This window comes from Neoarius graeffei, chromosome 1 (genome assembly GCF_027579695.1).
Source record: "Neoarius graeffei isolate fNeoGra1 chromosome 1, fNeoGra1.pri, whole genome shotgun sequence".
NCBI classification, from domain to species: domain Eukaryota; kingdom Metazoa; phylum Chordata; class Actinopteri; order Siluriformes; family Ariidae; genus Neoarius; species Neoarius graeffei.
The window spans coordinates 63,639,514-63,872,047 of record NC_083569.1 but is presented as its reverse complement, the minus strand read 5'-3'; the positions used below and the strand labels follow the sequence as shown (position 1 = coordinate 63,872,047).

The 232,534-nt window shown below is 41.6% G+C and overlaps 6 protein-coding genes across 8 annotated transcripts; 3 read left to right on the top strand and 3 right to left on the bottom strand.

Moving 5' to 3' along the window:
• Nucleotides 1-8,684: 8,684 nt before the first annotated feature.
• Nucleotides 8,685-20,823, top strand: LOC132881801 (probable E3 ubiquitin-protein ligase RNF144A-A). Its single transcript, XM_060914755.1, has 4 exons — nt 8,685-8,775; nt 18,081-18,181; nt 19,403-19,579; nt 20,042-20,823. The coding sequence occupies exons 1-4, from the start codon at nt 8,715-8,717 to the stop codon at nt 20,489-20,491; spliced, it is 789 nt and encodes a 262-aa protein (XP_060770738.1). The 5' UTR covers nt 8,685-8,714; the 3' UTR covers nt 20,492-20,823.
• Nucleotides 20,824-39,776: 18,953 nt separating this feature from the next.
• Nucleotides 39,777-103,811, bottom strand: LOC132881484 (plectin-like). 2 transcript variants are annotated; one of them, XM_060914018.1, is made up of 16 exons: nt 103,462-103,811; nt 93,652-93,762; nt 93,318-93,451; nt 93,130-93,200; nt 92,879-93,001; nt 92,684-92,779; nt 89,711-89,839; nt 89,419-89,547; nt 89,305-89,327; nt 87,534-87,574; nt 83,483-83,532; nt 76,089-76,208; nt 75,828-75,911; nt 68,121-68,239; nt 61,098-61,182; nt 39,777-43,158 (listed from the first exon to the last, which is right to left on the bottom strand). In XM_060914018.1, the coding sequence occupies exons 1-16, from the start codon at nt 103,593-103,595 to the stop codon at nt 42,226-42,228; spliced, it is 2,382 nt and encodes a 793-aa protein (XP_060770001.1). In that variant the 5' UTR covers nt 103,596-103,811; the 3' UTR covers nt 39,777-42,225. The 2 variants fall into 2 exon arrangements, with proteins under 2 accessions (XP_060770001.1, XP_060770088.1); XM_060914105.1 differs by lacking the exon at nt 103,462-103,811 and adding an exon at nt 99,572-99,728.
• LOC132881862 (probable E3 ubiquitin-protein ligase RNF144A-A) lies at nt 99,786-128,930 on the top strand. Its single transcript, XM_060914890.1, has 4 exons — nt 99,786-99,962; nt 126,257-126,357; nt 127,520-127,696; nt 128,156-128,930. Exons 2-4 carry the CDS (start codon nt 126,292-126,294, stop codon nt 128,603-128,605), a joined length of 693 nt encoding a protein of 230 aa, XP_060770873.1. The 5' UTR covers nt 99,786-99,962; nt 126,257-126,291; the 3' UTR covers nt 128,606-128,930.
• A 13,273-nt stretch (nt 128,931-142,203) lies between these two features.
• Nucleotides 142,204-202,333, bottom strand: si:ch211-212k18.13 (ubiquitin carboxyl-terminal hydrolase 47). Of its 2 annotated transcripts, none has more exons than XM_060914237.1 (16): nt 202,244-202,333; nt 197,562-197,672; nt 197,229-197,362; nt 197,040-197,110; nt 196,789-196,911; nt 196,597-196,692; nt 193,624-193,752; nt 193,331-193,459; nt 193,221-193,243; nt 191,457-191,497; nt 187,575-187,624; nt 180,875-180,994; nt 180,614-180,697; nt 173,257-173,375; nt 169,642-169,720; nt 142,204-145,521 (listed from the first exon to the last, which is right to left on the bottom strand). In XM_060914237.1, exons 1-16 carry the CDS (start codon nt 202,255-202,257, stop codon nt 144,589-144,591), a joined length of 2,256 nt encoding a protein of 751 aa, XP_060770220.1. In that variant the 5' UTR covers nt 202,258-202,333; the 3' UTR covers nt 142,204-144,588. The 2 variants fall into 2 exon arrangements, with proteins under 2 accessions (XP_060770220.1, XP_060770305.1); XM_060914322.1 differs by lacking the exon at nt 142,204-145,521 and adding an exon at nt 150,522-150,620.
• Nucleotides 202,334-202,380: 47 nt separating this feature from the next.
• zgc:194655 (uncharacterized protein LOC794380 homolog) lies at nt 202,381-203,276 on the bottom strand. The gene is made up of 2 exons (XM_060915147.1): nt 203,050-203,276; nt 202,381-202,961 (listed from the first exon to the last, which is right to left on the bottom strand). The coding sequence occupies exons 1-2, from the start codon at nt 203,192-203,194 to the stop codon at nt 202,822-202,824; spliced, it is 285 nt and encodes a 94-aa protein (XP_060771130.1). The 5' UTR covers nt 203,195-203,276; the 3' UTR covers nt 202,381-202,821.
• A 16,929-nt stretch (nt 203,277-220,205) lies between these two features.
• Nucleotides 220,206-223,600, top strand: LOC132888321 (probable E3 ubiquitin-protein ligase RNF144A-A). The gene is made up of 4 exons (XM_060924384.1): nt 220,206-220,477; nt 220,884-220,984; nt 222,152-222,328; nt 222,788-223,600. Exons 1-4 carry the CDS (start codon nt 220,423-220,425, stop codon nt 223,235-223,237), a joined length of 783 nt encoding a protein of 260 aa, XP_060780367.1. The 5' UTR covers nt 220,206-220,422; the 3' UTR covers nt 223,238-223,600.
• Nucleotides 223,601-232,534: the final 8,934 nt, after the last annotated feature.

The following is a 232,534-nucleotide window of genomic DNA, read 5'->3' as shown; positions in this document are numbered from 1 at the left end:
TTTTTCTTTGAAAGCCAAAACAGTTGTTTTATTGAATTCTTCCTCGGAGTTTGCAACGTCGATAATTATCTTTTCCCCTTTAATACCAACTAGACTGCATTTCCGCAGAGAAAATGCAGTGTGCTTGCTGAGCTGCAGCAGAACAGCCGTAGCATGCAAAAAGCTAGCATGCCAACATGCTAACAACTAGCATGCTAACAGTTAGCATACTAAATGCTAACAGCATACTAACATGCTAAAAGCTAGCATGTTAACATGTTAATGCTAACATGCTAATAGATAACATGCTAATAGATAGCATGCTAACAGCTAGCATTCTAACATGCTAATGATTAACATGCTATTTGTTAAAATTCTAACACTTTAAGGCTAATATGCTGACAGCTATCATGCTAACAGCTAACAGGCTAATGGCTAGTATGTTAACTTTTAGCATGCTAACACGCTGAGGGTGACATGCTAACAGCTAACATGCTAACATGCTCAGATGAACTCGCTAACAGCAAACATGCGAACTCTGCATGCTACCATGCTAATCCTAACATGTTAACAGCTCTCATGATAACATGCTAATGGTGAACATGCTAACAACTCGCGAGCTAACAGCAGGCATGATATCATAATGGGTAACATGCTAACAGCTAGTATGGTAACATGTGAATGCTTATATGCTAATTGCTATCGCGTGTGCGTGTAAGTATTCCTAATAAAGTGGCCATTGAGTTGAAGTTGATTTGCTGTCAAAGTCTCAAATGAGCAGATCCTTGCCAAATGCATCATCACCTATGGGGGAAGGGAGGAATGGAGAAAAAATGGACGGATGAAAGGCAAGACAAAGACGAGTGCGGGTCAGAACCAATATCATGTGTGTGATGGGTGATTTGGCCTGAGGTGCCGTATAGTCCGGGAGCCATGGGGTCGGACCCGGAATTTTTGGTTAAAGTTTTTTTTTTTGCTTTATCTTATAGATTTGAGGTAGCTCTTCAAGATTTAAGAGGGTGCCCGGTTATATCCCTTGGGCAATTTAATATATTAACCCTTTAATGCCCTATATGCCCAAATAATGGAAGAAAATACAAAAAAAAATAATATCAGTGTAAATACTGATATTAAATGCACCAAGTTGGCTGTATCTGATAGGTATTCACATTTTTCTCTATATTTGTCATTCAAATACATCAAATGTGGATTAATTAACCCTTTCATAACTTTTCCAAATTAGCGATTTTTATACAAGTATTACATAAACTCTACAGTTAATACAAAATAATGATCAATATCTATGTAAGAACTATACAGCATGCAAAAGAACTATATACAGCATGCACACACACACACACACTAATGACCAATAACTATGTAAAAGAACTATATACAGCATGCATACACTCATACCAATGATCCACTATGTAAACGAACTATATACAGCATGTATACACTCACACCAGTGATCCACTATGTAAAAGAACTACTGTATATACAGCATGAAATAGAAATATATACAGCATGCATATACATTCACACCAGTGATCCACTATGTAAAAGAACTATATACAGCATGCAATAGAACTATATACAGCATGCATATACACTCACACCAGTGATCCACTATGTAAAACTACAGTATGCAATATATCAAGCATGCAAAATGGCATATACAGCATGCGCACACACACACAAGAATAGCAAAAGATACTGATTTTCAATTAACCAAATTGGCTGTACAGTATTCACGCTTTACTGTCATTCAAATTAGTCAAACGTGTAATTGACCCTTTCATAAATTTGCAAAATTAACAATTTTGATACAAGAACTACAGTACATAAAGCATGTACGTGCATGCATGCATGCATGCACACGCACACACATACACATGCACACACACTAATGAGCAATAATTATGTAAAATAATTACATACAGTATGCAAACACACACAAAACACAAAAACTATTTAAGGAAAGAACTAAGAGTTCAGATGAAAAAAAAAACCCTCTAAACCCTTTGCCATTGCTTAGTGTCTGTAAAAATATGCTTATGTACTGGATGCCAGCTAGTACAGAGGAGAATGTTAAGTAAACCTTACTCCCCAATGTTTTAAAAGTCGTGCTAGTCAGTGGAAGAGCAGTGTGGTTTGGAGTGGGGGTGAATCGGGGACAATGCCCTGAATTTTACTAGGGAACCAGGAACATTACTATTTCAACAGTCAATATCGTAAAAATAAGCAATCTATTAGCTTAATGTATTAGCTTAAGGAAACCTTACTGCCCAACGTTTTAAAAGTCGTGCTAGTCAGTGCACTGGCTAGTGCACATGACTCTCAGTCCACAAGCAGTGTGGTTTGGAGTGGGGGTGAGGGTAAGGTTAACAGACTTTTGAGATGATAATCGGGGACAATGCCCTGAATTTTACTAGGGAACCAGGGACATTACTATTTCAACAGTCAATATCGTTAAAATAAGCAATCTATTAGCTTAATGTATTAGCTTAAAAAAATCAGTGACTAGCATTTACTAGGTGAGAGTTGGGTGTGCTAGCCAGTGTTGTGAAACTATGGGTCTAGTTCACTGGTGAGCAGTGAGTACATGTCACTGCTCTTTCATGATTACAGTCAAATAGTTTCTCTGCTTAGCTTATGCGTGCTGTGATCTTTTGGGGGCAGTGTGATTGACAGAGTTAGCAAGATAGCTACACAAGTTGGCTTGAATTAGCTAATTGTGTCCCTCATATGCCCCTGCAGAAGTAAACACAAGAATGACAATGGAGTGTATGCCTAATAATTTAAGGCTCGCATTAACAACCAAAGTAATAGAGTAATAAAGGGCTTTTTGGTACAAGCCCTGCCCCCAATTGCATGGCCACACCCCCAACCATGGCTGGAACCCCACCCCCAGGCCTTAAACTCATCCTATTATGTTAACAAACACAAAAATAAGTATGATATATAGACTTTGGTGAAAATAAAGTGAAGAATGTCAAAATGTCAGAATTTAGGCTATGACTGCAGCACATCCAACAATAAAGGGCCAATATCCGGAATTGCCCAAGGGATATCACCGGGCACCCTCTCTTATCTTAATGAGTAGACCTTGGACAACAACAAACAGCAAAAAAAAAACTTTAACCAACGAAGCCAGGTTCAGCCAAATTTGGGCCTTTGGCTCCCGGACTAGTATGAAGTTTGGTGGATGTGTGGTGAGTGTTACTGAGCAAAACTCCATTCATTTGAATGGGGCCAAAAATCAATGGAAGCCTATGGAGGTAAAAAGAGATGCATGAAAACTAAGGAAAAGACGAGTGCAGGTCTCAGATGAGGGGATGGATCTGTGCGGGGACTTGGCCTGAGGCATCAAGTGAAGTTACTTGAAGTTTGGTCACTTGGTTAAAAAAATTGATGGAGAGTGAAAGTTTTTCTCCTGAAACACCATTCATTTTCAATGGGGCCAAAAATCAATGCAAGCCTATGGAGGAAAAGGGATGAGCAAAAAGAAAGGAAAAATGAGTGCGGGTCAGAACCGATTGCATGTACACTACCATTCAAAAGTTTGGGGTCCCTTTGAAATTTCCTTATTTTTGAAAGAAAAGCACTGTTCTTTTCAATGAAGATCACTTTAATCAGAAATACACTCTATACATTGCTAATGTGGTAAATGACTATTCTAGCTGCAAATGTGTGGTTTTTGGTGCAATATCTCCATAGGTGTATAGAGGCCCATTTCCAGCAACTCTCACTCCAGTGTTCTAATGGTACAATGTGTTTGCTCATTGCCTCAGAAGGCTAATGGAGGATTAGAAAACCCTTGTACAATCATGTTAACACAGCTGAAAACAGTTTAGCTCTTTAGAGAAGCTATAAAACTGACCTTCCTTTGAGCAGATTGAGTTTCTGGAGCATCACATTTGTGGGGTCAATTAAATGCTCAAAATGGCCAGAAAAATGTCTTGACTATATTTTCTATTCATTTTACAACTTATGGTGGTAAATAAAAGTGTGACTTTTCATGGAAAACACAAAATTGTCTGGGTGACCCCAAACTTTTGAACGGTAGTGTATGTGTCGGGGGAGTTGGCCTGAAGTATCACATGAGGTTTGGTGCATCTGCGATGGAGCGTGTCCGAGTAGGACGATTCGATTCATCACTCCAAAGTTCTACCCATTCATTTCAATGGCATGGAATTTTGCCAAAAAATGGGAATACCGAACGAATGACAAGGGGTAGTGCAACCATTTTAACAAGCACGCCATTCCAGATCGGGCCCTACGTTTCAGCGTTGGAACGGTGTCTCTATCTTGAAAGCCCTAGGAGGAGTAGTGGATCCAAAAAACGGGTGAAACGGAATAAAAATAAAACTTAAGAAGAACAATAGTGTGCTTTTGCAAGCACACTAATTACTATAATTTGGCAAATTTTCCCCATGTTGAGCGATGTTCTTGGGCTAATGCAGCATACTTCCAGCTTCTCCTGATAGACACTCAGCTCTTACCCAGCTCTCACACCCACCGCGTCAAACATTAAAGCACGAGCCTTGAGCATCACTGCGCGCGTGCAGAACGGCACCTTAAAAAATGTGTGTGTGTGTGTGTGTGTGTGTGTGTGTGTGTTTCTTTTAAATAATAACAGCTTAAGTAATTTCTTAGTAAACTACATCAATGATTCTCAAACTTTATGTAGCCAGGGACCCCATAAACTGTAAAATGAATTCCATGGGCCCCCACAGTATAGACTTATTTCATGAAATTTATTTAATTTTTTAAACATTATTTTTTAAAGTCATAGAACTTTCTGGAAATTCCACTGATATAACACTTAGGTCTGAGTTGACCTTTGTACATAGACCCCTAAACTTTGATAATATGACATTGTGATTTCCACCACTGTAAAAAAAAAAAAACGTCATGAACCCCCAGGCTATGATTCACAAACCCCACTTTGAGAACCACTGAACTACAGTATAAAACAAAAGTGAGTACAAATCTGCTCAATATCACTCAGTGTTTTCCACATGCCTTTGTGGGTTTCGTCTAGGCGCTCCACTTTCCTCCCACAGTCCAAAGACGTGGATTAGGTCAACTTGCTACTTTAAATTGCCCATATGTGTGAGTGTGAATGGTTGTTCGTGTCTGTGTTAGCCCTGTGATAGATTGGTGACCTTCCCAGGGTGAACCCCACCTCATGTCTGCCTCATGGGATTGGCTCCAGCTTCCCCATGACCCTGACAGATAAGTGGTATAGATAACAGATGAATGGACTGAATGTTGTTCTTTAAATACAAACAAATAAGGCTGCATCACACAACAACAACAACAACAATAATAATAATAATAATAATAATAATAATAATAATTAGTTGTTGCTAAACACTTTTATTCCATTTTGTGCTAAATAGAACGAAACAATCATGGGTAAACACTTAACTATAAGATAGTGCTTTATTGAATCCCAAGGGGAAATTAGATAAATGATAATACTAAATAATAAATAAATACAAATTAATAAATAAAACATATCCAAACATGCCCACATCGGCCCTTTATGGGAAAGTTGTGAGCAGTGAGGGCCAGGGCTAACCCATACAAAGCCCACATTGACCAAAGGTTTTCTGTGGGAAGCTCAAATCTGGCCAAGGTCAAGGGGAACTTCTAATTTGCCCTTGAGATCAATAAAGTGTTATTTCATTAGTTAAGCATTTACCCAGTAAACATGATTCTTTCATTCTATTACCTTCCTGTTTTAATTAAATTTTCAATTTGATAGTTTATTTGGATTTGTACTCCACAGTTTTACAGTTGTGTGCAAACAATTCACATGTGGTTAAAGTGCATATTTTCAGATTTGCAGATTTTCTTAAACCCACATCCCCCTTACCCAATTTCAGGGCACCTCTAGTGCCAACAGTAAATTAGTCATGTGTAGTACTTTGTTGCATAATCTTTCATGCAATGACAGAGAGCTACTAAAGTCATTAAATTATACAACTGTATAATATACTGGCCAAGGTCAAGGGGAACTTCTAATTTACCCTTTACATTAAATTATACAGTATATTTTACAATATTATTTCAAATGAATTAAACACCATGGCAATTAACAAAGCTTGAGAAGCTTGTGGAAATATTGCTTGTGAGCATGTCAGGAAATAAACAACAGAATAAATGTCTTCAACAACAGAAAAATCTCTCTTTTCTGTTGTTGATTGATTATTGTTTTATTGTATTTGTTCAAATATTGTATTTTATACCTGTGCCTTTGTGTGACTACCTTTCTTCTTTATGACAGTAATCCATTTTTTGCTGCCAATAGATAAGCTTATTTCTAAGCAGCATTCTATGAGTTTTTAACTTGATTTCTGTGTGTGATATAATAAACTATTATTGCATTGTATTGGAATGTACAAGAACATATTATTAAAAGCAGTTCAAAAATAATATAAAAGACAATTAGGTTCTATTGTCAAAACTAATATGATTATTATATATGCCTATCTCCAAGTACAAATAATGTATTATAAGTAACATAACTGAGGATTTATTTATTTTTTATTTTTTGTAATTGGACTAACTGAGGGCGGCACGGTGGTGTAGTGGTTAGCGCTGTCGCCTCACAGCAAGAAGGTCCTGGGTTCGAGCCCCGGCGCCGGCGAGGGCCTTTCTGTGCGGAGTTTGCATGTTCTCCCCGTGTCCGCGTGGGTTTCCTCCGGGTGCTCCGGTTTCCCCCACAGTCCAAAGACATGCAGGTTAGGTTAGCTGGTGACTCTAAATTGACCGTAGGTGTGAATGTGAGTGTGAATGGTTGTCTGTGTCTATTGCCGCTTTTCCACTACAAACGCGGCTGAGCCGTGCCGTGCTGAGTCGAGCTGAGTCGGGCTGAGCGGGGCTGTTGGAGTTGCATTTCGACTACAACCGCGCTGAACCGTGCTGGCTGGAAGTGGGTGGACACATTGGGTGGAGTTAGCGAAAGTGGGTGGACGTCATGTGATGTCGTTAAGCAGCGCAAACAGTGACATCAGTGACAGTGGCGGAACAAGTCAGAGCCGGGCCGGGGGCGGGGCAAATGACCGGGCCCTTTATTAAAGCTTATCATAACATCATTTTAGGCTACAAAATGTCCGCAACTGCGGTGTTTACCAATTTCAACACTACCGGGTGCAACTATGTTATTTAGTACATCAAGTCCTTCAAACGAACATGTAACTCAGAAACAAAAAACATTAGGATACTGTACATGGCTCATAATAAAACATCAATAGCCTATACTGCGCACATTATTTGAAGGGCATACGAATGAGCGCTCAGAGGTTGCAGCAGTGACAGGAAGAGTCAGAAATAAAAGGAGGGCGGTGCAAACCTCACTGAATGCACTGTGTTTACCAATTTCAACACTACGGGGTGCAACTATGTTATTTTGTACATTAAGTCCTTCAAACGAGCATGTAACTCAGAAACAAAAAAACATTCGGCGACATACTGTACATGGCTCATAATAAAACATCAATAGCCTACTGCGCGCATTATTTGAAGGGCATACGGCGAGCCTTGCGCTCCACGAACTCGTCCACGATGCTCTGTATGTCACTGATTCAGTGAGCTTTTAAGCAGTAGTCTCACGACCCGAATAGTAAACAATAAACATGGAGGACATGGAGTCGTTAGTGTTGCTGGTCTTGGTGCTGTGGCTTGACAACGCCAACAGATACTGGCAAGAGCGTATAGATGAGGCGAGGCGCATAAGGCTTCAGAAATTCTCGTAATTCGTAATTCTTCTTCTTCCGGGTTTGCGGTGTTTACAGATCCCAGCGCGCTCGCGGGGCGTGTGTGGGCATGTGAGGACACTCCTCCTCACCAATCAGTGCACAGGGGAGTGTCTGCTCACGCCCCCAGCCTCAGTCAGCACGGTTTGGCTCGCTTCAGCCCTACCCCAAAACGGTGAGAGTTTTAGGGGCTAAGCAGGGCTGAAACGAGCTGAGTCGTGCTGGTTTTTGGTAGTCGAAACGCGAGCCGTGTCGGGCTGAAGTGAGCTGAAGCGAGCTGAAGTGAGCTGAAAAAGGGTAGTGGAAAAGGGCCATAAGTGTCAGCCCTGTGATGACCTGGCGACTTGTCCAGGGTGTACCCCGCCTTTCGCCCGTAGTCAGCTGGGATAGGCTCCAGCTTGCCTGCGACCCTGTAGAAGGATAAAGCGGCTAGAGATAATGTGATGTGACGTGATGTGAATGTGATGTGGACTAACTGAAGTCCAACATGCTACACTTGCCTTCTGAAGAGTGTTTCTGAGCTGTCCATTACAGTGAGAATTCTTCTGCCATCCTTTACGGACACTGTGCTCACCAGTTCTCTCTTTCTTTTTAATAATGTTCCAAACAATGAATTTAAGAACTAATTTACATATTATGTTGTTTGAAAAAGGTTTGTGAATTAAAGAACGTTCTTATACAAACAGATAACGAAGTAACCTATCACTGCAAATGTTCTGGAAACTTACTCGAATGATAGGTTATAACAGCCTATAGACTGCAAAACATTTTTATCGGCGATAGAAAAGGCGTGTATTTTCGGGGTGATTTATTTTCAGGCTGTATTAAATAGGCATAAATACCATTCAACATTTCTTTCACTTTTGAGTCGGCCCCTCCCTAATATTTGTCATGTTGTAAGGCTTTCCAAGAAAACGAAAGTCAGACTGTCGAGCAGGCAGCAGAACTTCAGGAACTGATCTGACAATGACCGAGCAAAAAAAGTGCGAATTCCCCCTGAAATTTGTTAATCGACCGGATGACATTAGTAAGTAGACGATACTATCATTATTTCTTATTTATTCATGATCATCATTATGTTATTTGGGTATTTGAGTTAAAAGTTATAGACAAATATATGCGCAAGTTTTCGTTTCCGCTTCAGGCATATAACTTGTTAGAGTTAGTCATCTCCTATTAGATTAATTCAATTAGAAAATATAAGCACACACCTAATGTTTGTCAGTCCTGGGATGCTATATACATGTAGTTTGAAGCTTTTCTTAAGGTATAACGGAGACAAGGGAACCATTTTCCTGTTTCCTACACACACACACACACACACACACACACACACACACACACACACAGAGTACAATATATATATATATATATATATATATATATATATATATATATATATATATATATATATATATATATATATATATATATATATATCCAGGCACTGCCTAAAAGCAGAACACCTGATGAGTGTATAAACAAAATATTTGCAAGTGTACAAAATCAACCTGAATATAATATTATAGCATATGATAACCATTGAATTGTGTAGTGTATTTTGCGACACAACATGGACACTATGTCATGAGAGATGGAAACAGGACAAAGTAGGGGCCTGCCATGACAGGAGAAGTATGGTGTGAGTCTGGTCATGTCTCACGGGCTTCGGTAGCCATGAAGGATGTCACGGGTCACCCTGAAACGCTGCTGACCAACGGGGCTCTGGTGAAGACAGTACCAGTATGGCTGGTACTGCGCAGCACCTGCAGACAGCTGTGGTCACTTCGACCTGCAAGAGCGGACCCCAATATACCGAGGTTCTGGTCAGTCTGCTTTGCCCTGACCTGCCAGGATGCATGCTATGGTCCCCGTTCCTGCTTCCACAGGAAGGCCACGGGAAGAGAGTGTGGGTCAGGACAAGCATAAGCTTGCCTTACATTAATCCAATCTTTCATGCTGGTACATGAACGAAGACTGAGGACTGATTAACTAAGACTGATTAATTGGTGTGATATAAGTCCTGTGGCGATTGGGGGAGAGGCAACAGGGGCAGGTGGGGACACTGGAAGCCTCTAGCCCCAAACCCATACACATGGCGGTCTGTGTGTGATGGTCATTCTTTGCTCCATAGGCAACAGCAAAGTTCATATCCTACTCAGATGTGACAGCAGCCCTATTTAGGGATGGCACTGCTCTCTCCACTTGGAGAAAGAGGTAGAAAAGGTTCTCTAAACAGAGCTTACCTATTATGACCTGCCTGCTGGCTGCTGCAGGATGGTCATCCATTCTACGGTAGAAACAGAAAGATTAAGTTCAGATGGAAAAATCTGGTTTTTGGATCCTGGAACATTAGGACATTGCAAGATAATGGTCAGACCTTGGAGCACAGGACAGCCATTATCACACAAGTTAGCAAGAAATAAGACTGATATTGCTGCCCTAAGCAAAACTCACTTTACTAGAGAAGCCCACTTGGTAGAGGCTGGTTCCAGCTACACACTCGACTGGAGTGGTAGGCCTGATGGTGAAAAGCACAAAGCTCGAGTCAGATTTGCTATTAAGACATCTCTCACAGATCATCTTGAGGAACTACCCACTGGCTTGGGTGACAGACTGATGAAGCTCTGCCTAACATTATCAAACAGCCAGTGTGCCACCATCATCAGTGCTTATGCCCCAACCATGACTAATTCATACAAGGCCAAAGAGAAGTTCTATAAAGACCTAGTCAGAGTCCTCCAATCAACCCCAAGGAAGGACATACTTATTGTACTTGGTGATTTTAATGCAAGAATTGGGCACAACTATGCAGTTTGTTATCTGGTTATTACCCAGTCTGGCTCTGATCTGATATCGAATCTTCATGCTTGCATGGAACTACCATTTGATCATGCCACACTGACTTGTAATCTTGATTTTCCAAGACCTGCATCATTTAAAGTCCAGAGTGTGCATAGGAGAATTAAACAGATCGACCTGGACTGCTTTGGTAAAGAGTTGTCTACATTGCCATTATTTAACATCAATCCATCTGATGTCGCTTCGCTTGTTACTGAGTACAACACCAGTTTGAGCAATCTTCTTGATAGACATGCTCCAATATGTGAACGTATTATTACAGTAAGACCACATTCACCTTGGTTCTCTGAAGAACTATGTAATCTTAAAGTTAAGAAGCGTCGCTGCGAAAGGAAATGGCAGAATTCAGGCCTAGAAATTCACAGGCAGATCTATAATGATGTTGCTGGCCAGTATTATTCAGCTGTTGAGAAGCACAAGAGTAATTATTACCGTGATAAAATATCAGGTTTTAATCAGAAGCAATTGTTCAAATTCATCGACGAGTTGTTCAAAGTAAAGTCTTCTGTGCCACTTCCTACTCATACATCATCACTTGAGCTTGCCCAGAGGTTCAGTGAATATTTTTCTGGAAAAATTGTTGCTTTTCACAATGACATTAATGATATGCCATCAAAATCTGTCAATCGTGCTATCGTGGAAGAGCAATCACTGTGCAGTTTCTCTGAGTTTACTTCAGTATCCATTGATGATGTCAACAGAATAATTATGGGATCGCCATCTAAGTCTTGCTGTTTGGATCCACTTCCATTCACACTGCTAAAGGAATTTATCAGTAAGCTGTTATCACCCATTACTAAAATCATCAATATGTCATTACAGCAAGGAGAATTTCCATCAAGCCTTAAACATGCTCTAATTACTCCACTACTTAAGAAAGCCTCTCTCAATCCTGAGGATCTCAAGAATTATCGACCAGTCTCCAACTTGTCGTTTCTCTCTAAGACTATTGAGCGTGTTGTGGCGACACAACTTAATGATCATTTGCTTGTGAACAGTCTCCTCTCAAAGATGCAGTCTGCCTACCGTCCTCACCATAGTACTGAAACTGCTTTACTTCGTGTATATAATGACATTAACTTAGCACTTGATCAGCATAAGGAGGTCATTCTGGTCTTACTCGATCTCTCATCCGCTTTTGACACCATAAATCACATTATTTTGATTGAAAGATTGAAATTTCACTTTGGTTTGAATGGTACTGTACTTAAATGGTTCTGTTCTTACTTGTCTAACCGAAGTCAATCTGTTGTCATCAATGGAACTCCATCGGCACCATCTTTTTTGATGTATGGTGTCCCGCAGGGGTCTGTGCTTGGCCCTTTATTGTTTTCTTTATATGTCTCTCCATTGGAGGATATTGTAAATGCACATAATTTACAGACCATGATTTATGCTGATGACACACAGCTGTACTTGGTCACACAGAGCTCTGAAAGATCTACCAGCATCGAAGCTCTTGAATATTGTGCTAGCAACATTGTTCAATGGATGAAGTGCAATAAGCTGCTGTGCAATACAACAAAAACAGAGGTTTTGCATTTTCAGTCACAGTATCTTGCAGTTGATGCCATCCAGTATGTCACCGTTGGTGAATCTGTGAAGGAGCCAATATCTGAAGCGTGTGATCTTGGGGTCATCTTTGATCACCATCTTAAGACGTCTTCCCAGATCAGTAATATATGTAAATCCGCTTCACATTCTCTCAGACGTATTGGTCAGATTAGAAAATATCTTGATACTGCCGCCACGGAAAAGCTTGTACATGCATTCATAACATCCAAGCTGGACTATTGCAACAGTTTGTTTATGGTCTCCCCGACAAGGACTTGTCTAAATTGCAGCGCATCCAAAATGCAGCTGCAAAGATGGTCACTTTGAAGAAGAAATATGACCACATCACACCTGTCTTATGCTCACTTCATTGGCTGACAGTGAAGAAGAGAATAATATTCAAGATCTTGTTGATGACCTTCAAAGTACTCAATGGATTGGCGCCATCATACCTCAGTGATCTACTGGTGGTGAAGAACCCACTACGGTCACTACGCTCTAACAGTAATAACATCATCGTTCTTTCTACACCATGTTACAGAACCGATACTTATGGAAAGCGTGCGTTCGCTTCATGTGCACCGAGATTGTGGAATCAACTTCCAAAGGCCTTAAAAGAATCAACTGACATTAATGACTTTAAAAAAGGACTTAAGACTTATCTTTTCGATTTACATATCTCATCCTTTTAGTTTTGATTTTTGAACTTTTAAGTCTTGATTTTTTTTCTCTTTGATAATGTTTTTATGTAAGTGAGTTTTTATGGACATTAGATATTTAATTATTTGTTATTGTTATTTTACATATATTATTGTAAGGGCATTGAGATTCTTATGGAATGCACATAGAAATAAATTATTATTATTATTAAAGTGATTGGCCACCACAGTGTCAGAAACGAGAATTCAAACGTCACTCTTCTACTCACGATATGTTCAGCAAATGAACTGGTGATCATGAAGACCATTTTCCAGCAGGTCAATTACCACAAGCCTACTTGGATGCATCCGAGATCAAAGCACTGGCATTTGTTGGACTATGTCATCATACAGCAGTGCAACTGGCATGATGTGACCCACACCAAGGCCATCAGAAGTTCTATACAGTGCTTGGACCACAACCTAGTCAGAAGCAAGATGAAGCTCCAGCAGAAAAATCCTATATATAGGATACAAGCAGTCATTCACAAGAAAGTGGATGTTGGCAAACTGAAAGGCCCTATTATCCCCTTCAGACACAAGGAAGTAGCAAACAACCCTAGCAGATCATATGAACTATGGTCCACAGTCTCACAGATTTCCCCAGGAATGATGGCATTGCCCCTGAGGTCTTCTGTGATGGAGGAGAAAAGCTTAAGCAACTTCTAACATGCATGTTCCAAATCATATGAGATGAGGGACAAGTCCCACAGGACTTCAAAGATGCCATAATAGTGCTGCTGTACAAATGGAAAGGCAACCAAGCTCAGTGTGACAATTATAGAGAAATATACCTGTTGTCAATTGCCAGGAAGATACTTTCACACATTATCCTGAACAGGCTAATGTCCAGTATCGCCAAGGACATAATCCCTGAAAGCCAGTGTGGTTTTTGACCAGGGAGAGGTACTGTGGACATGATATTTACCATACGACAAATAGAGGAGAAATGCTGAAAATAGAACATGGATCTGTACATGGTTTTTGTTGGCCTAACAAAGGCATTCGACTCAGTCAGCAGAGATAGCCTATGGAAATTTCTATGCAAGACCAGTTGTCTAGCAAAGATTATCAGCATCATACACTCTTTCCATGAGGGAATGAAGGCTTGAGTACAAGAAAACTCTGGTATGTCAGAACCATTCTCAGTCACTAATGGCACAAAACGGTTGTGTTATGACCCCACTCTTATTTATCATCGTCCTTTCATTGATGCTGTATGACACATTCCACAACTGTACTAAGGGTGTCTTCATCCACTTCCAGACAGGTAACCTGTTCAGTCTTCAGGGTCTAAAGGCTGTCACATGGGTGTCCGAATTCCTTGTGCAAGAACTACTGTTTGCTGATGATTGTGCGTTCATTGCCCACACAGAAGCTAACATCCAGAGTATCATAGACAGATCTGCAACTGCCATCAGGCGCTTCGGCTTAACTATTAGTCTAAAAAAGACAGAACTCATGCTGCAGCCAAGAGCTGCCTCGGCCTACACCCCACCTACTGTGACCACTGAGGGAACAGCTCTGGAAGTGGTTGATAAATTTTGCTACTTAGGTGGCATATTGTCACAGAATGCAACGATTGATGATGAGATCTCAGCTAGATTGGGTAAGGCAAGCACTGCCTTTGGCAAACTGCCACAGCGGCTGTGGAGCGATCATGGCATCAGATTCTCAACTAAGATCCATGTTTATTGAGCTGTCATGCTCTCCACCTTGCTCTGCAGCAGTGATTCCTGGACCCCTTATAGATGCCTGAAACTCAGAAACTGGATCAATTCCATCTTAGATGTCTCAGGAAGATAGCAAAGGTCAACTAGAAGGATAAAATTCCTGACACAGAAGTACTTGAGCACTGTAAAATACAGGGCATAGAATACCATATTATCCAATTTCAGCTCAGGTGGGCAGGACACTCTGTCTGCATAGAAGACATGCGAATCCCAAAACTTCTTCTTTTTGGTGAATTGAAGGAGGGCCGGGCAGCACGGTGGTGTAGTGGTTAGCACTGTTGCCTCACAGCAAGAAGGTTCTGGGTTCAAGCCCAGTGGCCAACGGGGGCCTTTCTGTGTGGAGTTTGCATGTTCTCCCCGTGTCTGCATGGGTTTCCTCTGGGTGCTCTGGTTTCCCCCACAGTCCAAGCACTGGCCCCGAACCAGCCCTGGAACTGCTTTGGTGGAAAAGGGGCATGGGTGCTCTGGTTTCCCCCACAGTCCAAAGGCATGTAGGTTAGGCTAATTGGTGGCTCTAAATTGACCATAGGTGTGAATGAAAGTGTGAATGGTTATTTGTCTCTATCTGTCAGCCCTGTGATGACCTGGTGACTTGTCCAGGGTATATCCCGCCTCTCGCCCATAGTCAGCTGGGATAGGCTCTAGCTTGCCTGCAACCGTTCACAGGATAAGCGGTTACAGATGATGGATGGATGGATGATGAAGGAGGGCCAGAGAAACAGGGGCGGACAAAGGAAAAGATATAAAGACATTTTAAAAGCAAGTTTGAAATCTTGCACCATAAATCCAGATATATGGGAGGCTTCAGCTGAAAACAGAACTATATGGCATAAACTCTGTGCTAAGGGACTGTCTGCCTTTGAGGAAAACCACATCCAACAGAAGGATAAACATCGGCATTGAAAGAGTCGCATCCAGTCACAATCTACTGGAGCCACGGTGGCACAATGAAAATGTGGCAACTGCTGGCGTATTTGTCTGTCTCACATTGGTATGGTTAGCCACAGAAAAACACATAAGTAGCTAGTCACTCTTCCAGCGGCAAGATCTGCCTTCAGAGACAGTTCAATCCACACATTTCACGTCAATAAATCGTTGCCTTGACTTACGGCAGTCATACCAGGCTTGTAGTACTTGAGTCCAGGACTCGGACTCGTGTCCTAATTTTAAGGACTCATGACTCAACTTGGACTTGAGCACTGTTGACTCGGACTTGGACTAGGACTTATGCATGAATTGCATTAGGACTCGGAAATTGAAGATGAGGACTCTGAGTTTTTCTTTATTTTTTGTAACATGCCATAATAATTTGGCATAAGATATTTATATCTACATTAATTTTTATACTAATTTCGTGCAAGAGTGTCACACCTGCATGCCTTGGTGTGTGCATCAGATAGACTCTCTCGCGCGTGCCACAGATGACTTGCACCTGCACAGGATTAAGGCGCAATCAGCACGTGGATATAAAAACTGTGAAAACATACTTACTTTGTGAATTATTGAGTATATATATAAAATTCAACCTCCTTAGGTACACACAGATCAAAACCTCTCTTGCACATGCTCTCTCTCTCTCACACACACACACACACACACACACACACACACACACACACACACACACACACACACACACACACACACAACATTAGAGGTCGAGAAATTTGTCTCATTTATGACACTAAATTAGATAATCACTCACCTAATGTAGTTAAATTTGATGAAAATGTAGTGAAATCAATGTGACATTCTGATATCCATACATGAGTCCAGACCATATTGAAATATATTCATAATGATTTTCGTATATTTATTTAATAATTAACTCAATGCACTTGCAATGTACAAGAAAAATAATTGAACACTGGCAGCACGTTCAACACCAGTTTCCCCCAGTGACTGTGAGTCCCTCGGAGGCGCATGCGCAGTCTGTGTTTTCGGCTGTGAGTCGCTCTTTGTTTTGAACGAGTAGTCCGGGTCTTTCATAAATTCCAAGCAACCTAAACGACTACTTTGGCTATGATATTGTTCAGTAAAACCATGTTAGCTTGATGATGGATCTTCGGAGGTAATTAAAGACACTTTTGGCTTTAAGAGGCTTTTGGGAAACCCACCCCTGGATTGTTTACCTGTCTTCACTTGTATTAATAAACACACCTTCTGCACTTACATCCATCTCCCAATCATCTCTGACACAGTCCTTCGCATTCCCTGATAAAGATAACGCACATTCACCTGTTCAAATGTCATGTTCAGGAACAAACTAATGTTAATGGCACTAAAATAGCCACTGTCTAGATGTGGTTGGAGTGTTGGATTCGATTCGGACTCAACTCGGATCAATAGTGGACTTGACTCAGACTCGACTCAAAATTCTTTTTAATGACTTGGACTTGACTCAGACTTGAACACTGGGGACTCGAGACTGGACTCAGACTCGAGGTTTAGTGACTCAACTACAACACTGAGTCATACCAATAATAAGATACTCACTGCAGTTATGAATACATGTTTATTCCTTTCTTTGACACTGCATGCCATGCGCCAGAACCAACACATTTATTATGGTGTGACTCTGCTGGGTGCCTGGGGGACAGCAGTGAACCAGCGCTTTCACTTTACATCATTACTACATAGTTATGATCGAATATCGGACGTGATATATCAAACAGTTGTCCGGTTATATCTTTCACATCCACGTGCTTTGGAGCTTGAAGCATGCAGTGCGTGCCACAGACTGCAACGTGCACGCGCGCCATTAGGAGTAATTAGCATACACCTGTTTCTGATTAGAGCGCAATCACAGCACATACATATAATGACTCCCAGTAACACACAGACTTTGCGAAAGCCTTGTATTTTGGATCACTTTTCTGGTTTTGACCCTGATTATGTTTTTGGACTGTGAGTATTGTATTACCTCTGATATCCTGTCTGTGCCTCACGCGACCATTGCCTGTCTTTCAACTTTGCCTTTGTCGACATTTTGGATCTGTTTGCTCACATGTTTTTAATAAAACACTCCCTGCACTTACATCCGTTTATCACCCTTACATGACAGAAACTGTCAATTGTCCAACAAGTTGGTGGACTAATAAAACTGTTTTAACTAGTTTTATATAAAACATCAATATTTTCCATAAAAAGTGTTAGTAAATAATCCCATGTTATATTTAAAAAAAAAATTAAATTAAAAATCAGTGCTGGATAAAAGCCCATTTATCTTATATAAATAAAGATACAATTATTTTTTGTCCGGTGGTCAAGTTTTTATGAGACATATTGCCTTGCGCTTATGATCAAGTTAACTGTGGTGGTACATGGTCGTCGTATGGTCAAGCCATCAAAAATCAAGTCGATGCATTAGCATATTCTCTTAAGTAAAAAATAAAAATAAGTAAAAATAAGTGTGTGTGTGATGGATTTGTTAATTATCTATCTATTAGCACCATCTTCAATAAGCTTTTATGTGTCCTCCTCAGCCCTTGATGATGATCCCACCATACAGAGACTAGAGATGTCCTGTGGACACGTTGTCTCACCAGAATCTCTCACAGCCTATTGCCGCAGTCTACTGGATGAGGTGGGCTATTAAATTAGTCATTCCTATATATAGGAACATCAGGCCATTGCAATGCACACATTCATTCACACTTAATGGCAATTTAGAGGAGCCAATCGAGTAAACAGCATGTTTTTCGAAGATGGTTGGAAATTGGAGAAACTGAAGGAAATCCATGCAAGAAGAACATGTGAAAGACTGCATGTATAATTATTTACCTCGGAACTACAGAATTTCACTTTTGGTAAGAACTGCACCTGTACACCTGCTCATTTATGCAGTTATCCAACCATTCAATCATGTGGCAGCAGCATAGTGCATAAAATCATGCAGATGCAGGTCAAGAGCTTCAGGCAATTTTCACATCATACATCAGAATAAGGGAAAAAGTGAACTCTGTATCTTTGATTATGGTGTGGATGTTGGTGTTGGTACCCAGTGGGCTGGTTTGAGAAACTGCTGATCTCCTTGGATTATCACACACAGCAGAGTTTACACAGAATGGTGCAAAAAACCAAAACAACAACAAAAAAAAACCATCCAATGTGGGGAAGGTCTGCAGGCTGAAACATGTTGATGAGCGACATCAGAGGAGAATGAGCAGACAAGTCTGAGCTGACAGGAAGGCTAAAGTAACTCAAATAATCACTCTTTACAACCAAGGTGAGCAGAAAAGCATCTCAGCATGCACAAAACATTTAATCTTGAGGTAGATGGACTACAACAGCAAAAGAGCACATCAGGTTCCACTCCTATTAGCTAAGGACAAGTGTCTCAGGCTATCATGAGCACAGACTCATCAAAACTGTGCAGTTCAAGATAAGGAAAAAAATCTCTTTTTTCCAGTCTTTAATTCTGTACATAAATGACAATTATACATGCAGAGTTTTACATATTATTCCTCTGTCTGCATGAATTTCCTCCAGTTTCCAGCCATCTCCTGAAAACAAACAGTTTACTTGTCTGGCTATTCTAAATTGTCACTAGGTGTGAATGAGTGTGGGAATTGCATATGGATGCATTCCAATGGACTAGTGTCCTGTCCAGGGTGTATTCCCATATCATGAACAGCAATTCCAGGATAGAATCCCAATCCACTGTGACCCTGACTGGCATAAACTAGTGACTAAAATGAATAAATTAATAATTTATTTAATTTATTTGTAATGGACAAATAAAATATACTATCATTATCAATAGATATTTTACGTGCCTGGTTATAGCTTAGTTTTATGAATTCAGGGCCAGTACAAGTTCTTCTGTCCAGCAATAAAAGATGGAACAAATACAAAGAGGTGTGAGGCTGAGTGGACGTACATGGAAGTGCGGAGAATTGCTTTACTGACTCAAGAGGAGCAGAGCAACTTTGAGGAGACTATGGCTGTACTGGCCGCAGCTAAGTATTGTGAATTCAACCAAGTAAGTATTTGCAAAAGGAAGTACAGTGCGATACAGTAATAAAATTGAGTGGAAACTAAGGCTTCAATTGATAGTGGCATGAATTATGAAACTGTAAGGCTGGAAGGTGAAGAAAAGTAGGAATAGAGTTCAAGGGTTACTGTGAAGGGGATGGTGAAATTGAGATACCATAGGAAGTAAGTTAGGTGGGAGAAGATGAAATTTGGCAATGTTTTTCTCCTAACTTTTAATTTATTTTTAGGGTATGAAGTCAGTTATTTGTTTGTCTTTGCATAATGTTTGGTAGGTGATCAGAGATTGGCAGGTGCTCAGATTAAACTGAAGTTTAATGTTAATAAATCACATTTGCTAGTTTTTGCTAGTTGACCTGCTCAAATGTCTATCCTGATCTCCCTCCAGCAATCTAAATAATTAAAGAGATATGTTATGCTAATTATATATATCTGTCTTTTTCTTTTTAAGTGTCCAGGTTGCAAATCATATGTAGAGAGGCAGAATTTGACCAATCTGTGTGTACACTGCATCATCTGTACAGCAGCTACTGGTAAGAGGTTTGAGTTCTGCTGGCAGTGTCTGAAGACCTGGAAAGGGCCAGCACCTCGCTCGGAGAAGTGTGACAACAGTGGCTGTGTTAACCACACACTTGAGAAGCTGTTAAAATGTGCTGATACGATCCTTCCTGAGGTTCAAAACCTAAAATGCCCTTCATTGCGAGCTTGTCCTACATGTGGAAACCTGGTGGAGCATGACACAACAGGGTGCAAGAATATTATATGTAATCGATGCCAGATTGAATTCTGCTTTTCTTGCTTAAAGATCACTGCTGAATGCCTACAAACAAGCTCATACTATACACCTTGCATAAATGGTGTAGCACCTCGCCAAACATCCATTCCAACCTGGAGAAAATAGGCTACTAAAACCTGGGTATATTATAAGTCCAAGTGGCCCAACATTATCTTTAGCCTTTTTTCAAGTTCTTTAACATTTATATTGGCCCAGCTTATAACTGAATAATATTGTGTAATAGATTGAACATTCAGTATGATTAAAAATAAATCACATATGTCTTGACAATTTTCCACAAGCTATATTAATAAGTACTGTATGTGTTTGTCTTTATAGTTTTATAATATCTTAGCACAAAGATGTTAGTCTGATTCCCCCCCCCCCCCCCCATGTTGGTAATTATTTCTAATCATACAGTATATTGGATAAAACATAGAAAACAACATAAAATTGTACTGTTGATTCTTAAAATATAATAAAGATTGCTTGTTACTAGCTTACTTGTTGATTGTTGGTGTAAAAAGGATTGTTAACAACACATGCTATATTTTCTGAACTTTAACTTTGGTGCTGTTGCTTATTATGCAAAGTACAAATTATTTTTTTTATTCTATTTTATTTTTTATACAACATACCCACACTGGGAGGGGCATCTATACATTATTAATTAACTCTTAATATTTACAAATTATTAAGGCAAGCAGAAATGACCAAATGATGGACAAATCAAACCCTGCATTCTCAAAAAAGCTGGGAGGCACGCAGCTACAATAGATGTGAAAGATTATATGCCAGCAGTTGCTAGGTCTTTTGTTATTATACAAACATATGATGAAATAAGGGCGGCACGGTGGTGTAGTGGTTAGCGCTGTCGCCTCACAGCAAGAAGGTCCTGGGTTCGAGCCCCGTGGCCGGCGAGGGCCTTTCTGTGTGGAGTTTGCATGTTCTCCCCGTGTCCACGTGGGTTTCCTCCGGGTGCTCCGGTTTCCCCCACAGTCCAAAGACATGCAGGTTAGGTTAACTGGTGACTCTAAATTGACCGTAGGTGTGAATGTGAGTGTGAATGGTTGTCTGTGTCTATGTGTCAGCCCTGTGATGACCTGGCGACTTGTCCAGGGTGTACCCCGCCTCTCGCCCGTAGTCAGCTGGGATAGGCTCCAGCTTGCCTGCGACCCTGTAGAAGGATAAAGCGGCTAGAGATAATGAGATGAGATGAGATGATGAAATAAAATACTTGGTATAGTATATGTTTTCTCAAAGGGCTAATAAAATTTGAAGACGTGGCATATTGACAAGATGTTAACACTCTGTAACTTTCAGTTTTGCTTTGGCACACCTTTTACAGTAATCATCTGTAACCATGCCATTCAGATAACATCAGCTGACAAGTGGAATTTCCCTCAGTCAAATGTCATGATGTGAAGTTTCTGTCCTTTAACAGGTAGTATTGTAAAGCCATGATTAAAGAAATGACCTGCATCATGATGTATACACATTCCTGGTTAAAATTTGCCTTTACTGATAATAAAACCAAATTAATTCTACAGGTCGACAGCACATGTAAATAAAAAATGTATTGTGGTACATTTAATTATTTCAGTTGGTTGTAAATGGCTAAAATTATGTAATCATGTAATCATCACACTTAACTAAGTGTGAATTAAGTGAAATAATGAATAACATGAATACTTTTACTTAATTGTCATTTCCTAAAAAGTTTATTTGTGGGCAGTATGGTGGTGCAGTGGTCAGTACTTTCATGTCACAGCAAGCAAGTTCTGGGTTGGAACCTGTCGGTCGACTGGAGGCCTTTCTGTGTGGAGTTTGCATGTTCACAAATTGACAGCTCAGCCTAGAAGTTGTTGGTGCAAAGCAAAAATAACTGCAAATTACTGTCTTTCCTCTTTCAGTGTATTGGCTTTTCCACAAGGCTAATTTTGTTCAACCCCAATTCCAAAAAAGTTGGGACACTGTGTAAAATATCAATAAAAGCAGAATGAAATGATTTGCAAATCCTTTTTGACCTATACTCAATTGAATACAATACAAAGACAAGATATTTAATGTTCAAACTGATAAACTTTATTACTTTTTATAAATATACACTCATTCTGAATTTGATGCCTGCAATACATTCCAAAAAAGGTAGGACAGGGGCAAGTTTATTACTGTGTTACATCACGTTTTCTTTTTACAACACCCAGTAATCATTTGGGAATTGAAGGCATTAATTGTTGAAGTTTTGAAAGTGATTTTTTTCCCATTCCTGCCTGATTTACGACTTCAGTTGCTGAACTGTCCGAGGTCTCCATTGTCATGTTTTGCACTTAATAATGTGCCATGTATTTCAATGGGAGGCAGGCAGGCCAGTTTAGCAGCCCCAGTCGCATTCTTACTTCAAAGCCATACTGCTGTAACACGTGCAGAATGTGGCTTGGCATTGTCTTAAGCCTCTCTCACAACCCGCCGTAAGTGTTCTGGACACGCAAGGGGCGCAGAGTTTGGTAGCTCGCAGCCATGCCGCAGGGTTGCGGTGAACCCGGGGGAAAGTTTGGGGGAGGAGTACAGGCAAAGTACTTGTCAAGCACAGGTTGCATGGCTGACTTCCTCGAGGTGTGGGAAAAAATTGCACCATTAGCCCATGGAAAGCGTATATCTGATGCACGTGATCAGTGCGTGTCCAGTGAGTGTGGAGCGTGTGAGACTTGCATTTTACCAGTTTCCTGTGCTACGAGTTCGGGCTGCACTTGTGAAGCATGTGTGATGCATGTGATTAGCACATTACAATCACTCATAACTTGTGTGTGACGCAAGCCAGGAGTGGGTATAAAACCAGCGTGTCTGCAGCATTCTGCATCTGTCTTTCAGCTGAAGAACATTGGATATTTTGTGGGAAAATTAAAAAAAAAATTTCAGTTTAAAGTTGAGAAAATGGGACCCAAGAAGAAGCGAGCAAAAGTGAAGTAACCCAGCCTGAAACAGCAGAGGGGGAGGAGGAGAAAGAATTTGATGATGATGGTAGCAGCACCGGCGAGCCCTGCAAGGACAGGGAGAAGTATGCCTTCAAGCTGGCAGAAGGCACAGCACCCCGCCAGAGGGATTTCCATAGGTAAATACACATGCTTTAAACATTAATTTCAGTATCTATATGCTTATGTAATTAATATTATACCGTATATGCTGATTTTTATGTATGTTTCAGTTAACGATGCCCAGAAGTGCAATCCCATCATCGCTGTCAGGCCATTGTGCCATGCTCAGTGATAAGGACAAGGACATCCTGACACCCCGTCCCACCACTCAGCAGGAGCAGGACAGTAGCTCAGAGTCAAAGTGTGTTTCAGTGCTCAAACTGTTGGGCTATTTAGTTGGGATTTTTTTTACAATGTAATAAAATGCATTATTCCCTTATACTCATGTTTTATTATTTGATATTTGCATGGTAAATTAAACATATACTCGAATAAAAACAGCAAATGAGGTGGTCTTCTTCCTTTCTACAATGCTACATGATCAGTTCCTTGGTTCCTCCTCAATATATATACCCAGAGTCTTTCCCCTCGTGTCACGTGCAGGTCACGTGTGCTGCGTGCAGGTTGCGTGCGCTGCGGGCACGCCACACATAGGGGTAGAAAGTGAGATGTACCTCTGTCTTGCGCGCTGCACAAATTGCAAGTGTGGAATACTTGTGTAGTACTTCTGAGGCACGTCACTCATACACTGACCGTGTGTCACTCATGAGTCTTACTGTCATTGCAAAAAGCCCCTACTAGCTGCACTGCTGACTTGGTTCAGGCGCACAAAAGGAGTACGGGTCCCGTACGTAGTGTATGCGTTCTTGATTTGTCGCAAGACCCGTAGAATTTGCATGTGCAGGACCAAAAGTCTCCATGGGCAGTCTGCAACCTTCTACGGCGCTGAACACATGCAAGTGTTGCGCAAGTCTCAAGCACGGTTTTGTCAATTTTTTTTTTTACCGTAGACCGCCCGTAGCAGCACGTACAGCGGGTTGTGAGTGAGGCTTAAGACAATTTACAGAGAAATGCAGCAAAACAATTACATAATTACTCAAAGTCCCTAATTACTTTTTATGCATTCATATTTAGTTTAATCCCTTTTCCAAAATTCTTTATGTAACTATTGTCTTATTCTTAACCCTGCATATACTCAGAATACATATTTTGTAAAGCACAAGTCCATTATTATTGACAATGGCGTACTCATTGCTATGTAAGAAAGAGGTTTATCAATGTTGAATAAACTTTTGGAAGAAAGTAAATAACATAAGTTCTCCTAACAGTGGTTTTGGTGATTGTGATAGAATTGTCCCTGATATTTGATGTGCAGGAGCCATTTATGATTTAGTGACACCTGTTGGTAACAAGATGACCTTGTGCTCCTTCAGTGGCACACAAAACATTAAATGATTCTTCTTCTTCCTTGTCCAGCACTATTGCCAGGCCAGGGTCCATGTGGACACAACTGATCCACATATCATATTATTTGGAGCACAGTTTTACACCAGATGCCCTTCCTGCCACCACCCTCCCAGTTCTGGGCTTGGGATGCACACCTATGGGCAATTTAGAGTAGCCAGTTAGCCTACAGTGTCTTGCAAAATTATTCATCCCCCTTTGTGTTTGTCCTGTTTTGTTGCATTACAAGCTGGAATTAAAATGGATTTTTGGAGGGTTAGTACCATTTGATTTACACAATATGCCTACAACTTTAAAGGTGAAAATTGTTGTTTTATTGTGACACAAAAATAATTAAGATGAAAAAACAGAAATCTGGAGTGTGCATAGGTATCCCCCTCCCCCCCAAAAAAGTCAATACTTTGTAGAGCCTTTTGCTGCAATTACAGCTGCAAGTCTCTTGCAGTATGTCTCTATTAGCTTAGCACATCTAGCCAGTCTCCAACTCCTTCAAGTTAGATGGGCTGTGTTGGTGTACAGCAATCTTTAAGTTATGCCACAGATTCTTAATTGGATTGAAGTCTGGGCTTTGATTAGGCCATTCCAAGATATTTAAATGTTTTCCTTTAAACCAGTCCACTACAGCTTTAGCAGTATGTTTAGGGTCGTTGTCCTGCTGGAACTTGAACCTTCGTCCCAGTCTCAAACCTCTGGCTGACTCAAACAGTTCCTCCAGAATTGCCCTGTATTTAGTGCCATCCATCTTTCTTTCAGTCCTGACCACCTTTCTCGTCCCTGCAGATGAAAAATATCCCCATAGCAGCACCACCATGCTTCACTGTAGGAATGGTGTTCTCAGGGTGTTGGGTTTGTGCCACACATGCCATTTCCCACGATGGCCAAAAAGATCAATTTTAGTCTCATTTGACCAGAGAATCTTCTTCCATGTGTTTGGGGAGTCTGTCACATGCTGTTGGGCAAACTCCAAACATGTTTTTTCAGCAATGGCTTTTTTCTGGCCACTCTTCCATAAAGCCCTGCTCTGTGGAGTGTATGGCTTAACCCTTTGATGCAAAACATGGGTCAAAAGTGACCCGGCTGAGTTTTTATCTTCTATATCTTTGCAATAAATTAATTCCATCATTCAGTATTCAAGGTATTCCTCAATTAACTTGTTTTTGATCATCATACATCCTTATTTTATTTTTTCCTTTCTTACTTTTTGAATAAAAACCCTTTTTGTATCACTACCCTTCTAATGCACAGCATGGGTCAAAAACGGCCTGCATTCATTTTCCAGGTTATTTCATGTATGGCTGTTTCTATGATATACTTTTGAAATCAATTCATTTTGTCATTTACTTTTCCAAATATGCAGTAAATATCTTGTTTTTGTTTAGCACAAATCATCATTTTTATTTTTCCTTTCTTAAGTTATGAACAAGCACAGCTTTTGTAATTCTACATCAAGTTTACACACATGGGTCAGAAACGACCCGCATGCATTTACTACAGCGTTTGGTGGGAACTGTGAATTGTGCTTGTGTGGTGGTGTTTACAACCCCGATTCCAAAAAAGTTGGGACAAAGTACAAATTGTAAATAAAAACGGAATGCAATGATGTGGAAGTTTCAAAATTCCATATTTTATTCAGAATAGAACATAGATGACATATCAAATGTTTAAACTGAGAAAATGTATCATTTAAAGAGAAAAATTAGGTGATTTTAAATTTCATGACGACAACACATCTCAAAAAAGTTGGGACAAGGCCATGTTTACCACAGTGAGACATCCCCTTTTCTCTTTACAACAAACGTCTGGGGACTGAGGAGACAAGTTGCTCAAGTTTAGGGATAGGAATGTTAACCCATTCTTGTCTAATGTAGGATTCTAGTTGCTCAACTGTCTTAGGTCTTTTTTGTCGTATCTTCCATTTTATGATGCACCAAATGTTTTCTATGGGTGAAAGATCTGGACTGCAGGCTGGCCAGTTCAGTACCCGGACCCTTCTTCTACGTAGCCATGATGCTGTAATTGATGCAGTATGTGGTTTGGCATCGTCATGTTGGAAAATGCAAGGTCTTCCCTGAAAGAGACATCGTCTGGATGGGAGCATATGTTGCTCTAGAACCTGGATATACCTTTCAGCATTGATGGTGTCTTTCCAGATGTGTAAGCTGCCCATGCCACACGCACTAATGCAACCCCATACCATCAGAGATGCAGGCTTCTGAACTGAGCGCTGATAACAACTTGGGTCGTCCTTCTCCTCTTTAGTCCAAATGACACGGCGTCCCTGATTTCCATAAAGAACTTCAAATTTTGATTCATCTGACCACAGAACAGTTTTCCACTTTGCCACAGTCCATTTTAAATGAGCCTTGGCCCAGAGAAGACGTCTGCGCTTCTGGATCATGTTTAGATACAGCTTCTTCTTTGAACTATAGAGTTTTAGCTGGCAACGGCGGATGGCACGGTGAATTGTGTTCACAGATAATGTTCTCTGGAAATATTCCTGAGCCCATTTTGTGATTTCCAATGCAGAAGCATGCCTGTATGTGATGCAGTGCCGTCTAAGGGCCCGAAGATCACAGGCACCCAGTATGGTTTTCCGGCCTTGACCCTTACGCACATACTTCCAGATTCTCTGAATCTTTTGATGATATTATGCACTGTAGATGATGATATGTTCAAACTCTTTGCAATTTTACACTGTCGAACTCCTTTCTGATATTGCTCCACTATTTGTTGGCGCAGAATTAGGGGGATTGGTGATCCTCTTCCCACCTTTACTTCTGAGAGCCGCTGCCACTCCAAGATGCTCTTTTTATATCCAGTCATGTGAATGACCTATTGCCAATTGACCTAAGGAGTTGCAACTTGGTCCTCCAGCTGTTCCTTTTTCGTACCTTTAACTTTTCCAGCCTCTTATTGCCCCTGTCCCAACTTTTTTGAGATGTGTTGCTGTCATGAAATTTCAAATGAGCCAATATTTGGCATGAAATTTCAAAATGTCTCACTTTCGACATTTGATATGTTGTCTATGTTCTATTGTGAATACAATATCAGTTTTTGAGATTTGTAAATTATTGCATTCCGTTTTTATTTACAATTTGTACTTTGTCCCAACTTTTTTGGAATCGGAGTTGTACATTAGACCATATCCATATTGTTGTCGTTGCGGATGCACTGTCCGTGCACATTAAAACGCCGGGAAACGACTCCACAGGCGGAACAGTTTGAATCTGCCAGGGCCCACGTACAGTGGTGCTTGAAAGTTTGTGAACCCTTTAGAATTTTCTATATTTCTGCATAAATATGACCTAAAACATCATCAGAGTTTCACACAAGTCCTAAAAGTAGATAAAGAGAACCCAGTTAAACAAATGAGAAAAAAATATTATACTTGGTCATTTATTTATTGAGGAAAATGATCCAATATTACATATCTGTGAGTGGCAAAAGTATGTGAACCTCTCGGATTAGCAGTTAATTTGAAGGTGAAATTAGAGTCAGGCGTTTTCAGTCAATGGGATGACAATCAGGTGTGAGTGGGCACCCTGCTTTATTTAAAGAACAGGGATCTATCAAAGTCTGATCTTCACAACACATGTTTGTGGAAGTGTATCATGGCACGAACAAAGGAGATTTCTGAGGACCTCAGAAAAAGCATTGTTGATGCTCATCAGGCTAGAAAAGGTTACAAAACCATCTCTAAAGAGTTTGGACTCGAGCAATCCACAGTCAGACAGATTGTGTACAAATGGAGGAAATTCAAGACCATTGTTACCCTCCCCAGGAGTGGTCGACCAACAAAGATCACTCCAAGAGCAAGGCGTGTAATAGTCAGCGAGGTCACAAAGGACCCCAGGGTAACTTCTAAACAAGTGAAGTCCTCTCTCACATTGGCTAATGTTAATGTTCATGAGTTGACCATCAGGAGAACACTGAACAACAATTGTGTGCATGGCAGGGTTGCAAGGAGAAAACCACTGCTCTCCAAAAAGAACACTGCTGCTCATCTGCAGTTTGCTAAAGACATGTGGACAAGCCAGATGTTAGGACTAGGACTGTTTTGGCCTCTAGAGGCCGCTGTTATTTCCTTTTCATGTCATGTTTATTTTGGCCTCTAGAGGCCGCCACTGTTCCTGTGTTTTGTGTTTGTGTTAATTGCCTAATTATCTTCACCTGTGTCCTTAATTAGTTTGTCTATTTATACCCCTGAGTTCAGTCCTCTTGTCACGGAGTCTTTGTGCTGTTATGTTTATCTCCAGTTTCCTTTGTACTGTGTTTTTTGATCTTCTTAGCTTTTGAATTTTTGCACTTTGCTTTTCTTTTGGATTATACTCTTTGGTTTTTTTTTGTCTTTTGTTTTGCCCTGTATATAGTGTATATAGTTTAAATAAACCTTTTGATTCTTTTTCTACTTCCGCCTCACGCCTCTGCATTTGAGTCATTCCCCTGGTGGCCTAGTGGGGGTTTGCTGGATTATCACACCAACGAACCAGGTTCGAATCCCAGCAATACCCTAACAGAAAGACTCCGTCATGACCGACTCAGCAGAGGCTGCTTCAACTGTCTACCCGGCCAACCTTCAGGGAATTATGGCAGCTTTGACACGCTTCGGAGCGACCATGGACGCTCATGGATGTACGCTCACCAGCCAACGTGAGGCCCTCGCTCGCCACGAGGAACTGCTTCAGCAAATTGGGAAAACCCTGGCACAGCTGACATCTCTGCCTGCATCTCCTGCTCCTGATCCAGTTCCTGCTCCTGATCCAGCTCCCACTCCTGCTCCAGTGCCTCCTGCAATGCTGCCTTCTTCACCTCGCGAACCCAGCCTTCCTGCACCACAGAGGTATGACGGCAAGCACAGTGAGTGCCGAGAGTTCCTTACCCAGTGTCAACTCACCTTTGAGCTTCAGCCTACCACCTACACCACGGATCGCCGCAAGATTGCCTTTGTGATCACCTTATTAGCTGGTAAGGCGCGAGCCTGGGCTACTGCTATCTGGCAAAGACAGGGACCTGAGTGCTTTGATTTCCAGCTGTTTTCTGAAGAGATGCTTCGGGTCTTCGATCAGGCAGACATCAGTACCGACGCAGCCCGAAAGCTCATGTCCATCCGGCAAGGAGGAAGCGTCGCAGATTACGCCATCTCGTTCCGAACACTCGCAGCAGTAAGTGGATGGAACGAGACTGCCCTGGTGTCAGCCTTCCACCATGGTCTGTCTGACCCCATCAAGGACGGTCTGGCCTCTATTGGATGCCCAAGTGACCTCGAAACCCTCATCTCACATGCTATTCGTCTGGACAACAGGATGAGAGAACGCCACCAAGCCTTGAGCCCCCCCAGCCTCCCTACCTCTACCTGGAGACCGTCTACCTCCTTCAGTGACTGTCCAGAACCCATGCAAGTGGGTCGTACTCGCCTCTCCGCATCTGAGAGGGAGCGCAGAAGGAGGGACAAGTGCTGCATCTACTGTGGCAAGCCTGGTCACTTCCGAGCATCATGTCCCGAACTCTTGGGAAAAGGACCGCCCCGTCCAGCCGAGGGAGGGTTGTGACGGGGCCTACCCTCTCTCCCGGACTCCCTGGCCAAGGAATCTACATCCCGGTCTCCATCTCCTGGGGTGAGTCTGTCCACTCTTGTCAAGCTTTGATAGACTCAGGGGCGGCTGGGAACTTTATGGATATTCACTTCGCCCAAAGCATCAATATTCCGACTGCACCTCTTGAAGTCCCACTGTCTGTGTCTGCCCTCGATGGCCAAGCGTTAGGTGATGGAAGAGTCACCCAAGTTACTTCTCCAGTTTTCCTCCAGTCTCAAGGTCACAAGGAAGAAATATCCCTGCACCTGATTCCTTCACCTGAGTTCCCAGTTATTCTAGGCCTTCCTTGGCTTACTCGCCACAACCCTCGCATAGACTGGGTAACAAGCCAGGTTGTGGAATGGGGCCCTGCATGCCATGCCTCTTGTCTGCTCTCTAGCTCTCCTGTGTCTCCTGCCGAGCCCCCTGATCTCACCGAGTTATCTCAAGTTCCCACAGAGTACTGGGATCTCAAGGAGGTATTCAGCAAGAGCAGGGCCGCCGTTCTTCCTCCGCACCGGGCCTACGACTGTGCCATCGACTTGCTCCCTGGGACTACCCCTCCTCGTGGCAGACTGTTTTCACTCTCTCAGCCAGAACGCAAGGCCATGGAGGAATACCTCAAAGATGCCCTGGTCTCTGGGTTTATTCGACCCTCCACTTCACCTGCTGGAGCCGGCTTCTTCTTTGTCGGCAAGAAGGATGGGGGGCTCCGACCATGTATTGATTACAGGGGCCTGAATAAGATCACTGTGCGCAACCGATATCCCCTTCCGCTGATGTCCACAGCTTTCGACCTGCTCCAAGGCGCCACCGTCTTCACCAAGTTGGACCTACGGAACGCATACCACCTCATCCGTATCCGACAGGGAGACGAGTGGAAGACTGCCTTTAACACCCCGTCTGGGCACTACGAATACCAGGTGATGCCCTTCGGACTCACCAACGCACCAGCTGTTTTTCAGGCCCTAATCAACGACGTCTTAAGGGACATGATTAACCTATACGTTTTTGTCTACCTCGACGACATCCTTATCTTTTCCAAGACCGTGCAGGAGCACCGCCACCATGTCCGCCAGGTTCTCCAGAGGCTGCTACAGAACAATCTGTTCGCCAAGGCCCAGAAATGCGAATTTCATGTTCCCGAGGTCTCCTTTCTGGGATTTATTGTACGGACAGGCCAACTCCAAATGGACCCTGCCAAGACCCTGGCCGTCCGGGATTGGCCTACTCCCAAGTCCGTTAAGGAGGTTCAGCGGTTCTTAGGATTCGCTAACTTCTACCGCAAGTTCATCAGGAACTTCAGTTCTGTGGCAGCACCCATGTCAGACCTCACCAAAGGGACAGGTGGATCTTATGGCTGGTCTCCTCAGGCAGAAAAGGCGTTCAAAGACCTCAAGGACCGCTTCTGCACGGCACCCATTCTGGTTCTCCCGGACACCTCCCAACCATTCATCGTGGAGGTGGACGCCTCGGACAGTGGTGTCGGCGCGGTGCTCTCTCAACGTTCGGAAGGAAAGCTGCACCCCTGCGCTTACTTCTCCCACCGCCTGAGTCCTGCTGAGTCCCGGTACGATGTGGGGGATCGAGAACTGCTAGCGGTCAAACTGGCCCTTGAGGAGTGGAGGCACTGGCTGGAGGGAGCACAACATCCATTCCTGGTTTGGACTGACCACAAGAACCTGGAGTACCTCCAGCAAGCCAAGAGACTGAACCCTCGACAGGCTAGGTGGGCCCTGTTTTTCAGTCGGTTTGACTTCACCCTCTCATACCGCCCCGGCTCCAAGAACACCAAACCTGATGCACTGTCCAGACTGTTCTCTGCCACTAACAGGGAGAATGAAGTCGGGCCTATTATCCCTGTGTCCCGGATTGTGGCCCCTGTCCGCTGGGGTATTGAGGAGGCTGTCCGACGAGCCCAACGCCAGGACCCCGGTCCTGGGACGGGGCCACCAGGCCTCTTGTACGTCCCACATCAAGCCCGGGCCAAGGTTCTCCAGTGGGGTCACTCTTCCCCTCTCACCGCCCACCCGGGAGCTCGGAGGACCCTGGACTTCCTGAAAAGACGCTTCTGGTGGCCTAACATGGAGAAGGAAGTAAGGTCATTTGTCCTGTCCTGTGAGGTTTGCACCAGAACCAAGAACCCACGACAGCGTCCCCAGGGTCTCCTGCATCCTCTGACCATTCCCCGGCGTCCCTGGTCCCACGTGGCAGTCGACTTTATCACGGGTCTCCCTGAGTCACAAGGTAACACGGTCATTTTGGTCTTAGTTGACAGATTCTCCAAGGCCTGCCGCTTCATACCACTGTGCAAACTCCCCTCTGCTCTTGAAACTGCGAAACTTTTGTTTAATCATGTCTTCCGAGTCTTTGGTCTTCCACAGGACATCGTCTCAGACCGAGGGCCCCAGTTCTCCTCCCGAGTGTGGCACGGGTTCTGCAAGGTCATCGGAGCCACTGCCAGCCTCTCCTCTGGGTTTCACCCACAGTCCAATGGTCAGACGGAGAGGCTCAACCAGGACCTGGAAACCACCCTGCGAGGCCTGGCTATGGATAACCCGACATCGTGGAGCACCTGGCTGCCATGGGCGGAGTACGCCCACAACACCCTGCAGTCATCGGCCACCAAGCTGTCGCCATTCCAGTGCCAATTCGGGTTCCAGCCACCTCTGTTCCCGGACCAGGAGGAGGACGCGGGGGTGCCCTCGGTCAACCAATATGTGAGACGGTGTCGCAAGACCTGGATCAAGGTCAGGAAGACCCTCATACAGACCTCCAGAACCAACCAGACTCAGGCCAACCGCCATAGAAGACCTGCACACGCTTTCCGCCCTGGGCAGCGTGTTTGGCTGTCCACTAAGGACCTTCCACTGCGGGTGGAGAACCGCAAGCTTGCTCCTCGCTACATTGGCCCCTTCAAGGTGGTGCGCAGGGTGAACCCTGTCTCCTACCGGCTCCAGTTGCCCCGGACTCTGAGGATCAACCCCACTTTCCATGTTTCCCTGTTACGGCCCGTACTGACGTCTACGTATGCCCCTGCCCCTAGGAACCCCCCACCCCCCCGCATATTCCAGGGGCAGACTGTGTTCACTGTGAATCGCCTGCTTGACTCCCGCCGGGTCCGCGGCGGGTTGCAATATCTGGTGGACTGGGAGGGCTATGGTCCTGAGGAGCGCTGCTGGGTTCCTGCTCGGGATGTCCTTGATAAAGAACTATGTCGGGACTTCCATTCGGCCCATCCGGATCGCCCTGGGAACGTCAGGAGACGCTCCTAGAGGGGGGGGTCCTGTTAGGACTAGGACTGTTTTGGCCTCTAGAGGCCGCTGTTATTTCCTTTTCATGTCATGTTTATTTTGGCCTCTAGAGGCCGCCACTGTTCCTGTGTTTTGTGTTTGTGTTAATTGCCTAATTATCTTCACCTGTGTCCTTAATTAGTTTGTCTATTTATACCCCTGAGTTCAGTCCTCTTGTCACGGAGTCTTTGTGCTGTTATGTTTATCTCCAGTTTCCTTTGTACTGTGTTTTTTGATCTTCTTAGCTTTTGAATTTTTGCACTTTGCTTTTCTTTTGGATTATACTCTTTGGTTTTTTTTTGTCTTTTGTTTTGCCCTGTATATAGTGTATATAGTTTAAATAAACCTTTTGATTCTTTTTCTACTTCCGCCTCACGCCTCTGCATTTGAGTCATTCCCCTGGTGGCCTAGTGGGGGTTTGCTGGATTATCACACCAACGAACCAGGTTCGAATCCCAGCAATACCCTAACACCAGAAGGCTATTGGAAAAATGTTTTGTGGCTGGATGAGACCAAAATAGAACTTTTTGGTTTAAATGAGAAGCATTATGTTTGGAGAAAGGAAAACACTGCATTCCAGCATAAGAACCTTATCCCATCTGTGAAACATGGTGGTGGTAGTATCATGGTTTGGGCCTGTTTTGCTGCATCTGGGCCAGGATGGCTTGCCATCACTGATGGAACAATGAATTCTGAATTATACCAGCGAATTCTAAAGGAAAATGTCAGGACATCTGTCCATGAACTGAATCTCAAGAGAAGGTGGGTCATGCAGCAAGACAATGACCCGAAGCACACAAGTCGTTCTACTAAAGAATGGTTAAAGAAGAATAAAGTTAATGTTTTGGAATGGCCAAGTCAAAGTCCTGACCTTAACCCAATCAAAATGTTGTGGAAGAACCTGAAGCAAGCAGTTCATGTGAGGAAACCCACCAACATCCCAGAGTTGAAACTGTTCTGTACGGAGGAATGGGCTAAAATTCCTCGAAGCCGGTGTGCAGGACTGATCAAGAGTTACCGGAAACATTTAGTTGCAGTTATTGCTGCACAAGGGGGTCACACCAGATACTGAAAGCAAAGGTTCACATACTTTTGCCACTCACAGATATGTAATATTGGATCATTTTCCTCAATAAATAAATGACCAAGTATCTTATTTTTGTCTCATTTGTTTAACTGGGTTCTCTTTATTTACTTGTTGGACTTGTGTGAAAATCTGATGATGTTTTAAGTCCTATTTATGCAGAAATATAGAAAATTCTAAAGGGTTCACAAACTTTCAAGCACCACTGTATTCAACCCAGTACGTATCTGATCCGGTGCTGTGTAAACATTGAGGAACAAGGATACGCAGTGCTGAGCTCTAGCTGACGTCGTCATTGGACAACGTCACTGTGACATCCACCTTCCTGATTCGCTGGCGTTGGTCATGCCACGTTGGTCATGTGACGCGACTGCTGAAAAACCTTCTCCTCTTTAGTCCCAATGACACAGCGTCCCTGATTTCCATAAAGAACTTCAAATTTTGATTCTTATGCTCTCTCACTCGCTTGCTCTCTCTTTCTCTCTCTCTCCTCTCTCTCACACTCTCTTGCTCACTCTCTCTCTCTCACTCGCTCACTCACTCTCTCACACACTTTATGTGCTTGCAAGTGGTGAGTGACTTGCGCATGCCCGATATGCACTGGGATCATGTGACGTGCCGTCTAATTAGTCATGTGATTAGCGTATCCGTGTATTGGCGTTGCTGTGTGCACGGGGAACGGTTTTGTTGCGGGCACAGAAATTTTTTGTGTGTACGCGAATCGTTTTAAAAACGTTAATCTGATGATCCGCTGATTCGAAATAATGTAAACAGGGCCTTTGATTGCACACAGGTGGATCTTAATCACCTATTTATGTGACTTATGAAGTAAATTGGTTGGACCAGCTCTTTTTTTAGGGATTTCATACAAAAGGGGGTGAATACCTATGCACACTCCAGATTTCTGGGTTGTTGTTTTTTTTTCATTATATTTATTGCTTGTGTCACAGTAAAACAACAATTTTCAACATTAAAGTGGTAGGCATGTTGTGTAAATCAAATGGTGCTAACCCTCCCAAAATCCATTTTAATTCCATCATGCAATGCAACAAAACAGGACAAACACCAAGGGGGATGAATACTTTTGCAAGATACTGTATGTAGTCACATATTTACTCTAATGGATTCAAAGAAAAGAGAGATTGATGGGGATAACAGGAAGATGATGCAGGAGTAGGTGACTTGGAGGTGGGTGAGAATAGGGCCGTTATTGAAAATTAAAGGGATAATAATCCAGAATTACACTTTATATTTTACCATTAAAGTAATCAACATACGCCAAATTGATATGTATGTCAAAGCAATGGCAATTCTAGGAATTTATTTATTTATTTATTTATTTATTTTTCCAGTGAGGCAACAAAGGGGCCACAACTCATTTCAGGTCCAAATAAATACCATCAAATTCAAAGAGCTCTAAAAATGAAAAGGATAACTTTTTACACACTGGGTTTAGTTCATTAATTAGGTAGCCTACTTTTAACATCTGTCTGGCAAATTCAAGGCAATCTATTAGAACAACACAATTTCACCTGTTTGAAGCCTCTTTGCCCCACCAGATGGAATGTTCAGACCCCTGCTATACATGCAGTTCTTAGTCAGTATGAGTCTGTGCTGACTGCTTTGGATCCTGCATCCTGCAGAAAAGTATACACATCAACCTAGCTAATAGGCAATGGTTTTGACAAAAAAAAAATCCACATTGGGAGCACTGTGCTTCATCTTACAATGGCAGAAAACAAAATGGTTGGAGTTGGAGTGCTGAGACACCAGCCTGCAACGTCAACCACAGACAGTGTCACGGAGGTAGACTGTGGTCATGTGGCGAAAAAAGAGAATGCAACAGAAGATAACAAATGAACACTCCCAACATTTGTTTACAAAAGCCTCTGATATAACAACAAAAATGAACTTGCATGCACTTCAAATGCTTTAAATCCAGAAACCAGCTAAATGCTATGGAGTGTTTTAACAATGTCATGTCAAGTCAAGTTTGTTTGTACAGTGCTTTTAACAGTAGACATTGTCCCAAAGCAGCTTTACAGAATCTGAATTACCCAAGACATGAGCCAATTTTATCCCTAATCTATCCCCAATGAGCAAGCCTGTGGCAACGGTGGCAAGGAAAAACTCCCCCAGACGACACGAGGAAGAAACCTCGAGAGGAACCAGACTCAAAAGGGAACCCATCCTCACCTGGACAACAACAGACAACATGACTATAACATTAACAGTTTTAACATGAAGACAGTTTCGTTGATGTTATAAACTCTTCATTAATGGAAACTTGAGTGCAAAACTGTTCATGACAACTGCAGTCCTAAAGTTAGCAAGCCAACTGTAGTCCTCAGCCACAAAAGCATTACTGTAAGTGTCCAGAGTGTCTTCCAAGTGTGAGTTTCAACTGTCCATATGGGGCCGTCCTCCGCAGGAGCGATGTGATGAGACTCCAACCAGACTTAGGGCATAAGGATGGATCAGGCAGGTCCGAGGAGCAGAAGAGGTCAGCACCTTAATCCCAGGATTGACATGTAACTCAGAGGGACAGGTTTTTTTTTTTTTTTTTGGGGGGGGAGCGAGAAAACACAGATTGTTAGGTATGCCCAATGTCACCTGAATAAGTAGGTACAGTATACATTTTGTGCTGAGTACAAGCAGGGACTCTGGCAAAACTAACTATGACAGCATAGCTAAAAAGAGAGAACCAGAAGGTAACACAGGGATGAGGGAGCCCCGGGACATAAAGCAACAGCCACTACACCATCAACAAACTTGGGTGAGCAAGCGAGTGGGGGACTGACAGCATCCATACATCCCAGTTTACCAAAACACTATGTCTGAGGACCCTCCAGATCTACACCTTTACCTCATAAGCACCATTAACAAAAGGCTTGACTAAACAGATATGTTTTCAGCCTCGACTTAAATGTTGAGACTGTGTCTGATTCCTGAACATTACTTGGAAGGCTGTTTCATAACTGTGGGGCTTTGTAAGAAAAGGCTCTGCCCCCTGATGTTACCTTCACTATATGAGGTACCAGCAGATAGCCTGCACCTTTTGATCTAAGTTGGCGTGGCAGGTCATAAAGGACCAGAAGTTCACTCAGGTACTGTGGTGCAAGACCAGTCAGTGTTTTAAAGGCCAATAGTAGTATTTTATAATCAATACGAAATTTGATTGGGAGCCAATGCAGTGTGGATAAGACAGGGGTGATGTGGTCATATTTTCTAGTTCTAGTAAGGACTCTTGCTGCTGCATTTTGAACTAACTGGATCTTGTTTATGCACTTATTGGAACATCCAGACAGTAAGGCATTACAATAATCCAACCTGGAGGTAATGAAAGTATGTACTAGTTTTTCTGCGTCATGTAGTGACATTAAATTTCTCATCTCATCTCATTATCTCTAGCTGCTTTATCCTGTTCTACAGGGTCGCAGGCAAGAGGGAGCCTATCCCAGCTGACTACGGGCAAAAGGCGGGGTACACCCTGGACAAGTCGCCAGGTCATCAAAGGGTTGACACATAGACACAGACAACCATTCACACTCACATCTATGGTCAATTTAGAGTCACCAGTTAACCTGACCTGCATGTCTTTGGACTGTGGGGGAAACCGGAGCACCCGGAGGAAACCCACGCGGATACGGGGAGAGTATGCAAACTCCGCACAGAAAGGCCCTTGCCGGCCACGGGGCTCGAACCTGGACCTTCTTGCTGTGAAGCGACAGCACTAACCACTACAGCACTAACCACTATCCAGGTAATGTTATCAATGTGAGTCTCGAATGAAAGACTGGGGCCAATAATCACCCCAAGGTATTTTACTGCTGCATGTGAAGAAACAGAAAGGCCATCCAGAGTTACTGTGTAATCAGAAAACTTACTTCTAGCTGCATGTGGTCCTAGTACAAGTACTTCAGTCTTGTCAGAGTTAAGCCGAAGGAAGTTAATAAGCATCTAGTGTCTAATGTCCTTTACACATTCCTCAATTCTATTAAGCTGGTGTCTCATCTGGTTTTGCAGAAACATACAACTGTGTGTCATCAGCATAACAGTGGAAACTAATATTTACAAATAATATCACCCAGAGGTAACATATAACAATGCTGGGCATCAACAGTATAACACCACTGTTTAAAAAATAAATTGTCCCATATTAATAGAAATATTGTGTTTTTTGAAAGTTTAAAGTACCAGTCAAAGTTTTGGACACACCTCCTCATTCACCTACTCATTTCTGTATGTTGACTATTTTCTACATTGTAGAACAATACTGAAGACATCAAAACAATAAATAAATATGGAACATATATGGAATTGTATGTTTAAAAAAAGTGTTAAAAAACCAAAATTTTGTTCATATTTTAGATTCTTCAAAGTACCCACTGTTTACCTTGATGACGTTTTGTACACTATTGGCATTATCTTAACCAGCTTCATGAGGTAGTCACATGGAATGCTTTTCAGTTAACAGCTGTGCCTCGTCAAAAGTTAATTAGTGCAATTTCTTGCCTTCTTAACGTATTTGAGCTCAAACAGTAAATAGTAAATAATAAAAATACAGTAAACAGCCCTATTCCACAACTGTAGTAATCCATATTATGTCAAGAACTGCTCAGCTCAGTAAAGAGAAACGACATCCATCATTACTTTAAGACATGAAGTGACTTTTAATGAATACAATTTTTAAAATGAATTTTAGTTGATTGTTAATTTATCATAATGGACATGGACTACTATTATCCTATGTTGTTTCCATTTTCAGACATGTGAAGGTGAGGTACAGAGATGTTATAGACAGATGCCAAATCCAGACAAAAATAACCATTTTTAAAATAGTTTATTTACACATTCACTTTATCTATAGCCTTGGAATTTTGTATCGAAAATTCCACACACAAGACCTTGTGATTCATTTTAGAAACAATATTCTATAGGAAAAAATTTAACATACAATTTAACTGTTAAATTTAAAATTTAACTTTAACATTATGACATTAAGTATGCTTCATGGAAAAGGAAATATCCAAGAGCAGATATACTAATGATGCTGATAACAGTAATAATAAAAAACAAGATTCCACTGTATTATCTTTTTATTACACAAAAAGCATGATTTTACCAGTTATATGTAATGTAACAAAAGAAAAACACCAAACAAACCCTACAACAATCTGCTATGAAAAGAAACATGTAAGTCAGTAGGATACATCAGAAGTTACAAGCCCCATAATAACTACATGCAGATCAGAATGATTTTTTTGAAAAAAAAAAAAAAAAACAATTAAAAAAAGCACTGTGCTTCTGACAGTGGTAATATTTTCTTGTCCTTAAAGCAACATTTTCTTCTGAGTGCTAATGCTGTTAGAGCCTGCTTTATTTTGTGTATTCAGTCCACTGTTCACTCTTGAACTGCACTGTCAGCCAAAGTTTGGAGAGACGTAGGAAGATGTGGAGAAACTTTTGGAAAAGTAGACCCAGTAGCATTAAAGCTTCCTCATCTCAAGACAGACCTTGAACCAGTTCCCGAGCCAGGGCTGGAACATGAGGCTGATCCAGAACCACTGATATGGTAAAGGCTATACAGTACACTGTGGTCATGCCTTCAGTAAACATAAACCAGATCCTTCTGCCATGAGACACCTTTATAAGACAGCTTCAAATTTACAGGCAAAGTTTTTGCTGTATTTCACTCCAGTATTTAGGTCTGTGATGCCCTCAAACTGTCTTTGATCATTACATTACATTGCAGGCATTGAGCAGACACTCTTATCCAGAGGGATGTACACTATAACCAGAGCAGCCTGGGAAGCATTTGGAGTTAGGTGCCTTGCTCAAGGGCACTTCAGCCATTTCGGCTGATCCAGGGAATCAAACCAGCAACCTTGTGGTCCCAAACATTTTGGTCCCAAACCCTGCTTCTCTAACCTATAGGTCATGGCTTCCCCAGTAACACTGAATTTCATTACTGGACTAGATTTTGGTGTGTGGCCTCCGTAACTGATAACCTTCTTGTGAGTAGCTGGATCTAGGATCCCAAGTGGACCCATTTACTCTGTTGGATCAGTCCAGGTTATTGCTGAGGTCCTGATAGAGAGAAATGGGCTCATGGGATATGATGAAGTGGACCCAAAAGAAGATGAATGTGATTCAAATTGCCTGTCTGCAAATTAAGTGATGGGCAGGGTGCCTGCACGAAACTGGTCCGCTGCAGACTGGTTTATGTACAGACTGGTCTATGAAGATGATGATGACGACATCAGTGTCATACTAATGTCCAGACTTTTGGACAGTTATCATTGTGTTCAGTGATATTAAGGTCAGGGCTCTATGCAGGCCACTTGAGGTCTTCTACTCTAACTTTGGCAAATCATGTTTATTGACCTCCCTTGTGTTAGAACAGGGCTTCTTAGTTGAATTTGGAAACTGTAATGCTACAGCAATAGAAAGACTTTTAGACATTAATGTACTTCCAGGTTTGTGCCAACAGTTTGAGGAAGGCCCACATATGGGTGTAATGGTCAGGTGTCCAAAAACCTTTGGTGATATAGTGTACTGTGCAAAAGTCTTAGGCACCCTATTTTTCCTACAAATTATGTCTTGGATGTTTATTTCTGCATTATTGGGTCAGTAAAACCATTTTAGATTTCCAAATATTACTTTTCGAACAAAAAAAAATTACAGAACAATATTTGTAGTTCAGTAAAGAAAGTAACATACAGTCCCTTCCAAACAGATTGGAAAAACAAGATGGATTCTTTTATTTTTGTCTTTGTGGGCAAATCCCAGGGCTCAAACCAAGAGTAAACGTTCAGAACTATTAACTGTTTAAACAATCAATTTAACAGGGCACACTTCGGCAACAAGAAACACTCGGCAGTCGTGTTCCAATATTTCTGATCACTTGAAAAATGTGTGCATAAAGACAAAAATGTCTCTTAACACATCTAGTTGTAAATATCAGGCAATGAAAGCTGAAATTCTGATCGATCATCTCATATTCATATTTTGATCTCAAGTCCAAATGTCTTCAGTTTATAGCAAAAACAAAAGAATTGGCCTTGCAGTTCCAATACTTTCAGAGGTGACTGTATTATATAGTATGCCAATTTTCAAACAAAAACATAAAGAAGGCTGTTAGGGATTATCTGCAAAACAGAAGCAAGTGCAGCAGTCAAAGTCTCCAGAACTGTGGCAGATTCTCTGAGATGCTCAGTAAAATATGCCAGCAAATTATCTTACAAAACTGTACAATTTGTACCCAAAACTACTGATGAATTTTTAAGGGCAAAGAGTTGTCAAATATTCACCAAATATTGACTTTGTTTTCTTTATGGTAGTTTTTAAATGTAGAAATTTTTAATTTCATTACTTTATGAAAGTATTTTTGTTTCCAGCTTTTCTTTCCATGTGGTTAAGACCTTGGCACAGTAATGATATAGTATGTCTGATGATCAATGAGACTTTCCTAAACAGATAAATATGTCTTTCTTTCCTGCTCCTTCTCCTTCAGCAGTAAGAAAGAAAGCTTGGTTGCAGAGTCAGTTATGCATTGCTCCATCATCTGAGGGTAAGTCAGACACCTCTTTGTGTTTGGGTCAAAGAAACCTTTTGTATCACAAGAAGGGTCAGTAAGCATTCTCTTCATCTCTTCATCAAAAAGGCCACGGTTGTACGCCACTTCCACTGGAAGACGGTGTTTGTCTTTAGGGTCAATGATTCCACCTGTGGCAATTTGAAACTTCAAAAGACGAATACCATGAGATTTAACGATCAGACCCTTGTTCATGGCCTGAAATACAGAAATTACCGTACCAGAGAATGGATCATTGTATCCAGTCACAGCACGTTCAGCAGAGAGAAGCTTCTTTTTAACCTCTAGGCTAACCACTCCCATTTCTACAGCCTCAGTAACTGATAGTTTTCGATTGCTGATTGGATCGATCACATATCCATTGGATGCTTGAGCCTCCAGCAGTTGGAATGCAGTACTTTTTGTAATCATGTTTTTTTTCTCGGCTTGGTAGATTGACAGTCGTTCTTTAGTAGCCTCTACATACACACCTGAGATACATCTTGCACACTCAGAGTATATCTTCAAGTCTTTGCTATCTTCCATTGTGACTGCTCTCTCTGGAGACAAAACTTTGTCATGGAGTTCTAGGCCAACAAGACCCTCTTCTGTAACAGCCTTTTTTGTGTTGTTTTCTGACCAGCAATGTTCAATATGTCTTTGTTTTCCCTCTTTGGGAAGCATGCCTGTTGCCCTGACATTCAACAAGCTCCTCTGCTTTCCTGTGAAACCTTTGTGAGATTTATCTATTTGATTGTCAGTCAAGTCTGAGTGTGCTCGTTCCTCAGTGCAAACTTGCGACTTCTTAATTTTTTCTGGAACCTCAGCCTGAGAAAGGGTTAAGCAGAAAGAATACAAAATCCAAAAATTAATAAAACAGTGCTTAAGTTATGATGTCAATTATCAACAGAAAGTCAGAAATCATTAATCAATGATGGGGAGTGCTGTTATAGGAAAAATAATGAATGATAAGGAAGTACTGGTTAAGCTGACGATTTTCCTATAACACTATAGCCTAAGTGTTTAGACAGAAAGAAAGAAAGAAAGAAAGAAAGAAAGAAAGAAAGAAAGAAAGAAAGAAAGAAAGAAAGAAAGAAAGAAAGAAAGAAAGAAAGAAAGAACAACTTTATTCATCACACATTTGTGAAATTCCTCTCTGCATTTAACCCATCTGAAGCAGTGAACACACACATGCACACACACACGTGAGCAATGAGCACACACGCATACCCAGAGCAGTGGGCAGCCATGCTAACAGCGCTCAGGGAGGAGTTGGGAGTTAGGTTCCTCGCTCAAGGGCACCTCAGCCCAAGGCCGTCCCATATTAGCCTAACCGCATGTCTTATTTATTTATTTATTCCTCTTACACAACAGCAATTTTCCAATTATTACAATTGTAAATTGTACAATTGTAATTTTCATAATTTCTTTTTAAATTTGTCTTAATTATTTATTAATGAACAATGTATTGTGCTTTTATTGATTTGTAGTTAGATTTACTGTTGTGGGACATCTGTGGAGCAAGGTGCTTCTTGTTATCACTTATGTGATAAACAAATTTATAACTATAAACAAATATTCCCTAACCAGCCTCTCTTTTTAAGTATTAGAACAAGTCTCTCATCTCATTATCTCTAGCCACTTTATCCTGTTCTACAGGGTCGCAGGCAAGCTGGAGCTTAAGTGAAGTAATATAAACCTGTGATTTGCAACTGTATTACTGGAGTAAATTAGCACCCTCTAAGCAATTAGATTTAACAATTCAACAGTGCTGTGGTAGGGCTGGGCAATATTGCAAAAAAAATTTCTTTTTCAACTTTATGAACAAATCTCAATTACAATTTCACTTTTGTTGTTCTTACATAATGTAATTATAATCAAATTGTGTAATTTGTCAATTTTTCATTTATTAGAATGGACTTTGGAAAATCTTGATGTGTAAAAATAAACGGTTTTTGTAAATAAAGAATATGTATAGAAAGGATTATATTTATAGTGGTGCTTGAAAGTTTGTGAACCCTTTAGAATTTTCCATATTTCTGCATAAATATGACCTAAAACCTCATCAGATTTTCACACAAGTCCTAAAAGTAGATAAAGAGAACCCAGTTAAACAAATGAGACAAAAATATTATACTTGGTCATTTATTTATTGAGGAAAATGATCCAATATTACATATCTGTGAGTGGCAACAGTATGTGAACCTTTGCTTTCAGTATCTGGTGTGACCCCCTTGTGCAGCAATAACTGCAACTAAACGTTTCCAGTAACTGTTGATCAGTCCTGCACACCAGCTTGGAGGAATTTTAGCCCATTCCTCCATACAGAACAGCTTCAACTCTGGGATGTTGGTGGGTTTCCTCACATGAACTACTCGCTTCAGGTCCTTCCACAACATTTCGATTGGATTAAGGTCAGGACTTTGACTTGGCCATTCCAAAACATTAACTTTATTCTTCTTTAACCATTCTTTGGTAGAACGACTTGTGTGCTTTGGGTCGTTGTCTTGCTGCATGACCCACCTTCTCTTGAGATTCAGTTCATGGACAGATGTCCTGACATTTTCCTTTAGAATTCGCTGGTATAATTCAGAATTCATTGTTCCATCAATGATGGCAAGCCATCCTGGCGCAGATGCAGCAAAACAGGCCCAAACCATGATACTACCACCACCATGTTTCACAGATGGGATAAGGTTCTTATGTTAGAATGCAGTGTTTTCCTTTCTCCAAACATAACGCTTCTCATTTAAACCAAAAAGTTCTATTTTGGTCTCATCCATCCACAAAACATTTTTCCAATAGCCTTCTGGCTTGTCCACGTGATCTTTAGCAAACTGCAGACGAGCAGCAATGTTCTTTTTGGAGATCAGTGGCTTTCTCCTTGCAACCCTGACATGCACAACACTGTTGTTCAGTGTTCTTCTGATGACTCATGAACATTAATATTAGCCAATGTGAGAGAGGCCTTCAGCTGCTTAGACGTTACCCTGGGGTCCTTTGTGACCTCACCGACTATTACATGCTTTGCTCTTGGAGTGATCTTTGTTGGTCAGCCACTCCTGGGGAGGGTAACAATGGTCTTGAATTTCCTCCATTTATACACAATCTGTCTGACTGTGGATTGGTGGAGTCCAAAGTCTTTAGAGATGGTTTTGTAACCTTTTCCAGCCTGATGAGCATCAACAACGCTTTTTCTGAGGTCCTCAGAAATCTCCTTTGTTTGTGCCATGATACACCTCCTCAAACATGTATTGTGAAAATCAGACTTTGATAGATTCCTGTACTTTAAATACAACCCCAATTCCAAAAACGTTGGCACACTGTGTAAAACATAAATCAAAACAGAATGTGAAGATTTGCAAAATCATGGAAACCCTATATCTCATTGAAAATAATACAAAGACAACATGCCAAATGTTGAAACTGAGAAATTTTATTGTTTTTTGAAAAAGATATGCTCATTTTTAATTTGATTTCAGCAACACGTTTCAGAAAAGTTGGGACAGGGCAACAAAAGACTGAAAAAGTTATGTAATGCTTAAAAAAAAACTAATTTGGTTAATTGGCAACAGGTCAGAAATATGATTGGGTATAAAAAGAGCATCCCAGAGAGGCGGAGTCTCTCAAAAGTAAAGATGGGGAGGGGTTCACCGCTCTGTGAAAGACTGCGTGGGCAAACAGTGCAATAATTTAAGAATAACGTTCCTCAATGTAAAACTGTAAAGAATTTGGGGATCACATCATCTATGGCACATAATATAATTAAAAAATTCTGAGAATCTGGGGAAATCTCTGTATGCAAGAGACATGGCTGAAAACTGACACTGGATGCCTGTGATCTTCAGGCCCTCAGGAGACACTGCATTAAAAGCAGACACGTGTCTGTAGTGGAAATCACTGTATGGGCTCAGGAACACTTCAGAAAACCATCATCTGTGAAAACAGCTCATTACTGCATCCACAAATGCAAGTTAAAACCAGATATAAACAACATCCAGAAACAGCACCACCTTCTCTGGGCCCGAGCTCTTTTACAATGGACTGAGGCGAAGTGGAAAACTGTCCCAAGGTCTGACGAATCAAAAGTAGAAATTCTTTTTCGAAATCATGGGCACCACGTCCTCCAGGCTAAAGAGGAGAGGGACCATCCGGCTTGTTATCAGTGCACAGTTCAAAAGCCAGCATCTGTGATGGTATGAGGGTGCATTAGTGCACATGACATGGGTAGCTTGTACATCTGGGAAGGCATCATGAATGCTGAATGATATATACACGTTTCAGAGCAATATGCTGCCATCCAGACAAAATCTTTTTCAGGGAAGGCCCTCCTTCTTTCAGCAAGACAATGCCAAACTGCTTTCTGCACATATTAAAATTGCATGGCTCTGTAGTAAAAGAGTCCGGGTGCTAAACTGGCCTGCCTGCAGTCCAGACTTCTCTCGCATTTAAAACATTTGGCGCATTATGAAGTGCAAAATACAACAATAGAGACCCCAAACTGTTGAGCAACTGAAATTGTATAACGTGCAAGAATGGAACAACATTTCTCTTTCAAAACTACAGCAACTGGTTTCCTCAGTTCCCAAACGTTTACAGAGTGTTGTTAAAAGTAGAGGTGATGCAACACAGTGGTAAACATGCCCATGTCCTAACTTTTTTGAAATGTGTTGCTGACACCAAATTCAAAATGAGGATATATTTTTCAAAAAACAATAACATTTCTCAGTTTCAAGATTTGATCTGTTGTCTTTGCACTATTTTCAATGAAACATAGGGTTTCCATGATTTGCAAATCATCATATTCAGTTTTTATTTACAGTTTACATAGCATACGAACTGTTTTGGAATTGGGGTTGTAAAACAGGGTGCCCACTCACACCTGATTGTCATCCCATTGATTGAAAACACCTGACTCGAATTTCACCTTCAAATTAACTGCTAATCCTAGAGGTTCACATACTTTTGCCACTCACAGATAGGTAATATTGTATAATTTTTCTCAATAAATAAATGACCAAGTATAATCTTTTTGTCTCATTTGTTTAACTGGGTTCTCTTTATCTACTTTTAGGACTTGTGTGAAAATCTGATGAGGTTTTAGGTCATATTTATGCAGAAATACGGAAAATTCTAAAGGGTTCACAAACTTTCAAACACCACTGTGTGTGTGTGTGTGTTATATATACAGTGGTGCTTGAAAGTTTGTGAACCCTTTAGAATTTTCTATATTTCTGCATAAATATGACCTAAAACATCATCGGATTTTCACACAAGTCCTAAAAGTAGAGAAAGAGAACCCAGTTAAACAAATGAGACAGAAATATTATACTTGCTCGTTTATTTATTGAAGAAAATGATCCAATATTACATATCTGTGAGTGGCAAAAGTATGTGAACCTTTGCTTTCAGTATCTTGTGTGACCCCCTTGTGCAGCGATAACTGCAACTAAACGTTTCCGGTAACTGTTGATCAGTCCTGCACACCGGCTTGGAGGAATTTTAGCCCATTCCTCCATACAGAACAGCTTCAACTCTGGGATGTTGGTGGGTTTCCTCACATGAACTGCTCGCTTCAGGTCCTTCCACAACATTTTGATTGGATTAAAGTCAGGACTTTGACTTGGCCATTCCAAAACATTAACTTTATTCTTCTTTAACCATTCTTTGGTAGAACAACTTGTGTGCTTAGGGCTGTTGTCTTGCTGCATGGCCCACCTTCTCTTGAGATTCAGTTCATGGACAGATGTCCTGACATTTTCCTTTAGAATTCACTGGTATAATTCAGAATTCATTGTTCCATCAATGATGGCAAGCCATCCTGGCGCAGATGCAGCAAAACAGGCCCAAACCATGATACTACCACCACCATGTTTCACAGATAGGATAAGATGCTTATGCTGGAATGCAGTGTTTTCCTTTCTCCAAACATAACGCTTCTCATTTAAATCAAAAATTCTATTTTGGTCTCATCCGTCCACAAAACATTTGTCCAACAGCCTTCTGGCTTGTCCACATGATCTTTAACAGACTGTAGACAAGCAGAAATGTTCTTTTTGGAGAGCAGTGGCTTTCTCCTTGCAGCCCTGCCATGCACACCATTGTTGTTCAGTGTTTTCCTGATGGTGGACTCATGAACATTAACATTAGCCAATGTGAGAGAGGCCTTCAGTTGCTTAGAAGTTACCCTGGGGTCCTTTGTGACCTCGCCGACTATTACACGCCTTGCTCTTGGAGTGATCTTTGTTGGTCGCCCACTCCTGGGGAGGGTAACAATGGTCTTGAGTTTCCTCCATTTGTACACAGTCTGTCTGTCTGTGGATTGGTGGAGTCCAAACTCTTTAGAGATGGTTTTGTAATGTTTTCCAGCCTGATGAGCATCAGCAACACTTTTTCTGAGGTCCTCAGAAATCTCCTTTGTTCGTGCCATGATACACTTCCACAAACATGTGTTGTGAAGATCAGACTTTGATAGATCCCTGTTCTTTAAATAAAACAGGGTGCCCACTCACACCTGATTGTCATCCCATTGATTGAAAACACCTGACTCTAATTTCACCTTCAAATTAACTGCTAATCCTAGAGGTTCACATACTTTTGCCACTCACAGATATGTAATATTGGATCATTTTCCTCAATAAATAAATGACCAAGTATAATATTTTTGTCTCATTTGTTTAACTGGGTTCTCTTTATCTACCTTTAGGACTTGTGTGAAAATCCGATGATGTTTTAGGTCATATTTATGCAGAAATATAGAAAATTCTAAAGGGTTCACAAACTTTCAAGCACCACTGTATACACACACACACACACACACACACACAATATATATACAGGGTGTCAAAAATTTTATCTTATTTACATTCTGCCACAGAAAAAGAACAGTTCAGATAAATTACTGAAAACCCAAATATTGCCATGACATTCATATCCAAGATGACTGTATGTAAACTTGTATGTTAAAAATAAATAAATAAATAAATAAATATTTTTCCCCCTTTCGGTTTTCTGAAATCAACACAGGGTCAAAATTATACATACAGGATCAAAAATATACATACAGCACACCTAATATTTGGATAAAATGTCTCTTTGCAAGATTCACCTTGACCAAACATTTTTTTTTTTTACCATGAACAAGCTTCTGGCAGAATCCTGGTTGGATATTTCATGACTCTGTCATGATCCGCCCCAGATTTCCACTCCGGAGATTTACTATCTCCCAGTTCAGCGCAATCCGGATCCGGGACGGGACTTCCATCTTGCCGGCATTCACTTCCTGGTCTGCTCTGCTGTGTATAAATAGGCTGTTCTCAGAAGGGGACTTTGCTAGAGGTGAGAGCTAGAGGTGGTGGCTCGCTGGGTGGGGTGAATGGTCAGGCGTTGCTTATGGGAAGTGACAGAGTAGGAAGTGTGGGATGGATGAATTTGAGCGTGGGTTTGGTGAGGATGGGGGTCCCAAGCGTAAAAAATTGAAGGGGATTAATAACAGTATTAATGAGAATATGGATACATTGGTGAGGAAGGAATCGTATAAGGTATTTATTACGCTGGTTAAAGAGGGTGATTCGTTTACGGGTTGGAGTCCTATCCAGTTGACGAGGAAGGTGCATGAGGAGTTAGGAGAAGTTGTGCGTGTCATTAATACAAGGAGTGGGTCACTTCTGGTAGAATGTATGGATGAGGCACAATTAATGAGAACAGTAAAGATGAATAAATTTGCTGGGCAGAATGTCAAGTGTGTGGTAGGCCGGGATAAAAAAATGATTAGGGGAGTAATAACTGGGATCCCTGTTGAGGATTCAATGGAAGACCTAATGGCTAGTATTAGAAAGGTCAAAGTAAAAGAGGCTAAGCGCCTAAAAATTAAAAGGGATGGGGTGTTGAGCGACAGTCTGTCGGTTTTGCTTATGTTTGATGAAATCATGCTTCCCCAAAAAGTGTTTATAGGGTTTGAGTTTTGATGTAAGGGCGTATATCCCTCCTCCATTGAGATGTTTCAAGTGCCAAAGGTATGGGCATATAGCGGCAGTATGTAAAGGGAAATTAAGATGCAGTAAGTGCAGAGGAGAACATAATTATGGTGAATGTGCGGAAGGGTCAATTCAAAAATGTTGCCATTGTGGTGGTAATCACAGTGCAGCGTATGGAGGCTGTGAGGTGTATAAACGAATGAGAGAAGTTCAGAGAATTAAAGTTGAGCAAGGAAAGTCTTATGCCGAGGCAGTTAAGCAAGTTCCTAAACCAGTTAATGTGGCAAAGAATGATAATGGCAGATCGAAAGGAGAGTGCACGACATGCAAAAGGATTCAAGAAGATTCACTGATTGTTAAGAAACAGGACTTTGTGTTTTTTATGGCCGATGTCATTAATAAAGCGGCTCAAACAAGTAGCAGAACAGATAGGATTAAAATCATAGTTAAGTCTGCCAGGAAGCTTTTGAACGTACAAGGGTTGGAATGGACAAGAGTTGTGGATGCTCTTAATGAACAAGATGCTACTGTTGAGGAGTCCTCTCTTTATCAATCATGTTCAGGACCTTTAGCATCGTATTAATGGTGTTGCATATCCTTCAATGGAATGCAAGGAGTTTGATTTCCAATGGCCAGGAATTTAATAAGTACATTGAGAATCTTGATGAAATGCCTGATATTATTTGCATTCAGGAATCCTGGCTGATACCTAGGCTGGACTTTGTTATTAAAGGGTTTATTTCAGTGAGAAGGGACAGGGACTCTGGTATGGGTGGAGGTGTTGTTACCTTCATTCAGAGGGGGGTACAGTTTAGGGAGGTAAGGAAAGGAGATGACATGGAATATATTATTGTTGAAGTTTGGTGTGATGTTGGTAAAGTTTTAATTGTTAACTTTTATAATCCTTGTAGGCAGTTGGAAATGAGATCACTTGAAGAAATTTTTAAGGATATGTCTGGGAAAATAATTTGGTGTGGTGACTTTAATGCACATAGCACTTTATGGGGGGATAGGGATGATGGTAATGGTAAAGTCTTGGAGGAGTTCATGGGTGAAGAAGGATTAGTTTGTATAAATGATGGGTCTGCTACTAGGATAGACATTTCCAGAAGGAAAGAATCAGCAATAGATTTGACCATAGTTTCCAGGGACATGGCTGATAAGTGTGGGTGGGAGGTACTTGATAGTAATACAATTGGGAGTGATCACTTCCCTATTAGGGTGCAGGTGGGGGTGGAGGTGCTAAAAGATGGGGTGACAAGAGGGGGCAGATGGATACTAGAAAAAGCTAACTGGGAGAAGTATATAGAGTTGAGTGATGAGTGGCTATCATTGGTGGATGATGTGGGTGTGGAAGAGATGTGTAAGGGAATTAGTGCAAGTATAGTGGCTGCGGCAGGGGAGGCTATCCCAAAGACAGAAGCCAGGCCTTTGAGCAGGATTGTACCTTGGTGGTCAAAAGACTGTCAAGATGCAGTGAAGAATAGGAACAGGTTATTCAGGATATTAAAGAAATCTCATAACTTTCAGTCTTTGAGTATAAGAGAGCACAGGCTCTAGTGAGGAGGGCTGTGAAGAAGGCAAAAAAGGAGTATTGGAGGAGATTTTGTGATTCCTTGGGGCGTACTACCCCCATAGAGAGTGTGGGGTACGATTAAGAAAATGAATGGCATTAACAGAAGCTATGACTACCCCTTGATTATTGATGGAGAGAATGTTGCAGCTACTAGCAAAGATAAGGCAGAGGTTATAGCTAAAACATTAGCTAGAGTGCATAGCTCTGATAACCTAAGTCTGGTGGAAAGGAAGGGAAGAAACGATCTTAAAATACACTGAGAATGTGAGTGTTGGTCAGGAAGAAAGCAGTTTGAGTGCCCTGTTTACAAGATTAGAGTTAAATAATGTCCTGAGGAAAATAAGGAAGTCTGCTCCAGGGAAGGACTCTATCTGCTATGAAATGTTGAGTAGGCTCAGTGATAGGGGAAAAGACAAAATATTGCTGCTATTCAATAAAATATGGGTAGAGGGGGTGATTCCTAGGGAATGGAAAGAGTCTTTGATTGTACCAATCAGGAAACCTGGTAAAGATCCTCATAGCCCAAGTAGTTACCGGCCAATAGCTTTGACTTCCCAGGTGGGAAAAACCATGGCAAAGATGGTAAATGATAGGCTGACCTATTGGCTAGAGACGAAGGGACTTCTCCAAAGCTACCCGAGTGGCTTTAGGAGAGGTAGAGGTACCATGGATCCAGTAGTATGTCTAGAAGACTTCATAAGGAGAGCCCAAGTAAATAAAGAATCAGTAGTAGCAATATTTTTTGATATTGAAAAGGCTTATGACATGCTTTGGACAAAAGGTTTGTTAATCAAGCTGCAGCAATTAGGAGTTGGGGGTAGAATGCTCCAGTGGGTGGAGGCTTTCCTGACTGACAGACGGCTAAGGGTTAAAATAAATGGGGATGGAAGCTCCAACTATGTAGCAGAAAATGGCACTCCTCAGGGAAGTATTGTTAGTCCATTACTGTTTAATATAATGATAGATCAAATATTTAAGGATGTACAGGAGCCTGATGGTGTAGCCTTGTTTGCTGATGATGGAGCCATGTGGAAGAAGGGGAGGAATTTGGGTTTCATTATAAATAAAATGCAGTGTGTAGTTAATGAAGTTCAGCAATGGGCGGTTCAGTGGGGATTTAGGATCTCAGTGGAGAAAACAGAAGTTATGATTTTCTCTAGGGGAAGTATTAGTCCTGAGCTTAAAATTTACCTGGCAGGCAGAGAGCTGGAAAGAGTCGGGTTTTTTAAGTATTTGGGGATATGGTTTGACAGGAAGTTGATGTGGGCGTTCCACATCCAGAAAATGGTGGATAGGTGTAAAAAAAAATTCTAAATGTAATGAGGTGCCTGTGTGGGGTTGAATGGGGTGCATCCGGTGCAGCACTGAGATCAATCTATACTGGCCTCATGAGGTCAGTATTAGACTATGGGTGTATAGCCTATGGGTCGGCTTCCAAGTCATTGTTGCACAAACTAGATGTGATACACAACCAAGCTTTGAGAATCTGCTGCGGAGCAGTTAAAACATCACCAGTGGCAGCCATTCAAATTAAGGTTGGGGAAATGCCCTTATATTTAAGAAGACAGCAGCTTGCCCTGGTGTACTGGGCTAACCTCAGGGGTCACAATGATGGCCACATTACTCAGCCAGTCCTGAGATATTGCCAAGAGCGACTGTATGAGGGAGGGAAAAGCTTTGGGTGGACAGTCAGAGATTGGGTTATGAATATGGGATTAAGTGGCTTTAATATCTGCCCTACAGTATCATATTCTACAGTTCCCCCTTGGACCTTGGAGGAAGCTAAAGTAGACCTGGGGCTGCTTGAAGAAAAGCAGGAGTGTAAGGTGGACAAGTGGAGAGTTGATGGGTACAGTCATGAACATTACAGCAAGAGTATGTTTATATATACAGATGCCTCAAAGGGTCCTGATAAAAGGGTGGGAGTGGCGTATGTGGTACCCGAGCTGGGGTTGGCCATTAAAAAGAGAATAACTGATGACCTGGCTGTGTATACAGCAGAGCTGGTAGCCATATGGTCTGCCCTGCTCTGAATAGAGGGTAATGGGGATAGGCACAGGCAAGTGGTCATAGCATCTGACTCTAGCTCTGCTCTTGTGAGTATTCAGAACTCACATTCCACATCCAGGACTGACATTCTTCTTGACATTTTACAGTTGACAAGTGTGTTAATGAAGGCAGGTTTTAAACTTTCCTTTTTATGGGTTCCAGCTCATGTAGGGGTGGAGGGGAACGAGTTGGCTGACAAATATGCCAAAAGAGTGGCAAGTAGGGACAATATAGATATTAATATACAGTATAGTAAGGCTGAAGTCAAAAGCATCATTAAGGCCAGAGTACATGGGAGATGGCAGCACCTTTGGGAGAATGGGTCTTCTGGGAGACATCTTTTTAACATTCAGCCTGAAATACATAGAGCTATTGGTTCACTTAATGCAAGACAGGAGGGAGTGATATTGGCCAGGCTGAGAATTGGGCACTCCCATCTTAATAGTACGCTCTTTATTATGAGTAGGCATGCTGATGGTAACTGCGAGTATTGTGCATCACAAAGCCCAGAGACTGTAGAGCATGTTCTTATTCATTGTCAAAAATACTATCAAGAGAGACAGAATTTTATTGCCCAAGTCAAGGCCAATAATACACCCTTTAATGTCAGAAATATCTTACAAAGAAGTAATGGGAAAATTTAATCTTATTTGTTTACTTTTTTGAAAAACACCGGATTATTAAAACATATTTAAATTCTAGATAAGAAGCAACTCCTGTTACACACTCCAGTCCAGTGGTGGCGGGAATACACAGAAACAGTTGTCAACCGCCATATAAATCAGAAAGAGAGAGAGAGAGGGGACTTTGCTAGCCAGGAATTGAAAAGTTGCTATTTGTAGATGATGGTAGCATAGGGAAAAGGGGGAAGAATGTGAAGTACACCCTGAAGAAGGTGCAGGAAGCTCTAACTCTGGTGGAGGACTGGGGAAGGAAATGGGGTTTTAGACTATCTATTGAAAAGACTAAGGTGATGTCCTTTACTAGGAAGAAAATAGATGAAAGTTTAAAACTGGAACTGTATGGTAGGACTTTGGAAAGGGTTAAAAGTTTTAAATTTCTTGGTGTATTTTTTGACACGAGACTTACATGGAGAGATCATGTATCAAAAGTAATAGACGAATGTAAAAGGGTTATGAATTTAATGAGATGCCTTGCTGGCACAGAATGGGGAGCAGATGTAGCTTCTTTGAAGCAAATTTATATATATCTAATTAGAGCAAGAATTGAATATGGATGTTTGGTTTATGGATCTGCAGCCAAATCAGTTTTAGCTGGGTTAGATATAGTTCAAGCTAAGGCACCGAGAATATGTACAGGAGCTGTGCGATCTTCCCCAGTATGTTCCTTACAGGTAGAAACAGGAGAAATGCCACTCTGTTTGCGGAGAAAGCAGCTTCAGCCTAACTATCGGGTTAATCTGATGGGTCAAAGGTGTGATCACCCAGTTAAAAGTATAATTCAGGCAAGCTGGGAGAGAGAGGTGGCGAGATGTCCAAGTTTTTGATGGGTAGGAGAGACAGTGGCACAGGAAATGGCTATTCTTGACAAGAACTTTTGTCCAGGAGCAATGTGGCCATCAGTTCCTCTATGGCAATTGGAGTTCCCAAAGACTGATTTAGAATTGCTTGAGATTAAGGCCCTGTCCACACGGCAACGGATTCAGGTGAATCCGATACAATTGTTTATCGTTTCGGCCTGGCGTCCACACGGCACCGGCGTTTTGGGTGCCCCAAAACGCAATCTTTTGAGAACGGATCCCAGAGTGGAAAGATCTGGCAACGTTGCCGTTGCGAAGTCGTCTGGATGAGTAGAACGGATTTGTTTACGGTGACGTCACAACCACATGACTGTCAGTGCTTCACGCCGGGTAGAAGTGTAACGAACTCGATGCGAATTGTCAACAAATCCTATAACTTGGTTCATGAAACGCGCTTACAAAATATTTTCACTGTGAATATTTATTGTGTAATGGTGCAAAGTGAGAGAGAGAGAGAGAGAGAGAGAGAGAGAGCGCGAGTTAGGGCAGAGTCAATCCCGCCAGCAAAAATAGGGAAAAAAAGGAGCGATCTCACCTCCTCAGATGTTGGTTTAAGTCCTACAATACATTCCTCAAAAAGGGTGTAGAAGAACAAATTAATCCATCAACGTGTAGCATTCAATTTATTCCGGACCATTAAAGACGCCGCCTTCCACGTAGAATCATACGTCATCCTCGCCGCCATATTGGATGGGTCAAAGCGGAGAATAAAGATGCCTCATTCATGTGCTGCGTTTAACTGTACCAACAGGTTTACCATCCAAACGAGATCACATGGGATTACCTTTCACAGGTGAGACTGGAAAAATACTTTTCATTGTATTTGGTCATTATAATGTAATTTTACGAACAGGTTTTTCTGACTTTGTGGCTAATATGAAGTCTCGCGCATAATAGTTTATGCGCATGCGTCCTTACTTCTTCTATTGTTCTGGTGTCTCCGAAGGGACCGTCTTACAGCGCCCCTAGAGGTGTGGCATGTGTATTGCATCGTTTTCAGCAAGCGTTGCGTTGCCATATGGACCTGATATTTTACTGATCGTTGCCCATTTGGACGCGATATTTTTTTAAATAACATCTCGTTGCCGTTGTCGTGTGGATGTAGCCTAAGTCAGATAATCCTGAGGCAGATTTGGTGCATGAATTTCAATGTCATGTAAGAGAAAGGTATCAGGAATACATATTAATTTTTACTGACTGTTCAAAGGATCAAGAAACGGGTGCTACAGGAGCAGCTTTTGTTGTTCAGAGGTGGAATATCCAAGCTGTTAAGAGGACCTCAAACTTTCTAAGTGTATTCACAGTGGAATTATATGCAATCCTGATGGCAGTACAATGGGCTGAACAGATTCAGAACCATAAAGTATTGATAAGTAGTGACTCTGTGTCAGCAATCAATAGTATTGGGAAAGGGTCATCAAAGAGCTGACAAGATCTTATATATGATATTCTTCTGGCAATTAGAGATATGAAAAGGAGAGGGGTAGAAATATCATTTGTATGGGTCCCAGCACATGTAGGTATAGCATCAAATGGAAAGGTTGATAAGTTGGCTAAGGAAGCTGCTCAAAAGGTAACCATAGATGTCAACATAAATCTGTCCAAGGCGGAGGTTAAAAGTATTGTGTGGCAGGAAGCAATTTTAAAATGGCAACAGCTTTGGGAGCAAGAAAACAAAGGGAGGCATCTATTCTCAATTGTCGGTAGAGTGACTGATTCAGTTAATGTCTGTCAAAGAGGGGGGGCTAGATGTAATGAAGAGGTAATTATTTCTAGATTGAGGATTGGTCACACATTTCTGAACAGCACTTTATTTATTTTGGGAAAGCATCAAAATGGCCTGTGTTCTTGCTGAGAGCGCGAGACAGTTCATCATGTTTTGATTTCTTGTAGAAATCATGACCGCCAAAGGCAAGATTTAATTAGACAGCTGCGGGAGATTGGCTTGGAAGAAGTATCTCTGAAAGGTATTTTAGAAATAAGGTCAAACGGGAGTGGAAGATGATGTTTTTTTTCAAGTTCTTAATGGACACTGGTGTGTATGTATGTGCACTAAGGTGGTAGTCCTGTAGATGGCAGCAATGCAACTTTTTGGATGCCAGCTGCCGTAAAACCTAGAAGAAGAAGACTTTGCCAGAACGTCTTGTCTGTTTCTGTGCCATTTTTTGCTTCCTGGAATTTTGCTCTGTTTTGTCTAGTCTTAGCCACGGTTTTTTTTTTGCACTCACGTTTTGTGAGTTTTTCATGTTTTTTGCATTACATTTTGTCTTCAGTTTTTGTCAGAACTATTCATGTTTTTTCATATTAGCTCTGTCTACCTTGTCTGGGGTTTTTTTTGGTCGTTGACCCTTTTTGGACTTTAATTAAATCATTTTTTATTTATTGGATTTCCTAGTTTGTGTTCTGCTATTGGATCCTAACTCTCCACCCCTAACAGACTCCCAGTAGAATTGGTAGAGTTCAATTAAATTTTTTTTCTTGGCATGGACTCTACTTATAAGCACGGTCCATATATTTTCAATAGGGTTGAAGTCAGGACTTGTTTTAAGCTTAATGTTAGCCTGCTTGATCCTCCACAACCAGGTCTGATGCGTGTTTGGGTTCATTGTCCTGTTGTAAGTCCCAAGTCGTGTTCAAGTTTCTGATGGTTTATACTGAAGAATTCTGAGGTAGTTCTCCTCCATTATTCCATCCACTTTGTGCAATGAACCAGTTCCACTGGCAGTAAAACAGCCCCAGAGCATGATGATCCTACCACCACCACCAGCTGGTACAGTGTCCCTCTGTACATGGTGGTCATTGTGGCCAAACAACTCAATCTTTGTCTCATCTGACCATACAGCTATCCTCCAGAAGGCTTTTTCTTTGTCCGTGTGGTCAGCTTCAAACTTTAGTTTAGCTTGAAGGTGTCAATTTTGGAGCAGGGGGTTATTTCTAGTTCAGTCCATGGTGATCTGAACTGGAGACAGTGATCCATCAGCTTCCAGTTCATGGCAGGGCTGTGCCATGGTAGTTCCTAGGTTGTTTCTGACCATCCAAACCAATTTCTTTTCAGCTGAGGGTGATAGTTTTGGTTTTCTTGAAGCAAAGTGGCTTGGCAAAGTGACTACACCTCACAATAACGTGGATACCATTGTTTAAACTGATCTTGGAATTTGCAGTTGTTTAGAAGTGGCTCCAAGAGACATTCTGGAGTTGTGTACATTTGCAATCCTCTTTCTCAGATCTGCACTGAGCTCCTTGGACTTTCCCATTTTACTGTGTGTTGGTCAATCCAGTGAGTGCTGTTCACAAACCCTTTTTATGAAGGCACAGAGAAGCTACCAGCTGTAGTCAATCATGATCAAGAACAGGAAGTTAAGAGACCTCGGCCTTGGCAAGATAAGAGACGTTTTGGAAGTTTCAGCACCTCTGAATTAATAATCTAAGTGAGCGTATGTAAGTTTTTGACCATGTATGTATAATTTTGACCCTGTGTTGATTTCAGAAAACCCAAAGAAAAGTAAAACTTGTGCACCAAATTCTAGTATTTTTTTAATTAATGTCTGTTGTACAATCATTCTGCCATAGAAAAAGAACAGTTCAAAGAAATTACTGAAAGCCCAAATATTGCCATGACCTTCAGATCCAAGATGGCATTGAGGTATGTATGTAAGTGTAGGTATCATGCCACCATCTTGTGTCAGAACTACAATTCCCAGGCAACTTCCGCGTGACCTACGTCACGCGTGGGCGGGATCACCTACGTCAGTCCGCCATGCACGCATAAATCCAAGCAGAAGCTCCGCCATCTTTGTCTCTCGCGTCCGGACTTCAACGAGTCTAGACGCACCGAAGGGATGCTCTCCACCCAAAAGACGTCTTCTTTCTTGCAAGATCCATCACTCAGCGCGATTTTCTTACTTACCCTTGGCAAAGGTAAACTCTAGAGTCGCGCGATCTTTAAACTCAACCTGAGTTACAACCGGTTTACTTGTATAAGTGACGTCACGACTGCAGCCCAGGCAGTTAAAAGTTAAGAAGCGATTGAATCCTTTTTAACTCAAAAGCGCTGTGCATCTTATTCTGATCAGAGACTTTTCCTCACGAACGCTGAGGTTCGGACCAAGAATCCTCTGCTTTCCACGGGAACCACCCAAGTGCTCCGCTGGACCCGAAAGTTTTCTACGCCTCCATCACGAGCAGCTCACGTGCTCCCACGGCGAGGCCCGAAACTACACCGGCGAATAGTCCTTCATATCCTGCTAAAGGCAGGATTAAGTAAGATTTTGGCATTTGGGCATAATTAAGATAGTCTTAGGAATTTGCTTTTATTTGAAATAGTGTGAATTTAAACCCAGGTTTATTCATTACACTGTTAGACACGCAGCGTGTTGATTTATTTTGGTTCTATGTTCTCTCAATTGTTTAATAGATAGGCTGCGCATGCTTCTCTCTTTTATTCTTACTAACATTATAATTTCATTATTATACATCTTGATCTCAAGACTTCAGTGAATTCAGTATGGTTATGAGCTAGTGGGTTAGCTACAGCTTCCCTTTGTCTTTAGCAACACGTGCTCAGTAGGCCTCATAAGGCCTAACAAACACACTTTAGCTAGGCCATAGGGCCTTTCACAAACACATACTAGCAACACAAGGCTAATCTAGGCCTCCACCACGTGTAGTTAGCTACACGAGGCTAAACACAGAGCTAATCCTTTGTTCTATTTAGATAACATTCTTTTATTTTAGCTAGCAACAAGCTAGGCCTCCACCACGTGTAGTTAGCTACACGAGGCTAAACACATGCTCAAGTCCTTCACACACACCCACACACACCTCACTGCTTGTATATATTGATTTATTATTTTTATATTTGTATAATAAATTCATTTATTAAACAAACTGTTTATTTGTGTGAACGATAAATATGAAGTCCCCAATCTCCCTCGAATTCAAAAGGGTGCATACAAGTTATGTGATGTGGTGATTGTAATAATTTGGAAATATACCATAATTTAGCTGTTTTATTATTAAGCACCAGGATTAATGGTATGATTCACTAAATGATTAATTGTATGATTCACTAAACGATTCACTAAATGATTCATTGAACGATTCACTGAATGATTCACTTCAAATGACTGATTCTATGGTATGATTCAATTCAAACGAGTCAAAGTAAACGATTCAATGGGATTGATTCATTTTAATTATTGACCTTCAAAATTTAATGAGACTGATTTAATGAGCTTGATCACTTAATATCAATAATTAACTGATTGCACCCACAGTAAGCTTCTGACCACAACTGTGTGTTTGTGTAAAAAATGAACTGTGAAAATTGCCCAATGCTACCGTGTTATAAATGAGGTAAAAAGTCTATATCAAACTGTGTTCCTTTACAAACATGACAATACACTATTATCCACTGTCAAGAACATTATGCCACTATACAGAATTCAACAGTCAATCAGTTCACCTCATGCACCCAAAACAGTTACTCTAAGTGCACAATTGTATAAATAATCAATCACAAATGTACATTGTATTGCATTAGTTGGTGTTAACATTTTCAGTACTTCTTACTACATGCTTATGAGTCCATATTCTTTCAGAGTGAGTGTATGTTCATGTGTCTCACCATATGCAGCAGTGTCTCCATCTGGTTCAGCCACTCCTCATGCACATCTGAATCTGAATCCATCTGCCCTTGGCGCTGGACCAAACTGCACACATCATACACATGCTGAAGTGTTTACATATCTTCAGTCACTAAAACATGGACATCTGACACAATGCCTGCATGAAGCTACAGTAGACTATATAGCCTGTTAGGACTGCAACTCATGATTATTTTGATAATTGATTAATCTTTAATCAATTATTTGGATTTAAACATGTTAAATACATAAATGCTTAAAGCTGTTTATTTGCAGCTTTTTAAATCAATACTACTACAGAGCCCAACTAGGCTTTAATAAATAAGTCAGTAACTATGACTGAAATTTATAAACTGTTACTGAAACATTATTGAAATTTATCAGGCAATTTATTACAACATGAGATTATCAAATGCTTATTTCAACCAAATGAGATACCCAGACTAACAGATAACAGAGCCTAAGTGTATATTTCAACTGGTACACACTTTTAACAAATAAAGGCCTCTCTGTTTTTCAAGGCCTGATTTGTTAAATTCCAAAGAGACAAATTCAAAATAAAGACTAAATAAATGTCCGCTCCCTGTTTTGCTACTGAAACTTTTTTTTTTTTTAACTGCTGTGGCTGCATGTGTGGTGAATTATTTTCAGTGTGTGGAATTGACTACACAGTTTTGGGTTTGACTTTGAGGTTTTCTTGCCTGGAATGAGTGAATCAACTCTTTTTTGGATTAACAGTGACGTGACCTGAAAGCAGGATAGAAATTTCATGACTTGACACACAAGATAAATATAGTATGTTGTGTATGCTAAAATAAAATTAATGTAGTGTTTATTAGCACTGCTGGATCAAAAAACTCTTAACTTTTTACAAGCTTTGAATTGATTCAAATCATCGACTGTACAAAACATGGATGGCATGGCTTCATTGCCTCCCGTTCTACAGAAATTAAGCCAAAATACAGGGATGTGATTTTTCCGCGAATTCGCGGAATTCTGCTTTTTTCACCTCAAAATTTAAAAAAAAAAATTTTTCCGATTTTTCGCTCAAAAATCCGCATTCGTATCCTATTCGTTCTGACTTTCAGTAATTCCGTCATTGAGATGAAACGAGGTACGTGATTGGCCCATCTCTCTGTAACAACCAATGAACGCGCTTGTTAGATAGCTGTACGTAAGCTCGCTTCAAACAAAGAGTTGAAAGATGGCAGCCTCCGTGATCAAGCGTAAAAATGCAAATCGAGTTAAAGAAATCGACAGAATAGTGAAAAACAAGTTCCGCTGGGAATGGTTGGAGAAAGAGGTTGCTACAGACGTTGGACATAATACTGTGAGACATTTGTTCAGGTCAGGGCGGATCGTCTCTCGCTCAGGGGGAGAGAGAGATGGCGTGCTTGCTGGAGGCCCCTCTACACATCAGCGTGTTAACTGTGAGTGTGTGGCGTTTGGTCACGAACAAACTCAGCTTTTTATGTGTGCGTTTTGTCCGACGTGGCAGAGCCGAGTGTGTTTGACAGGACATGGTCGTCTGGGTCGAGCTAGTGGGCTTTGTGTGTGTGTGTTTAGGGAGGCGAGAGGTTGGCTGACGGTCACCCGGAATGAGTTCACGTACCGGCGCGCTGGGCGGAGAGGGGAGGAAAGGAAAGAGAGGAGGAGATGCCGTTCATCATTTAGTCCGCGGAAATATTTCCACTTTGGGTGTAAAATGACTGGAACATTTGCTCAGGGAACAGACCCGACACCAGAGTTAGCTCCTGAGTTAGCACGGCTTGCTAGTAGCAGTGAAGTTCTGTTACTTTACACTCAGGCTTGTTGCTACTTAGCCATGTAGCTAGCAAGAGCTTTAACGCACCGCTTAAACACAAGTCTGTCAAGGGCATTTATTTATAATGTAATCCTATTTTGGAGCATGTATAGCTTCTTCTGGCTACATAGGAAGTCAAAATATGTGTTGCAGCTGCCTGCTCTGGCTAACAGGCCAAGTGAAAGTGAGCGCTGCGCAGCTGGAAACGCCCCCTGTCCTGTTGCTCCACCGTGCTGATGAAGAGGAAATCTGTTGCGCTGAAGACCAAACCGCTCCATAAGGCATATAGAGTGCACTAGAGAGACTACAGGGGCTCGCTGTGTGTGCGGTGTAGGGCACTTGTATAGGAAGGAGGAAGTGATTTGGGATTGAGCCTTCAGTGTGTGTATATGGAGGCTACTATATAAAGTTATGGCCCTTTTCCACTACCCTTTTTCAGCTCACTTCAGCTCGCTTCAGCCCGACACGGCTCGCGTTTCGACTACCAAAAAACAGCACGACTCAGCTCGCTTCAGCCCTGCTTAGCCCCTAAAACTCGCACCGTTTTGGAGTACGGCTGAAGCGAGCCGAGTGAGGCTGGGGGCGTGAGCAGACACTCCCCTGTGCACTGATTGGTGAGGAGGAGTGTCCTCACATGCCCCCACACGCCCCGCGAGCACGCTGGGATCTGTAAACACTGCAAACCCGGAAGAAGAAGAATTACGAATTACGAGAATTTCTGAAGCCTTATGCGCCTCGCCTCATCTATACGCTCTTGCCAGTATCTGTTCGCGTTGTCGGTGACAACAAGCCACAGCACCAAGACCAGCAACACTAACGACTCCATGTCCTCCATGTTTATTGTTTACTATTCGGGTCGTGAGACTACCGCTTAAAAGATCACTGATGTCACTGTTTGCGCTGCTTAACGACATCACGTGACGTCCACCCACTTTCGCTAACTCCACCCAATGTGTCCACCCACTTCCAGCCAGCACGGTTCAGCGCGGTTGTAGTCGAAATGCAACTCCAACAGCCCCGCTCAGCTCGACTCAGCACGGCACGGCTCAGCCGCGTTTGTAGTGGAAAAGCGGCAATAGTTTCGGTTTAGAGAAGTGTCAACATCACCTTTACCAGTGTTATCAGCCAAGTTGTTAAATTTATTTATTTATTTTATTTTTTTTAAAGTATGATAATTATGAATGAATGAAATGAACTTAATTAAATTTACAACCAGTGTAGATACAGTGGTGCTTGAAAGTTTGTGAACCCTTTAGAATTTTCTATATTTCTGCATAAATATGACCTAAAACATCATCAGATTTTCACACAAGTCCTAAAAGTAGATAAAGAGAACCCAGTTAAACAAATGAGACAAAAATATTATACTTGGTCATTTATTTATTGAGGAAAATGATCCAATATTACATATCTGTGAGTAGCAAAAGTATGTGAACCTCTAGGATTAGCAGTTCATTTGAAGGTGAAATTAGAGTCAGGTGTTTTCAATCAATGGGATAACAATCAGGTGTGAGTGGGCAGCCTGTTTTATTTAAAGAACAGGGATCTATCAAAGTCTGATCTTCACAACATGTTTGTGGAAGTGTATCATGGCACGAACAAAGGAGATTTCTGAGGACCTCAGAAAAAGCGTTGTTGATGCTCATCAGGCTAGAAAAGGTTACAAAACCATCTCTAAAGAGTTTGGACTCCACCAATCCACAGTCAGACAGATTGTGTACAAATGGAGGAAATTCAAGACCATTGTTACTCTCCCCAGGAGTGGTCGACCAACAAAGATCACTCCAAGAGCAAGGCGTGTAATAGTCGGCGAGGTCACAAAGGACCCCAGGGTAACTTCTAAGCAACTGAAGGCCTCTCTCACATTGGCTAATGTTAATGTTCATGAGTTCACCATCAGGAGAACACTGAACAACAATGGTGTGCATGTCAGGGTTGCAAGGAGAAAGCCACTGCTCTCCAAAAAGAACATTGCTGCTCATCTGCAGTTTGCTAAAGATCATGTGGACAAGCCAGAAGGCTATTGGAAAAATGCTTTGGGGACAGATGAGACCAAAATAGAACTTTTTGGTTTAAATGAGAAGTGTTATGTTTGGAGAAAGGAAAACACTGCATTCCAGCATAAGAACCTTATCCCATCTGTGAAACATGGTGGTGGTAGTATCATGGTTTGGGCCTGTTTTGCTGCATCTGGGCCAGGACGGCTTGCCATCATTGACGGAACAATGAATTCTGAATTATACCAGCGAATTCTAAAGGAAACTGTCAGGACATCTGTCCATGAACTGAATCTCAAGAGAAGGTGGGTCATGCAGCAAGACAACGACCCTAAGCACACAAGTTGTTCTACCAAAGAATGGTTAAAGAAGAATAAAGTTAATGTTTTGGAATGGCCAAGCCAAAGTCCTGACCTTAATCCAATCGAAATGTTGTGGAAGGACCTGAAGTGAGCAGTTCATGTGAGGAAACCCACCAACATCCCAGAGTTGAAGCTGTTCTGTACGGAGGAATGGGCTAAAATTCCTCCAAGCCGGTGTGCAGGACTGATCAACAGTTACCGTAAACGTTTAGTTGCAGTTATTGCTGCACAAGGGAGTCACACCAGATACTGAAAGCAAAGGTTCATATACTTTTGCCACTCACAGATATGTAATATTGGATCATTTTCCTCAGAAAATAAATGACCAAGTATAATATTTTTGTCTCATTTGTTTAACTGGGTTCTCTTTATCTACTTTTAGGACTCGTGTGAAAATCTGATCATTTTTTAGGTCATATTTATGCAGAAATATAGAAAATTCTAAAGGGTTCACAAACTTTCAAGCACCACTGTACATTACATTATTTACACATTACCGTGATATCTAAGGCATAATTAACAAAATTTACAGCAATAAAAAAAAAATTAAGGGTGGCACGGTGGTGTAGCAGTCAGCACTGTCGCCTCATAGCAAGAAGGTCCGGGTTCGAGCCCCGTGGCCGGCGAGGGCCTTTCTGTGCAGAGTTTGCATGTTCTCCCCGTGTCCGTGTGGGTTTCCTCCGGGTGCTCCGGTTTCCCCCACAGTCCAAAGACATGCAGGTTAGGTTAACTGGTGACTCTAAATTGACCGTAGGTGTGAATGTGAGTGTGAATGGTTGTCTGTGTCTATGTGTCAGCCCTGTGATGACCTGGCGACTTGTCTGGACAGTTCTACCTTGCATTTCAAAATTTGACTACTTTGGTTCATTGACTACTTTGTCCCCCCACCAGGGTGCTGCCCTGGACCAGCTGGGGGCCTGCGGCCTCCAGACCCCCGGTTAAAATTTTCAGATAATTTCACCAGCCCCAAATCACATCCCTGAAAATACTTCTGCTATGTTGTCAAATTTGGAGCCAGAGTCTGCGCAGTAAGTAGTTTTAACTGCTAGAGTCTGTGCAATAGAGATGAGAGTCAAATATAACTATCAAGGTTGCTACATGGTTATGTAGCTAGCATGATCCAACTAGCCTTTTCCTATGAAAACTCTTGAAGTTTCAAACAATTTGAAAAGAAATGGTTGATCAGACTGTAGCTGTGCTTTTAATATAGTCCACACTATCCCAAATTATTAATTACAAACACAGATACTGTGCTGGAAACTAATGACAATCATTTTTAAATATTTACCAGTGTTAGCAAGCATAAAATAATTTTCCATAATTAGTGTTTTTCTTCCGCGCTCTATATGCCATTTTTCCAATTAATTAAATTTTTTTCTAAGTTAAATGCTGAACATCTACATTGGTGCTTGAAAGTTTGTGAACCCTTTATAATTTTCTATATTTCTGCATAAATATGACCTAAAACCTCATCAGATTTTCACACAAGTCCTAAAAGTAGATAAAGAGAACCCAGTTAAACAAATGAGACAAAAATATCATACCTGGTCATTTATTTATTGAGGAAAATGATCCAATATTACATATCTGTGAGTGGCAATGGTATGTGAACCTTTGCTTTCAGTATCTGGTGTGACCCCCTTGCGCAGCAATAACTGCAACTAACTGCACACCGACTTGGAGGAATTTTAGCCCATTCCTCCATACAGAACAGCTTCAACTCTGGGATGTTAGTGGGTTTCCTCACATGAACTACGCGCTTCAGGTCCTTTCACAACATTTCAATTGGATTAAGGTCAGGACTTTGACTTGGCCATTCTAAAACATTAACTTTATTCTTCTTTAACCATTCTTTGGTAGAATGACCTGTGTTCTTAGGGTTGTTGTCTCTTGAGATTCAGTTCATGGACAAAAAGTTCTATTTTGGTCTCATCCGTCCACAAAACATTTTTCCAATAGCCTTCTGGCTTGTCCACGTGATCTTTAGCAAACTGCAGATGAGCAGCAATGTTCTTTTTGGAGAGCAGTGGCTTTCTCCTTGCAACCCTGCCATGCACACCATTGTTGTTCAGTGTTCTCCTGATGGTGGACTCATGAACATTAACATTAGCCAATGTGAGAGAAGCCTTCAGTTGCTTAGAAGTTACCCTGGGGTCCTTTGTGACCTCGCTGACTATTACATGCCTTGCTCTTGGAGTGATCTTTGTTGGTCGACCACTCCTGGGGAGGGTAACAATAGTCTTAAATTTCCTCCATTTGTACACAATCTGTCTGACTGTGGATTGGTGGAGTCCAAACTCTTTAGAGATGGTTTTATAACCTTTTCCAGCCTGATGAGCATCAACAATGCTTTTTCTGAGGTCCTCAAAAATCTCCTTTGTTCGTGCCATGATACACTTCCACAAATGTGTTGTGAAGATCAGACTTTGATAGATCCCTGTTCTTTAAATAAAACAGGGTGCCCACTCACACCTGATTGTCATCCCATTGATTGAAAACACCTGACTCTAATTTCACCTTCAAATTAACTGTTAATCCTAGAGGTTCACATACTTTTGCCACTCACAGATATGTAATATTGGATAATTTTCCTCAGTAAATAAATGACCAAGTATAATATTTTTGTCTCCTTTGTTTAACTGGGTTCTCTTTATCTACTTTTAGGACTCCTGTGAGAATCTGATGATGTTTTAGGGTCATATTTATGCAGAAATATAGAAAATTCGAAAGGGTTCACCAACTTTCAAGCACCACTGTATGAAGTCTAAAAGTCTAAGTAATGAACCAGTCATTTTAGTTTTTAATTTTCAAAAGGTAATATGAAGACACTGGCGCACTCACCCTTCAAACTTCTTTCGCTTCCATTTTAGTATGGCTGCCCAGAGTCGATCCCACTCCTTCTCCACATCACTGGGGTGGTAACCAGGATGTACTTTAAGCTTCCCGGCTTGCACTGCATTCTGTCAAGGAAAGACACAGCATACAAAGGCAAACTGTTAAGTATAATATCTTTGCGAATATAGTACATTGATCACGCTATATTTTGAATGGGTACTTTATAAAGTGCTATGGCGTTTAATAGGCCAATACAGACATTCAATATTTTCCAGATATGGCACAGTAACAACCTGCAATTAACTTATTTAGGATTCTGTCCTAAATCATAAAATAGCCCATCATACTGAAATTTAGGGGGAAATCAGTAATCATGCAAAATAAAATGTAAAAGTTTGATTGCATAATTATCCACCCAATTGTTGTGAAACCCCTAAATTAGTTTTGGTGCAACAGGTTGCCATTAGAAGTCATACAATTACTTGAATGGAGTTCACCTATGTAATTAGTGCCACATGATCTCAATATAAATACATCTGTGAACACCTGTTAGAGAACATACCTAAACAGTGAGCATCATGAAGACCAAGGAGCTATCAAAACAAATCTGGAAAATTCTCAATCAGGATTTACCTAAAAAACATCCAGGCTGGTCAGTGATGGAACAGAAAAGCTATAATCTCTTCTTTGGGAGATTGTGAGATCAAAGCCAGACAATGCCACAACCTTCCATGGGCAGAAGCCAATTGACCATGCTCTCTGGGTGGGAGGGATGGCATTACTCTCTCTCTCTCTCCATTGTCAATCACAGCAACACGACCCAATCATGAGTGTCTGTGAAGTATGTGGAGATAAAGGTAGACAGCACTTTCCTGCATGTGTGTTACACTGCCCTGTGATATAGCATGAACAGCAGTTCAGAATGATGTTGTTTGGGTGGCTTCATGTGCCTTGGAAGAAGCATGTGTTGGCCCTCCCCCTCCCCACTGATAGCTAGGAGAGATCTGACTGCTGGATGGCAAATGACAGGTAACTAAATTGAGGACAAATAGTGGGGTTAAACTTTGAAAATCATGTGGCGCAACACCAAATCCATTATTTAAAAATGAATATGTCACGACAACTCTTACTTGAGGAATCTGTCTGCCATTAGTTGGACAAGCAACCAAGTGGTAAACAATGCCCTAGAGTCCCAATTAAGTCCATTTCAATGCCAGGTTATAACACTGTAAAATGTAGTTCAAAGGGGCAAATATAACCTCAAATCAGATAAAGTTGGGAAGGTATGTTGAAATTAAAACTGAAAACAATGATTTGTAATTTTTTTTCTTCTTTCATACATTATTCTTTTTTATATTTGTATATGTAAATAGTTAATTTAATTTATCTAGAAGTTTTTCTCTATTTTCTATTCTCTGTTTATCCTGTAATGATGCTGCTGGAATTTTAATTTCCCTGAGGGAACCCTCCCAAAGGGATCAATAAAGTTCTATCTAATCTAATCTAATCTAATCTAATCTAATCTTGTAAAGAATTTCTGATCTGTATTGCACTCAGAACAATACAACACATTACTTGATGTTTTACCTCATGAATTTTATTATTTTTTCAAAATAAACACATTTTGATTCATGCAACACATTTCAAAAAACTTGGGACGGTAAACTTTAACATATAGATTTAGGCACTGCCTAAAAGCGGAGCTCCCATCTGTTTCTGGATTGGAGGATTTTCTTATATCATAGCCAGTCTCTTTTGTTTTATTTCTTTACTGGCTAGCACTGGCCGCTAGGTGGTGTGTATGACTGGTAATTACTAACACTGACCACTAGGTGGTGTGTATGACTGGTAATTACTAACACTGACCACTAGGCGGTGTGTATGACTGGTAATTACTAACACTGACCACTAGGTGGTGTGTATGACTGGTAATTACTAACACTGACCACTAGGCGGTGTGTATGACTGGTAATTACTAACACTGACCACTAGGTGGTGTGTATGACTGGTAATTACTTACACTGACCACTAGGTGGTGTGTATGACTGGTAATTACTAACACTGACCACTAGGTGGTGTGTATGACTGGTAATTACTAACACTGACCACTAGGCGGTGTGTATGACTGGTAATTACTAACACTGACCACTAGGTGATGTGTATGACTGGTAATTACTAACACTGACCACTAGGCGGTGTGTATGACTGGTAATTACTAACAATGACCACTAGGCGGTGAGTATGACTGGTAATTACTAACACTGGCCACTAGGCGGTGTGTATGACTGGTAATTACTGACACTGGCCACTAGGCGGTGTGTATGAGTGGTAGTAAACGGACACGGACAAACCACAAAAAATCGACTCGATGGGTTTACCATTTTTTCTTAGGTATGGTGCTCCGCTGGGAGCTCCGCTATCAAGTTGCCATTCCTTCTCAACACTTAAAAGATGTTTAGGGATGGAAGACACAAAGCGATGAAGCATTTCAAGAGTTATATTTGTCCCGTTCTTCCTGCAAACAGGTTTTAAAAGGATAGTTCGGGATTTTTGACATGAATCTGTATGGCATCCCCATCAATAATGTCGTGCAAACACACTGACTTACCCCGACAGCATCCTGTGAGTCCAGTTCTTGTCCAGTTTTGGTCCAGACGAAAGTAGTCCGGCAAGTTTGTTGGGGTCATGAAAGTAAAACGTTTTTCGTCTCAAAACAGTATGTGTTCAAAAGAGTGATATATTTGCATCACAAAACCGTTGCCAAATAAAAAGTCAGACCTCGAAATCGCTTGGCACTATTTTCTCTCCCTTCTTATCAGTGCGCGCTGCCGCCAGGTGACAGCCACGGCTGTTTCATTCATTGTTTACTAGTGATGGGAATTTCGGCTCTTTTTCGGGAGCCGGCTCTTTTGGCTCTTCTTACTATAAGGAGCCGGCTCTTTCGGCTCCCAAACGGCTCCTGAGATTTTATTTTTGATTTAAAGGAATACGCCACCCCCAGATGAAATTGAGTCAGTCCCTGCAGTCCCTAGAGTTGGATGAGTGAGCCAAAGCGTTTTGTAGCCGACCCAGCCATTGCCCTGATCTATTAACGCCCAGGTTAGCTTAGCTTAGCGTAGTCGCTGTAATCCGGCGTGTCCAGCTAGCATTGTCGTTGCAAAAGTGAATTAAATAACTCAAGATTTTTTATAATTATTTCTCATGACTTGTACATTCACATCGAGTACACATATCAATGCAAATTAACACGAAGGGATTTACTAGACCAATTTATATCTGGAACTATTTTCAGCCACAGCACAGGCAAAGCACCGCTGCAGGCGCAAAGACACCGCACAGCGCCTGAAAACGGGTGCGCAGCGCCTGAAAACCCGTTTTCAGGCGCTGCGCGGTGTCTTTGCGCCTTCCTTTTCCTACCTATTCCTTTAATTGCTGCAATTAACTAGTTAATTCTGATTCTATTTCTCCTCTCAGTTATAATCTGTCCTGCTTTTGAAAAGATCCTCTCTGGGGGGACAGATGCTGCCACTATACACATCCTCCGTGCCATCACGTGTGTAAGCCGTGGATAGAGTGCAGCCTTGGTCTCCCACCAGCTTAGTGGGTCTGCGTTTCGCTGTCACCTGGCGGCAGCGCGCAGTGATAAGAAGGGAGAGAAAATAGTGCCAAGCGATTTCGAGGTCTGACTTTTTATTTGGCAACGGTTTTGTGATCCAAATATATCACTCTTTTGAACACATACTGTTTTGAGATGAAAAACGTTTTACTTTCGTGACCCCAACAAACTTGCCAGACTACTTTCGTCTGGACCAAAACTGGACAAGAACTGGACTCACAGGATGCTGTCAGGGGTAAGTCAGTGTGTTTGCACGACACTATTGATGGGGATGCCATACAGATTCATGTCAAAAATCCCGAACTATCCCTTTAAGGTGTTCAACAGTACAGGGTCATCATCATGTTTTTTATTTCAATATTTGCCACACGTTGTTTCAAAATTTGCCACACTCTATTGGGGACAGGGGGACAGGCACCCTCTCCTGCCACAGCCATTGTCAGAGTGCAGGCACTTGCGGATGCAGGCACAGGAGAGACCAGGGTAGAACAAACAAACAAGAACAAACAAACAAGAACTGGACTCACAGGATGCTGTCAGGGGTAAGTCAGTGTGTTTGCACGACACTATTGATGGGGATGCCATACAGATTCATGTCAAAAATCCCGAACTATCCCTTTAAGGTGTTCAGCAGTACAGGGTCATCATCATGTTTTTTATTTCAATATTTGCCACACGTTGTTTCAAAATTTGCCACACTCTATTGGGGACAGGGGGACAGGCACCCTCTCCTGCCACAGCCATTGTCAGAGTGCAGGCACTTGCGGATGCAGGCACAGGAGAGACCAGGGTAGAACAAACTGCAGACGTAATCCAAATCGGCATGCAGGAAGCAAAGTCAGGAAACTAGCAAGGATCAAGCAATCAGCAAACAGAGCAATGTAGACTTGACTATAAAGCGAGGTCGAGACGAAATGTGAATACTGGTCATACACTGATAACCAGGTGGTAATCAAATGGCTCAGTACATTAGAGAGAGAGCACACTAAATGATACTTTGCAAAGTCCAAGTGTGAGAGCTGTGCTTATATAGGCGAGGGGCTGATTACTGAACGAGATGCAGGTGATGTGATTAATAATCAGGAGACAGAGGGCGCTGTGGTTCTTGGGGTTTGTAGGTCTGAGCAGCCATGTTTGGAGGCTGTTCTGAACTCGTGTTCTCTGAGCTGTTACTGACAGCCATGCCTTTGTAATATGTGCAGAATGTGGTTTTGCATTGTCTTGTTGAAATATCTCTGGAAAAAATGTCATCTTGAAGGCAGCATATTTTGCTCCAAAACATCAATGTACTTTTCTGCATTAATGCTGCCATTACAGAAGTGTAAGTTACCTTTGCCAAGGACACTGACACAACTCTGTATCATGACAGATCCTGGCTTTTGGATTTGTTATTGGTAACAGTGTGGATGGTCCTTTTCGTCTTTGGTGCAGAGCACATGGTGCCCATTTCTTCCAAAAAAAACCTGGAATACTGATTTGTCTAATCACAATACACATTTCCACTGTGTGATGATCCGTACCAGATGCTTCCAAGCCCAGAGAAGTCAATGGCACTTCTGGGCACAGTTATCATAAAGCTTCCTTTTTGCACAGTAAAGTTTTAACTGGCATTAAACTGGCCCGTGTGGGGCCCGGGACTTAAATAGAATAGGCCCAACGTATCCCCTGCGTGTTGTAAGAGGCTAACTAAAAGGGGGGTCAGGGAAGGCAACGGCATCCCACCCTGTACTCGTCTAGATGATGCCAAGTACACCAATGCAGAGTTCAAACAAAGGAATAACAGTTAACGGCGTTAAGGGAGCCTACTTGGTCACTTCAAGAGGTAGGGAACGGGTTTCAGCGGGAGGACCCACCCGATTGTCATCCAATGACTGCCGCAAAAGCAAAACCAAGAACTTTGATAGAACATCGACAATTCGAGTGGCTACATGGAACGTGAAAACACTTTTCCAAAAAGGGAAACTCGACAATGTAATCAATGAAATGGACCGCCTGGAAATCAACATTCTCGGCATAGCAGAGATGAGATGGACAGACAGTGGACTTATCAACAAACAGGGTCGCAAAATGATTTACTCAGGCTCAAAGAAACATGAGGGTGGAGTTGGTTTGATACTTGACAAGAAGACATCTGGTACACTCCTTGGCTTCTGGGCCATCTCAGATCGAGTGCTTCTTGCAAAAGTTAGTGCGAAGCCTTTTACCATTAGTGTGATACAATGCTATGCACCTACCACGGATGCAGACGAAGATCAAGTGGAGACGTTCTATGAAGATCTATATAGAGCGCTGGTCCAATGCAAATCTAATGAAGTAAAGGTTGTAATGGGTGATTTCAATGCCAAAGTAGGAAATCAGAGATCACAATCGGCAGTTGGCCCACATGGTCTCGGCGAAGTTAACGAACATGGAGAATGGCTCAAGGATTGGTGTGAATGCAACGACCTGATTATCACAAATACTTGGTTCCAAAACCCACCAAGATGCTTATATACTTGGAAGCAGCCAGGTGACCGAGCTCGGAACCAAATAGACTTTATCGGAACCAAATAGACTTTATTTTACAGCAAAAATACTGTTCTTAGGTGGCACGGTGATGTAGCGGTTAGCACTGTTGCCTCACAGCAAGAAGGTTCTGGGTTTAAGCCCAGCGGCCGACAAGGGCCTTTCTGTGTGGAGTTTGCATGTTCTCCCCGTGTCTGCGTGGGATTCCTCCGAGTGCTCCGGTCTCCCCCACAGTCCAAAGACATGAAGGTTAGGTTAACTGGTGACTCTAAATTGACCGTAGGTGTGAATGTGAAGGTGTGTGAATGGTTGTCTGTGTCTATGTGTCAGCCCTGTGATGACCTGGCGACTTGTCCAGGGTGTACCCCGCCTTTCGCCTGTAGTCAGCTGGGATAGGCTCCAGCTTGCCTGCGACCCTGTACAGGATAAGCGGCTAGAGATAATGGATGGATGGATACTGTTCTTATATTTATGGGCTTGTCCTGTAAACAATTACGAAATTAGAGCATTGCAATGGTTTACAGTAAAATATTAGAAAACAATGCATAGGAAGGGGGTGAGAATTGGTAAAAATTCTCCTTGTGTCAACATCTGCTCTAAGTGGATTATTTTTGTGCCCTTAATTTTAGCTAATATTTTAAGTGATTAGAAGAATAATAATAAGCAGAGGCCTTTATTTACCACATGCACACTCAAGCACAGTGAAATTAGTTCTCTGCATTTAACCCATCTGAAGTAGTGAACACACACACACACACACACACACACACACACACACACACACGTGAATAATGAGAACACACCCAGAGCAGTGGGCAGCCATGCTACAGCACCCGGAGAGCAGTTGGGGGTTGGGTGCCTTGCTCAAGGGCACTTCAGCCCAAAGCCACCCCATGTTAACCTAACCGCATGTCTTTGAACTGTGGGGGAAACCCATGCAGACACGGAGAGAACATGCAAACTCCACACAGAAAGGCCCCCATTGGCCGCTGGGCTCAAACCCAGAACCTTCTTGCTGTGAGGCAACAGTGCTAACCACTACATCACCATGCTGCCCATACCCTGTTTGAATTTAATTTTATATGCTAGTAAAAACATTGTTTTAGTAAAGCACAGAAATTCATCTTTTAGTGAAAGTAACTTTAGGGGTGGAGGTGGTTCGTTTATTCATTAATTAATTAATTCATTCATTCATAGATAGATAGATCTTTATTGATCCCTTTGAGAGGGTTCCCTCAGGGAAATTAAAATTTGCCCTAGTTGTGGGGGCGCAGTCGTTAAGGTTTAGAGTTACAGATCAGAAGATCATGCCTTCATATCCCTGCATCGCTATGCTGCCATGTTTGGGTTTTTAGATCCTTAAATTTCAGCACAGTTCAATCCTGCCTCAACTGAATTTTTTTTTTTTTTAAAGGCATCAGCCAAATTAGCAAAGTTACTTGATTGTGTTATTTTATACTATGTAAGATATTACAGTACTTTACTGTAAATGTTTTACAGTTTAGTGTAAATTTTGAGTACATTACTGGCAAATCTGCTGCTAGTAAATTTCTGTAAATTTTACTGTAAATGTTATCCAGTGTGATATTTACCTCAAAATAATTGTAAGCATGTTTGGAGCCATTTTTCTCTTTCTCCTTTTCTGGCAACTCTGTCTTGAAAAGGTGGAACAAGACCTGGAATTTCAACGTAGAAGGTTGATTTTATTTTATCTTTTTTAAAAAAAATCTTGGAATATAAAATGACCTGGCACATAATGAATTGCAACTTCTATATAATAATACAAAAACAACAGAACATTTTTACGCAGTATGTCATGTGCATGCTTGTGTCTTATTAAGCTATTAAGAGACCTCAATGTCCTCATATGAGGTGGGCAAATTTCTGTTCTCAAACACAATGATATGGTTTCTGATCCAGTTTAGCAGATTTATGACCAGTTCATAGTACTCCTGCCAGTGTAGCTGTAGCTCCTATGCCGAAACACAAAAAGATTAACTTTATATAACATGTCAAAATGGTTAGATTTTATATGATATATATATAGTACAACATATACTATCATATACAGGGGCGTCAGAAGCATTTTTAATGTGGGGGGGGACACACTGTGGGGGATCTGGGGGTCCTCCCTCAGAACATTTTTAATTAATTAGATGCCATTTCCTGCATTCTGGTGGATTTTTAACAGGTTGTTAAACACCTAATTTTACATACAAAAGTCACTTAATTCAATGACTATTTTAGAGACTCAACAATAAGTCCTCATTCAACTAGTCCATATTCATCAGCCTGTTTTTAAACCTACTGCTATGCCTAAGATAATGCGATGAATGTGACACAATTTATCACCAACAATGACTTTATGGGTGCATTTTACTTTTTATTTTGTGTTTCCTTTTTTATTTAGTTTTAGATGTAACACAACATGCCATTGTGCCAAGCAATAGTGACACTCAACTGTATGTTTAAAAATAAGAATATTCATAATTTCACACAATGAACAGGCATGACATGGCATCATGCAAACTTCATAACACACAATCACAGTGTCAAGCACCTGTGACACATAAAAAATAACTTCACACAATGAACAGGTACAATTTTGTTCACCACCAACAGTGACTTTAGTGGGTGCATTTTACTTTTGTCCAATTTAATGATACTCATAACAAAAATGACATGGCATCATGCCACGGGCGATTGCTCTAAGACAACAAGGGAGGCTCAGCCTCCTCTAAAAATGACGAACATCATGTAGGATGAATTGCGCTAGGCTTATGTTATAGCCGACCTTATAACATTGCTATTTCAGATCCAGAAGCATAGAAATATATGTGCTCAACCCAACTACAGTGTGAAATCATTCCATTATAACTTTCCCCAGTTCGCCTAATGTGTGCGTGAGTTTTTCCCCCTCGTGACAACGCAATGCAGCCCAGCCTCAGTGCACTTCAATGGCATTTGGGAGCTATGCGCTTTTCAATCTCAAAATGCAAGACGATTATTGGACAAATACTGTGAAAACGCCCGCCCACGGACTCCCAGCCTCACAGTGGATTTCAATGGCATTTGGGAGCTATGCGCTTTTCAATCTCAAAATGCAAGATGATTATTGGACAAATACTGCGAAAACGCCCACCCACCGGACTCCCAGCCTCACAGTGGGAGGGACATGGCAAAGCTTTCCGCGAGAAGACTGGTGATTAGTGAAAGCGGCCGGATATTTTCTTTGATTGACAGCTCGTTTCAAATAGACAGGCAGCGGTGAATTTCAGTTCAGTCCCATGCGGATTCGCAAGTGCTGTGGTGTATTGTAAGAGATCAGCTTACATTTCGATTTCATTCATTACATACGGTTTCTACCAGCTTTTTTAGTTTGTATATATTTTCATTGTAAATAAAGTGTAAATACAGCGTTGTCAAGTTTGCTATCTTGGTTCCAGAAATTTCGTTTATTTGAGTGACTGAACTTGAACTTGAGGGGGCTAGTCAGCTAGCAAGAAAGCTGCGCATGGATGCCAAGCATTGCTGATTTAATTTTGGCGAAGCCATTTGCCAGTCTTCCTTTCGAGGAAAAAAAAAAAATTAAAGAGCAGGGTAGACCAACGCCTCAAATTGACTTGGTGAAAAAGGTAGGGAATAATGCTCATTCCCTTCAGCTCTCCTGGTACGAGAAAGTGAATTGGCTAACAGCAAGTGACCCACAACAACAACAACAGTAAATAGGCTACTTTAGTAATGTGTCATGGATGGACCAAAAATATAGAATCTATTTAAAATGTTTATGCTGAGTATATTATATTGTAATATATATTTTTCTGGATATGAATTAAACACAGCTACAATTTGGAAAACATTTTTAAACAAAAACACAGCCGAGAACATTTCACACTACAGACCTGGATTAAAAGTGAAGGGTTATCAAAATTGTCAATAAAACATTTCTCAGTCAAAATAAGTAAAATATAGGGAAAGTGTCATTGAATGAAATGTGTGGCACCCAGCTCTATGTTTGGCTCCCCAAGGTCAGTGCTTGTGCCTATTCCAGAACACTCTGCTGTTACTGCTGAGGTTCCTGACAAAGAGCTGCTTTCAATAATGATCAATTTTTAAACAACATAGGGGAGAGTGGGGTAAGATGAGCCACTTTTTACATTTTTCATCATAACTACATGTTAAAGCCATTTTTGCTTCCAGTCTACACACCATACCAAATTTCAAAGTGTACTGTTACTATCTGAGCAAAACATAATTGATAAGCTCTTATGGTTAGAGTGATATTACCTCTTGAAAAAAAAATGTCAAGTGGCTCAACTTACCCCATGCACGGGGTAAGATGAGCCACTGTGTGGGGTAAATTGAGCCAACACAAAACATGTTAGGTTAACAAAGTAAACAACTTTTATTATTAGAAATGCAATCAATGAATCAAGTCAAGTCAATCAAGTGGGGGATAGGGCCGTTGCATAGAGAAGGGGAGATGAAGAGAGAGGTGATAGAACGAGATGGGATAGGGAGGGATAGATAGATGGATAGAGAGAGAGATATGCGTAGATAGATAGAAAGAGGGATGGTTAGAGAAGGAATGAGAGATATACTATATTATAGAAATTACTAAAACAGTAGAACAGTGCCAAAAGAATCTTATTTCTTTCAGTAGGTTAAAACATTGCAAAAACATGCAGCAATCATTCCATCAATCATTCAATCATTTCATCATTATTCAATGTTCCAAGCGTTCAAATGGCAAGGGAACACCATTTGCCTCTCCCTCCGTGCTGTCCCCCCAACAGTAAAGGGGCGGGGCAATTTTTTCACAATATCCTGTCTTGACAGGACAGCCTCATCTTTCTCTTTGAAGACAAAGGTTGGCTTTCTTGCAGAGCCATGGCATGACCGGCTTCTTTTGAGAAATCTTGCCTCTATTTCGAAGACATCCAATTTGATTATCTGGCTAATGAAGAAATGCACTTTCTTCTTCCCCGTGTATTTTGCCACAACAGAATCCCCCACATCTAACAACTGGTCTTCCTCATCTGATGTCATATATATATATATATATATATATATATATATATATATATATATATATATATATATATATATATATATATATATATATATGTTGTTGTGATATATGACCAGTAAATGTGAAAACTTAAGTGTCATCCATATTGGGTAAGCTCAGCCACCAATGGGGTAAGTTGAGCCAGTGGCTCAACTTGCCCCACATCTAATGGCTCATCTTACCCCATGGCCACCATTTTGTAGAAAAATGCTAATAAAGGGGATTAGGCTAATCAAAATTATTTTTATTAGCATTCATATCATAGCTTAGAAAGCCACTAACTTAACCCTAATGTGTCTAAATATTATTCTACTTTTGTCTTCTCTAAATCATCGTCACTGTGGACAAACATGGAATTGACTTAGAAAGCACAAAAACACATTTTTATAAATATGTCCCTCACCTAGTTTGACATGTGGTGCTCCTCTCCACAAGTGTAAGTAAATGGTCCCGGCCCCCTTTGAATGTGGTCACATGGTCACATTTGTTTACTGTTTCTTAGAAACAGGGGGTGGCTCATCTTACCCCCTGGCTCATCTTACCCCGCTCTCCCCTACCACAATTTTAAAATATAAAATGTTAAAATATACCCCCCCAACACCACCATCATGTATATTGGACAGTAGGCTAATGGGCCAAAAGAACCTGTTATTTCACAGTTTGTGACCCTGCCAACAATCAGCCAGATCAGAGGCAAGAGTATGGGCAAAACTGATGTGTTTTTTCATTTAAAATCTGGAAATATCGTAACCGACCAGCCTCCCCTGTTTGAAAGACTACCAGCCGCCACTGCATCATGCAGTCTTCATAACACAAAATTACACTGTGTCAAGCAACGACATAAAAGATAACTTCACACAATGAACAAGTGCAGTTTTGTCAACCTACATGCAATGGTGGTACTACAGTAACATTTACAGATTAGTATAACAAATAGATTTATAGATATAACTCCTTCTTACATTGGTGCCACCACAATTTCTACCACTTCATAACTTTTATCCCCCTTTTCTTCACAATCCACCTGGAATAACATCCATCTCTCTCCATTGCTTCCCTTTCTACTAATCCTTCCCCATACACTGATTTCCCCATGTTACTTTCCAGAAAACTGGCAAAGACCAGACAAAACAAGTTCTTCAAATCACAACAGGGAATCAATAAATATCATCAGAGCAGACTTGACCTCATTCTTGGCATTACAATAAGGTAGACCTACTGGGTTTGAATTAAATGATAGCTAACATTAAGCTAGCTGATACATCTAACATTGACTAGCCAGCTAACTACAGTAACATTTCCATTGGGACAAAAAAAAAACCCTGTCATGTGGGGAAATTTTGACTTATTTTCCGCTTCTTTGTAAAGAATTTCCTTATGTCCATTGTGTCTGGGGAGGAGCAAATACTGCAAACAATTCATCATCAACCAAGAATACCCCATTAGGCTAAGCTTATTTCATTGTTTAGTTGAACATTAATTTAACGTGGCCTAGGGTTAATTTTGAGGGCATATAACAAAAGAATAAGGTTATAGCAAAAGCTAGACATTGTGAGGTGGCAATGGGGCTGACGTCACCTCCTCCACTTTCGAGCAGCTGCACCAAATTGTCTCTGCTTGCACTGAGATTCACTTCACCTGTGCGCGGTGAGTTTTTGATTTTGATTTGTTTATTCAATAAATAATAATCATATAAACACTATACATGTAAATATGACAATTAAAAACCAGGATAACACATGAAAGCAAAATTGCTTATTTCCAATGTGGTCCTATTAGTCATGTGGCAATCATAATTACTGTTGTAGGTAACGCCCAGAAAACCCGGAGTGGATTTTCAGTGGTATGTGTATTCTCTTATCGATCAAGTGGAATGGATTCTTTCACGAAGCAATAGAAATGGCGCTGGGTGAACTAATATTTTATGTTAAATGTGTGTGTATGTGTGGGGGGGGTCCAAACGAAGAATTATGAAATGTGAAGGGGACACGTCCCTTTCACTTTCAATGGTGGTGACGCCCATGGTAAGGGGTGCTATAATGAAATACCTCCCCAGGTATTATTTTTTAAGAACAGCATATTTCAAAGTGTTTTATTCCACTTATACCACAGCAGTGTGCCAGTGGTTACATTTTCATGATCAATTAAAGAACAATACAAACAATACATTTGGTCCATTTATGGTTACATTTAATGTTACATCCATGAAACAAGATATTTCTGTTATCACTCACATTATAGCATTATAAATTAATCAACACCATTTTACTGATCAAAATTCAGCAGCACTGTCGTATAACTATATTGTATATAATCATGGGCGTCGCCACCATTGAAAGTGAAGGGGACGTGTCCCCTTCACATTTCATAATTCTTCGTTTGGACCCCCCCCCCCCATTTAACATAAAATATTAGTTCACCCAGCGCCGTTTCTATTGCTTCGTGAAAGAATCCATTCCACTTGATCGATAAGAGAATACACATACCACTGAAAATCCACTCTGGGTTTTCCAGGCGTTACCTACAACAGCTCACTGCGCACAGGTGAAGTGAATCTCAGTGCAAGCAGAGACAATTTGGTGCAGCTGCTCAGAAGTGGAGGAGGTGACGTCAGCCCCCTTGCCACCTCACAATGTCTAGCTTTTGCTAAAACCTTATTCTTTTGTTATATGCCTTCAAAATTAACCCTAGGCCACATTAAATTAATGTTCAACTAAACAATGAAATAAGCTTAGCCTAATGGGGTATTCTTGGTTGATGATGAATTGTTTGCAATATTTGCTCCCTCCCTAGACACAATGGACATAAAGAAATTATTTACAAAGAAGCGGAAAGTCAGTCAAAATTTCCCCATAGGGCAGTTTTTTTTTTTGTCCCAATGGAAATATTAGTGTAGTGAGCTGGCTAATCAATGTTAGGAGATGTATCAGCTAGCTTAATGTTAGCTATCATTTAATTCAAACCCAGTAGGTCTACCTTATTGTAATGCCAAGAATGAGGTCAAGTCTGCTCTGATGATATTTATTGATTCCCTGTTGTGATTTGAAGAACTTGTTTTGTCTGGTCTTTGCCAGTTTTCTGGAAAGTAACATGGGGAAATCAGTGTATGGGGAAGGAATAGTAGAAAGGAAAGCAATGGAGAGAGATGGATGTTATTCCAGGTGGATTGTGAAGGAAAGTTATGAAGTGGTAGAAATTGTGGTGGCACCAATGTAAGAAGGAGTTATATCTATAAATCTATTTGTTATACTAATCTGTAAATGTTACTGTCGTACCACCATTGCATGTAGGTTGACAAAACTGCACTTGTTCGTTGTGTGAAGTTATCTTTTATGTGTCGGTGCTTGACACAGTGTAATTTTGTGTTATGAAGACTGCATGATGCCATGTCATTTTTGTTATGAGTATCACTAAATCGGAAAAAAGTTAAATGCACCCACTAAAGTCACTGTTGGTGGTGAACAAAATTGCACCTGTTCATTGTGTGAAGTTATTTTTTTATGTGTCACCGTTGCTTGACACAGTGTGATTGTGTGTTATGAAGTTTGCATGATGCCATGTCATGCCTGTTCATTGTGTGAAATTATGAATATTCTTATTTTTAAACATACAGTTGAGTGTCACTGTTGCTTGGCACAGTGGCATGTTCTGTTACACCTAAAACTAAATAAAAAAGGAAACACAAAATAAAAAGTAAAATGCACCCATAAAGTCATTGTTGGTGATAAATTGTGTCACATTCATCTCATTATCTTAGGCAGAGCAGTAGGTTTAAAAACAGGCTGATGAATATGAGGACTTATTGTTGAGTCTCTAAAATAGTCATTGAATTAAGTGACTTTTGTATGTAAAATTAGGTGTTTAACAACCTGTTAAAAATCCACCAGAATGCAGGAAATGGCATCTAATTAATTAAAAATTTTCTGGGGGAGGACCCCCAGACCCCCCACAGTGTGTCCCCCCCCACGTTAAAAATGCTTCTGATGCCCTGCCCTTACTGTCCGATAACAGTATGCCCCATCATGTTTTATTCCTTACATGTGTGATTTGGGCCAAGTGAATGGACATGAAAGAGCATGTTTGTGAACTCAATCATCATGACACTATAATTTTTGCTTATTTGATTACAACTAAATGAGGAATAATTTGATCTTTCTGAATTAAAAAAAGACTCACATTGGTAGATTCGGTAGACTTCTCATCAGAGTGAGGCTCATCCACTTCGACTAACCGAGGAGAAATAAAAACAACACCCTGGATTAATTAAACACTAGAGTGTAAAATAATAACAAATCTCAAATGTAAATCATGATTAAACTGCACTTTATTCACTTCAGCGTGACATTCCAATTCAGATATTCAGACTGTAGTCTTAAAAAGTGTGTTGAAGTATGTGTGTGTGTGTGTGTGTGTGTGTGTGTGTGTATATATATATATATATATATATATATATATATATATATATATATACACACATACATACATACATACATACATACATACATACATACACACACACACACACACACACACACACACACACATACATACAGGCCTGACATGCAGGAATGGATGTATCTTAATAAATGAAATGAAGTTGACCAGGCAAAACATTAAATATCTTGGGCTCATACTGTCTGCAATAAAAGACAAATCAAAGTAAATTTAGAAATCACTTTTTTTATTTGCATTTTCTATATCGTTCCAAATTTTTCTGATTTGAGGTTGTAGTAATGAATAATGCAATGCACTTTTAATGCACATACTGTATGGTTTTTTGGATGATCTGTTCACTTACTAGACCTACCAGAGCCTGTAGATTTACAGTATTTATTTTACAGCAAAAATACTGTTCTTAGGTGGCACGGTGATGTAGTGGTTAGCACTGTTGCCTCACAGCAAGAAGGTTCTGGGTTTAAGTCCAGTGGCCGGCGAGGGCCTTTCTGTGTGGAGTTTGCATGTTCTCCCCGTGTCTGCGTGGGTTTCCTCCGAGTGCTCAGGTTTCCCCCACAGTCCAAAGACATGCAGGTTAGGTTAACTGGTGGCTCTAAATTGACCGTAGGTGTGAATGGTTGTTTGTCTCTATGTGTCAGCCCTGTAATAACCTGGTGACTTGTCCAGGGTGTACCCCGCCTCTCACCCATAGTCAGCTGGGATCGGCTCCAGCTTGCCTGCGACCCTGTACAGGATAAGCGGCTACAGATAATGGATGGATGGATACTGTTCTCATATTTATGGGCTTGCCCTGTAAACAGTTATGAAATTAGAGCATTGCAATGGTTTACAGTAAAATATTAGAAAACACAATGCATAGGAAGGGGGTGAGAATTGGTAAAAATTCTCCGTGTCGACATCTGCAACTAATGCCGCTTTTCCACTACAAACGCGGCTGAGCCGTGCCGTGCCGAGTCGAGCTGAGTCGGGCTTAGTGGGGCTGTTGGAGTTGCATTTCGACTACAACCGCGCTGAACCGTGCTGGCTGGAAGTGGGTGGACACATTGGGTGGAGTTAGCGAAAGTGGGTGGACGTCATGTGATGTCGTTAAGCAGCGCAAACAGTGACATCAGTGACAGTGGCGGAACAAGTCAGAGCCGGGCCGGGGGCGGGGCAAATGACCGGGCCCTTTATTAAAGCTTATCATAACATCATTTTAGGCTACAAAATGTCCGCAACTGCGGTGTTTACCAATTTCAACACTACCGGGTGCAACTATGTTATTTAGTACATCAAGTCCTTCAAACGAACATGTAACTCAGAAACAAAAAACATTAGGATACTGTACATGGCTCATAATAAAACATCAATAGCCTACTGCGCACATTATTTGAAGGGCATACGAATGAGCGCTCAGAGGTTGCAACGGTGACAGGAAGAGTCAGAAATAAAAGGAGGGCAGTGCAAACCTCACTGAATGCACTGTGTTTACCAATTTCAACACTACGGGGTGCAACTATGTTATTTTGTACATTAAGTCCTTCAAACGAACATGTAACTCAGAAACAAAAAAACATTAGGCGACATACTGTACATGGCTCATAATAAAACATCAATAGCCTACTGCGCGCATTATTTGAAGGGCATACGACGAGCCTTGCGCTCCGCGAACTCGTCCACGATGCTCTATGTCACTGATTCAGTGATCTTTTAAGCGGTAGTCTCACGACCCGGAGAGTAAACAATAAACATGGAGGACATGGAGTCGTTAGTGTTGCTGGTCTTGGTGCTGTGGCTTGTTGTCACCGACAACGCCAACAGATACTGGCAAGAGCGTATAGATGAGGCGAGGCGCATAAGGCTTCAGAAATTCTCGTAATTCGTAATTATTCTTCTTCCGGGTTTGCGGTGTTTACAGATCCCAGCGTGCTCGCGGGGCATGTGTGGGCATGTGAGGACACTCCTCCTCACCAATCAGTGCACAGGGGAGTGTCTGCTCACGCCCCCAGCCTCACTCGGCACGGCTTGGCTCACTTCAGCCCCACTCCAAAACGGTGCGAGTTTTAGGGGCTAAGCAGGGCTGAAGCGAGCTGAGTCGTGCTGGTTTTTGATAGTCGAAACGCGAGCCGTGTCGGGCTGAAGTGAGCTGAAGCGAGCTGAAGTGAGCTGAAAAAGGGTAGTGGAAAAGGGCCATATGTGGATTACTTTTGTGCCCTTAATTTTCGCGAATATTTTTAGTGATTAGAAGAAGAGGAAGTAGAAGCCTTTTTTTGCCACATGCACACTCAAGCACAGTGAAATTTGTCCTCTGCATTTAACCCATCTGAAGCAGTGAACACACGCATGCACACACAAACACACACACACAAACACACGCACGCACACAAGCTCACATACACACGCAAACGCACACGCATGCGCACACACACAAACACACACAGGCATGCGCACACACAAACACACGCATGCGCACACACACACACACACGCATGCACACACATGCATACCCAGAGCAGTGGGCAGCTATGCTACAGCACCCAGGGAGCAGTTGGGGGTTGGGTGCCTTGCTCAAGGGCATTTCAGCCCAAAGCCACTCCATGTTAACCTAACCGCATGTCTTTGGCCTGTGGGGGAAACTGGAGCACCTGGAGGAAACCCACGCAGACACGGGGAGAACATGCAAACTCCACACAGAAAGGCTCCCGTTGGCCACTGGGCTCAAACCCAGAACCTTCTTGTGTGTATATATATATATGAAACAGTTATTCTACAAAATCGAGTTGTACATGAGCTGGTTATATATATGGTGCATATATATATATATATATATATATATATATATATATATATATATATATATATATATATATATATATATAAAAAATGGTACAGTGGTTAGCAGGAAGGTTCTGGGCTTAAACCTCATGGCTGACTGAAGGCTTGTGAGGGCTTGTGTGGACAGACTTCCACATGGACTTTGCATGTTCTCCTTGTGCCTGCATGGGTTTTCTTCGCATGCTCCGGTTTCTTCCCATAGTCCAAAGACATGTGGATTAGGTCAACTGTCTACTCTAAAATTGCCATAGGTGTGAATGTGAGTGGGAATGGTTGTTTGTCTCTGTGTTAGCCCTGCAGATTGACAACCTGCCCAAGGTGTACCCCACCTTTCACCCAAAGTCAGCTAGGATTGGCTCCAGCTTCCCTCACAACCCTTTCAAATAAGTGGTATAGATAATGGATGGATAATGGAGGGATGGGAATATATAAACATGAACCAAATAATCTGAAGAAAAAAAACGAAATGGAAATATTCACAACACTGCCACATTTTAGTCCTATTTATTAAGAAGTTATTTGATTTAATAAATTAACAGTTTTTGCTGGGCGGCACGGTGGTGGTTAGCGCTGTTGCCTCACAGCGAGAAGCTCCGGGTTTGAGCCCCATGGCCGGCGAGGGCCTTTCTGTGCGGAGTTTGCATGTTCTCCCCGTGTCCGCGTGGGTTTCCTCCGGGTGCTCCGGTTTCCCCCACAGTCCAAAGGCATGCAGGTTAGGTTAACTGGTGACTCTAAATTGACCGTAGGTGTGAATGTGAGTGTGAATGGTTGTCTGTGTCTATGTGTCAGCCCTGTGATGACCTGGCGACTTGTCCAGGGTGTACCCCGCCTTTCGCCCGTAGTCAGCTGGGATAGGCTCCAGCTTGCCTGCGACCCTGTAGAACAGGATAAAGTGGCTACAGATAATGAGATGAGACAGTTTTTGCTGTCTGGTGAGCAAGGCTAAGAAAATACTTACTTTTTCTGTACATGAGTAAATAGACCAGAGGTGGGATGAATCTGTGGAGCAAATTAAAAACAGCTTAGATGTCATTTAAGGAAAAGAATAAAACAACACAGAAGGATGTATTCAATATATTTTTAAATCGATTTTAATAAGACATGAGACCATAGTTACAGCGCCCTCCACAATTATTGGCACCCCTCGTTAAGATATTTTCTTAGGCTTCTAATAAATTCTTTTTTTAAATGATATAGGACAACAATGCAAAAAAATAGAAAAATCGAACCTTTAATTCAAGTGCATTTATTCAGTGGGAAAAAAAATCCCACATTAAGAAATAATTATTTTACATGAAATCATGTGGGCCACAATTATTGGCACCCCTGATGTTAATACTTTGTACAACCCCCTTTTGCCAACAAGACAGCACTTAATCTTCTCCTATAACATTTCACAAGATGGGAGAATACAGAGAGAGGGATCTTTGACCATTCCTCTTTGCACAATCTCTCTAAATCATCCAGAGTCCTGGGTCCTCTCCTATGCACTCTCCTCTTCAGCTCACCCCACAGGTTTTCAATTGGGTTGAGGTCTGGGGACTGAGATGGCCATGGAAGGAGCTTGATTTTGTGTCTGGTGAACCATTTTTGTGTAGATTTGGCCACATGTTTAGGGTCATTATCTTGCTGAAAGACCCAGTGACGACCCATCTTCAGCTTTCGGGCAGAGGTCACCAGATTTTGATTTAAAATGTCCTGGTATTTCAAAGAGTTCATGATGCCATGCACCCTAACAAGGTTCCCTAGGCCTTTGGAAGAGAAACAGGCCCACAGCATCACTGATCCTCCCCCATACTTCACAGTGGGCATGAGGTGCTTTTCCGCATACTCATCTTTTGTGTTACGCCAGACCCACTTAGTGTTTGTTGCCAAAAAGCTCTATCTTGATCTCATCTGACCAAAGCACACGGTCCCAGTTGAAGTCCCAGTACCGCTTAGCGAACTCCAGATGTTTACGTTTATGCTTTTAAGTGAGAAAAGGCTTTTTCCGTGCATGTCTCCCAAACAGCTTGTTGGCATGTACGGTAGATAGCACCTGATGGTTGTTATGGAGACTTTGTGACCCCAAGATGCAATTCTCTAACAGTGAGCTTTGGAGAACTTTTTACTTCTCTTACCATTCTCCTCACTGTGCGTGGTGGCAAGATAAACTTGCATCCTCATCCAGGCTTGTTTGCCACTGTTCCAGTTGTTTTAAACTTCTTGATGATTCCTCTGACTGTAGATATGGGCAGGTGTAGGTGAGTGGCTATTTTCTTGTAGCCATTGCCTGACTTAGGAAGGTCGACACACATCTGCCTTACTTGAATGGTGTGTTCTCTTGTCTTTCCCATGTTGAAGAGTGGATAAGAGAAATAGGCCTCTGTGTCACATCATATTTATACCCCAGGGAAACAGGATGTGATGAATTACTAATTAAAGGTTCCGAGACACTCTGATCAACTTTATAAACTACAGTAGAAATGACAGAAATACTTCAATTACATTTATTTTCTAGGAATTGTTATGGGTGCAAATAATTGTGGAACAGGTGATTTTATGAAAAATAATTATTTCTTAGTCAGGGATTTTTTTTTTTAATTCACTTGCGTTAAAGGTTACATTTTTCTACAATTTTCAGTGTGAGATTATGCTTCTGCAATTAAAATTGAATTTATTTTAAGGCTTTTAACACATCTTAACCAGGGGTGCCAGTAATTGTGGAGGGCGCTGTATAGTGTACTCACCGGTGGAAAGCCTCCTCTGAAACCTGTAAATGTTAGAACAGAAATTTGGCCCACCTCAAAATACTGCACAGCAGAGAAAACAAAGAAAGCAAGGTAATAATATCATTTTAGTACCTTCTGGACGAAAGAGTCATCAAAACAGTACCACTCATTGTCATCAAAGGATCTGATGACAGCATTGTAGTGCCCTCCAGTTTGTTCCCCTATGTGGTTAATAACTGCATAAAGCTCATATTTATATTTCTGCAGAGAAACATAAGTGTGGACATTTAAAAAAACCCTAAGAATAATGTGGTACGCATAAGTTTGGGTAAAGTAAGGCTTGAGTTCTTACTGAAAATTTTATTGCAGAAATGTATGTCAATATATTTAGATTCAAATGTAGGGTGAAAAAGGCAAACCATACCTTTAGCAGCAGTTGCATGGGAATGACAATGGGACAGTGATTCTTTACAAGCTTCATCTGATAGTAGTCAAAATGAAACCTCTTCAGGTACAGAGTCAGGATATTAGGAACCTCCTCAATTTCAGTCCACTGTGTGTGAAATAAAAGTTGTGACTAGAAGCCTGGGGTCATATGCATCACACTTACATGAAACACACCCTACGTTATGCTGCTATTGTGGTCGTAAAGCAATGAAAGAAAATCATTCAGAACACTACAGTTATTCAAGTCCCAAAATAGTAAATCAACCAGGAACTATTACATCGATGTATGCTATAGTACCAGAATGGGGCAAACTCATACTGGAAGTAAATCTATTTGTTAACAAAAGGGAATTAACACTTATGCCAGTCTTTATATAAACTGCTGAAGTGACAGAACCACAAAATGTGCACCATGATTTACAGTTGTCACTTTACTGCTAATTGTGCCAGTATTTAACATCGAATAAAGCATGTCTTCATTTAACCATGCTCAGTGCATTTTACACCGAGATGTTGAGAGAGCACAGAGATTGAGCAGGCAGAGTTGAGTGCGCACAGAATAGACTTTTCTTCGCTCAGATTAAAATTTTCTCTTCAAAATACAGTTTGCGTTTGCGAAAGTCCCAGTGCATGCTGAGGAATGAGGCACAAAAAGAGTACATATGGTAGAAGGAAGAGACTTTTCTCCACTCATGTTCATTTATTTTTGAATGCCAGAGGAAGACCTTATTAGAACATATGGACAGCCACTGCATGTTATTCTGTACCTAATTTGTGCTGCTCTTGGTAGATTGCATTGATTATTTTTAAAATAAACTGTCCGTGTTCATTAATTTGCGCGTTGTTAGTAGATCATCCACAGAACTGGTCACTCCCATCTCCCTTTGGCCATTCCCAGCTGATCTTTTTTTTTTTTTATTGCAGCCTCACGCTAATTTGTCCTGCTTAGTAAATCTGACCCGAAGACAAATGTTTTACAGCCAGGGACCCCTTCCAGACTAAAAGAATGTCCATGGACCCCTTATGCTCACAGTACAGCACGGTGGCATAGTGGTTAGCACTTTTGCCTCACAGCAAGAAGGTTCTGGATTCGAGCCCAGTGGCCGATGGGGGGCCTTTCTGTGTGGAGTTTGCATGTTCTTCCCGTGTCTGCGTGGGTTTCCTCCGGGTGCTCCGGTTTCCCCCACATTCCAAAGACATGCAGGTTAGGTTAACATGCAGCAGCCTTGGGCTGAAGTGCCCTTGAGCAAGGCACCTAACCCCCAACTGCTCCCCGGGCACTGTAGCATAGCTGCCCACTGCTCTAGGTATGTGTGTGCACTCATTGTGTGCGTGCATGTGTGTGTTCACTGCTTCAGATGGGTTAAATGCAGAGAAGAATTTCATTGTGCTTAAGTATTTCATGTGATAAATAAAGTTCTTCTAATTTCTAATTTTTAATAACAGGACATGTTTTAGCTTCATATTAATTTATATAAGACGTGATTATTAGGAGCTTTTTTTCTTTCTGAAACTTCCACTCATACAGAAGTATTAACAGTACTTACTTGGATTAAAGTTAGAGTTAAGATTAGATCAGATTTATGCTGTCAACTCCAATCACATTTCATGGACTTTATGTAACTGGAATTTGATTACACAGATCGACACAGGACTACATGAGACTACATAGGACTAGATGAGATTACACAGACCTACACAGGAATACATGAGACTACACAGGACTGCACTGTCTTTTGCTGTGTAGGCACAGCAAAAGACAGTGCAGTGCCAACAAGTGCACAGTTCTATGAATAAGGTGCCAGGTATAGCAGATTCTGCAAAAGATGTAACAGTATATTAATAAAATGCTGTAACTTTAAACATAACATACTAATGTAAACACAGCATACTTAATTATCATTCATCAATTGATTTTGCAGAGAATCTCTCTGATGGGTTTGTTTTGATTTTAAATTAATGACGCTTACTTCACTGGTCGTGTCAGCTCTTTGGATTTTATACTGAGTCAATAGGAATGGATTTCTAATGCAAATTGTGATGGAGTGCCCATCACTGTAGTTGAGTATGTGCTCTGACTGCCGTACCAGTGAGCCAGGCTCTTTGGTGTTCTGGTCAGGGTGCAGGTTTAGCACCTTGTAGACCTGGGTTCAAGGCAGGATAAGGTGATTGTTCTCTTGCTTAACTACAGATGGTGTCAGAAGTGGGATGGCTTGCTGGGAGGCCATCAGAAGTGTGCAATGTGTGTGAACTATACAAGGGACCCCCCAAGATAGGTGGCCCCTGTGTGAGGGACCCCAGAGATGGGTGAAACAAGAGTGTGTGGGGCATCCTGGTATGGGAAAAGTACGGCTGGAGGATGCGTGAGGGACGCCTGTGTGCGTGAAGCGCATGGGTGCGACTCGTGAAAGGGAGGGCAGTGTGATAGAGTGCCTCCATAGTTGAATATGTGCTCTGACTGCCATACCATAACTCTTAACTCTTTGGTATTGTGATCAGGGTGCAGGTTTGGCATCTTGTATCAAGGCAGGATAAGGTGACTGTTCTCTTGCTTCGCTATACAAATACTACACTTGAAATTAACTCTAGACCTTTTAACTGCTTGTATGTAAAATAATGAGGGAAGAACCACACCTAGCCAAGGAAAAAGTGCTGTAATTCCTACACCATTCACTGATTTGGATATAATTACCCTGAAATTAAAGCTGAACATCTGCATTTTGAACTTATTTTCAATATTTAATTTGAATTCCAATATACTGTGGTAGACTAGATGTACCTATAATTATACACTGTTCGTCATTGCTACGCTCAGTCTCAGCCCGATATAAGTAACATGATCAATGCATTTTTTTTTAAATCTACAAAACACTCAATCAATTATGCAAATCCAATGATCAAGGTATGTTATATGTGTCTTACAAGATATTCAGTAAAGTAGCCTACTTACGGTCTCAGCTTCAGCTTTTTGGTCACAGTGGTCACAGTACACCAGGTTGTCTTCATCAAACTTGACCTCTTTAAAAAAGTTCTCTAATCCCTTATTCTGTAAAATAAAAATAAAAAAAGCTCCCAACTGATATTTTTCATTTTACACAAAATAATATTAGCTGGAGAGTCCACAAATGAAAAAAGCACCACGTACCACACTGAACCACTCAGTGGGTGCAGCTTCTATGGATAAAGGGATCGTGAAAAAGGAACACTTCTCTTGAAATATGTGGGTACATGCACATCTGGTTTTGTTGCTCATTTCCCCTTTAAATATCTGTAACCACAATTGTTTTGTTGCATGTGATTGAGCATGAATACTTTGAAAAAGTACATAAATGTAAAGTATAAAGGCATTTTAAAAAGAATGAAAACTGATGTAACCTTTGAAGAAAATAATCCTACCTTGGACACTTCTGGTCCAATTGCTTGTAGAATTTTCTGATAGTATTCCACTGCATTCTGCTGTTCACGGACTGAAAATATGACAACATAAACAAGACAGAAAACAAACATGGAGCCAAAAATATTAACTCGCTATTTCTGATGCACAAAATTAGTTTCCCCCCCTATAGTCATGTGGAATAACTCACCACTACTGATGTGCAAACATCGAGTTATCCCTTCAGTTGTACCAACAACTTCTTTTAGCCTTTTAAAAAGTTTTTGCAATTCTTGCATCAAATCAGCACTTTCTTCATCAGGGTTTAGTGGATCTCTTCTAAAGCTAACAAGCAAATAGCAGACAAAAACTGATAGTCTCTCATGCCAGCATGAATATCTATTACCATTAATAAAATTTAACTGTGTTCAGGGAAAAAAAAACATTCAAAAAGATTGTCAGTGTAAATTTAATAGCAAAAAAGTAGAAACAAAATCAGGAGAATGCACTGAAAAAAGTACAGGAGGGTAAAAATACAGTAATACTTTTCTACTTCTCTGCGGAAATCTTCTGTCATGTAGAGACACTGCAGTACAGAGTTCAGGTAACCGGTTGCACCCTGATTTTTCAACCCATTGTATCGCAATCCAGCAAATCTGAATAATTAAAGATGTTCAGATATATCAATTAAATCATTATTATATGGAGAGGTAGACAGATAGATAGATAGATAGATAGATAGATAGATAGATAGATAGATAGATAGATAGATAGATAGATAGATGAATGACAAACAAACCAATAAATAGAGCTGAATGTAGAAATATGGTACAGTTTTTTTTAATTTATGAAACAAACATTAATAAAATACATATAATACATTACTGGCATTCTTACAGCTTTGACTCTGGAAAACTGTTGTTACTTAACACAGTCCACTGCTGCATCCAGAAATGCAACCTGATTGTCAGTAAACCCGTTGTGAACAACCAAACTACAAACATGGACTATCTGAACTACAACTGCCAAGAACCACAGCGTCCCCTGTCACCGGCCTAGTGATTACAGCTGCCACTCATTCCACTAACTACCTGTCACACTACTTAAGCTTCACTCACACTCCACCTCATTGTGAAGTATTGTTCTGTGTTTCTCCAGTTCATATCAAACCTTGTATTGTCTGTCTCTTGTTATTCTAACCTCTGCTTATTCTCTACGTTTACATTATCTGTCTTTCCTCTACTACACTGTTTGCTGATCAACTGACCCTTGTAGTTTCCTGACCAGGCTTCCTGTCTTACAATTTGGCTTTGTCTACAGTTTGTATCCTGCTCTCCTCTGCGCATACATCCGTAAGTGCCTGCACTCTGATACTGTATTATGCAAGGAGGAAGCCATTCATCAAGTCTATGCAGAAATGCCACCGATTTCTCTGGGCCTGAACTCATCTCAGATGGACCGAAAGGCAGTGAAAATGTCTGCTGTAGTCAGATGAGTCCACGTTTCAACTTGTTTTTGGAAAAACTGGATATAGAGTTCTCTATGCCAAAGGTGAACACAACCATCCAGCTTGTTTTCAGAGAAAGGTGCAAAAGCCAGCATCTGTGATGGTATGGGGGGCATCAGTGCCCATGGCATGGGTGAGTTGTGTGTGTGTGTGAAGGTAACATTGATGCGGAGCTGTATACTGGGATTTTAGAGAGATATAGTCATCAAGGCAACATCTCTTACAGGGAAGTCCATGCTTATTTCAGTAGGACAATACCAGGCCTCATTCTGCATGGGCTACAACAGTGTGGCTTCATAGATACAGAATGCATGTGCTTGACTGGTCTGCTGCCAGTCCAGATCTGTCTTCTACTGAGAATGTATGGAGCATCATGAAGAAGAGAATCAGACAATGACGACCACGGACCGTAGAGCAGCTGAAGTCTTCTATCAAGCAAGAATGGACAAGTTCCTTTTGCAAAACTGCAACAATTAGTATCCTCAGTTCCCATATGATTAAAAAGTGTTATTAAAAGGAAAGGTGATGTTATACAATGGTAATGTTTCTGTTCCAACTTTTTGAGTGTGTTGCAGACATCAGATTCTAACCTCATTTATATTTACAAAATACAATTAAGTTGGTCAGTTAAACTATTGAAAATCTTTTCTTTGTACTTTTGTTATTTAAATAAAAATTCACGTGAATTAACAAATCACACTTGTTTTTCGTTGCATTTTGGAAAATATTCCAACTTTTCTGGAAATGGAGTGAGTAGTAACATAAAGCCTTATTTTGTATATATCTTCATATTCATGTAGTTTGAAGTAGACTATTATGTTTATTTGTGACTCATGCTGTTTTGAATGCCTTAATAAATAATTAAGGCCCAGGGTGCTACACAAGCTAGATTTGGAACTACCACTGATTTGGAACTATATAAGAGATAAACATACACTGTAAAAAATGTCTGTAGAATTAACAGGGAATTTATGTAAAATCATGACATAAAAAAAACTGTAAATACAAAAACAATGAAGCAGTGTGTAATTTACATCAATATACTGTAAAACTCCTCACCAAATACCACTGTTAATTTAACAGTAAGAATATGTTGAATTGATCATTTTTTTTGTAGAATTTACAAATTGTTGTAGTTTAAACACAGACAAACTGTAATACTAAAACAGAATGTGATAGTTAAAATTACATAATTGCCCTGTTAAAAAAAATACAAAAACGGCCACTGTCGTGGCTCAGTCGACTAAGGCGCCATACCGTGAATCTGGGGACCCGGGTTCGATTCTGACCCAAGGTCATTTCCCAGTCTCTCTCTAGCTCATTTCCTGTCTCTACACTGTCCTATCCAATAAAGGTGAAAAAAGCCCCCCCAAAAAAATCTGTCTAGTAGAGCATTGAAACCAGCATACAAAAATCCTGTTGTTCTTACGGAAAAAAAACTGGCAGCTGGAGTCACCAGAAAAAATCCGTAAAATATACAGCAAAACGGTAATTGCTTTTACGGTACAGCTTGTACATTTTACAGTTAAATCCAGCATATAAAACACTGGACTTCTGTTATATTTGCTACTTTAAACTGTAAAATGTACATGCTGTGCTGTAAAAGCAATTACCGTTTTGCTGTATATTTTACGGATTTTTTCTGGTGACTCCAGCTGCCAGTTTTTTTTCCGTAAAAACAACGGGATTTTTTTTACAGTGTATAGACATTGTTGTGGGTGGCATGGTGGTGTAGTGGTTAGCACTGTTGCCTCACAACAAGAAGGTTCTGGGTTTAAGCCCAGTGGCCAGCGAGGGCCTTTCTGTGTGGAGTTTGCATGTTCTCCCCGTGTCCACGTGGGTTTCCTCCGGGTGCTCCGGTTTCCCCCACAGTCCAAAGACATGCAGGTTAGGTTAACTGGTGACTCTAAATTGACTATACGGTAGATGTGAGTGTAAATGGTTGTTTGTTTCTATGTGTCAGCCCTGTAATGACCTGGCAACTCATCCAGGGTGTACCCCACTTCTCGCCTATAGTCAGCTGGGATAGACTCCAGCTTGCCTGCGACCCTGTACAGGATAAGTGGCTACAGATGATGGATGTCGTTGCTTACCCATTTATTGTGAATCAAATGTTCAAAAACTTAAAAAAAAAAAAAGCTGGACACGTCACTGCTCACCCCGACTGAGATGATTTAGTGGTATATATTTGATCTGACAGCATTTAAAAAAACATTTGTCCATAGATGAAACAGTTTTATTTGAGCTGTCCCCATTTAAGCGTCATTGTTAAAGTTGTAATATGATCAATAGGACTATAGACTGAAAATCATTATTGTTAGTTTTATTAATTATGATTTATGTGAGGAGTAGCCTACATTCAAATACAGAACAATGAGCAAAAACTACATTCAAACATGTAAGGAATGCAGGTGATGGACAGATGTTATGGTGTTTAAACTGTCTGATCACTGTCACCATATTATCAGGCATGCAAACTGGTCAGGGGTGGAAAAAGGTGAGAAGGATGCACGGGGACACGGCACGCGCGCAAAAGTACATTTCGTAGTCTACGTTACAAAAAAAAATTGCAACCAGTGACATCGTGAATTTAATACAGTACAAAATAACTTTCCATAAACATGTCTTAAATTACTGTTGAGTGGCCGGTAAATTGTACCATTTATTTGTCAGTGGCCGGTAAAGTTTGATATTTTGTGAAGTTAATTTTCACCCCTGTGTACAACACAGTGGGCTATTTACAAAAAGGTATATATTACTGCCTGTGCTATCTAACAGACCTACCCCAGAGGACACACCTGGCCAATCCCTGTCTGTCAATTTTCTTAAAGACATCACCTATGTGAAATCAGGGGCGGATCTAGAAAAATATTTATGGGGTGGCAAGAGGGGGGCAGGAATTTTTGAGGGGTGGCAACGTATTACAGACATGTGTGTATATATACTGAATTTAATCACAGTTTGACGACAAATAGTATGTACACACTACAAAAGGGCACAGACTGCCATTTACAAACTCATACAGATAAACTTAATCTCATGCCTTTATTGTTCACGAAGAACACACATTCTCAGATGAGGTCTATACCGTTTCTGGACAGTTTTATACTGTATATGCAAAAGAACAGACACTAAAAAACAACAATAACAACACTGCTTCAAGTTCAGCATGATTTAAACCATTTACACCAGTGTCACATTTTATAGTTTTTTTTTCCTCACGCTTTGTAAAGGCTCACCAGTGAGCATAACATGAACTTGTCATGCCTACAACAGCTGAATGCGGCGATTTCCATGTTGCTCAGCAAAACGCTTCACAAATTTATCAAGATCTAATGCTTTTGTGCGCTTTGATTCAATGCTGAGTACAGCCAAACTTGATGGTCTCTTTTCTGTCATAGTCAACCGCAAATAAGTCTTTATGAGCCTGAGAGATGAAAAACTTCGTTCACAGGATGCACTGCTCACAGGCAAGACAACCGCTATTTTACACAACCTGAACAACTCAAAAAAAAAACCAACATCATCTTGGTATGGGTCCAAAAACAGTGAACTCCATGAGAGTGGTAGGACTCTCCTGTTCCCCCTTTTTTCTGTCTAGTACTCTCCTCGTCTGATGTAACTCATGTTTAAGATCCTCAATATTTGAATCATAAGCTTCAGCCAATAGCAATGTTTTCCTTGACAGACGGTGAATCAATATTAACTTTTGTGGCCGACTTTACACAAAACTAATGTCAGACCTAGCTAACATTAGGCCAAAAAAAAAAAAAAGTGTGTTTCAGGTAACATGAAATACTAAAATAAGGTCGGTAGGTAGGAATTTTTTTTTCTTAATTTGTTTTATTTTGTTCGAAAAAATTAACAAGTAAACATCTTACAAAATAGTATTTTGGCACAGAATCCTTTATACCACACATCATAATAAAATAAGTGTTTTAAATCTTTAAACGAATAAAAAAAATATTGCAAGAGTTCGAGTTATGATCTGCGGAAGCGTATTGCTGCCACACTCAAAAAAAAAAATGGCTTAGACTCAAGTAATTACGTGAAAAGATATTGTTAACAGAGTTATCACGTTTTTACAATATATTTATCATGTAATAACATATCACGTAATTTCATGATATTTTCATGTGATAATGTGAAAACACCTTATCAAGAAATAACGTGAAAATATGGTTTAACGTCCTAGGCTAGGCTACTTCCATTAAAAGCAGACGGCCTCGCCTAGCCTACTGTAGAACTTCGGTCGAGCAAAAACACGGAGCAAAAACATGGCTGAATCCTGAATGACTCCTATTTGTATAAATAGGGGACTACATAGGCGGCAAAATGTAGTGTTTTTCCCTGCCATGGAAGTGCACTTGTATACTGAAGAGGAAGCAATTTGCATTACAGCCAGGAGGGCTGATAGAAGTGGCAAAACATTTTACTTTTTATCGTTTCTTTCACAACTTGAATGCGTTGAAACAAAAAATGACAAACTAACGCCACTTACACTAAAATATCGAGGGAAATTTGTAATAAAAACTTTACGGTCGGCAATTTCGACGCGGAAATTCTCGATCGGTCGGGTTACCGGAAACACACTTTTTTTTTTGCCTTACATGTATAGTTAGCTAAATAACCTTCTCCAACCTGATTTTTATCCTCTCAAAATCAGCATCGCAACTATACTAGCACTGTTCATTCATTATAATTTCATTTTTTGATAGATAGTTAATCAGCTTTTACCCCTTTCCTCCCGTGCCTCCTTTCCTCGCGACTCCTGGCTCCCTCGCTTCGCGCCTCTCAATTTTCCAAAACAACCAATCTCTGGCGTTATCTCGTGCTGCATTCGCCGCAGTCGGACATTGGAAATTCGCGCACGTAAATGTCAAATTGGCCGTAATTTTTCTTTGAATTCGTCGCTGCCAACTGGGGTAGCAGCAGGGGCACACATGCAAACTCCTCACCTTTCGGCGAAATTCGCCGTTTTGGTCCCAAAATAGGTCACTTGTGTGAATCGTGTAGATCCGAAGAGTATTTTTTGGGGGGGTAGGCAGGCTACAACGTTATTGTTGCCAAACATTTCACTTACAAGGTTTACAGCCAATCGAGATAAACAGTAACACGCGCTTCTTTTCCATTGGAGTTCTGATCAAGCTGGTGCTCAACCCACTGCTGGTTGCCAGTCCTCGCTTACGAACATTCCACAGATTCAGACCGCAAAGTCACCTTTTTATAGAGAGAGCTGGCAACCTCATCTCGCGACTGGATCTGAACATACCAATGGAACAGTTTCCAGCGCGCTCGGGGGTGAATAACTGGAAAAGTCGTTGGATTTTGTTGCTGTTACGTGTTGAGGCAAGTCTTTTACAGTGCCAGAAATGTGTACATAAATGTAACTATGTCTAATATGTTTTAACATACGTGCTGAAATCAAGTTTAAGACATAACGTTAGCTTGCTCCATAAGACGGCTACAGATGTAAATACCAGCTGCTATAGCTTACTGTCGCCCAATATGAGAGATATGAAAATGAACAGGGCGGCACGGTGGTGTAGTGGTTAGCGCTGTCGCCTCACAGCAAGAAGGTCCTGGGTTCGAGCCCCGGGGCCGGCGAGGGCCTTTCTGTGTGGAGTTTGCATGTTCTCCCCGTGTCCGCGTGGGTTTCCTCCGGGTGCTCCGGTTTCCCCCACAGTCCAAAGACATGCAGGTTAGGTTAACTGGTGACTCTAAATTGACCGTAGGTGTGAATGTGAGTGTGAATGGTTGTCTGTGTCTATGTGTCAGCCCTGTGATGACCTGGCGACTTGTCCAGGGTGTACCCCGCCTTTCGCCCGTAGTCAGCTGGGATAGGCTCCAGCTTGCCTGCGACCCTGTAGAAGGATAAAGCGGCTAGAGATAATGTGATGTGTGATGTGAAAATGAACACATGATCAGCTCAGTGGCGTGGTATAGAGAAATTCCCTCTTCACAATGGATGGTTTTCAAATAGGTTTTTTTTTCGAGAGCTAGAAAGCCGACGGTGTTTTTCTCCTAAAAATAAGCACCAAGCGTCTTTTCAAATCCCCATGACAACCGCTTGTTCTAGCTTGCTCTGGCTGTAGAGCGCAAGCAATGCAGGGTTTCCCATACAGAGACCAGTGTGTTGCGCAGCGCCACACAATCAGACTCGCGATTTTAAAAAAAAACATTCCCAGTCGAAACATTAATGTCTGCCTCGCGCATATGACGGAGCGCGCGAGAGAGCGCATATGACGGAGTGCGTGAGACAAAGAGCATCCTGATTGGGTTACTCAGCAAAATAAGCCAATCAGCCTTCAGTGTGGGCGGGCTTCTCTTTTCTCGAGGACCGAAGTTTTCAGCTGAGTCAGTGCGGCCTACAGGATCGGCATGGCAGAGAGAGCGCGCGCCCCAAAAAACCAAAATACAAAACCCACTTCAGCTCAGATTACACAAAAGAATCTCCCTGCCTGATAATCTCCCTGCCTGATAATCTCCTCCCTGCCTGATGATCTCCCTGTCTAATAATCTCCCTGTCTAATAATCTCCCTGCCTGATAATCTCCCTGTCTAATAATCTCCTCCCTGCCTGATGATCTCCCTGTCTAATAATCTCCCTGTCTAATAATCTCCCTGCCTGATAATCTCCCTGTCTAATAATCTCCTCCCTGCCTGATGATCTCCCTGTCTAATAATCTCCCTGCCTGATGATCTCCCTGTCTAATAATCTCCCTGCCTGATAATCTCCCTGTCTAATAATCTCCCTGCCTGATAATCTCCCTGTCTAATAATCTCCCTGCCTGATAATCTCCCTGTCTAATAATCTCCTCCCTGCCTGATGATCTCCCTGCCTGATGATCTCCCTGTCTAATAAGGGTCAACAATAATGACAGTTTCGCACGATGTACTGTTTGCAGCAGTGGTTTCAGCGTTGCCCATGGTGGCTTAAATGATTGTAAAGGACATGTTGAGGTGAGGAGTGTCATTTCATGTGCATTATATTTAGGTCTACAACAGGCTGTCATGAAAAGACCAAACTTACTGAAGATTTCCAGAAAGTAATAATGTATGAATATACATCATATATATCACATATATGTCATATACAAGTGTGTATCTTTTATAAATGAGGTTAGCTTATCTAATGTAGTATGTTGGGGAGAATCATAGTATCGTATCTATATTTCTGATAAAATTTTAGGTATGATACCGTGTATAATTCTCCTACTTGTGGCTCATTTCATAGGGGGACGGGCGGAATTGCTGGCATGTGCCGCGCGGGAGCATCTGCCCAAATTTTTTAGGCCGAGATGAACTTATAGTTTTTTATTTTAAAAAAAAAAAATCCAATATGTAATGCCCATTGTACACGCCTGTTCTTTAATTCAAAATCACCATCTCGATCTTCAATTTGACCGTATGGTATATGTGGTATGGTATATTACACAACATCCTGTCCAGATAAAACCTAGTTAGTACACACAACAGTTGAAAGGGAAGTGATGAGTGATGTTGAATGTTGCCTGCTTAATACTGGTTGCAATTTTTTTTGTAACGTAGACTACGAAATGTACTTTTGTGCGCGTGCCGTGTGTCCGTGCGCCCTTCTCACCTTTTTCACCCCTAACCAGTTTGCATGCCTGTTTTCGGGAGCTTGGAAGAGCTGGAGATAGCTTGCCTGGCCAGACTAAGCTTGCAACAGGCCCTTGTGTTGCGTCATGCTTAGGATGGGCGGGCCCAGGCTAACCATTGCCTTTGGGCTGAGCTTGGGGAATATGGTAGAATCATAAAACAGGCAATGGTCAGGTGAGGCACAAACAGTATATCAGAGGCAATACCGAAAAGGCAAAATCCAAAGTACGAAACAAGTCAAACCAGAAAAGCAGAGCAATAATCACTTGGCCTGTTAAAGTCAGACACAAGGAACTGAGCGTATATTTTGCAACGAGGGTGTGAACTATGAGTCCTGTTGTGCTGTGATTATGAATAGGTGCATATGATTAAAACTCAGAAGACTGTGAGCAGTGAGGTGCAGGATGGGTGTTGTAGTCCATGGCAGCCATATTTGAAGGCTGCTGTGAATTCTCGGAAGTGGAGTCTTGAGTGCAAGCAGGTGCAGACATGACAGCTTTAATTTAATTTAATTTTGGCTACTGGATTGAAATATGTAGTCTTTACTTACTTACTAAATGAATGAATGAATGAATATTGAAATAGGTTTATGCTTATTGTGTTACATCATATACAGTCGCAGTCATAAGTTTGGACACCCCTACTCATTCATAGGTTTTTCTGTATTTTGACTATTTTCTACATTGTAGAACAATACTGAAGACATCAAAACTATGAAATAACATGTGACATATATGGAATTATGTCGTGAACAAAAACGTGTTAAAAACAAAATATGTTTCATCTTTTGGATTCCTCAAAGTATCCACCATTTACCTTGATGACGCTTTCTGCACTATTGGCATTATCTTAACCAGCTTCATGAGGTGGAATGCTTTTCAGTTAACAACTGTGCCTCATCAAAAATTAATTAGTGCAATTTCTTGCCTTCTTAATGTATTTGAGATCAAACAGTAAATAGTAAATAATAAAAATACAGTAAACAGCCCAATTCCACAACTGTAGTAATCCATACGATGTCAAGAACCGCTCAGCTCAGTAAAGAGAAACATCCATCATTACTTTAAGACATATTAATTAATAAAAAAGATCAAGAAAAACCACTGAATTTTACAGAACAGTACCAGTGTATACAGTACCACTTTTGACTGGGACTGTATACATTTATGCATTATGTAGGATATTCTGTCTATTAATCATGACAAGCGTATCAAAAGCTTTTTTACCTTTCCAAAGCCATTTCTTCTGGGGTTTGTGTTGTTTTACAAACCACTTGAAATTCCTTGTTACACCCCTGAGTTAGTATCCAGTACACTTGCCCCCGAATGTTTCCTTTGAAATAAACAGGCACGCAAACCATGTAGCGACAAATCAGTTTTACTTTCGTTTAAAGTCACAGCTCTGGTTTCCTGGAAATCATTTATTCCAGAGCTAAAGCCAGCCCAGTCCTGCTGCTTTCCTGCCTTTCCGACTGCACTAACATCACACACACACACACACACACACACACACACACACACACACACTTTTATCCTGTTAGTTGTTTGTCCTTTTTATTCAATCGCTCTGTAAAACACTAATTTATATAATAATAATAATAATAATAATAATAATAATAATAGAAGAATCTTGTTGAGTATTACATTATATGTCGTATAATAACACAAGAATTAGAACGTCATCAAAATTTAGAACACGATCATCTGAAAGCAACAGGTCCACAGAGAGGACAGGACCGAGATGATTAAAAGTCTCTGCATTTCTTAAGTCTGGGTTTGGAGCGCAGCTGGCCCGGACTCCCCGTCTTCATCCAGCTGTGTGTGCAGCTCCTCCTCCGGGCAACTGGGTGATCACAAACACGGTGGAGAGGTGCTCGAGCTTGGCTTTCCCGAAAGTGTCGGTGTCCTGAAGCTGGATATCAGTGAACATTATTCTGATCTTCGAGTCTGATAAAAAGAAAGAGATTTTTTAACCTCACGGAGTCAACTGCATTTAAAGTTCAGGTTAAAGATGACGCTAGATTAAATCAGCCTACCTTTAAGCTCCGGACATTTCACCACAAGTTTTTCTTTGAAAGCCAAAACAGTTGTTTTATTGAATTCCTCCTCGGAGTTTGCAACGTCTATAATTTTCTTTTCCCCTTTAACACCAATTACTATAATTTGGCAAATTTTCCCCATGTTGAGCGATGTTTGCTCTTGGCGTACAGTTGGGCTAATGCAGCATACTTTCAGTTTCTCCTGATAGACACTCAGCTCTTACCCAGCTCTCACACCCACCGCGTCAAAGCACGCGACTGTAGCGTCACTGCGCGTGGAAGGGCGCTTCTTTCTTTCTTTCTTTCTTTCTTTCTTTCTTTCTCTTTTTTTAAATGTATGCGTGTGTGTGTGTTTCTCATCTCATCTCATTATCTCTAGCCGCTTTATCCTTCTACAGGGTCGCAGGCAAGCTGGAGCCTATCCCAGCTGACTACGGGCGAAAGGCGGGGTACACCCTGGACAAGTCGCCAGGTCATCACAGGGCTGACACATAGACACAGACAACCATTCACACTCACATTCACACCTACGGTCAATTTAGAGTCACCAGTTAACCTAACCTGCATGTCTTTGGACTGTGGGGGAAACCGGAGCACCCGGAGGAAACCCACGCGGACACAGGGAGAACATGCAAACTCCGCACAGAAAGGCCCTCGCCGGCCCCGGGGCTCGAACCCAGGACCTTGCTGTGAGGCGACAGCGCTAACCACTACACCACCGTGCCGCCGTGTGTGTTTCTTTTAAACAATAACAACCGAAATAATTTCTTAGTAAACTTCAGCAATGGTTCTCAAACTTTATATAACCATAAACTATAAAATCAATTCCACGGACCCCACAGCATAGACTTATTGCATGAAAATAATTAAATTCAATTAAATTCAATTCAAAGATTTTTTTTTTATTGTCAATTCACTATATATCCAGGCAGGGGCGCCGCTAGAAATCTTGGGCCCTATGAAAGATTACAATTTAGGGCCCCCCCGGTAAAATTTTCAAGCTCAAGCAACTGAATTTGAAGTCTGTTTTTGGCTGGCACTTCTACTTTACTATGCATGTGATCAGCTACCTAGCAAGTTTAGGTGATACAATTATTTGTTATATGAACATTTTAAATGTAGAACTGTCAGAATTAGACTGAATAGACTGTTGCCTTAAAATGAAAATTCCATGATATATATTATGGAAGATATATAATTTTTTTTCTTTTATTGGCAACTATTATTAGGCCACTCAGTAGCTTATGGAGTTCATTCAATCCAAATGTTTGTGTTGAGAGAAATTGCATGCATCACTGTATCAGTATGGATTTATAACATTCTGTATGCACATTATGGATACTCCAGAGCCCTCCAGCAAACATCAATAATCAGGATTACAAAATATATTCCTTTGTTTCCTCCATTTATTGACTTATTGTATGTGATCAAATGTATGCCTTGATGAATAACTACACTAGTTTTTTGATACAATTACATAGTGGATTTCTTGCAGTGCACTAAGTGTTTTTGGTTTCTTTTAGGCATCACACATTTATTAGAAAACACCGCAAATGTTCAAATATTCAAGTTAAATACTTAGCAACAGTAGCAATAAATCCACACATGAACAATAGCAATGATATCTATGACCACAGCTAATGTGCAAAATATTAAAGTTAAATACTTAATATCAACAAATCCACACATGAACAATGGCAAAACATCTAGACTTAATTATACAATAAAGATACCTATGAAAAAAGGTGATGTTTTTTTCACACACAGTGTGATATCCAGACTTCATAATTTATCACACCTGCTCCTGCTTAGCAACTTCTAGAATGCACACCTCTGCTGCGCACATAGAAAAACTGCCAGCTGCTCTAAGCTGCGCTAATAGCGGCGCTGTGCATGCACGGAGCTACACATTTCACGTGTCCCGCTCCCAGAATCAGACTGTACCATTAGTAAAAAGGGTGGAGGGGTGAAATGACAATATCATAAATAATTCAAGAAAAATGTTATAGCAAATCATAACCGTGTATAATTTGCATATTTTAACAGATGAAATGAAATATTTTATTTCAAAAACTTACACAAGGCAATACTATTAATATAATATTAATATCCCTCACAGGGCCCCCTGTCAGTGCCAGGCCCTTAGAATCGTCCTAACTTTCCCCCCCTAGCGGCGCCCCTGTATCCAGGACATATAAGAGAATCGAAATGCCGTTTCTCTCTCACCTTACTTGTCTCATCTCATCTCATTATCTCTAGCCGCTTTATCCTTCTACAGGGTCGCAGGCAAGCTGGAGCCTATCCCAGCTGACTACGGGCGAAAGGCGGGGTACACCCTGGACAAGTCGCCAGGTCATCACAGGGCTGACACATAGACACAGACAACCATTCACACTTACATTCACACCTACGGTCAATTTAGAGTCACCAGTTAACCTAACCTGCATGTCTTTGGACTGTGGGGGAAACCGGAGCACCCGGAGGAAACCCACGCGGACACGGGGAGAACATGCAAACTCCACACAGAAAGGCCCTCGCCGGCCACGGGGCTCGAACCCAGGACCTTCTTGCTGTGAGGCGACAGCGCTAACCACTACACCACTGTGCCGCCCTCACCTTACTTGTAAAAACAGATAAAGATTACACACACACACAAAAAAAATATATTAAGGAAAACAATATATTGTGGCAGCGGGGGCGTGGTCAAGCGTCGGTCTGTGAATGGAGGGCGGAGTCAGGGAAGGTAAGTGGCAGAATCACTGCACCTGACGTGAATTAACCTGTGTTTGTGTGTCTCCCCCAGTGACCGCGCCCTATAAAAGGAGAGAGAGCAGAGAAAGGCAGCTCTCTCCCCAACCAGAACACTAGTGTGTGTGTGTGTGCGTGTGTGCGCGCGTGTGTGGCTGGGAGAGTGTGAAGGACAAGCTGAAAAGCTAAAAATAAAGAGTTTGACAACTCAGTTCTGGCCTGCAGTGCTTCTGTGCTCCACCCACCTCCAACGATTCCTACGTATGTATGTAATTTACCAGCTGGGAGGTCCGTATGGTGAAATACCATGACCGAGGCCCTCTGGGCCGGGGTCAGTATTCAAGGCCGAGGTCACGGTTTTTCACCATACGGACCGACCTTAAGCTGGTAAATAATATACAGTATTTATTTTATTCTTTACCAAATTCTAACAGAAAACGAGAGCAGCCGAAAGGGAAAACCGAGGCGAGCAGCCATTTTGAATCCTCATTGGATGTAATGCAAATTGCTTCCTCCTCGGTATACAAGTGCACTTCCATGGCAGGGGAAAAAACTACATTTTGCCACCTATGTAGTCCACTATTTATACAAATAGGAGTCATTCAGGATTCAGCCATGTTTTTGCTCGGCGTTAGCAAGTTAGGTTTTTAGCTTTCTCCTGAAATGTTTTATTTTATTTCTTCTTCCTCAGGGTTGTAAAACTCACTTTCGCTGTGAACACTGTCATGATCACTATCCATGCTGTAAAATTAATGTTATTCTCCTGAGAAATGCGAAAATAAATGTTGACAAAAATTGCTACTATGTTGTTGTTGTGAACGAGCGAGTCACCAGAGGTCCGTAACTGGGGTCCGTACCATAGGAGACGGACCCACTCGCCAGCCAATCAGAGCGCAGGATTTGGACCGTGAAAAAACTAAATATTTATAAATATAGATGAAAATACAGTAAAATCAAACAATGTACAAAATAGCAGTAGTGCAAATACAGTACAGTAACGGAGAAGGTGCTGAGAAGAGCAGCGTATGAGGTATATATGAACAGTAGTGCAAATGAGCAATAGCAGCAGATACAACAGGAATGCAAATATTGTTTAACATTTTAAACAATATTTTTTTTGAAGTCATAGAACTTTCTATTCCTGGAAATTCCACTGACAGAACATGCTAGGTCTGAGTTAACTTTTGTGCATGGACCCCTCAATATACTAACTTTGATAATATGACACTGTGATTTCCACCACTGTAACTAAATAAATAAAAAGTCATGAACACCATGAGTATGCTTCACAAACCCCACTTTGAGAACCACTGAACTACAGTGTGTGTGTATGTGTGTATATATATATATATATATATATATATATATATATATATATATGAGCTGGATATATTTCTTTGACACTCTGTTTGTGAATTGGCTGACCCTTTGCCTGAACGTGACTCTGTTTCTCGTCTTACGATTTGGCTGCTAGTTTGCGATGTACCCGCTCTCCCCTGCAACTGCATCTGAAAGCGCCTGCACCCGCTGACAGGATACTTCACCACTATGGATGCAGCAGAAGCAGCAAAGCAAACTGCTCTTTCGGTGCAAGGATGACTGTTAGGCTGCCAGCATACCGGCAAATGTTGAGCGATTTGAACATCCACATCTCACAGCTCACAGCTGCTGTTTCACAGGCCCTCCTGACACGTCCAGCACCTGCTGAGAACTCCTCTACAATTGTTCGTTGACCAGATAAGTTCTCTGGGGATGTATTCGAGTGCAACAGTTTTCTTCTACAGTGTTCATTGTATTTCAATGCAACTGCCCCAGCTCACCCTGGCTTCCACCTCTGTGGAGAGTCCCACAACTGGGGACAATGAACATGTTCCAACTTGCTACCATGAACTCAAAGAGGTATTCAGTAAAGGAAAAGCCAGTGAATTACCTCCTCACAGACCCTATGATTGTGCCATCGACCTCCTCCTGGGCACTACCCCTCCACGCTGTTGAATCTACCCACTTCCAATCACTGAGCAATCTGCTATGGAAGAGTATGTTCAAGAAGCACTACAACAAGGGTATATCTATCCTTCCATGTCTCTAGTATCTGCAGGCATCTTTTTTGTAGAAAAAGGAGGAGGCCTCAGACCTTGTATAGATTATCAAGGACTGAACCAGCTCACCGTTAAGTACCCTTATCTGCTACCACTAGTACCCTCTGCCATGAAACAATTAAGGTTCCACTTGTATTTTCACCAAGCTAGATCTCAGAAGTGCCTACAATCTGGTGTGGGTTTGAGAGGAGGACAGGTGGAAGATGGTGTTCAGTACCACCTCTGGGCACTTCAAATACCTTGTTATGCCACATGGGCTCTCTTGCACACCCAGTGCGCTCCAATGCCTGATTAGCAACATGCTCCAGGACATGCTGGGATGCCACATCATCACTTATATTGATGACATTCTGCTCTACTCCCCAGATGAAGCTAGTCACCAAGAACACCTCAAATCAGTACTCACCAGGCTCCTGGAGAACCAGCTATATGTGAAGGCTGAGAAGTGTATATTTCATGCCTCCCAAATCTTGTTCCTGGGGTACATAATCAGTGCCAGAGGGGTTAGTATGGACTCAAACAAGGTTACCACAGTCACCACTTGGCCAACTCCCACTTCAATCAAGGAACTCCAAGGTTTCCTTGGGTTTGCCAACTTTTACTGATGATTCATTAGAGGATTCAGTACTATTGCAGATCCTGTCACTGCTCTACTCAAAAAGGGGCCCAATCTCTGCAATGGAACCAGGGGTAGAGGATGTTTCTTCAGCTCAAGTCTGCCTTCACCACAGCACCAATCCTAAAGGACCCAGATCCTACTAAGCCCTTCATCATCAAAGTAGATGCATCTGAGACTGGAGTTGGAGGTGTCCTGTCTCAATGCTTTGGGGAGAAGCTGAAACTGCACCCCATAGCATTCTTCTCAAAGAAACACACTAGCTGAGCAGAATTATAACATGGGGAATAAAGAACTTCTTGCAATTAAACTGGCCCTAGAGGAGTGGAGGCACTGGCTCAAGGGCGCTGCACACCCATTCATCATTCTCACAGACCATAAGAATCTCAAATACCTCAAGACAGCTAAATGGTTGAACCCACATCAAGCACATTTGGGATCTCTTCTTTACATGGTTCCAATTCACCATCTCATACCGTCCTGGCTCCAGAAACACAAAAGCTGCTGCATTGTCCAGAATTCATGCCTCTACTACCTTAAATCAAGAGTGCACACCTATCCTGCCACCCAAGTGCTTTGTGAATGCTCTCTCCTGGGACATCAACAAGGAACTGGCATAAGTCCAACCTTGCAATCCCCCTGAAGCTTGTCCACCCAGACTCACATTCTCGACACCATCACAGGTGTCGCCTCATCATTTGGGTGCACTTGTCTCCTGCCACTGGACACCCCAATAGTCAACGCACATACCAACTCATCAGGACAAAGTATTGGTGGGAGAACATGAGGTCAGACATCAACCAGTTGTCTCTTCCTGTTCTGCCTGTACTGAAGCCAAGGTGCCCTGAGCTCTGCCTGCGGGTAAACTCATGCCACTGTCCACACCTCAGAGACCATGGTCCCATCTGGCACTTGACTTCATCACTGAGCTACCCAAATCACAGGACAACACAGTAATCATGGTAGTCATTGATCGTTTTTCCAAAGCTCTGAAACTCATTCCCTTGCCCAGCTTACCCACAGCCCTCCAAACCACTGAACTCATCTTTAACCATGTCTTCAGGTACTAAGGGATCCCTGAAGACATAGTGAGTGATTTGGAGACCTCAATTCTCATCCAGATTATGGGCCAAGTTCATGGACAAACTAGGAGTATCAGTGAGTCTAACTTCTGAGCATCATCTGCAGTCCACTGGCCAAGTAGAGCATGCCAACCAGGAGATTGGGTGCTTCCTGAGAGTGTCCTGCATGGAAAACACCCAGGACTGGTCAAAGTTTCTTCCATGGGCGGCATATGCACAGAACTCACTCCTTTCCAATGTATCCTGGGATACCAACCCCCCCCCCTTGTTCCCATGGGACAACTTACCCACACACATCTTGGCAGTGGACTCATGGTTTCAGAGAAGTGAACAGGTATAGGAGAGTATTCACCAGTGACTTCAGCAAGTGTCCCATAGATCCAAGTTCTACACTGACAAGCACAGTGAGGAAACACCCATGTATGCACCTGGAGACAGAGTCTGGGCACCCACTAAGGACCTATGGGATCCCAGCATATGTAAAAAGCTCAGTGCCCTTTACATCGGCCCTTTCAGAGTCCTATGCCAGATCAGTGAGGTCTCATACAGACTGGAACTCCTATAACACTGCCACCTATCACCCACATTCCATATATCATGTCTGAAACCTGCTATTCCTGGACCTCTTGCCAATAATACACCAGCCACAGAATAACTGTTACCTCTTGAATTGGAAGGACAGCCAGTGTGCCAGGCACACAAAATCCTCAATTCCCATCACAGGCAGGGCAACCTAGCATATCTGGTGGACTGGGAGGGGTATGGCCCAGAGGAGCACAGTTGGGTACCTGCCAAAGACATTTTAGATCCAGTCCTAACTCAAGAATTACACAGCCAACATCCTGAAAAGTCAGCACCCAGAAAGCGTCTACGTCCCAGAAAGGAAAGCGCTCCCAGAGTGAGTGCCAGGGGGTGGGTGTTTCTGTCACTAGTAGCACTAGTAATCTGAGTTCTTGGCAGCTTCAAAAATGGCTATCATGGACTACAATTCTCAAGCGCCACAGCTCCCTCCCTCTCCTGAGTTCTGATTACCACCACATGTATTCCACATCACAATCAATCAGTGCACACTACTTAAGGACCACAACCACATACCCTGAGTGTGAAGTATTGTTCTGTGTCCCTGTACCTGATCATGCCAAGCCATTTGTTTCTCATGATGACTTTAGTTACATTTCCTCTGCTTTTGTTTACATTTGAACTCTGAACTAGTTATATTCCTTTGGCACTCTGTTCACGAATTGCAACTGTGTCTGTAAGTGCCTGCACCCACTGACATAATGTATAAGAACATATAATTGAAAGCAGTTCATAAATAATATAAAATATATGATTATTACATATGCCTACTTTATATCTAAGTATAAATAATATATTATAAGTATCGTAACTGAGGATTTTTTTTTTTTTTTGTAATTGGACTAACTGTAGTCCAAAATGCCACACATACCTCCTGAAGAGTGTTTCTGAGCTGTCAGACAGGTATGTGGAGGTTTTTGTTCATTATGATGAGAATTTTTCTGTCATCAGCTGTGGCGGTGTTCCTTAACCAAACAGCCCCTTTACAGTGGTGCTTGAAAGTTTGTGAACCCTTTAGAATTTTCTATATTTTTGCATAAATATGACCTAAAACATCAGATTTTCACACAAGTCCTAAAAGTAGATAAAGAGAACAGAGTTAAACAAATGAGACAAAAATATTATACTTGGTCATTTATTTATTGAGGAAAATGATCCAATATTACATATCTGTGAGTGGCAAAAGTATGTGAACCTCTCGGATTAGCAGTTAATTTGAAGGTGAAATTAGAGTCAGGTGTTTCCAATCAATGGGATGACAATCAGGTGTGAGTGGGCACCCTGCTTTATTTAAAGAACAGGGATCTATCAAAGTCTGATCTTCACAGCACGTTTGTGAAAGTGTATCATGGCACAAACAAAGGAGATTTCTGAGGACCTCAGAAAAAGCGTTGTTGATGCTCATCAGGCTGGAAAAGGTTACAAAACCATCTCTAAAGAGTTTGGACTCCACCAATCCACAGTCAGACAGATTGTGTACAAATGGAGGAAAATCAAAACCATTGTTACTCTCCCCAGGAGTGGTCGACCAACAAAGATCACTCCAAGAGTAAGGCGTGTAATAGTCGGCGAGGTCACAAAGGACCCCAGGGGTAACTTCGAAGCAACTGAAGGCCTCTCTCATGTTGGCTAATGTTAATGTTCATGAGTCCACCATCAGGAGAACACTGAACAGCAATGGTGTGCATGGCAGGGTTGCAAGGAGAAAGCCACTGCTCTCCAAGAAGAACATTGCTGCTCATCTGCAGTTTGCTAAAGATCACGTGGACAAGCCAGAAGGCTATTGGAAAAAAATGTTTTGTGGACAAATGAGAACAAAATAGAAATTTTTGGTTTAAATGGGAAGCGTTATGTTTGGAGAAAGGAAAACATTGCATTCCAGCATAAGAACCTTATCCCATCTGTGAAACATGGTGGTGGTAGTATCATGGTTTGGGCCTGTTTTGCTGCATCTGGGCCAGGACGGCTTGCCATCATTGATGGAACAATGAATTCTGAATTATACCAGCGAATTCTAAAGGAAAATGTCAGGACATCTGTCCATGAACTGAATCTCAAGAGAAGGTGGGTCATGCAGCAAGACAACGACCCTAAGCACACAAGTCGTTCTACCAAAGAATGGTTAAAGAAGAATAAAGGTAATGTTTTGGAATGGCCAAGTCAAAGTCCTGACCTTAATCCAACTGAAATGTTGTGGAAGGACCTGAAGCGAGCAGTTCATGTGAGGAAACCCACCAACATCCCAGAGTTGAAGCTGTTCTGTATGGAGGAATGGGCTAAAATTCCTCCAAGCCGGTGTGCAGGACTGATCAACAGTTACGGGAAATGTTTAGTTGCAGTTATTGCTGCACAAGGGGGTCACACCAGATACTGAAAGCAAAGGTTCACATACTTTTGGCACTCACAGATATGTAATATTGGCTCATTTTCCTCAATAAATAAATGACCAAGTATAATATTTTTGTCTAATTTGTTGAACTGGGTTCTCTTTATCTACTTTTAGGACGTGTGAAAATCTGATGATGTTTTAAGTCACATTTATGCAGAAATATAGAAAATTCTAAAGGGTTCACAAACTTTCAAGCACCACTGTATGGACACTGTGCTCACCAGTTCTCTCTTTCTTTTTAATAACGTTCCAAACAGTGAATTTAAGAACGAACGTACATATTATGTTATTTACAAAAGGTTCGTGAATTAAGAACGTTCTTACTAACAGATAATGAAGTTGCCTACAGTGCTCAGCGTAAATGAGTCCACCCCCTTTGAAAAGTAACATTTTAAACAATATCTCAATGAACACAAACAATTTCCAAAATGTTGACAAGACAAAGTTTAATATAACATCTGTCTAACTTATAACGTGAAAGTAAGGTTTATAATATAACTTAGATTACACATTTTTTCAGTTTTACTCAAATTAGGGTGGTGCAAAAATGAGTACACCCCACAACAAAAACTACTACATAGTACTTTGTATGGCCTCCATGATTTTTTAATGACAACACCGAGTCTTCCAGGCATGGAATGAGCAAGTTGGCGACATTTTGCAACATCAATCTTTTTCCATTCTTCAACAATGACCTCTTTTTGTGACTGGATGCTGGATGGAGAGTGATGCTCAACTTGTCTCTTCAGAATTCCCCACAGGTGTTTGATTGAGTTCAGATCAGAAGACATACTTGGCCACTAAATCACTTTCACCATGTTCTTCTTCAGAAATCCAACAGTGGCCTTAGATGTGTGTTTAGTCATGTTGGAAAAGTGCATGACGACCAAGGGCATGGAGTGATGGTAGCATCTTCTCTTTCAGTATAGAGCAATACATCTGTGAATTCATGATGCCATCAATGAAATGCAGCTCCCCGACACCAGCAGGCAGCACTCATGCAGCCCCACATAAGGACACTGCCACCACCATGTTTCACTGTCAGCACCATGCATTTTTCTTTGTATTCCTCACCTTTGCGACGCCATGCAGTTTTGAAGCCATCAGTTCCAAAAACATTTATCTTGGTCTCATCACTCCAGAGTATAGAGTCCCAGTAGTCTTCATCTTTGTCAGCATGGGCCCTGGCAAACTCTAGGCTGGCTTTTTTGTGCCTGGGCTTTAGGAGAGGCTTCTTTCTTGGACGGCATCCATGCATGCCATTCCTCTGCAGTGTACGCCGTATTGTGTCACAGGAAATAGTCACCCCAGTTTGGCTTTCTACTTCTTTAGATAACTGCAGTGAACTTGCATGCCGATTTTCTTCAACCCTTCTCACCAGAAGCCGCTCCTCTCGAGGTGTTAACTTCCGTGAACGACCTGGTGAGATGGTTGCAGTCCCATCTTTCTTAAATTTTTGTACCACTTTTGCTACAGTATTCTGACTGATAAGTAAAGCTTTGCTGATCTTCTTGTAGCCTTCACCTTTGTGGTGTAAAGAAATTATTCTGAATTCTGAAGAGACAAGTTGAGCATCACTCTCTCACTTAACCTGTGTTTTCTTTCCCTCCCCCCCACCCCAAATCTGTCCCTCTGAGTTACATGGAGTCAACAGGAAATCTTTTGGTGGAGAGGGTGGAGACCTCGACTGGCTATCGTAGCCTGCAGGGAATCGGCCGTCAGACATTCTGTCGCATGTCCCAGACCCGGTGAAATGTAACTGAATTGTCTTTGCCAGCCCTAAGGGACCCATCTGCATCTCATCATTGCTGAGGAGTGTGCTCCCATCACCCAATCAAGCATCCAGCCAGAGCAGAGTCATGATATTTTTTTACCATATTAACATGCCATTGTTGTGTGTTATGCCTGATGTAAAGACTCTTGTCTCTGCAAGCCTACCACACAGATTTAATACTTGTCATTTTTAGGGCATACCTAACAACCTGTGTTTTCTTTCTCTCTCTCTTCCCCCCCCCAAAAAAAATCTGTCCCTCTGAGTTACATGTTGATCCTGGGATTGAGATGCTGGCCTCTTCTGCCCCTCGGACCTGCTTGATCCATCCTGGTGCCCTGTGTCTGGTGGGAGTTTTATCGCACCGCTCCTGTGAAGGACGGCCCCATGAGGATAGTTGAGGGTTATACCTGTTAAAACTGTTAATATTATAGTCAGGCTGTCTGTTGTTACCCAAATGAGGATGGGTTCCCTTTTGAGTCTGGTTCCTCTCGAGGTTTCTTCCTCATGTCGTCTGAGGGAGTTTTTCCTTGCCACCGTCGCCACAGGCTTGCTCATTGGGGATAGATTAGGGATAAAATTAGCTCGTTTTAAGTTGTTCAAATTCTGTAAAGCTGCTTTGCGACAATGTTTATTGTTAAAAGCACTATACAAATAAACTTGATTTGATTTGATTTGACTCTCCATCCAGCATCCAGTCACTAAAAGAGGTCATTGTTGAAGAATGGAAAAAGATTGATGTTGCAAAATGTCGCCAACTTGTTCATTCCATGCCTAGAAGACTTGGTGCTGTCATTAAAAATAATGGAGGCCATACAAAGTACTACATGTAGTAGTTTTTGTTGTGGGGTGTACTCATTTTTGCATCACCCTAATTTGAGTAAAACTGAAAAAATGTGTAATTTTAAGTTTATATTATTAACCTTACTTTCACATTATAAGTTAAACAGATGTTATATTAAACTTTGTCTTGTCAACATTTTGGAAATTGTTTGTGTTCATTGAGATATTGTTTAAAATGTTACTTTTCAAAGGGGGTGCACTCATTTATGCTGAGCACTGCGAATGTTGTGCCCAGCTGAGTAACAGCCTGTAGGCTGCAAACATTTTTGTTGGCGATGTATTTTCCTGGTGACTTATTTTTAGGCTGTATTAAATCGGCAAAAATAACATTAAATCTTTCTTTCGTTTTTTAATCGGCCCCTCCCTTATATTTGTCATGTCATAAGGTTTCTAAGAAAACGAAACTCAGACTGTAGAGCAGGCAGCAGAACTTCAGGAACAGATCTAATAATGACGGAGCAAGAAAAATCCCCCCTGAGATTTGTTAATCGACCGGATGACAACACATGGCGGCTGAGCTGGGGAGCTATAAGCAAGCCCACACCAGCCCGCCGCCACTCACCATGGGCGACTCCAGAGAAGTGGAGAGTCCAACCCCTCTCGAGGAGCTGGGTTCCAGAGCCCAAGCTGTGCGTGGAGGTGAGCCCGACTATCTCTAGCCGGTACCTCTCAACCTCCCGGCACAAGCTCAGGCTCTTTCCCCCCCAGCGAAGTGACATTCCATGTCCCAACAGCTAGCCGCTGTGTCCGGGGATCAGGTCGTCGAGGCCCCTGCCTTCGACTGCCACCCAATCCACACTGCACCAGTCCCCTACTGCTACCTCTGTGGGTGGTGAACCCACAGGAGGTCAGGCCCACGTCACCTCTTCGGGCTGAGCCCGGCCGGGCCCCATGGGCAAAGGCCCGGCCACCAAGCGCTTGCATACGAGCCCCAACCCCAGGCCTGGCTCCAGGGTGGGGCCCCGGCTGTGCCATACAGGGCGACGTCACGGTCCTTGATGGTTTCTCCATAAGGGTTTTGGTGAACTGCTCTTGGTCTTGGTCTGGCCTGTCACCTAGGACCTGTCTGCCTTGGGAAACCCTGATAGGGGCATAATGCCCCCGACAACATAGCTCCTAGGATCATTCAGGCACACAAACCCCTCCACCACAATAAGGTGGCAGTTCTAGGAGGGGTGTTGGAGTTTACCCCAGTGAATGAGAGGGTCGCCTCTCTGCGCCTTCGGATTGGGGAGAGGGCTCTTGCTGTTGTTTGTGCCTATGGGCCAAATAGCAGTATAGAGTATCCGGCCTTCTTGGAGTCCCTGGGAGAGGTACTGAAGGGTGCTCAGACTGGGGACTCCATTGTGTTACTGGGGGACTTCAATGCTCACGTGGGTGACGACAGTGACACCTGGAGGGGCGTGGTTGGGAGGAACGGCCTCCCCGATCTGAACCCGAGTGGTGTTTTGTTATTGGACTTCTGTGCTAGTCACGGTTTGTCCATAACGAACACCATGTTTGAGCATAGGGGTGTCCATAAGTGCACGTGGCACCAGGACACCTTAGGTCGGAGGTCGATGATAGACTTTGTTGTGGTTTCATCTGATCTCCGGCCCTATGTCTTGGACACTCGGGTGAAGAGAGGGGCTGAGCTGTCAACTGATCACCACCTGGTGGTGAGTTGGATCCACTGGCGGAGGAGGAAGCTGGACAGACCTGGCAGGCCCAAACGTATGGTGAGGGTCTGTTGGGAACGTCTGGCCGAGCACTCTGTTGGGGAGGTCTTTAACTCCCACCTCCGGGAGAGCTTTTCCCAGCTTCCGAGGGAGGCGGGGGACATTGAGTCTGAGTGGACCATGTTCTCTACCTCCATTGTGGACGCAGCTGTTCGGAGCAGTGGCCGCAAGGTCTCTGGTGCCTGTCGTGGCGGCAATCCCCGAACCCGGTGGTGGACACCGGAAGTAAGGGATGCTGTCAAGCTGAAGAAGGAGTCCTATCGGGCCATGTTGACCTCTGGGACCCCTAAGGCAGCTGACGGGTATCGGCAGGCCAGGCGTGCTGCAGCTCGGGCAGTTGCGGAGGCAAAAACTCGGAACTGGGAGGAGTTCGGGGAGGCCATGGAGAAGGACTATCGGTCGGCCTCGAAGAAATTCTGGCAAACCATCTGGCGCCTCAGGAGGGGGAAGCAGTACTCTGCCAACACTGTTTACAGTGCGGGTGGGGAGCTGTTGACCTCGACTGGGGACATTGTCAGGTGGTGGAAGGAATACTTTGAGGATCTCCTCAATCCCACCGTCATGTCTTCCATTGAGGAGACTGAGGCTGATGACTCAGAGGTGGACTCGTCCATTACCCAAGCCGAAGTCACTGAGGTGGTTTGCAAGCTCCTCGGTGGCAAGGCACCGGGGGTGGATGAGATCCGCCCTGAGTATCTCAAGTCTCTGGATGTTGTGGGGCTGTCTTGGTTGACACGCCTCTGCAACATCGCGTGGTGGTCGGGGACAGTGCCTCTGGAGTGGCAGACTGGGGTGGTGGTCCCTCTTTTTAAGAAAGGGGACCGGAGAGTGTGCTCCAATTATAGGGGAATCACACTTCTCAGCCTCCCGGGGAAAGTTTACTCTAGGGTACTGGAGAGGAGAATTCGACCAATAGTCGAACCTCGGATCCAGGAGGAACAATACTTGGCTAAGAGCCAACTTGTCGCACTTCCTGTTTCCTGAGTTGTTCGCGCCGAGTCCTTTTTCCCGCGAGTGCCGGCGTTAATTACTAATCCTTTTTTAACTTTTTTTCTATAAATAAATTTCCAGTATCGTCTTCATTTTTATTATACTGTCGCTTTCATTTTTGTACTTTTCACTTTCGCTTTCCTTTTTCCGGTTTTTTTTCCCGGTTTTTTTCTCTTTCTTTTTTCGGAAGAACGCCGAGACCGGAAGCTTTCTTTTTCTCTCCTCCTGTGTAAAGTCCACAAGCGGAGGCCATCTGATCTGCTTTAATATCAACAGATCTTCATTTAAGGTACGTGAATCTTTTCATCATGGCACACCTTCAGCCTGTTCAGTGTGCTGAGTGCAGGATGTTTAGTCATTCTTCCTCCGTCACTAGCGATAGCTCTATTAGCTTTACTTGTGATAAGTGCAGATTAGTTAGCTCTCTGACGGAGAAGATTTCAGTGCTAGAAGCGCGTGTCCAGGCTTTAGAGCAGGTTAGTGAGCGTGAGAACAGTGTAGTTTCTGTTAGGGAAAGTCTGGACGCCCTAGGTGGAGTTAGCAATCCCCCAACTCCGGCATTAGAGCCCTTACAGCGGGGCGAATGGGTGACGGCTCGGCGGCATAAGCGTAGAGCCAAAGCTACCGCTGAGGCTCGCCCACGGGAGCACCACTCCTCTCCGCGTCACGTGTCGAACAGGTTTGCTCTCCTTAGTGATGCACCCACTGAGAAACCTGAAAGAGCTCTGGTTATAGGGGACTCTATCATACGGCACGTGAAATTAGCTCAGCCTTTAGGGGCACCAGCAGCTTTAGTCAGGTGTATACCGGGAGCCAGGGCGCCGGACATAGCAGGTAATCTTAGGGTCCTAGGCAAGCACAGGTTCTCAAAGATAGTTATCCATGCAGGAGCTAATGATATACGCCTTCGTCAGTCTGAGGTTACTAAGAGTAACTTTGTAGAGGTGTTTAAATTAGCGAAGGCGATGTCCGATGCTGTAGTATGCTCTGGCCCCATCCCAATGCGGCGTGGCGATGTAGCTTACAGCAGGTTATGGTCGCTGAACTGCTGGCTGTCCAGGTGGTGCTCTGAAAACAGTGTGGGCTTTATAGATAATTGGGCTAATTTTGAGGGCACTGCTGGCCTGTTAGGGCGGGACGGTATCCATCCCACTCGGGAAGGTGCTGCTCTCATTTCCTGCAGCATAGGTCATAGTCTCAGAACAGGCCTAGTTAATTTCTGACAATCCAGAGCCAAGGCCAGGGAGCAGACGAACAGGCTAAACCGACTGTCTGCTAGCTGCACAGAGTCGTCACTCAGGGCCCACTACATCGAGACTGTGTCTGTTCCCCGAGCTCAACAAAAAGGTAGAAATTTTCAGAGAGTTTGTTCCAGTAACCTAATCAATATAAAATTAGATCAGACTGACTGTACAGCTGCTGCCAGCACCTTTGATCTAAAGGTGGGGCTATTAAATATTAGATCTCTTACATCTAAAGCGCTAATGGTTAATGAACTCATTACTGATCAGGAGTTTAATGTACTGTGTTTAACAGAAACATGGATTAAGCCAAATGAATATATAGCATTAAATGAAGCAAGTCCTCCTGGATACAGTTATATACACCAGCCTCGTCTAACTGGCAGAGGAGGAGGCGTCGCGGTTATTTATAACGATTATCTAGGTGTAACACACAAACCTGGTTATAAATTTAATACATTTGAAGTTCTTCATACTCATATAATGTATGTAGCCTCGAAAAATAAGTCTACCCAGTTAATTCCATTGCTTATTATTTACAGGCCCCCGGGGCCATATTCTGAGTTTCTTTCTGAATTTGCAGATTTTATCTCAGATCTGGTTATTTCCTTAGACAAAGCTTTAGTTGTCGGAGATTTTAATATTCACTTTGATAACCCAGAAGACCCTTTAAAAACAGCGTTTGTGTCCATCTTAGATTCAGTCGGGATTAAGCAGAATGTCATAGGACCGACCCATAATGGTGGTCACACCCTTGATCTAATACTAACATTCAGATTAAACGTAGACAATATAGTCATACTTCCACAGTCTGAAGTTATCTCAGATCATTGTCTCATCTCATTCAAAATATGTCTGAGTAATAATATATGCACCTCACCACGCTACTGTATTAAACGTACTTTCACGTCAACTACTGCACAGAGCTTTATAAATGATCTCCCAGAGCTGTCAACTTTGATTGGGTCACTGTCAGCCCCTGCAGAACTCGATCAGGCAACTGAATGCTTAGAGTCAACATTCCGCCATACTTTAGATAATGTAGCTCCTCTAAAAAGGAAAATGATTAGAGAGAAAAAATTAGCACCCTGGTATAATGATGACACTCGCACATTAAAACAGACCACTCGAAAATTGGAACGTAAATGGCGTCAAACAAAATTGGTAGTGTTCAAATTGGCGTGGAAGGAGAGCTTCCTGAAGTATAGAAAAGCTCTTAGTGCTGCGAGATCAACATATCTCTCCTCCCTAATAGAAGATAACAAAAATAATCCTAGATTCCTATTTAATACTGTAGCAAAATTAACCAGGAATAAGTCCACTATCAACACATGCACACCTGCAGTATGTAGTAGCAACGACTTCATGAATTTTTTTAATGACAAAATTGAGAATATCCGACAAAAAATTCAAACTACTAATTTAAGGTTAGACAATGAAAGTGACCTTGTAGTTAACAATATAACTGTATCAGATCATCAGTTAGAATGTTTTACTCCCCTAAAAGAAACTGAATTACTTTCATTAATCTCTACATCAAAAGCCTCAACTTGCGTACTAGATCCCTTACCGACACATCTATTCAAACAGATAATGCCTGGAGTAATTGAACCGCTTCTAAAAATAATAAATTCTTCTCTTATGATTGGCTATGTACCCAAATCCTTTAAACTAGCAGTTATCAAACCCCTGATTAAAAAACCTGACCTTGATCCCTGTCAGCTGTCCAATTATCGGCCAATATCAAACCTCCCCTTTATCTCCAAGATCCTTGAAAAAGCTGTGGCACAGCAGTTATGCTCATATTTACATAGGAATAACATCCATGAAATGTATCAGTCAGGATTTAGACCTCATCATAGCACAGAGACAGCACTGGTTAAAGTAGTAAACGACCTACTGTTGGCGTCTGATCAGGGCTGTGTCTCGCTACTTGTGTTGCTTGACCTTAGTGCAGCATTTGATACCATTGATCATTCCATTCTTCTGGATAGACTAGAAAATGTTGTGGGAGTTAAGGGAATGGCCCTCTCCTGGCTCAGGTCTTATCTAACTGATCGTTATCAGTATGTCGATATAAATGGTGATATTTCTAGACGTACCGAGGTAAAGTTTGGTGTTCCACAAGGTTCTGTCTTGGGTCCACTGCTTTTTTCTCTATATATGTTACCTCTGGGCGATATTATTCGTAAACATTGTATTAGTTTCCACTGTTATGCTGATGACACACAGTTGTATGTCTCTGCAAAACCTGATGAGAGACACCAGCTTAATAAAATTGAGGAATGTGTTAAGGACATTAGACACTGGATGCTTATAAATTTCCTTCTGCTTAACTCTGACAAGACTGAAGTACTTGTGCTAGGACCACATACAGCTAGAAGTAAGTTTTCTGATTACACAGTAACTCTGGATGGCCTTTCTGTTTCTTCACGTGCAGCAGTAAAAGACCTCGGAGTGATTATTGACCCCAGTCTTTCATTCGAAACTCACATTGATAACATCACCCGGATAGCTTTCTTTCATCTCAGAAATATTGCAAAGATAAGAAATTTAATGTTATTGCATGATGCAGAAAAACTAGTCCATGCTTTCGTTACCTCCAGGTTGGATTATTGTAATGCCTTACTGTCTGGATGTTCCAATAAGTGCATAAACAAGCTCCAGTTAGTTCAAAATGCCGCAGCAAGAGTCCTTACTAGAACTAGAAAATATGACCACATCACGCCTGTCTTATCCACACTGCATTGGCTCCCAATCAAATTTCGTATTGATTATAAAATACTACTATTGACCTTTAAAGCACTAAATGGTCTCGCACCACAGTACCTGAGTGAACTTCTGCTCCTCTATGACCCGCCACGCCTACTTAGATCAAAAGGTGCAGGCTATCTGCTGGTACCTCGTATAGTGAAGGCTACATCAGGGGGCAGAGCCTTTTCTTACAAAGCCCCACTGTTATGGAACAGCCTTCCAAGTAATGTTCGGGAATCAGACACAGTCTCAGCATTTAAGTCTAGGCTGAAAACATATCTGTTTAGTCAAGCCTTTTGTTAATGGTGTTTATGAGGTAAAGGAGTAGATCTGGAGGGTCCTCAGACATAGAGTGTTTTGGTAAACTGGGATGTATGGATGCTGTCAGTCCCCACTCGCTTGCTCACTCGAGTTTGTTGACGGTGCAGTGGCTGGCTGCTTTATGTCCCGGGGCTCCCTCATGCCTGTGTTACCTTCTGGCTCTCTCCTTTTAGTTATGCTGTCATAGTTAGTTGCCGGAGTCCCCGCTTGTACTCGGTGCAATATGTATACTGTTCCTACTTATTCAGGTGACATTGGGCATACCTAACCACCTGTGTTTTCTTTCTCCCCCCCCCAAATCTGTCCCTCTGAGTTACATGGAGTCAACAGGAAATCTTTTGGTGGAGACGGTGGGGACCTCGACTGGCTATCGTAGCCTGCAGGGAATCGGCCGTCAGACATTCTGTCGCATGTCCCAGACCCGGTGAAATGTAACTGAATTGTCTTGGCCAGGCCTAAGGGTCCCATCTGCATCTCATCATTGCTGAGGAGTGTGCTCCCATCACCCAATCAAGCATCCAGCCAGAGCAGGTCATGATATATTTTTTACCATATTAACATGCCATTGTGCGTCATGCCTCATGTAAAGACTCTCGTCTCTGCGAGCCTACCACACAGATTTAATACTTGTCATTTTTAGGGCATACCTAACAACGTGTTTTCTCTCTCTCTCTCTCTCTCTCCCCCCCCCCCCCCATCTGTCCCTCTGAGTTACATGTTTATCCTGGGATTGAGATGCTGGCCTCTTCTGCCCCTCGGACCTGCTTGATCCATCCTGGTGCCCTGTGTCTGGTCGGAGTTTTATCGCCCCACTCCTGTGAAGGACGGCCCCATGAGGACAGTTGAGGGTTATACCTGTTAAAACTGTTAATATTATAGTCAGGCTGTCTGTTGTTGCCCAAATGAGGATGGGTTCCCTTTTGAGTCTGGTTCCTCTCGAGGTTTCTTCCTCATGTCGTCTGAGGGAGTTTTTCCTTGCCACCGTCGCCACAGGCTTGCTCATTGGGGATAGATTAGGGATAAAATTAGCTCATGTTTTAAGTCGTTCAAATTCTGTAAAGCTGCTTTGCGACAATGTTTATTGTTAAAAGCGCTGTACAAATAAACTTGATTTGATTTGATTTGATTTGACAATGCGGTTTTCGTCCTGGTCGCGGAACACTGGACCAGCTCTATACCCTTCATAGGGTGCTCGAGGGTTCATGGGAGTTTGCCCAACCAGTCCACATGTGCTTTGTGGATCTGGAGAAGGCATTCGACCGTGTCCCCCGTGGTATTCTGTGGGGGGTGCTTCGGGAGTATGGGGTTCGGGGCTCTTTGCTAAGGGCTGTCCGGTCCCTGTACGAACGGAGCAGGAGTCTGGTTCGCATTGCCGGCAGTAAGTCAGACCTGTTCCCAGTGCATGTTGGACTCCGGCAGGGCTGCTCTTTGTCACCGGTTCTGTTCATAATTTTTATGGACAGAATTTCTAGGCGCAGCCAGGGGCCGGAAGGAATCCTGTTTGGGAACCACAGGATTTCATCTCTGCTTTTTGCGGATGATGTTGTCCTGTTGGCTTCTTCAAGCCAGGACCTCCAGCATGCACTTGGGCGGTTTGCAGTCGAGTGTGAAGCAGCTGGGATGAGAATCAGCACCTCCAAGTCTGAGGCCATGGTTCTCGACCGGAAAAGGGTGGCTTGCCCTCTCCAAGTTGGTGGAGAAGTCCTGCCTCAAGTGGAAGAGTTTAAGTATCTCGGGATCTTGTTCATGAGTGAGGGAAGGATGGAGCGTGAGATCGACAGGCGGATCGGTGCAGCCTCCGCAGTGATGCGGTCGCTTTACCAGTCCGTCGTGGTGAAGAAGGAGCTGAGCCAAAAGGTGAAGCTCTCAATTTACCGGTCGATCTATGTTCCGATGCTCACCTATGGTCATGAGCTTTGGGTAATGACCGAAAGAACAAGATCGCGGATACAAGCGGCCAAAATGAGTTTCCTTCGCAGGGTGGCTGGGCGCTCCCTTAGAGATAGGGTGAGAAGCACAGTCACTCGGGAGGAGCTCGGAGTAGAGCCGCTGCTCCTCCACATCGAGAGGAACCAGCTGATGTGGCTCGGGCATCTTTTTCGGATGCCTCCTGGACGCCTCCCTGGGGAGGTGTTCCAGGCATGTCCCCCCGGGAGGAGGCCCCGGGGAAGACCCAGGACACGCTGGAGGGACTATGTCTCTCGGCTGGCCTGGGAACGCCTCGGTGTTCTTCCCGAGGAGCTGACCGAGGTGTCTGGGGAGAGGGAAGTTTGGGCTTCCATGCTTAGACTGCTGCCTCCGCAACCCGGTCCCGGATAAAGCGGAAGAAGACGAGACGAGATGGGATGACATTAGTAAGTAGACTATACTATATTATCATTGTGCTATTTGGGTATTTGAGTTAAACGTTATAGACAAAGATATGTGTAAGTTTTCGTTTCAGCTTCAGGCTTATAACTTGTGAGGTTTAGTCATCTCCTATTAGACTAATTCAATTCGAAAATATAAGCACACACCTAATGTGTAGATATGTTTGTCCTGTGATACTATATACATGTAGAGTTTAAAAACGGCAAGACTGTTTGTTTGTTTGTTTGTTTGTTTGTTTGTTTGTTTGTTTGTTAAGAATAGAAGCCCTTCTGCAGGCATAACAGAGACAGGAGCCATTCCCCCATTTCCTACACACACACACACACACACACGTGTGATAGATTTGTGATCTATCTATCTATCTATCTATCTATCTATCTATCTATCTATCTATCTATCTATCTATCTATCTATCTATCTATCTATCACCATCTTCAATAAGGTTTTATGTGTCCTTCTCAGCCCTTGATGATGATCCGGACATAAAGAGAATAGAGATGTCCTGTAGACATGTTGTCTCACCACAGACTCTCACAGTCTATTGTCGCAGTCTACTGGATCAGGTGGGCTATTAAATCAGTTATTCCTACATATAGGAACACCAGTCCATTGAACTGCACACACATTCACACACTTATTCACACCTAGTGGCAATTTAGAGTAGCCAATTGACGGAACAGCATGGTTTTAGGAGATGGTTGGAAAATGAAGAAACTGAAAGAAATCCATGCAGACACAAGGATAACGTGAAAGACTGCATGTATAATTGTTATTTAATGAGGAACTAGAGAATTTCACTTTTGGTAGGAATATGAACTGCACTTGTACACCTGCTCATCCATCCATCCATTATCTGTAGCTGCTTATCCTGTTCTATAGGGTCGCAGGCAAGCTGGAGCCTATCCCAGCTGACTATGGGCGAGAGGCGGGGCACACCCTGGACAAGTCGCCTGGTTATCACAGGGCTTACACCTGCTCATTTATGCAGTTATTCAATCATGTGGCAGCAGCATAGTGCATAAAATCATGCAGATATAAATCAAGAGTTTCAGGCAATGTTCACATCATATATCAGAATAGGGCAAAAAGTGATCTGTGTCTTTGACCATGGTTGTTGGTGTCCAGTGGGCTGCTTTGAGTATTTAAAAACTGCTGATCTCCTGGGATTTTCACACACAGCAGTCTCTAAAATTAACAGAGAATGGTGAAAAAAAAGAAACCTTTCCTATTCAAAACTTCCTTGTCACGATGGTTTTGAATCTCCATGTCCTGTATGTAGTTCGTATGAAAAATACAAACATATGTATATACACCAAAAGTGAAATTCTGTAGTTTGTAGGTAAATAATAATTATACATGCAGAGTTTCACATTATTCCTTTGACTGCATGGATTTTCTCCAGTTTTTCCACTTCCCTGCCATCTTCTGAAAACATGCCATTTAGTTGATTGGCTAAATTGTCACTAGGTGTGAATGAGTGTGTGAATGTTGATGGATTGCAATGGACTCATGTCCTATCCAGGGTGTATACCCATGTCATGGCTAGCAATTCCAGGATAGAATCCCAATCCATTGTGACCCTGACTGGCATAAAGTAGTTACTGAAATTGAATAAATTAATAATTTATTTTGTAATGGACAAATAAAATATATGATCATCATCATCATCATCATCATCAATAGATATTCTGTTTGCCAAGTTATAGCTTAGTTTTATGAATTCAGGGCCAGTACAAGTTCTTCTGTCCAGCAATAAAAGATGGAACAAATACAAAGAGGTGTGGGGCTGAGTGGAAGTACATGGAAGTGCAGAGAATTGCTGTACTGAGTCAAGAGGAGCAGAGCAACTTTGAGGAGACTATGGCTGTACTGGCCGCAGCTAAGTACTGTGAATTCAACCAAGTAAGTATTTTGTAAAAGGAGCTATAGTACTGCACAGTAATAAAAATTTGAGTGGAAACTATGCCTTCAATTGATAGTGGTATGAATTATGAAACTGTAAGGCTGGAGGGTGAAGAAAAGTAGGAATAGAGTTCAAGGGTTACTGTGAAGGGGATGGTGAAATCGAGATCCATAGGAAGTAAGTTAGGTGGGAGAAGATGAATTTTGGCAATGTTTTTCTCCTAACTTTTAATTTATTTTTATGAAGTCAGTTATTTGTTTGTCTTTGCATAATGCTTGGTAGGTGATCAGAGATTGGCAGGTACTCAGATTAAACTGAAGTTTAATGTTAATAAAACACATTTGCTAGTTTTTGCTAGTTGACCTGCTCAAATGTCTATCCTGATCTCCCTCCAGCAATCTAAATAATTAAAGAGCTATGTTATGCTAATTATATACATCTGTCTTTTTCTTTTTAAGTGTCCAGGTTGCAAATCATATGTAGAGAGGCAGAATTTGACCAATCTGTGTGTACACTGCATCATCTGTACAGCAGAGACTGGTAAGATGTTTGAGTTCTGCTGGCAGTGTCTGAAGACCTGGAAAGGGCCAGCACCTCGCTCGGAGAAGTGTGACAACAGTGGCTGTGTTAACCACACACTTGAGAAGCTGTTAAAATGTGCTGATACAATCCTTCCTGAGGTTCAAAACCTAAAATGCCCTTCATTGCGAGCTTGTCCTACATGTGGAAACCTGGTGGAGCATGACACAACAGGGTGCAAGAATATTATATGTAATCGATGCCAGATTGAATTCTGCTTTTCTTGCTTAAAGATCAAAGCTGAATGCCTACAAACAAGCTCACACTATACACCTTGCAAAAATGGTGTAGCACCTCGCCAAACATCCATTCCAACCTGGAGAAAATAGGCTACTAAAACCTGGGTATAAGTCCAAGTGGCCCAACATTATCTTTAGCCTTTTTTCAAGTTCTTTAACATTTATATTGACCCAGCTTATAACTGAATAAGATTGTGTAATAGATTGAACATTCAATATGATTAAAAATAAATCGCATATGTCTTGACAATTTTCCACAAGCTATATTAATAAGTACTGTATGTGTTTGTCTTTATAGTTTTATAATATCTTAGCACAAAGATGTTAGTCTGATTTCCCCCCCCCCCATGTTGGTAATTATTTCTAATCATACAGTATATTGGATAAAACATAGAAAACAACATAAAATTGTACTGTTGATTCTTAAAATATAATAAAGATTGCTTGTTACTAGCTTACTTGTTGATTGTTGGTGTAAAAAGGATTGTTAACAACACATGCTATATTTTCTGAACTTTAACTTTGGTGCTGTTGCTTATTATGCAAAGTACAAATTATTATTTTTATTCTATTTTATTTTTTATACAACATACCCACACTGGGAGGGGCATCTATACATTATTAATTAACTCTTAATATTTATAAATTATTAAGGCAAGCAGAAAGGACCAAATGATGGACAAATCAAACCCTGCATTCTCAAAAAAGCTGGGAGGCACGCAGCTACAATAGATGTGAAAGATTATATGCCAGCAGTTGCTAGGTCTTTTGTTATTATACAAACATATGATGAAATAAAATACTTGGTATAGTATATATTTTCTCTAAGGGCTAATAAAATTTGAAGAGGTGGCATATTGACAAGATGTTAACACTCTGTAACTTTCAGTTTTGCTTTGGCACACCTTTTACAGTAATCATCTGTAACCATGCCATTCAGATAACATCAGCTGACAAGTGGAATTTCCCTCAGTCAAATGTCATGATGTGAAGTTTCTGTCCTTTAACAGGTAGTATTGTAAAGCCATGATTAAAGAAATGACCTGCATCATGATGTACACACATTCCTGGTTAAAATTTGCCTTTACTGATAATAAAACCAAATTAATTCTACAGGTTGACAGCACATGTAAATAAAAAATGTATTGTGGTACATTTAATTATTTCAGTTGGTTGTAAATGGCTAAAATTATGTAATCATGTAATCATCACACTTAACTAAGTGTGAATTAAGTGAAATAATGAATAACATGAATACTTTTACTTAATTGTCATTTCCTAAAAAGTTTATTTGTGGGCAGTATGGTGGTGCAGTGGTCAGTACTTTCATGTCACAGCAAGCAAGTTCTGGGTTGGAACCTGTCGGTCGACTGGAGGCCTTTCTGTGTGGAGTTTGCATGCTCACAAATTGACAGCTCAGCCTAGAAGTTGTTGGTGCAAAGCAAAAATAACTGCAAATTACTGTCTTTCCTCTTTCAGTGTATTGGCTTTTCCACAAGGCTAATTTTGTTCAACCCCAATTCCAAAAAAGTTGGGACACTGTGTAAAATATCAATAAAAGCAGAATGAAATGATTTGCAAATCCTTTTTGACCTATACTCAATTGAATACAATACAAAGACAAGATATTTAATGTTCAAACTGATAAACTTTATTACTTTTTATAAATATACACTCATTCTGAATTTGATGCCTGCAATACATTCCAAAAAAGGTAGGACAGGGGCAAGTTTACTACTGTGTTACATCACGTTTTCTTTTTACAACACCCAGTAATCATTTGGGAATTGAAGGCATTAATTGTTGAAGTTTTGAAAGTGATTTTTTTCCCATTCCTGCCTGATTTACGACTTCAGTTGCTGAACTGTCCGAGGTCTCCATTGTCATGTTTTGCACTTAATAATGTGCCATGTATTTCAATGGGAGGCAGGCAGGCCAGTTTAGCAGCCCCAGTCGCATTCTTACTTCAAAGCCATACTGCTGTAACACATGCAGAATGTGGCTTGGCATTGTCTTAAGCCTCTCTCACAACCCGCCGTAAGTGTTCTGGACATGCAAGGGGCGCAGGGTTTGGTAGCTCGCAGCCATGCCGCAGGGTTGCGGTGAACCCGGGGGAAAGTTTGGGGGAGGAGTACAGGCAAAGTACTTGTCAAGCACAGGTTGCATGGCTGACTTCCTCGAGGTGTGGGAAAAAATTGCACCATTAGCCCATGGAAAGCGTATATCTGATGCACGTGATCAGTGCGTGTCCAGTGAGTGTGGAGCGTGTGAGACTTGCATTTTACCAGTTTCCTGTGCTACGAGTTCGGGCTGCACTTGTGAAGCATGTGTGATGCATGTGATTAGCACATTACAATCACTCATAACTTGCGTGTGACGCAAGCCAGGAGTGGGTATAAAACCAGCGTGTCTGCAGCATTCTGCATCTGTCTTTCAGCTGAAGAACATTGGATATTTTGTGGGAAAATTAAAAAAAAATTTCAGTTTAAAGTTGAGAAAATGGGACCCAAGAAGAAGCGAGCAAAAGTGAAGTAACCCAGCCTGAAACAGCAGAGGGGGAGGAGGAGAAAGAATTTGATGATGATGGTAGCAGCACCGGTGAGCCCTGCAAGGACAGGGAGAAGTATGCCTTCAAGCCGGCAGAAGGCACAGCACCCCGCCAGAGGGATTTCCATAGGTAAATACACATGCTTTAAACATTAATTTCAGTATCTATATGCTTATGTAATTAATATTATACCGTATATGCTGATTTTTATGTATGTTTCAGCTAACGATGCCCAGAAGTGCAATCCCATCATCGCTGTCAAGCCATTGTGCCATGCTCAGTGATAAGGACAAGGACATCCTGACACCCCGTCCCACCACTCAGCAGGAGCAGGACAGTAGCTCAGAGTCAAAGTGTGTTTCAGTGCTCAAACTGTTGGGCTATTTAGTTGGGATTTTTTTTACAATGTAATAAAATGCATTATTCCCTTATACTCATGTTTTATTATTTGATATTTGCATGGTAAATTAAACATATACTCGAATAAAAACAGCAAATGAGGTGGTCTTCTTCCTTTCTACAATGCTACATGATCAGTTCCTTGGTTCCTCCTCAATATATATACCCAGAGTCTTGCCCCTCGTGTCACGTGCAGGTCACATGTGCTGCGTGCAGGTTGCATGCGCTGCGGGCACACCACACATAGGGGTAGAAAGTGAGATGTACCTCTGTCTTGCGCGCTGCACAAATTGCAAGTGTGGAATACTTGTGTAGTACTTCTGAGGCACGTCACTCTGACCGTGTGTCACTCATGAGTCTTACTGTCATTGCAAAAAGCCCCTACTAGCCGCGCTGCTGACTTGGTTCAGGCGTACAAAAGGAGTACGGGTCCCGTACGTAGTGTATGCGTTCTTGATTTGTCGCAAGACCCGTAGAATTTGCATGTGCAGGACCAAAAGTCTCCATGGGCAGTCTGCAACCTTCTACGGCGCTGAACACATGCAAGTGTTGCTCAAGTCTCAAGCACGGTTTTGCCCATTTTTTTTTTTACCGTAGACCGCCCGTAGCAGCACGTACAGCGGGTTGTGAGTGAGGCTTAAGACAATTTACAGAGAAATGCAGCAAAACAATTACATAATTACTCAAAGTCCCTAATTACTTTTTATGCATTCATACTTAGTTTAATCCCTTTTCCAAAATTCTTTATGTAACTATTGTCTTATTCTTAACCCTGCATATACTCAGAATACATATTTTGTAAAGCACAAGTCCATTATTATTGACAATGGCGTACTCATTGCTGTGCAAGAAAGAGGTTTATCAATGTTGAATAAACTTTTGGAAGAAAGTAAATAACATAAGTTCTCCTAACAGTGGTTTTGGTGATTGTGATAGAATTGTCCCTGATATTTGATGTGCAGGAGCCATTTATGATTTAGTGACACCTGTTGGTAACAAGATGACCTTGTGCTCCTTCAGTGGCACACAAAACATTAAATGATTCTTCTTCTTCCTTGTCCAGCACTATTGCCAGGCCAGGGTCCATGTGGACCCAACTGATCCACATATCATATTATTTGGAGCACAGTTTTACACCAGATGCCCTTCCTGCCACCACCCTCCCAGTTCTGGGCTTGGGATGCACACCTATGGGCAATTTAGAGTAGCCAATTAGCCTACAGTGTCTTGCAAAATTATTCATCCCCCTTTGTGTTTGTCCTGTTTTGTTGCATTACAAGCTGGAATTAAAATTGATTTTTGGAGGGTTAGTACCATTTGATTTACACAATATGCCTACAACTTTAAAGGTGAAAATTGTTGTTTTATTGTGACACAAAAATAATTAAGATGAAAAAACAGAAATCTGGAGTGTGCATAGGTATCCCCCCCCCAAAAAAAAGTCAATACTTTGTAGAGCCTTTTGCTGCTATTACAGCTGCAAGTCTCTTGCAGTATGTCTCTATTAGCTTAGCACATCTAGCCAGTCTCCAACTCCTTCAAGTTAGATGGGCTGTGTTGGTGTCCAGCAATCTTTAGGTTATGCCACAGATTCTTAATTGGATTGAAGTCTGGGCTTTGATTAGGCCATTCCATGATATTTAAATGTTTTCCTTTAAACCAGTCTACTACAGCTTTAGCAGTATGTTTAGGGTCGTTGTCCTGCTGCTGGAACTTGAACCTTCGTCCCAGTCTCAAACCTCTGGCTGACTCAAACAGTTCCTCCTGAATTGCCCTGTATTTAGTGCCATCCATCTTTCCTTCAGTCCTGACCACCTTTCTCGTCCGGGCAGATGAAAAATATCCCCATAGCAGCACCACCATGCTTCACTGTAGGAATGGTGTTCTCAGGGTGTTGGGTTTGTGCCACACATGCCATTTCCCACGATGGCCAAAAAGATCAATTTTAGTCTCATTTGACCAGAGAATCTTCTTCCATGTGTTTGGGGAGTCTGTCACATGCTGTTGGGCAAACTCCAAACATGTTTTTTCAGCAATGGCTTTTTTCTGGCCACTCTTCCATAAAGCCCCGCTCTGTGGAGTGTATGGCTTAACCCTTTGATGCAAAACATGGGTCAAAAGTGACCTGGCTGAGTTTTTATCTTCTATATCTTTGCAATGAATTAAGTCCATCATTCAGTATTCAAGGTATTCCTCAATTAACTTGTTTTTGATCATCATACATCCTTATTTTATTTTTTCCTTTCTTACTTTTTGAATAAAAACCCTTTTTGTATCACTACCCTTCTAATGCACAGCATGGGTCAAAAACGACCTGCATTCATTTTCCAGGTTATTTCATATATGGCTGTTTCTATGATATACTTTTGAAATAAATTCATTTTGTCATTTACTTTTCCAAATATGCAGTAAATATCTTGTTTTTGTTTAGCACAAATCATCATTTTTATTTTTCCTTTCTTAAGTTATGAACAAGCACAGCTTTTGTAATTCTACATGAAGTTTACACACATGGGTCAGAAACGACCCGCATGCATTTACTACAGCGTTTGGTGGGAACTGTGAATTGTGCTTGTGTGGTGGTGTTTACATTAGACCGTATCCGTATCGTTGTCGTTGCGGATGCACTGTCCGTGCACATTAAAACGCCGGGAAATGACTCCACAGGCGGAACAGTTTGAATCCGCCAGGGCCCACGTACAGTGGTGCTTGAAAGTTTGTGAACCCTTTAGAATTTTCTATATTTCTGCATAAATATGACCTAAAACATCATCAGAGTTTCACACAAGTCCTAAAAGTAGATAAAGAGAACCCAGTTAAACAAATGAGAAAAAACATTATACTTGGTCATTTATTTATTGAGGAAAATGATCCAATATTACATATCTGTGAGTGGCAAAAGTATGTGAACCTCTCGGATTAGCAGTTAATTTGAAGGTGAAATTAGAGTCAGGCATTTCCAGTCAATGGGATGACAATCAGGTGTGAGTGGGCACCCTGTTTTATTTAAAGAACAGGGATCTATCAAAGTCTGATCTTCACAACACATGTTTGTGGAAGTGTATCATGGCACGAACAAAGGAGATTTCTGAGGACCTCAGAAAAAGCATTGTTGATGCTCATCAGGCTAGAAAAGGTTACAAAACCATCTCTAAAGAGTTTGGACTGCAGCAATCCACAGTCAAACAGATTGTGTACAAATGGAGGAAATTCAAGACCATTGTTACCCTCCCCAGGAGTGGTCGACCAACAAAGATCACTCCAAGAGCAAGGCGTGTAATAGTCAGTGAGGTCACAAAGGACCCCAGGGTAACTTCTAAGCAAGTGAAGGCCTCTCTCACATTGGCTAATGTTAATGTTCATGAGTTGACCATCAGGAGAACACTGAACAACAATGGTGTGCATGGCAGGGTTGCAAGGAGAAAACCACTGCTCTCCAAAAAGAACACTGCTGCTCATCTGCAGTTTGCTAAAGATCATGTGGACAAGCCAGAAGGCTATTGGAAAAATGTTTTGTGGCTGGATGAGACCAAAATAGAACTTTTTGGTTTAAATGAGAAGCATTATGTTTGGAGAAAGGAAAACACTGCATTCCAGCATAAGAACCTTATCCCATCTGTGAAACATGGTGGTGGTAATATCATGGTTTGGGCCGGTTTTGCTGCATCTGGGCCAGGATGGCTTGCCATCACTGATGGAACAATGAATTCTGAGGTGGGGTTTACATTAGACCGTATCAGCAGATCATCAGATTAACGTTTTTAAAACGATTAGTGTGCACACAGAAACGCCCATACACGGATACGCTCGGCTCCGCAGGCATCCTGCGCTCCAAATCACTCCGCCCTGAACAGCGAATGCCCTCTGGAGGGTCCGCACTCCGGCCCTGCGCAGCTCACAGAGCGCGCGAGTATAGCGCACGAGCAGTGATTTGGGACTGAGCCGCTGTGTGTGTGATCTCAGTGCATGTCGGGCATGCACATCACTTACCACTTGCAAGTGGAAGGATGGCAAGCCTAAAGACAATCATAACTACACAATGGGCAGTATTTGCATCAGTATTTGCAGTATTTTCATACTTTTATACTCTTTAATGAAAGGTGATACAAGGCGGAAGTCCGCGCCGTTTTTCAGCAGTCGCGTCACATGACCAACGCCAGCGAATCAGGAAGGTGGATGTCACAGTGACGTTGTCCAATGACGACGCCAGATAGAGCTCAGCACAGCATATCCTCGTACTCTCAATGTTTACACAGCACCGGACCAGACACGATTTGGATTGAATACGTGGACCCTGGCGGATTCCCGTTTCCCGGCGTTTCCAGGCGTTTTAATGTAAACAGACAGTGCATCCGCGAAGAAAACAAGACAGATACGGTCTAATGTAAACTTGGCCTGAATTATACCAGTGCATTCTAAAGGAAAATGTCAGGACATCTGTCCATGAACTGAATCTCAAGAGAAGGTGGGTCATGCAGCAAGACAATGACCCTAAGCACACAAGTCGTTCTACTAAAGAATGGTTAAAGAAGAATAAAGCTAATGTTTTGGAATGGCCAAGTCAAAGTCCTGACCTTAACCCAATCGAAATGTTGTGGAAGAACCTGAAGCAAGCAGTTCATGTGAGGAAACCCACCAACATCCCAGAGTTGAAACTGTTCTGTACGGAGGAATGGGCTAAAATTCCTCCAAGCCGGTGTGCAGGACTGATCAAGAGTTACCGGAAACGTTTAGTTGCAGTTATTGCTGCACAAGGGGGTCACACCAGATACTGAAAGCAAAGGTTCACATACTTTTGCCACTCACAGATATGTAATATTGGATCATTTTCCTCAATAAATAAATGACCAAGTATCTTATTTTTGTCTCATTTGTTTAACTGGGTTCTCTTTATTTACTTGTAGGACTTGTGTGAAAATCTGATGATGTTTTAGGTCCTATTTATGCAGAAATATAGAAAATTCTAAAGGGTTCACAAACTTTCAAGCACCACTGTATTCAACCCAGTACGTATCTGATCCGGTGCTGTGTAAACATTGAGGAACAAGGATACGCAGTGCTGAGCTCTAGCTGACGTCGTCATTGGACAACGTCACTGTGACATCCACCTTCCTGATTCGCTGGCGTTGGTCATGCCACGTTGGTCATGTGACGCGACTGCTGAAAAACCTTCTCCTCTTTAGTCCCAATGACACGGCGTCCCTGATTTCCATAAAGAACTTCAAATTTTGATTCTTATGCTCTCTCACTCGCTTGCTCTCTCTTTCTCTCTCTCTCCTCTCTCTCACACTCTCTTGCTCACTCTCTCTCTCTCACTCGCTCACTCAATCTCTCACAACTTTATGTGCTTGCAAGTGGTGAGTGACTTGTGCATGCCCGATATGCACTGGGATCATGTGACGTGCCGTCTAATTAGTCATGTAATTAGCGTATCCGTGTATTGGCGTTGCTGTGTGCACAGGGAACGGTTTTGTTGCGGGCACAGAAATTTTGTGTGTGTACGCGAATCGTTTTAAAAACGTTAATCTGATGATCCGCTGATCCGAAATAATGTAAACAGGGCCTTTGATTGCACACAGGTGGATCTTAATCACCTATTTATGTGACTTATGAAGTGAATTGGTTGGACCAGCTCTTTTTTTAGGGATTTCATACAAAAGGGGGTGAATACCTATGCACACTCCAGATTTCTGGGTTGGTTTTTTTTTTCATTATATTTATTGCTTGTGTCACAGTAAAACAACAATTTTCACCATTAAAGTGGTAGGCATGTTGTGTAAATCAAATGGTGCTAACCCTCCCAAAATCCATTTTAATTCCATCATGCAATGCAACAAAACAGGACAAACACCAAGGGGGATGAATACTTTTGCAAGATACTGTATGTAGTCACATATTTACTCTAATGGATTAAAAGAAAAGAGAGATTGATGGGGATAACAGGAAGATGATGCAGGAGTAGGTGACTTGGAGGTGGGTGAGAATAGGGCCGTTATTGAAAATTAAAGGGATAATAATCCAGAATTACACTTTATATTTTACCATTAAAGTAATCAACATACCCCAAATTGATATGTATGTCAAAGCAATGGCAATTCTAGGAATTTATTTATTTATTTATTTTTCCAGTGAGGCAACAAAGGGGCCACAACTCATTTCAGGTCCAAATAAATACCATCAAATTCAAAGAGCTCCAAAAATGAAAAGGATAACTTTTTACACACTGGGTTTAGTTCATTAATTAGGTAGCCTACTTTTAACATCTGTCTGGCAAATTCAAGGCAATCTATTAGGACAGCACAATTTCACCTGTTTGAAGCCTCTTTGCCCCACCAGATGGAATGTTCAGACCCCTGCTATACATGCAGTTCTTAGTCAGTAGGAGTCTGTGCTGACTGCTTTGGATCCTGCATCCTGCAGAAAAGTATACACATCAACCTAGCTAATAGGCAATGGTTTTGACAAAAAAAATCCACATTTGGAGCACTGTGCTTCATCTTACAATGGCAGAAAACAAAATGGTTGGAGTTGGAGTGCTGAGACACCAGCCTGCAACGTCAACCACAGACAGTGTCACGGAGGTAGACTGTGGTCATGTGGCGAAAAAAGAGAATGCAACAGAAGATAACAAATGAACACTCCCAACATTTGTTTACAAAAGCCTCTGATATAACAACAAAAATGAACTTGCATGCACTTCAAATGCTTTAAATCCAGAAACCAGCTAAATGCTATGGAGTGTTTTAACAATGTCATGTCAAGTCAAGTTTGTTTGTACAGTGCTTTTAACAATAGACATTGTCCCAAAGCAGCTTTACAGAATCTGAATTACCCAAGACATGAGCCAATTTTATCCCTAATCTATCCCCAATGAGCAAGCCTGTGGCGACGGTGGCAAGGAAAAACCCCAGACGACATGAGGAAGAAACCTCGAGAGGAACCAGACTCAAAAGGGAACCCATCCTCACCTGGACAACAACAGACAACATGACTATAACATTAACAGTTTTAACATGAAGTCAGTTTCGTTGATGTTATAAACTCTTCATTAATGGAAACTTGAGTGCAAAACTGTTCATGACAACTGCAGTCCCAAAGTTAGCAAGCCAACTGTAGTCCTCAGCCACAAAAGCATTACTGTAAGTGTCCAGAGTGTCTTCCAAGTGTGAGTTTCAACTGTCCATATGGGGCCGTCCTCCACAGGAGCGATGTGATGAGACTCCAACCAGACCTAGGGCATAAGGATGGATCAGGCAGGTCCGAGGAGCAGAAGAGGTCAGCACCTTAATCCCAGGATTGACATGTAACTCAGAGGGACAGGTTTTTTTTTTTTTTTTGGGGGGGGGGGGAGCGAGAAAACACAGATTGTTAGGTATGCCCAATGTCACCTGAATAAGTAGGTACAGTATACATTTTGTGCTGAGTACAAGCAGGGACTCTGGCAAAACTAACTATGACAGCATAACTAAAAAGAGAGAGCCAGAAGGTAACACAGGGATGAGGGAGCCCCGGGACATAAAGCAACAGCCACTACACCATCAACAAACTTGGGTGAGCAAGCGAGTGGGGGACTGACAGCATCCATACATCCCAGTTTACCAAAACACTATGTCTGAGGACCCTCCAGATCTACACCTTTACCTCATAAACACCATTAACAAAAGGCTTGACTAAACAGATATGTTTTCAGCCTCGACTTAAATGTTGAGACTGTGTCTGATTCCTGAACATTACTTGGAAGGCTGCTTCATAACTGTGGGGCTTTGTAAGAAAAGGCTCTGCCCCCTGATGTTACCTTCACTATATGAGGTACCAGCAGATAGCATGCACCTTTTGATCTAAGTTGGCGTGGCAGGTCATAAAGGACCAGAAGTTCACTCAGGTACTGTGGTGCAAGACCAGTCAGTGTTTTAAAGGCCAATAGTAGTATTTTATAATCAATACGAAATTTGATTGGGAGCCAATGCAGTGTGGATAAGACAGGGGTGATGTGGTCATATTTTCTAGTTCTAGTAAGGACTCTTGCTGCTGCATTTTGAACTAACTGGATCTTGTTTATGCACTTATTGGAACATCCAGACAGTAAGGCATTACAATAATCCAACCTGGAGGTAACGAAAGTATGAACTAGTTTTTCTGCGTCATGTAGTGACATTAAATTTCTCATCTCATCTCATTATCTCTAGCTGCTTTATCCTGTTCTACAGGGTCGCAGGCAAGAGGGAGCCTATCCCAGCTGACTACGGGCAAAAGGCGGGGTACACCCTGGACAAGTCGCCAGGTCATCACAGGGCTGACACATAGACACAGACAACCATTCACACTCACATCTATGGTCAATTTAGAGTCACCAGTTAACCTAACCTGCATGTCTTTGGACTGTGGGGGAAACCGGAGCACCCGGAGGAAACCCACGCGGATACGGGGAGAGCATGCAAACTCCGCACAGAAAGGCCCTTGCCGGCCACGGGGCTCGAACCTGGACCTTCTTGCTGTGAAGCGACAGCATTAACCACTACAGCACTAACCACTATCCAGGTAATGTTATCAATGTGAGTCTCGAATGAAAGACTGGGGCCAATAATCACCCCAAGGTATTTTACTGCTGCATGTGAAGAAACAGAAAGGCCATCCAGAGTTACTGTGTAATCAGAAAACTTACTTCTAGCTGCATGTGGTCCTAGTACAAGTACTTCAGTCTTGTCAGAGTTAAGCCGAAGGAAGTTAATAAGCATCTAGTGTCTAATGTCCTTTACACATTCCTCAATTCTATTAAGCTGGTGTCTCATCTGGTTTTGCAGAAACATACAACTGTGTGTCATCAGCATAACAGTGGAAACTAATATTTACAAATAATATCACCCAGAGGTAACATATAACAATGCTGGGCATCAACAGTATAACACCACTGTTTAAAAAATAAATTGTCCCATATTAATAGAAATATTGTGTTTTTTGAAAGTTTAAAGTACCAGTCAAAGTTTTGGACACACCTCCTCATTCACCTACTCATTTCTGTATGTTGACTATTTTCTACATTGTAGAACAATACTCATCTCATCTCATTATCTCTAGCCGCTTTATCCTTCTACAGGGTCGCAGGCAAGCTGGAGCCTATCCCAGCTGACTACGGGCGAAAGGCGGGGTACACCCTGGACAAGTCGCCAGGTCATCACAGGGCTGACACATAGACACAGACAACCATTCACACTCACATCTATGGTCAATTTAGAGTCACCAGTTAACCTAACCTGCATGTCTTTGGACTGTGGGGGAAACCGGAGCACCCGGAGGAAACCCACGCGGATACGGGGAGAGCATGCAAACTCCGCACAGAAAGGCCCTTGCCGGCCACGGGGCTCGAACCTGGACCTTCTTGCTGTGAAGCGACAGCATTAACCACTACAGCACTAACCACTATCCAGGTAATGTTATCAATGTGAGTCTCGAATGAAAGACTGGGGCCAATAATCACCCCAAGGTATTTTACTGCTGCATGTGAAGAAACAGAAAGGCCATCCAGAGTTACTGTGTAATCAGAAAACTTACTTCTAGCTGCATGTGGTCCTAGTACAAGTACTTCAGTCTTGTCAGAGTTAAGCCGAAGGAAGTTAATAAGCATCTAGTGTCTAATGTCCTTTACACATTCCTCAATTCTATTAAGCTGGTGTCTCATCTGGTTTTGCAGAAACATACAACTGTGTGTCATCAGCATAACAGTGGAAACTAATATTTACAAATAATATCACCCAGAGGTAACATATAACAATGCTGGGCATCAACAGTATAACACCACTGTTTAAAAAATAAATTGTCCCATATTAATAGAAATATTGTGTTTTTTGAAAGTTTAAAGTACCAGTCAAAGTTTTGGACACACCTCCTCATTCACCTACTCATTTCTGTATGTTGACTATTTTCTACATTGTAGAACAATACTGAAGACATCAAAACAATAAATAAATATGGAACATATATGGAATTGTATGTTTAAAAAAAGTGTTAAAAAACCAAAATTTTGTTCATATTTTAGATTCTTCAAAGTACCCACTGTTTACCTTGATGACGTTTTGTACACTATTGGCATTATCTTAACCAGCTTCATGAGGTAGTCACATGGAATGCTTTTCAGTTAACAGCTGTGCCTCGTCAAAAGTTAATTAGTGCAATTTCTTGCCTTCTTAACGTATTTGAGCTCAAACAGTAAATAGTAAATAATAAAAATACAGTAAACAGCCCTATTCCACAACTGTAGTAATCCATATTATGTCAAGAACCGCTCAGCTCAGTAAAGAGAAACGACATCCATCATTACTTTAAGACATGAAGTGACTTTTAATGAATACAATTTTTAAAATGAATTTTAGTTGATTGTTAATTTATCATAATGGACATGGACTACTATTATCCTATGTTGTTTCCATTTTCAGACATGTGAAGGTGAGGTACAGAGATGTTATAGACAGATGCCAAATCCAGACAAAAATAACCATTTTTAAAATAGTTTATTTACACATTCACTTTATCTATAGCCTTGGAATTTTGTATCGAAAATTCCACACACAAGACCTTGTGATTCATTTTAGAAACAATATTCTATAGGAAAAAAAATTAACATACAATTTAACTGTTAAATTTAGAATTTAATTTTAACATTATGACATTAAGTATGCTTCATGGAAAAGGAAATATCCAAGAGCAGATATACTAATGATGCTGACAACAGTAATAATAAAAAACAAGATTCCACTGTATTATCTTTTTATTACACAAAAAGCATGATTTTACCAGTTATATGTAATGTAACAAAAGAAAAACACCAAACAAACCCTACAACAATCTGCTATGAAAAGAAACATGTAAGTCAGTAGGATACATCAGAAGTTACAAGCCCCATAATAACTACATGCAGATCAGAATGATTTTTTTGAAAAAAAAAAATTACAAAAAGCACTGTGCTTCTGACAGTGGTAATATTTTCTTGTCCTTAAAGCAACATTTTCTTCTGAGTGCTAATGCTGTTAGAGTCTGCCTTATTTTGTGTATTCAGTCCACTGTTCACTCTTGAACTGCACCGTCAGCCAAAGTTTGGAGAGACGTAGGAAGATGTGGAGAAACTTTTGGAAAAGTAGACCCAGTAGCATTAAAGCTTCCTCATCTCAAGACAGACCTTGAACCAGTTCCCGAGCCAGGGCTGGAACATGAGGCTGATCCAGAACCACTGATATGGTAAAGGCTATACAGTACACTGTGGTCATGCCTTCAGTAAGCATAAACCAGATCCTTCTGCCATGAGACACCTTTATAAGACAGCTTCAAATTTACAGGCAAAGTTTTTGCTGTATTTCACTCCAGTATTTAGGTCTGTGATGCCCTCAAACTGTCTTTGATCATTACATTACATTGCAGGCATTGAGCAGACACTCTTATCCAGAGGGATGTACACTATAACCAGAGCAGCCTGGGAAGCATTTGGAGTTAGGTGCCTTGCTCAAGGGCACTTCAGCCATTTCGGCTGATCCAGAGAATCAAACCAGCAACCTTGTGGTCCCAAACATTTTGGTCCCAAACCCTGCTTCTCTAACCTATAGGTCATGGCTTCCCCAGTAACACTGAATTTCATTACTGGACTAGATTTTGGTGTGTGGCCTCCGTAACTGATAACCTTCTTGTGAGTAGCTGGATCTAGGATCCCAAGTGGACCCATTTACTCTGTTGGATCAGTCCAGGTTATTGCTGAGGTCCTGATAGAGAGAAATGGGCTCATGGGATATGATGAAGTGGACCCAAAAGAAGATGAATGTGATTCAAATTGCCTGTCTGCAAATTAAGTGATGGGCAGGGTGCCTGCACGAAACTGGTCCGCTGAAGACTGGTTTATGTACAGACTGGTCTATGAAGATGATGATGACGACATCAGTGTCATACTAATGTCCAGACTTTTGGACAGTTATCATTGTGTTCAGTGATATTAAGGTCAGGGCTCTATGCAGGCCACTTGAGGTCTTCTACTCTAACTTTGGCAAATCATGTTTATTGACCTCCCTTGTGTTAGAACAGGGCCTCTTAGTTGAATTTGGAAACTGTAATGCTATAGCAATAGAAAGACTTTTAGACATGTGTGTACTTCCAGGTTTGTGCCAACAGTTTGAGGAAGGCCCACATATGGGTGTAATGGTCAGGTGTCCAAAAACCTTTGGTGATATAGTGTACTGTGCAAAAGTCTTAGGCACCCTATTTTTCCTACAAATTATGTCTTGGATGTTTATTTCTGCATTATTGGGTCAGTAAAACCATTTTAGATTTCCAAATATTACTTTTCGAAAAAAAAAAAAAATACAGAACAATATTTGTAGGTCAGTAAAGAAAGTAACATACAGTCCCTTCCAAACAGATTGGAAAAACAAGATGGATTCTTTTGTTTTTGTCTTTGTGGGCAAATCCCAGGGCTCAAACCAAGAGTAAACGTTCAGAACTATTAACTGTTTAAACAATCAATTTAACAGGGCACACTTCGGCAACAAGAAACACTCGGCAGTCGTGTTCCAATATTTCTGATCACTTGAAAAATGTGTGCATAAAGACAAAAATGTCTCTTAACACATCTAGTTGTAAATATCAGGCAATGAAAGCTGAAATTCTGATCGATCATCTCATATTCATATTTTGATCTCAAGTCCAAATGTCTTCAGTTTATAGCAAAAACAAAAGAATTGGCCTTGCAGTTCCAATACTTTCAGAGGTGACTGTATTATATAGTATGCCAATTTTCAAACAAAAACATAAAGAAGGCTGTTAGGGATTATCTGCAAAACAGAAGCAAGTGCAGCAGTCAAAGTCTCCAGAACTGTGGCAGATTCTCTGAGATGCTCAGTAAAATATGCCAGCAAATTATCTTACAAAACTGCACAATTTGTACCCAAAATTACTGATGAATTTTTAAGGGCAAAGAGTTGTCAAATATTCACCAAATATTGACTTTGTTTTCTTTATGGTAGTTTTTAAATGTAGAAATTTTTAATTTCATTACTTTATGAAAGTATTTTTGTTTCCAGCTTTTCTTTCCATGTGGTTAAGACCTTGGCACAGTAATGATATAGTATGTCTGATGATCAATGAGACTTTCCTAAACAGATAAATATGTCTTTCTTTCCTGCTCCTTCTCCTTCAGCAGTAAGAAAGAAAGCTTGGTTGCAGAGTCAGTTATGCATTGCTCCATCATCTGAGGGTAAGTCAGATACCTCTCTGTGTTTGGGTCAAAGAAACCTTTTGGATCACAAGAAGGGTCAGTAAGCATTCTCTTCATCTCTTCATCAAAAAGGCCACGGTTGTACGCCACTTCCACTGGAAGACGGTGTTTGTCTTTAGGGTCAATGATTCCACCTGTGGCAATTTGAAACTTCAAAAGACGAATACCATGAGATTTAACGATCAGATCCTTCTTCATGGCCTGAAATAGAGAAATTACCGTACCACAGGATGGATCATTGCATCCAGTCACAGCACGTTCAGCAGAGAGAAGGTTGTTTTTAAACACTAGGCTAACCACTCCCATTTCTACAGCCTCAGTAACTGATAGTTTTCGATTACTGATTGGATCGATCACATATCCATTGGATGCTTGAGCCTCCAGCAGTCGGAATGCAGTACCTTTTGTAATCATGTTTTTTTTCTCGGCTTGGTAGATTGACAGTCGTTCTTTAGTAGCCTCTACATACACACCTGAGATACATCTTGTACACTCAGAGTATATCTTCAAGTCTTTGCTATCTTCCATTGTGACTGCTCTCTCCGGAGACAAAACTTTGTCATGGAGTTCTAGGCCAACAAGACCCTCTTCTGTAACAGCCTTTTTTGTGTTGTTTTCTGACCAGCAATGTTCAATATGTCTTTGTTTTCCCTCTTTGGGAAGCATGCCTGTTGCCCTGACATTCAACAAGCTCCTCTGCTTTCCTGTGAAACCTTTGTGAGATTTATCTATTTGAGTGTCAGTCAAGTCTGAGTGTGCTCGTTCCTCAGTGCAAACTTGTGACTTCTTAATTTTTTCTGGAACCTCAGCCTGAGAAAGGGTTAAGCAGAAAGAATACAAAATCCAAAAATTAATAAAACAGTGCTTAAGTTATGATGTCAATTATCAACAGAAAGTCAGAAATTATTAATCAATCAATGATGGGGAGTGCTGTTATAGGAAAAATAATGAATGATAAGGAAGTACTGGTTAAGCTGACGATTTTCCCATAACACTATAGCCTAAGTGTTTAGACAGAAAGAAAGAAAGAAAGAAAGAAAGAAAGAAAGAAAGAAAGAAAGAAAGAAAGAAAGAAAGAAAGAAAGAAAGAACAACTTTATTCATCACACACTTGTGAAATTCCTCTCTGCATTTAACCCATCTGAAGCAGTGAACACACACATGCGCGCACACACGTGAGCAATGAGCACACACGCATACCCAGAGCAGTGGGCAGCCATGCTAACAGCGCTCAGGGAGGAGTTGGGAGTTAGGTTCCTCGCTCAAGGGCACCTCAGCCCAAGGCCGTCCCATATTAGCCTAACCGCATGTCTTATTTATTTATTTATTCCTCTTACACAACAGCAATTTTCCAATTATTACAACTGTAAATTGTACAATTGTAATTTTTGTAATTTCTTTTTAAATTGTCTTAATTATTTATTAATGAACAGTGTATTGTGCTTTTATTGATTTGTAGTTAGAGTTACTGTTGTGGGACATCTGTGGAGCAAGTTGCTTCTTGTTATCACTTATGTGATAAACAAATTTATAACTATAAACAAATATTCCCTAACCAGCCTCTCTTTTTAAGTATTAGAACAAGTCTCTCATCTCATTATCTCTAGCCGCTTTATCCTGTTCTACAGGGTCGCAGGCAAGCTGGAGCTTAAGTGAAGTAATATAAACCTGTGATTTGCAACTGTATTACTGGAGTAAATTAGCACCCTCTAAGCAATTAGATTTAACAATTCAACAGTGCTGTGGTAGGGCTGGGCGATATTGCAAAAAAAAAAAAAAATTTCTTTTTCAACTTTATGAACAAATCTCAATTACAATTTCACTTTTGTTGTTCTTACATAATGTAATTATAATCAAATTGTGTAATTTGTCAATGTTTTTATTTATTAGAATGGACTTTGGAAAATCTTGATGTGTAAAAATAAACGGTTTTTGTAAATAAAGAATATGTATAGAAAGGATTATATATATATATATATATATATATATATATATATATATATATATATATATATATGTGCTTGAAAGTTTGTGAACCCTTTAGAATTTTCCATATTTCTGCATAAATGTGACCTAAAACATCATCAGATTTTCACACAAGTCCTAAAAGTAGATCAAGAGAACCCAGTTAAACAAATGAGACAAAAATATTATACTTGGTCATTTATTTATTGAGGAAAATGATCCAATATTACATATCTGTGAGTGGCAACAGTATGTGAACCTTTGCTTTCAGTATCTGGTGTGACCCCCTTGTGCAGCAATAACTGCAACTAAACATTTCTGGTAACTGTTGATCAGTCCTGCACACCGGCTTGGAGGAATTTTAGCCCATTCCTCCGTACAGAACAGCTTCAACTCTGGGATGTTGGTGGGTTTCCTCACATGAACTACTCACTTCAGGTCCTTCCACAACATTTCCATTGGATTAAGGTCAGGACTTTGACTTGGCCATTCCAAAACATTAACTTTATTCTTCTTTAACCATTCTTTGGTAGAACGACTTGTGTGCTTCAGGTCGTTGTCTTGCTGCATGACCCACCTTCTCTTGAGATTCAGTTCATGGACAGATGTCCTGACATTTTCCTTTAGAATTCGCTGGTATAATTCACAATTCATTGTTCCATCAATGATGGCAAGCCGTCCTGGCTCAGATGCAGCAAAACAGGCCCAAACCATGATACTACCACCACCATGTTTCACAGATGGGATAAGGTTCTTATGCTAGAATGCAGTGTTTTCCTTTCTCCAAACATAACGCTTCTAATTTAAACCAAAAAGTTCGATTTTGGTCTCATCCGTCCACAAAACATTTTTCCAATAGCCTTCTGGCTTGTCCACATGATCTTTAGCAAACTGCAGACGAGCAGCAATGTTCTTTTTGGAGAGCAGTGGCTTTCTCCTTGCAACCCTGCCATGCACACCATTGTTGTTCAGTGTTCTCCTGATGACTCATGAACATTAATATTAGCCAATGTGAGAGAGGCCTTCAGCTGCTTAGACGTTACCCTGGGGTCCTTTGTGACCTCACCGACTATTACATGCTTTGATCTTGGAGTGATCTTTGTTGGTCGACCACACTTTGTTGGTCGTTCTTGCAAGGAGCCTATGGTGGCCTGCATGATAGCGGTTTTATTTTCATTACCTTAATGTAGGTCCCCTGGATCTTTCATATTCCCTATTTCAAGTATTTTTGCTTTTTTATGTATGTTTGTTGAAGATCCAAATAAATGAATTCTGAGTTCTGGGGAGGGTAACAGTGGTCTTGAATTTCCACCATTTATACACAATCTGTCTGACTGTGGATTGGTGGAGTCCAAAGTCTTTAGAGATGGTTTTGTAACCTTTTCCAGCCTGATGAGCATCAACAATGCTTTTTCTGAGGTCCTCAGAAATCTCCTTTGTTTGTGCCATGATACACCTCCTCAAACATGTATTGTGAAAATCAGACTTTGATAGATTCCTGTTCTTTAAATACAACCCCAATTCCAAAAACGTTGGCACACTGTGTAAAACATAAATCAAAACAGAATGTGAAGATTTGCAAAATCATGGAAACCCTATATCTCATTGAAAATAATACAAAGACAACATGCCAAATGTTGAAACTGAGAAATTTTATTGTTTTTTGAAAAAGATATGCTCATTTTGAATTTGATTTCAGCAACACGTTTCAGAAAAGTTGGGACGGGGCAACAAAAGACTGAAAAAGTTATGTAATGCTTAAAAAAAACTAATTTGGTTAATTGGCAACAGGTCAGAAATATGATTGGGTATAAAAAGAGCATCCCAGAGAGGCGGAGTCTCTCAAAAGTAAAGATGGGGAGGGGTTCACCGCTCTGTGAAAGACTGCGTGGGCAAACAGTGCAATAATTTAAGAATAACGTTCCTCAATGTAAAACTGTAAAGAATTTGGGGATCACATCATCTATGGCACATAATATAGTTAAAAGATTCTGAGAATCTGGAGAAATTTCTGTATGCAAGAAACAAGGCTGAAAACTGACATTGGATGCCTGTGATCTTCAGGCCCTCAGGAGACACTGCATTAAAAGCAGACACGTGTCTGTAGTGGAAATCACTGTATGGGCTCAGGAACACTTCAGAAAACCATCGTCTGTGAAAACAGCTCATTACTGCATCCACAAATGCAAGTTAAAACCAGATATAAACAACATCCAGAAACAGCACCACCTTCTCTGGGCCCGAGCTCTTTTACAATGGACTGAGGCGAAGTGGAAAACTGTCCCAAGGTCTGACGAATCAAAAGTAGAAATTCTTTTTAGAAATCATGGACACCACGTCCTCCAGGCTAAAGAGGAGAGGGACCATCATCCGGCTTGTTATCAGTGCACAGTTCAAAAGCCAGCATCTGTGATGGTATGAGGGTGCATTAGTGCACATGACATGGGTAGCTTGTACATCTGGGAAGGCATCATGAATGCTGAATGATATATACACGTTTCAGAGCAATATGCTGCCATACAGACAAAATCTTTTTCAGGGAAGGCCCTCCTTCTTTCAGCAAGACAATGCCCAACCGCTTTCTGCACATATTAAAATTGCATGGCTCTAGTAAAAGAGTCCGGGTGCTAAACTGGCCTGCCTGCAGTCCTGACCTCTCTCGCATTTAAAACATTTGGCGCATTATGAAGTGCAAAATACGACAAAGGAGACCCCAAACTGTTGAGCAACTGAAATTGTATAACGGGCAAGAATGGAACAACATTTCTCTTTCAAAACTACAGCAACTGGTCTCCTCAGTTCCCAAATGTTTACAGAGTGTTGTTAAAAGTAGAGGTGATGCAACACAGTGGTAAACATGCCAGTGTCCTAACTTTTTTGAAATGTGTTGCTGACACCAAATTCAAAATGAGGATATATTTTTCAAAAAACAATAACATTTCTCAGTTTCAAGATTTGATCTGTTGTCTTTGCACTATTTTCAATGAAATATAGGGTTTCCATGATTTGCAAATTATCATATTCAGTTTTTACTTACAGTTTACATAGCATACCAACTGTTTTGGAATTGGGGTTGTAAAACAGGGTGCCCACTCACACCTGATTGTCATCCCATTGATTGAAAACACCTGACTCTAATTTCACCTTCAAATTAACTGCTAATCCTAGAGGTTCACATACTTTTGCCACTCACAGATATGTAATATTGTATAATTTTCCTCAATAAATAAATGACCAAGTATAATATTTTTGTCTCATTTGTTTAACTCTGTTCTCTTTATCTACTTTTAGGACTTGTGTGAAAATCCGATGATGTTTTAGGTCATATTTATGCAGAAATATAGAAAATTCTAAAGGGTTCACAAACTTTCAAGCACCACTGTGTGTGTATATATATATATATATATATATATATATATATATATATATATATTACACAATATATATACAGGGTGTAAAAAAAAAAATGTATCTTATTTACATTCTGTCACAGAAAAAGAACAGTTCAGATAAATTATTGAAAACCCAAATATTGCCATGACATTCATATCCAAGATGACTGTATGTAAACTTGTATGCAAAAATAAATAAATAAATAAATAAATGTTTCCCGGCGGCACGGTGGTGTAGTGGTTAGCGCTGTCGCCTCACAGCAAGAAGGTCCAGGTTCGAGCCCCGTGGCCGGCGAGGGCCTTTCTGTGCGGAGTTTGCATGTTCTCCCCGTGTCCGCGTGGGTTTCCTCCGGGTGCTCCGGTTTCCCCCACAGTCCAAAGACATGCAGGTTAGGTTAACTGGTGACTCTAAATTGACCGTAGGTGTGAATGTGAGTGTGAATGGTTGTCTGTGTCTATGTGTCAGCCCTGTGATGACCTGGCGACTTGTCCAGGGTGTACCCCGCCTTTCGCCCGTAGTCAGCTGGGATAGGCTCCAGCTTGCCTGTGACCCTGTAGAAGGATAAAGTGGTTAGAGATAATGAGATGAGAATATTTCCCCCCCTTTGGGTTTTCTGAAATCAACACAGGGTCAAAATTATACATACAGGATCAAAAATATACATACAGCACACCTAATATTTGGGTAAAATGTTTCTTTGCAAGATTCACCTTGACCAAACATTTTTGTTTACCATGAACAAACTTCTGGCAGAATCCTGGTTGGATATTTCATGACTCTGTCATGATCCGCCCTGGATTTCCACTCCGAAGATTTCCTATCTCCCAGTTCAGCGCAATCCGAATCCGGGACGGGACTTCCACCTTGCCGGCATTCACTTCCTGGTCTGCTCTGCTGTGTATAAATACGCCGTTCTTAGAAGGGGACTTTGCCAGGATGGGATCAGCGGTGGCTGCTGGACTGTGAATGGTCAGGAGTTGCCGGTAGGAAGTGACAGAGTAGGAAGTGTAGGATGGATGAACCTGAGCACAGGTATGGTGAGGATGGGGGACCCAAGCATAAAAAATCAAAAGGGAATTCTTATCAAAGGATAATTACGGAGGATATGGATACATCTGTGAGGAAGGAATCGTACAAGGTATTTTTCAGTTTTGTAAATGAGGGGGAATCTTTTGCGGGTTGGAGTCCCATCCAATTGATGAAACAGGTGCATAAAGAGTTGGGCGAAGTTGTACGTGCTAGTAAGACAAGGTCTGGGGCACTTCTGGTAGAGTGTGTGGATGAAGAACAACAATCGAGAGCAGTAAAGATAACCGAGTTTTGCGGTCAGAATGTAAAATGTGTGGTTGGCTGAGATAAGGAGCTGATTAGAGGAGTAATAATGGGAATCCCAGTAGATGATTCAATGGAGGAATTGGTTGCAAGCATAAGAAATGTCAAAGTAAAAGAGGCAAAGCGCCTGAAGATGAAGAGGGATGGTGTATTGAAGGACAGCCTGTCCGTGTTTGTTAGGGTTTTGCTGGGATTCGAACCTGGTTCGTTGGTGTGATGATCCAGCAAACCCCCACTAGGCCACCAGGGGAATGACTCAAATGCAGAGGCGTGAGGCGGAAGTAGAAAAAGTAACAAAAGGTTTATTTATACTATGTACACTATATACAATCCAGGGCAAAACAAAAAAAAAAACAGAGTATAATTCAAAAAGAAAAAGGCAAAAATGCAAAAGCTCAGAAGATCCACAAAACACAGTACAAAGGAAACTGGAGATAAACATAACAGCACAAAGACTCCGTGACAAGAGGACTGAACTCAGGGGTATAAATACACAAACTAATTAAGGACACAGGTGAAGATAATTAGGACTAACAGGCAATTAACAAAAAAAAAAAAACACAAAACACAGGAACAGTGGCGGCCTCTAGAGGCCAAAATAAATATGACACGAAAAGGAAATAACAGCGGCCTCTAGAGGCCAAAACAGTCCAAGTCCTAACAGTGTTACTAACTTTTGATGAAATGAGGCTCCCGCAAAAGGTCTTTATTGGTTTCATGTGTCATGATGTTAGGATGTATATCCCTCCTCCGCTGAGGTGCTTCAAGTGTCAAAGGTATGGGCATGTAGCGGCCGTATGTAATGGTAAAACGAGATGCAGCAAGTGTGGAGGTGAACACAAGTATGGAGAATGTGCACAGGGGGCAACTCAAAAATGCTGTAATTGTGGGGGCAATCATAGTGCAGCGTATGGAGGATGCGAGGTGTTTAAGCGAATGAGAGAAGTTCAGAGAATTAAAGTGGAGCAAGGAATGTCATACGCAGAAGCAGTAAAGCGAGTTCCCAGACTAGTGCCTACGACAAAGAGCGACAACAACAGGAAGGAGGTAGAGTGCACGACATGTAAAAAAATACAAGATGATTCTCTTATTGTTAAGAAACTTGATTTTGTGCTCTTTATGACTGATGTTATTAACGGAACTGCTCAGTATAGGAGCAGGATTGACAGGATTAAGATTATAGTTAAGTCTGCCAAGAAGTTCTTGGATATTGAAGGTCTGGAATGGGAAACTGTTGTAGAAGCTCTTAATGAGCCAACTGCTGGTAATGACGTGAACACATCTCAATCGCAATCATGCTTAGAGCCATTAGTTACATTTTGATGGTGCTGCACATCCTTCAATGGAATGCAAGGAGTCTGATTGCTAATGGGCAAGAATTTAAGAGGTATATTGAGAAGCTGGAGGTGAGGCCTAATGTTATATGCATTCAAGAATCATGGCTGATCCCCAAGCTAGACTTTGTTATAAAGGGGTTTATCGCAGTAAGGAGGGACAGGGACTCTGGCAAGGGTGGAGGGGTTATCACCTTCATTGAGAGGGGTCTTCAGTTTAGTGAGGTAAGGAAAGGGGAAGACCTGGAATACGTCATTATTGAAGTATGGTCTAAAGAAGGGAAAGTGTCGATTGTGAACTTTTATAACCCTTGTAGGCAGCTGGAATTAGGGTCACTTGAAGGAATTGGTAAGGAAATGTCTGGGAAAATAATTTGGTGTGGAGATTTTAATGCACATAGCACATTGTGGGGTGACAAGAATGATGTTAATGGTAATGTGCTGGAAGATTACATGGATGAAGGATTAGTTTGCCTAAATGATGGGTCAGCCACCAGGGTTGACATCTCTAGAGGGACAGAATCAGCGATAGATTTAACCATAGTGTCCAGGAATGTGGCTGACAAGTGTGAGTGGGTGGTTTTAAATGGGAGCACAATGGGGAGTGACCACTTCCCCATTAGGGTTCAGGTTGGGGTAGAGGTGCAAAATGAAGGGGTTACAGGAGGGGGCAGATGGTTACTGGAAAGAGCTGATTGGGAGAAATATACAGAACTGAGCGATGAATTCTTATCACTGGTTGATGAAAATGGGAGTGTAGAAGAGTTGTGGGGGGGAAATTAACTCAGGTATAGTGGCTGCTGCAGGGGGAGCTATCCCAAAGTCAGTACCAAGGCCCCTAAACAGGATAGTGCCATGGTGGACAAAAGAATGTCAGGAGGCAGTTAAGGAGAGGAACAGAATGTTTAGGTTGTTGAAAAGGTCCCATAACTATCAGTGCTTGATTGAGTACAAAAAGGCACAAGCTCTAGTGAAAAGAGCAGTGAGAAAGGCAAAAAAGGAGTATTGGAAGAATTTTTGTAACTCGGTGGGGCGTACAACCCCCATTGAGAGAGTGTGGGGTACAATTAAGAAAATGAAAGGTATACAAAAAAGTTATGATTATCCCTTGATCAGGGATGGAGAGAAAGTGGCAGCTACAAGTCATGACAAGGCAGAAGTTATTGCAAGAACTTTAGCCAAAGTGCATAGTTCTGAAAACCTGAGGTGGGAGGAGAAGAAAGGAAGGGAGGATACAATTTTACGACACACCGGTGTGAATGTCAGTGATGATCAGGCAGGAGGGAGGATGGATGCCCTGTTTACAAAAGCAGAACTAAATAAGGTGCTAAGGAAGGTAAAGAAGTCTGCCCCAGGGAAGGACACAATATGCTATGAAATGCTAAATAAGTTAAGTGGCCAGGGAAATGAAAAGCTACTGCTGCTGTTCAATAGAATATGGGTAGAGGGGGTAATTCCTAGTGAGTGGAAAGAATCTCTAGTAGTACCCATCAGGAAACCTGGGAAGGACCCTCATAATCCGAGTAGCTACCGACCAATAGCCTTAACCTCCCAGGTGGGAAAAACCATGGAAAAGATGATAACTGAAAGAATTAATTATTGGGCAGAGACTGAGGGAATTTTCCAAAGCTATCAGAGTGGTTTTAGGAGAGGAAGAAGCACCATGGACCCAGTCATTTGTTTAGAGGATGCTATTAGGAGAGCCCAAGTAAACAAAGAGTCAGTGGTTGCAGTGTTTTTTCATATTGAAAAAGCATATGATATGCTTTGGACAAGAGGCCTGGTAATGAAGTTGCAGCAATTAGGGCTGGGGGGCAGGATGCTCCAATGGGTAGAAGCATTCCTGACTGAAAGGCGATTAAGAGTCAAAATAAATGGGGAAGTAAGTTCCAGCTATATTGCAGAAAATGGAACTCCTCAGGGGAGCATAATTAGTCCCCTATTGTTCGACATCATGATTGACCAAATATTTAAAAATGTGCAGGGGCCTGATGGGGGTAGCTTTATTTGCTGACGATGGAGCCATGTGGAAGAGGGTGAGGAATTTGAAATTCATTATGAAGAAAATGCAGGAAGCTGTAAATGAAGTCCATCAATGGGCAGTTCAGTGGGGATTTAGAATCTCAGTAGAGAAGACAAAAGTGATGATTTTCTCTAGGGGAAGTATAAATCCTGAGCTAAAAATCCTCCTGTCAGGGAGTAAGTTGGAAAGAGTAGATGTTTCTAAATATCTGGGGGTGTGGTTTGACAAGAAGTTGACCTGGGCCTTCCATATCCAGAAAATGGTGGATAAGTGCAAAAAAATTCTAAATGTCATGAGATGTCTGTGTGGGGTTGAATGGGGAGCATCAAGGGGAGCACTGAGAGCAATTTATACTGGACTAATGAGGTCAGTGTTTGACTATGGATGTATAGCCTATGGGTCGGCCTCTAAGTCAATGTTGCATAAGTTGGATCTAATGCATAATCAAGCCTTGAGAATATGCTGTGGAGCAGTCAAAACCTCACCAGTGAATGCAATTCAGGTTGAGGTGGGGGAAATGCCCTTACAGTTGCGAAGGGAGCAGCTTGCCCTGGTATACTGGGTTAATCTCGGGGGTCATGATGAGAGTCACATAGTACAGCTAGTCCTGACTCATTGTCAAGAGCGACTACATGAGGGAGGGAGGAGCTTTGGGTGGACTGTCAAGGACAGGGTTGAGAGCATGGGGTTAAGTAGACTTGATATCGCCCCAACAGTGTCATACCCTATAGTTCCTCCTTGGACCTTGGAAGAATTAAAAGTGGACTTTGGGCTGCTTGAGGAAAGGCAAGAGGGTGAAGTGGACAAATGGAGAGTGAGTGGGTACATATCAGAACACTACAACCAGTGTATGATTTTGCACACAGATGCCTCAAAGGGCACAGACAAAAGGGTGGGAGTGGCACATGTGGTCCCTGAACTTGGGTTGGCCATATATAAGAGGCTGACAGACGATCTGGCGGTATACACAGCGGAACTGGTAGCCATATGGTTTGCCCTGCTTTGGTTAGAGGGTAATGACATGAGAAACAGGCAAATAGTTATAGCATCTGACTCTAGTTCAGCCCTTCAAAGTATTCAGCTCTCTCACTCAACAACCAGGGATGACATTCTATTTGAGATTCTTTAGCTGGCAAGTGCATTACTAAAGGCGGGTTTTAAGTGTTCTTTTTTTATGGGTTCCTGCTCACATAGGGGTTGAGGGGAATGAGATGGCAGATAAATATGCCAAAAGAGCAGCAAGCAAAGAGAATATAGATACGCACATAAAGTATTGCAAGGCAGAAGTAAAGAGCATAATTAAAACCAAAATTAACAATAAATGGCAGCAGCTCTGGGAGAGTGGGCCCACTGGGAGGCATCTTTTTAACATTCAGCCTCAAGTCTCGAAAATTGTTGGTGATGGGGGTGCAAGGCAAGAAGTGGTGTTGGCCAGACTGAGAATGGGGCACACAAAGCTGAATAGCACTCTCGCTAAAATGAACAAGCACGCTGATAGTAACTGCGAATTCTGCATGGGAAGCCCAGAAACTGTAGAGCATGTCCTGATTCACTGTAGGAAATACCAGCAAGAGAGACAGGTTTTTATTGAACACTTATGCCGCTTTTCCACTACAAACGCGGCTGAGTCGGGCTGAGCCATGCCATGCTGAGTTGGGCTGAGTCGAGCTGAGCGGGGCTGTTGGAGTTGCATTTTGACTACAACCGCGCTGAACCGTGCTGGCTGGAAGTGGGTGGACACATTGGGTGGAGTTAGCGAAAGTGGGTGGACGTCACGTGATGTCGTTAAGCAGCGCAAACAGTGACATCAGTGAGCTTTTAAGCGGTAGTCTCACAACCCGAATAGTAAACAATAAACATGGTGGACATGGAGTCGTTAGTGTTGCCGGTCTTGGTTCTGTGGCTTGTTGTCACCGACAACGCCAACAGATACTGGCAAGAGTGTATAGATGAGGCGAGGCGCATAAGGCTTCAGAAATTCTCGTAATTCGTAATTCTTCTTCTTCCAGGTTTACGGTGTTTACAGATCCCAGCGTGCTCGCGGGGCGTGTGTGGGCATGTGAGGACACTCCTCCTCACCAATCAGTGCACAGGGGAGTGTCTGCTCATGCCCCCAGCCTCACTCGGCTCGCTTTGGCTCGCTTCAGCCCAACTCCAAAACGGTGCGAGTTTTAGGGGCTAAGCAGGGCTGAAGCGAGCTGAGTCGTGCTGTTCTTTGGTAGTCGAAACGCGAGCCGTGTCGGGCTGAAGTGAGCTGAAGCAGCTGAAGTGAGCTGAAAAAGGGTAGTGGAAAAGGGCCAATAGAGACCAATGATACAACATTCAGACTAAAAAATATTTTACAAAGAAGTAATGGGAAGATTTTTTTGTTGTTGTTTACTTTTTTGAAAGAGACAGGTCTAATAAGACGCATTTAATTTTTAGAAGAGGCAACTACTGTTCCACACTCCAGTCCAGCGGTGGCGGTAATACACCAAAGTCATTGTCAACCGCCATTCAAAAAAAAGAAGAAGAAGAAGAAGGGGACTTTGCCGGCGTACGGATGGACAGGACCACTAGGCCAGGATTGGTTAAAGATGGCTGGAGAGCGGGAAGAACTGGGTTGCTGACGGTGGTGAATTTAAATCTGTCTGCAATATGCGGTAATGTTGATATCCTACCAGAACTGTACAGTGAATGTAAATGGTCATGGTGGAGAAGTCTGGCGGGCATTTGAGAAATAATAATCTGGGTGACGATATGTTTTGGGATGAACTTAGTCGGGTGAGGAAGCTATCAGACAGAGATAGCAGTGGAGAATCGGTGGCCTCAGTGGTCAAAAGGTTAAGAGTGGTTAGAAGACGGTCTAATGAAGATAGAGACTACGACATGGAAAGTAATTGTTGCCTTCGAAGCAAAAGGTGGACCAGATTTACATCCCATTCACATCACTAATGCCATTCAGAAAGAAATAGGGAAGATTCATCATGCCACATTCCTGGGGAATGGTAGACTGCTAATCTATGCTAGCTCAGAAGAACAACGTAACAACATCCTAAAGAAAAACACACTTAATAAGCTTAAGATATCCTCACACATTCCAGGGACAGCATCTAGAACAAGAGGGGTCATATCAGGAATTCCTACGACTGTCTCTATTGAAGAGATCAAAGAGAACCTGTCCCAGTATGCAATACTTGATGCTAAACGACTGACTAATGCCGCTTTTCCACTACAAACGCGGCTGAGCCGTGCCGTGCCGAGTCGAGCTGAGTCGAGCTGAGCGGGGCTGTTGGAGTTGCATTTCGACTACAACCGCGCTGAACCGTGCTGGCTGGAAGTGGGTGGACACATTGGGTGGAGTTAGCGAAAGTGGGTGGACGTCACGTGATGTCGTTAAGCAGCGCAAACAGTGACATCAGTGACAGTGGCGGAACAAGTCAGAGCCGGGCCGGGGGCGGGGCAAATGACCGGGCCCTTTATTAAAGCTTATCATAACATCATTTTAGGCTACAAAATGTCCGCAACTGCGGTGTTTACCAATTTCAACACTACCGGGTGCAACTATATGTTATTTAGTACATCAAGTCCTTCAAACGAACATGTAACTCAGAAACAAAAAACATTAGGATACTGTACATGGCTCATAATAAAACATCAATAGCCTATACTGCGCACATTATTTGAAGGGCATACGAATGAGCGCTCAGAGTGGTGACAGGAAGAGTCAGAAATAAAAGGAGGGCGGTGCAAACCTCACTGAATGCACTGTGTTTACCAATTTCAACACTACGGGGTGCAACTATGTTATTTTGTACATTAAGTCCTTCAAACGAACATGTAACTCAGAAACAAAAAAACATTAGGCGACATACTGTACATGGCTCATAATAAAACATCAATAGCCTACTGCGCGCATTATTTGAAGGGCATACGACGAGCCTTGCGCGCCGCGAACTCGTGCACGATGCTCTGTATGTCACTGATTCAGTGAGCTTTTAAGCGGTAGTCTCACGACCCGAATAGTAAACAATAAACATGGAGGACATGGAGTCGTTAGTGTTGCTGGTCTTGGTGCTGTGGCTTGTTGTCACCGACAACGCGGACAGATACTGGCAAGAGCGTATAGATGAGGCGAGGCGCATAAGGCTTCAGAAATTCTCGCAATTCGTAATTATTCTCCTTCCGGGTTTACAGTGTTTACAGATCCCAGCGCGCTCGCGGGGCGTGTGTGGGCATGTGAGGACACTCCTCCTCACCAATCAGTGCACAGGGGAGTGTCTGCTCACGCCCCCAACCTCAGTCGGCACGGTTTGGCTCGCTTCAGCCCCACTCCAAAACGGTGCGAGTTTTAGGGGCTAAGCAGGGCTGAAACGAGCTGAGTCGTGCTGGTTTTTGGTAGTCGAAACGCGAGCCGTGTCGGGCTGAAGTGAGCTGAAGCGAGCTGAAGTGAGCTGAAAAAGGGTAGTGGAAAAGGGCCATAAAGGCAAAGAGAAAACAGACAGCATGTCAATTTTGTTAAGTTTCACTAAAGATCTACCAGCTCGAGTTCAAATGGGTTATATGTCTTACACGGTTCGCGAATACATCCCTCCCCCTTTAAGGTGTTTTAATTGCCAAAGATTTGGACACGTTGCAAGCCAATGCAGAGGGAAATTAAGATGCGCTAAATGTGGTGGGGACCATGAATATGATAAGTGTGAGACAGAAGTGTTAAAATGTTGCAACTGTGGAGGCCCACATAGTGCTGCGTATGGTGGCTGTGAAAAACAGAAAGAGGCAAAGGAGGTACAGAAATGCAGAGTCATGCGTAAGATGTCTTATGCGAACGCCCTTAAGATGGTTCAGAATGACAAAAGAGTCTCTAGTGTTCCCACTACACTGCAACGACCTACATGGAGCCAATATGACAGAGTTACTAACCTGAATGAGCAGGTACAACTGGATGGAAGTCATTACATGACTAGGCCTGGTCCTAGGCCTATGCCAGCCCCAGAGAAGTGTGCATGCAACACTAACATTACAAAGGACACACTGTTGGTGAAGAAAAATGAATTTATTGCATTCCTGTGTACAGTAATGAATAAAACTCTGAAATATCCAGGGAAAAGTGACAGGATTAAGTCTATTGTGGAAATTGCCAATGATTTATTGGGGTCTACTGCTAAAGTGGATGAGATACATAAAATGCTAACTCTCAAATATGGCCAGACTCAAGATAATTGAATGGACTATGGTGTTTTTCATTTTACAATGGAATGCATGAAGTTTAATAGCCAATGGTCAGGAACTTAAAAGATATATTCAAAAGTTAACAGACAAATCTGAGGTGATTTGTATCCAGGAGACCTGGTTGAAAGCACACTTACAATTTGTCATTAAGGGTTACAGTGCTATTAGACGTGACAGGGGTAATGAGAGAGGTGGTGGATGTATAACATTCATTAAAGAAGGGATTCCCTATAAATGCATTAAAACAAGCAGTGAACATGAATGTATTGTTACAGAAATATTTAATGGGCCTAAGGAGACGTATACTATCATTAACTATTATAACCCATGTAAAGCCTTAAAGGAACAGTCCACCGTACTTCCATAATGAAATATGCTCTTATCTGAATTGAGACGAGCTGCTCCGTACCTCTCCGAGCTTTGCGCGACCTTCTACAGAGCTCAGTATCAATGCGCTGTCGAAGCGCGCAGAAGGTGTTAGTACGCCTGTCATTAGAGTGCGGACTTTCCATAGCATAGAAAATTGCTACGTTTCAATTTGTGTAACTGAACTTGTTTCATATCACTGGTCATATAAACCTATGTAAACAGGAAAAACGTGGAAGAGTTTGGTCGCATCTAACTACAGCCCCAAAAAATACCATTGGCCATGCTGAGCCTAGCTACATCGCTAACAGGAGTGACAGCGCGTCTGACTGACTGGGAGGTCGCGCAAAGCTCGGTGAGGTACGGAGCAGCTCGTCTCAATTCAGATAAGAGCATATTTCATTATGGAAGTACGGTGGACTGTTCCTTTAACAATTGATTTCTTAAATAGTGTTGCTAAGAGGAATCACACAGAGATCTGGTGTGGCGACTTTAATGCCCACAATAGTTTGTGGGGTAGCAAGCACACAGACCTAAATGGTATGGTGGTTGAAGAAGTCATCAATGACAGAATGCTAGTTGTGTAAATGATGGCTCTGGCACTAGACTCAATATCCTTAAGAATGAGACTTCATGTATTGACCTAACCCTAGTTGACAGAAGATTAGCTTACAGATATCAATAGAACACTGACCAAACAACTACTATTGGCAGTGATCATTTTCCTATCTGGTGTAAAGTGGATGTGGAAATCAGGACTGAACATAATTATGTACATCATAAATGGCTTTTTAGGAAGGCTAACTGGGAGGAATTCTAGAACATGTCTGCAGATTTGGCTGAACGAATACCAGGATCTGAACAGAGTGTGAATGACATGAATGACAGTATAAGCTTCTTTATCTATTTTACAGCAAGGCAGTCTATACCAATGAGTGAGGGCAAAAATAACACGAGGAATGTCCCCTGGTGGGATGATAAATGTACCAAAGCGATTAAGGACCGAAATAAAGCTTTTAAGCTATTACGTAATACTTTAACCTATGATAACTTATTGGACTATCAAAACAAGAAAGCATTAGCTAGAAGAACTATCAAAGAGGCGAAAAGAGAATCCTGGAGAAACTTTTGCTCATCAATAGGCAGAGAAACCTCACTCAACCAAGTATGGCTGATGATTAAAAAGATGACTGGTAGATATGAACCTCCTCATATTCCTGTCTTAACTGATAGGGATAATCATTATATTACAGATGTCGATAAGGCTAATATATTAGCTAAAACTTTTGCAGATGTTCACAAAGGTCACCACCTGGAAGACTGCTTTAAGAAAAGAAAGGAGGAAATCTTGAGTATGAATGAGGACCTTCTTACAAAGAGGGAATCAAACATGTCTAGTATAGATCTTGATTTTAGCATGATAGAGTTAAAAATGGCTTTAAATAATACGGCCTACTCTGCCCCTGGCAGTGATGGTCTCTGCTATGCCATGTTTAGACAACTCCCTGAAGAAGTTTTAGAAATAATCCTTAAGCTGTTTAACAAAGTGTGGAAGGAGGGTACATTACCAACGGCATGGAAAAGATCAACAATCCTCCCGTTTCATAAACCTGGTTAAGATAAAAGTGATCCAGGTAATTATAGACCAATAGCCCTCACCTCACACCTGGGCAAATTAATGGAGAAAATGGTTGTAACTAGACTAAACTACTATCTAGAATATAATAATTTACTCCATAGCTATCAAATGGGATTTAGAAAACAAAGATCAACTACAGATGCGCTGGTCAAACTCACAAATGAAATTGAGAAAACATTGACTATGAAAGAAGTGATGGTAGCAATTTTCCTGGATATTGAAAAAGCTTATGACACAATGTGGAGAGAAGGACTATTAATCAAACTAAAGAAAATGGGCATCGAAGGGAAGATGTACAACTATATTTTAAATTTTCTATCACAACGCACCTTGAGGGTTAGAGTTGGAGAAGCTGTTTCAAAGGAGTTCCCAGTGGAAGGTGGAATTCTGCAGGGTAGTGTGATTAGCCCAATTTTATTTAATATTATGATTAATGATATTTTTGAGAAATTGAACAGAATGAATGATGGTCTACTTTATGCTGATGATGCCATCATTTGGAGAAGGGGGAATAATATCCCGCATATCACTAAAACAATACAGAAGGACTTGTATATCCTAGAACAATGGGGAGTGGAGTGGGGTTTTAAGTTTTCCGTGCAAAAATCACAAGTGTCATACTTCACAAGGAAGAAAGTCCCAGAAAACCATGAAGTCTTACTTTACAACCACCTGCTCAAAAGAGGAGAAGGTTTCAAGTATCTGGGTCTATGGTTAGACAACAAACTCACCTGGAAACAACATATTGAATACATAGAAACAAAGTGCAAAAAGGTTCTGAACTTGATGCGAATGGTTTCTGGTCTTTGTTGGGGAGCAGATAGACAATCTTTACTCAATATTTATAAAGCATTGATAAGGTCAAATATTGATTATGGTTGTATAGTGTATGGCTCTGCTTGTAAAACATCCCTCTTGAAACTCGAAAGAGTACACTCAAGGGCCCTGAGAATAGCCCTGGGTGCTATTAAGACAACTCCCATTAGTGCCTTACAAGTGGAGTCAGAGGAAACTCCATTTCAGTTGCATTTTGCAAAACTGTCATTGACCTACTGGGTCAGACTACAGTGCAGCATTGACAGTCCAGCCATATCAGTGCTCAAAGATTGTTGGGAATATTCCAAAGAAGCTAAGGGATTTGGATGGAATACTGATGAGTCTGCGAGAGTGTTTGGTTTAAAAAATCTTAAGTTCAGCTCTGCATTGGCTATGAGTAGTGTCCCCACATGGATCCTCCCTGCTCCAGATGTTAACACAGAATTGCTTACAGCGAAGAAAGATCACTCTAACGAACATAGCTTTGCAATACATTGTAAAACCTATTTGACTTCTACATTCTATGGTTACCTACAGATATTTACAGATGGTTCGAAAGACCCTCAAAATGGTCAGTGTAGTATAGGAATCTATATACCAGAATTCAAGAGGACCTATGGATATTGATTGAATAACTTTTTGTCCATATACTCAGTAGAACTAACTGCTATAATTACTGCTTTGAGATGGATTGAAGAAGTCAAACCTTTAAAATCAGTCATATGCACAGACTCACTCTCCATTTTGCAAAGCTTTATCTCTGGAAAAGCAGTAAGAGATGATCTAGTTATTGAAATGAAACAGCTATTGGCTCAACTCAGAAATCTTGGACTCACCGTCCAATTTTGCTGGGTACCAGCTCATACGGGCCTCAACGGTAACGAAACTGCAGATAAAACTGCCAAGGAAGCTTTAGGTCACCACTGTATCACAATTCATGTACCATTAGGAAAAGGGGAAGCTAAATCTTTTATTAAAGCAGAAATCATGAGTAGATGGCAGGACGAATGGGAGACAGACTCAAAGGGTAGGCAGTACTTTTTTTTTTTTTTTTTTGGGCTTTTTGCACCTTTATTGGATAGGACAGTGTAGAGACAGGAAATGAGCGGGAGAGAGAGAGACGGGAAGGGATTGGGAAATGACCTCGGGCCGGAATCGAACCCGGGTCGCCCGCATTCATGGTATGGCGCCTTAACCACCTGAGCCACGACGCCCCCAAGGGTAGGCAGTACTTTAATGTGCAACATCAGGTTGGTGGGAGAAGAATCACTTCAGTGGGGCTTGGACAAAGGGAGGAAGTTACACACAAGGTTGAGATTAGGGCACACTGGTCTCAACGCCACACTACATGTCTTGGGGAAAACTGATGGGCTTTGTGCTGAGTGTCAGGTTAAGGAAGATGTAGAACACATTCTTTTCTACTGCAGGAAGTACAATGATCATAGGACAAAATGGATAGAACAAGAAGGAGATGAAGGAGATATTCATAACATTTTGAAGGAAGAGGGAATGCAGGGAAATAGGATTAAAGCCTTTATGAGGTATCTAACAGATTCAGAATTAATGGGAAGAATTTATTTTATTTTATTTTATTTTTCTACCTTTTTTTGTGCCGTGCCAAGACTTGACCTGACCATCTCACACACTCCTATACAGTAGATGGCGATATACAATCATATATTGTGAACCGCCAATAGTCAAAAGTAGAAGAAGAAGGGGACTTTGCCAGCCAGGAATTGAAAAGTTGCTATTTGCAGATGATGGTAGCATGAAAAGGGGTAAGAATGTGATGTACACCCTGAAGAAGGTGCAGGAAGCTCTAACCCTGGTGGAGGATTGGGGAAGGAAATGGGGTTTTAGACTATCTATTGAAAAGACTAAGGTGATGTTCTTTACTAGGAAGAAAATAGATGAAAGTTTAAAACTGGAACTGTATGGTAGGACTTTGGAAAGAGTTAAAAGTTTTAAATTTCTTGGTGTATTTTTTGACAAGACTTACATGGAGAGATCGTGTATCAAAAGTAATAGACAAATGTAAAAGGGTTATGAATTTAATGAGATGCCTTGCTGGCACAGAATGGGGAGCAGATGTAGCTTCTTTGAAGCAAATTTATATATATCTAATTAGAGCAAGAATTGAATATGGATGTTTGGCTTATGGATCTGCAGCCAAATCAGTTTTAGCTGGGTTAGATATAGTTCAAGCTAAGGCACTGAGAATATGTACAGGAGCTGTGCAATCTTCCCCAGTATGTTCCTTACAGGTAGAAACAGGAGAAATGCCACTCTGTTTGCGGAGAAAGCAGCCTCAGGCTAACTATCGGGTTAATCTGATGGGTCAAAGGTGTGATCACCCAGTTAAAAGTATAATTCAGGCAAGCTGGGAGAGAGAGGTGGAGAGATGTCCAAGTTTTGGATGGGTAGGAGAGACAGTGGCACAGGAAATGGCTATTCTTGACAAGAACTTTTGTCCAGGAGCAATGTGGCCATCAGTTCCTCTATGGCAATTGGAGTTCCCAAAGACTGATTTAGAATTGCTTGAGATTAAGGCTACATCCACACGACAATGGCAACGAGATGTTATTTAAAAATATATCACGTCCAAATGGGCAACGATCAGTAAAATATCAGGTCCATATGGCAACGCAACGCTTGCTGAAAATGATGCAATACACATGCCACACCTTTAGGGGCGCTGTAAGACGGTCCCTTCGGAGACACCAGAACAATAGAAGAAGTAAGGACGCATGCGCATAAACTATTATGCGCGAGACTTCATATTAGCCACAAAGTCAGGAAAATCTGTTCGTAAAATTACATTATAATGACCAAATACAATGAAAAGTATTTTTCCAGTCTCACCTGTGAAAGGTAATCCCATGTGATCTCGTTTGGACGGCAAACCTGTTGGTACAGTTAAACGCAGCTAATCTTTATTCTCCGCTTTGACCTATCCAATATGGCGGCGAGGATGACGTATGATTCTACGCGGAAGGCGGCGTCTTTAATGGTCCGGAATAAATTGAATGCTACACGTTGATGGATTAATTTGTTGTTTCTCACCTGTGAAAGGTAATCCCATGTGATCTCGTTTGGACGGCAAACCTGTTGGTACAGTTAAACGCAGCTAATCTTTATTCTCCGCTTTGACCTATCCAATATGGCGGCGAGGATGACGTATGATTCTACGCGGAAGGCGGCGTCTTTAATGGTCTGGAATAAATTGAATGCTACACGTTGATGGATTAATTTGTTTCTCACCTGTGAAAGGTAATCCCATGTGATCTCGTTTGGACGATAAACCTGTTGGTACAGTTAAACGCAGCACATGAATCTTTATTCTCCGCTTTGACCTATCCAATATGGCGTCGAGGATGACGTATGATTCTACGCGGAAGGTGGCGTCTTTAATGGTCCGGAATAAATTGAATGCTACACGTTGATGGATTAATTTGCTCTTCTACGCCCTTTTTGAGGAATGTATTGTAGGACTTAAACCCACATCTGAAGAGGTGAGATCGCTCCTTTTTTTTCCCTATTTTTGCTGGCGGGATTGACTCTGCCCTAAGGGCAGAGTCTCTCTCTCTCTCTCTCTCTCACTTTGCACCATTACACAATAAATATTCAGCGTGAAAATATTTTGTAAGTGCGTTTCATGAACCAAGTTATAGGATTTGTTGACAACTCGCATCGAGTTCGTTACACTTCTACCTGGCGTGAAGCACTCAGTCATGTGGTTGTGACGTCATCGTAAACAAATCCGTTCTACTCATCCAGACGACTTCACAACGGCAACGTTGCCACTCTGGAACCCGTTCTCAAAAAGATTGCGTTTTGGGCACCCAAAACGCCGGTGCCGTGTGGACGCCAGGCCTAAACGATAAGCAATTGTATCGGAGTCACCTGAATCCGTTGCCGTGTGGACAGGGCCTAAGTCAGATAATCCTGAGGCAGATTTGGTGCATGAATTTCAATGTTATGTAAGAGAAAGGTATCAGGAATTACATATTAATTTTTACTGACTGTTCAAAGGATCAAGAAACGGGTGCTACAGGAGCAGCTTTTGTTGTTCAGAGGTGGAATATCCAAGCTGTTAAGAGAACCTCAGACTTTCTAAGTGTATTCACAGTGGAATTATATGCAATCCTGATGGCAGTACAATGGGCTGAACAGATTCAGAACCATAAAGTATTGATATCTAGTGACTCTGTGTCAGCAATCAATAGTATTGGGAAAGGGTTATCAAAGAGCCGACAAGACCTTATATATGATATTCTTCTGGCAATTAGAGATGTGAAAAGGAGAGGGGTCGAAATATCATTTGTATGGGTCCCAGCACATGTAGGTATAGCATCAAATGGAAAGGTTGATAAGTTGGCTAAGGAAGCTGCTCAAAAGGTAACTATAGATGTCAACATAAATCTGTCCAAGGCGGAGGTTAAAAGTATTGTGTGGCAGGAAGCAATTTTAAAATGGCAACAGCTTTGGGAGCAAGAAAACAAAGGGAGGCATCTATTCTCAATTGTTGGTAGAGTGACTGATTCAGTTAATGTCTGTCAAAGAGGGGGGGCTAGATGTAATGAAGAGGTAATTATTTCTAGATTGAGGATTGGTCACACATTTCTGAACAGCACTTTATTTATTTTGGGAAAGCATCAAAATGGCCTGTGTTCTTGCTGAGAGCGCGAGACAGTTCATCATGTTTTGATTTCTTGTAGAAATCATGACCACCAAAGGCAAGATTTAATTAGACAGCTGCGGGAGATTGGCTTGGAAGAAGTATCTCTGAAAGGTATTTTAGAAATAAGGTCAAACGGGAGGGGAAGATGATGGTTTTTTTTCAAGTTCTTAATGGACACTGGTGTGTATGTATGTGCACTAAGGTGGTAGTCCTGTAGATGGCAGCAATGCAACTTTTTGGATGCCGGCTGCCGTAAAACCTAGAAGAAGAAGACTTTGCCAGAACGTCTTGTCTGTTTCTGTGCCATTTTTTGCTTCCTGGATTTTTGCTCTGTTTTGTCTAGTCTTAGCCACAGTTTTTTTTTTTTGCACTCACGTTTTGTCAGTTTTTCCATGTTTTTTGCATTACATTTTGTCTTCAGTTTTTGTCAGAACTATTCATGTTTTTTCATATTAGCTCTGTCTACCTTGTCTGTTTTTTTTTTTTTTTTTTGGTCGTTGACCCTTTTTGGGCTTTAATTAAATCATTTTTTTATTTATTGGATTTCCTAGTTTGTGTTCTGCTATTGGATCCTAACTCTCCACATCTCGCCACCCCTAACAGACTCCCGGTAGAATTGGTAGAGTTCAATTAAATTTTTTTTCTTGGCATGGACTCTACTTATAAGCACGGTCCATATATTTTCAATAGGGTTGAAGTCAGTACTTGTTTTAAGCTTAATGTTAGCCTGCTTGATCCTCCACAACCAGGTCTGATGCGTGTTTGGGTTCATTGTCCTGTTGTAAGTCCCAAGTCGTGTTCAAGTTTCTGATGGTTTATACTGAAGAATTCTGAGGTAGTTCTCCTCCATTATTCCATCCACTTTGTGCAATGAACCAGTTCCACTGGCAGTAAAACAGCCCCAGAGCATGATGATCCTACCACCACCACCAGCTGGTACAGTGTCCCTCTGTACATGGTGGTCATTGTGGCCAAACAACTCAATCTTTGTCTCATCTGACCATACAGCTATCCTCCAGAAGGCTTTTTCTTTGTCCGTGTGGTCAGCTTCAAACTTTAGTTTAGCTTGAAGGTGTCAATTTTGGAGCAGGGGGTTATTTCTAGTTCAGTCCATGGTGATCTGAACTGGAGACAGTGATCCATCAGCTTCCAGTTCATGGCAGGGCTGTGCCATGGTAGTTCCTAGGTTGTTTCTGGCCATCCAAACCAATTTATTTTCAGCTGAGGGTGATAGTTTTGGTTTTCTTGAAGCAAGGTGGCTTGGCAAAGTGACTACACCTCACAATAACGTGGATACAATTGTTTGAACTGATCTTGGAATTTGCAGTTGTTTAGAAGTGGCTCCAAGAGACATTCTGGAGTTGTGTACATTTGCAATCCTCTTTCTCAGATCTGCACTGAGCTCCTTGGACTTTCCCATTTTACTGTGTGTTGGTCAATCCAGTGAGTGCTGTTCACAAACCCTTTTTATGAAGGCACAGAGAAGCTACCAGCTGTAGTCAATCATGATCACTAACAGGAAGTTAAGAGACCTCGGCAAGATAAGAGACGTTTTGGAAGTTTCAGCACCTCTGAATTAATAATCTAAGTGAGCGTATGTAAGTTTTTGACCATGTATGTATAATGTTGACCCTGTGTTGATTTCAGAAAACCCAAAGAAAAGTAAAACTTGTGCACCAAATTCTAGTTTTTTTTTTAATTAATGTCTGTTGTACAATCATTCTGCCATAGAAAAAGAACAGTTCAAAGAAATTACTGAAAGCCCAAATATTGCCATGACCTTCAGATCCAAGATGGCATTGAGGTCACTGTATGTAAGCTTCTGACCACAACTCTGTGTGTTTGTGTAAAAAATGAACTGTGAAAATTGCCCAACGCTACCGTGTTATAAGTGAGGTAAAAAGTCTATATCAAACTGTGTTCCTTTACAAACATGACGACAATACACTATTATCCACTGTCAAGAACATTATGCCACCATACAGAATTCAACAGTCAATCAGTTCACCTCATGCACCCAAAACAGTTACTCTAAGTGCACAATTGTATAAATTATCAATCACAAATGTACAGTGTATTGCATTAGTTGGTGTTAAAATTTTCAGTACTTCTTACTACATGCTTATGAGTCCATATTCTTTCAGAGTGAGTGTATGTTCATGTGTCTCACCATATGCAGCAGTGTCTCCATCTGGTTCAGCCATTCCTCATGCACACCTGAATCCATCTGCCCTTGGAGCTGGACCAAACTGCACACATCATACACATGCTGAAGTGTTTACATATCTTAAGTCACTAAAACATGGACATCTGACACAATGCCTGCATGAAGCTACAGTAGACTATATAGCCTGTTAGGACAGCAACTCATGATTATTTTGATAATTGATTCATCTTTAATCAATTATTTGGATTTAAACATATTAAATACACAAATGCTTAAAAAAGCTGTTTATTTGCAGCTTTTTTAATCAATACTACTACAGAGCCCAACTAGGCTTTAATAAATAAAAGGTCAGTAACTATGACTGAAATTTATAAACTGTTACTGAAACAACATTATTGAAATTTATCAGGCAATTTATTACAACAAGGCGGCACGGTGGTGTAGTGGATAGCGCTGTCGCCTCACAGCAAGAAGGTCCGGGTTCGAGCCCCGTGGCCGACGAAGGCCTTTCTGTGTGGAGTTTGCATATTCTCCCCGTGTCCGCGTGGGTTTCCTCCGGGTGCTCCGGTTTCCCCCACAGTCCAAAGACATGCAGGTTAGGTTAACTGGTGGCTCTAAATTGACTGTAGGTGTGAATGTGAGTGTGAATGGTTGTCTGTGTCTATGTGTCAGCCCTGTGATGACCTGGCGACTTGTCCAGGGTGTACCCCGCCTTTCGCCCGTAGTCAGCTGGGATAGGCTCCAGCTTGCCTGCGACCCTGTAGAACAGGATAAAGCGGCTAGAGATAATGAGATGAGATTATCAAATGCTTATTTCAACCAAATGAGATACCTAGACTAACAGATAACAGAGCCTAAGTGTACATTTCAACTGGTACACACTTTTAACAAAGGCCTCTCTCTTTTTCAAGGCCTGATTTGTTAAACTCCAAAGAGAAAAATTCAAAATTAAGACTAAATAAATGTCTGCTCCCTGTTTTGCTACTGAAACTTTTTTTTTTAACTGCTGTGGCTACATCTCATCTCATCTCATTATCTCCAGCCGCTTTATCCTTCTACAGGGTCGCAGGCAAGCTGGAGCCTATCCCAGCTGATTACGGGCGAACGGCGGGGTAAACCCTGGACAAGTCGCCAGGTCATCACAGGGCTGACACATAGACACAGACAACCATTCACACTCACATTCACACCTACGGTCAATTTAGAGCCACCAGTTAACCTAACCTGCATGTCTTTGGACTGTGGGGGAAACCGGAGCACCCGGAGGAAACCCACGCGGACACGGGGAGAACATGCAAACTCCACACAGAAAGGCCCTCGCCGGCCGCGGGGCTCGAACCCGGACCTTCTTGCTGTGAGGCGACAGCGCTAACCACTACACCACCGTGCCGCCCGCTGTGGCTACATGTGTGGTGAATTATTTTCAGTGTATGGAATTGACTACACAGTTTTGGGTTTGACTTTGAGGTTTTCTTGCCTGGAATGAGTGAATCAACTCTTTTTTGGATTAACAGTGACGTGAACCAAAAGCAGGATAGAAATTTCATGACTTGACACACAAGATAAATATAGTATGTTGTGTATGCTAAAATAAAATTAATGTAGTGTTTATTAGCACTGCTGGATCAAAAAACTCATTTAACTTTTTACAATCTTTGAATTGATTCAAATCATCGACTGTACAAAACATGGATGGCATGGCTTCATTGCCTCCCATTCTACAGAAATTAAGCCAAAATACTTCTGCTATGTTGTCAAATTTGGAGCCAGAGTCTGCGCAGTAAGTAGTTTTAACTGCTAGAGTCTGTGCAATAGAGACGAGAGTCAAATATAACTATCAAGGTTGCTACATGGATATGTAGCTAGCATGATCCAACTAGCCTTTTCCTATGAAAACTCTTGAAGTTTCAAACAATTTGAAAATAAATGGTTGATCAGACTGTAGCTAAGCTGTGCTTTTAATATAGTCCACACTATCCCAAATTATTAATTACAAACACAGATACTGTGCTGGAAACTAATGACAATCATTTTTAAATATTTCCCAGTGTTAGCAAGCATAAAATAATTTTCCATAATTAGTGTTTTCCTTCCTCGCTCTATATGCCATTTTTCCAATTAGTTAAAATTTTTTCTAAGTTAAATGCTGAACATCTACATTGGTGCTTGAAAGTTTGTGAACCCTTTAGAATTTTCTATATTTCTGCATAAATATGACCTAAAACCTCATCAGATTTTCACACAAGTCCTAAAAGTAGATAAAGAGAACCCAGTTAAACAAATGAGACAAAAATATTATACTTGGTCATTTATTTATTGAGGAAAATGATCCAGTATTACATATCTGTGAGTGGCAATGGTATGTGAACCTTTGCTTTCAGTATCTGGTGTGACCCCCTTGCGCAGCAATAACTGCAACTAAACGTTTCCGGTAACTGTTGATCAGTCCTGCACACCGGCTTGGAGGAATTTTAGCCCATTCCTCCATACAGAACAGCTTCAACTCTGGGATATTGGTGGGTTTCCTCACATGAACTACTCGCTTCAGGTCCTTCCACAACATTTCGATTGGATTAAGGTCAGGACTTTGACTTGGCCATTCTAAAACATTAACTTTATTCTTCTTTAACCATTCTTTGGTAGAATGACCTGTATTCTTAGGGTTGTTGTCTCTTGAGATTCAGTTCATGGACAAAAAGTTCTATTTTGGTCTCATCCATCCACAAAAATGTTTTCCAATAGCCTTCTGGCTTGTCCACGTGATCTTTAGCAAACTGCAGACGAGCAGCAATGTTCTTTTTGGACAGCAGTGGTTTTCTCCTTGCAACCCTGCCATGCACACCCTTGTTTGTTCTCCTGATGGTGGACTCATGAACATTAACATTGGCTAATGTGAGAGAAGCCTTCAGTTGCTTAGAAGTTACCCTGGGGTCCTTTGTGACCTCGCCGACTATTACATGCCTTGCTCTTGGAGTGATCTTTGTTGGTCGACCACTCCTGGGGAGGGTAACAATAGTCTTGAATTTCCTCCATTTGTACACAATATGTCTGACTGTGGATTGGTGGAGTCCAAACTCTTTAGAGATGGTTTTATAACCTTTTCCAGCCTGATGAGCATCAACAATGCTTTTTCTGAGGTCCTCAAAAATCTCCTTTGTTCGTGCCATGATACACTTCCACAAACGTGTTGTGAAGATCAGACTTTGATAGATCCCTGTTCTTTAAATAAAACAGGGTGCCCACTCACACTTGATTGTCATCCCATTGATTGAAAACACCTGACTCTAATTTCACCTTCACATTAACTGTTAATCCTAGAGGTTCACATACTTTTGCCACTCACAGATATGTAATATTGGATAATTTTCCTCAATAAATAAATGACCAAGTATAATATTTTTGTCTCATTTGTTTAACTGGGTTCTCTTTATCTACTTTTAGGACTTGTGTGAAAATCTGATGATGTTTTAGGGTCATATTTATGCAGAAATATAGAAAATTCTAAAGGGTTCACAAACTTTCAAGCACCACTGTATGAAGTCTAAAAGTCTAAGTAATGAACCAGTCATTTTAGTTTTTAATTTTCAAAAGGTAATATGAAGACACTGGCGCACTCACCCTTCAAACTTCTTTCGCTTCCATTTTAGTATGGCTGCCCAGAGTCGATCCCACTCCTTCTCCACATCACTGGGGTGGTAACCAGGATGTACTTTAAGCTTCCCAGCTTGCACTGCATTCTGTCAAGGAAAGACACAGCATACAAAGGCAAACTGTTAAGTATAATATCTTTGCGAATATAGTACATTAATCACGCTATATTTTGAATGGGTACTTTATAAAGTGCTATGGCGTTTAATAGGCCAATACAGACATTCAATATTTTCCAGATATGGCACAGTAACAACCTGCAATTAACTTATTTAGGATTCTGTCCTAAATCATAAAATAGCCCATAATACTGAAATTTAGGGGGAAATCAGTAATCATGCAAAATAAAATGTAAAAGTTTGATTGCATAATTATCCACCCAATTGTTGTGAAACCCCTAAATTAGTTTTGGTGCAACAGGTTGCCATTAGAAGTCATACAATTACTTGAATGGAGTTCACCTATGTAATTAGCGCCACATGATCTCAATATAAATACATCTGTGAACACCTGTTAGAGAACATACCTAAACAGTGAGCATCATGAAGACCAAGGAGCTATCAAAACAAATCTGGGATAAAGTTCTGGAAAATTCTCAATCAGGATTTACCTAAAAAATATCCAGGCTGGTCAGTGATGGAACAGAAAAGCTATAATCTCTTCTTTGGGAGATTGTGAGATCAAAGCCAGACAATGCCACAACCTTCCATGGGCAGAAGCCAATTGACCATGCTCTCTGGGTGGGAGGGATGGCATTACTCTCTCTCTCTCTCCATTGTCAATCACAGCAACACGACCCAATCATGAGTGTCTGTGAAGTATGTGGAGATAAAGGTAGACAGCACTTTCCTGCATGTGTGTTACACTGCCCTGTGATATAGCATGAACAGCAGTTCAGAATGATGTTGTTTGGGTGGCTTCATGTGCCTTGGAAGAAGCATGTGTTGGCCCTCCCCCTCCCCACTGATAGCTAGGAGAGATCTGACTGCTGGATGGCAAATGACAGGTAACTAAATTGAGGACAAATAGTGGGGTTAAACTTTGAAAATCATGTGGCGCAACACCAAATCCATTATTTAAAAATGAATATGTCACGACAACTCTTACTTGAGGAATCTGTCTGCCATTAGTTGGACAAGCAACCAAGTGGTAAACAATGCCCTAGAGTCCCAATTAAGTCCATTTCAATGCCAGGTTATAACACTGTAAAATGTAGTTCAAAGGGGCAAATATAACCTCAAATCAGATAAAGTTGGGAAGGTATGTTGAAATTGAAATTAAAACTGAAAACAATGATTTGTAATTTTTTTTCTTCTTTCATATATTATTCTTTTTTATATTTGTATATGTAAATAGTTAATTTAATTTAATTTATCTAGAAGTTTTTCTCTATTTTCTATTCTCTGTGTATCCTGTAATGATGCTGCTGGAATTTTAATTTCCCTGAGGGAACCTTCCCAAAGGGATCAATAAAGTTCTATCTCATCTAATCTAATCTAATCTAATCTAATCTAATCTAATCTAATCTAATCTAATCTAATCTTGTAAAGAATTTCTGATCTGTATTGCACTCAGAACAATACAACACATTACTTGATGTTTTACCTCATGAATTTTATTATTTTTTCAAAATAAACTCATTTCAATTTTGATTCATGCAACACATTTCAAAAAACTTGGGACGGTAAACTTTAACCTATAGATTTAGGCACTGCCTAAAAGCGGAGCTCTCATCTGTTTCTGGATTGGAGGATTTTCTTATATCATAGCCAGTCTCTTTTGTTTTATTTCTTTACTGGCTAGCACTGGCCGCTAGGTGGTGTGTATGACTGGTAATTACTAACACTGGCCACTAGGCGGTGTGTATGACTGGTAATTACTGACACTGGCCACTAGGCGGTGTGTATGACTGGTAATTACTAACACTGGCCACTAGGCGGTGTGTATGAGTGGTAGTAAACGGACACGGACAAACCACAAAAAATCGACTCGATGGGTTTACCATTTTTTCTTAGGTATGGTGCTCCGCTGGGAGCTCCGCTATCAAGTTGCCATTCCTTCTCAACACTTAAAAGATGTTTAGGGATGGAAGACACAAAGCGATGAAGCATTTCAAGAGTTATATTTGTCCCGTTCTTCCTGCAAACAGGTTTTAAAAGGATAGTTCGGGATTTTTGACATGAATCTGTATGGCATCCCCATCAATAATGTCGTGCAAACACACTGACTTACCCCGACAGCATCCTGTGAGTCCAGTTCTTGTCCAGTTTTGGTCCAGACGAAAGTAGTCCGGCAAGTTTGTTGGGGTCATGAAAGTAAAACGTTTTTCGTCTCAAAACAGTATGTGTTCAAAAGAGTGATATATTTGCATCACAAAACCGTTGCCAAATAAAAAGTCAGACCTCGAAATCGCTTGGCACTATTTTCTCTCCCTTCTTATCAGTGCGCGCTGCCGCCAGGTGACAGCCACGGCTGTTTCATTCATTGTTTACTAGTGATGGGAATTTCGGCTCTTTTTCGGGAGCCGGCTCTTTTGGCTCTTCTTACTATAAGGAGCCGGCTCTTTCGGCTCCCAAACGGCTCCTGAGATTTTATTTTTGATTTAAAGGAATACGCCACCCCCAGATGAAATTGAGTCAGTCCCTGCAGTCCCTAGAGTTGGATGAGTGAGCCAAAGCGTTTTGTAGCCGACCCAGCCATTGCCCTGATCTATTAACGCCCAGGTTAGCTTAGCTTAGCGTAGTCGCTGTAATCCGGCGTGTCCAGCTAGCATTGTCGTTGCAAAAGTGAATTAAATAACTCAAGATTTTTTATAATTATTTCTCATGACTTGTACATTCACATCGAGTACACATATCAATGCAAATTAACACGAAGGGATTTACTAGACCAATTTATATCTGGAACTATTTTCAGCCACAGCACAGGCAAAGCACCGCTGCAGGCGCAAAGACACCGCACAGCGCCTGAAAACGGGTGCGCAGCGCCTGAAAACCCGTTTTCAGGCGCTGCGCGGTGTCTTTGCGCCTTCCTTTTCCTACCTATTCCTTTAATTGCTGCAATTAACTAGTTAATTCTGATTCTATTTCTCCTCTCAGTTATAATCTGTCCTGCTTTTGAAAAGATCCTCTCTGGGGGGACAGATGCTGCCACTATACACATCCTCCGTGCCATCACGTGTGTAAGCCGTGGATAGAGTGCAGCCTTGGTCTCCCACCAGCTTAGTGGGTCTGCGTTTCGCTGTCACCTGGCGGCAGCGCGCAGTGATAAGAAGGGAGAGAAAATAGTGCCAAGCGATTTCGAGGTCTGACTTTTTATTTGGCAACGGTTTTGTGATCCAAATATATCACTCTTTTGAACACATACTGTTTTGAGATGAAAAACGTTTTACTTTCGTGACCCCAACAAACTTGCCAGACTACTTTCGTCTGGACCAAAACTGGACAAGAACTGGACTCACAGGATGCTGTCAGGGGTAAGTCAGTGTGTTTGCACGACACTATTGATGGGGATGCCATACAGATTCATGTCAAAAATCCCGAACTATCCCTTTAAGGTGTTCAACAGTACAGGGTCATCATCATGTTTTTTATTTCAATATTTGCCACACGTTGTTTCAAAATTTGCCACACTCTATTGGGGACAGGGGGACAGGCACCCTCTCCTGCCACAGCCATTGTCAGAGTGCAGGCACTTGCGGATGCAGGCACAGGAGAGACCAGGGTAGAACAAACAAACAAGAACAAACAAACAAGAACTGGACTCACAGGATGCTGTCAGGGGTAAGTCAGTGTGTTTGCACGACACTATTGATGGGGATGCCATACAGATTCATGTCAAAAATCCCGAACTATCCCTTTAAGGTGTTCAGCAGTACAGGGTCATCATCATGTTTTTTATTTCAATATTTGCCACACGTTGTTTCAAAATTTGCCACACTCTATTGGGGACAGGGGGACAGGCACCCTCTCCTGCCACAGCCATTGTCAGAGTGCAGGCACTTGCGGATGCAGGCACAGGAGAGACCAGGGTAGAACAAACTGCAGACGTAATCCAAATCGGCATGCAGGAAGCAAAGTCAGGAAACTAGCAAGGATCAAGCAATCAGCAAACAGAGCAATGTAGACTTGACTATAAAGCGAGGTCGAGACGAAATGTGAATACTGGTCATACACTGATAACCAGGTGGTAATCAAATGGCTCAGTACATTAGAGAGAGAGCACACTAAATGATACTTTGCAAAGTCCAAGTGTGAGAGCTGTGCTTATATAGGCGAGGGGCTGATTACTGAACGAGATGCAGGTGATGTGATTAATAATCAGGAGACAGAGGGCGCTGTGGTTCTTGGGGTTTGTAGGTCTGAGCAGCCATGTTTGGAGGCTGTTCTGAACTCGTGTTCTCTGAGCTGTTACTGACAGCCATGCCTTTGTAATATGTGCAGAATGTGGTTTTGCATTGTCTTGTTGAAATATCTCTGGAAAAAATGTCATCTTGAAGCCAGCATATTTTGCTCCAAAACATCAATGTACTTTTCTGCATTAATGCTGCCATTACAGAAGTGTAAGTTACCTTTGCCAAGGACACTGACACAACTCTGTATCATGACAGATCCTGGCTTTTGGATTTGTTATTGGTAACAGTGTGGATGGTCCTTTTCGTCTTTGGTGCAGAGCACATGGTGCCCATTTCTTCCAAAAAAAACCTGGAATACTGATTTGTCTAATCACAATACACATTTCCACTGTGTGATGATCCGTACCAGATGCTTCCAAGCCCAGAGAAGTCAATGGCACTTCTGGGCACAGTTATCATAAAGCTTCCTTTTTGCACAGTAAAGTTTTAACTGGCATTAAACTGGCCCGTGTGGGGCCCGGGACTTAAATAGAATAGGCCCAACGTATCCCCTGCGTGTTGTAAGAGGCTAACTAAAAGGGGGGTCAGGGAAGGCAACGGCATCCCACCCTGTACTCGTCTAGATGATGCCAAGTACACCAATGCAGAGTTCAAACAAAGGAATAACAGTTAACGGCGTTAAGGGAGCCTACTTGGTCACTTCAAGAGGTAGGGAACGGGTTTCAGCGGGAGGACCCACCCGATTGTCATCCAATGACTGCCGCAAAAGCAAAACCAAGAACTTTGATAGAACATCGACAATTCGAGTGGCTACATGGAACGTGAAAACACTTTTCCAAAAAGGGAAACTCGACAATGTAATCAATGAAATGGACCGCCTGGAAATCAACATTCTCGGCATAGCAGAGATGAGATGGACAGACAGTGGACTTATCAACAAACAGGGTCGCAAAATGATTTACTCAGGCTCAAAGAAACATGAGGGTGGAGTTGGTTTGATACTTGACAAGAAGACATCTGGTACACTCCTTGGCTTCTGGGCCATCTCAGATCGAGTGCTTCTTGCAAAAGTTAGTGCGAAGCCTTTTACCATTAGTGTGATACAATGCTATGCACCTACCACGGATGCAGACGAAGATCAAGTGGAGACGTTCTATGAAGATCTATATAGAGCGCTGGTCCAATGCAAATCTAATGAAGTAAAGGTTGTAATGGGTGATTTCAATGCCAAAGTAGGAAATCAGAGATCACAATCGGCAGTTGGCCCACATGGTCTCGGCGAAGTTAACGAACATGGAGAATGGCTCAAGGATTGGTGTGAATGCAACGACCTGATTATCACAAATACTTGGTTCCAAAACCCACCAAGATGCTTATATACTTGGAAGCAGCCAGGTGACCGAGCTCGGAACCAAATAGACTTTATCGGAACCAAATAGACTTTATTTTACAGCAAAAATACTGTTCTTAGGTGGCACGGTGATGTAGCGGTTAGCACTGTTGCCTCACAGCAAGAAGGTTCTGGGTTTAAGCCCAGCGGCCGACAAGGGCCTTTCTGTGTGGAGTTTGCATGTTCTCCCCATGTCTGCGTGGGATTCCTCCGAGTGCTCCGGTCTCCCCCACAGTCCAAAGACATGAAGGTTAGGTTAACTGGTGACTCTAAATTGACCGTAGGTGTGAATGTGAAGGTGTGTGAATGGTTGTCTGTGTCTATGTGTCAGCCCTGTGATGACCTGGCGACTTGTCCAGGGTGTACCCCGCCTTTCGCCTGTAGTCAGCTGGGATAGGCTCCAGCTTGCCTGCGACCCTGTACAGGATAAGCGGCTAGAGATAATGGATGGATGGATACTGTTCTTATATTTATGGGCTTGTCCTGTAAACAATTACGAAATTAGAGCATTGCAATGGTTTACAGTAAAATATTAGAAAACAATGCATAGGAAGGGGGTGAGAATTGGTAAAAATTCTCCTTGTGTCAACATCTGCTCTAAGTGGATTATTTTTGTGCCCTTAATTTTAGCTAATATTTTAAGTGATTAGAAGAATAATAATAAGCAGAGGCCTTTATTTACCACATGCACACTCAAGCACAGTGAAATTAGTTCTCTGCATTTAACCCATCTGAAGTAGTGAACACACACACACACACACACACACACACACACGTGAATAATGAGAACACACCCAGAGCAGTGGGCAGCCATGCTACAGCACCCGGAGAGCAGTTGGGGGTTGGGTGCCTTGCTCAAGGGCACTTCAGCCCAAAGCCACCCCATGTTAACCTAACCGCATGTCTTTGAACTGTGGGGGAAACCCATGCAGACACGGAGAGAACATGCAAACTCCACACAGAAAGGCCCCCATTGGCCGCTGGGCTCAAACCCAGAACCTTCTTGCTGTGAGGCAACAGTGCTAACCACTACATCACCATGCTGCCCATACCCTGTTTGAATTTAATTTTATATGCTAGTAAAAACATTGTTTTAGTAAAGCACAGAAATTCATCTTTTAGTGAAAGTAACTTTAGGGGTGGAGGTGGTTCGTTTATTCATTAATTAATTAATTCATTCATTCATAGATAGATAGATCTTTATTGATCCCTTTGAGAGGGTTCCCTCAGGGAAATTAAAATTTGCCCTAGTTGTGGGGGCGCAGTCGTTAAGGTTTAGAGTTACAGATCAGAAGATCATGCCTTCATATCCCTGCATCGCTATGCTGCCATGTTTGGGTTTTTAGATCCTTAAATTTCAGCACAGTTCAATCCTGCCTCAACTGAATTTTTTTTTTTTTTAAAGGCATCAGCCAAATTAGCAAAGTTACTTGATTGTGTTATTTTATACTATGTAAGATATTACAGTACTTTACTGTAAATGTTTTACAGTTTAGTGTAAATTTTGAGTACATTACTGGCAAATCTGCTGCTAGTAAATTTCTGTAAATTTTACTGTAAATGTTATCCAGTGTGATATTTACCTCAAAATAATTGTAAGCATGTTTGGAGCCATTTTTCTCTTTCTCCTTTTCTGGCAACTCTGTCTTGAAAAGGTGGAACAAGACCTGGAATTTCAACGTAGAAGGTTGATTTTATTTTATCTTTTTTAAAAAAAATCTTGGAATATAAAATGACCTGGCACATAATGAATTGCAACTTCTATATAATAATACAAAAACAACAGAACATTTTTACGCAGTATGTCATGTGCATGCTTGTGTCTTATTAAGCTATTAAGAGACCTCAATGTCCTCATATGAGGTGGGCAAATTTCTGTTCTCAAACACAATGATATGGTTTCTGATCCAGTTTAGCAGATTTATGACCAGTTCATAGTACTCCTGCCAGTGTAGCTGTAGCTCCTATGCCGAAACACAAAAAGATTAACTTTATATAACATGTCAAAATGGTTAGATTTTATATGATATATATATAGTACAACATATACTATCATATACAGGGGCGTCAGAAGCATTTTTAATGTGGGGGGGGACACACTGTGGGGGATCTGGGGGTCCTCCCTCAGAACATTTTTAATTAATTAGATGCCATTTCCTGCATTCTGGTGGATTTTTAACAGGTTGTTAAACACCTAATTTTACATACAAAAGTCACTTAATTCAATGACTATTTTAGAGACTCAACAATAAGTCCTCATTCAACTAGTCCATATTCATCAGCCTGTTTTTAAACCTACTGCTATGCCTAAGATAATGCGATGAATGTGACACAATTTATCACCAACAATGACTTTATGGGTGCATTTTACTTTTTATTTTGTGTTTCCTTTTTTATTTAGTTTTAGATGTAACACAACATGCCACTGTGCCAAGCAATAGTGACACTCAACTGTATGTTTAAAAATAAGAATATTCATAATTTCACACAATGAACAGGCATGACATGGCATCATGCAAACTTCATAACACACAATCACACTGTGTCAAGCAATGGTGACACATAAAAAATAACTTCACACAATGAACAGGTACAATTTTGTTCACCACCAACAGTGACTTTAGTGGGTGCATTTTACTTTTGTTCAATTTAGTGATACTCATAACAAAAATGACATGGCATCATGCCACGGGCGATTGCTCTAAGACAACGAGGGAGGCTCAGCCTCCTCTAAAAATGATGAACATCATGTAGGATGAATTGCGCTAGGCTTATGTTATAGTCGACCTTATAACATTGCTATTTCAGATCCAGAATCATAGAAATATATGTGCTCAACCCAACTACAGTGTGAAATCATTCCATTATAACTTTCCCCAGTTCGCCTAATGTGTGCGTGAGTTTTTCCCCTCGTGACAACGCAATGCAGCCCAGCCTCAGTGGACTTCAATGGCATTTGGGAGCTATGCGCTTTTCAATCTCAAAATGCAAGACGATTATTGGACAAATACTGTGAAAACGCCCGCCCACGGACTCCCACGGACTCCCAGCCTCACAGTGGATTTCAATGGCATTTGGGAGCTATGCGCTTTTCAATCTCAAAATGCAAGATGATTATTGGACAAATACTGCGAAAACGCCCACCCACCGGACTCCCAGCCTCACAGTGGGAGGGACATGGCAAAGCTTTCCGCGAGGAGACTGGTGATTGGTGAAAGCGGCCGGATATTTTCTTTGATTGACAGCTCGTTTCAAATATAGACAGGCAGTGGTGAATCTCAGTTCAGTCCCATGCGGATTCGCAAGTGCTGTGGTGTATTGTAAGAGATCAGCTTACATTTCGATTTCATTCATTACATACGGTTTCTACCAGCTTTTTTTAGTTTGTATATATTTTCATTGTAAATAAAGTGTAAATATAGTGTTGTCAAGTTTGCTATCTTAGTTCCAGAAATTTCGTTTGAGTGACTGAACTTGAACTTGAGGGGGCTAGTCAGCTAGCAAGAAAGCTGCGCACGGATGCCAAGCATTGCTGATTTAATTTTGGCGAAGCCATTTGCCAGTCTTCCTTTTGAGGAAAAAAATAAAATTAAAGAGCAGGGTAGACCAACGCCTCAAATTGACTTGGTGAAAAAGGTAGGGAATAATACTCGTTCCTTTCAGCTCTCCTGGTACGAGAAAGTGAATTGGCTAACAGCAAGTGACCCACATCAACAACAGTAAATAGGCTACTTTAGTAATATGTCATGGATGGACCAAAAATATAGAATCTATTTAAAATGTTTATGCTGAGTATATTATATTGTAATATATATTTCTCTGGATATGAATTAAACAGGGCGGCACGGTGGTGTAGTGGTTAGCGCTGTCGCCTCACAGCAAGAAGGTCCTGGGTTCGAGCCCCGGGGCTGGCGAGGGCCTTTCTGTGTGGAGTTTGCATGTTCTCCCCGTGTCGGTGTGGGTTTCCTCCGGGTGCTCCGGTTTCCCCCACAGTCCAAAGACATGCAGGTTAGGCTAATTGGTGACTCTAAATTGACCGTAGGTGTGAATGTGAGTGTGAATGGTTGTCTGTGTCTATGTGTCAGCCCTGTGATGACCTGGCGACTTGTCCAGGGTGTACCCCGCCTTTCGCCCGTAGTCAGCTGGGATAGGCTCCAGCTTGCCTGCGACCCTGTAGAAGGATAAAGCGGCTAGAGATAATGAGATGAGATGAGATATTATATTGTAATATATATTTCTCTGGATATGAATTAAACAGGGCGGCACGGTGGTGTAGTGGTTAGCGCTGTCGCCTCACAGCAAGAAGGTCCTGGGTTCGAGCCCCGGGGCCGGCGAGGGCCTTTCTGTGCGGAGTTTGCATGTTCTCCCCGTGTCCGCGTGGGTTTCCTCCGGGTGCTCTGGTTTCCCCCACAGTCCAAAGACATGCAGGTTAGGTTAACTGGTGGCTCTAAATTGACCGTAGGTGTGAGTGTGAATGGTTGTCTGTATCTATGTGTCAGCCCTGTGATGACCTGGAGACTTGTCCAGGGTGTACCCCGCCTTTCGCCCGTAGTCAGCTGGGATAGGCTCCAGCTTGCCTGCGACCCTGTAGAAGGATAAAGCGGCTAGAGATAATGAGATGAGATGAATTAAACACAACTACAATTTGGAAAACATTTTTAAACAAAAACACAGCCGAGAACATTTCACACTACAGACCTGGATTAAAACTGAAGGGTTATCAAAATTGTCAATAAAACATTTCTCAGTCAAAATAAGTAAAATATAGGGAAAGTGTCATTGAATGAAATGTGTGGCACCCAGCTCTATGTTTGGCTCTCCAAGGTCAGTGCTTGTGCCTATTCCAGAACACTCTGCTGTTACTGCTGAGGTTCCTGACAAAGAGCTGCTTTCAATAATGATCAATTTTTAAACAACATGCCACAATTTTAAAATATAAAATGTTAAAATATACCCCCCCCAACACCACCATCATGTATATTGGACAGTAGGCTAATGGGCCAAAAGAACCTGTTATTTCACAGTTTGTGACCCTGCCAACAATCAGCCAGATCAGAGGCAAGAGTATGGGCAAAATTGATGTGTTTTTTCATTTAAAATCTGGAAATATCGTAACCGACCAGCCTCCCCTGTTTGAAAGGCTACCAGCCGCCACTGCATCATGCAGTCTTCATAACACAAAATTACACTGTGTCAAGCGACGACACATAAAAGATAACTTCACACAATGAACAAGTGCAGTTTTGTCAACCTACATGCAATGGTGGTACTACAGTAACATTTACAGATTAGTATAACAAATAGATTTATAGATATAACTCCTTCTTATATTGGTGCCACCACAATTTCTACCACTTCATAACTTTTATCCCCCTTTTCTTCACAATCCACCTGGAATAACATCCATCTCTCTCCATTGCTTCCCTTTCTATTATTCCTTCCCCATACACTGATTTCCCATGTTACTTTCCAGAAAACTGGCAAAGACCAGACAAAACAAGTTCTTCAAATCACAACAGGGAATCAATAAATATCATCAGAGCAGACTTGACCTCATTCTTGGCATTACAGTAAGGTAGACCTACTGGGTTTGAATTAAATGATAGCTAACATTTAAGCTAGCTGATACATCTAACATTGACTAGCCAGCTAACTACAGTAACATTTCCATTGGGACAAAAAAAAAACCCTGTCATGTGGGGAAATTTTGACATTTTCCGCTTCTTTGTAAAGAATGTCCTTATGTCCATTGTGTCTGGGGAGGAGCAAATACTGCAAACAATTCATCATCAACCAAGAATACCTAAGCTAGGCTAAGCTTATTTCATTGTTTAGTTGAACATTAATTTAACGTGGCCTAGGGTTAATTTTGAGGGCATATAACAAAAGAATAAGGTTATAGCAAAAGCTAGACATTGTGAGGTGGCAATGGGGCTGACGTCACCTCCTCCACTTTCGAGCAGCTGCACCAAATTGTCTCTGCTTGCACTGAGATTCACTTCACCTGTGCGCGGTGAGTTTTTGATTTTGATTTGTTTATTCAATAAATAATAATCATACAAACACTATACATGTAAATATGCCAATTAAAAACCAGGATAACACATGAAAGCAAAATTGCTTATTTCCAATGTGGTCCTATTAGTCATGTGGCAATTATAATTACTGTTGTAGGTAATGCCCAGAAAACCCGGAGTGGATTTTCAGTGGTATGTCTATTCTCTTATCGATCAAGTGGAATGGATTCTTTCACGAAGCAATAGAAACGGCGCTGGGTGAACTAATATTTTATGTTAAATGTGTGTGTGTGTGTGTGGGGGGGGGGTTTCCAAACTAAGAATTATGAAATGTGAAGGGGACACGTCCCCTTCACTTTCAATGGTGGTGACGCCCATGGTAAGGGGTGCTATAATGAAATACCTCCCCAGGTATTATTTTTTAAGAACAGCATATTTCAAAGTGTTTTATTCCACTTATACCACAGCAGTGTGCCAGTGGTTACATTTTCATGATCAATTAAAGAACAATACAAACAATACATTTGGTCCATTTATGGTTACATTTAATGTTACATCCATGAAACAAGATATTTCTGTTATCACTCACATTATAGCATTATAATCAACACCATCTTGCTGATCAAAATTCAGCAGCACTGTCGTATAACTATATTGTATATGATCATGGGCGTCGCCACCATTGAAAGTGAAGGGGACGTGTCCCCTTCACATTTCATAATTCTTCATTTGGACCCCCCCCCCCATTTAACATAAAATATTAGTTCACCCAGCGCCGTTTCTATTGCTTCGTGAAAGAATCCATTCCACTTGATCGATAAGAGAATATACATACCACTGAAAATCCACTCTGGGTTTTCCGGGCGTTACCTACAACAGCTCACCGCGCACAGGTGAAGTGAATCTCAGTGCAAGCAGAGACAATTTGGTGCAGCTGTTCGGAAGTGGAGGAGGTGACGTCAGCCCCATTGCCACCTCACAATGTCTAGCTTTTGCTAAAACCTTATTCTTTTGTTATATGCCTTCAAAATTAACCCTAGGCCACGTTAAATTAATGTTCAACTAAACAATGAAATAAGCTTAGCCTAATGGGGTATTCTTGATTGATGATGAATTGTTTGCAATATTTGCTCCCTCACTAGACACAATGGACATAAAGAAATTATTTACAAAGAAACGGAAAGTCAGTCAAAATTTCCCCATAGGACAGTTTTTTTTTTTTTTTTGTCCCAATGGAAATAGTAGTGTAGTTAGCTGGCTAATCAATGTTAGGAGATGTATCAGCTAGCTTAATGTTAGCTATCATTTAATTCAACCCAGTAGGGCGACCTTATTGTAATGCCAAGAATGAGGTCAAGTCTGCTCTGATGATATTTATTGATTCCCTGTTGTGATTTGAAGAACTTGTTTTGTCTGGTCTTTGCCAGTTTTCTGGAAAGTAACATGGGGAAATCAGTGTATGGGGAAGGAATAGTAGAAAGGAAAGCAATGGAGAGAGATGGATGTTATTCCAGGTGGATTGTGAAGGAAAGTTATGAAGTGGTAGAAATTGTGGTGGCACCAATGTAAGAAGGAGTTATATCTATAAATCTATTTGTTATACTAATCTGTAAATGCTACTGTAGTACCACCATTGCATGTAGGTTGACAAAACTGCACTTGTTCATTGTGTGAAGTTATCTTTTATGTGTCGTTGCTTGACACAGTGTAATTTTGTGTTATGAAGACTGCATGATGCCATGTCATTTTTGTTATGAGTATCACTAAATCGGAAAAAAGTAAAATGCACCCACTAAAGTCACTGTTGGTGGTGAACAAAATTGCACCTGTTCATTGTGTGAAGTTATTTTTTTATGTGTCACCATTGCTTGACACAGTGTGATTGTGTGTTATGAAGTTTGCATGATGCCATGTCATGCCTGTTCATTGTGTGAAATTATGAATATTCTTATTTTTAAACATACAGTTGAGTGTCACTGTTGCTTGGCACAGTGGCTTGTTGTGTTACATCTAAAACTAAATAAAAAAGGAAACACAAAATAAAAAGTAAAATGCATCCATAAAGTCATTGTTGGTGATAAATTGTGTCACATTCATCTCATTATCTTAGGCATAGCAGTGGGTTTAAAAACAGGCTGATGAATGAGGACTTATTGTTGAGTCTCTAAAATAGTCATTGAATTAAGTGACTTTTGTATGTAAAATTAGGTGTTTAACAACCTGTTAAAAATCCACCAGAATGCAGGAAATGGCATCTAATTAATTAAAAATTTTCTGGGGGAGGACCCCCAGACCCCCCACAGTGTGTCCCCCCCACATTAAAAATGCTTCTGATGCCCTGCCCCTTACTGTCCGATAACAGTATGCCCCATCATGTTTTATTCCTTACATGTGTAATTTGGGCCAAGTGAATGGACATGAAAGAGCATGTTTGTGAACTCAATCATCATGACACTATAATTTTTGCTTATTTGATTACAACTAAATGAGGAATAATTTGATCTTTCTGAATTAAAAAGAGACTCACATTGGTAGATTCGGTAGACTTCTCATCAGAGTGAGGCTCATCCACTTCGACTAACCGAGGAGAAATAAAAACAACACCCTGGATTAATTAAACACTAGAGTGTAAAATAATAAATCTCAAATGTAAATCATGATTAAACTGCACTTTATTCATTTCAGCGTGACATTCCAATTCAGATATTCAGACTGTAGTCTTAAAAAGTGTGTTGAAGTATGTGTGTGTGTGTGTGTGTGTGTGTGTGTGTGTGTGTGTGAATATATATATATATATATATATATATATATATATATATATATATATATATATATACACACACACACACATACATACAGGCCTGACATGCAGGAATGGATGTATCTTAATAAATGAAATGAAGTTGACCAGACAAAACATTAAATATCTTGGGCTCATACTGTCTGCAATAAAAGACAAGTCAAAGTAAATTTAGAAATCACTATTTTTTTATTTGCATTTTCTATATCGTCCCAAATTTTTCTGATTTGAGGTTGTAGTAATGAATAATGCAATGCACTTTTAATGCACATACTGTATGTTTTTTTTTTTTTTTTGGATGATCTGTTCACTTACTAGACCTACCAGAGCCTGTAGATTTACAGTATTTATTTTACAGCAAAAATACTGTTCTTAGGTGGCACGGTGATGTAGTGGTTAGCACTGTTGCCTCACAGCAAGAAGGTTCTGGGTTTAAGTCCAGTGGCCGGCGAGGGCCTTTCTGTGTGGAGTTTGCATGTTCTCCCCATGTCTGCGTGGGTTTCCTCCGGGTGCTCCGGTTTCCCCCACAGTCCAAAGGCATGCAGGTTAGGTTAACTGGTGGCTCTAAATTGACCATAGGTGTGAATGGTTGTTTGTCTCTATGTGTCAGCCCTGTAATAACCTGGTGACTTGTCCAGGGTGTACCCCGCCTCTCACCCATAGTCAGCTGGGATCGGCTCCAGCTTGCCTGCGACCCTGTACAGGATAAGCGGCTACAGATAATGGATGGATGGATACTGTTCTCATATTTATGGGCTTGCCCTGTAAACAGTTATGAAATTAGAGCATTGCAATGGTTTACAGTAAAATATTAGAAAACAATGCATAGGAAGGGGGTGAGAATTGGTAAAAATTCTCCGTGTGTCGACATCTGCAACTAAGTGAATTACTTTTGTGCCCTTAATTTTCGCGAATATTTTTAGTGATTAGAAGAAGAGGAAGTAGAAGCCTTTATTTGCCACATGCACACTCAAGCACAGTGAAATTTGTCCTCTGCATTTAACCCATCTGAAGCAGTGAACACACGCATGCACACACAAACACACACACACAAACACACGCACGCACACACAAACACACACAGAAACAAACACACGCATGCACACACAAACACACACAGAAACAAACACACGCACGCACGCACACAAGCTCACATACACACGCAAACGCACACGCATGCGCACACACACAAACACACACAGGCATGCGCGCACACACAAACACACACACACACACACACACATGCACGCGCACACACACAAACACACACACACACACACACGCATGCACACACACGCATACCCAGAGCAGTGGGCAGCTATGCTACAGCACCCAGGGAGCAGTTGGGGGTTGGGTGCCTTGCTCAAGGGCATTTCAGCCCAAAGCCACTCCATGTTAACCTAACCGCATGTCTTTGGCCTGTGGGGGAAACTGGAGCACCTGGAGGAAACCCACGCAGACACGGGGAGAACATGCAAACTCCACACAGAAAGGCTCCCGTTGGCCACTGGGCTCAAACCCAGAACCTTCTTGTGTGTATATATATATATGAAACAGTTATTCTACAAAATCGAGTTGTACATGAGCTGGTTATATATATGGTGCATATATATATATATATATATATATATATATATATATATATATATATGGTACAGTAGTTAGCAGGAAGGTTCTGGGCTCAAACCTCATGGCTGACTGAAGGCTTGTGAGGGCTTGTGTGGACAGACTTCCACATGGACTTTGCATGTTCTCCTTGTGCCTGCATGGGTTTTCTTCGCATGCTCCGGTTTCCTCCCATAGTCCAAAAACATGCGGATTAGGTCAACTGTCTACTCTAAAATTGCCATAGGTGTGAATGTGAGTGGGAATGGTTGTTTGTCTCTGTGTAAAGGCCTCTGCATGCTCTTGCGACAAGGCTTTCGCAGATAGCTTTTCGCAGACAGTTGTAATTTATCGTTGAGCGGGGAGTTAATAGGCATGCGCGATGTTATTCACCGCCACAACGCAAGGGGGCGCGAAGTCGCGAAATCGCTAGGAGTAGTTGGTGGGTGTGGTTAGTGGAGTGTTTATCCTCCGGTTACTTATAATGACTAGAACTGGAGTCGTATAGATGTACGTACTTCCTCACTTCCTCGATCAACCGCTCTTCGTGCTGCTCCATCTTCGCTTGTGTTTTTAAAAATGGCAGTCGTGAAAACAAACCAAACCAGGAAAGTAGGGAAGCGGAAGTGCGTGTACAGCGGATGTAGAGTGGACCAATCAGAGCCCTCTTGTCTGCGAGGCTTCTGCGGTGGTCACAATTTTTGGGAGGTGCGCGCAGAGCGTCTGCGAAGGTGGGGGGGGCTACACAGACACTATCTGCGGCGCTGTCTGCGAGGACTGGGTTGTCAGCATAAATTGGCCTTTAGCCCTGCAGTAGATTGACAACCTGCCCAAGGTGTACCCCATCTTTCACCCAAAGTCAGCTAGGATTGGCTCCAGCTTCCCTCACAACTCTTTCAAATAAGTGGTATAGATAATGAATGGATAATGGAGGGATGGGAATATATAAACATGAACCAAATAATCTGAAGAAAAAAAACCGAAATGGAAATATTCACAACACTGCCACATTTTAGTCCTATTTATTAAGAAGTTATTTGATTTAATAAATTAACAGTTTTTGCTGGGCGGCACAGTGGTGGTTAGCGCTGCTGCCTCACAGCGAGAAGCTCCGGGTTCAAGCCCCGTGGCCGGCGAGGGCCTTTCTGTGCGGAGTTTGCATGTTCTCCCCGTGTCCGCGTGGGTTTCCTCCGGGTGCTCCGGTTTCCCCCACAGTCCAAAGGCATGCAGGTTAGGTTAACTGGTGACTCTAAATTGACCGTAGGTGTGAATGTGAGTGTGAATGGTTGTCTGTGTCTATGTGTCAGCCCTGTGATGACCTGGCGACTTGTCCAGGGTGTACCCCGCCTTTCGCCCGTAGTCAGCTGGGATAGGCTCCAGCTCGCCTGCGACCCTGTAGAAGGATAAAGCGGCTAGAGATAATGAGATGAGATGAGATGAGATAATGAATGGATAATGGAGGGATGGGAATATATAAACATGAACCAAATAATCTGAAGAAAAAAAACCGAAATGGAAATATTCACAACACTGCCACATTTTAGTCCTATTTATTAAGAAGTTATTTGATTTAATAAATTAACAGTTTTTGCTGGGCGGCACAGTGGTGGTTAGCGCTGTTGCCTCACAGCGAGAAGCTCCGGGTTCAAGCCCCGTGGCCGGCGAGGGCCTTTCTGTGCGGAGTTTGCATGTTCTCCCCGTGTCCGCGTGGGTTTCCTCCGGGTGCTCCGGTTTCCCCCACAGTCCAAAGGCATGCAGGTTAGGTTAACTGGTGACTCTAAATTGACCGTAGGTGTGAATGTGAGTGTGAATGGTTGTCTGTGTCTATGTGTCAGCCCTGTGATGACCTGGCGACTTGTCCAGGGTGTACCCCGCCTTTCGCCCGTAGTCAGCTGGGATAGGCTCCAGCTTGCCTGCGACCCTGTAGAACAGGATAAAGCGGCTACAGATAATGAGATGAGACAGTTTTTGCTGTCTGGTGAGCAAGGCTAAGAAAATACTTACTTTTTCTGTACATGAGTAAATAGACCAGAGGTGGGATGAATCTGTGGAGCAAATTAAAAACAGCTTAGATGTCATTTAAGGAAAAGAATAAAACAACACAGAAGGATGTATTCAATATATTTTTAAATCAATTTTAATAAGACATGAGACCATAGTTACAGCGCCCTCCACAATTATTGGCACCCCTCGTTAAGATATTTTCTTAGGCTTCTAATAAATTCTTTTTTTTTTAAATGATATAGGACAACAATGCAAAAAAAGAGAAAAATCGAACCTTTAATTCAAGTGCATTTATTCAGTGGGAAAAAAATCCCACATTAAGAAATAATTATTTTACATGAAATCATGTGGGCCACAATTATTGGCACCCCTGATGTTAATACTTTGTACAACCTCCTTTTGCCAACAAGACAGCACTTAATCTTCTCCTATAACATTTCACAAGATGGGAGAATACAGAGAGAGGGATCTTTGACCATTCCTCTTTGCACAATCTCTCTAAATCATCCAGAGTCCTGGGTCCTCCCCTATGCACTCTCCTCTTCAGCTCACCCCACAGGTTTTCAATTGGGTTGAGGTCTGGGGACTGAGATGGCCATGGAAGGAGCTTGATTTTGTGTCTGGTGAACCATTTTTGTGTAGATTTGGCCACATGTTTAGGGTCATTATCTTGCTGAAAGACCCATCTTCAGCTTTCGGGCAGAGGTCACCAGATTTTGATTTAAAATGTCCTGGTATTTCAAAGAGTTCATGATGCCATGCACCCTAACAAGGTTCCCGAGGCCTTTGGAAGAGAAACAGGCCCACAGCATCACTGATCCTCCCCCATACTTCACAGTGGACATGAGGTGCTTTTCCGCATACTCATCTTTTGTGTTACGCCAGACCCACTTAGTGTTTGTTGCCAAAAAGCTCTATCTTGATCTCATCTGACCAAAGCACACGGTCCCAGTTGAAGTCCCAGTACCGCTTAGCGAACTCCAGATGTTTACGTTTATGCTTGTAAGCGAGAAAAGGCTTTTTCCGTGCATGCCTCCCAAACAGCTTATTGGCATGTACCTGATGGTTGTTATGGAGACTTTGTGACCCCAAGATGCTACTCTTTGATGCAATTCTCTAAAAGTGAGCTTTGGAGAACTTTTTACTTCTCTTACCATTCTCCTCACTGTGCGTGGTGGCAAGATAAACTTGCATCCTCATCCAGGCTTGTTTGCCACTGTTCCAGTTGTTTTAAACTTCTTGATGATTCCTCTGACTGTAGATATGGGCAGGTGTAGGTGAGTGGCTATTTTCTTGTAGCCATTGCCTGGCTTAGGAAGGTCAACACACATCTGCCTTACTTGAATGGTGTGTTCTCTTGTCTTTCGCATGTTGAAGAGTGGATAAGAGAAATAGGCCTCTGTGTCACATCATATTTATACCCCAGGGAAACAGGATGTGATGAATTACTAATTAAAGGTTCCGAGACACTCTGATCAACTTTATAAACTACAGTAGAAATGACAGAAATGCTTCAATTACATTTATTTTCTAGGAATTGTTATGGGTGCCAATAATTGTGGAACAGGTGATTTTATGAAAAATAATTATTTCTTAGTCGGGGATTTTTTTTTTAAAATTCACTTGCGTTAAAGGTTACATTTTTCTACAATTTTCGGTGTGAGATTATGCTTCTGCAATTAAAATTGAATTTATTTTAAGGCTTTTAACACATCTTAACCAGGGGTGCCAGTAATTGTGGAGGGCGCTGTATAGTGTACTCACTGGTGGAAAGCCTCCTCTGAAACCTGTAAATGTTAGAACAGAAATTTGGCCCACCTCAAAATACTGCACAGCAGAGAAAAAAAGAAAGCAAGATAATATCATTTTAGTACCTTCTGGACAGAAGAGTCATCAAAACAGTACCACTCATTGTCATCAAAGGATCTGATGACAGCATTGTAGTGCCCTCCAGTTCGTTCCCCCATGTGGTTAATAACTGCATAAAGCTCATATTTATATTTCTGCAGAGAAACATAAGTGTGGACATTTAAAAAAACCCTAAGAATAATGTGGTACGCATAAGTTTGGGTAAAGTAAGGCTTGAGTTCTTACTGAAAATTTTATTGCATAAATGTATTTCAATATATTTAGATTCAAATGTAGGGTGAAAAAGGCAAAACCATACCTTTAGCAGCAGTTGCTTGGGAATGACAATGGGACAGTGATTCTTTACAAGCTTCATCTGATAGTAGTCAAAATGAAACCTCTTCAGGTACAGAGTCAGGATATTAGGAACCTCCTCAATTTCAGTCCACTGTGTGTGAAATAAAAGTTGTGACTAGAAGCCTGGGGTCATATGCATCACACTTGCATGAAACACACCCTACGTTATGTTGCTATTGTGGTCGTAAAGCAATGAAAGAAAATCATTCAGAACACTACAGTTATTCAAGTCCCAAAATAGTAAATCAACCAGGAAATATTACATCGATGTATGCTATAGTACCAGAATGGGGCAAACTCATACTGGAAGTAAATCTATTTGTTAACAAAAGGGAATTAACACTTATGCCAGTCTTAATATAAACTGCTGAAGTGACAGAGCCACAAAATGTGCACCATGATTTACAGTTGTCACTTTACTGCTAATTGTGCCAGTATTTAACATCGAATAAAGCATGTCTTCATTTAACCATGCTCAGTGCATTTTACACTGAGATGTTGAGAGAGCACAGAGATTGAGCAGGCAGAGTTGAGTGCGCACAGAATAGACTTTTCTTCGCTCAGATTAAAATTTTCTCTTCAAAATACAGTTTGTGTTTGCGAAAGTCCCAGTGCATGCTGAGGAATGAGGCACAAAGAGTGCATATGGTAGAAGGAAGAGACTTTTCTCCACTCATGTTCATTTATTTTTGAATGCCAGAGGAAGACCTTATCAGAACATATGGACAGCCACTGCATGTTATTCTGTACCTAATTTGTGCTGCTCTTGGTAGATTGCATTGATTATTTTTAAAATAAACTGTCCGTGTTCATTAATTTGCACGTTGTTAGTAGACCATCCACAGAACTGGTCACTCCCATCTCCCTTTGGCCATTCCCAGCTGATCTTATTTTTTTTTTTATTGCAGCCTCACGCTAATTTGTCCTGCTTAGTAAATCTGACCCGAAGACAAATGTTTTACAGCCAGGGACCCCTTCCAGACTAAAAGAATGTCCATGGACCCCTTATGCTCACAGTACAGCACGGTGGCGTAGTGGTTAGCACTTTTGCCTCACAGCAAGAAGGTTCTGGATTCGAGCCCAGTGGCCGATGGGGGGCCTTTCTGTGTGGAGTTTGCATGTTCTTCCCGTGTCTGTGTGGGTTTCGTCCGGGTGCTCCGGTTTCCCCCACATTCCAAAGACATGCAGGTTAGGTTAACATGCAGCAGCCTTGGGCTGAAGTGCCCTTGAGCAAGGCACCTAACCCCCAACTGCTCCCCGGGCACTGTAGCATAGCTGCCCCCTGCTCTAGGTATGTGTGTGTACTCATTGTGTGCGTGCATGTGTGTGTTCACTGCTTCAGATGGGTTAAATGCAGAGAAGAATTTCATTGTGCTTAAGTATTTCATGTGATAAAGTTCTTCTTCTAATTTCTAATTTTTAATAACAGGACATGTTTTAGCTTCATATTAATTTATATAAGACGTGATTTATTAGGAGCTTTTTTTTCTTTCTGAAACTTCCACTCACACAGATGTATTAACAGTACTTACTTGGATTAAAGTTAGAGTTAAGATTAGATCAGATTTATGCTGTCAACTCCAATCACATTTCATGGACTTTATGTAACTGGAATTTGATTACACAGATCGACACAGGACTACATGAGACTACATAGGACTAGATGAGATTACACAGACCTACACAGGAATACATGAGACTACACAGGACTGCACTGTCTTTTGCTGTGTAGGCACAGCAAAAGACAGTGCAGTGCCAACAAGTGCACAGTTCTATGAATAAGGTGCCAGGTATAGCAGATTCTGCAAAAGATGTAACGGTATATTAATAAAATGCTGTAACTTTAAACATAACATACTAATGTAAACACAGCATACTTAATTATCATTCATCAATTGATTTTGCAGAGAATCTCTCTGATGGGTTTGTTTTGATTTTAAATTAATGACGCTTGCTTCACTGGTCGTGTCAGCTCTTTGGATTTCATACTGAGTCAATAGGAATGGATTTCTAATGCAAATTGTGATGGAGTGTCCATCACTGTAGTTGAGTATGTGCTCTGACTGCCGTACCAGTGAGCCAGGCTCTTTGGTGTTCTGGTCAGGGTGCAGGTTTAGCACCTTGTAGACCTGGGTTCAAGGCAGGATAAGGTGATTTGTTCTCTTGCTTAACTACAGATGGTGTCAGAAGTGGGATGGCTTGCTGGGAAGCCATCAGAAGTGTGCAATGTGTGTGAACTGTACAAGGGACCCCCCAAGATAGGTGGCCCCTGTGTGAGGGACCCCAGAGATGGGTGAAACAAGAGTGTGTGGGGCATCCTGGTATGGGAAAAGTACGGCTGGAGGATGCGTGAGGGACGCCTGTGTGCGTGAAGCGCATGGGTGCGACTCGTGAAAGGGAGGGCAGTGTGATGGAGTGCCTCCATAGTTGAATATGTGCTCTGACTGCCATACCATAACTCTTAACTCTTTGGTATTGTGATCAGGGTGCAGGTTTGGCATCTTGTATCAAGGCAGGATAAGGTGACTGTTCTCTTGCTTTGCTTTACAAATACTACACTTGAAATTAACTCTAGACCTTTTAACTGCTTGTATGTGAAATAATGAGGGAAGAACCACACCTAGCCAAGGAAAAAGTGCTGTAATTCCTACACCATTCACTGATTTGGATATAATTACCCTGAAATTAAAGCTGAACATCTGCATTTTGAACTTATTTTCAATATTTAATTTGAATTCCAATATACTGTGGTAGACTAGATGTACCTATAATTATACACTGTTCGTCATTGCTACGCTCAGTCTCAGCCCGATATAAGTAACATGATCAATGCATTTTTTTTAAATCTACAAAACACTCAATCAATTAAGCAAATCCAATGATCAAGGTATGTTATATGTGTCTTACAAGATATTCAGTAAAGTAGCCTACTTACGGTCTCAGCTTCAGCTTTTTGGTCACAGTGGTCACAGTACACCAGGTTGTCTTCATCAAACTTGACCTCTTTAAAAAAGTTCTCTAATCCCTTATTCTGTAAAATAAAAAAAAAAGCTCCCAACTGATATTTTTCATTTTACACAAAATAATATTAGCTGGAGAGTCCACAAATGAAAAAAGCACCACGTACCACACTGAACCACTCAGTGGGTGCAGCTTCTATGGATAAAGGGATCATGAAAAAGGAACACTTCTCTTGAAATATGTGGGTACATGCACATCTGGTTTTGTTGCTCATTTCCCCTTTAAATATCTGTAACCACAATTGTTTTGTTGCATGTGATTGAGCATGAATACTTTGAAAAAGTACATAAATGTAAAGTATAAAGGCATTTTAAAAAGAATGAAAACTGATATAACCTTTGAAGAAAATAATCCTACCTTGGACACTTCTGGTCCAATTGCTTGTAGAATTTTCTGATAGTATTCCACTGCATCCTGCTGTTCACGGACTGAAAATATGACAACATAAACAAGACAGAAAACAAACATGGAGCCAAAAATATTAACTCGCTATTTCTGATGCACAAAATTAGTTTCCCCCCCCTATAGTCATATGGAATAACTCACCACTACTGATGTGCAAACATCGAGTTATCCCTTCAGTTGTACCAACAACTTCTTTTAGCCTTTTAAAAAGTTTTTGCAATTCTTGCATCAAATCAGCACTTTCTTCATCAGGGTTTAGTGGATCTCTTCTAAAGCTAACAAGCAAATAGCAGACAAAAACTGATAGTCTCTCATGCCAGCATGAATATCTATTACCATTAATAAAATTTAACTGTGTTCAGGGAAAAAAAACATTCAAAAAGATTGTCAGTGTAAATTGAATAGCAAAAAAGTAGAAACAAAATCAGGAGAATGCACTGAAAAAAGTACAGGAGGGTAAAAATACAGTAATACTTTTCTACTTCTCTGCAGAAATCTTCAGTCATGTAGAGACACTGCAGTACAGAGTTCAGGTAACAGGTTGCACCCGGATTTTTCAACCCATTGTATCGTAATCCAGCAGATCTGAATAATTAAAGATGTTCAGATATATCAATTATATCATTGTTATATGGACAGACGGACAGACAGATAGATTAATGAATGACAAACAAACCAATAAATAGAGCTGAATGTAGAAATATGGTACAGTTTTTTTTTTTTTAATTTATAAAACAAACATTAATAAAATAAAATACATATAATACATTACTGGCATTCTTACAGCTTTGACTCTGGAAAACTGTTGTTACTTAACACAGTCCACTGCTGCATCCAGAAATGCAACCTGATTGTCAGTAAACCTGTTGTGAACAACCAAACTACAAACATGGACTCTCTGAACTACAACTGCCAAGAACCACAGCGTCCCCTGTCACCGGCCTAGTGATTACAGCTGCCACTCATTCCACTAACTACCTGTCACACTACTTAAGCTTCACTCACACTCCACCTCATTGTGAAGTATTGTTCTGTGTTTCTCCAGTTCATATCAAACCTTGTATTGTCTGTCTCTTGTTATTCTAACCTCTGCTTATTCTCTACGTTTACATTATCTGTCTTTCCTCTACTACACTGTTTGCTGATCAACTGACCCTCGCTAGTTTCCTGACCAGGGTTCCTGTCTTACAATTTGGCTTTGTCTACAGTTTGTATCCTGCTCTCCTCTGCGCATACATCCGTAAGTGCCTGCACTCTGACACTGATACTGTATTATGCAAGGAGGAAGCCATTCATCAAGTCTATGCAGAAATGCCACCGATTTCTCTGGGCCTGAACTCATCTCAGATGGACCGAAAGGCAGTGAAAATGTCTGCTGTAGTCAGATGAGTCCACATTTCAACTTGTTTTTGGAAAAACTGGATATAGAGTTCTCTATGCCAAAGGTGAACACAACCATCCAGCTTGTTTTCAGAGAAAGGTGCAAAAGCCAGCATCTGTGATGGTATGGGGGGCATCAGTGCCCATGGCATGGGTGAGTTGCGTGTGTGTGTGTGTGTGTGTGTGTGTGTGAAGGTAACATTGATGCGGAGCCGTATACTGGGATTTTAGAGAGATATAGTCATCAAGGCAACATCTCTTACAGGGAAGTCCATGCTTATTTCAGTAGGACAATACCAGGCCTCATTCTGCATGGGCTACAACAGTGTGGCTTCATAGATACAGAATGCATGTGCTTGACTGGTCTGCTGCCAGTCCAGATCTGTCTTCTACTGAGAATGTATGGAGCATCATGAAGAAGAGAATCAGACAATGACGACCACGGACCGTAGAGCAGCTGAAGTCTTCTATCAAGCAAGAATGGACAAGTTCCTTTTGCAAAACTGCAACAATTAGTATCCTCAGTTCCCATATGATTAAAAAGTGTTATTAAAAGGAAAGGTGATGTAATACAATGGTAATAATGTTTCTGGGTGGCACGGTGGTGTAGTGGTTAGCGCTGTCACCTCACAGCAAGAAGGTCCTGGGTTCGAGCCCCGGGGCCGGCGAGGGCCTTTCTGTGTGGAGTTTGCATGTTCTCCCCGTGTCCGCGTGGGTTTCCTCCGGGTGCTCCGGTTTCCCCCACAGTCCAAAGACATGCAGGTTAGGTTAACTGGTGACTCTAAATTGACCGTAGGTGTGAGTGTGAATTGTCTGTGTCTATGTGTCAGCCCTGTGATGACCTGGCGACTTGTCCAGGGTGTACCCCGCCTTTCGCCCGTAGTCAGCTGGGATAGGCTCCAGCTTGCCTGCGACCCTGTAGAAGGATAAAGCGGCTAGAGATAATGAGATGAGATGAGATAATGTTTCTGTTCCAACTTTTTTTGTGTGTTGCAGACATCAAATTCTAACCTCATTTATATTTACAAAATACAATTAAGTTGGTCAGTTAAACTATATTGCAAATCTTTTCTTTGTACTTTTGTTATTTTAAATAAAAATTCACGTGAATTAACAAATCACATATATTTGTTTTTCGTTGCATATTGGAAAATATTCCAACTTTTCTGGAAATGGAGTGAGTAGTAGCATAAAGCCTTATTTTGTATATATTTTCATATTCATGTAGTTTGAAGTAGACTATTATGATTATTTATTTGTGACTCATGCTGTTTTGAATGTCTTAATAAATAATTAAGGCTTAGAGTGCTACACAAGCTAGATTTGGAACTACCACTGATTTGGAACTATATAAGATAGATAAACATATAGATATTGTTGCGGGTGGCATGGTGGTGTAGTGGTTAGCACTATTGCCTCACAACAAGAAGGTTCTGGGTTTAAGCCCAGTGGCCGGCGAGGGCCTTTCTGTGTGGAGTTTGCATGTTCTCCCCATGTCCACGTGGGTTTCCTCCGGGTGCTCCGGTTTCCCCCACAGTGCAAAGACATGCAGGTTAGGTTAACTGGTGACTCTAAATTGACTATAGATGTGAGTGTAAATGGTTGTTTCTATGTGTCAACCCTGTAATGACCTGGCAACTCATCCAGGGTGTACCCCACTTCTCGCCTATAGTCAGCTGGGATAGGCTCCAGCTTGCCTGTGACCCTGTACAGGATAAGTGGCTACAGATAATGGATGGATGGATATTGTTGCTTACCCATTTATTGTGAATCAAATATTCAAAAACTTTAAAAAAAAAAGCTGGACACATCACTACTCACCCTGACTGAGATGATTTAGTGGTATGTATTTGATCTGACAGCATTAAAAAAAAAAACATTTGTCCATAGATGAAACATATAGTTTTATTTGAGCTGTCACCATTTAAGCGTCATTGTTAAAGTTGTAATATGATCAATCGGACTATAGACTGAAAATCATTATTGTTAATTATTGTTAGTTTTATTAATTATGATTTATGTGAGGAGTAGCCTACATTCAAATACAGAACAATGAGCAAAAACTACATTCAAACATGTAAGGAATGCAGGTGATGGACAGATGTTATGGTGTTTAAACTGTCTGATCACTGTCACCATAAGTATTATGAGCACTTGAATACGTAACCAGTATTACCTCATGCACTTAAAATATATCTGAGTGAAAAACACAATGTGAAATTATATGATGCTGTGATTTACAAAACACAAACGCACACATTTAAAAGAAAAATGTCATGAGTACTGAATGGTACAAAATAAATATGTTAAACTTTTTTTTTTTAACTTACACACTGAAGGTCTGGAAATAATGGTGGTGAATTATGTGAATGTGTACCATGCCTTTGGGCTGAGTTTGGGGAATATGGTAGAATCATAAAACAGGCAATGGTCAGGTAAGGCACAAACAGTATATCAGAGGCAATACTGAAAAGGCAAAATCCAAAGTACGAAACAAGTCAAACCAGAAAAGCAGAGCAATAATCACTTGGCCTGTTAAAGTCAGACACAAGGAACTGAGCGTATATTTCGCAACGAGGGTGTGAACTATGAGTCCTGTTGTGCTGTGATTATGAATAGGTGCATATGATTAAAACTCAGAAGACTGTGAGCAGTGAGGTGCAGGATGGGTGTTGTAGTCCATGGCAGCCATATTTGAAGGCTGCTGTGAATTCTTGGAAGTGGAGTCTTGAGTGCAAGCAGGTGCAGACATGACAAAACTTAATTTAATTTTGGCTACTGGATTGAAATATGTAGCCTACATTGCTTCCACACAAATGATATGTTACTTCAACATATATTTGTTTTTTACACTTACCTCTTTAAGTTAACTTCTTGGCTTTATGTGAATTAGGCTAAATGGGAAACCAAACCCTCAACCATCCATCCATTATCTGTAGCCACTTATCCTGTGCAGGGTTGCAGGCAAGCTGGAGCCTATCCCAGCTGACTATGGGCGAGAGGTGGGGTACACCCTGGACAAGTCGCCAGATCATCGCAGGGCCCTCAACCATGCTAACCCCAAATTTGGGATGTCTTGAAAATAATTACTTACTTACTTACTAAATTAATGAATTAATATTGAAATAGGTTTATGCTTATTGTGTTACATCATATACAGTCGCAGTCATAAGTTTGGACACCCCTACTCATTCATAGGTTTTTCTGTATTTTGACTATTTTCTACATTGTAGAACAATACTGAAGACATCAAAACTATGAAATAACGTGACATATATGGAATTATGTCGTGAACAAAAACGTGTTAAAAACAAAATATGTTTCATCTTTTGGATTCCTCAAAGTATCCACCATTTACCTTGATGACGCTTTGTGCACTATTGGCATTATCTTAACCAGCTTCATGAGGTATGGAATGCTTTTCAGTTAACAACTGTGCCTCGTCAAAAATTAATTAGTGCAATTTCTTGCCTTCTTAATGTATTTGAGATCAAACAGTAAATAGTAAATAATAAAAATACAGTAAACAGCCCAATTCCACAACTGTAGTAATCCATACGAGGTCAAGAACCGCTCAGCTCAGTAAAGAGAAACAACATCCATCATTACTTTTAAGACATATTAATTAATAAAAAAAAGATAAAGAAAAACCACTGAATTTTACAGAACAGTACCAGTGTATACAGTACCACTTTTGACTGGGACTGTATACATTTATGCATTATGTAGGATATTCTGTCTATTAATCATGACAAGCGTATCAAAAGCTTTTTTACCTTTCCAAAGCCATTTCTTCTGGGGTTTGTGTTGTTTTACAAACGACTATTGAAATTCCTTGTTACACCCCTGAGTTAGTATCCAGTACACTTGCCCCCGAATGTTTCCTTTGAAATAAACAGGCACGCAAACCATGTAGCGACAAATCAGTTTTACTTTCGTTTAAAGTCACAGCTCTGGTTTCCTGGAAATCATTTATTCCAGAGCTAAAGCCAGCCCAGTCCTGCTGCTTTCCTGCCTTTCCGACTGCACTAACATCACACACACACACACACACACACACACACACACTTTTATCCTGTTAGTTGTTTGTCCTTTTTATTCAATCGCTCTGTAAAGCACTTCTTTATATAATAATAATAATAATAATAATAGAAGAAGAAGAAGAATCTTGTTGAGTATTACATTATATATGTTGTATAATAAAACAAGAATTAGAAATCTGAACGTCATCAAAATTTAGAACACGATCATCTGAAAGCAACAGGTCCACAGAGAGGACAGGACCGAGATGATTAAAAGTCTCTGCATTTCTTAAGTCTGGGTTTGGAGCGCAGCTGGCCCGGACTCCCCGTCTTCATCCAGCTGTGTGTGCAGCTCCTCCTCCGGGCAACTGGATGAACACAGCCACGGTGGAGAGGTGCTCGAGCTTGTGCTTCCCGAAAGTGTCGGTGTCCTGAAGCTGGATATCAGTGAACATTATTCTGATCTTCGAGTCTGATGAAAATAAAGAGATTTTTAACCTCACGGAGTCAACTGCATTTAAAGTTCAGGTTAAAAATGACACTAGATTAAATCAGCCTACCTTTAAGCTCCGGACATTTCACCACAAGTTTTTCTTTGAAAGCCAAAACAGTTGTTTTATTGAATTCCTCCTCGGAGTTTGCAACGTCTATAATTTTCTTTTCCCCTTTAACACCAATTACTATAATTTGGCAAATTTTCCCCATGTTGAGCGATGTTTGCTCTTGGTGTACAGTTGGGCTAATGCAGCATACTTTCAGTTTCTCCTGATAGACACTCAGCTCTTACCCAGCTCTCACACCCACCGCGTCAAAGCACGCGACTGTAGCGTCACTGCGCGTGCGTGGAAGGGCGCTTCTTTCTTTCTTTCTTTCTCTTTTTTTAAATGTATGCGTGTGTATGTTTCTTTTAAACAATAACAACCGAAATAATTTCTTAGTAAACTTCAGCAATGGTTCTCAAACTTTATATAACCATAAACTATAAAATCAATTCCACGGACCCCATAGCATAGACTTATTGCATGAAAATAATTAAATTCAATTAAATTCAATTCAAATATTTTTTTTATTGTCAATTCACTATATATCCAGGCAGGGGCGCCGCTAGAAATCTTGGGCCCTATGAAAGATTACAATTTAGGGTCCCCCCGGTAAAATTTTCAAGCTCAAGCAACTGAATTTGAAGTCTGTTTTTGGCTGGCACTTCTACTTTACTATGCATGTAATCAGCTACCTAGCAAGTTTAGGTGATACAATTATTTGGTATATGAGCATTTTAAATGCAGAACTGTCAGAATTAGACTGAATAGACTGTTGCCTTAAAATGAAAATTCCATTATATATATTATGGAAGATATATATATATATATATATATATATATATATATATATATATATATATATATTTGTTTTTTTTTCTTTTATTAGCAACTATTATTAGGCCACTCAGTAGCCTATGGAGTTCATTCAATCCAAATGTTTGTGTTGAGAGAAATTGCATGCATCACTGTATCAGTATGGATTTATAACATTCTGTATGCACATTATGGATACTCCAGAGCCCTCCGGCAAACATCAATAATCAGGATTACAAAATGTATTCCTTTGGTTCCTCCATTTATTGACTTATTGTATGTGATCAAATGTATGCCTTGATGAATAACTACACTAGTTTTTTGATACAATTACATAGTGGATTTCTTGCAGTGCACTAAGTGTTTTTGGTTTCTTTTAGGCATCACACATTTATTAGAAAACACAGCAAATGTTCAAATATTCAAGTTAAATACTTAGCAACAGTAGCAATAAATCCACACATGAACAATAGCAATGATATATATGACCACAGCTAATGTGCAAAATATTAAAGTTAAATACTTAACAATATCAACAAATCCACACATGAACAATGGCAAAACATCTAGACTTAATTATACAATAAAGATACCTATGAAAAAAGGTGGTTTTTTTCACACAGTGTGATATCCGGACTTCATAATTTATCACACCTGCTCCTGCTTAGCAACTTCTAGAATACACACCTCTGCTGCGCACATAGAAAAACTGCCAGCTGCTCTAAGCTGCGCTAATAGCGGCGCTGTGCATGCACGGAGCTACACATTTCACGTGTCCCGCTCCCAGAATCAGACTGTACCATTAGTAAAAAGGGTGGAGGGGTGAAATGACAATATCATAAATAATTCAAGAAAAATGTTATAACAAATCATAACCATGTATAATTTGCATATTTTAACAGATGAAATGAAATATTTTATTTCAAAAACTTACACAAGGCAATACTATTAAAATAATATTAATATCCCTCACAGGGCCCCCTGTCAGTGCCAGGCCCTTAGAATCGTCCTAACTTTACCCCCCTAGCGGCGCCCCTGTATCCAGGACATATAAGAGAATCGAAATGCCGTTTCTCTCTCACCTTACTTGTAAAAACAGATAAAGATTACACACACACACACACACACAAAAAAAAAATAATATTAAGGAAAACAGTATATTGTGGCAGCGGGGGCGTGGTCAAGCGTCGGTCTGTGAATGGAGGGCGGAGTCAGGGAAGGTAAGTGGCAGAATCACTGCACCTGACGTGAATTAACCTGTGTTTGTGTGTCTCCCCCAGTGACCGCGCCCTATAAAAGGAGAGAGGGCAGAGAAAGGGAGCTCTCTCCCCAACCAGAACACTAGTGTGTGCGCGGCTGGGAGAGTGTGAAGGACAAGCTGAAAAGCTAAAAATAAAAAGAGTTTGAGAACTCAGTTCTGGCCTGCCGTGCTTCTGTGCTCCACCCACCTTCAACGATTCCTACAGTGGTGCCGAAACCAGGGACAGAGTACAGAAGAGAACAGCCTCATGGAGTCCTCCCCCTTCAAGGACTTGGTCCATGCCTTCGCCTTGGCCCAACAGAGCCAGCACCAGGCAATGGTCACCCTCCAGAAGGAGCAGGAACAACGGTTCGAAGCCCTGGTGCTGGCGCAGCAGGAAGATCACCAGGCATTCCGGCACCTCCTCGCGTCGGCGGGGTCCACCATCACCACCGCTGCAGACCCTCCCCACCCTAATGAAGATGGGTCCGCAGGACGACCCCGAAGCCTTCCTCGCTCTTTTTGAGCAGGCAGCAGAGGCATGGGGTTGGTCGGTGGAACAGTGAGCGGCGCGCCTCCTCCCCTGCTAACGGGCGAGGCACAGCTGGCAGCGCTACAGCTCCCCGCCGACAGCCGGCTGGTCTACGCTGACCTCCGCAGGGCCGTCCTCCAATGTGTGGGGCGCACCCCGGAGCAGCAACGGCAGCACTTCCGCGCGCTGTGCCTGGAGGAGGTCGGCCGGCCATTCGCGCTTGGTCAGCAACTCCGGGATGCCTGCCGGCGGTGGCTGAGGGCCGACAACCGTGATGCCGAGGGAATCATCAACCTGGTGGCGCTGGAACAATTCATCGCCCGACTTCCGGAAGGAACAGCGGAGTGGGTCCAGTGCCATTGCCTGGCGTCATTGGATCAGGCCATCGTGCTGGTGGAGGACCATATGGCAGCTGTTCCGACAGCAGGACAGCATGTCTCTTCTTCTCCCCTCTTTTCTCTCTCTCCTTCTGTTCCTCGTCCTCTCCCCATTCCCCCACTGTGGGGCCGGCTCCACCCCAGCCGGCCTGCCATACCCGCGGTGCCCTACCATTTCCTTCTTCCATGTTTGTGTCTTCCCCCTCCCCCAGGTGAGTGAGCTCCGAAACACCGGTGCAGAGGGAGAGCCTGGGCCGGTATGCTGGCGCTGCGGGGAGCCAGGGCACCTCCAGCATCAGTGCTCGGCGATGGAGGTGGGCACGGTGGTGTGGATCCCCGACGCATCAGGGACCGCCCTCGATCAGGCCGGAGCGTATCGCATACCAGCGAGTATCCAAGGGGATACATATCAGGCTTTGGTGGACTCCGGCTGTAATCAGACCTCAATCCACCAAAGCCTGGTGCAAGACAAGGCATTGGGGAGAGCACAATTGGTGAAGGTGTTGTGTGTGCATGGGATGTTCACAACTACCCTTTAGTGTCGGTCCACATTCTATTTCGAGGGGAAAAATTTAGAGTAAAGGCGGCGGTTAATCCTCACCTTACCCACTTGATAATTTTGGGGACTGATTGGCCGGGATTTCGGGAATTAATGACGCATTTAGTGAAGAGTGGGGCCTGCCATAGTTCAGCGGGGGGAGGTCCTGGAGTGGCATTGGCGGGAGCAGCTGTCACAGAGCCGTCTACGTCATCACCGCGTCAGAGTGAGGAGCAGCAGGCTCCTCCTCCCTCTCTTGGGGATTCCCTCGTGGATTTCCCGTTGGAGCAGTCACAAGATGGTACTCTGCGGCATGCGTTTGACCAAGTGAGAGTAATCAATGGTCAAACTCTCCAGCCAAATGCCACCCCATCCTTCCCCTATTTTTCCATCATTTAAGGATAGATTATACCGAGTGACGCAGGACACTCAGACTAAGGAACAAATAACACAGCTTTTAATCCCAAAGAGCCGCCAGGAATTTATATTCCCGGTGACTCACTTTAATCCCATGGCCGGACACTTGGGGCAGGATAAGACACTAGCCCGAATAATGGCCCGGTTCTATTGGCCAGGGATTCGTGGCGATGTCCATAGGTGGCATACGGCGTGCCGCGAATGTCAGTTAGTAAATCCCACGGCCATTCCAAAAGTGCCTTTGCACCCTCTGCCATTAATCAAGACCCCGTTCGAAAGAATTGGGATGGATCTCGTCGGGCCATTAGATCGGTCAACACGAGGATATCGCTTTATTTTAGTTCTGGTGGACTATGCAACACGATATCTGGAAGCAGTGCCTCTTCACAATATCTCAGCACGTAGTATTGCAGAAGCACTCTTCCACGTCTTCTCCTGAGTCAGAATCCCCAAATAGATTCTGACTGATCAAGGCAGTACGTTCATGTCACGCACACTGCGCGAACTGTATGGGTTACTGGGAATTAAGCGTGTATCACCCACAAACGGATGGCTTAGTCAAATGGTTCAATCGCACCCTCAAGAACATAATTCGGAAATTTGTAAGTGAGGACGCACGCAACTGGGATAAATTGGCTCGAGCCCCTGTTATTTGCAGTGCAAGAGGTCCCACAAGCCTCCACGGGGTTCTCCCCATTCGAATTATTATACAGGTGTAAGTCGCGTGGCATTCTAGATGTGCTGCGTGAAAATTGGGAGGAGGGACCTTCAACAAGCAAAAATGAAATTCAATACGTTATTGACCTGCGCGCCAAACTCCACATACTCGCACACCTAACCCAGGAGAATTTGCGGCAGGCCCAAGAACGTCAAGTCTGTCTGTACGACAGGGGCACGTGCCTTAGGGAATTCACACCGGGAGATAAACTACTCGTGTTGTTGCCCACATCGAGCTCCAAAATGATCGCTAGGTGGCAAGGACCCTTTGAGGTCACACAGCGAGTCGGGGACGTCGACTATGAGGTGAGGTGAACAGACAGGGGTGGGGCATTACAGATTTACCACCTCAATCTGTTAACTTTGGAACGAGGAGGTCCCCGTGGCGTTGGTAGTTCCCGAGAGAAAATGGCCTTTTCCATACCGTTTGGCTTACACCAGTTCATCACACTTCCTTTTGGGCTGTTTGGGGCACCCGCTACGTTCCAACGGCTTATGGATAGGGTCCTCCGCCCCCACACCACCTACCCGGCCGCATACTTGGATGACATCATTATTTATAGTAATGACTGGCCGCGGCACTTAGACCACCTAAGGACCGTCCTTAGGTCGCTGAGGCGAGTGGGTCTCACAGCCAACCCGAAGAAGTGTGCGATTGGGCAGGTGGAAGAACGGTATCTGGGCTTCCACTTGGGCAATGGGCAGGTGCATCCCCAAATCAATAAGACAGCAGCGATTGCGGCCTGCCCAAGACCAAAAAGGGGGTGAGACAGTTCCTGGGGCTGGCTGGTTACTATCGTAGGTTTATACCTAATTATTCGGATGTCATCAGCCTGCTGACTGATCTCACTAAAAAGGGGGCACCAGATCCGGTCCAGTGGACGGAGCAATGCCAGCGGGCTTTCTCTGAGGTAAAGGCTGCACTGTGTGGGGGGGCCACTGTTACACTCCCCTGACTTTTCTCTCCCCTTTGTTTTGCAGATGGACACATCAGACAGAGAGCTGGGGGATGTTCTGTCCCAGGAGGTGGAGGGGGAGGACCGTCCAGTGCTGTACATCAGCTGGAAGCTGTCGGTGTGTGAGGGCAGGTACAGCACAATAGAAAAGGAATGCCTCGCCATTGAGTGAGTGGTCCTCGCTCTCTGCTACTACCTGCTGGGGTGCCCTTTCACCCTCTGTTCAGACCACACGCCCCTGCAGTGGCTCCACTGCATGAAGGATGCCAATGTGCGGATCACCTGTTGATATCTGGCACTCCAGCCGTTTAAGTTCGAGGTGGTCCACAGGCCAGGGGTGCAGATGATCATGGCGGATGGTCCTCTCTCATCGGGGGGGGGGAGTCGGCTGCAGGCCGGACGGCTGTCCGGGCTGAGTCAGGCGGTGGGGGTATGTGGCAGCGGGGGCATGGTCAAGCGTCGGTCTGTGAATGGAGGGCGGAGTCAGGGAAGGTAAGTGGCAGAATCACTGCACCTGACATGAATTAACCTGTGTTTGTGTGTCTCCCCCAGTGACCGCACCCTATAAAAGGAGAGAGAGAGAGCAGAGAAAGGCAGCTCTCTCCCCAACCAGAACACTAGTGTGTGTGTGTGTGTGTGTGTGTGTGTGTGTGCGTGTGTGGCTGAGAGAGTGTGAAGGACAAGCTGAAAAGCTAAAAATAAAGAGTTTGAGAACTCAGTTCTGGCCTGCAGTGCTTCTGTGCTCCACCCACCTCCAACGATTCCTACGTATGTATGTAACTTACCAGCTGGGAGGTCCGTATGGTGAAATACCATGACCGAGGCCCTCTGGGCCGGGGTCAGTATTCAAGGCCGAGGTCACGGTTTTTCACCATACGGACCGACCTTAAGCTGGTAAATAATATACAGTATTTATTTTATTCTTTACCAAATTCTAACAGAAAACGAGAGCAGCCGAAAGGGAAAACCGAGGCGAGCAGCCAGTTTGAATCCTCATTGGATGTAATGCAAATTGCTTCCTCCTCGGTATACAAGTGCACTTCCATGGCAGGGGAAAAAACTACATTTTACCACCTATGTAATCCACTATTTATACAAATAGGAGTCATTCAGGATTCAGCCATGTTTTTGCTCGGCGTTAGCAAGTTAGGTTTTTAGCTTTCTCCTGAAATGTTTTATTTTATTTCTTCTTCCTCAGGGTAGTAAAACTCACTTTCGCTGTGAACACTGTCATGATCACTATCCATGCTGTAAAATTAATGTTATTCTCCTGAGAAATGCGAAAATAAATGTTGACAAAAATTGCTACTATGTTGTTGTTGTGAACGAGCGAGTCACCAGAGGTCCGTAACTGGGGTCCGTACCATAGGAGACGGACCCACTCGCCAGCCAATCAGAGCGCAGGATTTGGACCGTGAAAAAACTAAATATAAATATTTATAAATATAGATGAAAATACAGTAAAATCAAACAATGTACAAAATAGCAGTAGTGCAAATACAGTACAATAACGGAGAAGGTGCTGAGAAGAGCAGCGTATGAGGTATATATGAACAGTAGTGCAAATGAGCAATAGCAGCAGATACAACAGGAATGCAAATATTGTTTAACTTTTTAAACAATATTTTTTTGAAGTCATAGAACTTTCTATTCCTGGAAATTCCACTGACAGAACATGCTAGGTCTGAGTTAACTTTTGTGCATGGACCCCTCAATATACTAACTTTGATAATATGACACTGTGATTTCCACCACTGTAACTAAATAAATAAAAAGTCATGAACACCATGAGTATGCTTCACAAACCCCACTTTGAGAACCACTGAACTACAGTTAAAACAAAAGTGAGTACAACTCTGCTCAATATTACTCAGTGTTTTTCCTGTGCCTCTGTGGGTTTCCTCCAGGTGGTCCAGTTTGCTCCAACAGTCCAAAAACATGCGGATAAAGTCAACTTACTACTCTAAATTGCCAATATGTGTGAGTGTGAATGGGTGTTCATCTCTGTGTTAGCCCTGCGATAGATTGGTGACCTGCCTGGGGTGAACCCTACCTCATGTCTGCCTCATGGGATTGGCTCCAGCTTCCCCATGACCCTGACAAGTGGTATAGATAACAGATGGATGGATTGAATGTTCTTTAAATACAAACAAATAAAGCTGTATCACACCATAATGATGATGATGATGATGAAGAATTTTCTTACATTTTAGTGATATTCAACAGGGTTGCCCTCATTTTTTACATGTTCTGTGTGTGTGTGTGTGTGTGTGTGTGTGTGTGTGTGTGTGTGTGTGTGTGTTTGAGAGAACTTGTATTTCTTATTAGATCAGGTTAAGAAAAGTGAATTAAAGCAAATGCGCAGCTTTAGTCCTTTTGTGTTTAGTATTCAAATATTTGATATTTGATTTCATCCTTTGAACCTACATTTAGAATAACATAGATGATTAGCCAAATTAGATCAGATGAGTTTAGAGCAGAAAAAAATCCATCAAAATATGCAGGGGTGTGGTATTTTGAAACCACAATTAAGGAACTGACCTGCATATCAAGTTTGTAAGAAAGTAAAGGGCGGAAATAGATTTTCATATATTGTGAAATATTTTTATTTCATTTTGTGATAAACAGAATGAAACAATCTTGTTTACTGGGTAAACACTTAACTAATGAAATAAGATAGCACTTTATTGATCCTTAGGGGAAATTAGAGAAATGATAATACTAAATAATAAATAAATACAAGGGGCGGCACGGTGGTGTAGTGGTTAGCGCTGTCGCCTCACAGCAAGAAGGTCTGGGTTCGAGCCCCATGGCCGGCAAGGGCCTTTCTGTGCGGAGTTTGCATGTTCTCCCCGTGTCTGCGTGGGTTTTCTCCGGGTGCTCCGGTTTCCCCCACAGTCCAAAGACATGCAGGTCAGGTTAACTGGTGACTCTAAATTGACCGTAGGTGTGAATGTGAATGGTTGTCTGTGTCTATGTGTCAGCCCTGTGATGACCTGGCGATTTGTCCAGGGTGTACCCTGCCTTTTGCCCATAGTCAGCTGGGATAGGCTCCAGCTTGCCTGCGACCCTGTAGAACAGGATAAAGCGGCTACAGATAATGAGTGAGATGAGAAATAAATACAAATTAATAAATAAAACATACCCAAACATGCCCACGTTGTTCATTTAAGGGCAAGTTATGGGCAGTGTGGGCCAGGGCTAACCTGTACAAATCCTACAATTAGCCAAAGGTTTTCTGCGGGAAGCTCAAATATATATATATATATATATATATATACATACAAACACTGTGTGTATATATATATATATATATATATATATATATATATATATATATATATGAGCTGGATATATTTCTTTGACACTCTGTTTGTGAATTGGCTGACCCTTTGCCTGAACGTGACTCTGTTTCTCGTCTTACGATTTGGCTGCTAGTTTGCGATGCACCCGCTCTCCCCTGCAACTGCATCTGAAAGCGCCCGCACCCGCTGACAGGATACTTCACCACTATGGATGCAGCAGAAGCAGCAAAGCAAACTGCTCTTTCGGTGCAAGGATGACTGTTAGGCTGCCAACATACCAGCAAATGTTGAGCGATTTGAACATCCACATCTCACAGCTCACAGCTGCTGTTTCACAGGCCCTCCTGACACGTCCAGCACCTGCTGAGAACTCCTCTACAATTGTTCGTTGACCAGATAAGTTCTCTGGGGATGTATCCGAGTGCAACAGTTTCCTTCTACAGTGTTCATTGTATTTCAATGCAACTGCCCCAGCTCAACCTGGCTTCCACCTCTGTGGAGAGTCCCACAACTGGTGACAATGAACATGTTCCAACTTGCTACCATGAACTCAAAGAGGTATTCAGTAAAGGAAAAGCCAGTGAATTACCTTCTCACAGACCCTATGATTGTGCCATCGACCTCCTCCTGGGCACTACCCCTCCACGCTGTTGAATCTACCCACTTCCAATCACTGAGCAATCTGCTATGAAAGAGTATGTTCAAGAAGCACTACAACAAGGGTATATCTATCCTTCCATGTCTCTAGTATCCGCAGGCATCTTTTTTTGTAGAAAAGAAAGGAGGAGGCCTCAGACCTTGTATAGATTATCAAGGACTGAACCAGCTCACCGTTAAGTACCCTTATCTGCTACCACTAGCACCCTCTGCCATGAAACAATTAAGGTTCCACTTGTATTTTCACCAAGCTAGATCTCAGAAGTGCCTACAATCTGGTGTGGGTTTGAGAGGAGGACAGGTGGAAGATGGTGTTCAGTACCACCTCTGGGCACTTCAAATACCTTGTTATGCCACATGGGCTCTCTTGCACACCCAGTGTGCACCAATGCCTGATTAGCAACATGCTCCAGGACATGCTGGGATGCTACATCATCACTTATATTGATGACATTCTGATCTACTCCCCAGATGAAGCTAGTCATCAAGAACACCTCAAATCAGTACTCACCAGGCTCCTGGAGAACCAGCTATATGTGAAGGCTGAGAAGTGTATATTTCATGCCTCCCAAATCTTGTTCCTGGGGTACATAATCAGTGCCAGAGGGGTTAGTATGGACTCAAACAAGGTTACCACAGTCACCACTTGGCCAACTCCCACTTCAATCAAGGAACTCCAAGGTTTCCTTGGGTTTGCCAACTTTTACTGATGATTCATTAGAGGATTCAGTACTATTGCAGATCCTGTCACTGCTCTACTCAAAAAGGGGCCCAATCTCTGCAATGGAACCAGGGGTAGAGGATGTTTCTTCAGCTCAAGTCTGCCTTCACCACAGCACCCATCCTAAAGGACCCAGATCCTACTAAGCCCTTCATCGTCAAAGTAGATGCATCTGAGACTGGAGTTGGAGGTGTCCTGTCTCAATGCTTTGGGGAGAAGCTGAAACTGCACCCCATAGCATTCTTCTCAAAGAAACACACTAGCTGAGCAGAATTATAACATGGGGAATAAAGAACTTCTTGCAATTAAACTGGCCCTAGAGGAGTGGAGGCACTGGCTCAAGGGCGCTGCACACCCATTCATCATTCTCACAGACCATAAGAATCTCAAATACCTCAAGACAGCTAAATGGTTGAACCCACATCAAGCACATTGGGATCTCTTCTTTACATGGTTCCAATTCACCATCTCATACCGTCCTGGCTCCAGAAACACAAAAGCTGCTGCATTGTCCAGAATTCATGCCTCTACTACCTTAAATCAAGAGTGCACACCTATCCTGCCACCCAAGTGCTTTGTGAATGCTCTCTCCTGGGACATCAACAAGGAACTGGCATAAGTCCAACCTTGCAATCCCCCTGAAGCTTGTCCACCCAGACTCACATTCTTGACACCATCACAGGTGTCGCCTCATCATTTGGGTGCACTTGTCTCCTGCCACTGGACACCCCAATAGTCAACACACATACCAACTCATCAGGACAAAGTATTGGTGGGAGAACATGAGGTCAGACATCAACCAGTTGTCTCTTCCTGTTCTGCCTGTGCTGAAGCCAAGGTGCCCTGAGCTCTGCCTGCAGGTAAACTCATGCCACTGTCCACACCTCAGAGACCATGGTCCCATCTGGCACTTGACTTCATCACTGAGCTACCCAAATCACAGGACAACAGAGTAATCATGGTAGTCATTGATTGTTTTTCCAAAGCTCTGAAACTCATTCCCTTGCCCAGCTTACCCACAGCCCTCCAAACCACTGAACTCATCTTTAACCATGTCTTCAGGTACTAAGGGATCCCTGAAGACATAGTGAGTGATTTGGAGACCTCAATTCTCTCCAGATTATGGGCCAAGTTCATGGACAAACTAGGAGTATCAGTGAGTCTAACTTCTGAGCATCATCTGCAGTCCACTGGCCAAGTAGAGCATGCCAACCAGGAGATTGGGTGCTTCCTGAGAGTGTCCTGCATGGAAAACACCAAGGACTGGTCAAAGTTTCTTCCATGGGTGGCATATGCACAGAACTCACTCCTTTCCAATGTATCCTGGGATACCAAACCCCCCCCCCCCCCCCTTGTTCCCATGGGACAACTTACCCACACACATCTTGGCAGTGGACTCATGGTTTCAGAGAAGTGAACAGGTATAGGAGAGTATTCACCAGTGACTTCAGCAAGTGTCCCATAGATCCAAGTTCTACACTGACAAGCACAGTGAGGAAACACCCATGTATGCACCTGGAGACAGAGTCTGGGCACCCACTAAGGACCTATGGGATCCCAGCATATGTAAAAAGCTCAGTGCCCTTTACATCGGCCCTTTCAGAGTCCTATGCCAGATCAGTGAGGTCTCATACAGACTGGAACTCCTATAACACTGCCACCTATCACCCACATTCCATATATCATGTCTGAAACCTGCTATTCCTGGACCTCTTGCCAAGAATATACCAGCCACAGAATAACTGTTACCTCTTGAATTGGAAGGACAGCCAGTGTGCCAGGCACACAAAATCCTCAATTCCCATCACAGGCAGGGCAACCTAGCATATCTGGTGGACTGGGGTATGGCCCAGAGGAGCACAGTTGGGTACCTGCCAAAGACATTTTAGATCCAGTCCTGACTCAAGAATTACACAGCCAACATCCTGAAAAGTCAGCACCCAGAAAGCGTCTACGTCCCAGAAAGGAAAGCGCTCCCAGAGTGAGTGCCAGGGGGTGGGTGTTTCTGTCACTAGTAGCACTAGTAATCTGAGTTCTTGGCAGCTTCAAAAATGGCTATCATGGACTACAATTCTCAAGCGCCACAGCTCCCTCCCTCTCCTGAGTTCTGATTACCACCACATGTATTCCACATCACAATCAATCAGTGCACACTACTTAAGGACCACAACCACATACCCAGAGTGTGAAGTATTGTTCTGTGTCCCTGTACCTGATCATGCCAAGCCATTTGTTTCTCATGATGACTTTAGTTACATTTCCCCTGCTTTTGTTTACATTTGAACTCTGAACTAGTTATATTCCTTTGGCACTCTGTTCACGAATTGCAACTGTGTCTGTAAGTGCCTGCACCCACTGACATAATGTATAAGAACATATAATTGAAAGCAGTTCATAAATAATATAAAATATATGATTATTACATATGCCTACTTTATATCTAAGTATAAATAATGTATTATAAGTATTGTAACTGAGGATTTTTTTTTTTTTTTGTAATTGGACTAACTGTAGTCCAAAATGCCACACATACCTCCTGAAGAGTGTTTCTGAGCTGTCAGACAGGTATGTGGAGGTTTTTGTTCATTATGATGAGAATTTTTCTGTCATCAGCTGTGGCGGTGTTCCTTAACCAAACAGCCCCTTTACAGTGGTGCTTGAAAGTTTGTGAACCCTTTAGAATTTTCTATATTTTTGCATAAATATGACCTAAAACATCAGATTTTCACACAAGTCCTAAAAGCAGATAAAGAGAACAGAGTTAAACAAATGAGACAAAAATATTATACTTGGTCATTTATTTATTGAGGAAAATGATCCAATATTACATATCTGTGAGTGGCAAAAGTATGTGAACCTCTAGGATTAGCAGTTCATTTGAAGGTGAAATTAGAGTCAGGTGTTTCCAATCAATGGGATGACAATCAGGTGTGAGTGGGCACCCTGCTTTATTTAAAGAACAGGGATCTATCAAAGTCTGATCTTCACAGCACGTTTGTGAAAGTGTATCATGGCACGAACAAAGGAGATTTCTGAGGACCTCAGAAAAAGCATTGTTGATGCTCATCAGGCTGGAAAAGGTTACAAAACCATCTCTAAAGAGTTTGGACTTCACCAATCCACAGTCAGACAGATTGTGTACAAATGGAGGAAAATCAAAACCATTGTTACTCTCCCCAGGAGTGGTCGACCAACAAAGATCACTCCAAGAGTAAGGTGTGTAATAGTTGGCGAGGTCACAAAGGACCCCAGGGGTAACTTCAAAGCAACTGAAGGCCTCTCTCATGTTGGCTAATGTTAATGTTCATGAGTCCACCATCAGGAGAACACTTAACAGCAATGGTGTGCATGGCAGGGTTGCAAGGAGAAAGCCACTGCTCTCCAAGAAGAACATTGCTGCTCATCTGCAGTTTGCTAAAGATCACGTGGACAAGCCAGAAGGCTATTGGAAAAAATGTTTTGTGGACAGATGAGAACAAAATAGAAATTTTTGGTTTAAATGGGAAGCGTTATGTTTGGAGAAAGGAAAACACTGCATTCCAGCATAAGAACCTTATCCCATCTGTGCAACATGGTGGTGGTAGTATCATGGTTTGGGCCTGTTTTGCTGCATCTGGGCCAGGATGGCTTGCCATCATTGATGGAACAATTAATTCTGAATTATACCAGCGAATTCTAAAGGAAAATGTCAGGACATCTGTCCATGAACTGAATCTCAAGAGAAGGTGGGTCATGCAGCAAGACAACGACCCTAAGCACACAAGTCGTTCTACCAAAGAATGGTTAAAGAAGAATAAAGTTAATGTTTTGGAATGGCCAAGTCAAAGTCCTGACCTTAATCCAATTGAAATGTTGTGGAAGGACCTGAAGCGAGCAGTTCATGTGAGGAAACCCACCAACATCCCAGAGTTGAAGCTGTTCTGTATGGAGGAATGGGCTAAAATTCCTCCAAGCCGGTGTGCAGGACTGATCAACAGTTACGGGAAATGTTTAGTTGCAGTTATTGCTGCACAAGGGGGTCACACCAGATACTGAAAGCAAAGGTTCACATACTTTTGGCACTCACAGATATGTAATATTGGCTCATTTTCCTCAATAAATAAATGACCAAGTATAATATTTTTGTCTAATTTGTTTAACTGGGTTCTCTTTATCTACTTTTAGGACGTGTGAAAATCTGATGATGTTTTAAGTCACATTTATGCAGAAATATAGAAAATTCTAAAGGGTTCACAAACTTTCAAGCACCACTGTATGGACACTGTGCTCACCAGTTCTCTCTTTCTTTTTAATAACGTTCCAAACAGTGAATTTAAGAACGAACGTACATATTATGTTATTTACAAAAGGTTCGTGAATTAAGAACGTTCTTACTAACAGATAACAAAGTTGCCTACAGTGCTCAGCGTAAATGAGTCCACCCCCTTTGAAAAGTAACATTTTAAACAATATCTCAATGAACGCAAGCAATTTCCAAAATGTTGACAAGACAAAGTTTAATATAACATCTGTCTAACTTATAACGTGAAAGTAAGGTTTATAATATAACTTAGATTACACATTTTTTCAGTTTTACTCAAATTAGGGTGGTGCAAAAATGAGTACACCCCACAACAAAAACTACTACATCTAGTACTTTGTATGGCCTCCATGAATTTTAATGACAACACCAAGTCTTCCAGGCATGGAATGAGCAAGTTGGCGACATTTTGCAACATCAATCTTTTTCCATTCTTCAACAATGACCTCTTTTAGTGACTGGATGCTGGATGGAGAGTGATGCTCAACTTGTTTCTTCAGAATTCCCCATAGGTGTTTGATTGAGTTCAGATCAGAAGACATACTTGGCCACTGAATCACTTTCACCATGTTCTTCTTCAGAAATCCAACAGTGGCCTTAGATGTGTGTTTAGTCATGTTGGAAAAGTGCATGACGACCAAGGGCATGGAGTGATGGTAGCATCTTCTCTTTCAGTATAGAGCAATACATCTGTGAATTCATGATGCCATCAATGAAATGCAGCCCCCCCACACCAGCAGCACTCATGCAGCCCCACATAAGGACACTGCCACCACCATGTTTCACTGTCAGCACCATGCATTTTTCTTTGTATTCCTCACCTTTGCGACGCCATACAGTTTTGAACCCATCAGTTCCAAAAACATTTATCTTGGTCTCATCACTCCAGAGTATAGAGTCCCAGTAGTCTTCATCTTTGTCAGCATGGGCCCTGGCAAACTCTAGGTGGGCTTTTTTGTGCCTGGGCTTTAGGAGAGGCTTCTTTCTTGGACGGCATCCATGCATGCCATTCCTCTGCAGTGTACGCCGTATTGTGTCACGGGAAATAGTCACCCCAGTTTGGCTTTCTACTTCTTTAGATAACTGCAGTGAACTTGCATGCCGATTTTCTTCAACCCTTCTCACCAGAAGCCGCTCCTCTCGAGGTGTTAACTTCCGTGAACGACCTGGACGTCTCTGTGAGATGGTTGCAGTCCCATCTTTCTTAAATTTTTGTACCACTTTTGCTACAGTATTCTGACTGATAAGTAAAGCTTTGCTGATCTTCTTGTAGCCTTCACCTTTGTGGTGTAAAGAAATTATTCTGAATTCTGAAGAGACAAGTTGAGCATCACTCTCTCACTTAACCTGTTTTCTTTCCCTCCCCCCACCCCAAATCTGTCCCTCTGAGTTACATGGAGTCAACAGGAAATCTTTTGGTGGAGAGGGTGGAGACCTCGACTGGCTATCGTAGCCTGCAGGGAATCGGCCGTCAGACATTCTGTCGCATGTCCCAGACCCGGTGAAATGTAACTGAATTGTCTTGGCCAGCCCTAAGGGTCCCATCTGCATCTCATCATTGCTGAGGAGTGTGCTCCCATCACCCAATCAAGCATCCAGCCAGAGCAGAGTCATGATATTTTTTACCATATTAACATGCCATTGTTGTGTGTTATGCCTGATGTAAAGACTCTTGTTTCTGCAAGCCTACCACACAGATTTAATACTTGTCATTTTAGGGCATACCTAACAACCTGTGTTTTCTTTCTCTCTCTCTCTCTCTCTCTCCCCCCCCCCATCTGTCCCTCTGAGTTACATGTTGATCCTGGGATTGAGATGCTGGCCTCTTCTGCCCCTCGGACCTGCTTGATCCATCCTGGTGCCCTGTGTCTGGTGGGAGTTTTATCGCACCGCTCCTGTGAAGGACGGCCCCATGAGGATAGTTGAGGGTTATACCTGTTAAAACTGTTAATATTATAGTCAGGCTGTCTGTTGTTGCCCAAATGAGGATGGGTTCCCTTTTGAGTCTGGTTCCTCTCGAGGTTTCTTCCTCATGTCGTCTGAGGGAGTTTTTCCTTGCCACCGTCGCCACAGGCTTGCTCATTGGGGATAGATTAGGGATAAAATTAGCTCATGTTTTAAGTCGTTCAAATTCTGTAAAGCTGCTTTGCGACAATGTTTATTGTTAAAAGCGCTATACAAATAAACTTGATTTGATTTGATTTGACTCTCCATCCAGCATCCAGTCACTAAAAGAGGTCATTGTTGAAGAATGGAAAAAGAATGATGTTGCAAAATGTCACCAACTTGCTCATTCCATGCCTAGAAGACTTGGTGCTGTCATTAAAAATAATGGAGGCCATACAAAGTACTACATGTAGTAGTTTTTGTTGTGGGGTGTACTCATTTTTGCACCACCCTAATTTGAGTAAAACTGAAAAAATGTGTAATTTAAGTTTATATTATTAACCTTACTTTCACGTGATAAGTTAAACAGATGTTATATTAAACTTTGTCTTGTCAACATTTTGGAAATTGTTTGTGTTCATTGAGATATTGTTTAAAATGTTACTTTTCAAAGGGGGTGGACTCATTTATGCTGAGCACTGCGAATGTTGTGCCAGCTGAGTAACAGCCTGTAGGCTGCAAACATTTTTGTTGGCGATGTATTTTCCTGGTGATTTATTTTTAGGCTGTATTAAATCGGCAAAAATAACATTAAATCTTTCTTTCGTTTTTTAATCGGCCCCTCCCTTATATTTGTCATGTCATAAGGTTTCTAAGAAAACGAAACTCAGACTGTAGAGCAGGCAGCAGAACTTCAGGAACAGATCTAATAATGACGGAGCAAGAAAAATCCCCCCTGAGATTTGTTAATCGACCGGATGACATTAGTAAGTAGACTATACTATATTATCATTGTGCTATTTGGGTATTTGAGTTAAACGTTATAGACAAAGATATGTGTAAGTTTTCGTTTCAGCTTCAGGCTTATAACTTGTGAGGTTTAGTCATATCCTATTAGACTAATTCAATTCGAAAATATAAGCACACACCTAATGTGTAGATATGTTTGTCCTGTGATACTATATACATGTAGAGTTTAAAAACGGCAAGACTGTTTGTTTGTTAAGAATAGAAGCCCTTCTGCAGGCATAACAGAGACAGGAGCCATTCCCCCATTTCCTACACACACACACACACACACACACACGTGTGATAGATTTGTGATCTATCTATCTATCTATCTATCTATCTATCACTCACCATCTTCAATAAGGTTTTATGTGTCCTTCTCAGCCCTTGATGATGATCCGGACATAAAGAGAATAGAGATGTCCTGTGGACATGTTGTCTCACCACAGACTCTCACAGTCTTTTGTCGCAGTCTACTGGATCAGGTGGGCTATTAAATCAGTCATTCCTACATATAGGAACACCAGTCCATTGAACTGCATACACATTCACACACTTATTCACACCTAGTGGCAATTTAGAGTAGCCAACTGACGGAACAGCATGGTTTTAGGAGATGGTTGGAAAATGAAGAAACTGAAAGAAATCCATGCAGACACAAGGATAACGTGAAAGACTGCATGCATAATTGTTATTTACTGAGGAACTAGAGAATTTCACTTTTGGTAGGAAAATGAACTGCACTTGTACACCTGCTCATCCATCCATCCATCCATTATCTGTAGCCGCTTTATCCTGTTCTACAGGGTCGCAGGCAAGCTGGAGCCTATCCCAGCTGACTATGGGCGAGAGGCGGGGCACACCCTGGACAAGTCGCCTGGTTATCACAGGGCTTACACCTGCTCATTTATGCAGTTATTCAATCATGTGGCAGCAGCATAGTACATAAAATCATGCAGATATAAATCAAGAGTTTCAGGCAATGTTCACATCATATATCAGAACAGGGGGAAAAAGTGATCTGTGTCTTTGACCATGGTTGTTGGTGTCCAGTGGGCTGCTTTGAGTGTTTAAAAACTGCTGATCTCCTGGGATTTTCACACACAGCAGTCTCTAAAATTAACAGAGAATGGTGAAAAAAAAGAAACCTTTCCTATTCAAAACTTCCTTGTCACGATGGTTTTGAATCTCCATGTCCTGTATGTAGTTCGTATGAAAAATACAAACATATGTATATACACCAAAAGTGAAATTCTGTAGTTTGTAGGTAAATAATAATTATACATGCAGAGTTTCACATTATTCTTTTGACTGCATGGATTTTCTCCAGTTTTTCCATTTCCCTGCCATCTTCTGAAAACATGCTATTTAGTTGATTGGCTAAATTGTCACTAGGTGTGAATGAGTGTGTGAATGTTGATGGATTGCAATGGACTCATGTCCTATCCAGGGTGTATACCCATGTCATGACTAGCAATTCCAGGATAGAATCCCAATCCATTGTGACCCTGACTGGCATAAAGTAGTTACTGAAATTGAATAAATTAATAATTTATTTGTAATGGACAAATAAAATATACGATCATCATCATCATCATCATCATCAATAGATATTCTGTTTGCCAAGTTATAGCTTAGTTTTATGAATTCAGGGCCAGTACAAGTTCTTCTGTCCAGCAATAAAAGACGGAACAAATACAAAGAGGTGTGGGGCTGAGTGGAAGTACATGGAAGTGCGGAGAATTGCTGTACTGAGTCAAGAGGAGCAGAGCAACTTTGAGAAGACTATGGCTGTACTGGCCGCAGCTAAGTACTGTGAATTCAACCCAGTAAGTATTTTGTAAAAGGAGGTATAGTACTGCACAGTAATAAAATTTTGAGTGGAAACTATGCCTTCAATTGATAGTGGTATGAATTATGAAACTGTAAGGCTGGAGGGTGAAGAAAAGTAGGAATAGAGTTCAAGGGTTACTGTGAAGGGGATGGTGAAATCGAGATCCATAGGAAGTAAGTTAGGTGGGAGAAGATGAATTTTGGCAATGTTTTTCTCCTAACTTTTAATTTATTTTTATGAAGTCAGTTATTTGTTTGTCTTTGCATAATGCTTGGTAGGTGACCAGAGATTGGCAGGTACTCAGATTAAACTGAAGTTTAATGTTAATAAAACACATTTGCTAGTTTTTGCTAGTTGACCTGCTCAAATGTCTATCCTGATCTCCCTCCAGCAATCTAAATAATTAAAGAGATATGTTATGCTAATTATATACATCTGTCTTTTTCTTTTTAAGTGTCCAGGTTGCAAATCATATGTAGAGAGGCAGGATTTGACCAATCTGTGTGTACACTGCATCATCTGTACAGCAGAGACTGGTAAGAGGTTTGAGTTCTGCTGGCAGTGTCTGAAGACCTGGAAAGGGCCAGCACCTCACTCGGAGAAGTGTGACAACAGTGGCTGTGTTAACCACACACTTGAGAAGCTGTTAAAATGTGCTGATACAATCCTTCCTGAGGTTCAAAACCTAAAATGCCCTTCATTGCGAGCTTGTCCTACATGTGGAAACCTGGTGGAGCATGACACAACAGGGTGCAAGAATATTATATGTAATCGATGCCAGATTGAATTCTGCTTTTCTTGCTTAAAGATCACTGCTGAATGCCTACAAACAAGCTCATACTTTGAACCTTGCGAAAATGGTGTAGCACCTCGCCAAACATCCATTCCAACCTGGAGAAAATAGGCTACTAAAACCTGGATATATTATAAGTCCAAGTGGCCCAACATTATCTTTAGCCTTTTTTCAACTTCTTTAACATTTATATTGGCCCAGCTTATAACTGAATAATATTGTGTAATACAGTGAAAATTCAATATGATTAAAAAAAATCACATATGTCTTGACAATTTTCCACAATCTATATTAAAAAGTACTGTATGTGTTTGTTTTTATGATTTTATAATATCTTAGCACAAAGATGTTAGTCTTATCCCCCCCCCCCCCCCACACACACACACAATGTTGGTAATTATTTCTAATCATATACTGGATAAAACATATAAAACAACATAAAATTGTACTGTTGATACTTAAAATGTAATAAAGATTGCTTGTTACTAGCTTACTTGTTGATTGTTGGTGTAAAAAGGATTGTTAACAACACATGCTATATTGAACTTTAACTTTGGTGCTGCTGCTTATTATGCAAAATGCAAAGCTTTTTTTTTTTTTTTAGTACAACATACCCACACTGGGAGGTGCATCTACACGTTTACTTAATTATTAACTAACTCTTAATATTTATAAATTATTAAGGCAAGCAGAAATGACCAAATGATGGACAAATCAAACCCTGCATTCTCAAAAAAGCTGGGAGACACGCAGCTACAATAGATGTGAAAGATTATATGCCAGCAGTTGGCCTTTTGTTATTATACTAACATATGATGAAATAAGGGTGGCACGGTGGTGTAGTGGTTAGTGCTGTCGCCTCACAGCAAGAAGGTCTGGGTTCGAGCCCCGTGGCCGACGAGGGCCTTTCTGTGCGAAGTTTGCATGTTGTCCGCGTGGGTTTCCTCCGGGTGCTCCGGTTTCCCCCACAGTCCAAAGACATCCAGGTTAGGTTAACTGGTGACTCTAAATTGACCGTAGGTGTGAATGGTTGTCTGTGTCTATGTGTCGGCCCTGTGATGACCTGGCAACTTGTCCAGGGTGTACTCTTCCTTTCGCCCGTAGTCAGCTGGGATAGGATCCAGCTTGTCTGAGACCCTGTAGAACAGGATAAAGCGGCTAGAGATAATGAGATGAGATGATGAAATAAAATACTTGGTATAGTATATATTTTCTTGAAGGGCTAATAAAATTTGAAGAGGTGGCATATTGACAAGATATTAACACTCTTTGTAACTTTCAGTTTTGCTTTGGCACACCTTTTACTGTAATCGTCTGTAACCATGCCATTCAGATAACATCAGCTGACAAGTGGAATTTCCCTCAGTCAAATGTCATGATATGAAGTTTCTGTCCTTTAACAGGTAGTATTGTAAAGCCATGATTAAAGAAATGACCTGCATCATGATGTACACACGGTCCTGGTTAAAATTTGCCTTTACTGATAATAAAACCAAATTAATTCTACAGGTCGACAGCACATATAAATAAAAAAGGCTTATAAATAAAAAATGTATTGTGGTACATTTAATTATTTCAGTTTGTTGTAAATGGATAAAATTATGTAATCATGTTTAATCACACTGAGTTAAGTGTGAATTAAGTGAAATAATGAATCACATGAATACTTTTACTTAATTGTCATTTCCTAAAAAGTTTATTTGTGGGCAGTATGGTGGTGTAGTGGTCAGTACTTTCATGTCACAGCAAGCAAGTTCTGGGTTCGAACCTGTCGGTCGACTGGAGGCCTTTCTGTGTGGAGTTTGCATGCTCACAAATTGACAGCTCAGCCTAGAAGAAATTGGTGCAAAGCAAAAATAACTGCAAATTACTGTCTTTCCCCTTTCAGTGTATTGGCTTTTCCACAAGGCTAATTTTGTTCCAAATTCCAAAAAAGTTGGGACACTGTGTAAAATATCAGTAAAAGCAGAATGAAATGATTTGCAAATCCTTTTTGACCTATACTCAATTGAATACAATACAAAGGCAAGATATTTAATGTCCAAACTGATAAACATTACTACGTTTTATAAATATACACTCATTCTGAATTTGATGCCTGCAACACATTCCAAAATAGTTGGGACGGGGCAAGTTTACTACTGTGTTATATCACGTTTTCTTTTTACAACACTCAGTAATCATTTGGGAATTGAAGACATTAATTAGTGAAGTTTTGAAAGTGATTTTTCCCCCATTCCTGCCTGATTTACGACATCAGTTACTGAACTGTCTGAGGTCTCCATTGTCATGTTTTGTGCTTAATAATGTGCTACATATTTTCAGTGGGAGGCAGGCAGGCCAGTTTAGCAGCCCCACTCACATTCTTACTTCAAAGCCATACTGCTGTAACATGGGCAGAATGTGGCTTGGCATTGTCTTACTGGAAAAGGCAGGGGCATCCCTGAAAAAGACGTCATCTGGATGGCAGCATATGTTGCTCCAAAACCTGTATGTACTTTTCAGCATTAATGGTGCTTTCACAGATTTGCAAGTTACCAAGTTATCACTGCCATGGGAACTAACAAACGCCCCCTTCCAATCACAGATGCTGGCTTTTGAACTTTGTGCTGGTAACAATTCTATCTATCTATCTATCTTGATAGATAGAACTTTGAGTTTTGCTTTGGCACGCCTTTTACAGTAATCGTCTGCAATCATGCCATTCAGTTAACATGAACTGAGAAGTGGAATTTCCCTCAGTCAAGTTCAAGTTCAAAGTGTTTATTGTCATATACACAGTAAGGGCATGTCTTCTTGCACAATGAAATTCTTAGTTTGCTGTCCACCATGAATGCCAATTACAAATACAAATAAATAAATAGGCAAAAGTCAAATATCATGATATGAAGTTTCTGTCCTTTAATAGATAGTATCACAAAACCATGATTAAGGAACACACACACACAATATACAGTGCCTTACAAAAGTATTCATACCCCTTGAACTTTTTCACATTTTTCCACCTTACAACCACAAACTTAAAAGTTTTTTATTGAGATTTTATGTGATAGACCAACACAGAGTAGCACATAATTGTGAAACGAAATTGATAAATGGTCTTCAAAATTTTAAACAAATAAAAATCTGAAAAATGTGGTGTGCATTAGTATTCAGCCCCCTGTACTCTGATACCTCTAAATACAATCCAGTGCAATCAATTGCCTTCAGAAGTCATCTAATTAGTTAATAGAGTCCGACTGTGTGTAATTTACTCTCAGCATAAATACACTTGTTCTGTGAAGGCCTCAGTGGTTTGTTCGAGAACACTGAAGAACAAACAGCACCATGAAGACCAAAGAACTCACCAGACAGGTCAGGGATAAAGTTCTGGAGAAGTTTAAAGCAGGGTTAGGTTATAAAAAAATATCCCAAGCTCTGAACATCTCAAGAAGCACTGTTCAATCCATCATTCAAACATGGAAAAAGTATGGCACAACTGCAAACCTACCAAGACATGGCCGTCCACCTAAACTGACAGAGCGAGCAAGGAGAGCACTGGTCAGAGAAGCAGCCAAGAGGCCCATGATCACTCTGGAGGAGCTGCAGAAATCCACAGCTCAGGTGGGAGAATCTGTGCACAGGACAACTATAAGTTGTACACTCCACAAATCTGGCCTTTTTGGAAGAGTGGCAAGAAGAAAGCCATTGCCGAAAGACAGGCATAAGAAGCCATGTAGGGGACACAGCAAACATGTGGAAGAAGGTGCTTTGGTCAGATGAGACCAAAGTTGAACTTTTTGGTCTAAATGCAAAGTGCTATGTGTGGCGGAAAACTAACACTGCTCATCACCCTGCACACACCATCCCCACTGTGAAACATGGTGGTGGCAGCATCATGCTATGGGGATGCTTTTCTTCAGCAGGGACAGGGAAGCTGGTCAGAGTTGATGGGAAGATGGATGGAGCTAAATACAGGGCAATCCTGGAAGAAAACCTGTTGGAGGCTGCAAAAGACTTGAGACTGGGAAGGAGATTCACCTTCCAGCAAGACAATGACCCTAAACATACAGCCAGAGCTATAATGGAATGGTTTAGATCAAAGAATATTCATATGTTAGAATGGCCCAGTCAAAGTCCAGACCTCAATCCCATTGAGCATCTGTGGCAAGACTTCAAAATTGCTGTTCACAGATGCTCTCCATCCAATCTGGCTGAGCTTGAGCTATTTTGCAAAGAAGAATGGGCAAAAATTTCAGTGTCTAGATGTGCAAAGCTGGTAGAGACATACCACAAAAGACTTGCAGCTGTAATTGCAGCAAAAGGTGGGTCTACAAAGTATTGACGCAGGGGGGCTGAATACTAATGCACATCACATTTTTCAGATTTTTATTTGTTTAAAATTTTGAAGACCATTTATCATTTTTGTTTCACTTCACAATTATGTGCTACTCTGTGTTGGTCTATCACATAAAATCTCAATAAAAAACTTTTAAGTTCATGGTTGTAAGGTGGAAAAATGTGAAAAAGTTCAAGGGGTATGAATACTTTTGCAAGGCACTGTATATATATATATATATATATATATATATATATATATATATATATATATATATATATATATACACACATATACAGTGGTGCTTGAAAGTTTGTGAACCCTTTAGAATTTTCTATATTTATGCATAAATATAACCTAAAACATCATCAGATTTTCACACAAGTCCTAAAAGTAGATAAAGAGAACCCAGTTAAACAAATGAGACAAAAATATTATACTTGGTCATTTATTTATTGAGGAAAATGAGCCAATATTACATATCTGTGAGTGGCAAAAGTATGTGAACCTCTAGGATTAGCAGTTAATTTGAAGGTGAAATTAAAGTCAGGTGTTTTCAATCAATAGGATGACAATCAGGTGTGAGTGGGCACCCTGTTTTATTTAAAGAACATGGATCTATCAAAGTCTGACCTTCACAACACATGTTTGTGGAAGTTTATCATGGCACAAACAAAGGAGATTTCTGAAGACCTCAGAAAAAGCGTTGTTGATGCTCATCAGCCTGGAAAAGGTAACAAGACCATCTCTAAAGAGTTTGGACTCCACCAATCTACAGTCAGACAGATTGTGAACAAATGGAGGAAATTCAAGACCACTGTTACTCTCCCCAGGAGTGGTCGACCAACAAAGATCACTCCAAGAGCAAGGTGTGTCATAGTCGGCGAGGTTACAAAGGACCCCAGGGTAACTTCGAAGCAACTGAAGGCCTCTCTCATGTTGGCTAATGTTAACGTTCATGAGTCCACCATCAGGAGAACACTGAACAACAATGGTGTGCATGGCAGGGTTGCAAGGAGAAAACCACTGCTCTCCAAAAAGAACATTACTGCTCATCTGCAGTTTGCTAAAGATCACGTGGACAAGCCAGAAGGCTATTGGAAAAATGTTTTGTGGACGGATGAGACCAAAATAGAACTTTTTGGTTTAAATGAGAAGTGTTATGTTTGGAGAAAGGAAAACACTGCATTCCAGCATACCTTATCCCATCTTTGAAACATGGTGGTGGTAGTATCATGGTTTTGGCCTGTTTTGCTGCATCTGCGCCAGGATGGCTTGCCATCATTGATGGAACAATGAATTTTGAATTATACCAGCGAATTCTAAAGGAAAATGTCAGGACATCTGTCCATGAACTGACTCTCAAGTGGGTCATGCAGCAAAACAATTACCCTAAGCACACAAGTCGTTCTACCAAAGAATGGTTAAAGAAGAATAAAGTTAATGTTTTGGAATGGCCAAGTCAAAGTCCTGACCTTAATCCAATGGAAATGTTGTGGAAGGACCTGAAGCGAGTAGTTCATGTGAGGAAACCCGCCAACATCCCAGAGTTGAAGCTGTTCTGTACAGAGGAATGGGCTAAAATTCCTCCAAGCCGGTGTGCAGGACTGATCAACAGTTACCGGAAACATTTAGTTGCAGTTATTGGTGCACAAAGGTTCACATACTTTTGCCACTCACAGATATGTAATATTGGCTCATTTCCCTCAATAAATAAATGACTAAGTATAATATTTTTGCCTCATTTGTTTAACTGGGTTCTCTTTATATACTTTTAGGACTTGATAGACTAGCAACAGTTATATTTGACTCTTGTCTCTATTGCACAGACTCTTGCAGTTAAAACTACTTACTGCACAGACTCTGGCTCCAAATTTGACAACATAGAAGTATTTTGTCTTCATTTCTATAGAATGGGAGGTAATGAAGCCCTGCCATCCATGTTTTGTACAGTCGATGATTTGAATCGCTTGTAAAAAGTGAAAGGAGTTAAAATAAATAAATGACAAAGTATAATATTTTTGTCTCATTTGTTTAACTGGGTTCTCTTTATCTACTTTTAGGACTTGTGTGAAAATCTGATTTTGTTTGTCATATTTCTGAAGAAATATAGAAAATTCTAAAGGGTTCACAAACTTTCAAGCACCACTGTAAGCAAGCAGAAATCACAGAATAGTAGCCAAATCAAAACCTGCATTCACAACAAAACAGTCATACGCCACCCAATACTGGGCCATTTGTCAAGTTTTTGTATAGCACTTTTCACAACAGACATGATCACAAAGTAGCTTTACAGAAAATTAAAGACTTTAAACATGAGCTAATTTTATCCCTAATTTATCCCTGATGAGCAAGCCTGTGGCAACGGTAGCAAGGAAAAACTCCCTCAGATGGCATGAGGAAGAAACCTTGAGAGGAACCAGACTCAAAAGGGAACCCATCCTAATCTGGGTGATAACAGATAGCATGATTATACAGTAAATAACTCGCTTCTACAATCGTGTCCTATATAGTCACAAAGTACAACTGTATAACCAGGAAATTCATTATAGTTTTAGCATGAAGTCTGTTTTGTTGAAGTTACCAACTGTTCATTGATGGAAACTTGAGCGCAAGACTGTACATGACAACTGCAGTTCTAAAGTTATGTCAATTATAGTCCCCAGCCATCATAGCAAGTGTTCAGGGCCATCTTCCAAGTACAAATTTTGACTGTCCATATGGGGCCATCCTCCACAGGAGCAATATGATGAGACTCCAGCCAGATGTAGGGCATCAGGATGGATCAGGTGGGTCCGAGGAGCAGAAGAGGTCAGCATCACTGGTGTCTCAGAATCAACATGTAACTCGACAGAGAAACAGACACACTGACTTTTGTCTGTACAGCTGCATTTAGGTTATTGCTGAAAAGGCTAGCTGGAAAAGGTGCACAAGCAACAGTGATGACTACAGCCTTGAGAGGATGGTCAAGAAAAGTTGATTCAAGAACTTTGGAGAGCTTCACAAGGAGTGGACAGAGGCTGCTATCAGTGCATCAAGAGCCACCACGCACAGACATTTTCAGGAAAGAAGCTACAACTGTCGCATTCCTAACATCAAGCCACTCCTGAATCAGAGACAATGTCAGAAGCATCTTACCTGGGCTAAGGAGAGAAAGAACTGGACTGTTACTCAGTGGTCCAAAGTCCCCTTTTCAGATTAAAATAAATTTTGCATTTAATTTGGAAATCAAGGTTCTAGTGTGGAGGAACAGTGGAGAGGCACAGAATCCAAGGTGTTTGAAGTCCAGTGTGAAGTTTCCACAGTCTGATGATTTGGGGAGCCATGTCATCTGCCGGTGTTGGTCCACTTTTTTCAAGTCCAAAGTCAACACAAGTGTCTACCAGCAGATTTTAGAGCACTTCATGCTTTTATCTGCCAACAAGGTTTATGGAGATGCTTATTTCCTTTTCCAGCAGGACTTAGCACCTGCCTACAGTGCCAAAACTACTACCAAATGGTTTGCTGTCCATGACGTTACTATGCTTGCTTGGCCAGCCAGTTCACCTAACCTGAACCCTATAGAGAATCTATAGGGTATTGTCTAGATGATGAGAAACCCCACACCCAAAAATACAGACGAGCTGAAGGCTGCTATCAAAGCAACCTGGGCTTCAATAACACCTTAGCAGTGCCACAGGCTGATCGCCTCCATGCTATGCCATGCCACATTGATGCAGTAATTCGTGATAAAGGAGCCCCAAACAAGTACCGAGTTTATACATGAACATATTTTTCAGAAGTTGGATATTTCTGTATTGTAAATCAGTTTTGATTGATCTTGGGAAATATTCTAATAATTTGAGATACTAGATTTCTGACTTTAATAAGCAAATCAGGCACACCTTTCCCAGTTAACAATCCTTAAACATCACCTGACAAGTGTATTGAATTTAACTCGTGCTCATATGACGTTTCAGTCCTTTCCTGCATGCTACCATACCTGTTGATCATGCTTGCGGGGGGGGAAGAAAAGAAGAGATTCATTTCCTTGATAGACAAAGGTCAAAGTCTTTGTGTACCATCTTCCAGAACCATGCATAAAAGGTGAAGGCATTTTAAAATCTGATCAGGTAGACCACAGAAGATATTTGAGGTTATTCTGGTGTTCATGAAACAATTTTCAAATTTTGTTTCCCTTCCTAGAAGTCACCCAGTTCAATTATCTTTAATTACATTTATCTTTAGTGATATTTTACAGTGTAGTACAAGGAAGCCTAATAAGCACCCATGCACACGGAACATAGTCCCACATGCTTTATCTATCATCAGGCTACATTAATTTGAAAGCAGTTTTTTTTTGTTGATTTATTTTTTTAAACACACAAGTGACATACTTGCCATAAAAAGACCAGATTCAAAAACAGTATAGTTATTGTCAAAACTGCCTGTCTGGCAGGGCTCGAAATTAACTTTTTTTCTTTGTGTCCCCCAGTGGTCCCGAATTCTGTGTTGTATTGTCCCGAATGGAAGCAATAGTGTCCCCATTTTTTTCCTCTCTGAAATAACCAGTGGTTAATATTATCATATGAAGTTTCTATTATATTTGTAACAATGCGATTTTGAACCCTTTATATCATTTTTACAATAAGTCACAAGACACAAGCGACACATGTCCTATACATCATCTACTTCAAAATTACAGTTATTGCATTTTCAGTTTATTAAACTTTGGCGATCTCACTGTATGAATAGATACCCGTTTATTTAAAAGGGGCCAACTAGCTCATTCAGAAAATGTTTCAACTCCCTACATCTGCAGTACACTTTAGCTGAAAATAAGACCCCTTTTATGTTCATTTCATCTACTTATACCTTGAATATCTGTTGGCACTTATAAGGCCAACTTATCATTTTCACCATTACCGTTATCCATTTTTATGTAATATACCTGTTGCCCCATTCAGAGATGTTTTGAAAGCCATCAGCCATACCATCAATGGATGAAATGCACACCCATGTTGCAAGCAGTACAATAGAAGGTTTGACCCAAAAAACGAAATATTTTAATCCAGTCTACAGTGTAAAATAAAGGAAAAACGCCATCCAAT

What these genes read in the sequence shown, in the direction of transcription:
- LOC132888321 (XM_060924384.1), top strand. Translation starts at nt 220,423, where the DNA reads ATGACGGAGCAAGAAAAATCCCCCCTGAGATTTGTTAATCGACCGGAT. An exon ending in TAATCGACCGGATGACATTA is followed by an intron (nt 220,478 to 220,883) that starts GTAAGTAGACTA and finishes TGTCCTTCTCAG; the next exon opens with CCCTTGATGATGATCCGGAC. An exon ending in AGTACTGTGAATTCAACCCA is followed by an intron (nt 222,329 to 222,787) that starts GTAAGTATTTTG and finishes TTTCTTTTTAAG; the next exon opens with TGTCCAGGTTGCAAATCATA.
- LOC132881801 (XM_060914755.1), top strand. Translation starts at nt 8,715, where the DNA reads ATGACCGAGCAAAAAAAGTGCGAATTCCCCCTGAAATTTGTTAATCGA. An exon ending in TAATCGACCGGATGACATTA is followed by an intron (nt 8,776 to 18,080) that starts GTAAGTAGACGA and finishes TGTCCTCCTCAG; the next exon opens with CCCTTGATGATGATCCCACC. An exon ending in AGTATTGTGAATTCAACCAA is followed by an intron (nt 19,580 to 20,041) that starts GTAAGTATTTGC and finishes TTTCTTTTTAAG; the next exon opens with TGTCCAGGTTGCAAATCATA.
- zgc:194655 (XM_060915147.1), bottom strand. Translation starts at nt 203,194, where the DNA reads ATGGGGAAAATTTGCCAAATTATAGTAATTGGTGTTAAAGGGGAAAAG. An exon ending in GAAATGTCCGGAGCTTAAAG is followed by an intron (nt 202,962 to 203,049) that starts GTAGGCTGATTT and finishes TATTTTCATCAG; the next exon opens with ACTCGAAGATCAGAATAATG.
- si:ch211-212k18.13 (XM_060914237.1), bottom strand. An exon ending in CCACTGAGTGGTTCAGTGTG is followed by an intron (nt 196,693 to 196,788) that starts GTACGTGGTGCT and finishes TTTATTTTACAG; the next exon opens with AATAAGGGATTAGAGAACTT. An exon ending in CCTCATATGAGGACATTGAG is followed by an intron (nt 180,698 to 180,874) that starts GTCTCTTAATAG and finishes TTGAAATTCCAG; the next exon opens with GTCTTGTTCCACCTTTTCAA.
- LOC132881484 (XM_060914018.1), bottom strand. Translation starts at nt 103,595, where the DNA reads ATGGTTTGCGTGCCTGTTTATTTCAAAGGAAACATTCGGGGGCAAGTG. An exon ending in AAAAAGCTGAAGCTGAGACC is followed by an intron (nt 89,840 to 92,683) that starts GTAAGTAGGCTA and finishes TTTCACACACAG; the next exon opens with TGGACTGAAATTGAGGAGGT. An exon ending in ATGACTCTTTCGTCCAGAAG is followed by an intron (nt 89,328 to 89,418) that starts GTACTAAAATGA and finishes TAACATTTACAG; the next exon opens with GTTTCAGAGGAGGCTTTCCA.
- LOC132881862 (XM_060914890.1), top strand. Translation starts at nt 126,292, where the DNA reads ATGTCCTGTAGACATGTTGTCTCACCACAGACTCTCACAGTCTATTGT. An exon ending in GTCGCAGTCTACTGGATCAG is followed by an intron (nt 126,358 to 127,519) that starts GTGGGCTATTAA and finishes TTATGAATTCAG; the next exon opens with GGCCAGTACAAGTTCTTCTG. An exon ending in AGTACTGTGAATTCAACCAA is followed by an intron (nt 127,697 to 128,155) that starts GTAAGTATTTTG and finishes TTTCTTTTTAAG; the next exon opens with TGTCCAGGTTGCAAATCATA.